Genomic DNA, 258,588 nt, shown 5'->3' on the forward strand with positions numbered 1-258,588 from the left:
AGTCTGTATATTGTGGAGGTCACATTTGAAAACGGAAGGAGTCTGTATATTGTGGAGGTCACATTTGAAAACGGGAGGAGTCCTTGTATATTGTGAGGGTCCACATTTGAAAACGGGTTAGAGTCTGTATAATGTTAGGGTCACATTTGAAAAACGGGTGAAGAGTCTGTATATGTGGAGCTCACATTTGAAAACGGGAGGAGTCTGTATATTGTGAGTGTCACATTTGAAAACGGGTGGAGTCTGTATATTGTGGAGGTCACATTTGAAAAACGGTTGGAGTCGGTATATTGTGGAGGTCACATTTGAAAACGGGTGGAGTCTGTATATTGTGGAGGTCACATTTGAAAACGGGTGGAGTCTGTATATTGTCGAGGTCACATTTGAAAACGGGAGGAGTCTGTATATTGTGAGGGTCACATTTAAAAACGGGTGGAATCTATATATTATTAGGGTCACATTTGAAAACGGGAGGAGTCTGTATTCAAGTGATAATCCTCAAATTTGTATCATAAACGGCTTTCTGATGTGGTGTTTTAATATCATTATCACATTCTATTATACTACATGAGTGTAGGCCTATAGTATTAAAGTTTTATATGCTATCAGTTACATTTTTAGGAAGATTTAAGTCTTACATTTTGTAAACACCATGTATTATTACATATATTGACTAGAATGTCCACATTTCCCATATTGACGTTGAAGTACATAATACACAATTTCGTCTGCTAGAGCATTGCCAATCCATGTATTAAACTATGCCATTATATTTGCTTCGCGCATGCGCAATGCGCCACAGGTCACACTTGAAAACGGTCACAAATGAAAATGCCACACCGGCCAGTGTTCGATCAGCTGTACGGAAATGAAAAGGTTCGCGGTCATGCGGGGCTGTTTTCCGGGCATGGCGGTTTCCTCCCAACTTTCTTTCACATGCGACTTACTTTCGCGAATTTCACGATCCAAGTAATATCGCGGAACTTTTATCTCGAACTAACATCTACATCGATATCATTGATGCTCATAGGAATTCCCAGTCATTGATTTTAGAAACCGTAAATGTTAATCTTCGCACACTTGCTTTAAATTGGAAATCGCGAAATTAAGAAGCCACGAAAGAAAGGTGGTTTACAGTATATATAAGACTATTTGCGTACGACTCTGGGCATCGAAAGTGATTAGTATAATTTTAACTTGATTTGCAATCAATTTGAAATAAATAAATTCTATAGTATAAAAACAAGTATTATATAATTAAAATTGATAATAAGCATTTATATTGTAAGAAACACATTCAAATTATCATTAAAAAAAACCCACTAACAAAGCACTAACAATAACAACAGTTTTGTTTTATATAGCTGTCTGAAAATGTGATGAAAGTTGGCGCTATTTTAGACATTTTTGTAATTTTGATTAATAGATGTGCATGGTTTTCCTGTCAGGAACAAAGATTACCATCGATATTAATTGGAATTTCGTTTTAGCATTATCCATTAACATATTGTACAATGCGGTAACTTTTATGTTAAAATTCAGTTTTCATCTTCTTCAATTGCATTGCATTGTTCTGAGTTTACCTTTGCACAATGTGGACAAAAATAATTTTCAATATATATAGTATTTGGTATGTTTTCCCCTGTAAACTTCTTTCAAATATAACAACTTCATTTTGTTGTGGTTTTGTTTCGATTAAACCCTATATTTGACTGTATTTAAAACGTTGTATAACGACAATTAAAATAACTAAAATACCGAAAACGCATTAATGAAGTAAAACAGCCTCGGTTGAGGTAAACTGCACGTTTCGTTAGGCAAAGGCATGAAGCTATTTACTTACCATTCTTGTCCATCGAATCATTTGTATCTTGTTTTTTAATCTAGCACCGAATCTCTCCTAGATTACCTTAGCTTGTTTTTCTTCAAATGATTAATGACATTGTGAACACAGGCAAGGTACGGTGTGTTAAATACCGGATCCAATGGATATTTGTATCACGTGACTGAAAGAGGGTATGGCAAACCTACTATTTTCTCTCTGCAAAGTTAACCTCAGGTCATCATATGTATGTCAGATAACATGTCTATAGATGGGATGATTAATTGATGAACTTTTATGGCATTTCAATTTCATAATAATTTTCGATATTAACTTTAAGAATCCAAGATACTAATATGCAGATATAGATATACACATGTAATACTATTTTCATTATGAAGCTATTTACATCTTTAACAAAGTACTTGATGGGTTGAATGGGGTAAAATAAAGACATGGACAATGTTTTGCGCTTTGTTTTGTTTAACTATACATGTATTTTTACATTTCATACATGTATACTAAAAGAATATATATGTGTGTATGATCTAAATCCAGACTAATTTCTATATCGATGAAAAGCTTTAATGTTGAATTTCTGCTATTGTAGTTTCGTAGCTTCTGTACTTAGTGTGTATTGTGTAAATGATAATTATTCGTTTAATGAGCTAATCCACTGACATCCATGGTTTCAATGGGGTTTATATTATAGCAAATACACAGAAACATTAAACATCAATATCTGGAGGGTTCAATCTCGATTCACAAGTACATGTACTTTGAAAACCTTATCTGACCTGAATATGATATTCCATGCATTTGTCTTTTATATTTGATCATTTTATCTACATTCAATTTACTTTTGACGGTTTTGTTTACATCATCTATTCGGACTTCGTCAATTCTTAGCATATGGGCGCATACGCATGCATGTGCATGTAGCTAAAATCTGTTCATGCATAAATGTAATATTATTTTACTTCTTCGTTACATATCTCGTCGGTCGCCCCATTAATGCTATGCACAGATCTTCGGTTTTCGTGAAATTTTGAACACGAACATACAAATTAATATCATTGCATGAACTTCCCCTCGGGAAGTTGTTCTTTTGGCGGTTGCTGTGGAACCATGAATATAAAAAATAACTTATCAAATTTGATGAATTAATGGTATCATTGGCGAACCATAAATATCGACCCACGAAAACATTTTAAAATTCCAGACCATTTAACTAAATTACACGCGAAAAATTCTGTTACACGCAGCACGCAGTGTATCACCCTGTCAAATCATAGAATTAGATTGTTACCTGTACGTGTCGCGAGAATTTGGTGTAAGGGGGGTCCGGGGGTCTGCCCCGGTTAAAAAAACCTATTTAGAATGGCTGAGATGAGTTTTACGATGTATTTTAATGATTATAAAGCGTTCTTAACATGGTATTTTTTCGATATAAAGCTACCTGCATTTAGAAATGATAATTGTGTCGTCAAAAAATTATGCAACCCTACTCGATCTGAATATACCGGCTTTTGAACACACCATCGGCACATTGTTGTGTAACATAAAAAAAATAATTAATTGTCTCGCTAAGACATACAAACAAATTGATCTTTTAAGAGACATTTTTTAAATAGTACATATAATCCCTTGATGGACATTTTTAGTCTAGTTCGTGTGTATTGAATTTTTACTATTTAAGGTTTGACATTATGTGCTTAAACGTTTTAGGAAATGCGCCGCGCAGCGGAAAATTTTCTCGAATGAAGTATGAAAAATGTGCAGCATTTTTAGAAAATTTCAGTCGGCGAAAATGGGGGGGGGGGGCAAAAAGACATGTTTGCCCCCCGTCCTGGGGGGGGGGGGGGGGGGAGCCCCCCCCCAGTCCCCCCCCCCCCCGAATGATTGCGAATAATTTTGGCACGGCACCGTGTGTGACAAGACAAATAAGAGCCAGCCGTCCTGTGCTATTAGTCTCTAGTTTCCCGCCCATTTGTTAGGTGGCGCTGTGGCCGAGTGGTTAAGATGAGTCCACATTTTTAAAAGAAGGAAAATTATCATGTGCAATGAAGGAAATGGGATATTATTTTTTTTTTTCAAATTCACATTCAAACGTTTTGTTCCATATATTTTCCATTATTTTATAAGTACGCATAAAAGAGTTTTTTTCATATAGTATTTCATCTCTTCAAATGATATTATCGTACTAGATGACTGTGATATTAAAATTTTAAAAAATGAACAAAAAAATACATTTACGAAATTTTGAGCCCTTTTACAGTATTAGTACAGATGCTTCTTTAATTATTTTTATTTGTTTGTTTTGTAAAGAACGTCGGGGGACCCAACCCCCGGGGCCCTATTGACGGGGAAAATAAAATGATTTGTGTCCTTAAAAAAAGATGTGTCTGCATATTAACATATTTCAAGCTATCCAAATATTTCAGTAAAATTTACTTGATGAAGTGAAATGTTTCATCGAGACTAACAAAACCCTTCGAATTAAACAGGATGGGCGAGTTAACGTGAAGTATTAAATCAATGGCGCACACCCTTTTGCGCTTTACAACATGTTCCCTAAACTAACCCATATAGTACACCATTAATTCAACTTGACAGGTATATCCGCTAGAGGTATGAAATATGCAACTAAGGGAGACAGAGGTATAAAATACCAGACTATGGGGGATTTGACAGATGTCATTAGTCACCTATTGAAATATTCACGACAAATTAGGTAAAAAGGGAAACAGTGAAATGTTATAGGTAATCCTAGGTAATTCATTTATTTGCATTGATGTCAACTTAATTTTATCGGGGTATGAAAAAAAATTTTTGCAAACTGTGTGAATCCGCGTAGCGGATTCTCACAAAAGTTTGCAAACAATTTTTCTTTTCATAACCCGATAAAATTAAAAAAAATAGTGACATCAATACTTATAATCAATTTTATGCTCGCGCCATTCTCGGATTTTTTTTTTCATAGTGGTATGCAAAAAAATATTGGCCAATCAGAAAGCCAGATTTGGTATGAAAACAAAGAAAAATTAATTATATATATATAACATATTAATGTTCATTTTCATCCTCTTTATCATCACCATATTGGCCGCTGTGGCTGAGTGATTTAGATGTCTCTATTACCACAAGCCCTTCACCTTTTGGTCCCACATGGGGCAGTTGCCAGGTACTGACAGCTGCTCGCTGGCTGTTAATAGGACGTTAAACTAATGAACCAAAACCCACTCAATATTATCAATCAAACTAAACTATTAAGCCTCATCAGCATTATAAATTCATCATCCTCATCAACGATAGCCATTCGTTTTCATCCTGATCAGTCGAACCCGTTCATCATCATAATCAGAAATCAAAAACAAGTTATCATTATCGTCATCAATCGATTCCATTTATCATCACTGTCATTAATCACAAATAATTGTTCTTCATCATCAGCAGAACCTATTCATTATCATCCTCAAAATACACAATCTCTGTTTTCGTCAATAAATGATCATCGTCATCACCATTGCCATCATCAGCGTCAGCATCATCATCATCATCATCATCATCATGATCATCGGTCACAGCAGCAGTCCAAACAAAATTCTTCGCACTATCACAATCATAACCATATCATTAATATCAACCTCATCATAATTCTATTTCATCACGATCATCCGTGTCAATCGTTATGCTTTTCATTATAATACATATTATTATAATTGATCATTGCAGTCTGCAAAGCAAATGTAACAATAGGTCTGAAACTATTGAAACATTTAAATGATTTTAAAAATTAATATATTTTGATTTATAAGATATAGCAATGTCATTACAGTCATTATATAACTTAACTTTTCGTCCCATTGGGCCTTCTGAAATTCTGAAATCATCAAAAGGTGACGATTAAAAATATTACAAGTTTTCCAAAATGATTCATTAAGCCCCCAACCCCCAACCCCACCTCTCTCTCTCTCTCTCTCTCTCTCTCTCTCTCTCTCTCTCTCTCTCTCTCTCTCTCTCTCTCTCTCTCTCTCTCTCTCTCGGAAGACTAGTTAAAATGCTTCGCTACGAAAACAAGTATAAGTATGATATAGCCTTATAACTGTGAACCTCTAAACAAACTCATGTGACAGCACGTGATAATTTTGTGATAACAATACCTTTGTCAGGAATCCTGATTTTAGTATCATTTAGCGAAAACTGCTAATTATTGCGAAAATGTCTTTATTAGGCAAAAAAAAGTTTGTTAAGGGTAACATTAGCGAAAAAAATACGGTGGGTAGGTCGATATTATTAATGGTCGGTAATACACGTGTACTGTGTGATTATAGTATGTAATGGACGTGTACTGTGATTATAGTATGTAATGGACGTGTAACTGTGGTTATAGTATGTAATGGACGTGTACTGTGTTATAGTATGTAATGGACGTGTACTGTGACTATAGTATGTAATGGACGTGTAATGTGGTTATAGTATGTAATGGACGTGTACTGTGATTATAGTATGTAATGGACGTGTACTGTGACTATAGTATGTAATGGACGTGTACTGTGATTATAGTATGTAATGGACGTGTAATGTGACTATAGTATGTAATGGACGTGTACTGTGATTATAGTATGTAATGGACGTGTACTGTGACTATAGTATGTAATGGACGTGTACTGTGATTATAGTATGTAATGGACGTGTACTGTGACTATAGTATGTAATGGACGTGTACTGTGACTATAGTATGTAATGGACGTGTACTGTGACTATAGTATGTAATGGACGTGTACTGTGATTATAGTATGTAATGGACGTGTACTGTGATTTATAGTATGTAATGGACGTGTATGTGACTATAGTATGTAATGGACGTGTACTGTGATTATAGTATGTAATGGACGTGTACTGTGACTATAGTATGTAATGGACGTGTACTGTGATTATAGTATGTAATGGACGTGTACTGTGACTATAGTATGTAATGGACGTGTACTGTGACTATAGTATGTAATGGACGTGTACTGTGACTATAGTATGTAATGGACGTGTACTGTGATTATAGTATGTAATGGACGTGTACTGTGATTATAGTATGTAATGGACGTGTACTGTGACTATAGTATGTAATGGACGTGTACTGTGATTATAGTATGTAATGGACGTGTACTGTGATTATAGTATGTAATGGACGTGTACTGTGACTATAGTATGTAATGGACGTGTACTGTGATATGTATGAATGGCGTGTATGTGATTAGTATGTAATGGACGTGTACTGTGATTATAGTATGTAATGGACGTGTACTGTGATTATAGTATGTAATGGACGTGTACTGTGACTATAGTATGTAATGGACGTGTACTGTGATTATAGTATGTAATGGACGTGTACTGTGATTATAGTATGTAATGGACGTGTACTGTGACTATAGTATGTAATGGACGTGTACTGTGACTATAGTATGTAATGGACGTGTACTGTGACTATAGTATGTAATGGACGTGTACTGTGACTATAGTATGTAATGGACGTGTACTGTGACTATAGTATGTAATGGACGTGTACTGTGATATAGTATGTAATGGACGTGTACTGTGATTATAGTATGTAATGGACGTGTACTGTGACTATAGTATGTAATGGACGTGTACTGTGATTATAGTATGTAATGGACGTGTACTGTGATTATATAGTATGTAATGGACGTGTACTGTGATTATAGTATGTAATGGACGTGTACTGTGATAATAGTATGTAATGGACGTGTACTGTGATTATAGTATGTAATGGACGTGTACTGTGACTATAGTATGTAATGGACGTGTACTGTGATTATAGTATGTAATGGACGTGTACTGTGACTATAGTATGTAATGGACGTGTACTGTGACTATAGTATGTAATGGACGTGTACTGTGACTATAGTATGTAATGGACGTGTACTGTGATTATAGTATGTAATGGACGTGTACTGTGATTATAGTATGTAATGGACGTGTACTGTGACTATAGTATGTAATGGACGTGTACTGTGACTATAGTATGTAATGGACGTGTACTGTGACTATAGTATGTAATGGACGTGTACTATGATTATAGTATGTAATGGACGTGTACTGTGATTATAGTATGTAATGGACGTGTACTGTGACTATAGTATGTAATGGACGTGTACTGTGATTATAGTATGTAATGGACGTGTACTGTGACTATAATATGTAATGGACGTGTACTGTGACTATAGTATGTAATGGAGCGTGTACTGTGACTATAGTATGTAATGGACGTGTACTGTGACTATAGTATGTAATGGACGTGTACTGTACTATGTATGTAATGGACGTGTACTGTGACTATAGTATGTAATGGACGTGTAATGTGACTATTAGTATGTAATGGACGTGTACTGTGACTATAGTATGTAATGGACGTGTACTGTGATTATAGTATGTAATGGACGTGTACTGTGACTATAGTATGTAATGGACGTGTACTGTGATTATAGTATGTAATGGACGTGTACTGTGATTATAGTATGTAATGGACGTGTACTGTGACTATAGTATGTAATGGACGTGTACTGTGACTATAGTATGTAATGGACGTGTGTACTGTGACTATAGTATGTAATGGACGTGTACTGTGACTATAGTATGTAATGGACGTGTACTGTGACTATAGTATGTAATGGACGTGTACTGTGATTATAGTATGTAATGGACGTGTACTGTGACTATAGTATGTAATGGACGTGTACTGTGACTATAGTATGTAATGGACGTGTACTGTGACTATAGTATGTAATGGACGTGTACTGTGACTATAGTATGTAATGGACGTGTACTGTGATTATAGTATGTAATGGACGTGTACTGTGATATAGTATGTAATGGACGTGTACTGTGATTATAGTATGTAATGGACGTGTACTGTGACTATAGTATGTAATGGACGTGTATGTGACTATAGTATGTAATGGACGTGTACTGTGACTATAGTATGTAATGGACGTGTACTGTGACTATAGTATGTAATGGACGTGTACTGTGACTATAGTATGTAATGGACGTGTACTGTGACTATAGTATGTAATGGACGTGTACTGTGATATAGTATGTAATGGACGTGTTACTGTGACTATAGTATGTAATGGACGTGTACTGTGATTATAGTATGTAATGGACGTGTACTGTGATATAGTATGTACTGTGACTATAGTATGTAATGGACGTGTACTGTGACTATAGTATGTAATGGACGTGTACTGTGATTATAGTATGTAATGATGGACGTGTACTGTGACTATAGTATGTAATGGACGTGTACTGTGACTTAGTAGTATGATGTAATGGTATAGTATGTAATGGACGTGTACTGTGATATAGTATGTAATGGACGTGTACTGTGATTATAGTATGTAATGGACGTGTACTGTGACTATAGTATGTAATGGACGTGTACTGTGATTATAGTATGTAATGGACGTGTACTGTGACTATAGTATGTAATGGACGTGTACTGTGACTATAGTATGTAATGGACGTGTACTGTGACTATAGTATGTAATGGACGTGTACTGTGATTATAGTATGTAATGGACGTGTACTGTGACTATAGTATGTAATGTAATGGACGTGTACTGTGATTATAGTATGTAATGGACGTGTACTGTGATTATAGTATGTAATGGACGTGTACTGTGATATAGTATGTAATGGACGTGTACTGTGATTATAGTATGTAATGGACGTGTACTGTGACTATAGTATGTAATGGACGTGTACTGTGACTATAGTATGTAATGGACGTGTACTGTGACTATAGTATGTAATGGACGTGTACTGTGACTATAGTATGTAATGGACGTGTACTGTGATTATAGTATGTAATGGACGTGTACTGTGACTATAGTATGTAATGGACGTGTACTGTGACTATAATATGTAATGGACGTGTACTGTATGTGATTATAGTATGTAATGGACGTGTACTGTGATTATAGTATGTAATGGACGTGTACTGTGACTATAGTATGTAATGGACGTGTACTGTGATTATAGTATGTAATGGAGTGTGTACTGTGATTATAGTATGTAATGGACGTGTACTGTGACTATAGTATGTAATGGACGTGTACTGTGATTATAGTATGTAATGGACGTGTACTGTGACTATAGTATGTAATGGACGTGTACTGTGATTATAGTATGTAATGGACGTGTACTGTGACTATAGTATGTAATGGACGTGTACTGTGATTATAGTATGTAATGGACGTGTACTGTGACTATAGTATGTAATGGACGTGTACTGTGACTATAGTATGTAATGGACGTGTACTGTGACTATAGTATGTAATGGACGTGTACTGTGATTATAGTATGTAATGGACGTGTACTGTGACTATAGTATGTAATGGACGTGTACTGTGATTATAGTATGTAATGGACGTGTACTGTGACTATAGTATGTAATGGACGTGTACTGTGATTATAGTATGTAATGGACGTGTACTGTGACTATAGTATGTAATGGACGTGTACTGTGATTATAGTATGTAATGGACGTGTACTGTGACTATAGTATGTAATGGACGTGTACTGTGACTATAGTATGTAATGGACGTGTACTGTGATTATAGTATGTAATGGACGTGTACTGTGATTATAGTATGTAATGGACGTGTACTGTGACTATAGTATGTAATGGACGTGTACTGTGATTATAGTATGTAATGGACGTGTACTATGACTATAGTATGTAATGGACGTGTACTGTGGATTATAGTATGTAATGGACGTGTACTGTGACTATAGTATGTAATGGACGTGTACTGTGACTATAGTATGTAATGGACGTGTACTGTGATTATAGTATGTAATGGACGTGTACTGTGACTATAGTATGTAATGGACGTGTACTGTGATTATAGTATGTAATGGACGTGTACTGTGACTATAGTATGTAATGGACGTGTACTGTGACTATAGTATGTAATGGACGTGTACTGTGATTATAGTATGTAATGGACGTGTACTGTGACTATAGTATGTAATGGACGTGTACTGTGACTATAGTATGTAATGGACGTGTACTGTGACTATATAGTATGTAATGGACGTGTACTGTGATTATAGTATGTAATGGACGTGTACTGTGATTATAGTATGTAATGGACGTGTACTGTGACTATAGTATGTAATGGACGTGTACTGTGACTATAGTATGTAATGGACGTGTACTGTGACTATAGTATGTAATGGACGTGTACTGTGACTATAGTATGTAATGGACGTGTACTGTGACTATAGTATGTAATGGACGTGTACTGTGAGTATAGTATGTAATGGACGTGTACTGTGACTATAGTATGTAATGGACGTGTACTGTGACTATAGTATGTAATGGACGTGTACTGTGATATAGTATGTAATGGACGTGTACTGTGACTATAGTATGTAATGGACGTGTACTGTGATTATAGTATGTAATGGACGTGTACTGTGATTATAGTATGTAATGGACGTGTACTGTGACTATAGTATGTAATGGACGTGTACTGTGACTATAGTATGTAATGGACGTGTACTGTGACTATAGTATGTAATGGACGTGTACTGTGACTATAGTATGTAATGGACGTGTACTGTGACTATAGTATGTAATGGACGTGTACTGTGATTATAGTATGTAATGGACGTGTACTGTGACTATAGTATGTAATGGACGTGTACTGTGATTATAGTATGTAATGGACGTGTACTGTGACTATAGTATGTAATGGACGTGTACTGTGATTATAGTATGTAATGGACGTGTACTGTGATTATAGTATGTAATGGACGTGTACTGTGATTATAGTATGTAATGGACGTGTACTGTGACTATAGTATGTAATGGACGTGTACTGTGACTATAGTATGTAATGGACGTGTACTGTGACTATAGTATGTAATGGACGTGTACTGTGACTATAGTATGTAATGGACGTGTACTGTGACTATAGTATGTAATGGACGTGTACTGTGACTATAGTATGTAATGGACGTGTACTGTGACTATAGTATGTAATGGACGTGTACTGTGATTATAGTATGTAATGGACGTGTACTGTGACTATAGTATGTAATGGACGTGTACTGTGATTATAGTATGTAATGGACGTGTACTGTGACTATAGTATGTAATGGACGTGTACTGTGACTATAGTATGTAATGGACGTGTACTGTGACTATAGTATGTAATGGACGTGTACTGTGATTATAGTATGTAATGGACGTGTATTGTGACTATAGTATGTAATGGACGTGTACTGTGACTATAGTATGTAATGGACGTGTACTGTGACTATAGTATGTAATGGACGTGTACTGTGACTATAGTATGTAATGGACGTGTACTGTGACTATAGTATGTAATGGACGTGTACTGTGACTATAGTATGTAATGGACGTGTACTGTGATTATAGTATGTAATGGACGTGTACTGTGACTATAGTATGTAATGGACGTGTACTGTGACTATAGTATGTAATGGACGTGTACTGTGATTATAGTATGTAATGGACGTGTACTGTGACTATAGTATGTAATGGACGTGTACTGTGACTATAGTATGTAATGGACGTGTACTGTGACTATAGTATGTAATGGACGTGTACTGTGACTATAGTATGTAATGGACGTGTACTGTGATTATAGTATGTAATGGACGTGTACTGTGACTATAGTATGTAATGGACGTGTACTGTGACTATAGTATGTAATGGACGTGTACTGTGACTATAGTATGTAATGGACTTGTGTTATGTGACTATAGTATGTAATGGACGTGTACTGTGACTATAGTATGTAATGGACGTGTACTGTGATTATAGTATGTAATGGACGTGTACTGTGATTATAGTATGTAATGGACGTGTACTGTGATTATAGTATGTAATGGACGTGTACTGTGATTATAGTATGTAATGGACGTGTACTGTGACTATAGTATGTAATGGACGTGTACTGTGATTATAGTATGTAATGGACGTGTACTGTGACTATAGTATGTAATGGACGTGTACTGTGATTATAGTATGTAATGGACGTGTACTGTGACTATAGTATGTAATGGACGTGTACTGTGATTATAGTATGTAATGGACGTGTACTGTGATTATAGTATGTAATGGACGTGTACTGTGATAGTAGTTGTAATGGACGTGTACTGTGACTATAGTATGTAATGGACGTGTACTGTGACTATAGTATGTAATGGACGTGTACTGTGATTATAGTATGTAATGGACGTGTACTGTGACTATAGTATGTAATGGACGTGTACTGTGATTATAGTATGTAATGGACGTGTACTGTGACTATAGTATGTAATGGACGTGTACTGTGATTATAGTATGTAATGGACGTGTACTGTGATATAGTATGTAATGGACGTGTGTACTGTGACTGTACTTGATATAGTATGTAATGGACGTGTACTGTGATTATAGTATGTAATGGACGTGTACTGTGATTATAGTATGTAATGGACGTGTACTGTGTATGTATGTATGGACGTACTGACTATAGTATGTAATGGACGTGTACTGTGATATAGTATGTAATGGACGTGTACTGTGACTATAGTATGTAATGGACGTGTACTGTGACTATAGTATATGTAATGGACGTGTACTGTGATTATAGTATGTAATGGACGTGTACTGTGACTATAGTATGTAATGGACGTGTACTGTGATTATAGTATGTAATGGACGTGTACTGTGATTATAGTATGTAATGGACGTGTACTGTGACTATAGTATGTAATGGACGTGTACTGTGACTATAGTATGTAATGGACGTGTACTGTGACTATAGTATGTAATGGACGTGTACTGTGACTATAGTATGTAATGGACGTGTACTGTGATTATAGTATGTAATGGACGTGTACTGTGATTATAGTATGTAATGGACGTGTACTGTGTATAGTATGATGACGTGTATGTGATATAGTGTAATGACGTGTAATGTGATATAGTATGTAATGGACGTGTACTGTGACTATAGTATGTAATGGACGTGTACTGTGACTATAGTATGTAATGGACGTGTACTGTGATTATAGTATGTAATGGACGTGTACTGTGACTATAGTATGTAATGGACGTGTACTGTGATTATAGTATGTAATGGACGTGTACTGTGACTATAGTATGTAATGGACGTGTACTGTGACTATAGTATGTAATGGACGTGTACTGTGACTATAGTATGTAATGGACGTGTACTGTGACTATAGTATGTAATGGACGTGTACTGTGACTATAGTATGTAATGGACGTGTACTGTGATTATAGTATGTAATGGACGTGTACTGTGACTATAGTATGTAATGGACGTGTACTGTGACTATAGTATGTAATGGACGTGTACTGTGATATAGTATGTAATGGACGTGTACTGTGACTATAGTATGTAATGGACGTGTACTGTGACTATAGTATGTAATGGACGTGTACTGTGACTATAGTATGTAATGGACGTGTACTGTGACTATAGTATGTAATGGACGTGTACTGTGACTATAGTATGTAATGGACGTGTACTGTGACTATAGTATGTAATGGACGTGTACTGTGACTATAGTATGTAATGGACGTGTACTGTGACTATAGTATGTAATGGACGTGTACTGTGACTATAGTATGTAATGGACGTGTACTGTGACTATAGTATGTAATGGACGTGTACTGTGACTATAGTATGTAATGGACGTGTACTGTGACTATAGTATGTAATGGACGTGTACTGTGACTATAGTATGTAATGGACGTGTACTGTGACTATAGTATGTAATGGACGTGTACTGTGACTATAGTATGTAATGGACGTGTACTGTGACTATAGTATGTAATGGACGTGTACTGTGACTATAGTATGTAATGGACGTGTACTGTGACTATAGTATGTAATGGACGTGTACTGTGACTATAGTATGTAATGGACGTGTACTGTGATTATAGTATGTAATGGACGTGTACTGTGACTATAGTATGTAATGGACGTGTACTGTGATTATAGTATGTAATGGACGTGTACTGTGATTATTGTATGTAATGGACGTGTACTGTGACTATAGTATGTAATGGACGTGTACTGTGACTATAGTATGTAATGGACGTGTACTGTGACTATAGTATGTAATGGACGTGTACTGTATGTGATTATAGTATGTAATGGACGTGTACTGTGACTATAGTATGTAATGGACGTGTACTGTGACTATAGTATGTAATGGACGTGTACTGTGATTATAGTATGTAATGGACGTGTACTATGACTATGTAATGGACGTGTACTGTGACTATAGTATGTAATGGACGTGTACTGTGACTATAGTATGTAATGGACGTGTACTGTGACTATAGTATGTAATGGACGTGTACTGTGATTATAGTATGTAATGGACGTGTACTATGACTATAGTATGTAATGGACGTGTACTGTGATTATAGTATGTAATGGACGTGTACTGTGACTATAGTATGTAATGGACGTGTACTGTGACTATAGTATGTAATGGACGTGTACTGTGACTATAGTATGTAATGGACGTGTACTGTGACTATAGTATGTAATGGACGTGTACTGTGACTATAGTATGTAATGGACGTGTACTGTGTAGATGTAATACGTGTATGTGATAGTATGTAATGGACGTGTACTGTGATTATAGTATGTAATGGACGTGTACTGTGACTATAGTATGTAATGGACGTGTACTGTGACTATAGTATGTAATGGACGTGTACTGTGACTATAGTATGTAATGGACGTGTACTGTGACTATAGTATGTAATGGACGTGTACTGTGACTATAGTATGTAATGGACGTGTACTGTGACTATAGTATGTAATGGACGTGTAATGTGATTATAGTATGTAATGGACGTGTACTGTGACTATAGTATGTAATGGACCGTGTACTGTGATTATAGTATGTAATGGACGTGTACTGTGATTATAGTATGTAATGGACGTGTACTGTGACTATAGTATGTAATGGACGTGTACTGTGTATATAGTATGTAATGGACGTGTACTGTGATTATAGTATGTAATGGACGTGTACTGTGACTATAGTATGTAATGGACGTGTACTGTGATTATAGTATGTAATGGACGTGTACTGTGACTGATATAGTATGTAATGGACGTGTACTGTGACTATAGTATGTAATGGACGTGTACTGTGATTATAGTATGTAATGGACGTGTACTGTGACTATAGTATGTAATGGACGTGTACTGTGACTATAGTATGTAATGGACGTGTACTGTGACTATAGTATGTAATGGACGTGTACTGTGATTATAGTATGTAATGGACGTGTACTGTGACTATAGTATGTAATGGACGTGTACTGTGACTATAGTATGTAATGGACGTGTACTGTGATTATAGTATGTAATGGACGTGTACTGTGATTATAGTATGTAATGGACGTGTACTGTGACTATAGTATGTAATGGACGTGTACTGTGATTATAGTATGTAATGGACGTGTACTGTGACTATAGTATGTAATGGACGTGTACTGTGATTATAGTATGTAATGGACGTGTACTGTGATTGATAGTATAGTAAGGACGTGTACTGTGATTATAGTATGTAATGGACGTGTACTGTGATATATGTATGTAATGGGCGTGTACTGTGACTATAGTATGTAATGGACGTGTACTGTGGTTATAGTATGTAATGGACGTGTTAATTAATACGCATCGAATAGTGAATGTACGCATCGAATAGGAATGTATTTATCTTTATTACCGTTCGTCTATAAAAACGAGGACAACATGTTCATGTTTTAATGTTCGAAAATGGGGCGATTTTAATAATGCACATAAAATGTTCTAGAGTCATCTCGAATGAAAGTATAAAACCACGGTCAACTGTTTTTGTCATATACTTCAACCATGCTCGGCGTGTAACGGCACATTTTCTTGTTTGTTTTAGTAAAACGGTCGGCCCACCTACAGACAGGGTCATTTAGGGGCAATTTTTATGATTAAAACGCAACTCAGTGAAAATGGAACGTAGTTGACTTTAAAAGGAGTATGACAGGGAGCATTCGAACAAATCTAATACTTCTTAACACACCAAGTCGTTTAGATATTTTCTTATATAGTCTAACAGGTGTGTAAGAAGGATCAAGATTTTGATTTCTAATGTCTGCTTCGAGAACAGAGTAACATAGCATTGTTTTAGGCCTCATTTATGTCCTGTTCATATATCTAGAGTTAGTTTAGCAATGGATCATATATAACGTAAAATGTGATTTTAAATTGCTAGGGCAAGAAGCGTTTCGTTGTGCGATTTATCTTTCAGTTCTTTCACTAATTTTGAAGTTGGCTGTTCCTAGTAACCAGACCCGAGTTCTGTTTAACCCAAATACTGTCCGACGAGCGGAGTTCCAATTATTATTATTCCCTACTCTAATAGCATGTTTAATAATATATCGTAATTGAAACTTTTAGCAACAAATAAACACAGTAAAAATGAGTTCTTAAACGGAGCTGACATCCAGACCTGAGTTTCGTTTGAACTAGGAACCAGCTGGCCCGAGCGGAGTTCCGATTATCATGATTCCTACCTAAAAAATGTTTAAATACGGGAATAGAAATTCGAGGGTTTTAGGAACATAAAACACATAATTAATCTCTACAGCACAGATTCAATGTTCAAATACATACGTAATACAGGAATCGAACATCGACTTTTTAGGAACAACAAAACGCTGCAATATCTCTGTAGCACATCTTTCCTTAAACCCAGACCCGAGTTCTGTTGCTAAAAGCTTCAATTACGATTCCTGTATTACATATTAATTAAACATGCTGTTAGAGTTAGGAATTATAATAATAGGAACACCGCTCGAACGATGACAACGATTTTATTCTCATAAACGTAAAGTGTAGAGAATTACATACAGCCAGGACATACATACAGACATTTGATAAACAAGTGAAATACTTAAATAGAACTTATTCGAATATCTATCTGATGAATCTTACAAGTGAAACTAATTCGTCGTCTAACGTTACAACAAAATTAAAAAGAATATTGAATTTAAAAGCGCTGAGTCGTTCAGATAATAATTTCTTTCTGCTAATTAATATTTGACGGTCACTACAATTGAATGATCTCCAATGTCGTTCTGATTACAGAGGTTACGTGTTCTATTTTCTTTGGGGATGTTGTTCCATCTACCATATTCCACTGGTAATTTGCTATTACATGTTAGAAATTAACAAAACAGGTTAGCTAGTCGTGGAGGGAGATCCAGTAGATACTTTTCTAATGTTAGGTCGTGTTTATAAATTCTGTAGTTGGTCACTTTTTATGAGTTAAATACATCACTTCTCCAATTATATACTAATAAGTTTTTAAGTGTATGGAAAACAGTACTTTTCAAGCATTGCATGCTTGAAAATTCTTGATTTTTAAAAACATATAATACATTACATTCTTCAAAAATACTTTTATACAATTCGACCATATAGTGTATAATAGTTTCTGGATAAATTATTCAATTTGTCACTCAGTTCATTAATGTCTGATAGTACTAATTTGGCCCAGTAGCTAACCATGCGCATTTTTATATTTATATCTAATGTAAATCTTCTCAGTTCTCCATATACCATAAAATTGGGTTTGGAGGTTTTCAATTTAAAAACATGTTTGCAAAATTGAAGATGTAGACGTTCTAAAAGTTTGATGTTACAAAATCCCCAGACCTCAAAGCCATAATAAATGATCGGTTTAATAGCTCCATCAGAAATATCCAATTTACAGTCGATTTACAGATTATTGTTTCTACATTTCGCTATTACACCATACATTGCTTTTAAGACCTTTTCCATATAACTGTTTGATATTTAGTTGTGTAAAACCATTACGGGTAAAATGAACGTAAAACTTTTCACAATTTCAATCTCATTACCATTGAAGGTGAAACACATATCTTGGGATACTGTCTCTCTACCAAAAACTATTACTTTTGTTTTATCAATATTATGTGTTGAATACATTTTGTACATTAGGTTGCGTTTGTAAATATTCGGCAGAATCTGCTAGTAAGACTGTATCGTTGGCAAATAGCATTACATATAGTTTGAGGTAGACTTGAAAATCAGATTATAGTTTTCCCGCCAAATTCGATAGGCCATTAAAATCATTTGATATCAAAATAATTTCCAGATCATTAAGAAATATTGAAAACAAAAATGGAGATAATTTTCCCCTTGTCTGTCTCTGGAATTACAATTAAAAATGTTAGCGACCGAGTTCCTTTAGTTACACTTTTGCCTTAATTCCATTGAACAAGTTAGTTATTACTCTAAAACATTTCCGTCCTATATTACTTAAAAATAATTTATTCCGCGGTCCTATTCTTCAAACACTATCGAACGCCTTCTCAAAATTAATAAACACACAGAACATACCAGTTTTAGACTGTTTAGAAAGTTCAATTAAAGAATAAAGTAATATATGACCGAGAGTAGAAATAATAATAAACAAAAGCAGGAAGATTTGCAGTTCTACTACAGTTATGTATTAAAATTTCCCACAATGCTAACACAATTAACATCAGTAATGAGGGTAAATCAATCATTTTCGATCTCTTCAAAACAATCAACTGCAGAATATTTCGAATTAGCTGGATGTATATAATTTATACCAAATAATATATTACCATCATTATTGAGAACAGAACTATTCATTTTGATCCATTGCACATAGCTGAACTCTCTTTTGATATGGGATATATATTTTACATAGTCGTTTCTAATGTATACGACAATTCCACCTGATTGTTTTATGGTTCAAATCAAATTTTATTTTTAAAAAATCATAATATTACGGTACATACACTGTAACATTTAGTGTCCTTACACAGGAGGAGATTTATTCAACAACCCATCATACATACTTTTTTACTCCACCTTATCTACTTTATAAACTATTTTAACTTTACTGTACTGTTTTAATACATCATTTTTATTATCTATAGATACATAGTACCTCTCAACTACAGGATCACTCCGGACAAAATATATGACTGATGAGATGTGCATCACCTGACTTAATTCCACTAGATTAGTAACCGACATTGACTTTCTATGTTTACAAAAAGTGGTATATCCCTTTATGTCTATTATATTTGCAGCATCGGTCTATGATTCTGTACCACATATCATATCATAATATAAAATGTATTCTAGAAAATCAGGACATTTCAATTTACTATTGTGAGCATTTACATTAATACTTGAAATTTTGAATGTATCTCTAGTGTTAAGGACAGTTTGATGTTTCTCCCTCCGCGTGTCCCTATACTGATTTGACAAAAGTTTCCTCGTCATCTGATTGGCCAGTAATGTGCACGTGACCGGCTTTGTAACTGGAGTTAATCGGTTAGGACAGCTTGTGGTCTGCTGAAACCTATGGTTCGCGGTCGCGATAGCACTAAATGCTGAACATGGAGTAAACAGACCACGGATCTGGGTGTTAACTCCGTTTAAAAACTCTATGCAATAGAGATTTTTACTGTGTTTATTTGTTGCTAAAAGCTCCAATTACGATTCCTGTATTACAATATGTAATTAAACTGAATAAACGGAACTCCGCTCTTTGGCCAGTATTTGGATTAGACGAAACTTAGGTCTAGTTCCAAGTTCCATTTTAGCTTAAACGAAATTCGGGTCTGGGTTTCAGATCCGTTTCAGGAAATCTGTACTTTATAGATATTTTCAGTGTTTTGTTGTTCCTAATATCCTCGAAGTTTGATTCCTGTACTACGTATGCATTAAACATGCTATTAAAGTTAGAAATAATCATAATCGGAACTCCGCTCGTTAGCCACTATTTGTGTTAAACGGAACTCGGATCTGGTTCCTTTTCAACGATTTTTCAACGATTTTATTTTACACCCAGACACATTATAATGTGTAACATGAGGGATAAAACAAATACAAGTGTATAAGCATGACAGGATGGACAAGTATATGTACATAACATTAAGACATTATTATATAGCAATTACTCTCAACATTTTTACATTTCACATGTACGAAACACAAAGTATAACTATTTCATTCATGGTGCAATAAGAAGAAAAACCTAAATCATAAATGTAGAATATTTTGATTTCATAGTAGCATCATTATTACGATAATAGTAGAGGATTAAGTTTTTTAAGAAAATGGGAGAGTCCATTTAGGACACTCTTATTATAAACTGATATTAAACCTTTCATCTTATTATCATTATAGCTAGTTCCGTTTATTAATGGAACTAGGAATTAGCATGCATTAGATAAACTTCCTATTAACAGCTAAGGGATTGTATTTATTCCATGGTTAGCATTGTATTTGTCATCAATACATCGATACCGATGGTATAAGTAACCCATACATACACCGCATGCGACGCTATTATCTAACAAATGTGAATGCATTTAGTTAATACGCCTATTATCTAGTTATATTAAAACTGTATTAAATTTTGAATTGTTACTCGAATATCAATTAGATAATGATAGTGAACCACATCGAAGATAGATTTTGATTTCTGACTTAAAACAGTGCATAATGCTAGGTTTACACTATGTTCCCGGCGGCCACGGCAGCCCCGTTTCAGACCACCGTGGACAAAACTTGGTGACCGCAAGACAACGTGAGACAACGCAGGAGGACGTGATAGACAAACGTGAGCGGTCGTGATTACCGTGGAAGCCGTGCAAAATTTTTAAACTGTCAAAAAATTTGCCACGGCAGTCACGGTACAGATGGTGAACGCCACAGGACTTAATAAAACGGGGTTGACGTAACAAAACGTCACAGTGCGTACGAGGCCGTACTTTTGCACCCCGTTCCGTGGTGGAACGGGCAGCAATCACGTTCCCCGGAATCTCACAGTGATTTCAAGTTTTGTGACGTTCTGCTGCGTTTTTTCCACGTTTTATCACGGTTGATGCAGATTGGCTGCACGTTTTGTGCCGTTGTATTCAGGTTTATCAAGGTTTTGACGGCAAGCCAAGGTGGATGATAACCGTTTTGATGCCTTCTGTTAAGACACATCACGGCTTATAGCGGTTGAAAGTCCGACGTGATACGGCTTGTTACGTCTTATTACGGTCTTACGTTGCAAGCAATATATGATGGAGTATCATTGCCTGGCCTGGTACATATTCGCTACTTCATGGAATTATTTGTATAAATAAATAGAAATAGTCATTATCAATCAAATTTAAACTCTCAAATTATATATCAAAACTATTATTGCAGAATGCAGAGTAAGTGAGAACCATTACAAAAAAAAATATTTACATAGAAACACTTGGCTACAATAATTATATATTTATACCAAATACATTTAATATTTTCATTCTTTTAACACATATTCGGCAATAGATATTGTTTCATTTGCTCAAAAAAGCCCGGCATCAGACTTTTATCCCTAGTAAGCCTTGGCGGACCGTGAAAAACGTATCGGAGCTTGATCAAAACGTGTATCACGTAGCAGACCTCATCAGATCGTAACAGGCCTAGAGAGAACGTAGTGGTATCCTTGATAGACCGTGCTGAAGCCGTAGTGTACCTTTAACGTCCAGGAACAACACTTTCCCCTATATCCACGGTCCATCACGTTATCCGTAAAAGACCGTGGCAAAACTTCACAAGACCTAGCTCAACTTGAATACAGAGACAAAATTCCACGGCGCACCACGTTTTGGGCAAACAGGGCTACCGTGGTCGCCGGGAACATAGTGTAAACCTAGCATAACGATTTCTATGCCCATATTAAAAACAAACGCGTGCAATTAATATAAGGACAGAGCACGCAGGCACGAGACCAAGCACTTGACCCAAATAGGACATATCCTCGGATACATTGTATTAACAACTACTTATAAGATGTATTAAAAAGCTTCTAAATCCCGATTTCCATGAACTGATAAAAGAACACGATATCCCTTTGTGTGTCGAAACAAAAACTGACGATCGTGACCAATTAGATGTTCCAATTGGATATGATTTTCATTTAAATAAAGAACAAAATTCAAACATAGGCTACAATATACAAATTTGTCTTAAAGAAATCCATCAAAATCATTCACTCTAATTCCGAAATTGTACTAAAAATAGTCAACCTCAATGCATTGATTGGGTGTTTATGTCCCCCCAGATGGGTCTGTATATTCTTCCGAAGATTCGTCTGCTGATATAGAAAACGAACTAGCTAGTTTTTCAATAGATGTACCTAACATTTTTAGTGGGCAATGCAACTTTAATACCAGTACTAGTACGTTATCCTGTTATAACATTCCGGATGAGAACGTCCTTAACAACTTCCGAGGTAGATGGTATTTATGCTTATCAAAAACTTCTATCTTGTAATGTTCCATTCCACAGAGTTAACAGCGATGTTGGTCGTACTAACAGGTTTAAAATTGATTGAAATGTGTAAGAGATGCTCTTTATTTATCGGAAACGGTCGACTCTACCAAGATCGTGGCATTGGAAAGAAGAACTGTTAAGTCTATTATGCAAAGTTGAAACTATTAATTTCATAAATGATTTTGAAATATGTGATTTCAACCCTATGATTTCCGATGTATATTGTCAAATACGAATTTGCATCGATTGTAAGTCATTGCATGCTAACAGGGTCCATGATGATCCTGTAATATTCAATTATTTGAAATAGGATGATAACAAGAAAGGTGAATTCACAGAAGCGATCGATGCCAAATAATCGAGGTTTTAGGTGAACGAGTAAACAGTCTGAAGAATGGAAACATTATTGAGAAGAATAATTTGACAATATTGTGTCAGACCTGTGTAAAGTTATGCTATATACTTCAAGGACGACTATTGATTCTAAAACATTATATGTAATGAGTATGTAGTGGTGTGATCGGGTGGTGTAGTTGTTAAGCCACTCGCCTTTCACCTAGCCGGCCGGGGTTCGATCCGTACCACGGACGTGAAAAGTAAGGGGTCTCCTGAACGATCTCCTGGGTTTTTCCGGACACTCCGGTTTCCTCCCACACTTAGACCCCCTTACATCCGGGCTATCGAGAGTGCATCCTCGATACTCCATGGGTTCCGACCACTAACGATCTAACTACATGTAACTTAATAACGGTAAACTGTTGTTGACTGTGTGGCTTTTAAGTAGGTCGTCGCTCTCTCTGTAGTTTTCAAAGGACATTTTTGCAGGCCTATGATTGGTTCAGATTTGTTCCCCTGAGCTGCCCCCAGTTTTACTACGAGATAGTCGAGGGTTGTAGAGATAGTAATTGATCGGAACCCTTGGAGTATCGAGGATGCCGAGAGTGACTTGCATAAGTTGTATAACTTGTTGCGTAATCGATGTAAAATAAATAAAGTTTATTATTATTAACATACGTAAACAGAAAAACGATTTAGTGAAAGCAAAAATCTAAAAAAAACTTGGTTTGATAAGGCATGCAGAACTGCCCGAGCAAGTTTTAATAAGAGCAAGTCGAACTTGAAAAGAAGTTCAAAATGTGTATTCAACATGACGGCTGTGGCGGCCATCTTGAACTTCAGATCGACCCAAAAAATAACAACGCTTGATCGGGATCATTTCAGGCAAGTTTCAGCCAACGCTTGATCGGGATCATTTCAGGCAAGTTTCAGCCATATCGCACCGGTAGAACTTGAGAAGTTCAAAATGTGTTTTCAAGATGGCGGCTGTGGCGGCCATCTTGGATTTCGGATCGACCCGAAAGATAAAAATTCTTTGTCGTTACCATGTCAGGATCATTTCAGGCAAGTTTCAGCCAAATCGCACCGGTAGAACCTGAGAAGAAGTTCATAATGTGTTTTCAAGATGGCGGGTGTGGCGGCCATATTGGATTTCCGATCGACCCGAAAGATAACAACACTTTGTCGTGACCATGTCAGAATCATTTCAGGCAAGTTTCAGCCAAATCGCACCGGTTGAACTTGAGAAGAAGTTCAAAATGTGTTTTCAAGATGGCGGATAAGGATGTACACCTCTGAGAAGTCAAACTTTTCTTGTATTAAACATTTTTTCTCAAATAGATTTTTGGAAAAAGGAGTTCATACAATAAAAGAAAATGGAAGAACACAGATATGTCCGTGTGCTCGTTTTTGAGCTTTTGTCACTCAAAGACGCCTAGTGGACAAAACATTGGATTTTATGGGAATTTTGCTGTTTTTACCAGATTAAAGCCATAATTTCCTAATGAGGTGTTTGATATGTATGAATGTATGTAGAATTCATTGTCTAGTAGTCTTCATAAGACTAATATTTTTTCTCAGAATAACAACATATGCTACCCCTACCCCTTAATTTTGTACTACAAAATGCACCATTTTCAGCCATTTTTGCCAAATTTAACCCTTTATAGAAAAAGTTTTGGTATTGAAATTTTTGTTATTATTTTGCATATCGATAGGGAAACGGTTGTTCTTTCTAAATCAGGAAGAAAAAATGGGGGTCTGTGTGCTTACTTTTTTGCCCCATTTGAATTTTAGTTATTTTTGAGTATTTTAGAGTAAAAAATAAAAATGCCCAAATTACCATTAAATGTAAGAATAAAGTCACAAAAGTGTATCGTTTCACATAATAATGCTCAAAATTTTAATTACTACGAACTTAGTAACGATTTGCATCAAAAATTAGCTCGATACAGCTAAAAATGCCGGCGCAGTAATTAAAATGGTAAAACTGTGGCTCTACTTGAAGCGAAAAAGACACAATTTCAAAATGGCCGCCAAATGGGCCATTTCTTAAAATCCCTGTATAAAAAATCTACTGAAAATAGAAATGTAATTTTTTGACAAAATTTGCATCTGGCAACTTGCTACAGATACTGATAAATTATATTTGAAAATCTCATAACTTCTTTGATCTGTGTTGAAACGAGACTTCAACGGGACTGAAACCTCAGAAGAATACATCCTTAAAGCTATATTTACATTTTTACTGCAGTCCCACTATGTAACCTTACCAACCAGTTTGCAAACATTGAACGTCTCTCGGTTGGCATTCATAGCCAATATAAATGCCAACTAGACAAAGGCAAACCCAACATGAAGCTAGCGCTTCATTGAATTTGTCTCTGTCCAGTTGGCATTCATAATATACAACAGTTGTTGACTTAAGAAAAGCGTTCGATACAATATGGAGAGTTGGTTTATGGAAAAAGCTTCCTAAAACTAAAATCGGAGGTAAATATTTTCAATTATAAAGAATATGTATGAAACAATCAAATCTTATGTGGAATAAAAAAAATCAATCTTTATAATAGGAGTCAGACAAGGTGAGAATTTATCTCCATTCCTGTTTTCTATTTTCCTTAATGATATTGAGCGTTTCTGCAAAGATAATGATGTGACTTTTGACCTTTAGCCAATATACAAGCGAAATTTGAGTCAGAACTTCGTGTTTAAGTTGAACTATTTGTACATCTGTATGCTGATGACACAATTCTTATGCCAGATACTTCCGAAGTTTTACAAAAAGCCCTTCAAGTTTTTAAAAAATACTGCAAAATGTGGAAGCTCGAGGTAAATGTGAAGAAGAAAATAGTGTTTTCTAAACGGTAATCTAACAATAATCATGGACTTAAGTTCAACGACCAAGTCATTGAAGAGGTTGATAGTTTTAGCTATCTAGGTGTAACTTTCAATTATGATGGGTTTTTAAAAAAAAAATACAAACAGAAGCTTTTTCAATCTATCGCAAGATAAAAAATCAACATCTACCAGTTGATTTACAATTAAAACTGTTTGATACATTAGTAACTCCAATATTGTTATATAGATATGAAATGTGGGGCTACGAGAACATATAAACCATTGAACAAATTCATCTGAAATTTTAGGTTTAAAATCTACCACTCCTAATTTTATGATTGATAGAGAACTGGGTCGATACCCTTTTGAAATAATTGTTAAGTTAAGGATGCTGAACTTTTATAACTCATTTTTATTGATCGAATCAAATTAAGTAGTCATATTTACCATTTAATGTTTAAGCCCATTTTAATGATATGTGTGACTTCAAATGGATTGATACTTTTGATGACATAGGACAAAGTGCGGTTTTCCAGAACCACGTCACAGTTAACAAATTCTATATAAAAAAAACTTAAAGAAAATACTATAATGCGATTTTATGGCGGAATATATATTCTATCACATATAAGTACTATTTCATATGAAATATGAAAATATATGATATAGAAATGATCTCTAAAGGATATTAATGGTCATGGTTCATCTTTGTTACAATGATTTCACTACTGTATTTAATAGATTTTGTTTTTTCTGTAGTTTCGTAACCACGACAACAACGAAAGTTTCTTCACAACGACAAATACATAATACAGTAGGGGAAATATAGACTCTCCGTATACAGTTGAGTGAGATTTACTTTAATGTCACTGACTCCCGAGGTTAACTGTTACGTCGGCCTGGCATATAAAGGGGACATAGATCGGAGTATGACAGAGAGCAAATGGAATCTGTTTATCACTAGTAGTCTAAGGCGCACATTTTGATATGGTCTTAAAAAAACTGGTGTATATTGTATATAGATGTTGTGCAGGTACATATAATAGAAGCTCAGAAGAGCATATATTTCGACATACAATCGCGGAAACATAAAATTAAGGAGCTAACTATATCACATTAAAATCGATTCCAACTCTTTTATTACCTGGAGCCTTTCGTAAGTACAGCCAATAGACATAAGTATTCGTCACTGTTATTTTTACGTATTTGCTTTAGTCTTTTAATTTAATTTTCCTGATTTCATCTACTGATGGATTTCAACCAATGTTAAGCATATTGAAAATTTCTGCACTTTCAGCAAACAATATCTACATGCTTTGCCGTTATGCATAATTTTTGGGAAAGTCGTGTCTTATTAGCAAGCTTTTGATAACATCAAAGAATGAAAATGACGCAATAAAACGATGCACACAAATAATGATATTTTGAAAATGAACATCAAGGAATCATTAATATATTATGAGCTGTAAATGTTTGTTTGTTTGATTGATTAACGTCCTATTAACAGCTATATGGTCATGTAAGGACGGCCTTCCATGTATGTGATGTGTTGTGTGTATGTTGTGCGAGGTGCGTGTTTTGGAAGACTGCGGTATATTCATGTTGTGTCTTCTTGTATAGTGGAACTGTTGCCCTTTTTATAGTGCTATATCACTGAAGCATGCCGCCGAAGACACCAAGCAACACACCACACCCGGTCACATTATACTGACAACGGGCGAACCAGTCGTCCCACTCCACGTTTGCTGAGCGCTAAGCAGGAGCAGAAACTACCACTTTTATAGACTTTGGTGTGTCTCGGCCAGGGGACAGAACCCAGAGCCTTCCTTACAGGGGCGAACGCTCAATCCAAGGCCAAAAGTGAGGCGGTGCCAAGGGAGGCATTAGGAAAGATAAAGTCAGTTAGGAAGAAAAGAAAAGATAAGATCCTAAATTTAGTCGCCTTTTACGACCATGCAATAGGGGCAGCAGGTACAATTCTAACGCCTGCAGGGCCAAGCTGTAAATGTAGTTAATTTTCTACGAATATTCCAAATTTGGTTAAAATCCATCAATAGATGACTTCAGGAAAATTCGAAGAAATAAAAAGTAAAAAAAAAAAAAATCATAGAATAATCAGAGAAAAATACCAGTGACGAAAACTTATGTCCCTTGACTGTAATCACAGTTAGACCATATACTATTAAAACAGCAAAGTATGTGATTTAATATTGTCTGTCTTAATTCAATGTATATTATATGATACAATATGTCAAATTGTCCTTTTTTCCAAAACAATATGGTATTGTGTGACAAGCATGGCCTCCTTCACAACATTTACAACAAAATGTGTCTATACTGATCTACTGGCCGGTACTTCAGGGTGCAATAGGATAACTTGCATACAATATTTTTCTACATAAAATTTGTGATTAAAACATTATTATTTGACAGTTGTGATTCTTAATTCATTGACAGACGCAACAGTATGTCCGGGAATGGGGCCACGGTGGTCGAGTGGTTAAGGTGTCCCGACTACAGTTTGGGGGAAGTAGGTTTCCGGAGGAACAGGTCGAGTTTGTATTTAGTATAATCCATGCCCCAAATTATCAGGTTGAAGTAGTGGAAGTGCATTTTAAGGTTGCCCATTATTAAGATATGGAATTTCGAATACGGATGTATGTCCTGTTTGTGAACTGACAACGGAAACGTAATGGCACTTGTTTTTAGATTGTTCCAAATTTAATGAACTTTATGTGTTTTTAAAGATTTTCTTATATTTTTTTTCTGATACTAGTGCTGAAAATAGAAATGGTATAGACTGGCATTGTTTGATCTTGCTAGGATTTTATGAGAAATGGAAGAATGTAAATCATCATGTAGTTAATTAGAATGTTGCCCGATTTTGTATTTTTAAAAGAATGAATATTATGTGCAACGAAGGAAATATAGATATTATTATCTTTTTTCAAAATCACATTCAAACGTTTTGTTCGATATATTTTCAATTATTTCATACGTACACATGAATGAGTTTTTTTCATATTTTAAAAGTATTTCATCTCTTCAAATGATATTATCGTACTTATCTGAAAAAAAGTCCGAATTTGTGAGTCCTGAGATTATGTATTGCATGTCTTTACATTATTAGTGCAGATGCTTTTTAGGAGGAACCTAGGGGTACCCAACTCCTGGGGCCCTATTGACGGATAAAAAGGTGTCCCGACATATTACCACAAGCCCTCCACATCTGGTCGGTGATTTTTTTCATTGTACTCCGGCTTTCCTCAAACCAATAAATCTGGCACGTCCTTAATGACCTTGTTTATTAATAGGGCGTAAAACTAACAAAACAAACAACAACAGTCCGGGATACTATCTTTATTTTGTAAACTGTTTCTTTACTCTCTCTTAATGCAGTTTCCCATTAATTAAGCATAAGCTTGTTTCGTCTGCTTGCTTCACCTTGCCTAATGTACAATTCGTCCATACTGATACTATATTTCCGATATAATAATATATTTCCCATGAATTGTATGCATACATATAGAATATTTAATCGGCTTTTATCGGGGATCTAAAAGACATGTACATATAATAATGACCCAATAAATTATTACAATTTAATATCAAAACATAAAGAGAAAATATTGAATTCGATTATCCAAAATAGTCCAGTTATTGCATTGTACATCTACAGTATGTGATCAGAACAGGTATAAAGGCTAACCACGTGCACGCTACATAAACAACCCATATTTTGTTGCTATGCGAGACACGCTAACGTATCAAATGTCAACTGTGAATCAATCCACGCTAACGTAAAGCGGTCATTGTTTAATAGTGTCAACTCGTCCATGTAAATAACACGCTGGCGAGAAGTCTTTGTTTCAACATTCGTAACTTCTTCTTCGTTTACATTTGTCAGTTGAATGAGGTAGAAGCATTCCGAATAGAGGAAGCTAATATCAACCAATCAAAAATAAGCATCTCTGAAGTATGTAATGTGATATATAAGGCAAACTGAAAATAGGGTATTAAAAATCAAATTTGCTCTCGTACAAAATATCTAGAAAGGTTGTTTTTTTGGCAACATGCATATTACTAAAGCAGTCAACAATAAACAGCCCTACGGTATCAGTATACTTATATATGTCCTAATTACAGAGAATATTAATAAAAATGACGCGTATCCCGAAGTCCTGTATTTTTAAACTCCATATATACACGACTCGGTTTTCAAAATCATAAAAAAATATAATTGTCACTTCATTTTGTAAAAACATGCTATGAACGATAAGATGGTACCCCATTGAAGGCTGCATAACGTTTTTAGTCCAAAAACATCATTTATTCTATCTTTAAAATGTGATCAAAAATTAGGGGGACAGTCTTTTTGTCCCCCTAATGACGGTGTCTCCCTAAGTCTAGAACTTTGTCGTGTATACAGTCTTGACTTCTTCTTCCACATTTCTTAAACTATAGGAATTGTAGAGGAGCAAAGCAACCGATTGTGATCCATCACGTCCAGCACGTCCAGTTTGCTGCACAATATCTACAACATCTTGGTGCACCATATAATATTACGCCATTTACATTGGCAATGTCAATACCCATACCTAATGCACTGGTTGAGATTACTATTCTAAGCATGCCACAAGGATTGCACAGATCGTCCACAATTTTCTTCTTGATGGCATCAGGAGTCTCTGAATGAAACATCTCACAATACGATGAACTAATTATAAGGGGAACTTCTGATGTGAGATATGTGTAGATTTTAGATACATCCTTAATAGTGTTACAGTAAATGAGTTATCAGAAACAGAGAAATACAGCTTTTATAGGATATCAAACAGTCAGAATTAGTGTTTGAAATAAAATAAAGAAACTGTAATTCTGCTTCTGTCAATCTATGTCCACAATCATTATAATGATATATAGATTTATACTGACATGTTATGAGTACTAGTGTGCATAGTTAAAATATGTAAATGTTAAAAAACAGTATAAAGTATAAAATATATCATTTTAAGCCAGAGGTCTGGACATCCTAGCTTTAAAGGTATGGTTATAATGATAGTTTTGATCAGGTATAATTAAGTAGTCTTCAAAGTTCCATCCTTACAAACATATTCTGTAAGTTTCAGGCATCGGTAATCTCCAAATCATAAACACGAGACTCGAGAAGTGAACATGACTGGTTTATTCTGGGTGGTCTAGAAATATAAACATCCTACCGTTATATACAGCACGTATCCCTGGGATGTTACGAAGTCTTTCCACTTGGTCTTTCATCAAGGCAATCAATGGGCAACAAACTATTATTTTCTTAGCAAACACTGACCCGCTAGCGATCGCCACTTCCCTCAGTACAGATACAGCCATCTGATACGGCAATGACTTCCCAAACCCCGTTGGTAATATAGCCAAACAGTCCAATCCTTCAATAATACAGCTAAAGGAGCTCTTTCTGTTCCTTCTTTAACGTATCTACTTCGAACAACCATAACACACTTTCAATCGCCTCGTCAGTCGCCATTTTGAAACTAATCCCGACGTCTCGTTTGTTAGCTGCAATTTGATTGGCTAATACTACTTTTGAATATTCCTTTGCAAAAGGTCACCTGGACGTGACCTCCTATCGGGTTTTCTCAGATCTTCATAGCGTAAGCGTATTGAAGAGCTGGTTTTAATCAGATTGATATAAACTGAGCTTAATGAAACTTTGTATGTAGACTAACATTGGAAGGATCATGGATTAAGGATTTTAATTAGATTGCACGGACAAGTTTGAAAATCCGCTTGATTCGACTTAATTACAGAGTTATTGCCCTTTGCGATGATAATTATTGAACATTGTGAACAAGATAACGTGAGTTAATATGCACCAATCTTAATGAAATTTTGTATGTAGACCTATTGGATCTATTTTTCTATATCGTGAACAAAAGACATCAGTTGGTTAGTAAATGACTAATTTTTATTTAAAGTGAATAGTCGGGCAACGAAAACCAGTCTAAATGCGTTCATTGGCCTTCCAAATGTTCTCACATATTAATACGACGGTCAAGTTCTGCTTAGTTTCCCAGTTCTGACCATTAAAGTAAAGAAAAGTTGAAAGCATTGAAAGCGAGGCAGCGTGGAATTGTAACCACGGACATAGTGAGCCGGGAGGACGTTTTAGAATTTCCATACTTTAAATTAATTTCTTCGTACACAGACAAATTTTGACGAGAGATTTTATTTTTCCATTTCATAAGAAATTATACTGGATAGATTCACACCATTTTTACCGACTTTAGCCATCCTTGCCCGACTGTTCACTTTAAATATCAGGTGACAGTTAAAATATACTTCCGAAGATTAGGATAAGTCGTTAAAGAAACGGACTAATTCCGAAGATTAGGCTAAATCGTAAAAGAATTACTACTAGTTTTGAAGTTTTATTCTAACTGCAATGAGTTATTGTCAACAGAACTGATGTTGGGCCTGTAACATGCTGAAATGGAAGGCTACCAAATTTGTTCAAATAAATGCCCTAATTACCTTCATTTAAGGTCAAGTGTCAAATTGGCTAAAATCTTTAAATGACTCCTCTATCAATATCTGACAGGCCTGTAGCCATCGTATTACCATTGTAGTCTGAGATGACGGACTGCCATTTTTTATCAAATGAATGACCTTGACCTTCATTCAAGGTCACAGTCACAAGGGCCAAATAGACTTAAATCGTAAAATGTCTTAAAACTGTGGGATATTATTTCCTGAGCTAGTGAAATCGCTCTCTAAGCTAGAGTTAAATCCCGTTCGCAATTCTCTTCATTTCATCTGCGACATTCCTTCAGGTGTCGCCCACTAGTAAAGCTTTTAAGCAGTCTAAAAACTTTGAATGGACTTTTTAAGGACAGAATGGCATCGGGTATGTCCAGACCAACGGCACACAAAGAAATCATATCCCCATACCACCTAAGACAAATATCGTCTTACCTTGAACATGGCACACTTTCCTCTCCTGTGGTCCTTGGTCAAGCCGTGTGGTATTCCTTGGCAATACACTTCGTTTCCAGGGGTGTCGAGTTCCATCACCAACTCCTTGTTGACAGTTTTTGTTTCAAATCTGACGAAAACGGAGAATACGCCACACTAACTCATGAAATAAAACAAACAAAAAATTCCAGGCAGGTGTGTGTAATGTGGAAGCACAGTCAGACAAACGCATGTATGCGACAGGTACAGCGAATTGTCCCGTGAAACTTCTCATGACACTAATAAGTAAAACAGATCCCAAAGCCGAAAAACTTTTCAACAAACACACAGCTGATTCGCGTCTAGATGTTCTGTGGTACAGCGATAAACCGCTCGCTCAACGTACATTTTCCAACTTTATGGCCGATATTTGTGAAGGCGCCGGCCTTGACAAAAAATACACGGCACATTGTTTACGTGCCACCTCAATACACGCGATGTCGGAAAGTGATTTCTCCACCCGCAGTATAATGTTCATGTCCGGTCATCGTAATGAGGCTTCTGTCAGATCATATAGTAGATGGTTTTCTAGTGACCAAAAGAAAGCTTTGTCGACAACATTATCTACACTGGCACAGGGTAATGATCTCGGACCACATGCAACGGTTACTCGTCCATCATCAACTGTTTCTCGTCCATCATCAACGGTTGCACGTTCTCCAGAAATCTCACCTAATCCTGAACAAATTATCACACGTTTCGATGAGCGATATCATTAGCCATCAAACATTTGCCAACAGCAATTCATCCTCATTCACAGCAGGGTTCCTGTCGCACTCAGTTTTTCACGGATGTAACTTTACATTTCAAAATTGACACACTGACATGCCCCTTTGATCAATCGCTTCGGTTTGAGCCGGATCACTGACTTGGTCAAGCCCTCATGTAAATGCGCATCCGATTATGACAGATTTATCTGTATTGACAAATGTTCGATTTTTAATACAATGGGAATCTACATTTATGTATAAAAATATAATATTTATGAAATATTGTACAAATAGATCATGTAAACTTATTCCATCATTTCATACACAATACCACGAGGCAAGGTTAAAGTTCAATCGTTTTAATACTGATAAAACATCCTTATACAAATGATTAAATAACATTCATATCCAAGACCAATACAACCTAAACTATATAACCTAACATGTGACATATTGAAAGTTACTAGAAGCGTACTTATATAGGTAAATTTCTTCTCACAAAAGTTTGCAAAAAAAAAAAAAATTATGACCCGATGTAGTTAACTGATAGTTACATCAATGCTTATAATTAATTTTCCAGTCTACTAAATGCTTTAAGTAGTACGACTCCATTGATATTCGAATGGATTTTTTTTTTTCTAAATCAATACGCAACGTCGACGTTTCTATTGTGACGGCATCTTATAATGTTTTTTTCGTGTTTTTGCAATGCCGACCGTCAGGTGCCCCCGACTTATAAAAGTCTAGTCGTCAGACCGAGCATGTTTCCTTACGGTGCATTGTATAAAGGTTTAAGAACCCTTTCTCTGGTTCGTCTGGTGATGGCTTGTGGCAACAATTCAAGAATGACTCAATATAAATTAGATACAGATAATGTGGATATTTATTAAGGACATCAAATACAACGACATAGACAAATAAGACTTTCTCACAGGTTAACAAGGCATAAGGTGACACAAAAAGTTATCTCCCTTTAACAATAGATGGAGAAAAATAAAAGATGTGGCGGAGTTTTTGTTGTTATTTTTACATTATTACATGTAGTTTATATTTACCCTTATCATTGTTTCTTACAAAAATATGTTTGTGGACATTTTCTCCTAATTTACCTCTCGGTGTTCACCTATTAACATATTGACCGACTCCTAAAATATCCTAAATCCTAAATCCTAGCTGAAATAAACTACTTAGTATCTGGGACACACATGCTCTCTTTCCTTCGACATTCTGGTGGTCAAAACGACACTTGAGACCTTGAACCTCCCGGCTCTCAACTTATGTCCAGTTTGAACCAATTAAAATGCTAGGAGATACTAACAGGAGGGATTCGGCGCTCCTATAGTCATATGTATAACACGAGACGTCCGAGTAAAAGTAAGGCGAATAACTCTTAGAGAAGTTCCGAAAAGACAAACAATGATGGCTGCTTGTCAAGATGTACCGTGACTACGGTGACAAACTAATGTCTCTAATGACTTATAAATCACCTTACTGTGAGATTAAATGAAATATACATATCAGGTATACTATCATCTTGCGATGTTAAACAATTTTCATCGTTGTTAATGAGTTTATAATGTAATATTACCGACAACATATAGCTGTAAACCTATCGTCTGCTCACAACATTCAATACAAAAATACGATGTCATAATGCAGTATATAGGAAAATTATAGGAAAATAGGCTTTGGGTTGAATTTAGGGTCAAAAGGTCAACTTCAAAGGTCACTGTAACTATAAATAGGTTGTTTAAACATTTTTCATTTCCAGACGATATCTTGAGATTTAAAATCAACGGATTTTAATCAAGCTTCACACAATGGTAGCGTATGAGAAAATACACCTTAGGATAGAATTTGAGTTCAAAAGGTCAACTACAACAGGCACTGTTACTAAAAATAGATTTTTTCACAAAATATTAGTTTCCAAACGGCAACCGGAGGAAAGATCAATGGATTTTGAACAAACTTCACACAATGGTAGCATAGGAGAAAATATACCGCAGTCTCCCAAAACACGCACCTCGCACAACATACACGCAACACACCGCATACATGGGAGGCCGTCCTTACATGACCATAGCTGTTAATAGGACGTTAATTAATCAAACAAACAAACAATATGAGAAAATACAGCTAGGGATCGAATTTGGGGGTAAAAAGGTCAACTATAAAGCTCACTTACTAAAAACAAATTGTTTAAAAAAATCAACGTTTCCAGACGATATCTTGAAAAATACATCAACGGATGGTACACAGTGGTAGCATATGAGAAAATACAGCTTCGGATTTAATTGGGGTCAAAAGGTCAACTACAAAGGTCGTTATTACTTAAAATAGATTGTTTCACAAATTTATGTTTCCGAATGATAAATTGAGAACTCATCAACAGAATTTGTTCAAACTTCATACAATGGTTACATAGGAGAAAATATAGCTTGCGATTGAATTTGGGGTCAAAAGGTTACGGTAACTAAACATTGTTTGCTTCACAAATTTCCGTTTCCCGACGTTAACTTGAGACAGAATTTGTTCAAACTTCGTACAATTATAGCACAACTAAGCAATACAAACTAGCCATATATTAGAAAAATGTAATTGACGGCAGGGGAAGTTTTTTGTGTGGAACACTAACTGTGACTTTGTTTTCAATATACACATGACATTAATTTCCCAATTAAAGGTTCTTATTGACAATGGGACATTCATATACTGTGGAATAATTCAAGTATTGTTAGTTGATATCAATAACTTTTTAACCTAGACTAAACGTGGCTAACACTCAATATACGCAAATACTACAAACACACTTAGCAGTATAAACAGACACTAGTTATAGTATTGTCATTTCACTTAGCGTGGAAAGTATCACGCGGACATAAAGTGGTTTACAGTATGAAAATAAGAATAAGAAATGGTCGACAATCAATTGTTATAGATAGCACGAAACATCATTCGTGACTTTTTCAGTGGATGGTTACTCCCATGGAACGTCCTCCATGTCATGGCGTTGTCGACCTCTGTGCCGCTATCCACGGTGTAAGGTCCATTGAGGTTGGACAGTCCGCAGTCGTTGTACCACCAGCCTGACTGTCCCAGATCTGCACAGTTAGTACCCGCCGACATGTCGAAATCCGCATTAGCTGTACTGAATTTCATTCCATTGAGATCTCCCATAGCGTCACCTTGAAAAATGAGTGCAAAATCATGTAATGTGCTTTATCAATGTATGTTGAAAATGAAGATTTCTAATAATATTTATTCGCATCAAATTTAAAGAAAGGAAACATGTAAAGGTGCCCTGTAGGTAGGGCGTTAGAATTGTACCTGCTGCCCCTATTGCATGATCGTAAAATGCGACTAAATTTAGGATCTTATCTTTTCTCTTCTTCCTAACTGACTTTATCTTCCCTAATGCCTCCCTTGGCACCGCCTCACATTTGGCCTTGAGTTGAGCGTTCGCCCCTGTGAGGAAGGCTCTGGGTTCTGTCCCCTGGCCGAGACACACCAAAGTCTATAAAACTGGTAGTTTCTGCTCCTGCTTGGCGCTCAGCAAACGGGGAGTGGGACGACTGGTTCGCCCGTTGTCAGTATAATGTGACCGGGTGGGGTGTGTTGCTTGGTGTCTTCGGCGGCATGCTTCAGTGATATAGCACTATAAAAAGGGCAATAGTTCCACTATACAAGAAGACATAACATGAATTTACCGCAGTTTCCCAAAACACGCACATCGCACAACATACACACAACACACCGCATACATGGGATGCCGTCCTTACATGACCATAGCTGTTAATTAATCAAACAAACAAACAATGCTTAGCGCTCAGCATACAGGGAGTGGGACGACTGGTTCGCCCGTTGTCAGTATAATGTGACCGGGTGGGGAGTGTTGCATGGTGTCTTCGACGGAATGCTTCAGTGATATAGCACTATACAAAGGGCGACAGTTCCACTATACAAGAAGACACAACATGAATATACCGCAGTCTCCCAAAACATGCACCTCGCACAACATACACGCAACACACCACATACATGGGAGGCCGTCCATACATGACCATAGCTGTTAATAGGACGTTAATTAATCAAACAAGCTTTGAGAACATATAATTAAAGTCATCAAAAACCATAATTCAATATAAAAAAAACACACATTGGGACTACAAAATCAAGCCAAACAGATTTCTGGAAATCGACTTTCGGATAGAAGGAGGTGAATATTTCTGAGCCTGCTGGTTGGGTATTCAAGGTGCATCTGACTTACAAATGTTAAATATGTGGTTTGGACAATACATGTGGATGTAAAATGTATAAGGACATTTTGAAATACTTTGAAATCTGTTTCTGACAGGAGAGATAATCAAGATTGTAGGTTTATGCAAATTTTGGTCATTTTTTAGTGCGGATCATGAAACCACCATCTAAATCAAGATGGTAATTCTTCAACAATACGTATTGACAGGTGAGCGAGATGACTTTCAAAAATTTGAAAACCTGGATAATGGCTAACGTTAACTTGTTGTCTATGGAAAATCATTTGGTTCTGTGGTATGTAAATAAATAATTCAAAAGACAAATGTGGTGAGTTATCGTTTCTCAAAATAAAATATTAAACTAAAATTTTAAGTTTAACATTCTGTTGTAAAGAAAGGCAATACTATCAAATTATAGCCTATGTGTAGTCATGACATCATTTTTTGGAAATATTCGATAATATTCACACGAAGTCGAAAAATAAAGAGTTATTATAAACACTTGTTCGAATCGGACAGCATAATTCAAACAACAGGCCCAAAGGGCCTTAACAGTCATCTGACTACCTTGACAATAGTATATATGGTGTCATCATGTCAGGATCATTTTCAATTTCTTTCAACAAATTTTATTTCAAACAAGAGGCCTTGGGCCTTAACATATAGGAAATTAATTAGATATAGTGTCATAGTAGTCATCTTCGATTTGGGATCAACCAGAGATGAAACAATACTTTGTTGGGACCATGTCAGGATCATTTCATGCAAGTTTCAGCCAAACCGCACCGGTAGAACTTGAGAAGAAGTTCAAAATGTGTTTTCAAGATGGCGGCTGTAGCGGCCATCTTGGATTTCGGATTGACTCCAAAAATAGCATCACTTTGTTGGGACCATGTCAGGATCATTTCATAAAAAATTCAGCCAAATCGCACCGGTAGAACTTGAGAAGAATGTTCAAAATGTGTTTTCAAGATGGCGGCTGTGACGGCCATCTTGGATTTCGGATCGACCCGAAAAATAACAACACGTTGTCTGGACCATGTCAGGATCATATCATGCAAGATTCAGCCAAATGCCACCGGTAGAACTTGAGAATAAGGTCAAAATGTGTTTTCAAGATGGCGGCCATCTTGGATTTCGCATCGACCCCAAAAATAACAACACTTTGTTGGGACCATGTCAGGATCATTTCATGCAAGTTTCAGCCAAATTGCATCGGTAGAACTTGAGAAGAAGTTCAAAATGTGTTTTTAAGATGGCGGCTGTAGCGGCCATCTTGGATTTCGGATCAACCCAAAAAATAACAACACTTTGTCGGGACCATGTAAGGATCATTTCATGCAAGTTTCAGCCAAATCGCACCGGTAGAATTTTAGAAGAACTTCAAAATGTGTTTTGAAAAGTTAACGCACGGCGGATGACGACGGACGAAACATGACCTTCGGGTCAGATGACCTAATCATATCAGAGCACCGTTCTCCTTCTAATCGCACGGATGAATCAAGGAGTTTATATTTTATTTCTATTATGTTTACGAAACTGTTATACATAAATGAGATTTGCAATATCTTTTACCCGAAAATTTTGATAAAATCTTGTACATGTATAAATTTCTTCGTTTGCATTGCCCCTTGTATTTGCGTTTCACATATTGTATTTACCTACCTGCAGTACCAGAGTAGCCCGATATTGTAAGTTGTGTATCTTGGATTTCGCATAGACCCAAAAAAACAACACTTTTGTTGGAACCTGTCAGGATCATTTCATGCAAGTTTCAAGCCAAATTGCACCGGTAAATACTAGAGAATCAAAGTTCAAAATGTCTTTCATTTTCAAAATGGTCGGCTTTGTAGTGGCCATCTTGGATTCGGATCAAACTCAAAAAATAGCAACTTTGTTTTGGGACCATGTCAGGATAATTTTCATAAAAAATTCAGCAAATCGCAACCGGTAGAACTTGAGAAGATGTTCAAAATGTGTTTTCAAGATGGCGGCTGTGACGGCCATCTTGGATTTCGGATCGACCCTGAAAAATAACAAAACGTTGTCTGGACCATGTAAGGATCATTTCATGCAAGATTCAGCCAAAATGCCACGGTAAGTAACTTGAGAATAAGGTCAAAATGTGTTTTCAAGATGGCGGCCATCTTGGATTTCGCATCGACCCCAAAAATAACAACACTTTGTTGGGACCATGTCAGGATCATTTCATGCAAGTTTCAGCCAAATTGCACCGGTAGAACTTGAGAAGAAGTTCAAAATGAGTTTTCAAGATGGCGGCTGTAGCGACCATCTTGGATTTCGGATCAACCCAAAAAATAACAACACTTTGTCGGGACCATGTAAGGATCATTTCATGCAAGTTTCAGCCAAATCGCTCCGGTAGAATTTTAGAAGAACTTAAAAATGTGAAAAGTTAACGCACGGCGGATGACGACGGACGAAACATGACCTTCGGGTCAGATGACCTAATCATATCAGAGCACCGTTCCTCCTTCTATGGCGACGGTTACATATGCATCAAGGAGTTTTATATTTCTATTATGTTTACGTAACTGTTATACATAAATGAGTTGCAATATCTTTTATGATATTATTTTGATAAAATCTTGTACATGTATAAATTCTTCGTTTGCATTGCTTGTATTTGCGTTTCACATATTGTATTTACCTACCTGCAGTACCAGAGTAGCCCGATATTGTAAGTGTGTATTTTGTTCCATAGCTGCCGACCTTGAAATCGCTGTACGCTGCGAACTTACGGATGCCTTGCCAGTCTTCCAACTCAATACGTGCTTCACATGGGTGATCAAAGCACATTGTCTTCATTCTGTCTAAGCCTGCGGAAAATATACAATAGAAGTCATCATTGGGTACCATTACTATCAGTTTTAAATTATATTGAAATCTGGCGTTAAATTCAACCCTGTCACAAAAAACGCCCATGTCAATTTCCCTTGGTAAATCTGGTTTTGAATTCCGTGTTGTATGAGTTGTGCGAGGTGAGTGTACTGGGAGACTGCGGTATGTTCGTGTTGTGTCTTCTTGTCTTCTTCGTATCAGTGGAACTGTTGCCCTTTTTATAGTGCTATAGCATGCCGCCGAAGACACCAAGCAACACACCCCACCCGGTCACATTATACTGACAACGGACGAACCAGTCGTCCCACTCCCTGTATGCTGAACGCTAAGCAGGAGCAGAAAACTACCACTTTTAAAGACTTTGGTGTGTCTCGGCCAGGGGACAGAACCCAGAGCCTTCCTCACAGGGGCGAACGCTCAACTCAAGGCCAAAAGTGAGGCGGTGCCAAGGGAGGCATTGGGAAAGATAAAGTCAGTTAGGAAGAAGAGAAAAGATAAGATCCTAAATTTAGTCGCCTTTTACGATCATGCAATTGGAGCAGCAGGTACAATTCTAACGCCCTACCTGCAGGGCCAGACTGTAGTTGTGGCAATCGAGATTACCCAAAGTGCATTGATATTTAATAAACAGTCATCGACTTTTTGTAGGTTAACACGAGGAAAAGTTCACCTGAGAAAGGTGATATTTCTCGAGACCGAGGGGGATGTCACCTTTCTTAGGTTAATATTTACTTTGTGTATGTGCGGATAGGAGTAGATAGATTATATTTGCCGATGCCAGAGGCCGATGGGAATATCACTTTTTTCTCATGTTAACATTTCCTCGTAAACCTACAAAAATTAAAGAAATGCTTTGTTATATGAAAAGATGTCTAAAATGCCACAACACAATATATAAGATAACTTCTTTTAAATCAACAACTGAACATATTCAAAGGAGACAGTTTACAGTTTCAGGTTAAAATTTATTTTGACATTGCTACAATTATTAATTGCAGGCTATTAAAATGACAAATTTGTGATGTCCATCCAAGAACTCCTTGATGATTCAGTCAAAGGTCTGATAGTTGTAGCACCATTATTTGTAGCTGTAGTTTTGTTTGATATGGCTACCTGGTTTTGTGAGGGACTGTATTACCGAGTGTTAAAAAATATATAGTAAAACTGAAATACACAGTAATTTGTATGTTTAACAATTGTAACATATTTCAAACCCTGTTACCTTGAATGAAGGTCAATGTCAATTGTAACATATTTTAAACCCTGTTACCTTGAATGAAGGTCAATGCCATTCATTTGAACAAGCTTCGTAGCCCTTTATCAAAGCATGCTACAAGCCGACTATCAGTACCCAGGATCGTATATATAAGAAGTTATTTAATGATTTTAGCCATTTTGAACACTGTGACCTTGAATGGAAGATCAAGGTCATTTTTAGCTCACCTGGCCCGTTAACTTTTCACAAAAATCCCTATTAATCATAAACGGCTGAATGAATGTTCACCAAATTTTGTCTGAACCTTATTTTTGGTGAAAGGGAACCAATCTTGTATACGCGGTGACCCTGGGCCCCCAAGGGGCCTGAGGGGCGGGGCCTAATAGTGGAAATATAGCTAATTCTTTAAACTCATTCTTCTTCTGTAGGAATGAAGGGATTTAGTTCTAATTTGGTGTGAAGCTTTCTTGGGTGAAGGGGAACTATTTTTGTATAAACGGTGGGTCTGGTCCCCTAGGAGCCTGAAAGGTATGACTCAATAGGGGAAATAAAGCAAATCCTTTAAAATCCATCTTCTGTAGGAATGAAGGAATTTAGTCTGACGCTTGTTCATGCTTAGCGCTCAACAAACAGGGAGTGGGACGACTGGTTCGCCCGTTCTCTGTATAATGTGACCGGGTGGGGTGTGTTGCTTGGTGTCTTCGGTGGCATGCTTCAGTGATGTAGCACTATAAAAGGGCAACAGTTCCACTGTATAAGATGACACAACACGAACATACCGCATTCTCCCAAAACATGCACCTCGCACTTCATGCACGCTGCATACATGGAAGGCCGTCCTTACATGACCCTTGCTGTTAATAGGAAGTTAAGATAATCAATCAAACAAACAAACAACCAAACCTTGGCTGAAGTTGAACTTGTTTTGTATAAACGTTTACTGTTTCCCCAGGGGCCAGATGGGCGGGGCGCTATAGGAGAAATATAACAAATTCTTTAAAATCCGTTTGTAAAAATAAGTAGATTAAGTTCAATTCTAAAGCCTTCAAGTTGGTAGCTTGTGAAGGTCATTCACTTGAACAAACTTGGTAGCCCGTCATCAAAGCATGCTGTAAGCCCAATATGAATATCCTGGGCTTTTCGGTTATTGAGAGAAAGTCATTTAAATGAAAAGTTTACGCAAGGCGCACGGCAAACGGCGTACGACTAAGTGCTTGATGACAATTAATTGTACGTTTATATTTCGATCTGTCTTCTTTTCGTAACTCCACGGGTTATAGGGATTGTCCTTTTTCTTGTATATAGTCGCGGAAACTTTCAACTGGAATGTCAGTTCCACGGTTGGTATTCCGGCTATTTGTGTTAACAACTATAGTCTCCATATCGTTCTTCCTCGGAAACAGCCGCAACGTTTGTTATCAATTTTCAATTCAGTGTCGTCTGTCATATTGTTAAGTATGGTTACTGCCCGATGATCGGCAAGGCTCTATTTTGATAGGTCGAAAATACGGAAGACATTGGGGAATTCCCTGTTTTTAGGTCACCTGAGACGAAGTCTCAAGTGACCTATTCTTATCGCCTTTTGTCCGTCCGTGCGTCGTGCGTCGTATGTCCGTAAACAATTTACATTTTCGACTTCTTCTCCAAAACTGCTGAAGCAATTTCAATGAAATTTTGCACAAACCTTCTAAGGCATAAGGCCAATCAAAATTGTGAATTATATGGTCCCCACCCCCCAGGGGGCTGTAGGAGGGGTCAAAAGGGGTAAAATTGAGAAAAATTTCAAACATCTTCTTCTCTACTCACAGATGTGGTAGAATCAAATACTCTTCATAGATAGAAAGGTCTTAAGGTCCTTTACAAAAATTGTGAATTATACATGTATGACCCTGGGGTCTCTAGTTTCCCCCTGGGGAGGGGGTTAAGTTTACTATAGTTTATATTGGGAAAACACATTTTTGCGCATTATTTGGTCATTTGTAATAGGAAATGAGTCAAATGTTGTCAGAATTATCAGTATGAGATGGCTGATCCTATTAACAAATTGTCTATGACTGACCCCCAGGGGCCTTAGGGGCGGGGTCAAAAGGGCTAAAACTTCAAAAATCTTCTTCTGAAGTTCTGGAAATGGTAGAATCAAATACTTTTCATAAATAGAAAGGTCTTAAGGTCCTTCACAAAAATTGTGAATTATATGACCCTGGGGTCTCACGTTTCCCCCTGGGGAGGGGGTCAAGTTTACTATAGTTTATATAGGGAAAACACATTTATGAGCATGTTTTGCTCAATTTTCATTGGAAATGAGTCAAACTTGGTTAGAAGTATTAGCCTGAGATAGCATTTTAATATCATATCCATATTGGTCCAGGCCAACCCCCTGGGGACAGCGAGGCGGGGCCAAAAAAAGTCAAATAGGCTAAAACTTCAAAAAAATATTCTTTTAAAATTCTGGAAATGGTATAAACAAATACACTTTATAGATGAAAAGGTCTTAAAGTTTGTTTATAAAAATTGTAAATTATATGACCCTGGGGTCTCCTGTTTCCCCTTGGGGAGGGGGTCAAGTTTACTATAGTTTATATAGGAAAAACACATTTATGAGCATGTTTTGCTCAATTTTCATTGGAAACGAGTCAAACTTGGTTAGAATTATTAGCCTGAGATAGCATTTAAATATCATATCCACATTGGTCCTGGCCGACCCTCTGGGGGCAGAGGGGCGGGGCTAAAAAAGGGTCAAATAGGCTAAAACTTCAAAAATCTTCTAAAATTCTGGATATAGTAGAATCAAATAATTATAGATGGAAAGGTCTTAAGATGTTTTATAAAAATTGTGAATTATATGACCTTCGGGTCTCACTTTACCTGCTGGAGAGGGGTCAAGTTTACTTTAGTTTATATAGGAAAAACATATTTGTGAAAATTATTTGCCCAATTTTCGTAGGAAATGAGTCATACTTGATCAGAATTATTAGCCTAAGATATAGCATTTTAACATCCATATCCGTCCTTGATGACCCCCTGGGGGACCAGAGGGGCAGGACCAAACAGGGTCAAAATGATTAAAATTTAAAAAAAAAATACCTCTAAATTCACAGGTTTGATGGAAGCAAATACTCTTCATATTCTAAAAAGTCAAATTTATAAATCACTGACCAACTTCAAGGCCCAGCATATAGTGTTTATGTCTTTAATTTGTTTCATTATTTGTTTAATTATTTATTCTAACTCGGGTGACCATTAAGGCCCATGGGCCTCTTGTTATTTATAGGCTGGTTACTGGATTTCAATGTCAACTTCTGAACAGGTGTTCATATCGTTAACATTTCATTTTGTAAAGACCTGTCCGAGCGGTCTACACAAATCAGTTAACGGCAAACTCACAGTCATATAACGATGCTCTATCGACTAACCATGATTATTGCTATCAAATAAATGATATCAAAGCCTTAAAATGAATAGTTGGTGAAAGGAAGGCTATAGTCGGTAAAAATCGTTCTGCATACGAGGAAATTAATTCATATTATTTGAATCATAAAACGTCCTCCCGGCTGGCTATATCCGTGCTGACATTTCCACGCAGCCTCGCTTTCAAAGAAGTAGGAAAACTTATTTTCAAAACTGTGCTAAAGTTACACATGACTTTTCCAAAATTTCAATGGTCAAAACTGGATAACATAGGCAGAACTAGATCGTCGTTTTGATATGTAAGGAGTTTCGGAAGGTCAATAAACAATTTCTACTGGTGTGCCCGACTATTAGCTTTATACCACGGAAGAAAGTAAGTAAGCATGGATATTTAATGTGATACAGTATATTGATTTTATTCATTTCAAATCGTCTAATATCATCGAAGGTTATATTTGTTGGGAGGCTGTCGCTTTTCTGTGGATCACTTATTATTTACTACAAATTATTTATATAGTCATCACACACCGTTATTCATCTAGAACATTTACGTAGTGCGATTGATATTTACATATCAAATATTAATCGGAAACTAACATTGGGTGACGCACGATATATGGCCATGAATCAGCGATTGGACAGCTACGTCTATGTGCATGTTTTTATGGTGTATTGCTCGGTGTTTTCGATGGCATGCGTCAGTGATATACGACTATAAAAAAAGAACAAAATTTCCATTGTATGAGACACAACACGAATATACTGCAGTCTCACCCGTACTTCATATACCCAACATGCCGCGTACACGCGCACATGCCGTCCTTACATACAAGACGTTAATTAAATAAACAAACAATAGAATAATATAACTTACCTAGCCAGAACTCCCCACTGAGGTTGCCAAATGTCTGCTGATATTTATTGTGATCAAAAGATACAGAACCATCGAAACGGTTCTGGAAAACCTAAAAGCATAAAGAGTTTACATAAAATTTGCCTAAATCACTCTGAACAAACCCCTGTGTATATGACGTAATAGGGAACAACCGAATAAATGAAATGTAGATCTTTGAAATGGTCCCTGTAATATTGAGCGCAGAATAGAAATGTGAACCGGCCACTGATTGGTTGATTAATTATGAATTTCAAAAGTAAACATGTTTTCCGACAGGAAATCATTCCTAGATAACATTGATATGATTGGGTTAAAATGATAATTTTAGTGCAAAATCCAACTTATTTCAAAGTGGCTACCCTATTTGGAGTTTGAGCTAAAGGATTCAATCTTGTTTCTATCTAGTATTATATTAGATCATAGATTTAAATAATAGAACACAAAAGCTAACTAATAATCAGGTGGTGTTGTAATACATTACTCATAAATAATTTAGTTTGTTGGTCTTTTAACACCCAGAAATGGCATTATAATAACTAACTACCCAAAATGACAGGCAAGTCTGTATTACAAATATAGGATTTTCATAGAGAATAAATTTAAATATTCCAAATTAAAACTGGTTGAAATTAGTTATAAATCAACTTCAGCTGTACTTATATCTTATGATTATAAGACATCATAATGAAATTAAATGTGGTCATCTAGAAATCCTTGTCACGCCCAATCAGCTCATTCATTGTGCCAAATTCACACTGGCATACGTATTGGAGCTATTTGAAGGATGTAACAGTCACTCATAATGTATCACGGTAAATGATTTAGTAAATACTCATGTTACAAATATCAATATATGAATTAAATTTATCCTACCATATAATCTAATTTCCACTAACCGAGTATGCCTGTATATGCTCAACCATGCATTAATGTTACATCATCAACCACCAACATTGAAAATCTCACCGTCCATCCACCGGCTTCAATGTCCATATCACAGAGGACGCTATGGGGTTCATTTTGTTTTGATTTCCTTCGGATGTCGTAGACGCCTGTTGTTCGTGGACTACATGACTGTCGCCAACCTAAGCATGTGTCAGACCCTGCCACAAGATGGATTATAAATCAGTTAACATACTTTAAAATTAGATTCAGTAACTATCTCGTTCAATCTTCCTAATATTAGATTAGGTAACTATCTCGTTTGAATTTCCTAAAATTAGGTTTGTTTCTTTCTGCTGTTGAAATATCGCCCTATTAAAAGCCGGGATTGTTTCAAGACGACCTCGCCTATATCCGATGTTATGCGTGTTTTGGAGACTGCGGTATATTCGTTTTGTGTATTTTTGAAATAGAGGAAATATTTCCCTTTTAAGATGCTGTCCAACTAGTCCCTCTGAAGCATGCCTGCGATGACACCAAGCAACATATCCCAACCGGTCACATTTAACTAACAACTTGCGAGCCACTTGTTCCACTCCCAATATGCTGAGCCCAAAGCGGGAACAGAAACTGACACTTTTATAAACTAAGGCGTGTTTCGGCCAGGGGACAGAACCTATAGCCTACCTCTTAGTAACTATATCGCTTAAGTTACTAATTAGTTTAGGTAATTATCTCGTCCAAGGTTCCTTATTATCTATGTTTATACATGTATATAGATAAGATAATGTGGTAGATAAAGTAGTAAATTGTGGCTTAGTAAGAATTATTTATCATTAACATTGATTACCAATCATCTGTGTCTGCATGAAATTTCAAAGATATTTAAGGATACATTAAGTTAAAAAAATCGGGGTTTCATGATCAGCTGTTGTTGATTAACAATTTGTTAATACCACACGTAGTATAAACTCTACGCATTTTGATTGGCTGACACGATTAACTTTGACCGAACTAAATATTACTCAGTGCTACATCATCATTTGTCAGCTTTATCAATAACCGAGTGACACCATGCTATGTTTTGAACGCCGCTTGACGTCATAACTTTTATTTGCTATTAAAATAACAATACACCTCATTAGCATATGTCGGCAAATTAACGTTACGCTAGTCTCGTCGTAATTCTATCGGCTCAAAGCGGATATAACTGGTAGAAACAGACCACGCGACTCATGGTTATTTAATATGGAATTTATTTACACACAAAAGACCCCCCCTACAGTTCGTGTATTTTTAATTATCAAAAATAACTTATGTGGAATAAGGTCCATATCCAACAACCATTCTTTGTGTAACCTCTAAATCAAGTCGCATACAGAGATTTGAACTAGCGGCGTGTGTTTATTTCAGCTTGAGCAGGTCGCAATCGGTTGTAGACGACAGTGTATATCATGTATTTCCTCAAAAAATTTGAATGTCAATGCTACACAGATTTTATACACATTTACCAATATTTTAGATTGGGTCGATTAATGTTACTAAATCATTAGATTTACATATATTTCTTAGGGTTTTTGACTTCCTACAAACGTTCTTATACCTGAAAGTAGAAAGTTTTCAAAATTAAAACATTTAATTTGAACTATTGGCAATGCTTATCAACGTTAAAATATCGCCAAACACAACAAGAAATTGTATCTGTCGGCATTGAATGTTTACAACGGAAAGAACCGAGTTCGGAGTCGAGGTCGCTGAAAATCTCATCCGGCTAATGGATATAGATGTAATAACACCACTAAGAGGCAACTTATATTTTTAGCCCACCATCATCAGATGGTGGGCTATTCAAATCGCCGTGCAATCTAATTGAAATACAGATCCTTATAACCACTCCGTTCAATATAGGATCTGACAATACCCGATATGGGGTCACGTTCGGATGACCTTTTACCACGTGTATTCCAGATCAAATACATTTTCTACACATTTTTACGTGAATTGTTAACGCCATTTCGTCCCAGTTAGCATATACATTTAGAATTGTTGTGCACTTTTGGCGAGATGACTATGTACACGAAAATTATTTAGACAGTTTTTTCAAACTAGTTCGCCCCAGTAAAGATTCTGGCAGTGCCAATTTGATTGGCCATTTCCAAAGGTCATCCTGACGTGACCCCTAATGGGATGTTCTCAGATCCTCATATCAAACGTAGTGATAATAAGGATCTGTATTTTAATCAGATTGATCGCCGTGCGTCCGTGGTCCGTCGTCCGTCCGTAAACAATGCTTGTTATCACTATTTCTTAAAAACTGCTGCAGAGATTTTGTTCAAACTTCACATGGAGGGTCCCCTTGGTCCCTAGTTGTGCCACACAGATTTTAAGGCTGATCGGAAAAACAAGATGGCCGCAAGGCAGCCATCTTTGATTTTGGCAGTTGAAGTTTGTTATCGATATTTCTTGAGAACCACTGAAGGGATTTTGTTCAAACTTCACATGGAGGTTACTCTTGGTCCCTATTTGTGCCATACAGATGTTGCGGCTGATAGGAAAAATAAGATGGCCGCCAGGCAGCCATCTTTGATTTTCGCAGTTGAAGTTTGTTATCGATATTTCTGGAGAACTGCTGAAGGGATTTTGTTCAAACTTCACATTGAGGGTACCCTTAGTCCCTAGTTGTGCCATACAGATTTTGAGGCTGATCTGAAAAACAAGATGGCCGCCAGGTAGCCATCTTTGATTTTGGCAGTTTAAGTTTGTTATCGATATTTCTTGAGAACTACTGAAGGAATTTTGTTCAAACTTCACATGGAGGTTACTCTTGGTCCCTATTTGTGCCATACAGATGTTGCGGCTGATAGAAAAAATAAGATGGCCGCCATCTTGGATTTCGATAGTTAAAGTTTGTTATCGCTATTTCTCAGATAGTACTGAAGGGATCTTTCTCAAATTTAATATGTAGGTTCCCCTAGGGCCCTTGTTGTGCATATTGCATTTTTGGACCAATCGGTGAACAAAATGGCCGCCAGGCCGCCATCTTGGATGTCGATAGTTAAAGTTTGTCATCGCTATTTCTCAGATAGTACTGAAGGGATCTGTCTCAAATTTCATATGTAGGTTCCCCTAGGGACCTAGTTGTGCATATTACATTTTTGGACCGATCGGTTAACAAGATGGCCTCCAGGCCGCCGTCTTGGATTTTGTTATTCAAAGTTTGTTATCGCTATTTCTCAGAAAGTACTGAAGGGGGGGGGGCAAAGGTCCTCAATATTTGGACCCCCCCTCTTTGCCCCGTACCCACAGGAGGAGATTGATTCTTTAATTCAACACACAGCCATATATACTTTATAAACTTTTTTCATATATCGTTGAGTAGAATCCTTGTACACATTTATAGACAGTGGCGTCGATAAACGGAAACTAATGAATACGCAAATTGCCATGCTAGCGCCAAAGGTGCGATATTTTGGTGTTTGGGGGGGCGACAATCTCCTACGAGAAAAAATATTACGATTTAGAATGGCTAAGATGATTTTAACGATGCATTTTGATGAATTTGTGACCGCCAAAGACGCGAGAATTTGGTGTTTGAGGGGTCCGGGGGTCTCCCCCGGGAAATACATTACGATTTAGAATTTTACGATGTATTTTGATGAATATGGGAGCGCCTGAAGGCGCGAGATTTGGGTGTTTGAGGAGGTCCGAGGGTCTCCCCCGGGTAAAAATATTAGATTTAGAATGGCTGTGATGAGTTTTACGTTATATCTAAATGATTTTAAAGCGTTCTTAACATAATACTTTTTTTATTTAAAGTTACCTGCATTAAGAATTGGTAATTGTGAATGCCGTCATATCTATGCAACTCGATCTGAACATACTGGCTTCACACCATCGGTACATTGTTGTTTAACACAAAATAATAATGAATTAATTGTTTTGCTAAGTCATATAAACAGATGAATCTTTTAAGAGACATTTTTTAAAATAGTACGTAGAATCCCCTGATTCACATTTTAAGTCTAGTTCACGAAAATGTGCATGAGGACCCTTTTTTCTTTCAAATGTGCAATTTAAGAACATTTCAGTCGGCGAAAATGGAGGGGGGAGGCAACAAGAAATGTTTGCCCTCGTCCCTCCAACCCCGACCCCCACCTCCCACACCCGCTTCCTACGCCCCTGTATCTACATTGCCAAGTAAAACAGCATAGTTCTATGAAGCTTTAGAGTATTTGATGGAAATCTGACAAGAAGTGAGAGGTATTTTCACCCGTTAATTATGTATATATTATACATGAATACAGGTGTACATGTACATTATTAAGCAAACATATATGTACATAGGTCTACAATGTATATGTAAGGTATATTTTTGCTTTGAATACATAAAAGTACACATAAAATTTAGATAAATAGTTAGGCTGATTTTTTTAAAGTAAATCAGATGTAAAAAAGTTATATAACTAGTGACATATAGGGGAATGTCCATTAGACGGATAGAGACTATAACTAGGTATATATAGGGAATGTCCATTAGACGGATAGACATTATAACTAAGGATATACAATGTATACGGAATGTCAAATATTGATATTATGATAAAAGAAAAACACGTACTTACTTTAATACACGTAGTCCGCTAAACATGCCTATATTATTAGTTTTTCGCCATTTTTTCCTTATTATAAAGTCTATATATTAGGCCATTTTTTTAAAAAAAACCTAATAATATTGGCAGGTTTAGCGGAATAGTACATAATATCATGACAAATGAAAATAAAATAATGGTAGAAGCAAGTATAAAACCATATAATATAATGAAAACCCTTCTTTATGGCTACAAAAACCCGTACAGTATAGGATTATTTACACTTAGAAACTCTTCACAAAACTTTTGCATACGTTTCAACGTTTATTAGATTAACACAGTAATCAGGAACCTGTAGTCGATAAATTTGTGTTTTCAGTCAATAGTAGATATGTCCAGTAGACAGATGAGATTTCCTTCGATCGTTTGTTTGTTTGTTTGTTTGATTTATTAACGTCCTATTAACAGCTATGGTCATGTAAGGACGGCCTCCCATGTATGCGGTGTGTTATGTATGTTGTGCGAGGTGTACTGGGAGACTGCGGTATGTTCGTGTTGTGTCTTCTTGTATAGTGGAACTGTTGCCCTTTTTATAGTGCTATAATCACTGAAGCATGCCGCCGAAGACACCAAGCAACACACCCGACCCGGTCACATTATACTGACAACGGGCGAACAGGAGCAGAAACTACCACTTTTATAGACTTTGGTGTGTCTCGGCCAGGGGACAGAACCCAGAGCCTTCCTCACAGGGGCGAACGCTCAACTCAAGGCCAAAAGTGAGGCGGTGCCAAGGTAGGCATTAGGAAAGATAAAGTCAATTAGGAAGAAGAGAAAAGATAAGATCCTAAATTTAGTCGCCTTTTACGATCATGCAATAGGGGCAGCAGGCACAATTCTAACGCCCTACCTGCAGGGCCATCAATCGGATGTTTGGAATGTTCATGCGTCGCGCATGCACATAGGGGTTGTTTACACTCGCCGAAAGATAATAATATGAAATGGTGACTAGGTCGGTCCTATCTATTTTCAGTTTTTCTCCATTTTGAACAAAATTGTTATATCGGATGTTTGGAATGTTCATGCGTCGCGCATGCACATAGGGGTTGTTTACACTCGCCGAAAGATAATAATATGAAATGGTGACTAGGTCGGTCCTATCTATTTTCAGTTTTTTCTCCATTTTGAACAAAATTGTTATACAAACTTTTAAATATTGTTATTAACACAAAGTACACAATTTTTACAATAAATTTTAGTCCTATAATTCTTTTTTATCTTTTATTACATGATTTTTTAGCGTTTTAGTCCCTTTAAAGCTGATGTTATGCTGACCCAGACAGTGGCGGCCGTTGTTACGGCAGGGGTAGTGTTGCAGCAACTGGATCTGAGGTGTAGATAAGGAGGCAAAGTGCTTATATTTTGTCCTGTGTAGTATCATGATTGACCTGTATTGGCTCTGCAGGTAGGGTGTTAGAATTGTAACTGCTGCCCCTATTGCATGATCATAAAAGGCGACAAATTTAGGATATTATCTTTTCTCTTCTTCCTAACTAATTGTGTTTCTTTATGCCTCCTTTGGCACCGCATCACTTTTGGCCTTGAGTTGAGCGTTCGCCCCTGTGAGGAAGGCTCTGGGTTCTGTTCCCTGGCTGAGACCCAACAAGAGGCCCATGGGCCTAAACGGTCATCTGAAAATCATCTACACAAACTATAACTAGAGGGAGGGGGGTCAGAACCATCATTTATTCAAAACCTGTTCACATTCCCGAAAAAATGTTTCTGACCAAATTTGGTCAAAATCCAGTAAGAACTTTATTTCTAGTAGCGTTTTGAAGGTATTTTCCTCTATTTCCTCTCTTGGGCCCCGCCCCTCCTAACCAGTTATACAAAATATGTTCCATAAAGATAGTTTATACCAAATCTGGTGGAAATTAATTCAAAACTTTATTACCACTAGCGTTTAAAAGAATTACCAACATGTCCCTTATTGGGCTCCGCCCCTCCTGCCCCAGAGGGGTCAAAGTCACCATTTATACAAAATCTGTTCCCCGTCCTCCAAGGATGTTTCTGGCCAAATTTGGTCAAAATCCAATGAGAACTTAATGACAAGTAGCGTTTTGAAGGAGTTTTCTTCTATTTCCCTTATTGGGCCCCGCCCCTCAGGCCCGTGTGGGGTCAGAGTCACCGTTTATACAAAATCTGTTCCCCTTCACCTAGGATGGTTCTGGCCAAATTTGGTTAAAATCCATAAGAGCCATTCTCTGTAAGCATCAAAATATCATGGAAAGTCATAGTCATGGATTTGCATAATAAAGACCTTATGTATGGAATCAAAAATATGTATTAAACAAATGCACATCTTTTCCCACTGTAATGTAGTAGAGTCCATAGCAAATTCAAATGGCATTTGCAAAAAATACACACTCATAGAAATAGCTAATATTATACAAATATGTTGGTTAAAATTAGATGTTTTTTTATTATATAAAAGAGAAACCCGCATTTGAAGATTTCCCCTTTGGGAGCCCCAATTTAAGCACAAATTATGTCCCTTATATGAACTCTTCACTGATAATTTTAAAGTGTTGTTTTACAATGAAAATGTGCGCTAGATAGATCATGCAAGTGACTGTATTGTTTTCCATTTGACTTTAACTGAAATATCATCTTCAGTAAGTGTATGTGATGTATGAATATATATAACTTGTATAAATCATTTAACGAACCTTCTGTGGCAGGGGAAGCGGCGCCCAATTGGGGTTAACAGTAGTGAATATTTTTAATGGCTACTAGTCGTAGAGGTTCTGCATTGATTGTAGCCAAATTTGGCCAGAAACAGCCTTTAAGGAAGGGAAACAAGAAGTTGTATAAATCTTGGCTCTGTTATATTGACCCGCTCCTTTTACACGTTTACAGACATGATTTTTTCCTTTCCTTCCATTTGGTTCCGTAAATACAGTGTTGGTTGAATGACGTGTTGATTATCCATCATTCAAATATAAAAAAAATCCACCGTATGAGATGATCATTTACTTAGAAATGTAGAATACCTTTTACTTCATTTCTGTTTTATTACATGATTTAAAGTTGCCATGCCGCTAACTCACGGGGAAATTTTGGTCAAAACTTCAGGCTACTGTAAACATTGAGAATGAATTTAGTTTATTTTGATTAAAAGATTCAAACTGAAGTGTATGACCAATTTCATTTTAAAATCCATAAGATTACTTAATTCAAAAGACAGGATTACCATGCATTAAAAAGCTCGAAGGGTGTTAGTCATGAAAGCAGTTTCAACAATATGAACTAAATTGTTTTGTTCGTCTTTCACACTACCTGTTCAAATGAATGTTATTATTGGGAGATGGCATCATCGTTTAATAAGTACAATTGTGTGAACAGTTCATGTTTATGTGGGTATTGCCTATAAATGCATGTACATTAACGGATATCAAACCAGTGATCATAATCTTAATTGGTGTTAAGCTACCATCCAATTATCGGTACGTTATTATATATATGTGAAATTATATGCACCTGACTACATGATCTATCACTGTAATCTTCAATGGAAGTCTCTGTAGTCAGTAGAGGCATGTGTGATACATCCTGCTTTACTATGACAAGTCCAGTTGTTATCAAGGAATAATAGCATCATGAAAACAGTGATAGTAACCCCTGGAATATCGAGGATATAGTACAACAATTTTATAACTAACCTCTAAGAAGATATGATATCACTTCATTATAAGCATATTCTTTTATACATTTTTTAATCTGTCCAGTAACATTAGCGGGAATGAAAATTACTACGTTAGCGTGTTCGATATGTAGCGATATTGGACTGTGTCTATCATCGTTGACTAGGTAGATCAGTCGGTAGAGCATTCAGCTAGTGTTCGGAGGTCCCGAGTTTAAATCCGGTCTGGTCATTACATTTTCTCCTCTCATGTTACAGTTATAAACGTTCAAAAATATATTTCATTACCATGTGTATGAAACAATGATAACATTATCTCGACAGAAAATAATTTGTATTTGTTCAGCAATACATGTAAAATACCTATCGAGATAAAGATAAGTGACATATACCAATAAACATACGTTATGGAAAAAGCAAGTCAAAATATCTATGCAGAAATAATAACATATTTCAGTAAACGTATTTCCATTCATACTTACATTGATAGTAATAAGCCACTCCGTCCTGTGAAATAGCTCCAGTTGCGTCGTTGAAGATTTTTGAATACAATCTACACAGTCCAGTTTCGGTGTTGGTAGAAAAGGACAAACAGTGGTGTTTCTTACAATACCTCAAACATTCCTGGAACTTCATGACGTCACTGTGTTCATGAAGAATACCACTTGTAAACAGTTTTCGTTTCAAATTCGGGTTTTGTTTGTAAAATTCTCTGCACGTCTTTATGTATGGTGAGTGTAAGAGAAAGATAAGCACGGTAATTAAAACGTTCATCCTGACACGACAAACCATGAACTACCCAATCTCGTGTGAAACGATCGCTCCTATAATGTTACGGTGTGAATATTTTATAGAAATATCACGGTTTGGATGCGTTGACAATAAAACCTATCAATAAGTTTACCAATACTAATTATATAGAGTATCGTATACGTTTCTCATCAAAGGTTCAATAAGCGTATCAATAGAATTAATGGTAGATTTGACGACTATGCTTAAAAACTTTTAAATTGTTAGCATTTTTTTCAATAGACAAACAACAGTCTTAATTTCATTGAAGGACTCTCGCACCAATTTCAATATTTAAATTGATCAATTTCCATATTTGAAATTTATACCTGCTGCCCCTATTTCATGATCGTAAAAGGCGACTAAATTTGGATTTTTTTTTTTCATCCTGAATTACTTTATTCTTCCTAACGTCTCCCTTGACATCGCCTCACTTTTAGCCTTGAGTTGAGCGTTCGATCCCCGTGAGGAAGACTCCGGGTTCTGGTTCCTGTGGCAGCTTCTGTTTAGCACACAGGGAGTGAGACGACTGGTTCGCCCGTTGTCGGTATAATGTGACCGGTTTGGGTGTTTGTTTGTTTGTTTGTTTAATTAACGTCCTATTAACAGCTATGGTCATGTAAGGACGGCCTCCCATGTATGCGGTGTGTTGCGTGAATGTTGCGCGAGGTGCGTGTTTGTTGCTTGGTGTCTTCGGCGGCATGCTTCAGTGATATAGCACTATAAAAAGGGCAACAGTTCCACTTTACAAGAAGACCAATCTAATTGAAATACAGATCCTTATAACCACTTAGTTCAATATAGGATCTGACAATACCCGATATGGGGTCATGTTCGGATGACCTTTCACCACGTGTATTCCAGATCAAATTTTCTACACATTTTCTACGTGAATTGTTAACGCCATTTCGTTCCAGTAAGCATATACATTTAGAATTGTTGTGCACTTTTGGCGAAATGACTATGTACACGAAAATTGTTCAAACAGTTTTTCAAACTAGTTCGTCCCCATTCAAGATTCTTGCAGTGCCAATTTGATTGGCCATTTCCAAAGTTCATCCTGACGTGACCCCTAATGGGATGTTCTCCGATCCTCATATCAAACGTAGTGATAATAAGGATCTGTATTATAATTAGATTGCCTGAAAAGTTTGATATGTTTTCCATATAAATGTTCTTACACATAAACTCTTCTTTATAACAATTTTCTTCGTGAAAACTCGTAAATAACAACATCGATGACAAGCCCGACGCCACAACTACTTTTGGTAGGTAAAGGTAAATGAAAAGATTCATTCGATATATGATACTTATATCGTACGTCCGTTTTTTGTCAACTTACATTTATCTGGGCGAAATGTGCCCTTGTCAACTTGACATTCGCCGACGACACAACACTCAAATGTTTTTTTAAAACTATTTATTTTTTTTTTATTTTCTTTGGTGTCAGTGACCTTTTTATTTCTATAAATGCTCAACAAAGAATACCAGAAACCTACAGAAGCTATGCAGGGCCAAACGGTTATTGGATACGAGTTTTTGTTTTATTGAGTCAGAAAACACGTAAGTAGGCCTTAACCATGGTGACAATTAAACGCCACTGGAAACCATCCAAACGCTTTGGTAAAGGCGGTGGAGTGTGTGCTTTAAGAAGGAAATCTGTGAGACCAACAGTTAGGAAAACACCAAATCCAATACATGTATGTTCTTACAAGTCTGCACTATTGGCTGGGAACAAAATTATCCTTAGAATAAATAGGAAACAACATGTTCGGCCGCAGAAATAACTGTTTGTACAAGTTCACCAACTGTATGACTCTGATGTTAGTTGGTCACCAGAGTTCAACATGAAAAAAAAATCTGGAAATGAATCGTCCTTGAGGTTTAAATTTTGTAAAATTAAACCTGTCACTCTAAATAATTATAGAGTGATAAATTTAGATTGCCTTCAGTCCCATGTGATATCTATTACAATGCATGTTGTCATGTGTGAAAGTGCAAAGGGTGTTGTTTCGAAAGGGAAATCACCTGTAAAGCTTGTTTCCGAACTATGCAACATGGGTATTGCCTCTGTCCTTCTTGCAGAATGTCAGGGATGCCAGAAACCATTTCACTTTGAAACAGTTCCTAAGTTAAAGTCACAATCTAGCTATCGTTATGATGTTGATGAACGGGCTGTTTGGGGATGTGCAGTAACAGGCAATGGAGCGTCGCATTTGAATGAAGTGCTTGGGACATTGGATTCTCCTGGCATATCCCGCCCCGCTTTTTGAAGTATTGAGCAGGAGATTAGTGACTGGTGGGAAGATATCCTTGCCAGAGAATTGCTGATAGCTGGAGCAGAGGAGCGGAGGATTGCCATAGAGCAGCAAACAATTGATGAGGGTGTCCCGAGTATAACAGTCATAGTTAATGGTGGATGGTGTAAGAGAAGCCATAAAAATTCATATAATGCTCTTGGTGGTGTAGGGATTATTATAGGAAATGAGACAGGAAATTACTTCATATTCTGTACTAGAGCAAAGAATGACGGTGTAGTTCCCATAGAACATCACTGTTTCTAATATTGGCAGGATAGCTCGCAGGCAATGGAGGCAGACTTCATTGTTGACTGCTTCAAGAAAGCTGAAGGTAGGCATGGTTTGAGGTATATGAAACTTGTGGCTGATGGTGATTCTTCTGTTTTTGCAAGAATTCAACAGGATGTGCCAGTATGGGGTTGCCGAGTGCAGAAACTAGAGTATGCCAACCATATTTGTAAATGTCTGCGATCTAGTCGGGAGAAACTTGTAGATACTAACCCTCAGTGGCCCTGCAGGTAGGGCGTTAGAATTGTACCTGCTGCCCCTATTGCATGATCGTAAAAGGTGACTAAATTTAGGATCTTATCTTTTCTCTTCTTCCTAACTGACGTTATCTTTCCTAATGCCTCCCTTGGCACCGCCTCACTTTTGGCCTTGAGTTGAGCGTTCGCCCCTGTGAGGAAGGCTCTGGGTTCTGTCCCCTGGCCGAGACACACCAAAGTCTATAAAAGTGGTAGTTTCTGCTCCTGCTTAGCGTTCAGCATACAGGGAGTGGGACGACTGGTTCGCCCGTTGTCAGTATAATGTGACCGGGTTGGGTGTGTTGCTTGGTGTCTTCGGCGGCATGCTTCAGTGATATAGCACTATAAAAAGGGCAACAGTTCCACTATACAAGAAAACACAACACGAACATACCGCAGTCTCCCAGTACACTCACCTCGCACAACATACACGCAACACACCGCATACATGGGAGGCCGTCCTTACATGACCATAGCTGTTAATAGGACGTTAATAAATCAAACAAACAAACAAAAGCTAACCCTCAGTATAAGGAATAAGACAAACTAACCAAAGGTACGCGTATTCGTCTGGTCAGTGCTGTGCGGTGCGCCATTAGGATGGGATCAAAGGAATCGGACAAAAAGAAGGCAACACAGATCTCGGCCCATGACATCCGTAAGGTGATGATGAGATCATTACACGTAGATTAAGTTAGCACCTCGCACAACATACACGCAACACATCGCATACATGGGAGGCCGTCCTTACATGACCATAGCTGTTAATAGGACGTTCGTTAATTAATCAAACAAACAAACCTGACAAGATTGATCTTAGTACTAGTACTAACTGTGAAGAAGACAGGGAAATGTCAAAGAGTGTGTGGTCCTGCTGTACAACACAATCAGACATGTGGAAAGATGGGTCATCCCTGGAATCACATGAACAATCAAGATATCAATCTAACCTTTCATATGAGAACCTGGATAATCAGCTTTTATCTGGTCTTACCTTGTTGCTGAACCGAGTGGCAGATAAGGGAGGCCGATTCCTTGGAAACACAACTACCAACTTAGCAGAATCGTGGATGCATATGCGCTCCAAGGTTGATGGTGAAAAACTTTACAATTTGTGTTCTAGGGGTTCATGGAGTACCAGGTGCTTTGGTGGAGCACTCAGATTAAACCTAGGCCCATAATGGTCACCAGCAGTATGGAAGAAATGTACAGGGAGTGTTCCAGGCTACCATTTTTTCAGAACATATTCCAACAGAGACAAGGAGTTTGCATGGTCCATAGAATCAAAGTACAAACCCAGGGCAGGTGTAAACAGATGGAAGAGAAAAGTGGCATCTTCTGCACAGAATTCCACCAAGAAAGCAAGAGAGTCATATGGATTTGAAGCCATAAATGTAGTTCCAGACTTGCCCTCAGAGGACTTGCTGTCTGCCCAAGCTAATTTCTTACGCAACCACATCGTTATTGCGAATGACAGGATTAATGCCATTGAGAGGATGACAAGGGAACAATCTTCATCTTCTGTTTGGACTGAGGAAGGACGTAAGAGACTCACTGCTTCAAGATTTCGGGCCATAGTAAAGAGAAGTGTTAAAATTCCTGTGGAGCCACTAGTAAGAAACCTTCTGTACAGTAAGTTCAAAGGTAAGCAATCTACAGCACGAGGGCTTAAAGAAGAAAGAACAACTATACCGGAATATATACTCAAGAAGTCATAAGTAAAGAGCACAAATGTCTCTGTGGTAGTCCAGATGGACAAGTAGTTGAAGTAGGCGACCAAACTGGAATGATTGAAGTGAAGAATCTTATGCATAACAAACCAGAAATCTGACCCAAGCTGCTAGGCATAGAAATTTCTGTCTTACTCTCTCGGAAAATCACAGTCTTACTCTGAAGACACAACACATGTATTACTATCAGTGCCAGGGATTGTTGGGTGTTACACAGTTACCATGGATTGACTTTGTTGTTCTTACTGCCAATCCATACCAGCTCTTCATCGAACGGATTCAGTGGGAAAACACTATGGTGCCCAAACTTACTGCCTTCTACAACAAGTGGTATTATTGAAATTGTGTGCACCTCGTAAAGGAAAGTCCCCGGGTATTCGAGAACCTGGTGTTTGGGTAGGTGAATTTGCACATAACATAACTTGTATTTCGGAAACAAGCACAAAATTTATCACTGACCAACTATTCAATCTATGTTTATTATTCTTCACAAATTCTTATACTAGTAGTACTAAAGGCTAACTGATTAATTTTTAGTCATTTTAGACATTGATCAAAGATAAGCAAAACTATACATATACAAATTTGTAAATGTTTTATCCAAAGGGATAGAAATTATATCTTGCATTCTATAATACAAGATTATATATATATTTGTTTTTCATATTTTTTCAGTTTCAACCCTCCACTGCTGAAACTGTCAAGCAATGCCAGGCAAGAGTCCTGAAAGCATCTCAAAGAAGACGAATACTGGGGACAGAACCCAGAGCCTTCCTCACAGGAGCGAACGCTCAACTCAAGGCCAAAAGTGAGGCGGTGCCAAGGGAGGCATTAGGAAGGATAAAGTCAGTTAGGAAGAATAGAACAGATAAGATCCTAAATTTAGTCGCCTTTTACGATCATGCAATAGGGGCAGCAGGTACAATTCTAACGCCCTAACTGCAGGGCCAATAGAGGGAATGCAGTAGTAACATACTCCAAAATATGAATACAATCTTGTTTGTAGGATTGGAAGTTCTACTTTTTTTCAAAATTACTATGATCTATCTCTGGAATCCATTTAAATTATTTCTGGCAACATCAAAGTTAAATTTTGTTAACTTGATAATAGAAAAAAATAATTTATTTTAAACCATCTCAGTGTTTACTACTATTTTTAAATGCAACTAAAAACTGTCACTATGTTGACGTCATTTTGAATCCTCTATACAGTCAAACCTGCCTTAGCGATCACCTCTGTATAAAACCACCTGCGTAATAAGACCACCTTTTCAAGGGTCAAAATGACCTATTCAACTCACTTTGATCTGTGTATACAGACCACTTGGCTATAAAGACTTTTTTTCTTGGTTCCTTGTGTGGTCTTTTTAAGTTTTTAAGACAGGTTTAACTGTACCGTTATATTAGGCCAAACAAAATAATATACAGTGAACACGGTTAATACGAACTCGAAGGGACCGAGATAAAACTTCGAGTTATCCGAGTGTTCGAATTAAGCGAGTTCTCATGTCTACTGACGATCTCTTTACTTAGTATATATAGACCAGTTCCATGGCGTAAAATGATGTGAACAAGAGAGATGTCAAAATCGCCGATTGTAGTTGCAAAATTATAACAATAAAACGATATATATACAAATGTATATTGAAATGCTGTTCTACAGCAGATTTATGGAGAAAAAAATCGGCATTTTCGGCGAACATGTTGTCCAAAAAATCTCATTTCGAGTTACAAGAACATTTTATGTATGATTTTTGTCATTCGGACCCCAAATTTACTTCATATTATTCGAGTTTTCCGAATTCGAATTATCCGAGTTCTTTAAACAGAGATAAAGAGGGAATTCGGCCGGGACCGGCAAGGTACTTCGTATTAAGCCGGGTTGTCGAATTATCCGAGTTCGTATCAACCAAGTTCCACTGTATCTGTTTAGGGTTACCCTCAGGTTTTTTTACCCGACCCTAATTTTTAGCTCACCTGGCCACCTCAGACTCCGGTTTCGGCCATTATTTTAGAGTGAAAGACACACTTAAAAAACATCCCGACCTATACCGACCCTATTTTTTGTGCCAATGTTTGTTTGTTTGATTCAATTAACGTCCTATTAACAGCTATGGTCATGTAAGGACGGCCTCCCATGTATGTGGTGTGTAACGTGTTTGTTGTGCGAGGTGCGTGTTTCGGGAGACTGCGGTATATTCATTTTGTGTCTTCTTGTATAGTGGAACTTTTGCCCTTTTTATAGTGCTATATCACTGAAGCATGCCGCCGAAGACACCAAGCAACACACACCCCACCCGGTCACATTATACTGGCAACGGACGAACCAGTCGTCCCACTCCCTGTAGGCTGAACGCTAAGCAGGAGCAGAAACTACCACTTTTATAGACTTCGGTGTGTCTCGGCCAGGGGACAGAACCCATATACCGACCCTATTTTTTGTGTCAATGTAACCATAAACAGACATATTTGTTTGGCTTTATATATTGTGTTAGTACTCTTTTATCTTTATATTGATTCTATCGTGAAAACAAATAGTTTGATACTTCCTAATGCAAACATTATCTAGAGCACTGGGTATTTAGAATCTATTGTTCCATTGCATGCAGTCAATTGTTCATTGTAACCAGATGTTTCTATTATTCCCTCAAAAAATGCAATTACATTTGTATTATGCATTTTTTTATAGAAAAAACATTACTTGTTTGTTTTTATGCAATTCTGACACACTCTGTAAAATAATTGTACAAGGAGCTGGACATAAACTAGTATGCAACTATGTTAATAACAGATGGCTGATCTTCATGGTCCTCCATACTGCAGGAAAGTAGTTCCAATATGGCTGCTTCCTTCCTTCAATTTCTTTATTTATATGACTTTTGAAGAAAAGAATGCACAGCAATATCTATTTTAAAGCTTTAAAAGAAAACCCTACCACATATATTGACTTTTGAAATTGTCATTTATTGTAAAAATTGTTAAAATTTTTGGCAAAATTATTTTCCTATGTCTTGGGGGAAAAACAGTGTTATTAAATACTTTTGTACTGTATTTTTATGTAGCAAAACTGCAACAAATGAATAGTTCTTCCACCACTGAACATTTTGAGCTATAAGTCATAACCATTGCATCAGAAATGAATAACTTGTGATGTTTTATTATTGGTCTCAAAATGACTTTACCGGATCCTTAATGTAACACCCGGGCAAGGTTGTATGTCTATGTATAGATAAGATAAATGGACAAACGTAGTAAATGTTGGCTTGATAACAATTACTTGTCTGCAACATTCACAACCAGTGATCCGTGTTTGCATTGAACTTCACAATATATTTACTGATACATTTACATTAAAACATTTTTTCTGCCATATATTCCACTATCACGCTATTGTATAAATGTGCTAAGTATTGGATTTTTATTTTACTTGTGGAATATGTCATCATTCCAGTCACTTTGAGTCATACATTATCGAACTACGTCATACTACTGTAAAAATCGGATGCATGCCGGTGTCGGAATCCTTCACTATATATAGCATTAACATCGAGGCAATATTAATAGTTGTTCTTTGACCTTGTCGTTGGAGGACCTTTCTGATTTTGTTTGTTTGTTTGTTTGATTAATTAACGTCCTATTAACAGCTATGTCATGTACGGACTGCAATCACATGTATGCGGTGTGTAGCGTATATGTTGTGCGAGGTGCGTGGTTTGGGAGACAGCGATATATTCATGTTGTGTCTTCTTGTATAGTGGAACTGTTGCCCTTTTTATAGTGCTATATCACTGAAGCATGCCGCCGAAGACACCAAGCAACACACCCCACCCGGTCACATTTCGGATTAAACTAGTGTAATGTTTTGTAATGTTTAACAAGGACATAATCATTCAGATCCCCCGCCAATGGAGATATCATAGCTGAAGTAAGTTTATAGCAAAAGGCATTACTAGACCACAAGACTAATGTGCCTATGGAGTTCCGTGCATATATCTCAACCGGTTTTCCAGTTATGCTGCGGAAACGAACCTGGTACAAAAATATGATATTTTCAGCAATGTTTCCATGGTCACGGAAAAAATGCAAAAAATGAAAACCTAAAAATAGCAAAAGGCACTACTAGACCATAAGACCAATGTGTGTATGAAGTTTCTTGGAAATATCTCTGCTGGTTTTAGAGTTGTGCTCCGTAAATCATTCGTACGGACGGACGGACAGATGGCCGGAACCCATTTGTATATCCCCCGCCAACTTCGATTGGCGGGGGATAAAAAGAAACTCACTCGTGTGAAATAAACGCCGTATCCAACAACCACTCGTTGTGTAGCCTCTATTTCTCTCAATACCCACACACGTAAAAATGGCTTGTCGAGGACAATACATCCATGTCGCCTGAAACTGTATTGCACGGTTATCCATGACTTCACAGCGTCAACAAAGTTACTATTTTCTCAGAAACTAGACTTGATTTACTTTCAAAGATACAAACGGACTTTGCGTTGGAAATATCACGCAATTTTCATGTATGAGGAATTTACTTGCAGTTGCTGGTTTTTCGAATTTATACAAAATGGCGAAAAAACATAGTCGTAAAATTGCAATAAAACGTCGATGTATCAGAGAAAAATTATCTTTAATACTTGAATAAGAGCAGGGATATTTTTGGAAAGCCTGGTGTTTTACAACATATTGTGAACCCGTTGTCAGTATAATGTGACCGGGTGGGGTGTGTTGCCTGGTGTCTTCGGCGGCATACTTAAGTGATATAGCACTATAAAAAGGGCAAAAGTTCCACTATACAAGAAGACACAACATGAATATACCGCAGTCTCCCGAAATACGCACCTCGCACAACATACACGCAACACACCGCATACATGGGAGGCCGTCCTTACATGACCATAGCTGTTAATTAATCAAACAAACAAATTGTGACCCTCTGGTAGAATATCCTTATCCTTCATATCCACATATGAAAGAGTCTTATAATATCATTATAAATAACAACGTGCGGAAAACAAATATGAGGTTAGAATATTTTACATAATATCTGATATACCACCGTGACGACTCGTTATGCATATCTTAAAGATGCTCCACCGTGGACAGAGCATAAACAATGTTCATCATTCGAACAATAACTTGATATGATTTATTTGCTTTTGGTGTATGCGCAATCAGTAGTTCATTCCATATAAGACAGTGTCACGAAATTTGTTCGGGATGCAATTTTTTATTTTTAATATTTTGATCTTAAAATAAAATTTGAAGCTCAAACTTTTCAAAGGTGGTAATGATGTAAAGTAAGTAACTTTTGTAACTGAAGATAAATACTAAATTGTTTGCTCCTGTTTTTGAGAGAGCAAAATACCATTTGTGAGCGGTGGAGCATCTTTAAATAACAAAATCATCATAATTTGCTATAACGAGTGGTTTATAATTAAATACATTTTTCACATTGCCGTAAGTGGCCGGTATATTCATCATATTTATACTGTACTAGTGGGGGAACACCTTAATGGGTGTTGCGGATGAAATGAGAGAGGTAAAGGACCATGATAATTCATGTAGTACTCAAAAAAAAGTGTGAGTATACGCATAAATAATCTAATTGACAATTTCCACAGTGATCATGTCAGCATATTAAACCGACTATCACTTCGTCATTGAAACGTCCTTTTTGGGGACGTGAATGTGGCACGATGGTAGAGGGCGCTGGTATGTTTGGCTAGGCGATTGGGTGCCGTAGATCTTGAGTTCGAGGACCGAATAGGGCATCAGATATTTTCAATAAATTGTCATCCTTTTTTAAATTGTGTTTCTTTGATATGCGCATATACATACAAATGTACATGTATATACAGTGAATACGTGTATGGCATTAAAAATTGATTGAATCTAACGCACAAAGGACGATGTTAAAGAGACAATTCACTCAGGCTAATTATTTTATATAACCAAGAAGCCAAATATAGCATAAATGTATTGTTCTACATTTCATATGAAACATATAACGTAAAACATTGAGAAATTCCTCAACATTGTTAAAGATGCTCCACCGCCGACAAATGGTCTTTTTTCACTATCAAAAACAAGAGCAGGCGATTTTGTATTTTTCTTCAGTTACAAAAGTTACTTACTTTACACCATTACCACCATGAGCAAGTTTGAGCTTCTAATTTTTTCTTCAAGTTAAAAATTTGAAAAATAATTAATTGCATCCCAAAAAAATTCCTTGGCACTATATCCTATATGTAATGAAGTACTGATTGCACATGTACCTAAGGCAAAATGAATTATTTTGTGTTAATTAGACATATATATACACGATTAAACACCAATTATTGTTCATATAATGAATATCATTTATGCGCTGTCAGCGTTGGAGCATCTTTAAGTATTTTAATTAATATCGTTTAAATATCAAATCGTTGATCAATACGATTAAGCAGGTACAATATGGACGCTGTACCCATACCCGAGCCAAGTCACGCACGTTAAACAAATGAACTACATAACCACTAAGATGGTGATAAAATGATTTTTTGGCAAGACAATTCACCTAATAAGGTAAACACACAACTGTCAGAGCTATTTGAGCGGTTCTAGACAAAAGTTGCATTACTAGAACGAGCACGGGACAGGGTTCGGCATACAAGAAGTTTGATTACAGTGTGTAATGGCGGACAGCGAGAGAGTTTAGACATTCCACACACATGTGACGTCACCACCATGGGCTTTTCAGGCATATCACAGTAAAACCGACTGATCTAATTTCCATTAGAACTGGTTTTTTCCGATATATGTACAAATTTTAATGTTCTCTTAGACTGAATTGCCCCTTTAACGTTACATATATTTGATCTATTTTGTCGATTACAATAGTGAGCGACACCTGTATTAAGGAGTGCCGCGAACGGGATATACTTCCTTCCTGTTACCTTAAAATAGAGCAGTTTCTTAAGCTTAGGATATAATATCCCCAGATTTAAAGTATTTTTTATGATTTTAGTCTATTTGACCCTTGTGATTGTGACCTTGAATGAACGTCAAGGTCATTCATTTGATCAAATTTACAATTAGCAGCCGTTTATCCCAGCATGCTACAATCGTAATACATGTACCATGCATATGGCTACAGGCCAGTCAGTTATTGATAGAGGAGCCATTTAAAGATTTTAACCCATTTGACACTGACCTTAAATTAAGGTGAAGTCCATTTATTTGGACAAACTCTGTAGTCTTTCTTTCAGCATGTTACAGACCCAACACCAGGAATATCAAAATCAAGTCTGCATGACTATGGACAAAACTTTATTGCAGGTGGAATAAAACAAGCGCTCCAGATTCAAAACTGGTAGGCTGGTTTTTTCGACTTATCCCAAACGTCGGAAGGTAGACGATTCTTTTACAACTTATCTTAATCTTCGGAAGGTAGCTTATTATTTTACCAATTGGGGATGAAATAAAACTAGCGCTCCCAATTCAAAATATTAGTTTGAATCTTTTGCGACTTATCTTCGACAGGAACAATAATGTAGTCCTATTTTTTTACGTCTCTGAATATGCCATATGCTTTAAAAGTTGCGTTTAATTAATTTGGAATAAACCGGTTCTTATGCAAGTTGAAGTAGTAATTGGTATCACTGTGATCTGCCTACAGATATGTATAGTGTATTGATCCGTATTTTTAATACGAAAAATAGCTTGCTCTCCAGAATCATACTTGGTAGACCGAACCTGAACCCAACCACATCTGTGGAGGAATTCTCCTGATGTCCAGAATTACTCAAATCATCATAACAATACTGTTTATTATACTTATTAATAATATTACGTAAATCTATTATAAGTACCAGTGGGGGGATGGAGGCGTATGGAACGCCATAGCTCTCTCATATGGTTCAAATATACTATATAAATTTGTGTTCTCATTATATTGTATGGTTTTATCATTATAGTATTTGATCTTATCAATATATGGTATCATTTTATCAATATTTGATTTGATTTGACCAATATATCATTTGCTTCTATCACTATTTTATTTTCATTTGTCATGGTATACCAATACAAACTATATGGCTGCACTATACGTTTCTGATCAGATAACTTTAACTTTATTTATATAGTAGTTTCATTCTGCAGGGAACCTTTATTGCCGTGACTACATGACGAAATTGGTTCTATGCCGATGACTCAACAAGTTCCTTTGGTAACGCTTAGTGATCACATTGACTTGAGAATTGGAGTATCCAGGTTTACAGTTATTGTTTGAATTTGTGATCGCATCACATTCAGCGATCCTTGATAACAATAACGTCATTCATTAAAAGAACTCCTCAGAGACCCATCTTACGTACACTGATTATTATTATTACCATGGGATATTACAATTAACATTGTAACAAGTGGAATATTGAATAATTTGAAATGAGTATACAATGTTATACAGAAGGTTATTACAAATGATTTGATTATTTATACAATAAACAACTACACATGTACCAATGTCCCTCTATCACTCTTTATTGTAAAAGGTGATAAATAGGTAAATAACGACTTCATGTACAGATGATTTATATGAATATAACAGTCTAATAAATACTTACTGCCCCTATTGCACAATAGTAAAAGGCAACTTTTAGGATCCTATCTTTTCTTTCTCCTATCTTAGTTCCTTCTTCCTAACGTCCCCCATGACACTTCATCACTCTTGGCATTTGGTTGACCGCTTGCCCCTGTGAGGAGAGATCTTGGTTTTGTCCCCTGGCCGAGACACACCATAGTCTATAATAGTAGTAGTTTCTGCTCCTGTTTAGCACTAAGCATTGAGAGAGTGAAACGACTGGTTAGCCCGTTATCAGTATAATGTGACCGGGTGGGTTGTGTTGCTTGGTGTCTTTGACGGCATGCTGCAGTGATATAGTACTATAAACAAGAGACCAATGGGCCTTAACAGTCATCTGAATATTTCATCTGAATATTGGCACAAAACAAGAATATAGTAGTGACAAACAATTAATACACGTCGAGAACTTTTAGTAGAAGAGGTTCAGGTTCTGATATATTTGATGAATTTGACCATAATTGAAGGTCCCTTGATCCCCATCGTGCTACATTCCAATATTCAGTCTCTAGGCCTCTTAGTTATTTACAAGAAATCGTTTAAAATATCCCTATTAGACCCATGTGACCTTAAATGAAGTTCAAGGTCATTAATTTGAATAAACGTACTAGTCTGGCATCCCAGCATTTCACAGACCCAATATCATGTCTGTATGCCTCTAATTTTTTCACAAGAAGTCGTATAAAGATTTTGACCTATTTGATCCATGTGACCTTAAATGAAGTTCAAGGTCATTCATTTGAACAAACTTTCAAATCTTTTATTCCAGCATGATGCAGGCCCAATATGAGTACCCTTGGCCTTTAGGTTCTTCAGAAGGCGTTTAAAGATTTTAGCCTTTTAGCCCATGTGACCTTGAATGAAGGTCAAGGTCATGCATTTTGACAAACTTGGTAGTCCTTCATACCAGCATGCTACAGGCCAAATATCAGTAACCTCGGTCTTCAAGTTACTGAGAAGAAGTTTGTTGAATTAAAAGTTTATGCACGGCGCACGACGACGGAAATGCATAATGACAATAAAAACAGTACATAGAGTCACCTGTAGTACACGTCAGAGGACACCGTCACAATATTTCTCTCTTACACCTTGAACGCATTGCTTAAATTCGTGTTAATGTATACTAATTACAGGATCTTATTTGTTCTCTTCTTCCAAACTTTGTTCTTACTAACGTCTCTCTTGAAACCACCTCACGTTTGGCCTTCTGTTCAACGCTCGCCCTGTCACCAAAGTCGTAACAAGTGCTATTTTCTGCTCCCGCTTAGCGCTCAGCATACAGGGAGTAGGAAGACTGGTTTTCCGGTTGTCAGTATTACATGGCATGACCGGTAGGGATGTGTTGTTGGTTTTCTTCAGTGGCATGCTTCAGTGATATAGCACTATTAAAAATCCTTTTTAACAGCCACGGCCATTTAAGGACGGCCTCCGTATGTATTCTGTGTCTTGTGCGTGTGAACTGCAAGGTTTGGTATGTTTATAAATTAACGTACCCAATTAACAGCCATTTAAGGGCGACCTACCATGTTTGCAGGGTGATGCGTGTGTTAAGTGATAGGTGCGTATTTTGGGAGACTGCAGTGTGGCCATGTTAGGTCTTGTATAGTGGAAATCGTTGCCTATTTATAGTGCTATATCATTGGCGCAGTTAAAATAAAATAGTTAATACTATGTAAGCCACATTCCACGAACTTGTGAACAAATATAAATAGTTATTCAGTTATTATAACCCATGATAATTGAGCCAACGGTAATGAATGATTCAAAGCATGTTCAATGTTTCTCCCGTAATAATGTAAAAACTTGTATTGCTCGGAATTGAATGAAAACAAAAAGTGATATATTAGTGATCAATTGTTATAGATAGCACGAAACATCATTCGTGACTTTTTCAAGGGACGATAACTCCCGTGGAATGTCCACCATGTCATGGCGTTGTCTACTTCTGTGCCGGTGTCCACGGTGTAAGGTCCGTTGAGGTTTGACAGACCGCAGTCATTGTACCACCAGCCTGATTGTCCTAATTTTGCACAGTTAGTACCCGCCGACATGTCTAGATCCGCATTAGCTGTACTGAATTTCATTCCGTTCAGATCTCCCATAGAGTCACCTTGAAAATAGAGCGCTAAATCATTAACTATGTCAAATGTATGTTGAATATGGAATTATCTAATTATGGTATTTTTAGGTCACCACAAGTGACCTATTCTAATCGCCCTTTGTCCGTCGTCGTATGTCCGTAAACAATTTACATTTTCGACTTCTTCTCCAACACTTGTGAAGCAATTTCAATGAAATTTTGCACAAACCTTTTAGGACATCAGGTCAATCAAAATTTTGAATTATATGGTATCCCCAGGGGGCTGTGGGATGGGCCAAAAGGGGTAAAATTGACTAAAATTTCAAAAATCTTCTCCCTCACAGATGTGGTGGAATCAATTACTCTTCATAGATAGAAAAGTCTACTATAGTTTATATTGGGGAAAACACATTTATGAACATTTTTGCTCAATGTTCATAGGAAATACGTCAAACTTGTTTAGAATTATTAGCCTGAGATAGCATTTTAAAATAATATTGGTCCTTGCCGAACCACATGCTAAACATTGCATACATTGGAGGACGTCCTTACATGACCTTGGCTGTTAATAACACATTCAATTAATCAAACAAACAAACCCTGGGGGCAAACAAACAAACCCTGGGGGCAGAGGGGCCAAAAGGGTTAAATAGGCTTAAACTTCAAAAATCTTCTTCTTAAGTTCTGAAAATGGTAGAATCAAATACTTAAGGTCTTTTATGAAAATTTAATTATATGACACTGGGGTCTCACGTTTTCCCTTAGAAGGGGGTCAAGTTTACTTTAGTTTATATATGAAAAACACATTAATAAACATTATTTGCTCAATTGTCATAGGAAATGAGTCAAACTTTTTATAATTATTAGCCTAAGATATACTATTTTAACATGCATATCAGTCCTCGCTGACCCCCTGGGATACCAGAGGGGCGGGGCCAAACAAGGTCAAAATGACTTAAAATTAAAAAAAAATCTTCTGAGTTCACAGGTTTGATGTAAGCATGTAAGATTATAAAGTTAAATTCATAAAATCACTGACCGATTCAAGGGCCAGTATATTAGTGTATATGTGTCTTTGTTTCATTCTAAACGAACTCAGGTGACCTTTAAGGCCCATGGGCCTCTTGTTTATTGTTTAATATCTCTTCCGTCTATATGGTTATTACTTATAAAAATAAAAAATACCCATCAAGGACTTTTAATTTTGATTATGTAATTGATTAAGGATTTGCGATACTTTTACTGTATTATTTGACAAAAACATGCACATCTGTTGCATTGCTGGTATAACGTGTTGACCTACCTGCAGTACCAGTGTAGCCCGATATTGTAAGCTGATATCGTTGGCCCCACCAACCAACATGGAAATTGCTGTAGCCCGCGAACTTACGGACGCTTTGCCAGTCTTCCAACTCAATACGAGCTTCACATGGTTGATCGTAGCACATTGTCTTCATCATGTCTAATCCTAGGGAAATATACATTAGCAGCCATCATTAGGTATCTAAATTTGCTATTAATGATAAAATTATATTGAAATTGTAAAGATGCTCCAACCCCGACTGAACATAAACGATACTCATCATAAGAGCAATAATTTGTGTGTATTTATGTCAGTTAAATTTCTTGTTTTAATTAACGTCCTATTAACAGCTAGTTTCATTTAAAGACAACCTCCCATATGTATGCACCGAATCGCGTGTATGAACTGCAAGGTGCGTGACTTTGGAGACTGTGATGTGTTGTGTCTTCTTGTATAGTGGAACCCCTGCCTTTTATAGTGCTATATCACTGAAGCATGCCGCTGAGTACATCACGAAACATGCCCTGCAGGTAGGGCGTTAGAATTGTACCTGCTGCCCCTATTGCATGATCGTAAAAGGCGACTAAATTTAGGATCTTATCTTTTCTCTTCTTCCTAACTGACTTTATCTTTCCTAATGCCTCCCTTGGCATCGCCTCATTTTTGGCCTTGAGTTGAGCGTTCGCCCCTGTGAGGAAGGCTCTGGGTTCTGTCCCCTGGCCGAGACACACCAAAGTCTATAAAAGTGGTAGTTTCTGCTCCTGCTTAGCGCTCAGCATACAGGGAGTGGGACGACTGGTTCGCCCGTTGTCAGTATAATGTGACCGGGTGGGGTGTGTTGCTTGGTGTCTTCGGCGGCATGCTTCAGTGATATAGCACTATAAAAAGGGCAATAGTTCCACTATACAAGAAGACACAACACGAATATACCGCAGTCTCCCAAAACACGTACCTCGCACAACATACACGCAACACTACGCATACATGGGAGGCCGTCCTTACATGACCATAGCTGTTAATAGGACGTTAATAAATCAAACAAACAAACATCACGAAACACACCCAATCCGGTCACATTACACTGATAACGGGTGTAAATGTATGTCAAAATTTTGTAAAATAATTGATTTTGCTTTAGATGTGAGGAAAAAAAGGGCATAGTGCCATAGAGTTTTATTGGTGCACAATTATTTCTACCTTGAAATAAAATAAGTAAATGTTGTAACTTTGGACAAAGTCACACTCCAGCCAGTCGCATTATACTGACAACGGGCGAACCAGTCGCCCTACTCCCTGTATGCTGAACGTATTTCATGTGATAAAGTATACAGTATACATTTTTAAGACATAACAAATATCATCGAAGGCTGAATTTATTTGGTGGCTCTCGGTTCGATCAGGAATTATAGAAAAAAATGATATAGCCAAACAAATCTTGATCAATTTATAAGTCTGATATACAAAAATATGGTTTGATTTGTACGCTCTACTAGCAGCTAGTTAAAAAAACATCCGTGTATGTGGTGCATGTTCTGGGAGACTGCGGTATAATTGTGTTGTCTACCTGTATTGCAGAACTCTTGCCCTTTTATATGGCTAAATCACTTAGGCATGGCGCCGACGACACCAAGTAAAAACACACCACCCATTCAAAAAATTGACAACGGGCGTACCAGTCATCCCACGCAAGGGGAACGTTAGGAAGAAGAAAGTAAGTTAGGGAGAAGAGGCACATTGGCCTTAACGGTTACCTGATATCAGATACAAACTAGTCAGTCATTTACTAGGCTAGCCAACTGATGTCTTTTGTTGCCTTTTGACCAAAACAAATCCCTTAAATATATGTAGGAAATATATTTTGTGAATATCAAACTACATGCAGTATAACTTTATTAAGTTCCAATAAGTGTAAATGATAAATTCAGTAATTTACTAATCAAATCAAGCCCATTTTAGATCTGATCCTTTGTTTGTTTGTTTGTTTGATTAATTAACGTCCTATTAACAGCTATGGTCATGTAAGGACGGCCTCCCATGTATGCAGTGTGTTACGTGTATGTTGCGCGAGGTGCGTGTTTTGGGAGACTGCGGTATATTCGTGTTGTGTCTTCTTGTATAGTGGAACTGTTGCCCTTTTTATAGTGCTATATCACTGAAGCATGCCGCCGAAGACACCAGGCAACACACCCCACCCGGTCACATTATACTGACAACGGGCAAACCAGTCGTTCCACTCCCGTTATGCTGAGCGCTAAGCAGGAGCAGAAACTACCACTTTTATAGACTTTGGTGTGTCTCGGCCAGGGGACAGAACCCAGAGCCTTCCTCACAGGGGCGAGCGCTCAAAGTGAGACTCTAGGAAGAACAAAGTAATTTAGGGAGAAAGAAAAGATAAGATCCTAAATTTAGTCGCCTTTTACGATCATGCAATAGGGGCAGCAGGTACAATTCTTACGCCCTACCTGCAGGGCCAAGATCTGATCCTAGATATTTCGTATTTCAGTCTGAATACAAAATTGTATAAACTTGAGCGAAAGTATTTACATATTTATATGTTCAGAAGGTCTAATATTAATTTATATCTCAAGGGAAATAGCTTTATGGTTGAATAAGAACAATTTCCGTACTTATCTTTCCAATATTAGACTAAATTCAAAGTTTCATTAATCTCGGTGCATATTTAATCGTGTTAACAAGGTCCAATAACGATGTAACAGTCGAATCAAGCTGTTGTTCGAACTCGTCCGAGATCTTACCAATGTTTAGAAAGTTTCATTAAGCTGGAAACATATTTACATAAGTTAACTTGTCAGCAAGGAAATGTTAACGTTTTACGCGTATAATATAGTCAAGTGATAAAATTATAGCGCATGCACAAGAACAATTACGAAGTGAAATCGGTATCAAATATTTATCGGTCACTGAGTAAAGATCAATATGTGATCGTATATCATATCGATTGTCTACTCGAACGAGATTAGGGGACATATAAAATGTGACACATTCTTCTATCACAGCTTTTGTTCATAGATTGGGATACTGACATGCTAATAAGACAAATTTATTGCAAATCTGTACAGTTATGTTTAGTTTTGGTCTTTATTTATGCCTGGGTAATTGACATTGAGGCCTCAAAAAGAGGGAGGGACGCTTTTACGGACATTTTCTCTTATTGTGTCGAAAACGGTATAGTTTGTATTTAAAATTAAATGCAGTTTAGGGAATTAGAAGTCAACAATGTAAACAATATTGATTTTTAGGCAACAGTAAGAACGTAGGCGTGATTGAGTTCCGGTCGTTTGCTTCAATGAATTTGTTATCATTAATTGCAATTGAAGCTCATCTAATTTACCCAAATATATTCAAGCATGTTACGTTTGGCCGTTTGTATGTACGGTATGTACGCCTCAAGTTTACATTTGTGAATTCTTCATGTTAAAATAAGAGGCCATTCATACAATACATGCAGAAAACTGGGGAAATTGATAAATGACAATAGAATGAACACTAGCATAATAATATTCACAACATCTAGGGTTTTCAGAAACGAGTTATAAATGAGAAAGAGAAAAAAATACAGTACTTTTCGGTAGTGTGGCACCCATATTATACCGTGTGCAAATGCATCAAAACGCATGTAATGGATCTGTTTCTGACTTTACAATTTACACAAATACCTTTAAGATACAAGACTTTGTTATCATAGCAAGCAAAAATGCAAATCACTTTTAGGATTTGACCTAAACATGTGACGTTATGAATTTTATATATCAGTCATTAGGCTACATAGTCACGCAAATATGTTCTTGTTTACCCTTGTTGAGATCTTGGCTTCGCCAGAAACCGTAGATTCCTGTTTTTAGAATCAAATATATTATCGCCAACTTCGCCTTGTCGATAAATATTTATGTAAATACAAATCTATTAAAATACAGATCTTTAACCACTCCGTTCAATACAGGATCTGACAACATCAATAAGGGGGTCATGTTCGGATGACGTTTAAATGTATTTTTACACCTTGCTACTCCAATTGAAAACGCCATTTCGTCCCAGTATACATATACTTCTGGCTTTGTTGTGCTCTTTGGGCGAGATGACTGCGTACACGAAAATAGTTCTGAGAGCTTTTTTCAAACTGTTTGTCCATTGATGTTCACTTTCAAGATTCTTCAAGCAGTGAATTTATTGGCCATTTCGAAAGGTCACATGAACATGACCCCTAATGGGATGTTTTGAGATCCTCTTATCAGACGTAGTGATAATAAGGATCTGTATTTTAATCAGATTGATGTAAACATTGTGTTAGTCTTGTTTCTTTTATTGAAAGGTCAAGCAAGACTTTTATACCCCGAATTAATCCTACATATATGTATTACTTGAAAAGTAAAGAGCTAGATGTATATTTGTACTAAATAAAATAATAAAAGCAGTTAAGGATAATGTTGGGGGAGAAATGTAAATAAAGATATATAGAGGTTACGCAGAGAGTGGTTGATGGACATAGAATTTATTTCATAGGAGTTATTTTGTTTAATTCACATAATATACAAGCTTTATTGATTGTCTTTGCAATTTTTAGAAAATAATGAGTATCAATAACCCCAAATTGTGTAACTTCTGTATATTTGATCATATTTCTCCCTCAATATTACCGCAAACTGCTTTATGATTTCATATGTATTTGTGTTAAATTCAGTCATCAGCAAACCATTCTAAACACATTCAAGCCCGACCTAGATGTACTAATTCTAATATAACACTGTCCAAAACAATTATAAATTTTGATAACTGATAAAGTAGTTGGATTCAAGGTTATCATCATGACTAATTGAAGTTCCGTAATATCACATTCCACTACTCTGAAAATATGAATATGCTACCGAAGAACCAACATATTTATATAATGGCCTGTTAGTGAAAAAAAAAATTGGCCCTGCAGGTAGGGCGTTAGAATTGTACCTGCTGCCCCTATTGCATGATCGTAAAAGGCGACTAAATTTAGGATCTTTTCTCTTCTTCCTAACTGACTTTATCTTTCCTAATGCCTCCCTTGGCACCGCCTCACTTTTGGCCTTGAGTTGAGCGTTCGCCCCTGTGAGGAAGGCTCTGGGTCACAACACACCGCATACATGGGAGGTCGTCCTTACATGACCATAGCTGTTAATAGGACGTTAATAAATCAAACAAACAAACAAATAGTTAGTGAAATAACAGCATGTATTGTGATAGAAAATGCCTCAATTGTAATAAAATGTTATTTAAGAATATTGATTTCGGTTAACTTACCTAGCCAGAACTCTCCACTGAAGTTGCCAAATGTATTCGAATAACTATTGTGATCAAAAGATACAGAACCATCGAAACGGTTCTGAAAAACCTGAAAAAAATATAACCATATAGAGTAGGTATGGAATGTGCCACCATCATTCTGTGACATGTCATTTTCTCATAGATATAACGTTAAACCCCAGCAATTGCATTACAATAACTGACTACCCACCATGAGAGACAAGTCTGTAATACAAATACAGCACTTTCAAAGAGAGGAGTTTTAAATATTCAAAATTAAAACTGAAATTAATTGATCAAATAGGCACAGCTGTTTTTATTTCAACGTTATAAGTGGCCACAGTGCCAATTTTAGGTTCTTGGACCCCTCTAATAATATCAGGTGACACTAAAGCCCTGCATGTATATACATGCATTAAATAACTACATGTATTTGATTGTGTAGCACTTCAATAGTTTTCCTTCACTTCAATTCCTCAGATACCTGTAACAACAAACAAACATGTACCGAAATGTCTGTATAACATCAATCATACTTACTCTCCATTCTCAATGTTGATAGTCATACAATACAATTGTGTTCAAATAGGTTTATGCAAATTACTAACCGTCCATCCCCTTTTAATTTAATCAGCCCTGTGTCCGCATTGGAACTCTTCTAATTCAACAGGATATAGTCCATTTTCAAGTTTCAGGATTGAATGAGTTACTAAATATCAATATTACGAAAATCAATATCTCCACACATTCTATATACTCAATAATGAATCAATGTTACATTATCACCCACCAACATTGAAAATGTTAATGCAATGACTCACCGCCCATCCACCGCCTGCAATGTCCATATCGCAAAGTACGTGTTGGGGTTCATCTTGTTTTGATACCCTTCTGATATCGTATTCACCTGTTGGTCGTGGACTACATGACTGTCGCCAACCTAAGCATGTGTCGGACCCTGATAAAAGATTGATTATACTGATACACATGTATTGAGTTTAAACAAAATCGATTCTACCAATTCTAATAATACTTACTTACTGCTATTCCACTGACTTTTGATTGGTCGAAATTCTTAATTTTGACATAAACTCCTTTTTCCTCAGTGTCACGTCAGTAATTGTAATCGTCATAAACAATCAAATAACACTCTCCGATCACTTATATAATAGCAAACCGCTATTAGTAGGTATGACGATGTCAGAATCCTTCAGGCATCTATAGCATAAAAATCGACATGATGCTTTATTTCTTAAAACATGGATGCCCGGCTACCGATTTTTATTAGCCACCGGCCGGTGAAACCGGAGGGGACAATAATGTTTTTTATAGTCTGTCTGTCCGGATTTTGTTTTAAGACGATAACCTAAGAAAAATATCAACGGATTTTGATCAAACTTCACACAATGGTAGCATATGAGAAAATACAGCTTGAGTTTTTAGCACTTATGTATGTCATAACATTGATATGATGTTCAATACTACGTATGGTTGCTTCGTCAAGTAATTTATTAAGCCTGTGTTCTATATATATTTCCTAAAATATCCTTCAAAGAATGATTTTATGTGTCTTTTTCTATTTTTATTACTATTTAATTATACAAAAAATCCATAGTGAAAAACAACAATATGCAGTATATTATCTATATGTGACAGTATACTATTTATAATACTGTAAAAAAAGTATTTATTATGTGTGAATGTTAAATATATCTGTATTAAAGAGACAGAGAGTGGTGCAAGTTAAAAATAGGTGAATATGGTGTTCCTTATGCGTAAATGTGTTGTTGTTGGTGGTGTTTTTGTCGTCGAATATTAGAATGAAACGGATTAGTCTCCCTTCTGACTAAAATTACTTCAAATTAACTTCACTGTACATATACAGTATATATATTTTGAGTGGGTACGACGAATGATTGGATGTATGCAAGCGCTTGTTTGTTGTTTGTTTGATTAAAGACGACAGAGCATAAATGATTGTGTTTAAATGTATGCAAAGCGCTTGATATAGTGACACGGAATTTTTTCGGGATGCAATTAATTACTTTTCATATTTTTAACTTGAAGTAAAATTAGAAGCTCAAACTTTTCAATGGTGGTAATGGTGTAAAGTAAGTAACTTTTGTAACTGAAGAAAAATACTAAATCGTCTGCTCCTGTTTTTGATAGTGAAAAAATACCATTTGTCAGCGGTGGAGTTTGTTTGATTAATTACCGTCCTATTAACAGCTATGGTCATGTAAGGACGGCCTCCCATGCATGCAGTGTGTTGTGCAAGGTGCGTATTTAAGGAGACTGTGGTATATTCATGTCGTGTCTTCTTGTCTTGTGGTACTGTTGTCCTTTTTATAGTGCTATATCACTGAAGCATGCCGCCGAAGACACCAAACAACATACCTCACCCGGTCACATTATACTGACAACGGGCAAACCAGTCGTCCCACTCCCGTTATGCTGAGCGCTAAGCTGGAGCAGAAACTTCCCTTTTTATAGACTTTGGTGTGTCTCGGCCAGGGGACAGAACCCAGAGCCTTCCTCACGGGGGCGAGCGCTCAACCAAAGGTCAAAAGTGAGGTTGTGTCAAGGGAGACTCTAGGAAGAACAAGTAATTTAGGGAGAAAGAAAAGATAAGATCCTAAATTTAGTTGCCTTTTACGATCATGCGATAGGGGCAGCAGGTACAATTATTATGCCCTACTGTATACAAGCGCAAATTCTGAATACATCTGTAATTAGGTAAGAGATATGAGTGAGGTAATATTGATCTAAAATATAATAAAATATGTAAATTGAATGAGAGCCCTAGATATGCGAATAGGAAACGTATTGTTATTTACAAGTATAACTGAATATTTTTTTAAGGTCTGTGTTCTTTGGCTGAAATGAAGGATGGTTTTCGTATTAAATGAAGGATGGTTTTCGCGTTCTATGTAATACAATCAGTTGCTAGGGGATTAACTTTTGATAATTTTCTACATAAATCATCTGTATTGGGGCTAAAGTCCGTACGTAATATATTTTGTAAATCATGCACCATTTAATATGTTGGCTTAATATATGTAAGAAATAGGCAAGAAACACGCTAAACTCCTTGAAAACAGGTTTAAAAAAGCCAGCATTTTTTTATGAATAATTGGGAAAAATATGAATGAAGATTTTTATTTCGCGAGTTTTTAGCACAGGAATATGTCATAGCATTGATATGATGATTAATTAATACGAAGAATGGTTACGTTACATTTTGAAAAAAAAACAACCTTTTACCGATATCCTCATTATCATAACTTTGCCATTCATAGTCACCATATTGCGCATATCAACCAACAGAATTAAAAAAAAATATGTTTAAATGCTCTTCAAACAAATATTTCGTTATTACAATATAACGCAAGAAATTTGGAAACTTCTCTTTGTTATTTTCCCGCTACATATGTCGTAGTAATTTTGCAATGATTCTTGAATATGTGTTTTGAAAAATATTGTTCCTGTCAGGGAAACCCAAAGTAACAAAACTACTTTTAACTTAAGTGTGTTTCATGAAGTTCTATTATTGTTTAACAAGTTTTTTGACCAGATTTAATTTTTTTGACTCCCTGCCTAAATCTCATTACGCTGTACGCCACTAACAAGGGCTCATAATAATTGTCCTCCGAAAATTGGAAAGATTCCTTCAGTACTTTCAGAAAAATAGTGGTAACAAGAACTAACTATGAAAATCAAAAATGACCATCCTTGTTAACAGATTGATCTCAAAAATGCAATATGCATATCTAGGGCTCTAGGGGACTCCTATATATGAACTTTGAGCAAGAATTGTTAACGGGCGGATGGATATACCAAGGACAAAATATCATTTTAACATCCCATCATCTGATGATGGTGGGCCAGTTCCTTTCCCTTTGAAATAAGTCCGAAATATTCAAATGTCGGTATACCATGACCATTTACGCGTATATCATATCTTCAAAAGCAAAAAAATACCATAACCTGATAAATGAGATATTAATGATAATTAGAGTTTTACATTGCCACAAGGGTATTATTATATTATTATTATATTCACCATTATACTATTTTACATAACATTTTAAAGTTATATGTGCCATAACTGGGCGAAAACTTTAGCATGCCATTTTTTCTGCAGTAATCTATTAAAAACCTGAAAGTTGTGTAAATCATTCATTGCTGGACAGGCAAACATGCCTTATCAACATTAGTTACTACACCGAATGTATTCCGTGTAAAATAATTATTTTTATGTCTTATGTATGTTTAGATGAAAATATACCTTCAAAAATAACCGCAATTACTAATAATACTGTAGCAATATGAAAGGAAATTTTACATCTAAGCTTCATTGTCACGTCTGACCGCAAGTACTTCATGTAGAAGTTCATATAAATTTTTGCAACACTTTCTTACTTGCATCCATATGTTTCGGTATCATTTTATGAAATAACTATAACATTATCCCAATCTGATTAAAATACAGATCCTTATTATCACTACGTTTGATATACGGAGTGGCTATAAGGATCTGTATTTCAATTAGATTGAACATTATCCCGATAGATAAATCATCTGCATTTAGTTTTCTGTGTTTTTCAGCACTAACGTACCTATCTACATCAAGATAAAAGACAAATATTATTTTCAATATATACATGTACAAGTTTTGCAAGTTTTAGAAATAGCAATAATACTAATCAGATATCAGTAAACGTATTTCCATTCATACTTACATTGATAGTAATAAGCCACTCCGTCCTGTGAAATAGCTCCAGTTGCGTCGTTGAAGATTTTTGAATACAATCTACACAGTCCAGTTTCGGTGTTGGTAGAAAAAGACAAACAGTGGTGTTTCTTACAATACCTCAAACATTCCTGGAACTTCATGACGTCACTGTATTCATGAAGAATACCACTTGTAAACAACTTTCGTTTCAAACTCAGGTTTTGTTTGTAATATTCTCTGCATGTCTTTATGTATGTTGGGTGTAACAGAAGGATAACGAAGACAATTAATTTGTTCATCCTGACACGACTCGCACAAAGTTACTAGATATATCCCTCTAAAATGAGTATCACTATTTATGCTCATAATATCTACGGTGTGAATATTTTATAAAGACATCGCAGTTTTATTACTTTATCCTTTGGTACGATAGGTCTGATCAATACTATTTTACAAAATTTACAAATTAATTAACAGCACGCGTGTTTCTATTATACTGTACACATAACCCCGCTTTTAAAGATACTCCACCGCTGACGAATGGTATTTTTCTCTATCAAAAAACAGGACCAGAAAAATTAGTATTTGTCTTCACTTACAAAAGTTACTTTATACTAGTTGAAAATATAAAAAATATCAAAAATAATTAATTGCATCCCGAAAAAAATCACAGTACTTTGCCCTTTATGGAATGAAGTAATGATTGCTCATGTACCTAAAGCAAAAAAAAGAAATAATTATATGCGAAGAATTGTCTACACGGTCTAGGGTTTGTGTTAGTGTTAATAGAGATAATAATGTTCCTTGCAATTCCTTGTCACTGTACACGTATCCATGAGGAAGACCAATAGTAAACAAATTTCGTTTCAAATTCAAGTTGTGTTTGTAATAATGTCTTTATGTGTGCTAAATGAAAGACCAAGATGATAATCAATATTTATGTTCCTCCTACATGTAACATGACACACAATAAGAGGCTCATGAGGCCTTGACGATCACCTGAGTGCTGACACAAAAATAATGTCACAGTCTTGTCAAATATCATTGGCGGATTTATTTTTAACTACTCTCTCTCTCTCTCTCTCTCTCTCTCTCTCTCTCACTCTCTTTGTTTTGTATGCATTTCAACTGTATAAAACATTTTTGTGTCGCCTGCAACGCTGGTGCGACACATAGGTATCAGTATGTTGTCTTCGGCGGCGTTCAGAAAAAGGTTTCCTTGCAACAACTTTGTCGTCCGATTTTAACCAAATTTGGCAAATTGTTTTATATCAATGAAATCCCGGATTCGGGATGCAATTAATTATTTTTCATTTGTTTAACTTGAAGTAAAATTAGAAGCTCTAACTTTTCAATGGTGGTAATGGTGAAAAGTAAGTAAGTTTTGTAACTGAAGAAAAACACTAACACGTCTGCTCCTGTTTTTGATAGTGAAAAAATAACATTTGTCAGCGATGGAGCGTCTTTAAAAAATCAACCGAACTATATATCTAAATTGTATGGGTATTTTTATGTATTCAAAGCAAAAATATACCTTACATATACATTGTTGATCTATGTAAAATGTATATGTTTGCTTAATAAAGTACATATACACCTGTATAATATATACATAATTAACGGGTAAAAATACCTCTCACTTCTTGTCATATTTTTATCACATACTCTAAAGCTTCATAGAACGTATGCTGATTTACCTGTCAATGTATGTATCGGCTGTTTCACTGAATCAGGCCAATATAACCATTAGCCGGATGAGAATTTCAGCGATCCCGATTTTGAACTTCAAAATTTTCTTCGGATTTATTTTCACTTCTTCCGCAATATTTTGTTCAACCCTTTTTTTACATTCCTAACCAATTTTTTCACATTAATTTCTGCTTTGGTGTATTCTCTGTACTTGCTTTCATTCGTTGTTTCCGTGAATCTTTTCCAACTTCCATGCTTTCTGTGTATTGCTTTCACAATACTTCCATCTAGTGATTTATTTTACTGCTTTTTAGTTGTTTTTCTCACTGGTATATGATTGTTTGTTGCCTTCAATATTTTCTCTACAAATCTATCGTTATTTTCATCTACTTCTCCGTTTAATAATTATCTCCAGTTTATTTCGAGATCTTCTCTGGTTTTTTCATAATTCCCTCGATTGTACAGCATTTTCATATCCGTGTGATTTGGTATATCATTAGTACATACAAAATTGAATTTAACACAACAGTAATCACTTTTGCCTAGAGCAGTGGTAACACTTAATTTTTCCACCATATTTTCTTCATTTGTAAATACTAGGTCCAGCACACTTGACTCTTGATTCACTCTTATCCTTGTTGGCTCATGGACATGTTAAAATAAATAATTATCACAGACTCCACAAATTCGTATTCATTCTTGTTTTTTTTGTAATCAGTTGCGTTCTAGTTCCAATTAATGTTTTTGAAGTTGAAATCTCCCATAATTAATAGACGTGAGTAGTTTGTTTCACCTGCTTTAGTTATTATTTCATATAATTCCCTATTGTTCTCTTCACTACTGCTTGGCATTCAACACAACCGATGAATAGTTTATATCATCTGTTGAGGTTCATAGATTCCCATATTTATTCTTTGAAAACTGTTTAGTACTTAGTAACTTCTATTGCCTTTAATTCTGGTCTAATATAAAATGCTGTTCCTCTCATCCCTTCATCGTTTCCAGCATTATCATTAGATCATCATTTAAATTCCTAGCTTTAAATTTATCCAGCTTGTTATAGCTAATGTATCCGCATTTGTGAATAAACATGGGATATTATTCTTTTGCTTTTGTTTATTTTTAAACATACCAGTAGAATTATCAGAACAATTCAAATTTAATTTTTTAACAAAAATACTATTTTCACTTTCTACATTTACACCTTGTCCAATTCCCTCTATTGGGTATCTGTTGGTACTTTCACCAGTTTTTTGGCCCATGGTGGTCCCCGAATCTTGAACTTGAATTGCCCTGCCTTCATTCCTTTTTTTTGGTCTCCTCACACATCTCTTTTTTCTTTATTCTCTCTGCATTTGTCATGTCATTGCTCAGCATTATGACATCTAGCCTTTGATTTTTCCTCAACATTGAAATGTTCTTAAATAGATCTTTTTTTAGTTTCCAGATTGTCGAGAACAGCTAAGAGAGGCATCCTGGCTACTTCTCGTTTATCTTCAGATTTTTTTACATCCTTTCCATTCTAGTCTTATGACCTTCATGTTTTTCACATCCTTGACTTTGATCTTGCATGTTTTCAATATTTCCCTACAATGCTGTTCTCTTTCCTCCTCGCATTCAGCAGCGCTCTCGTCTGATCCGTATATCATGTTACTTTCACGATTTTTTTTTCATTCAGCTCTGTTATGATTGTATCAAAATGATTCTGTTTATTGGGTACCCCTCTAAAAGCTGCCTGTACATTTCCTCCGTCCTGTTGACTTATTGTTTTCTTTTCCAATTCATCATTAACGATGTTTCTCACTTCTTTCTCATCACATTTATGTGTAATCTTTGCCTCAAGTGTAGTCAACCGGTCCTCATAATCTGCCCTATTTACATCTTTCCTCGATCTTAAGATCTGTTCTTTTCAACAGATTCCATGCACCTACCACAAAACCACATTGCATCTGATTTCTGAAGGAAATTAAAGTCATCTTGGCTTTTGTCCAGGCATACGATATGAAAATGTAGCTTACATCTTTGACATTCCATCATCATGGCTTGTGGGTCATGAAAAACCTTGCTATGTCATTAAATTCATCCTCATCACATAACCAAGGTGCCTTAAAGGGCGATTCCAATGGAGATTGTGTTCTTGAACTGGGTCGTGAGGGACCACTGGAGCTTGTACTAGTTTTGCTTTCTTCTTTTTTGACTCGGCGATCGCCGATCCTCCACCTTGTTTACTGCTGCTGGCCATTGTAACCGTTTCTTCAACATCAAAATTATGATGTTCACTCCAGAATGCCGAAGTATGGAGCTCTTAACTTTCAAACTGAACTTCGAATTACCACCTTATAACATTATTTATAAGTGATACACGGTTTAGAACAATCATGACTGTGATTCATTACTCAAAGTAGCGGAGCTGTAAAAAGTCCATATTTACCGGTTAACTGGAAGTGACGTTACTCCATTTACTTAACTAATGTATTACTATTTTAGAAATATCCTAAATCTTTTTGGGTTACAATGGAAGACATCATGCGCCACTTCACGAACATGCAAACAGACCACTTCAAACGCCAGAATGTGGTTAAGACGACACCGAGCGGTTCTGGTGCAGCCAATTCCCTGACGACCCTATAGGATAAGAAGGTGCACGAATACTCGTTCCAGGCCCCGTACTTCCAAGACAGACATATGCAGAAAGGTGAGCATCTGCATAATTTATTTAGTTTACCTTATACATAAATAAATGCTGGTAGGGCATTAGAATTGTACCTTCTGCCCCTATTTTATGATCGTAAAAGGACATTAAATTAAGGATCTTATCTTTTCTCTTCTTCCTATCTGACTTTATTTTTCCTAATGCATCTCTTGGTACCGCCTTACTTTTGGCCTTGAGTTGAGCGTTCACCCCTGTGAGAAAGACTCTTGGTTCTGTCCCCTGGCCGAGACACACCAAAGTCTATGATAGTGGTAGTTTCTGTTCCTGCTAAGCGCTCAGCATACAGGGAGTGGGACGACTGGTTCACCCGTTGTCAGTATAATGTGACCAGGTGGGATGTGTTGCTTGGTGTCTTCGGCGGCATGCTTCAGTGATATAGCACTATAAAAAGGGCAACAGTTTCACTATACAAGAAGACACAACGCGAACATACAGCAATATCCCAAAACATGCACCACACATTTCACAAACACAACAAACTGCATACATGGGAGGCCCTCCTTACATGACCCTGGCTGTTAATAGGACGTTAAAACAATCAAACAAACAAAACTATCCAGCGCCCTTGCAGGTAGGGCGCAACAATTTTATCTGCCGCCCTCTTTATGATCGTAAAAGGCGGCTTTTTGTTTGTTTGAATGATTAACTAACGTCCTGTTAATGGCCAGTGTCAAGCAAGGACGGTCCTCCGTGTATGTTTTATTCGTGTTGTGTCTTCTTGTATAGTGAAACTTTAATCCTTTTTATAGTGCTATATCACTGAAGCACGTCTCCGAAGACACCAAGCAACGCACCCCTCCCGGTCACATTATACTGACAACGGGCGAACCAGTTGTCCCACTCCCTGTGCGCTAAGCAGGAACATAAACTACCACTTTTATAGACTTTGGTGTGTCTCGATCTTGGGACAGAACCCAGAGTATTCCTCACAGGGGAGAACTGTTCCAATCTTTCTTCCAGTAAAGGTTTTATAGCACCGTTATTGGGTTAGGGTTTGCACAGCGTTTATCTCGTCCCCTCGGTCAAATCTCTGAAATGGCGGTGTGACTTATTTATTTATCTATTTCGGCATGTTTATAAGCTGAAATATATTTAAAAATTGTTTATATCTATGATTATAAGTATACTTCTTTCTCACGCGTCATGGCAACCGAACTGGAAACAAGGCTGTGTGCGCACCAACAGCGCCACGTACTAGTGCAAACATGGCCGCCAAGCACTGTTGTGTACCACTGTACAGTAATGATTCGGTGAAAGGTCAGTCTGTATCTTTTGGTCTTTTTCCAAAAACCGAAATGAGAAGTTGTTTATATCTGTGATTATAAGTATACTTCTTTCTCGCGCGTCATGGCAACCGAACTGGAAACAAGGCTGTGTGCCCACCAACAGCGCCACCTACTAGTGCAAACATGGCCGCCAAGCACTGTTGTGTACCACTGTACAGTAATGATTCGGTGAAAGGTCAGACTGTATCTTTTGATCTTTTTCAAAAAACCGAAATGAGAAGAGGGAGATGGGTTGTTAATATCAGAGATGAGGGTGAATTTTTCAAGGCATGGTATATTATAATTTGAAGGCAGATCTAAAGTTACGTACCTGCACTGTAGTGTAACGTTATAACCACAGAGCACACAAATTAATTATGTATAGTATTCGCTAGACACGTTATATTAAAATAGTAGGCTTATTAGGTTAGTCTTTTTAAATTGTTTCATCGAGATCAATAATATTACATACATGTGTGTGTCCCAATGTACTCATAATATTGTTGCTGTCTGTACTGTAGATTGAACTCAACCATGTCTTTTTTTTAAGATGAGAATTTTTTTAAAGGGCTTCATATATATATATATCGGTGACGTCTATTAGGAGCAGTTATCTTCGTCTACACGTAATCAGCGTTTACCTAAAATTGTAATACATACTGTAGGCCTTGTACTACATGTTGCTGTTACAATGTAACAAAGCCCAACTACACTTATCTCCCCCATACATGCCAGGTTATGATATCATATGTACTTACATGTATATAGTATGTCATTGTATGCATCTGTATAAGTTTCTACCTAGCTACTGTTGCTGCGCAAAAGATATCGCCTTGACACCTTCTAACTAAAAATCTGTCATAAGGTGGGTTTTTTTCGGCTACAACAAATATATGCGGTGTGTTGCGTGTAACGTTGTGCGAGGTGCGTGTTTTGGGAGACTGCGGTGTATTAATGTTGTGTCTTCTTGTATGGTGAAACTGTTGTCCTTTTTATAGTGCTATATCACTGAAGCATGCAACCGAAGACACTAAGCAAGACACCTCACCCGGTCACATTATACTGACAACAGGCGAACCAGTCGTCCCACTCCCCGTATGCTGAGCGTTAAGCAGGAGCAGAAACTACCACTTTTATAGACTTTGGTGTGTCTCGACCAGGGGACAGAACCCAAAGCCTTCCTCACAGGGGCGAACGCTTAACTCAAGGCCAAAAGTGAGGAGGTGCCAAGGGAGGCATTAGGAAAGATTAAAGTCAGTTAGGAAGAAGAGAAAAGATAAGATCCTAAAAAAGGGCAACAGTTCCACTATACAAGAAGACACAACATGAATATACCACAGTCTCCCAAAACACGGACCTCGCACAACATACACGCAACACATCGCATACATGGGAAGCCGTCTTCTCTTGACCATAGTTGTTAATGGGACGTTAATTAATCAAGCAAACAATAAATCAGACAGGAACAAACACTGTATTCCCCTTCGATTTCATCGGCAGGGGACTAAGACAGATCCCTGGGGGACTCCAGCATTAACAGTTTTAAAAGTAGAGAAAATGCTTTCAGTTTATTTCAATCATATGTGACGGTAAATGATTGATATATAATTACACCTTCTGTCACCAAAGTAATTAAAGTTGTATTGCTGCTACTTTCACTGTAACGATATGTAAGTTAAACATTTGATATTTAAACATTGACATGTAACTTGATGATTTAGCTCCCCAAAAGCATATGTCGGCCTATAAGAGAGCCGAAATCTAGGAATCATATATTTTTGGTTTTGAATAAAGCGCCTTCAATCACCGCCATGTTCAGTGACTTCGGGTTATGTCGGATTCCGAATCGTATAACGTGACTGACGTTCGACACGACCTGCACGTGGTGAGCCAGGTAACTAGCGTAAGAGCACATGTGTTTGTTTACGTTTTCCTTCTGGCTTATATCAGCAAATCATGCTGGTATATGTCCACAGATTGAGTATTTGAAACATCCAATTTACACATTACCGTAAAATATTGTCTGTATCTAATATTGTAATGTGCTAGCATTATTTTCTTTGTAGATAGAGTCTGATGAGGTCGACCACATGTTTTGTTTATGAAAAATTGTTGATATTTTCTCTTGGCTTCACAACTCTCGTTTTACTTCGAGATTGTCGCGACGATGGTCGGAAGAGTTCGGAATGATTCGGCATCTTTCGAGCCTATTTTTCACGTGTACACGTTAAAAAGATTTTTTACTTTTATAATTAAAGATACTTCCAGTGCTGCAACTTTATAAAAAATGGTACAATTAGAAAGTTTAAAACCCAGGCAGACGGAGAAAAATATGTATAACACTTAAACAGTTTTCACTATGACGAAAAAAGAGCGAAAGTTATAGACCATACAACTTTAAACATCAGGCAACTCTGCTTCCTGATGCTAACATGAATAATACTAGTAAAGAAAAACGTTCTTGTTTACTTACTTTAGCTAACTACATAGTATGTTACACTACAATGTGAGAATTTACAATATTCATCTCTCGTTTTAAACTTGTTTGTGTGTTGCACCTAATATACAAGGTTGTAATAACAAAACGAAAAAGAAAATAAACAGTCTTTCTTTCGTTTTTGTCGTCAAACTTGATCATCATCTTTTGGTATGTCTTTTAGTTTCAATGTCCCTCTCATCTGTATTTAAGCTTATGTGTATACCTAGATCTAACATGTGTCGTTGATGAAACACTAAACACTGGGAACATTACGTTCACGTTCATTTTATATTGCTTAGCGCTATGATGAAAGTTGGTGTGGTAGTGATATTTGTTAATGTTCAACCCTATTACATTATCTCTTCCGTTATCATCCTGCTCTAAACTTCAAATTTCATAATAAGACGTGGTAAATCGAGAAGGAGGATTCCGCCGAATATCAGGGAGAGAAGCGTAACCCCTAAATATCCAACGTAGGCCGATGAGGGTCGCGGATCACTTGCGCTCGTCCTCTTCCGTAACGTGGAGGATAATCCCTCTTGGTCAACCATCGTTTCCTGCTTCAGATTGTCCAGTTTGGCCTGAAGTTCCTTAGTGATGTTTGTTATCGGGTTGATAATAATGGTATAGTTATTGGTGCACTGACATTTGCAATCTTGGAGAGAGGATGTGGTGCTTTCTTCATGGTTGGCTGTTCTTGTAATTGTGCTCGTAGTTGGGCTTGTTATTGTGCTCGTAGTTGGGCTTGTTATTGTGCTCGTAGTTGGGCTTGTTATCATGCTTGTTGTAGTTGTGGCAACGGTGGTGGTTGTGGATGAACTGGCACTGCTGGTTCCAGCTGAAACGTGAAGTGTTTTATTCTGCTGATTATATCCATAATTTCGATTTAATACATATCTGATTAACTCATATTAAAAATCATATTAGATAATAATGTGTAAGAAAAAAATAAAAATTTACATGTCCATTACTACATAGGATAGCTAACAGGATTTTATGGCCCCGGACTATTCAGAACCAAATAAGGACCAATAACGAATTCCAGGGATTAAACAATGTACATGTAGTTATGCCTTAAATTCCTATACGACACAGGTTGGCAAAGTCTTGAGACCAAAGTTATTTCGTACAAGATTTCTCCTAGTCTAAACGGATGAAGGTAAGGATTACATGTGATAAAATTAATCTTTCATCTCCTCTTTAATTTCTATTTTTTTCACATATGAATGTGAATTTTCAACATTTCTTAAGATATCTTTGCATTGACGTAACGTAGATATGTTTTATCTTATTGGCATTTCATTCTGACAATACTTAAACCATGATAATTATGATAGAAAATAAAAATATTTGATAGATCAATATACTATTCTTTTACAAATTGACCAAAAGAGATTAAAGACTCACGTATGTGGACGTAGGCAGGGGAACATACTGCCACAGAGGATTGGTAACAATCATGGTATCGCCACTTCCTAGAGTACATATCGATTACGACACAGTCTCCATAATCTATGGGAGTTGAAGTTTCCCATTCAGCCCATGTCTGTAGTTGTCCACTGCTTTGAATCTCCAACAAGTTAAGGGCACTATCATACTTGGTGTAACCTACAAAGGCCGTACTGAAACAGATAATATTAATAGCAATATGGACGCAAAATTATTTTATCAATTTTTAAATTTACATTGACATAATCTTTTAACCATTTTGTTTTGAATAATTATGAATTTCATTGTTATATACATTCAACTTATTTGAATTGTATTGCTTTTAAAACATCGACTTGCACCGTCATAATTTATGGCGTGACGCTTCGTTATTTTTTGTTTCACTCAGAGCAGCAGAGAATCACTTAACCACCAGCTGACAGTAAATTTTCATTTTTTTTAACTGATTTTTTTCTATTCTACTGAAACACATACACCTACGCAATATGCACTTTTAACAAATACGTTTACATGCAATAAACACTGTATATTCATACATGCATACGTACATACTCCCTCACATACATATATACATACATACATAAATGCCGCGCGCACACACACACATACATACATAATTCATACATACATACGTACATACACCCTCACATACATACACACACCATCACACATACATCACACATACAAGGTGAGTGTTTTGGGAGACGGTATATACATACATACATACAAACACATTTTACATATTAATATAATATGCATTGATGATAGTTTGTTTTATTCTCATTTTCTCATCACGGTGATTACTTTTCTTTTGATTTGTAATACTATATATCAATGACAATGTACATATTTTTTTCTAAAATAACCTTGCCTGAACGGCCCTGTAGTTAGGGCGTTATAATTGTACCTGCTGCCCCTATTGCATGATCGTAAAAGGCGACTAAATTTAGGATCTTATCTTTTCTCTTCTTCCTAACTGACTTTATCTTTCCTTATGCCTCCCTTGGCACCGCCTCACTTTTGGCCTTGAGTTGAGCGTTCGCCCCTGTGAGGAAGGCTCTGGGTTCTGTCCCCTGGCCGAGACACACCAAAGTCTATAAAAGTGGTAGTTTCTGCTCATGCTTGGCGCTCAGCATACAGGGAGTGGGGTGACTGGTTCGCCCGTTGTCAGTAAAATGTGACCGGGTGGGGTGTGTTGCTTGGTGTCTTCGGCGGCATGCTTCAGTGATATAGCATTAAAAAAGGGCAACAGCTCCACTATACAAGAAGGCACAACATGAATATACCGCAGTCTCCCAAAACACGCATCTCGCAAAACAAACACGCAACACATCGCATACATGGGAGGCCGTCCTCACATGACCATAGCTGTTAATAGGACGTTAATTAATCAAACAAACAAACAAACCTTGCCTGAAGCATGCCTGTTTATACAAAATCCTTATCGAATGTAAATATATAGTTTCAGGCCAAACATCTGACAAAATGATTCAAAAGTTCACTTAATATATTTAATTTAAGGTGTTTACGAGTACGTTAAACTGAACAAACTGAAAAGTATTAATTTATTTCACAATTTCCTTTAACATGTATGCCTGCTAAAAACAAATGCCCACTGCACATAGTGCATGTAGCAGGCTACACATATGACATACTTATACAAAAATTATTACAAAATTTTCCTTTAAATGCGCTTCGTTATTTTTAAGTATGTTTTTCTCGCCCGTATTGAGATAATATGATATTGTCGTATATTAAGCAATTGTTTTCCAAGAAATCAAAAATTGTCAAATAAAAATACATTATCATTTGTCATCCGTCATCTGATATATTTTATCACACATTTTCTACATTATGCGTTCTTACTACCTGTAATAGTAGGTAATACTACTACTTTGTAAATATTGTAAATAATAATTGTAAATATTGTATATATTATACATTTTTACTGGTCATATGTGAGATGAGTCTTTGACACAATATGTTATGAAGTCTAAATAAAGTCTAGTATTATTATCCAAGGCTTGATTATCTTTAAATAATGTCGTATCGTAATTGCTGCAAGGAATCCAAATTTCTTGTTTGATGTATATTGTGTATATTTTCCCCAATAAACATGTTTTAGTTCGATATTAGCCATTTTTGTATTTGTATCCGACGGAAATGTCAATATTTCAATTTTTCGGTGAGTTCAGGTTTTGATAATTATTCATTATTAACCTCACAAACGTGTCGATTGTTCAATCACCCTTGATCTTTCAGGTGAAAGTCTGTGAACCAGGAACGCCCTTCTCTCCTTACCTACTAATAAAGTATATCTAAGACGTATTTATTATTCCAAGGCGTTTTCCTGAAAATCTCATGTTAAACAGTATACAAAAATCAGATGGAAACTATTTCATTTACATCTTACATGCTTGTACCTTTGTGTAAAGAGTGCAAGGATGTTTTGAGAATTATACACATAATTTTATTGAATGTAAATAATTATTATTTAAATAATTTTGTTATGGTATCAATATGAGAACACTCAAGCACATTATATATGGTTATAAAATCCACCAAAGAGATCGTTATGATATAAATATTGTTTTAATTCTAACACGTTAAATTATTTATAAAGTAGATCTGAGTGAACAATAAAGTAACATAGTGAATGTGATGTCAGTATTCAGATCCGAACAGAAAAAAAAAAAAAAACATGAAATCATAAATCAATTGTACCGACTGTTCGCGCGGAAGTGGATAGAGTTGATATGACCAACACTGACACCTAGCTCTCGGTATAATTGATAGGTCAATCGGTAACTAGTATGGTTTTTAAAAAGCATTAGCATGTTAGTAAGTGTATTATTGAACAAAATAATAACAACAATGTATTAAAGATGAAAGCTAAAAAGAAAATAAATTATTGTGAATTACAACGATTAGAAAAAGAGAAAGTTATGAAAATTGGCTGAAGCAAAATAAAGTTGGTAAGTAAATATCGCAATACAAAACGTGAGGACGATGCGTGTTTAAACCGTTTTGTATATGTGCGTGTATATATGTATATGTAAAGTAGGTAGATGTGTTCGCGTGCCGCGTCTATGTTTATCTTAGACAAAGTATGCAATTATAAAGATAAATCCATGCAAGTTAAAAAAATAAGTGATAAAATTTCGCAAACAGACCAGGAAAAACAAATGAGTTGGGAACTGATTTTTGCTTGCCCTAATCAAGTCTCCAGCTCTGAGTGTAAAAATGAAAAACAAAGTAGCAGTGATTTTTATATTTGATCTGTTGACCCCAAATTCAATCCCAAACTTTATTTTCGCATATGATACCTTTACGTGACCTTTGATACAAATCCATCCATTCCTTCTCAAGTTATAACCTGAAAATGAAATCCAGACAGACGGCATGGACTAATAACATGGATTTTCAACAACAAAAAATGTATGGAGCTACCTTAAAATCAACGCTGACAATTATCATCAATAAGTATCCCTGATTTCGATCTTAATTATTAACTGTTCACAAGCACAATGGTACGATTTTTGTGTCGCCTGCAACGAAAGGGCGACACTTAGGTATCACTATGTCGGCGTTCCTGTCGTTGGCGTCGTCGTCCGGGAAACCGTTTTCGTGCTATAACGTAGTATTTATTGTCCGAGTTCAACCAAATTTGATATATTGCTTTATATCAATGAGATCTCGGATAACTTAAATATTTATCGTCCATTTCAACTAAATTTTATAAATTGTTTTTTTATCAATGCGATCTTGGATGAGTTCCTTAATGGTCAAATTCCGACAATATTTGCAAGAGTTACGGGACTTTAATGTCGTCAAAACATGGTTTCCGCTCGATAACTTTGGTATTTATTGTCTGATTCAAACCAAGTTTGTTCGATTGCTTTAAGAATATATCAATGAGATCTTACATTTGTTCGATACTGGTCAAAATCCATCAATATTTACAAAAATTACGGGACTTGATGCATGCTTCAGTGATATAGCACTATAAAAAGGACAAAAGTTCCACTATACAAGAAGACACAACATGAATATACCGCAGTCTCCCGAAACACGCACCTCGTGCAACATACACGCAACACACCGCATACATGGGAGGCCGTCCTTACATGACCATAGCTGTTAATAGGACGTTAATTAATCAAACAAACAAACAAACCTGTATCTTTAAATAACATTTTTGTGATGCTGTACAGACGACATATCCACATACGTGGAATTCTTGTTAATGTAGGATTGGTATGTTTATTTTATCTTAGTACGTTGTAAGCCTGGATTGAACTTTAGTGGCATTTGGATGTTATGGCTGGCTTTGTTATACAAATGCTTTCATACATCTACACTTTAACTCTCATCTATAAAACAATATCCTTTAATGGTTTGAAATCAATCATTTTAATAATCATTTATACAAAATGTATACTATGATATTTACATACTATTGAATATTAATGATATCAGTAGGGAAAATAACATAAAACGTTGTTACATTCTGAATTATTAATTTCCTTCTGTAAACCACTTACCATTTATAATTTTTGTCTCGTTGAGTTCAGCATATTTGCCATTATATAAATTCACGATCAAGGCCACTTATTGACAATCTGATTAAAATACAGTTCCTTATAACCACTCCGTTATATAAAGGATCTGACAATATCCCATAGGGGGTCACGTTCAGATGACCTTTATACCACGTGGTCTTCATATAAGATACATTTTAAACGCCTTGTCACATCCATTGAAAACGATATTTCGTCCCAATACATATACAACTAGCTTTATTGTGCTCTTTGTGCGAGATGACTACGTAAACCAAAATAATTCTGAAAGTTTTTTCAAACTATTTCGTCCCTGAATTTTGCAAGTAGCAATTTGATTGGCCTTTTCCAAAGGTCACCTGGACATGACCCCCAATGGGATTTTCTCAGAACCTCTTATCAAACGTAGTGATAATAAGGATCTGTATTTTAATCAGATTGACTTATTGACAATCGTGTTAGAATTGTACCTGCTGTGCCAATATTGCATGATCGTAAAAGGCGACTAAATTTAGGATCTTATCTTTTCTCTTCTTCCTAACTGACTTTATCTTTCCTAATGCCTCCCTTGGCACCGCCTCGCTTTTGGCATTGAGTTGAGCGTTCGCCCCTGTGAGGAAGGCTCTGGGTTCTGTCCCCTGGCCGAGACACACCAAAGTCTATAAAAGTGGTAGTTTCTGCTCCCGCTTAGCGCTCAGTATACAGGGAGTGGAACGACTGGTTCGCCCGTTGTCAGTATAATGTGACCGGGTGGGGTGTGTTGCTTGGTGTCTTCGGCGGCATGCTTCAGTGATATAGCACTATAAAAAGGGCAACAGTTCCACTATACAAGAAGACACAACACGAATATACCACAGTCTCCCAAAACACGCACCTCGCACAACACACCGCATACATGGGAGGCCGTCCTTACATGACCATAACTGTTAATAGGACGTTAATTAATCAAACAAACAAACAAATTTGAGTAAAGTTTTAAACAATTATTCACGACAAATTTTAATTCACATTCCAGCACTCTTGAAATAATGCCAACATTTGTATATCTCACAAAAAAGTGATTTAAGCAGTATGCAAGAGTTAATATATACCACGCAGCTTCATCAAAGTGTGCCCATTGTAGTGTCAAGGCTATTACAGCTGGCATGTCAAGTTCTTTTCTATCGAGATACATATTGATATTGTCTTATACTTCATTAGTTATCTTAGAATACAATCGGTTTTGCGTAAGAATTCCGGCTTCATTCTATCAATATACGAAATTGCAACCTTCACTTCGGATTTGCTGTAGTGTCGGTATTTGCTTTCAAGGAGGTTTGAATGACGACCAACGTTATTTTGTATTCTTAAAGCAGCATTGATCCGTTAATCACGATTATATGGCTCAGCATACGGGGAGTGAGACGACTGGTTTGCCCGTTGTCAGTATTTTGACCGGGTCGGGTGTGTTGCTTGGTGTTTTCGGCGGCATGTTTCAGTGATATAGCACTATAAAAAGGGCAACCGTTCGACTATTCAAGAAGACACAACATGAATATACCGCAGTCTCCCTAACCTTGCACCCAGCACAACATACACGCAATACACCGCATACATGAGAGGCCGTCCTTACATGACCATAGCTGTTAATAGGACGTTAATTAATCAAACAAACAAACAAATACGGCATATACTTCACTGCATGCCAGCTATTTATTTTATACTTCTAACTTTCTAAAAATAATAACTTAATAAATTAATCAAGACCCCAATCTAATTGAAATACAGATCCTTATAACCACTCCGTTCAATATAAGATCTGACAATACCCGATATGGGGTCACGTTCGGATGACCTTTTACCACGTGTATTCCAGATCAAATACATTTTTTACACATTTCTACGTGAATTGTTAACGCCATTTCGTCCCAGTTAGCATATACATTTAGAATTGTTGTGCACTTTTGGCGAGATGACTATGTACAAGAAAATTATTTAGACAGTTTTTTCATACTAGTTCGTCCCCAGTCAAGATTCTGGCAGTGCCAATTTGATTGGCCATTTCCAAAGGTCATCCTGACGTGACCCCTAATGGGATGTCCTCATATCAAACGTAGTGATAATAAGGATCTGTATTTTAATCAGCTTGTCAAGAGCCTGTACTGTGAAACCTTAAAAAACATGATAATTTTTTATGGCTCACCTAACCTCTTTTGTATTCTTTGTCCTTTGATATATTTAAAGCTAATACTAATTTAACCAAATTGGAAATACATAAAATACTTACCCAGATGGGTTTCTTTCATCTAGCACGCCGAGCACATATGTGAAAGCGGCAGGATTTGGAATATATGCCAGCTTGCCGCCCTTTGATTCGCATTTGTAATTGCCTGACTCTGCACTTCCCAATGACGACTCAAACCAATAGCAAATATCGCCCCGGACGGGATCGGAGTAAACCCATGACGTTGATCCACAGTTGTGATAAGCTATAAATGTACAAGCATGTGTTCTAGTTGATGGGGGAAATCCTTCACTTGTTTATTTATCAAATTCATCCGAAAAATTGGGCCCTGCAGGTAGGGCGTTAGAATTGTACCTGCTGCCCCTATTGCATGATCGTAAAAGGCGACTAAATTTAGGATCTTATCTTTTCACTTCTTCCTAACTGACTTTATCTTTCCTAATGCCTCCCTTGGCACCGCCTCAACTTTGGCCTTGATTTGAGCGTTCGCCCCTGTGAGGAAGGCTCTGGGTTCTGTCCCCTGGCCGAGACACAACAAAGTCTATAAAAGTGGTAGTTTCTGCTCCTGCTTAGCGTTCAGCATACATGGAGTGGGACGACTGGTTCGCCCGTTGTCAGTATAATGTGACCGGGTGGGGTGTGTTGCTCGGTGTCTTCGGCGGCATGCTTCAGTGATATAGCACTATAAAAAGGGCAACAGTTCCACTGTACAAGAAAACACAACACGAACATACCGCAGTCTCCCAGTACACTCACCTCGCACAACATACACGCAACACACCGCATACATGGGAGGCCGTCCTTACATGACCATAGCTGTTAATAGGACGTTAATAAATCAAACAAACAAATTTTGACAGGTATTTGAAATGCCGTCGCAATAATTGTAATGTTTTATACGTACGAAACATGCAATAAGCGCAATAATTTTTGAACGCACAATTAGGTTCTTTCGTTTCTTTTAGATATAAATACACTTCAAAAGTAAAAATTCATATGGTGTAATATGTATCCCGTCCTAAATATGTAACTTTATTTGTTCTTTTGTGTCTTGACAACGGGGCAGATCGAACATTCATCACTACTTTGTCTACACTGTTAGAATTACTTCTTTGCCCTATATTTACTACTTTTTACTATATTTTTATCCTACCAACATATGTTCATAAAGATCCAGTATTATCTGGAAAACAATCTTTCATATCACTCCCTTCATCCATACTCAACTGATCTTTATTTAAGTTTTCTTTCTACAGGAACTTGCTATATAAATAATTTGTTTAATTATTTGTTGTCATTATATTGTAGCACCATATAGGAAATACATCACTAAGTTGGGATAACCTGTGTTCGATGGTATTGTACATAAGAATGACTTCCGTTTGAATCGAATCAAAAAAACACTTATCAAAACTAAAGAAAAGTATTTTTGAATAATAGATTTATCATACTTAAAATTACAAACTAGATACTTTTCATATAGATTCGTGAAATGAAAAGGATACCCGAGAAACAAATTATAAGACTTCGTTTCATATCCCCAAAGTTAAAACGAAATATCGGATATGTTAAATTATTTTCTAAAAATATTATACATAGTTGAAAAGTGTTAACATACCTTTGACTTGCAAATTGATATACAGCAACACACTTAGAAAATATTAAAGTTTCATGATGTTGTCCATGGCATCACGTACTGTTTTTTATCGCTTTTAAAGGGAACCACACTTTCGCTGTTGGATTTAATACTTATATACAGATATATTACTGATTTAATGCAATCAGTGTCTGACGATACACATACCATCTTCAAACAAAGACTATCGAATTATATGTTGACCTTCCGCTGATGTCCATGAAACCATCTTCAAACAAAGACTATCGAATTATATGTTGACCTTCCGCTGTTGTCCATGAAATATTTGCTCTACTTTCAAAACTATTTTGTTTCATATGTCCAAAACGGAAGCTCTAAAATCCATATTTCCTTTCGAAATTGTCGACAGGAAATTTTACACAAAATATTCATAAAATAGCATAAAGATTACAATTTGAAACACTGCCAAAGTAACCTCTGAAATGAAATTTTTGTTTAATTATGGGAACTAAGCCACTTACTTTAATATTCGTCCTTCTTTTCCGGAACTAATGATTATAAAATTATGGATTATGAAAACATTCCATGTTATAAAATGACATTATACCGTACCTAATACTGATGCTTTAACTCAACTATGGCTCACGTGGCTCAAAAACGTGTTTGATAGGAAGTTGTAATTATTTAGAACACAAGCACTTATAACAAACATAGAGTTTTCCAAATATAAGTTCTCACTTTCAATATTTATTTTCTGCAATTGTTTAATTTGCAAGTGGTGTATATCGCTTTTATAAACAAAGATAAGGGGGAAAAAAGTAAAATAAATAAATGAAAAACAAAATAATAATAAAAAAACTATTTAAAAGTGTATGTAACTTGATGTCAGCAGTTGATTCTAGCTGAGTGAATATCCCATTTATATCTAATATACGTAAATACGATTTAGTAATAACTGTCTCAGCATTTTTACTTGTTCGTGACCGTTGATAACACCCACTCTGTGTTTTCGGGGTCACCTTCAAACAGCACAATGATACACTTTCTATTCGTACTAACCCGCGCATTATGACGAGATGTTATATATCATAGGAATAGAATTTTGTGTTTCAAAAACATTACCATTATCATGATGTTTATTCCACACATAAATGTCAGATCAATCAATAAGTACTTTTCTAAAATGTATCCTTTCTTATATTAGTTTTAAATAATTATGGTAACGAAGTATCGACCTATCACCCCCTTATTCCATAACATTATCAATACAACTATTTAACGAATTTCATGGATATCTAAAAACGGTATTATACTAAATATAAATGTTTGCTTATCTCACAAACAATCCAATTGCATGTTGGTAAGATTCAGGACTTTTCCATTTTCAAACCTTGACCGTTTTGAGAAATTATTGGATTGCAGGTAGGGCGTTAGAATTGTACCTGCTGCCCCTGTTGCATGATCGTAAAAGGCGACTAAATTTAGGATCTTATCTTTTCTTTTTCTTCCTAACTGACTTTATCTTTCCTAATGCCTTCCTTGGCACCGCCTCACTTTTGGCCTTGCGTTGAGCGTTCGCCCCTGTGAGGAAGGCTCTGGGTTCTGTCCCCTGGCCGAGACACACCAAAGTCTATAAAAGTGGTAGTTTCTGCTTCTGCTTAGCGCTCAGCAAACGGGGAGTGGGACGACTGGTTCGCCCGTTGTCAGTATAATGTGACCGGGTGGGGTGTGTTGCTTGGTGTCTTCAGCGGCATGCTTCAGTGATATAGCACTATAAAAGGGGCAATAGTTCCACTATACAAGAAGACATAACATGAATTTACCGCAGTCTCCCAAAACACGCACCTCGCACAACATACACGCAACACACCGCATACATGGGAGGCCGTCCTTATATGACCATAGCTGTTAATAGGACGTTAATTAATCAAACAAATCTATCAATATTACTGTTCACTTGGTCATATTATCCAATACATTTTCTCAACACATCTTGATAGTTAAGTTGTCGAAAAAGTGACAATAATCCTACTTGGTTCCATATTTTAGGTATGAAAAAAATATTTAAAAGTATTTTCATTGTTTTTTATTTAAAATAAAATTGATGGTTTTCGTTGTGTAAGTCAGAATTAAAAGTGATATGGTTCGTATTACGAAAGTAGCAATGTTTGATCCAGGTGTCTAAAGGCACACTGCTTTCAAATACAGAATCAATATGAATTGCTTTTTATGAGAAAAGAAATTAATACCGGATATTACACAAATATTTATGTAAGAGGTGAAGGTCAAAAATTATAAGCACACGTAGCTTATTGATTTTGTTTCCTTTTATTTCGTTCTACATTTTAAACTGCAGAGTAAGCAGTGTCATAACACAACGCTTTATGTACTGAAGTGAAGGCAACGGACCATCCGTCAAATGTTGACTTTTTTACTGATACTATAACCCATGTAATGCAGTAAGGTTTAGGTTCTGACACACCATAGTCATAAAAAGTGGTAGTGTCTACTCTCCTTCCTTCTTCCTAACGTTTCCTTTAACACCGCCTCAATTTTGGCCTTCTGTTGAGCGCACGCCCCTATGAGGTAGGCTCTGGGTTCTGTCCCCTAACTGAAACACACCCAAGTCTTTAAAAGTAATAGTTTCTGCTCCTGCTTAGCTCTCAGCATCAAATGAGTGGGACGACTGGTTCGCCCGTTGTCAGTATAATGAAAAGCGGCCCTGTTACCTAGGTAGGGCGTTAGAATTGTACCTGCTGCCCCTATTGCATGATCGTAAAAGGCGACTAAATTTAGGATCTTATCTTTTCTCTTCTTCCTAACTGACTTTATCTTTCCTAATGCCTCCCTTAGCACCGCCTCACTTTTGGCCTTGAGTTGAGCGTTCGCCCCTGTGAGGAAGGCTCTGGGTTCTGTCCCTTGGCCGAGACACTCCAAAGTCTATATACGCTCAGCATACAGGGAGTGGGGCGACTGGTTCGCCTGTTGTCAGTATAATGTGACCGTGTGGGTTATGTTGCTTGGTGTCTTCGGCGGCATGCTTCAGTGATATAGCACTATGAAAAGGACAACAGTTACACTATACAAGAAGGCACAACATGAATATACTGCAGTCTCCCAAAAAACATACACGCAACACATCGCATACATGGGAGGCCGTCCTCACATGACCATAGCTGTTAATAGGACGTTAATTAATCAAACAAACAAACAAAAAGAGACAACAGTCCCACTATACAAGGAGACACAACACGAATATACCAATGCAATGTTTGTTGGTTTGTTTAATGAATCAATCGCATCCTTAATGTTTCCTTGTCCTTGGGAATAGATTTTAAAGCACATGTTCATATTATCTATTACATTAAAATTTCAAGAGGTTATGCAATACTGCTCACTTGAAATTATATCAGATTGCAATCGAACGATTGATATAGCGTTCATACTTCCATGTTTGAATGTTTATTCATGCCTACGAAACGTATTTTATTTTTCCTAAATTGTACCTGCTGCCCTATTGAATGATCGGAAAAGGCGACTAAATTTAGGATCTTATCTTTTCTCTTCTTCCTAACTGACTTTATCCTTCCTAATGCCTCCCTTGGCACCGCCTCACTTTTGGCCTCGAGTTGAGCGTTCGCCCCTGTGAGGAAGGCTCTGGGTTCTGTCCCCTGGCCGAGACACACCAAAGTCTTTAAAAGTGGTAGTTTCTGCTCCTGCTTAGCGCTCAGCATACAGGGAGTGGGACGACTGGTTCGCCCGTTGTCAGTATAATGTGACCGGGTGGGGTGTGTTGCTTGGTGTCTTCGGCGGCATGCTTCAGTGATATAGCACTATAAAAAAGGGCAAAAGTTCCACTATACAAGAAGACACTACATGAATATACCGCAGTCTCCCAAAACACACACCTCGTACAACATACACGCAACACACCGCATACATGGGAGGCCGTCCTTATATGACTTCCGGTATGTTCAGCTAAGGAAGACACGTGAAAGTTCGCTCAGCGATAATTTGTGATTTTTAGAAGCTACATTGAAGAAAAAACACTGTGGAACAATTAATAATGTGAGTAACCTGTCCATTAATCAAACTGTATACGTTTCTGACGAAAATTGTCCCGTAAAAAGGAAATATAAACGTTTTTCTTTCGACTCACTATCTGGCTTTGTGTGCTATTTATAGCCCGTGTGAGCGCGTATACATACACACCTGTGTCGCTGTGACGGTGACTGTCGCACCTGTGTTATCCAGTTTAAACCAGTTTATCAGGGTCACTTTACCTACAATATGTCCGGGCCAGCAAATGCTACTGGAATTCCTGATTATGCTTGCTCCAATTTTTCGGATATCTCCGCTTGTTTCAAAAACTTACACATGAGTATCTCGGCAGAATTTGCAAAAACAAATGAAAAAATCAAAGAAGTGGAGCAACGTGTTGTAACGTTAGAAGCATCCGCGACCTGGGCTAATGATGCGATCAACGAGATCCACAATCTTCACTTTCCAAAGATAAGAGAGGAAATGGCCACAATAGACAATAAACGTATCCAATTAGAATCGTGGGGGCGTAAATGGAATCTCATCGTGAGGGGGATCCCCGGTAAGATTAATGAACTACCAAAGGACACTAATGTAGTGTTTCGTAAATTTCTCGTCAACGAACTAAAGTTAGACCGAGATTATGCCGGCGCGATTCATAGACTCCCCACCCCCACAGATGACGAGAATAACAAAAATGGCCCTGCAGGTAGGGCGTTAGAATTGTACCTGCTGCCCCTTTTGCATGATCGTAAAAGGCGACTAAATTTAGGATCTTATCTTTTCTCTTCTTCCTAACTGACTTTATCTTTCCTAATGCCTCCCTTGGCACCGCCTCACTTTTGGCCTTGAGTTGAGCGTTCGCCCATGTGAGGAAGGCTCTGGGTTCTGTCCCCTGGCCGAGACACACCAAAGTCTATAAAAGTGGTAGTTTCTGCTCCTGCTTAGCGTTCAGCATACAGGGAGTGGGACGACTGGTTCGCCCGTTGTCAGTATAATGTGACCGGGTGGGATGTGTTGCTTGGTGTCTTCGGCGGCATGCTTCAGTGATATAGCACTATAAAAAGGGCAACAGTTCCACTATACAAGAAGACACAACATGAATATAGCGCAGTCTCCCAAAACACGCACCTCGCACAACATACACGCAACACACCGCATACATGGGAGGCCGTCCTTACATGACCATAGCTGTTAATAGGACGTTAATTAATCAAACAAACAAACAAACAAAAAGAATAACAAAAACATCATAGTTCGTTTTATGTCTGGTGGATCGTGACACCGTACTCCAACAAGCTTTCAGAGAACTCAGACGTGGATGTGGTAAGGCCGTGGTCACGGATCTCGCTCCTGAGGTAGCTAAACTTCGAAGTACTCTATTGAAAAAACGAAGGGACATGCCCGAGGAAGAGAAAAAAACCACCCGCCTGGTATATCTGAAGGAAGCTCCTTTCATCAAACTCGTGACAAAAACGAAATGACATTGGTTTGTACAAAAACAGGTATTTGCGTACATAGGTCTTTGAAAATGGACAAAATTTACAAAAACAATTCCAATGTGTGTAAAAATATGTATATATATGTTTTTGGGTCATCAAATATGTTGAAAACTTTAGTTAAAATTTCAAACCCATAGAAGGAACCTGTGGTTAGATTTCTTTTCCTTGACTTTGTTTATATCTCACAAGTACTGTGACATTTAATACTGAGCCAATAAATGTAATGATTGTCATACATGTAGATATACGAGATGGGTTTTTTTTACCATGATTTCTTATGTTAAAGCTGACAATGCAAGTTAAAATTATTAACATGATTTTTTTTTAAAATAAGTATACTCGTTTTTCCAAGAATCGTTTATGAGACATTCCCCGGTTGAGGACAGCCATTTTTGTTTTACATTCCGACAACTCACCGACCCCTATATAAAGCGCGTGAATCGACACACGTGCGCTCATTCATGTACCTATACACCTAGCAGTCCACAGGTTATGTCACCTACAAATAGGTAAACAAAACCCTCACCTGTAAAACTATATGGGACTTTTTTAGCAAGAAAACATGTCAACTCCTCGAAGTTGTCATTTAGATGTTTCTCAAAATAAAATTCCAACGCAAGTGAATAGAAATCCAAAAATAATCCGTCCACATATCTCCACGTATATCATCGTACCCGACGCACTCAACTGACCATCTACACGTGACTACGTACCTGATCCGAACGAGCAACAACTATCAAGGACACACACGTGTCGTTGTACATGTACGTGTAAAACTTAGTGTATATTGAAGTGTTTTATTAGTTCGTATTGGACATATGTTGGGATATAGCTGACAACACATTCATCTATTACTTCAATGAAATATTGTCAGGTGAGTGCAGTGTTTATTTTCAATTTGACATTGTTATTTGCAATATCGGGGCATGTGTATCTGAGACAAGATATGTTTAGAATGATACACGTGTGTCAAGTGTCCCGTGCTTTATATAGGGGGTTGGCCAGTGAAGGTTACTAAGCAGAGCAAAAGAAAAATGGCTGTCACTTCCTTAGATACCACACTGTAATAACTAGGGGATGTCTCAGAAACAATTTTTGAGAAAAAAAATATTTCGTTAATATTTTTTTTTTAATTTCAACTGCATGTTTTTAACTTGCATTGTCAGCTTTAAGAAAGGATACTTTAAATATTATATTAAATAATAACCTAATTCTCTGAATCCAGTATTGAAAAAACATCCCGTGTTTTCTATTTAAAAAGGTTATATCAAATCTATATATTTGTGAAAATGAGATCTATTTTAATAGTTTCTCAAATCTACATATGTGTGAAAATGAGATCTGTTCCATCGGATAATTATTTGAAGCGTTCACTTCTAAATTTAGAACGAATATTTTGCTATATTTTTAGAAATTAAGAACATACAGTACCAGGTAGATACAGAGATTGTGATGATCGACCGCATCTTCCAACTTACCTAGTTTTTTTTGGTCTAATTATGACGTAATTGCACTTTTTTACTCTGGCCATATGACATAATAATTTAAAATTATTATAAAAAATATCTGAGTTTTGTTTCCAACAAATAGCCCTATAATTAACTAACACGGTGGGAAGATCGGTTTTTCTCCTCAATCTGTATAGCTGTGATCAAGAAATTCTAATTTATGATTAAATATCGCTGCTGTGAGGTATTAAATGAAAACGATGACCTTTTATTTTGAGTTTATAAAAATCCTGTGTCCCTATCGCTCACACGGAAACCCATACAAATATTAGCACATCGTTTGGAGAAGAAGTGTTCTTACACCATTCAATGTAAAAATGCAAATTGATCATACTCTTAAAAAAATGAGGTTTATTAAATTCCATAACACAAACGTGGGTGCTAAATAAAATGTTTTAGAGCTTTTGCATGGATTTCCTGAGTGAGTGCAGGGTAGATGTGCGATATGCAACTGTACTAGGTCAGTCAGTACGTAGGTCAATCGTGCACTCATGTGTGTATGTACCTGGTCTCTAACATGTTTTATAGAGTAACACGTGTAGTGAGTGGTCGCTATTATTTAGATCTCGGAGCGTATATATACCTTACATATGTTATTACAATTAAGGAGGTTATTAGAACAGCATCATTACTCATAAATGTCACTGTACATCTTGATGAACGCAAGTTTGAAATGTATGATATTATTTCGTCTTATGATAAAAAAATCACGAATATACCATGAATAAGTCGACTATTTATATATGTTAGTGTACACGTGTGTCGCCGTTCGGAACTCGTCGGGCATTCTCGTCTTTTTTTTTCTCCTTTACAGAAAGGCCCGAAGATTCCCGATTGGTGTGTCGCGTTAAATATTATGAATGCATCAGATATTGGAAATATCACTTTTTTGTATCGAAGACACATTATTTGTTTATGTTTTATTAGTCAGCGACATACGTGCAAAGATTCATAATACATTTTTGCTGTTACATGTTGCTATATAAATATTATATGTGTGTAAATTTTATGAACTCATCAGATATTGGAAATATCGTTACCTGTATCGAGAATAGGTTTTTTGTTTCTGGGTCTTTTTAGTCAAGCGACATACGTGTACATAAAAGTACATAACTATACATATTATAAGTGTTTATTTCATCAGAGTAGCAAAAAGTAAAGAACTTTTCACAATTATTTGAAATTATGCACAATGAAAGGAAGTGTATTAAAATGGGGGAGGGTGGGAGGGGGTTTAGGGGACCTTTCAAAAAATCTATGTTCACACTAAATGCAGTGCCGTGGTGTTTCTTACATTTATACACAATAAAATCGTAACGCTGGTATATGATGGAGGGTAATTTGAAAATAGGTTGCTGCAATTGTCGAGGATTATCTTCAGATAAAATAAAACGACGTGATTTCTTTGTAACGTGTAGAAGCAAGTATGATATCACAGTATTAATCGATACCCACTCTAGTAAAGACGCTGAAAATTACTGGGCAGCGGAATGGGGATATACAGCAAAATTTAGTTCTTTCTCTAGCAATAGTCGGGGGATAGCAGTTTTATTCAACAACTCTTTTCAATTTAAAATAGTTAATGAGATTAATGACATAAACGGAAATTTTTTGATTTTAGAAATTCAATTATCAAATAGAACTATTGTTTTATGTGCAATCTATGGACCAAATGAGGATTCTCCGGCTTTTTTTGGTGATATAGAAAGAAAATTAGAAGCTTTAGGTCATGATTCCATTATTTGCTGTGGGGACTGGAATGTACCACAAAATTACAATAGGGACACAACTAATTATAAAAATAAAAATAATCCAAAAAGTCAAGAAAATATTCATGAAATTATGGCAAACTTGGATGTTGTAGATATATGGAGAGACAATAACCCAGATAGGAAAAGATATACATGGCGTGGACCTCAAAATAAACAGGCACGTTTAGATTATTTTTTAATATCATCTGATCTTGTACCATTTGTTAATGACACTGATATAGGAATTGCTTATAAATCTGACCATTCTCCGGTAACTTTATCATTACAATTTATTAATCAAAAACGCGGTGCGGGAACGTGGAAATTTAATAATTCCCTTCTTTATGACCCAACTTACGTCCATCAAATAAAAGAATGTATAGCTGATACTTTAAATTTATATAAACTTCCAGACGATTCCGACACTCCGAAATTTTCTATAGACGATCAATTATTATGGGAAGTTCTAAAACTTATGATAAGAATTATAAGAAAACACTAAATATTAATAAAGAAAAAGACGTCGAGGACAAACTTACAAAATTATATCGTGAAGAAGATCCAAATACACAAGAAGTTGAAAGATTAGAAAATGAACTGAAAAAACTGAGGGATGAAAAAATAAAAGGTTTGATTATACGATCAAAAGCCAAATGGAAAGTTGAAGGCGAAAGAAGCACGAAATATTTTTGTAACTTAGAAAAAAGGCACTTTACAGAAAAAACTTATACCGAAACTTTTAACAGATGAAAATGAAGAAATTACCGAAATTGAGAATATATTAAAAGAACAAGTTAAATACTATGAGAATCTGTATTCTTCCAGAAATTCCAAAATCGAAAATATTCATGTTGATAATTTCTTTGATGACGAAAACCCGTTTAATTATAAATTAAACAATGACCAGAGATCTAAAATGGAGGGTAAACTAACTAAAGCTGAATGTCTTAAAGCCTTAAAAAATATGAAAAACTCAAAATCTCCTGGTTTAGACGGTTTCACCTCAGAGTTCTATAAATTTTTCTGGAGCGATATTAATATATATTTACTGAATTCTTTAAATTTCGCATTTGACTCGGGACAATTATCTATTTCACAGAGACAAGGGGTTATAAACTGTATTCCAAAAGAAGGTAAATCAAAATTATTTTTAAAAAATTGGCGACCCATCTCATTATTAAACGTCGACTATAAACTTGCCTCAGCAAGTATAGCAAACCGGATAAAACCCTGTTTAAATGACCTTATAAGCGATACCCAAAAAGGGTTTATGAAAGGACGATACATAGGGGAGTGTACTAGACTTATACTTGACCTCATAGAAAAAATGGATGAATGTGAAATTCCAGGTTTGTTAGTTCTTCTTGATTTTGAAAATGCCTTTGATTCTCTAGAATGGCAGTTTATTCAAAAGTGTCTATTGTTTCAAGGTTTTGGTACTGATCTGCTAAAATGGATACAAACTTTCTATACCAATATATCTAGTTGTATATACAATAATGGTCACGGATCATCTTTCTTTGACATTAAAAGAGGAGTTAGACAAGGTGACCCTCTTTCGCCGTACATCTTTATTTTGTGTGTCGAATTGTTGAGTTCCTCTCTAAAATTTAATCCAAATATTAAAGGAATAACCATTGATAACTCACAATATCTAATTAGCCAATATGCCGATGATTCCTCTTTGTGTCTTGCTGATGATGAGCAGTCTTTAAATAAAACCTTTCAAATTCTTGATCTTTTCTGTGAATGCTCAGGTCTGAAGGCCAACTTAGAAAAAACTCATGTTATATGGATTGGGGTAAAACGGGGTTGTGGGGAGGAATATCTTCAGGAACGTAACTTGTTCTGGAATCACAGGGGGAAATTTAAACTATTAGGCATTTCATATGATTTGTCCGAAACTGATATAACTCGCAACAATTACGAAGAAAAATATAATTCAGCCAAAATGCTACTACTGGATTGGTCCTTTAGAAATCTTAGTTATATAGGTAAAATAACGGTCATAAAATCTTTAGTGTTACCAATTTTCACTCATCTGTTTTCTGTTTTACCTGACCCACCAGATGAATTCTTTCAAAAGTTACAAAAACTATTTTTCAATTTTGTATGGGATGGAAAGAATGATAAGATAAAAAGAAGCATCATGTATAACTCATACGAAGACGGAGGTCTCGAGATGCCACACGTTAAAACGTACTGCCAAGCTTTAAAATTCACTTGGATACAAAAACTACTAAATCCCAGTAATCATTCGCCTTGGAAATTGTTATGTAGTGATAAAATACAAAAATACGGTGGAGATAAATTATGGCACTTGAATAAAAAACGGATTAAAGAAGGTGGCTAAAAAATTCAATACATTTTGGTGCAATGTTATCTGTATTTGGGCAGACATGGTAGACGTTTCCCCCACAACCCCAGATCAATTCCTTTCTGAACCAATATGGTTAAATGACAACATTAAAATAGCAGGTAAAGATGTTATATACTATAATTGGATCAATAATAATATTTTTTTTATAAATGACTTATTTAATGAAAGAGGTGAATTATTAGACCTTCAGGATATTCAAGGTAAATACAATATTGAAATACCATTTTTAGACTACTTTCATAAGATTTTTTTTGTGTTGTTGTATATTGTTGATGATGATTGTTGGTTGCTTTCGGACCGTTGGTATTGGTTGAATTAGCAGGTCACAAAACAAAAAGTTCGATTGGCTTGTACTAGTTTCTTGTATTGTTAATTTGAATTGGTTTTCATATCATAATTTAATAAAATAGTGGCACATTGCTTAGAAGGTAAAATTAAAGTTCACTGATATTGGTAATCCAATGTAGACACTGTATATTATGTCCGTAGATGGCAATCCAACAATAAGTCCATAGTTTCACACTTGTTCTCTATTTGGAAATCCAACATTGAAAATATGTAATAAATGTCCGATGGTGGACCGTCCTGTCCGGTTGATCGTTGGCAATCCAACTGGCGTCCAAATATCAAAAGGCGTTTTTATGAAGTGACTACTGTCCAGTTTGGCAGGTAACTCCGGATGTAAGGTTAATTACATAACAATTGAAAGTCTTGACAATAGAGTGTGCGCTTTGATATAAAAAGACTTTCCAAGCCTTAATGACACCAACGTCTCAGGTAGAGATATCGACACTTTGATTGACACGTGAAGAATTGAGCGTCATATTAATTGGCGGTAATTCCACAAAGATAAGGACATAAGGTAGATATAAAGATCTGAATAATTAACTATCAAAACATTCACAGGTAAATTATACAATTATGTAAGAACAATAAACGTACGAAATTTCGCTATGATACTACTATGGATTAAAAACTGCTATCCCCAAACATTGAAAAACTAGTATTATACAAAAAGGATGTAAATTGACTGAGGTAGAAAATAGATATATAAAAATCTTGAAAACAAAAGAGAAGGTAACAAAAGATTTCTATCAAATGTTAATTAAAAAACAGCAAACATTACCACTTAATAATATTTGTTAAGTGGCAAGAACATATTGGTCAAAATATATCTGAAGAAAATTGGAAAATCATTTTTAATCTAGCCTTCTCCATCACCGATGATATTAGTCTGCAGATTCTACAGTTTAAAATCTTACATAGAATTCTATACACTAACTCGAGATTACTAAAAATGAGAATCGTTGAAACAGAATCATGTAATTTTTGCGGTGTACACAAAGAAACCATTTTGCATCTCGTTTGGGATTGTCCACATGTACGCTCCCTGTGGAATTTTATTAGTAATAAGTTTACTTCAAATTGCAATCTAAACTTTCCAGTAACAGCTGTAGCTATACTTTTTGGTGTAGATGAGACAACCCTGAGTGATTGTATAAATATTTGTATCTTAATTACCAAAAAATACATCTACTCGTGTAGAGCAAAGTATTCTGTACCTACTATTGAAGGCGTTAAAAATATGTGCTTATACTATAAGAAAATAGAAACCCAGTGTATTAAATCATACTCCTTGTCAAAAGCAGCAAAAGTTACTTCAATTTGGTCAGAAATCACCACTGCACTGCAATTAGAATAATATGTATATTGAATAATATATCTTCATACTATTGAATGATCCAACAATGTGTATATATATACGTAACATGTTTTATGTACAATGTGAACGGGAAAAATAAAAGAATTACAAAAAAAAAAAAAAAGATCCTAAATTTAGTCGCCTTTTACGATCATGCAATAGGGGCAGCAGGTACAATTCTAACGCCCTACCTGCAGGGCTCAACCATGTATGAATCGAAGTTCTCGATGAATCGAACTTTTTTCATGGACCATTTGTTATAGAATCATAGGTAACTGACACTCGATGATTCGAATAAAAATTTACCTGTACAGATCAGGTGTTCGCCGATACCCCGCGGCATGCTGTCACACCTAGCTGTCTCGCAACGGTCCTTCGCCGGACAATAGGGATTATGACAGCTTGTGTTGCTAGCCTGATATCACCCAGCAGGCACATGACGTCGGTTAGACGTCGTAGCGACGTTGGATTTTGGTCATGACGTCGGTAACCTTTATACAACGTCCCGACGACGTCAAAGTCCGACGTCTATATGACGTCGGATTTTAGTCACTTTTCTATTAAATTTGATCGAATTTATTTCAAAAACCATACTAATATAGTTCATATTGATCGCATAAGGTCTTTATGTCAGAAAATGCATATTTGAATAGCAACATATCAAATTAAACCAATGATAATCTCACTCCGCTTTTGTCTCTGAAGCCGACTGTGGTACGTGTGTGTAGTACGTTTGCGCTTTTGCACAGCTCGGCAACAGCATTAACAGGCAAATAACTTCCTCTCATTTTCCTTCTTGTGACACGATGATAAAGGACAGACTACCAAGGTAAGTTCTCGGATATTTTGTTTACATGTACATGCACACATTCGCCAATATAACGATAGTCAAGCGTACATGTACGTACAGAGATCATATTATGTAATCGGATACTCGGCGAAGATGAGGTAAACACTTGTGTTTAGTTGGGTATATGCATGTGTTCGTGTTTCGTACTGTAAATAATGTATACATATATAACTATTTACATCAATAAAAAGATTGTAATAATGGTTTTTCACTCACTTAAAGAGTATTTTCTTGCATGATTTCAGATATTGTAAAAACCGAATGTACACGCTAGCAACAGCAGCCAACTTACCTAGTCCGCGTCGCGGGGTCGTGGGTCCGTTGGTATTGCTGTAGTACGTGGTATATGTCGTTAGACAAGGGCTCCAAATCCCGGCTGATAGGGTGTTGTGTTTATCACGTCCTCTCAGGTCGGGGTCTAGCTTTGGAACTGGAGCTCTAGCGGGAGCCCCGACGTCATTTCCGGTGGTGTTCGGCCAGGGGTCTCCGGGACGCTTGACATCCCTGGGCAATTTCACTACATTCCTCCCTCCACTTTTTTTTGGGGGGGGTCTGATGTTCGTTCCCATGAACTGGTTCCGGCTCAGGGCAGAAGCAGAGTATTCGGTAAACGAGGCTCTGGTGACGCAGGATCTGCAGGACAAAGGGTACCAGCTCAGGGCAGAGGCGGGGGATTCGGGAAAGGAGGCTCTGTTGATGCAGAATCTACAGGACAGAGGGTTTAGACAGAGGTGTGTGGCGGGCTGGCTTCTCAACCGAGGTAAATGGCATAGCCCAGGGATCAGAGGAGTCTTGGGGATCTGATGTCCGTTACCATGAACCGGCTCCGGCTCACGGATCCTAGTCGTTTTGATGGTCCACCGTCTCTGGGGGGCCACCTGCATCCGGGGCACTCTAGTGGAACAGACGGAAGGCGTTCTCGTCTGTTACTTCCAGCACGGCCGTCATGTCCAGGTCTCCAAGGATCTCCGCTACGCGCTGAGCGGTATACCCCAATTATTGGGGAGCCCCATGTGGAAATCCCGGTGCCGGGAAATAAGGGGCATCCGTCTCCAGGATGAGGCGATCCCTGGGGATGGCTCGGAGAGCCCGCTGCTGTGCTGGCTGAAAATGATGGACCATCCCAGACACACTGAAGTAGGTGTTCGGGAAGGTCTCCAGCCAAGAAAGGACGATGTCTTGACTCCCCCCGAAGCAGTGGAGCTGGATCCGTTTGTCCTCATGGCCTAGCAACTTTGCAGCTACCAGGCGTAACGCATAGTTGTATCCAAAGAGGGCCGTAGGGTCATCCCGCAGGCTCCGTATATGTAAAATCAGGACCTGGTGAGGCAGGATTTGATGGTCTCCCAGTACACTCACCTCGCACAACATACACGCAACACACCGCATACATGGGAGGCCGTCCTTACGTGACCATAGCTGTTAATAGGACGTTAATAAATCAAACAAACAAACAAACAATGATGGAGCAGTCTCCGAAGCTGGCGTTCCTGCTGCACCCAATGGTCAGGGGAAGCGACGGACAGATCGAGACCGACCTCGCCAAACCCCTTGATGTCGGGTCTCCGGACTCGGTCCAGGAACGCGATCTCCTCCTCGGATGTAAGTAGGGCCTTGGGGTGGGCTCCAACGGCCACATGGTACCCGTCTCCGGTCACCTGGCGGATTTCCACGTCCGATGGGTAGGTAGAAGGGTCGCAATAAACGGCGACACCGCCGGTCATCCTCGCCCTCCTCTGCTCCTCAACAAGGGGTGACGCTACCTCCACGTCGTGCACCGACGTGGTATCTCCTAAACCCAGCCGTTTGTGGGTCCTGTCCAAATGGAAGTGTGTGTCAAAGGCTGGGGGAAAGCAGACAGCTTATGGTTCATTGAGACTTTGAACCTCCTCTCCCTCCACCACGAGCACCTCGTAGGGGGCGGACACGTCTCCAGATCTGGGGGCTGGAACCACGGGTTGAGGGATGGTCAGAGCAAACGTCTCCCGTAGCTCTGCCATAGTGGAGTCTGGAATGGCGGACGCGAGGATTGTCAGGCTCCTCCAATGCAACAATCCCGCCGGGCTGTTCATGGGATCTAGGGAGAAGGTAATGGGTATTGGCCAGCCCATGACCCTACACATCTCCTCCATAAGGTCGCTCTGTCCCGGGGTGATCTGCCAGCCCTGGGCCATCAGCCGATACCGGTTGATGTGCTGGACTAAATCTTGAAGGGTCGCCTTCGGCCCCAGGATACTTTTGGCCATCAACTCTAGGCAGTTTCGCCGCGTGTTGGCAAGGTCTCGATCATGGGAGTCCCCCTCCCGGAAGATGGCGGGTACATGCACCTCCACCAGGTGTAACTTCGGAAAGGAGGTCACCATTCCGCAGTCCCTTATGGCGCACTTTTTAATCCTCCGGCCCCCAGAATACCCTAGCTTGGGGGTTTCGGGTTCCTCGGGGCTGAGAGACCTTTTCCGAGATCCCTTCGCGTCCGAAGGGAGCGGGTCGTCCCGAGGCTTTTTTTCCCTCATTGCCGAGGGGGTCTCCTTAGACCAATGCCGGTCAGAATGTGGGGTCTGGTGCCGACGATCCGGTGAACCCTTTGGTCGCCTCCTGGGGGCGGGGCTGCGGTGTCGCTCGCCTCGGGATTGGGTCCGTCGGACCAGTCTCCTTTCTCGGAGTCTAGGTCCCGTCGGCTCTTCTTCACCAGGGATCTGTGGCGACTCGTTGGGCGGCGGGATGCGTTCCACGACCTCTTGGGTGACACCCGGGGGCTCCCCGACTTCGGGGCCCGGATAGGACTAGCCTTAAAGGAGCTCTTCTTCGGGGCAGCCTGTCTTCGGGTCGGGGTACCGACGGAAGGGGGCTCAGACTCAGGTCTCCTGGGAGTAGGGCTCCTAGGTGGGGAAACCATCTCCACATCAGCTGGTAGATAGGATCCCAAATCCACCTCGGCATCGAGGCGAATTAGAGGTTCACCGGCCACCTCAAAGCATGATTGAGCCTCGAGGTCCAAACAATCTGGGTCCTCAGGGTAAAAGTTCTCCTGAAGGATCGGCCTGGGGGGGTCCTGGAACCGTCACCGGCTCAGGGCCCATGTTGACAGTATCCGCAGGGGAGGGTGCTCCGAGTGCTGCGGAGGGCTGGTTATCCGTCCCTCGGACGTCTTCCGTCACGAGGTAGGCAGGGTGGGGTCCAGTGCCAACCGGTAGTCACGAACGGGGGCCAGGGGGTCCCGGGAACTCGCAGTCGACTGCCGAGACGGTCTCCGGGTAGCTGGGACTTGGTTGGGGCTGATGTTGGCCCGAATCCACTGATCCGAAAACAAGGTCCCGGCTGCCTGGGACGCGCGGCGTAGCCAGCCCCGGTTGCCGGTGCGACGAGCTATGGCGACCTGTCCCTTCACAATCTCCCCCATCTCCTGGAGACTCAGGTGGTTGGTCAGGAATAGCTCCCGGAACAACTCTTCGGCATCGAAGAGCCGTCCCTCCCTTGTTGCCTGGCGAATTAGGTCCCAAGCCGCCCCCCGCTCTCGGGCAGCAATCCCGTCCGGCTGCAAAATGACGATTGGTCTGAAACATAGGACACATACAAACTTAAAGTACTCTGCGGCGACATCGCCCACATTTGTACTTGTCAAGGCCCAGAGCGTCTGAAGGAGCCATATTGACACAGGACCCATGGTACCATTTGTCACAGTAATCACATTGGATCATAAACCTACCCCCCCAGGGACGTCGGCAAGTACAATATTCCTCCACTCCCCCCTCATCCATAATGTTTGGGGCCGATCTATGATTACCAATCCATTCAGGAACTTGTCGATCCCGACAAGGTTTCAGTTTGTCATGGTTTAAGACCATAACTTTGTTCCGGAGTTTGACCCGAAACAGGTACGGTGTTATCTTTTCTGTGATGACTCCAGGTCCTTTCCATGGCGATGAGAGCTTCTTGCATCGGCCCTTCGGAGAGCTATTATCAAGGACGTAAACTATATCTCCTTCCTCATAGGATCTCTCTAATAGCCGCAAGTCATAGTTCTTTTTCATGGCTCTTTGGCACTCGCCTAATGATTGCCTGGCAATGTGATGAGTTTGTTGAATGGCTTTGGTGAGATCCGATACATAGTCTGGAGGGCTAAGGCCTTCCCCTGCTGCCGTAGCCGGCAGTGGGAATATGAGGTCCGACGGAGTGTAGACCTCACGCCCCAACATCATCTTATTCGGGGTATAACCCGTGCTACGGTTTACCGTAGCTCGAATAGCACCTGCTATCTGGGGAAGGAAGATGTCCCAGTCACGTTGCTGCTTTCAAACAAAGCAACGTATCGCGTCCAGAAGCGTACGGTTGTATCGTTCAACCTGTCCGTTCGCCGTGGGTCGATAGGGAGTTGGTCGCGATTTGTGAATGCGAAGGACGTCGCAAAGAGCTGTAAATAGTTTACTCTCAAAGTTCCGACCTTGGTCTGAAAATAGTTGTATTGGGACCCCGAACCTTGAAAAGAAGCTATTCACGGCAGCCTTGGCCGTGATCTCAGCGGTCTGGGAGGGCAAGGGTATCGCCTCCATCCATTCAGTGAATTGATCCACCATGACCAGGATGTGCTCGTTTCTGCTCTCTGTCTTGGGTAAGGGTCCCAAGAAATCGATATGTACTCGCTCCATGGGGACTCCGGCGTGGTAACCTACTAGGGCGCGACGACTGATTCGATTGGGTTTCTTATTAACGTTACAGACGTTACATCCTTGGACATAGTTCCGGACTTCGGTACTCAGGCCGTACCAATGGAACTTCTCTTTCACCCGACTTCGGGTGCGACAAATTCCTTGATGTCCCGCACAAGGGAGGTCATGATGTAGTCTCAAAGCTTCCTCTCGGAAGGCTGGGGGCAGTATCATCACCAAGTCTGGCCTCTCTCGTTTCTTTTGGAGATACCGTCTATCTCCCGGAGGCGCTCCTTGTTTATCCAGTAATATTTGGTCGCTTCACTGGACAGAAACAGGGCTTCTTTCGTCGGTTCCAAACTAGAGGCCAACCATCTTCGTATTAGCATCAGGTCAGGGTCCTTTTTCTGCTCCTCCTTTAGGGTTTGTAAGGAGAAACCCCAACAGCTTGGGGACGAATCCGTACCCATCTGTTTCAAATTAATTTCCTCTCCGTCCGCGGAGAGGACAGAGACCCGCGCTGTGCTCGTAGCGATCTGAACTGTCAAGGGATACTCCTCGGTTTCTTTATCTGGACAAGGTACCGGTGATAAGGGCACTACATCATCCACTTCGTCCAAGAACGCGGCCCATTGGTCGTGCGCCCTTTGACAGTAATTACAGCCTCCACAGGGTAAATCGGATATACGCGATCCATGGATGTAATGGCTTGGGTTACGGGTAGACCGGGACAGTGGATCGGCGTTGCCATGGAGCTTACCCTTCCGGTGACAAACTACCATATTATATTGACTCAGCTCCTCCATCCACCGAGCTAACTGGCCCTGTGGTTCACGAAACCGTAATAACCAGGTCAGACTGCTGTGATCTGTTCGGATCAGGAATGGTCTACCCAGGAGATAGTACCGAAACTGTCGAGTTAGTCGGACCACTGCCAGGAGCTCTTTGCGGGTAGTACAATAACGTTTCTGCTCCGGCGTCAGAGCATAACTAGCGTACGCAATTACCCTCTCCTGTCCCTCCTGTACCTGGAGTAACTCTCCTCCAATGGCCTCATTGGATGCATGCGTGTCCAAAACAAACTCATCCTCGGTGTTTGGGAGGGCTAGTACAGGTGGAGTAGTTAACTTAAGTCGTAAGGCGTCAAAAGCCTTCTGTTGAGCCTCCCCCCATACAAACGGCTGTTTGCCCGTGACTTTTATATAAAGGGGTAGCCAATGCGGCAAAGTTGCTTATAAAGCTGCGGTGGTAATTTGCCAGTCCCAGGAATCTCTCAACATCCTTTGACGTCTGTGGATTCGTCCACTGGCTTACTGCTTTAATGTCGTCCCCCGACATTTCCAAGGACTCAGGGCCTACAATCCGGCCCAGGAACTCCACTTTCTGCTTACAGAATGTACATTTCCTAGGCTTCAGTTTGAGCCCATACTGGCGGAAACGGAGCAAGGCTTCCCTAAGATTGTTCACGTGCTCCGTGAAATCCTTCCCCAACACCAAGATATCGTTGAGAAAGGCCAATACTGTTCGCCATGTCATACCTCTCAGCACCAAGTTGATCGTGTGAGAGAAGGTCGCGGGGGCATTGCAGAGCCCAAATGGCATCTTCACATACTCGAACAGCCCGTATTTGGTGATGAACGCTGTTTTCTCTTTATCCTCATCTCGGATCGGTATCTGCCAGTATGCGGAGTTAGCATCCAATTTGGAGAACCACTGGTTCCCAGCCAAGGTATCGACGCAATCCTCTACTACGGGCAGGGGGTAGACATCCTTCACCGTCACGTTGTTAAGAGCCCGGTAATCTATACAAAAACGAACGGAACCGTCCCTTTTTCGTATCAATACCAGGGCCGAGGCCCAAGCGGAAATGGAGGGTTGGATGACTCCTGCCTCCAACATTTTGCTCACCTCCTTCTCCTCCTCACCTGCAAATTTAATGGGTGTTCGTCTCATGCCCTGCTTTATTGGTGTCGCCTCCTTGGTATTGATTTCATGTTGGAGTGCTGTAAATGTCCCCAAATCAAATGTACTCTTAGCGAAAACATCCTGAAATTCCACTATGAGTTCTGACAATGTTCTAAATTGTGATTGACTTAATTCCGATCGGGAGGACTCCAGCATTGATACCAGATGTTCAGGTATTGTGGATTCTGAGGTATCCTGAGATTCGGAGGTGTTGTTGTTCTGAGCTTGCTCCATAATTACAGCCTCCCTAGCTTGTCCCACCACTTTGCCTTTCTTCAAGACCTGGAAGTTGTCTGTGGGGTTCAGCACACAAATACCTGGGTCAGTACCCTTGTCGTGTAATGACCTGGGTATCCAGAAACGACGGTCCACATCGGCATCGATGTAGTAAGTCGGCATACATCTGTCTACATGACAGTTCACCCTCACTATTGAATTGGGGGGGATTACCCGTCGTCGGGCAATTGTTACTTTACATACCTTGGGTTCTCGGTTGCCTATTTGAAGTGACACTTAATTTTGCCCCAGCGACAATGTCTGACTTTCCATATCCAATACAGCACCATATTTGTATATTAAATCAAACCCTAACAGCATGTCATCCTCAATAGGAGCGACATGCATTACCTCAGTATAGGTTTTGGACCCTATAGTTATGTTTACAGGCCCAACTTTATGCCCTTGCATCGCCATGCCCCTCCCTGCAGTGTGATAAGTCATGTCACAAATTATCCTAGGTTTTGGTTCTAGGGATTGAAACAAACGGTCTGACATGATAGAGGAATCAGCCGCAGTATCCACAATAGCCAGCACCGGCTTTGAACCAAGTTTGAGGGGAATATGGTAAAGTGATGTGGATTTAACACCATTGATCTTAATCTCCTGGCTCTTTCCTTCCAACTCAGAATTATGGGGAATAAGCCCCGAGCCATTACCTGGGTGATTACTCGACTCCGAGTAATCCTCCTGGTCCTGCCCCAGAAGGTCAGTAAGCGGACCCGCCTCACTGACCTCTACGCGTTTAAATCCTCAGAGGACAGTATTTTCAGCTTCTGTCCAGGGGATCTGGAGGGGTTGGGACTGGATTTATTAGATTGAGGGCAATCCTTCTTGAAGTGCCCCGGTTGGCCACATCCGTAGCAGCAAGGTCGTGGTGAAGGTGACCGATTCCGGTCGTTTTTCGGGTCCCATGCTGGCCTTTCTACTATGGCCAGTATCTTGGACAGGCTGTTCTGTACATCGGCCAGTCCTGTCTCTAAAGCTGACAAGCGCCTCTCTTGGTCCGACATCGGCTTCAGAGAGGCTTTGTTGTCACGACGTCTCAGTTTCATCTCCTTCACGGAAACATAGGATTCCTCATCCTCGGAGGACGAGGACAATGAAGAAGACGATGGGCGGTTACCGAACTTGACCCGTCGGCTAGGAGAATGGTGCCTACCTGACGAGGTCCTGTAGACCTTACTTGAGGATTCCGGCCTCGACCTCCCCCTCCTCTCCTTCTTGTGCACACATTTGTACAACTCAATGGCCTCTATGGCAGACTCAATGGTATCATGCTTTTCCATGCATGCATGATTGGCAGCATCCCGGTCTCTGCATCCTTGGCAGAAATGTCGGGCAAATCACGATAGGCGCGAGTTGCGAGGGAGAGTATACGGTCTCCCCAATCATGGGAGGACTCCGGCAAGTCGTCCGAACGGAAACGCTTATCGAACTGCCTGACCATGCGAAGGTAGGACATGTCGTCGTCCATTTCCATTAGGGTATTGTAATAATCCCCTGCCTTACTGCTGACAGCCCAGCATAGCGCGTCACGACACTCTCTCTCCCCCCAACCAGATGCCTCCGCAAATCTGTTGAATTTTAATTTGAACAAAGACCAGCTGGATTTGCCATTGAACTCCAGGGTCTTCGGTAAGGTTGAGGGACGAAAATTGCTACTAAGGGTCGATCGCCGACTCCTACGATGATCATTGTCGCTGTCGTCATGCGGGTATATGCTGCACCTCGCATAATGTCCGGGCCGGTCCAAATCATGACGTTCACGCTTTATATTTAATGGCCTGGGTGGTCTCCGTGGCGATTTTGAACGACGATACGAACGGCCACGTCTCCGTGGTGATTCATCACTTGAGCTTTCCGAATCGGATGCATCGTACCTCGACGCTCCCCTTCTCTGACTCGTTGACCGATATTTGACCTCCTGTCGATAACTTTACACATTCGCCGAGTAAAGGAATCTTTATCAGAATGCTCAGCCGATTGCCTTCTCTCAGATAAATTAAGGTTCGGCATTACGCTAAAATCAGGCGTTCCTATTGGTTGCAAATCAGCTTCGTCAAGTCCAGAAGTTGTATTAACTCCTGTGTAATGCGCAATTTACTAATTTGTTCCAGTGATGATGGCCCTGCAGGTAGGGCGTAAGAATTGTACCTGCTGCCCCTATTGCATGATCGTAAAAGGCGACTAAATTTAGGATCTTATCTTTTCTTTCTCCCTAAATTACTTTGTTCTTCTTAGAGTCTCCCTTGACACCACCTCACTTTTGGCCTTTGGTTGAGCGCTCGCCCCTGTGAGGAAGGCTCTGGGTTCTGTCCCCTGGCCGAGACACACCAAAGTCTATAAAAGTGGTAGTTTCTGCTCCTGCTTAGCGCTCAGCATAACGGGAGTGGGACGACTGGTTTGCCCGTTGTCAGTATAATGTGACCGGGTGGGGTGTGTTGCCTGGTGTCTTCGGCGGCATGTTTCAGTGATATAGCACTATAAAAAGGGCAACAGTTCCACTATACAAGAAGACGCAACACGAATATACCGCAGTCTCCCAAAACACGCACCTCGCACAACATACACGCAACAAACCGCATTCATGGGAGGCCGTCCTTACATGACCATAGCTGTTAATAGGACGTTAATTAATCAAACAATCCAGTGATGAAATTGTAATATTGCCATTGACTTCCCTAAATTTGACAATTAATTTTGCCACTTTCTTTCCTACCCTAGGAAGTCCTTCAAGTTCATTCTCATGGCAAAAGTTAATTTTCACTTTATTGGATGATGACGCCATGATGGATTAATGAACGAATGGTACCAAGGGAGAATGTTAAAAAACAACAGGGGAACCAATGTTGTGTTACCAATATCAACACCAAGAAGACAGTGAAATCTCAATTGGTAACTTATAATTGTTTGTTTAAAGTTATACAACAATCAGGTTTAATGTATAATCGTGACCGATTATCTTATTTTAAACCCAAGGTATAATGTGAAAATTGTTGCAAACAATAATCTAAAATAGCAAGTATAATAATAAACAAACCCAATAAGTAATACACAATAACACTAGATGTTTGGAAATAATCAGAAATCAACTAGCACATGTACCTAATCAAGCACCGACAACACTGTCAATGTAGAAAATTGAAGTCCGAAAATTACTAAGTCGTTACCGACAGAAGTGCAAACAGTAGTGTATAATTATAAGTGTGATGGGTTATGCTGGAAGCTATTTTTTTTTTTTTTTACAAACAACTTTTATATCTCATCGACATCGATAAGGTATATAAAGTTGAAGCAAGTAGGTAGAACTGTTGCTACCCAATAGCTATGAAAAATTTTCAAACTTCCAGCAAAAATATAAGTTTGTAAACACACTGACACCACAATATCGTTTTGTCAGAGGTCACACCCTTAAATATTCACAGAGTATGCACGTGTGTGTTATAGAATAACACCCACTTGTTAACCAAAACTCTGTGGATCATGTAAACAATAATAAACAATGAGCAATATAGTATTGTGAGTTTTGCGTGTTACTGGCCGGTTATCAATTAAATTTAAATAAACGTAAATTCAATGTTTTGTCGACGTCGACAAAGACACCAAGTATAAATTGTATCAACCGAGCCGGTTGTATAATATAATTAAATTATTTAATTTGTAGGCCAACCAGTAAAATATAAGTACACAAGCTCAATAACATTACGACTTCGTAATATTAAAGCAAGCACACCGAGTTATGTTCACATAGAAAAATCAATTTACTGCAACCGGAAACAGGAACAGCGGGCGGAAGTGCGCAAAGCGACGTCGCAATGGACTCCCGCCAAATTTCCTGTTGCACGATTTTCCCCCCAATGGTCAAAAACACGAAACCGTGTATTTAGTATAAAAAAGTATAAAAAAAAGTGGTTGCAATAATTAAATTAACTATGCAATAAGTTTACAATACAAAATATTAACTCCAAAAGATCTCTTTTCCGTTGAAAATCAAAAAACACGTGTTGGTGTCCGCACGAGATTTTCCCCGGACCAGATTTCCTCGTCGCCAATATTGTAAAAACCGAATGTACACGCTAGCAACAGCAGCCAACTTACCTAGTTCGCGTCGCGGGGTCGTGGGTCCGTTGGTATTGCTGTAGTACGTGGTATATGTCGTTAGACAAGGGCTCCAAATCCCGGCTGATAGGGTGTTGTGTTTATCAGGTCGGGGTCTAGCTTTGGAACTGGAGCTCTAGCGGGAGCCCCGACGTCATTTACGGTGGTGTTCGGCCAGGGGTCTCCGGGACGCTTGACATCCCTGGGCAATTTCACTACACAGATATGTAAACAATGGAATGCACGGAGGCTGAAGTCAATATAACTCCCATTTCACTTAGTTCAAAGTAATACTAATTTCTGACAGACGAGGGAACGTGTGAACACCGAACTTGATGAACAGTGTTGTGTCTTTTCATTCAAGGATATTACCGATGCGTTTTGTTTCTTGCTGCATCTCCATAGGCCTTGAACGACAATTGTCAAAATGACATTTCATAATTATATATTGTTTCATTAATATTAAGTGGAAAGAAGATGACATTGCCTGTTTAAAATGAAGTTCAATACTTTCACGAAACTGGAACAAGGGAAAAAGACATTCAATTGAGAACAAAACTTAAAGGTAGGTTTCGCCCAACCAAATAAACATTTTTTGTGAAATGCGATAAGCGGAAGAAAAGATGAAAAAACATAATAAAATATCTCAATTTAATTTCTTTATGTGTTTGAGATTGAACAAATGTGTCTTGAATACAAAATTGAAGGAAATCCTTGATTTATTACGGTGTCCGTCTGACAAAATAATATGCAAATGAAGCTGCGATGGATTGCGTTGTCGAAGTTTGGCGCATGCGCATTGTCACGCACTAAAAGTAAACAAAATAGCTGAACGAAAGTGAGTGTGTGAGATGAAAAAAATATATCTGAATCGGCAACAAAGTGGAGGAAATTATAATGGATTCGGTAGCACCCTAGGATATCTATAGGGATTTAAATTCAGAGATGGCATGTAGCAATAGAAGAAACAGAAGCCACATCTCAAGCGAAACTTGCCGGGATCTGTTGGGACTCGTGTAACGGCATTGCACGTGGTGAGTTAAATTTCAACACATATGCCAGCGCACAAACAGCCGCAGACTAACTACATGTATATTTGGTGTACAAAGTTAGCGAGCGTATGTAAGTAACATGAAGTGTTTTAGATTATATGATATGTATAAACAGTCCCTCGCACTTCGATTTGTTGTTGTTGTTTTTTAACTAAACATGTCGTGGCAAGACTGTCACTTCTATCTGACATTTTGTTGCACGCTTCCGTTTGTTGCTGCGGCCTCGTTTTGGAAAAAATACGTCATGTTCTATGTAAAGCTTGACTTCGCTCTATTTTTAGAGAAGTATTTTCCTGGTCAAGCTAGGCAACTGACCACCCATATTGTTCGCTGTATGCATTGAAAATGATCTGAAGATTATATCTATGTATAGGATAAATTTCAATTTCGTAGTCTTTATATTTCATTGGGCGAAACCTACCTTTAACTATTTAATTCAAAGGTTCATGTTGAACTAATAATTCAAGATTTTTTTGTCTTAGTTAAAAATCGTTCTGAATCAAGGATGTGTTGGAAAGATACTTGTTCAGTAAGTATTACAATTAAAGGTGAATCATACTATTATATCCAAAGTTTTTAAAGTAAAAGATATATACCATGCATTTTTGTTTAAGAAATTAAATTTATAAAATATACAGATAAGTGTAATTTGTGTTATTTTTTTATATCACTTTGTACCTCAAGATGAAATGATTTATTCAAGTCAGTGGTAAAAATGAATGCAAATGTGCCAAGTGTCTTAATTTAATGTTAACAATATCAGTGTTGTTGAGTTTAATTTAATTAAAAAAATATATATCCTGAAATGCTGCACTTTTGCATTCATTTTTATCACTGACAATTGAAAAGGACAAACTAGCTATGGATCATCTAATTAACACGTCAACATCTAACGTCCATATCACGTCAAAACCTGACGTCAGATTACAACGTCTATACAAGGTCAGATTCTGACGTCTAAAAAACTTTCACATCCAACTTGTATCCGACCAAAATCCAACGTTGGATTCTGACGTCCATGTGCCTGCTGGGCATCAAGATAATTAATATCACTAATCAGGCCGATACCCGGTGCTTTATTTTACAAGCTGAGTTATTAAATCGTTAGTACGGCAAAGATACAGTTAGTCGTTTTTTTATGTTCGCCGCCGCCATTGGTAGCGGTTTGTAGAATTTACGGAACGGTAAATAGCGAGCCACATTATTAGTAACTCATACTCAAAACTGTTACATTGCACAACTTTGGCATAAATACTGGAGCAAATCGATCATTCTAAATCGAAGTATTTTGTAGGAGTTGTAGCGCTTTCGGTTCCTCCTTTTTAGTTTCGTTTTTACAACGTGTTTCCGTTTTAAATTCACTCCGTAATATTAACCATCGCATAAATAGTCACCAAACGAACATTTGTACATGGGTTAGGCCTAGTACACGTAAGTCTTGTTTATAATATACGCATGTATTGCTAACGATAGCTGTACATGTGATTAATTGCATACTTCGTTTTTATTTTGTTTTGCATGTGGAAAAAACAATGATTATAAAGTTTACGGAACGGAGACGACATGTACACAACTACCACAGTTGGTCATGGTAAAAAAAACATCGGTCTAATTTCAACCACGAATAATTCGAAGTCTCAATGTTTCGAAGTTTTTCTGACGGTCCCTTGAACTTCGATACATCGAGGTTTGACTGTAACAGAATGATGACTATTTGGGTATTACTTTTTATGGCGGAAAGATATTTTGATGCGATATGTGGCGGTCAGCTACCTGAAATGTCACGAAACTGATCACTACGTTATAATTGTAGCTATATGTTTATCATGTTTATATAAACTCTCGTAAGTTAATTTTCAAATATTGCCAAAAGTCTTGTTTTTTTTCAAAATTTGAAAATTAACATTATCGAGATCAATAAACATGATAAACGACAATCACTTGTTGGGTTACTCTACATTTAGGATTTCTCCAATCACTCTTTGATATTTTTGAATTGCAACTAACTGAAGACATGCAGTGAAATATATTAATTTTCATTGAAACACTGGTGTTATTAAGTTCATAGTTCAAAGAATACCCGGATAATTTCAGCGCCAAAATATAAATCAAAACAAGAGAAAATTAAGACAATTATTTCCAAAATCAAATTTAAAAACATAGTGTCTAGTAAGGTAAATCGTTTTTGTTTTGCATTGTCGGGGCTTTATAGGTTCACCTAATTATTAACAATATTTTCAACTGTTAATAAATATATTTTTATAATGCTGTGCAGGCGATACATCCACTTCTGTGGAATTCTTGTATTGTGGTAGAAACAGGTTATACAACTGGGGGTTATTGGATATAACATTAATGTTTCTCATAGTAAAACACATGAAGAGTAGCCGACAGCACTTACACGAAAAACCATAATGTTTGTCAAATCATTTTTCTATATTGAACCAGACAATGTGAATTGGATATTTGTCGTATGTATTTTTGTATACGTATGAACATAATAAATCTGTTTAATGGCATGGTAACGCTAATCAAACATTCAGATACTAGATAATCTTAAAGTGAACAGTCGGGCAAGGATGGCTGAAGTCTGTAAAAATGGTGTGAATGTATCCAGTATAATTTCTTATGAAATGGAAAAATAAAATCTCTCGTCAAAATCTGTCCGCGTACAAAGAAATTAATTTAAAGTATGGAAATTCTAAAACGTCCTCCCGGCTCACTATGTCCGTGGTTACATTTCCACGCAGCCTCGTTTTCAATGCTTTCAACTTTTCTTTACTTTAATGGTCAGAACTGGGAAACTAAGCAGAACTTGGCCGTCATATTAATATGTGAGAACTTTTGGAAGGCCAATGAACGCATTTAGACTGGTTTTCTTTGCCCGACTATTCACTTTAATAAGTTATATGCGTTCCTCGGGAATAACGGATAATACACGTGTATGTCAAATTTATATATTTTACGGATACGGTAAGCACTAGGTTAGAAAATTTACTTTTGCTTGCATCCTTACAGGGTGTGGATTCAATTTGTACAAATGGTGGGGTTTACCCCTCGGGGGCCTGAGGGGCGGGGCCGAAAAGGGCCAATTTGCCTATTTTCATATGAGCAACTTCTCTGAATTTAAGAACAGGATAACACTCATAACGCAATGGTAGCATCCTTGTAGGGTGGGGATTCAAAACTCTACACATGGTCGGGTTGACCCCTCAGGGACCTGTATGGTGGGGCCGAAAGGGTCAATTTTGCTATTTCCATATGAACGACTTCTCTGAAACTAAGCATGGGATAACATTCATAATACAATGGTAGCATCCTTTTTACGGTGGTAATTAAAAATTGTACAAATGGTGGGGCTAACCCCAAGGGACCTGAAGAGTGGGGCCAAAAGGCTCATATTAGCTATGATCATATGAACGACTACATTGACTCTGGAACTAAGCATAGGATAACACTCATAATGCAATGGTAGCAATCTTATAGGGTGGGGATTCAAAATTGTACAAATGGTGGCTCTGACCCCCGGGTACCTGAGGGGCCCTAAAGGGTCAATTAGGCTATTTTCATATAAACGACTCCTTCCCCGAAACAATTTTGCTATTTCCCTATAAACGATTTATTTGAATTTGAAACCAAGCATAGGATAACACTCATAATGCAATGGTAGCATCCTTATAGGATGGGGATTTAAATTATACAAGGGGTGACGGTGACCTCCAGGGGCCTGAGGGGCGAAGCTTAAAGGGGTCAATTTGGCTATTTTTATAAATGACTTCTCTGAAACTAAGCATAGGATTCAAAATTGTACAAATCAGAAGGCTGACACCCCGGGGCTTGAGGGGCGGGACCAAAAAGGTTCAATATGACGACTTTCGTTTAAACAACTTTTCCTATTAAACTTTGAATAATGCTCATAGTCATACATAATAAATAGCATCATTATGTGGTTGGGATTCAAAATTAACCAAATCGTCGAGTCATTTTACTATTTCTCGAGTTTTTTGTTATAATTAGTAACACAAACCAGGTGAGCGATACAGGCCCTCTGGGACTCTTGTTTCCATTGATTTCAAAAATTGTTTACAATGTATAGTATAGCAATCAATATTTATTGCTTTCAAAATATTTCATTGAAATGATTTCAACCACATGACGACTCTTGGCAGGTCAAACAGAAATAAACCGCCGAATATCACTGTTAGAAGACCTACATGTATACCAAGATAACCTACATAGGCCGAAGATGGACGCGGGTCGCTTGCGCTCGTCTTCTTCCTGATCGTCGACGATACGGTCTCCTCATCAACCTTGGTTTCCTTTTTCAACGTATCGAGTTGTTCCTGGAGCTCCTCAGTGATGTTGACATCAGTTATAATGAAGGTTGTATGGCAGTTACAGCATGAAGGTGTTGCGGTGGTGGCGTTGGTTGTCGTGATAGCAGCTGTAGAAGCAGTAGATACATCTGTGGTAGTTTTTGATGCAAAATATATAATAATTATACCCATATTATATCATATTTCAATGCGAATATGTAGATATCTAACAATTTTGTACTTTTTATATACACGTGGTTGATATTTACACTTTTTATTTAATTAACTTAGTTCCCTGTTGTGTGAAAATATTTGGAAATTGTACGTAATGTGACATAATTGAAGAATCTGGCGTGACAAAAGTGTTGGAGAATATAAATGCTTTACCATTGCAATTATATATGAAAACGAATCACTATTTCACTATTGCAAGTTTCAGAAAGTGAAGAAAACAGCTGTATGATTCAATAGTGTCATTCTGAAAATAAGATACTACTGACGGAGTTTGACTATTGTACGTTGACGCCAATTCTTCAAATCAACAAAAAGCCAATACAACACCCAAGTAATTGGATAAATATCACGTTCTCAACCCTTTTTTACAGTATTGTATACGCACCTATAACATAAGGTGTTGAACAGAGCGCATATATTTCTGCGGTGCAACGTGCGTTATGAAATTTCCATGTGTTTGTGAATATCGCGATACACGATCCGTATTCATCATTCGGCTGATTATGTGCAACATCCCATTCCATCCAGGATTGTACAATGTTTGTCCCCTGTATCACAATATCTCCTGTATCTTCTGGTACCCTAAATATACGAAGTCCCAATTGGAAGAGAAAAGAAAGTAAAACTATATTTGCTTTCCTAAACGTGAATACTATCACAGTTTAAAACATATTTACCATTACATTCGTTGTTTCCAACGGAATATCTCTGACATCTTTGCTATAATTTCAAACTTAATTTGAATACCCGGATCACCTGGAATATAACCATGGATATGTCGACCTAGAGTTAATGGACAGAGATAAATTAAACATAAAACTATATTTAAGTTAAAATACTGCGCTGTTGTCTTTTTGATCCAACCCTCAATCTTTTAGTTGGTCGGTCACACCTTTGAAAGCCAGTTGGGTTAGCTGGCAAGAGCTGATCGTATTCCTTAATATATAATATGTTTCGTTTTAATCAATATATACTAATTTAGAAAAAAAGTTAATTGAATTATAAAGAAATGTGTGTAAGATATGTAACTTGATCGTATTCTACAGATGTATGTCCAGATTTGCCATGATTAAATGACTAAATAATGTTCAATTAGAACTCCGCTAATGGTTGAGCTTAGATAGGAAGATCCATGAATAGGGCAAGAGTGTCCACTACTAAAGTTATATATTTTTCATGTTCAGGAATCAAGAAGAATTTTAATATTTTAATATACCAAAGTGATAAACATTTTGAGAATTACAGTATTTGCAATGTAGGTTTTAATTTGACAATTACAAATAAGAGCGCTTGTCAGTACTGCCAATTTATGTGTTGTAATTAATGTTTATAAGGCACCATAGTGTTATCTACACTTTAAAATGTTTTATAAACAACTTCCTTCATATTATGGTTCGTTTTAATAAATATCCTTATAAAAACCCATTTCAACATTTTTGACATATATCTTTTATTATTAACTGATGGTAAATGTGGAGCATACAACAGCCAACAAAAACATAGCTTTTGTTTCTTTGATTAAATAAACGTCTTATTACAAAAATGAAACAGCCAGCGTCATGTATGCGGTGTGTTGCGTGTATAAAGTGCGTGGTGCGTCTTTTGGGAGACTGTGGTATATCCGTGCTGTGTCTTCTTGTATTGTAGAACTCATGGCTTAATTTCAGCAGCTGATACCACGAGCAACATATTGTTTTAAAAGGACATCAGCTTTAAATGATTTTCTCTAATTAATAGCGGCTTGTCAAACAACAAACCTAATCTAACCATTAACATTTAAGTAAAATTATGGTTGCGCTACATAGTAGATAGGGATAGTTGGAATCTCGTCATTCCATTCATGCGCGCGTCACTAAAGAGATGACGAGACATTTGGTTATTCGGCAAACTCTTTGGGTCTATTCTCAGACACGTTTTGGTGTATTCTCGTTGCTATAACTGCTGTGTCCTCAAGCGGTTTTGGGGCTTTCCCCTCTTCCCCACTTGCACCACTGGTGGGTCATGATCGCATGTCTTTGAGACAGATATTTGTTAATGTGCTTCACATTTTAAAGTTACTGATGTGATTAAATATTGTAAATTAGCTGTAACACAATGATATCCATCTAACAATGCACATACCGTTCGGGAAGGCGTTGTAATCCATTTAGTTCTGTTAAGGCCGCTGCATTTGGAACGTACGCCAAAGTGCCGCCATCTTGGTTTGCATCAGCATACTGTCTTGTGTGTATGAGCCAATAACAAATGTCTCTACGTTATCTGCAATAGACAGCTCGCATCTACTGGTTTGAGGTATAGCTGCAAAGACAAAGAACCGAGAAGATTTCAAGATTGAATAAGTTAATGCTATGATAAGATAATTGAGCGTATCTAAATTATGATGTCTAGGTAAAGGAAGGTTACAGAGAGAACTTAGGTTATGTCTGTTAGATCCTTTTCTATTACTTTGAAATAAAATTAATTGAATTTGAAAAGCCAGGTTACATATTTTTTTTCTATATAACAATTGACAACTTCGGTTCAATAGAAAAATCTGATCGGACTTCGTCATCTGTTATCGAGGCCGTGATGTTCAGAATGCAGTGTGCCGCTATTCTTTATCACCGATATTCATCACATACATGTAGCAATATTGCATTACTTTCTTCTATCAAACGCCAAGGTGTTGACATAACAACAGCATAGCTACGCTTTTAGGTCACCTGAGACGAAGTCTCAAGTGACTTATTCTAATCGCCTGTTGTCCGTCGTCGCCCTCGTGCGTCGTGTGTCCGTAACAAATTTACATTTTCGACTTCTTCTCCAAAACTGCTGAAGCAATTTCAATGTTTTGCAAAAACCTTCTAAGACATAAGGCAACTCAAAATTGTGTATTACATGGTCCCCACCCCCATGGGACTGGTGGAGGGGCCAAAATGTGTAAAATTGAGTAAAATTTCAAAACCGTTGTTAGTTCACCTGGTCCAAAGGGCCGGTGAGCTTATGTCATGGCGCGGTGTCTGTCCGTCCGTCCGTCCGTCCGTCAACATTTAATTTAAATCGCTACTAGTCATAGAGTTCCGCATGGATTGTGACCAAATTTGGCCATAAACATCCTTGGATAAAGGGGAACAGAACTTGTATAAATTTTTGCTCTGACCCCCCAGGGGCTGGAGGGGCGGGGCCCAATAGGGGTAATAGAGGTAAATCCTACAAATCGCTACTTGTCCTAGAGTTCTGCATAGATTGTGACCAAATTTGGCCATAAACATCCTTGGGGGAAGGGGAACAGAACTTGTATAAATTTTGGCTTTGACCCCCCGGGGGCAGGAGGGGCGGGGCCCAATACGGGTAATAAAGGTAAATCCTATAAATCGCTACTTGTCCTAGAGTTCTACATGGATTGTAACCAAATTTGGCCACAAACATCCTTGGGTGAAGGGGAACAGAGTTGTATAAATTTTGGCTCTGACCCCCCCGGGGGCAGGAGGGGCGCGGTCCAATAGGGGTAATAGAGGTAAATCCTACAAATCGCTACTTGTCCTAGAGTTCTGCATGGAATGTAATCAAATTTGGCCACAAACATCATTGGGGGAAGGGGAACAGAACTTGTATAAATTTTGGCTCTGACCCCCCAGGGGCAGTAGGGGCAGGGCCCAATAGGGGTAATCGAGGTAAATCCTATAAATCGCTACTTGTCCTAGCTTTCTGCATGGATTGTAACTAAATTTAGCCAAAAACATCATTGGGGGAAGAGGAACAGAACCTTTTATAAATTTTGGCTCTGACCCTCCCGGGGCAGGAGAGGCGGGGCCCAATAGGGGAAATAGAGGTAAATCCTTTAAATCGCTACTTGTCCTAGCTTTCTGCATGGATTGTAACCAAATTTGGCCACAAACATCCTTGGGGAAGGGGAACAGAACTTGTATAAATTTTGGCTCTGACCCCCCAGGGGCAGGAGGGGCAGGGCCCAATAGGGGTAATCGAGGTAAATCCTATAAATCGCTACTTGTCCTAGCTTTCTGCATGGATTGTAACCAAATTTGGCCACAAACATCCTTGGGGGAAGGGGAACAGAACTTGTATAAATTTTGGCTCTGACCCCATGGGGGCAGGAGGGGTGGGGCTCAATAGGAAATTTAGACGTAAATATTCAAATTCCTTCAGGAAAGAAACAATGAACCTGTATTCAGAACATTACTTGGCATTACAAACCAGGTGAGCGATACAGGCCCTCTGGGCCTCTTGTTCTTAAATTCTGTGAAACGATGGAATCAAATACTTTTCATAGATAGAAAGGTCTTAAGGTTATTTACAAAAATGGTGAATTATATGACTCTGGGGTCTCACGTTTACCCCTGGTGACGGGGTCAAGTTTACTATAGTTTATATAGGGAAAACACATTTATGAACATTTATTGTTCAATTTTTATAGGAAATGCGTCAAACTAATTTAGAATTATTAGCCTGATATAGCATTTAATATCAAATCAATATTGGCCCTGACCGACCCCCTGGGGGCAGAGGGGCGGGCTAAAAGGGGCAAATAGGTTAAAACATCAAAAATCTTCTTCTTAAATTCTGGAAATGGTAGAATCAAATACTCTTTTTAGATGGAAATGTCTTACCATGTTTTATGAAAATTTTGAATTATATGACCCTGGGGTCTCACGTTTCCCCCCGGGAAGGGGGTCAAGTTTACTTCAGTTTATATATGAAAAATACATTTATGAACATTATTTGCTCAATTTTCATAAGAAATGAGTCAAACTTGATTTGAATTATTAGCGCGAGATATAGTATTTTAACATTCATATCAGTCCTCGCTGACCCCCTGCGGAACCAGAGGGGCGGGGCCAAACAGAGTCAAAATTTCAAAACATCTTCTGAGTTCACAGTTTGATGAAAGCAATTACTCTTCATAGAAAGTCAAATTTATAAAATCACTGATCGACTTCAAGGGCCAGTATATTAGTGTCTCTATGTTTCATTCTAAACGAACTCGGGTGACGGTTAAGGCCCATGTGCCTTTTGTTCTGCATCCATAATACACTGACAATATTATTTTTCAAAGTTGTGGTTATTAAGGCATTGTTGGTGCAAAGTGAAAATATTGAATAACAACAATTCAGAAAAATTAGACACCAGAATATGTCAGTATGAATTGTCAGTAACAATATTTGCTTAAAGATTACAATTACACAATTATCTAACACCCACAAATATTTATACTCTAAAAATTCCACGTTTACAGCATATAAATTGCCAATTATATTAAAATTGCATGGAAAAGGTATAATTTTAATTTGATTGACAATACGTTTTGTAAGTGTATCACGCTGTTAAATAAATATGATCATCAAATAAAGATATATTTATTGTAACAATAGATAATGAAAAAAATATATATTTATTTTCAAAAAACGCATTCTGTAACTATTTTTTATTTCATTTTTTTCTTTCGAATGTGGAACGATGGTCCAATAAACAAAATATATACAAACTTTTATTTTCATATATATTTACAATTTTAATAACGATACGTCAATGTTTGCCTTTGTGTTTTAGGATACCATTTCAAGTGTGAAATCATATATTCGTAAAATACAAATCACCTTGAATCGTATATTAATTAGGGATTTCCATTCAGGATGGAAATCCCTATTGTTTTTGTTCTGTTTTTTTCTTTTTATTATTAGGGATTCCATTATGGAAATCCCTATTGTTATTTTTTCCATTAAATTCTTTATTTTCTTTTTTTTCTTATTTAACAATTTTTCGCACGATATCTCAGGAACGAATAAGGTACGACGCTCAAATTTGGACACGTTATGAATGTACATGAGAGCTTGAAACGTAAGTTCGATTTTGTACGATAAGGTTCAAGGTCAAGGTCATAGACGTAAAAAACCAATTTTTTAGAACGAAGTTTAAACGCTCATAACTTCATTACCGTACGGTGTACATCGTTTCACGTTTAGTTATTCAGACAGATCTTGACATTGCGCGTGCTTTTCCCATGCCATGTTATCAGAGATTATGTCAAGGTCAAGAGTTCGCTACGGGGTCAAACAAAGGTCAAAAACGAAATTCAACCACAGAAAAGTTTTGAAAGTTGGATATGAAAGGGCATGCCCTCAGAAATATATAATGACAAGTTTTAAGGTCATGTGATCCAAAATGGCGGAGATATAGGCCTTTGAAAAAAGGCTATTTTGGCATTTTCCCGCCAAAATTTTTTAAGGTTTCAGCGCCTTTAATACTTAACACACATGCTTGATTTTTTGTATAGACATAGCATGGACGAATGTCTACAGAACTTATGCTGTTTTATTGACCTTGACATTCATTCAAGGTCACAGGGTTCAAAAAGCTTTAAATCTTTAAACGACATCTTCGTAATAAATAAGAGGTGTAGAGCGCTGAAATTTGGAGACGTTATGTACGTACATGAGTTCTTAAAATGTACTCTCGATTTTGGAGGATAACGTTCAATGTCAAGGTCACAGACGTAAAAAACTGCTTTTTTCGAACGAACTTTAAACGCTCATAATTTCATAACCGTACGCTACACAACATGAACGTTTCATTCTCCATGTAGATCACGATAATTCACGTTTTTTTCTCATTACATGTTATCAGAAATTATGTCAAGGTCACGAGTTCACTAGGGGGTCAAATGAGGTCAAACAAAGGTCAAAAATGAACTTTACCATAGAAATGTTTCGAAGGGCGCATATGAAAGAGCATGTTCTCAGGCACATAAAATGACCAAATTCAAGGTCATATGATCCAAAATGGCGGAGATATAGGACATCAAAAATCGAAATTTTAGTTTATATTTGCCCCTGCCCGAGACGTTTCAGCGCCTTAATACCTGTATGTACGGTGTTGATTTTTCATACGGCTGTTGTATGAACTTTTGTCTTCAAAAGTTATGGGTTTTAAAGGGATTATATAGAAAAATGGCGGAAATATAGCTCTCCAAATATGGCAATTTGTTTCATTTTCTTATTTTTTTTCAACGTTATTTGTGAGCTCGTAGGGCCTTTATCATTTCATGTAGGGTGTTGATTTTTTGTAAATGTTAGCTTTAGCCTATTGTCTGTAAGGTTTTTAATTTCAAAGACAAAATGTGAAAATGGCGGAAATATAGACCTCCGAATATGGCGTTTCGTTCATTTTTTAACGTAAATTTTAGCGTAATTCATGAATTTTCAAAGGTGAAATGTTTTGAATTGGATGTGAAAGATCATGCTTTCAGACACATAAAATGACCAAGTTCAAGGTCATAAGATTCAAAATGGCGGAGAATATAGGACATCGAAAATCGAAATTTTAGTTTATATTTGTCCTTGCCCGAGACGTTTCAGCGCCTTTAAACCTGTATGTACAGTGTTGATTTTTCATACCTATGTTGTATGAACTTTTGTCTTCAAAAGTTATTTATTTTGAAGGGGTTATATAGAAAAATGGCGAAAACATAGCTCTCCAAATATGGCAATTTGTTTCATTTTCTTATTTTTGTCCGTTATTTGTGAGCTCGTAGGGCCTTTATCATCTCATGTAGAGTGTTGAATTTTTGTAAATGTTAGCTTTAGCCTATTGTCTGTACAGGTTTTTAATTTCAAAGTCATGAATTTGAATATGGCGGAAATATAGACCTCCGAATATGGCGTTTCGTCCATTTTTTAACGTAAATTTTAGCGTAATTCATGAAAATTCAAAGGTGAAATGTTTTGAATTGGATGTGAAAGATCATGCTTTCAGACACATAAAATGACCAATTTCAATGTCATATGATTCAAAATGGCGGAGGTATAGAACTTTCAGCGATTTTGAGGTGTGATTACATGATGTGGCATGTGGCCAAAGGGAGATAATCGGTATCTAATACTAAAACTCTAATCGTACTTGTTATTCCGCATTGGTCCAAGATCTTCATAAGATAAGGAGAATTTTTGCACTTTTAAAAAACCTGAAATTCTAATGTGTTTACCTATTCATTATCAAAATTGATATTTTGAACCTAAATCTCAATCGGAATTTCCAAATTCATATCACGGTTATCAAGGAATAATTACCTGTCAGAAAACATTTTTAATTTTGAAATTCATAATAAGCCAGCCAATCAGCGGCCGGGTTAAAATTCTGTCCTGGGCTCAATCTTCGTTACACACGGGCCGTTTCGAAGGTATTTTTTACATCTAGTTTTCAATACTTTTCGGGATGTTTTAAGTGCTACTGTAATAGGGAGGGTTTTCCACAAGAGACCCGGAGGGGCGATCCGACTGTAGCTCCCGTTATATGTATAAGTCCCAAATCGTGATCGTATAGTATTTTTTAGTATACAACAGAGTCCACAGTCGTCACAAATCCTCTCCGGATCCCGTTTCCTCCACAGGTTACAGGCCTGTATCTCAACAGGTTCGATCTCTAGGATGTAGCGGAAGCACTGACACTAATCCAATAACTCAACTAGGTAAATACAGGTACAAATAACTATTTATTATATAAAAGACAAGTAGATTAATTATTACATAGAAGATTCACAATAGTGCCCGTTAAGACAGATAACAATAAGAGATATATAAGTGCCGAAGCAGTTACAATGTATCCAAGATTAACTTTAGCCAAACTTTAGGCCTAATTAGCTAAGTCCTGTGTGATTACCACGTTCCCTAAACAAAGCCTAACACCCTACGGAGCCAACTAACCACCTACAAGTGTTCTTAACTCTAGAGGTATATAAAACCAACGGTGTAAACTAGGATACCTTAGGATGCCTAAGCCCTAAGCCCCTGACAACCCCTAATTATACACAAACCCTACGTTAGCTATAGATACACTCTAAGTAAAGACCCATCAGCCCCTTTTATAACAACTCATCAACCCAGTACCCCAAAGTGACCACTGATTGGTCAATGTCCGGATAGAGCACCATATTTAGGTGAAACCGTTGCTACAACAACCCACCTACACACTAAATATATCTTCCGCTTAAAACAGACAAGGCTCAACTGACTGATAAAAACCTCCCACGTGTGTACTCCGGCCAGCGGTCATCATCGGGGTGATCATGAGGACAACTAGGTTGATGAATGTGACTGCTAAACAGCAAACACACCCTAGATAAGACCTGTTCTCACGGTGTTCCCCTGAATTTGGGTCCAAGATACATAAACAGATCACTGAAGTGAAGACTTAGAAGAGTGCAATAACAAATATACATACTGTAGAAATCAATGCAACAATGATAGAAACCCGTTCTATCACACTACATATACACGTATATATGAACAATGTACACGTGTTTGCGTAAATACACGTACATGTGTAACTACACCGCATACATGGGAGGCCGTCCTTACGTGACCCTAGCTGTTAATAGGACGTACATTTGAACAAACAAACAATAAAAGTAATGCACAAACACAATAACTGACAGGTTTAAAAGCCTTTTATGTGTGTGGCAGAGCCGTCACCTGTGACACCGGATGTTCAAACACAACCGGTGCTATTTTGAGAAACTATCCGGCCGTTTTGAGATCACAGAACCAAATAAATTCCCATAGAGGACCGTGTTAACGTTTGCTACTATTCAGGTTAATTGAAGTTATCAAAATTCTTTACAAAATTTACATCTACATGTATTGTTCCGACCCACACATATATCCAATCAGCAGGCTCCTATATATTCACCTCTCTATGAAATCTTGTGCCCAAAGGGGGATTCCCCTAAATCTGTTTTTCGGTTGGACCAGACTACTTTCGTAAGAAACGCTTTCTGATTAATATTGAGTGAGATCGTCCGTTCGTTCAAGCAATCGTCTGTTCGCTAACATTACTTATATCATTACATAGGTGGAAATCCCGTGTTTTGATCGCGATCAAATCTAGTTATTATTCTTATTATTTCCACGAAACCATCTTAACACTTTTTCTCACGAACGGAACAAGGTACGGCGCTCAAATTTGGACACGTTATGTATGTACATGAGAGCTTGAAACGTAAGTTCGATTTTGTACGATAAGGTTCAAGGTCAAGGTCACAGACGTAAAAAACAAATTTTTTGGAACGAAGTTTAAACGCTCATTACTTCATTACCGTACGCTGTACATGGTTCACGTTTAGTTATTCAGACAGATCTTGACATTGCGCGTGCTTTTCCCATGCCATGTTATCAGAGATTATGTCAAGGTCAAGAGTTCGCTACGGGGTCAAACAAAGGTCAAAAACGAAATTCACCACAGAAAAGTTTTGAAAGTTGGATATGAAAGGGCATGCCCTCAGAAATATATAATGACAAGTTTTAAGGTCATGTGATCCAAAATGGCGGAGATATAGGCCTTTGAAAAAAGGCTATTTTGGCGTTTTCCCGCCAAAAATATTTAAGGTTTCAGCGCCTTTAATACTTAACACACATGCTTGATTTTTTGTATAGACATAGCATGGACGAATGTCTACAGAACTTATGCTGTTTTATTGACCTTGACATTCATTCAAGGTCACAGGGTTCAAAAAGCTTTAAATCTTTAAACGACATCTTCGTAATAAATAAGAGGTGTAGAGCGCTGAAATTTGGAGACGTTATGTACGTACATGAGTTCTTAAAATGTACTCTCGATTTTGGAGGATAACGTTCAAGGTCAAGGTCACAGACGTAAAAAACTGCTTTTTTCGAACGAACTTTAAACGGCTCATAATTTCATAACCGTACGCTACACAACATGAACGTTTCATTCTCCATGTAGATCACGATAATTCACGTTTTTTTCTCATTACATGTTATCAGAAATTATGTCAAGGTCACGAGTTCACTAGGGGGTCAAATGAGGTCAAACAAAGGTCAAAAATGAACTTTACCATAGAAATGTTTCGAAGGGCGCATATGAAAGAGCATGTTCTCAGGCACATAAAATGACCAAATTCAAGGTCATATGATCCAAAATGGCGGAGATATAGGACATCAAAAATCGAAATTTTAGTTTATATTTGCCCCTGCCCGAGACGTTTCAGCGCCTTTAAACCTGTATGTACGGTGTTGATTTTTCATACCGCTGTTGTATGAACTTTTGTCTTCAAAAGTTATGGGTTTTAAAGGGATTATATAGAAAAATGGCGGAAATATAGCTCTCCAAATATGGCAATTTGTTCCATTTCCTTATTTTTCAACGTAATTTGTGTGCTCGTAGCGCCTTCATAATTTAATGTAGGGTGTTGATTTTTTGTAAATGTAGACTTTAACATATTATCTGTATCGGGTTTCAATTTCAAAGACAAAGCACTGAAAATGGCGGAAATATAGCCCTCCGAATATGGCGTTTCGTTCATTTTTTAACGTAAATTTTACCGTAATTTATGAATTTTCAAAGAAAAATGTTTTGAATTGGATGTGAAAGATCATGCTCTCAGACACATAAAATGACCAATTTCAAGGTCATATGATTCAAAATGGCGGAGATATAGGACATCAAAAATCGAAATTTTAGTTTATATTCGTCCCTGCGCGAGACGTTTCAGCGCCTTTAAACCTGTATGTACAGTCTTGATTTTTCGTACCTGTGTTGTATGAACTTTTGTTTTGAAAACAAATGAGTTGCAAGGGGTTATATAGAAAAATGGCGGAAATATAGCTCTCCAAATATGGCAATTTGTGTCATTTCCTTATTTTTGTCCCGTAATTTCTGAGCTCGTAGCACCTTTATCATTTATTGTAAGGTGTTGATTGTTTGTAAATTTAGACATTGGCACATTCTCTGTACAGACTTTTAATTTCAAAGTCATGAATTTGAAAATGGCGGAAATATAGCCCTCTGAATATGGCATTTCGTTCACTTTTTAACGTAAATTTTACCGTAATTTTTGAAATTTCAAAGAGAAATGTTTTGAATAGGATGTGAAAGAGCATGCTCTAAGACACATAAAATGACCAATTTCAATGTCATATGATTCAAAATGGCGGAGGTATAGAACATCAATTGTCCTTTCAGCGATTTTGTACAGTAGTTGAGATTACATGATGTCACCAAAGGGAGATAATCCTCTAATACTAAAACTCGTACGAGTTATTCCGCATTGGTCCAAGATCTTTATAAGAAATGGAGAATTTTTGCACTTTAAAAAAACCTGAAATTCTAATGTGTTTACCTATTCATTATCAAAATTGATATTTTGAACCTAAATCTCAATCGGAATTTCCAAATTCATATCACGGTTATCAAGGAATAATTACCTGTCAGAAAACATTTTTAATTTTGAAATTCATAATAAGCCAGCCAATCAGCAGTCGGGTTAAAATTTTGTCCTGGGCTTAACCTTCTATACACACGGGCCGTTTCGAAGGTCTTTTTTCATCTAGTTTTGAATACTTTTCGGGATGCTTTAAGTTCTACATGTACACGTATATATGAACAATGTACACATGTTTGCGTAAATACACGTACATGTGTAGCTACACCGCATACATGGGAGGCCGTCCTTACGTGACCCTAGCTGTTAATAGGACGTACATTTGAACAAACAAACAAAAAAGTAATGCACAAACACAATAACTGACAGGTTTAAAAACCTTTTATGTGTGTGGCAGAGCCGTCACCTGTGACACCGGATGTTCAAACACAACCGGTGCTATTTTGAGAAACTACCCGGCCGTTTTGAGATCACAGAACCAAATAAATTCCCATAGAGGACCGTGTTAACGTTTGCTACTATTCAGGTTAAATGAAGTTATCAAAATTCTTTACAAATTTTACATCTACATGTATTGTCCGATCCACACATAAACCATTAACTGGTGTACCCTGAATATTCACCTCTCTATGAAATCTTCTGCCCAAAGGGGGATTCCCCTAAATCTGTTTTTCGGTTGAACCAGACTACTTTCGTAAGAAACGCTTTCTGATTAATATTGAGTGAGATCGTCCGTTCGTTCAAGCAATCGTGTGTTCGCTAACATTACTTTATCATCACATAGGTGGAAATCCCGTGTTTTGATCGCGATCAAATCTAGTTGTAATTCATATTGTTATCAAGATAATTCTCCGTCGAAAAAGTATGAACGATATCCATCATTTTAACAATAATTGGTGTTTACTCATGTAAATGTATGTCTAATAACACAAAATATAATATCAAATAACTAATTTTGCTTTTGGTGAATGCGCCGCCTGTACTTCATTTTAGATAGGACATAGTGTCATGGATTTTTTTCGAGATTTTTCTTTTAGATTGTGATAATTGTGTAAAGTAAGTAACTTGTGCAACCGAAGTAATGTACTAATTCTTCTGATCTTGTTTTAAAAGAGAAAAATACCATTAGTCTGCGGTGTAGCATCTTTGAATTAGCAGCGGAATTTGCAACATAAATTAATACAAAATCCTTACCTAAAACAAATTAATTCAAATATATCATAGTGCATTACTTACGATTATTATCACACATGTAAACCCCGATAGACTGCATAATAAGCCATGCCCGAAGAAGTGCCTCCATCTCGAACATTTGTAATGATGATCTTTGCCTCAGTAGGGTAACTTTTCATGTCTAACCAGTGCTAGATACATCTGTTTTTGTTCATACTAATGTTTAAATGACGCTGTATCGGCTCTATTGCTACTTAATAGGTACAATCCTGGGTATGTTTATTGTATAATACTACTGAACGTGTATTTTCCAATGCATTATAAAGTAATGTTTGCATTTATTCTTGATATTTGCTACTGCATTTCTATAATTCAAATCTTATTGCAATTTTGTCTGTAGTAATTACATTGTCCGCACGTGGGATCGATATAGCTCCTATGTTATATTCATTGTGATTAAACGGAAGTATACTAATGTACGTCGACTTTAAATAGGATTCTGTTAATTGTAAATATTTCCACTTGGAAGTTGTACAGCCGATCAAGTATGTAATACCGCGATATATAGTTCTTTTTTTTTGTAAAATTTTAAGGATATGGATAAAAATTGCAGCCTTTGAAGAACACTCAGTTACACCACTCGTGTTATCAAACCTAGAACGAACTAATTTTCTAAATGAGATATCCTTGACCTGTTCCATAATAGATTGATATTGTTTCGCTTTGTCGAGTTCCTATTTTACCATTGTACCAAAAGCTGCATACTGATGTGGTTGTACACGTAATAATGTCCCAAAATAATTCTTCTTTGCTCTGGCCCCCTAATATGTGTAATACTGAGCTCGATCTAAAGACATTCTTATTGTAGAAAAAATAGTAAGTATTACTAAAGTGTCTTTTATAACATACAATGTATATGATTAAACATACAATTCACGTATTTCAGTACATAGCTAGGACAATGTGATGCCCAACGGATAATACGCTGGAATGAAGTCGACGTACATTAGTTTCACAAACGTGCCAGTATATATACAGTCATGTACAGCATCCCAACCGTAGTCCAATTAAATCGGTATTATAAAGACAATAGTCTTAAAGGTGAAAATACAATAGAAGCGAAATATCAAGTATACTACAAACATGCTACAATTGATATACTTCCTTTAAGGCAGTGTCACTAGGCCAATATATAAAGTCTTTGAACCAATAGTAGTAATCACCATACCGCAAACGAGAATCCTGCAGCTGATTTATCGATAGGTACATGTATATTGCGTTTCACACTGTCTTTTATAAGAATGTTGCGAGTTTGTGGCGATTTGAAGATGTTTATAATTATGTTTGTTTTTAAGAAATTCTTTCATTGTGCGGTAATATGGGTGCACCGCATGTATTGACAAAATAAAAAGATACCCCACCGCCAGAATCACAACAAAATGCCCTTCTCAAATTAAATCCCATATGGATTTAACGGTACAATGAGAGGAGCCTGAGGCAAAATATTGTTTAATTGTATAGTTCTATATTTCTTATGAAAATGGAAAAAAACAGGGTAAAGATGGAGAAGACTGCAATTTACTTTCTAAACAAGATATTGTTTCACTAGAAATATAATCTACATTTCCCCTGAAAATGTATTTCCTCTACAGACATCTTATGACAGACCATACCCCTAAATGTCTGATTAGGACGAATGCTTTGTTACAATGTGTGCATTGAATCAGAGCGTGCGAAACCCACAAACAAAAATATAGATAAAATTTAATTTTTTATTTTTAATTTGTCTGTTTTTCAAAGATATACCGTTCACTGACATTGACCACAGAACACACTTTTATTATATTTGATTGCCAATTTGTAAAGAATAAAATTATTTAGGTGAAATCAGTTATTTTTTCATCATCTGACATTGCCTCCAGATGCCAGGACATATCAAAGTAAAAGATAATCCGTTCTATACATGTTGTTTGTTATGTTTTTTCAGTTCAATAAAGGTTTTCTACAACATTTAAAACATCCCAAAAATAGCTGCGATACAGTGAATAGACTGGAAGTAGAAAGCGATGCCTTTTAGTGTTGTATTGGCTGGAGATGATATAGTGAAGGTACAAATTCGTTATTAGATTGTGTTTCCTTGACAACAAACCTATACACCTTAGTAGAAAGTTTTTAAAGTTTGCTGGAATTTAAAAGGAAAGAAAAAAACCTCGCAAAGATTCAATTTAGCATTTTGTTTACAACGACATTAGAAGTCTTGTCAGGTCTAACAGACACAGTCCGCGAAACACCACTGTTAAAAGACCTATACCAAGATAGGCAATTTCTTCTCTGAAAATACTCATAGTAATGCATATTAAATAGCATCATTATGTGAATAGGTGAGCGATACAGAATTGGAATGTTTATTATACCAATCAATATTTATTGCTATCACATTATTTCATTGAAATGATTTCAACCACATGGCGACTCTTGGCAGGTCTAACAGGAATAGTCCGCCAAATATCACTGTTAGAAGTGCAATACCAAGATAGCCCACATAGGCCGAAGATGGCCGAAGATGTTTCCTTCTTCAACGTATCGAGTTTTTCCTGGAGCTCCTCAGTGATATTGACTTCAGTTATAATGAAGGATGTATGGCAGTTACAGCATGAAAGTGTTGCGGTTGTGGCGCTGGTGCTGGTGCTGGTCGTCGTCGTCGAGGGGGTAGTTGTGGTGGCGTTGGTTGTCGTGATAGCAGCTGTAGAAGCAGTAGACACTTCTGTGGTAGTTTCTAATGTATAGGATATAAAAAGCATACCCATAGTATATCACATTTCAATGCGGACATGAAGATTTCTAACAATATTTACACTTTTTATTTAATTAACAAATCTCTTCGTTATATATCATGTGAATACTTAGACACTGTACGAATGTTACATACTGGGGGAAAATATGACTGAATGTATATACTTGTGTTTGATAAGGTAGATTATTTACATAATCATTGTAATTAATTTTAATGATGCAGATATTAAAAGCACACAAAAAGTAATATTAGCTTTGTGCGTAAATAATGTCACTCTAAAACTAAAATAAAACAGAAGAAGTTTAGCTATTGTACGTTGACTTCACTCTACAACTCAACAAAAAGCAAATACAATCAGAACACGCAAATAATTTGATTGATGGATACGTTCTCAAATCATTTTGTTTAATTGTCACTCACCTATTCCAAATGGTGTTGAACAGAGCGCATACATTTCTGTCGAGCAATCTGCATTATAAAATTTCCATGTATTTGTGAATATCGCGATACATGATCCGTAATCACTTCTTGGCTGGTCGTTATCAAATTCTATCCAGGAGTGCACAATGTTTGTCCCTTCTATCATAATCTCTTCTGTAGCGGACATCTGATACCCTAAATATAGGAAATCCCAGCTGGAAGGAAAACATTTATCTGTAAAAGTTGTACTAAATGCAAATCACAGTTTAAAACGTATTGTTTTGCATATTTTTACAAACAACAAAACGATCTACGAGTCCACAGTTATACATAAGGTTATTTTTGATGGATACACACTTTTTATCAGTATAGGTATACCTAAGAAGTAATATATAGACATTCGAAATACCACAATATGACGTTTAGAGTAATGCAACAACCAATCATTTCTAAACAGTCGTCCGTATTGGTGACGCATCCTTAATAAAATGTCTTTGGTACATATATTTTTAGTGTGCTTCATATATTTTAAGTTACTAAAGTGTTTAAATAAGTGTCTAAATATCCTTAACTAGCTACAACACAAAAATATTGATTGAAAAGCATTAAACATACCCTCCGGTAAAGTGAAATGCTATGTATCCCGTTATTACTGTTAATGCTGCGGCACTTGGAATGTAGGCCAAAGTGCCATTATTTTGTTCACATACAGCTTGGCTGGCATTAGCATGTTGTCGTGTGTCTATGAGCCAATAACAAATGTCCGTATCGTTATCTGCAATAGACAGCTCGCATCTACTGGTTAGAGGTATAGCTGCAAAGACAAAGCTTAAAGTGAATAGTCGGGCAAAGAAAACCAGTCTGAAAGCATTGAAAGCGAGGCTGCGTGGAAATGTAACCACGGACATTGTGAGCCGGGAGGACGTTTTAGAATTTCCATACTTTAAATTAATTTCTTCGTACGCAGACAGATTTTGAGGAGACATTTTATTTTTCCATTTCATAAGAAATTATACTGGATACATTCACACCATTTTTACCGACTTTAGCCATCCTTGCCCACCTGTTCACTTTAAGGTTGTGCTGAGATAATGATAAATGAGCGCATACAGGTTACGAAGATAACTTGCCCGCTGGATCCTTTTTATATTTCTTTGAAAAAATGATTGAAATAGAAAAGCCAGGTTACATAACATTTCTCTATATAGTCATTGGTACCCTAGCTTCGACAGCTGACCTAATCGGACCTCATCGTCTGTTATCGAGGCCGTGAGGTCATTGCAACCCATACTGGTGGTACTTCATTTTTTATCACACGCCATGATCCTGCAGGTAGGGCGTTAGAATTGTACCTGCTGCCCCTATTGCATGATCGTAAAAGGCGACTAAATTTAGGATCTTATCTTTTCTTTCTTCCTAAATTACTTTAATTCTTCCTAATGTCTCCCTTGACATCACCTCACTTTTGGCCTTTGGTTGAGCGTTCGCCCCTGTGAGGAAGGCTCTGGGTTCTGTCCCCTGGCCGAGACACACTAAAGTCTATAAAATTGGTAGTTTCTGCTCCTGCTTAGCGCTCAGCACACAGGGAGTGGGACAACTGGTTCGCCCGTTGTCAGTATAATGTGACCGGGTGGAGTGTGTTGCTTGGTGTCTTCGGCGGCATGCTTCAGTGATATAGCACTATAAAAAGGGCAACAGTTCCACTATACAAGAAGACACAACATAAATATACCGCAGTCTCCCAAAACACGCACCTCGCACAACATACACGCAACACACCGCATGCATGGGAGGCCGTCCTTACATGACCATAGCTGTTAATAGGACGTTAATTGAACAAACAAACAAACAAACAAAAAATGTTTAAAGATGCTCCACCACCAACCAAAAATAAACGAATTTGAACAATTATTGAGGTTCACCATGTAAATGTATATCTGATTAAGACACATAAAAAATAAAAAAAATAACATTTTTTTTTATTTTGCTTTTGGGGAATGTGTATTCAGTACTTCATATCAGTACTTAATATCGGGCATAGCGCCATGGATCTTTTTTTCGTGACGCAATTAATTATTAGTTTAAATAACATTTATGTTGCAATGAAATAGGAAGCTGAAACTTTTCGATGGTGATAGTGGTGTGAAATAAATAGCTTTTGTAAATGTCGACAAATACTAATTCGTCTGCTCCTGTTTTTGACAGAAAAAAAAATACCATTCGTCAACGGTGTAGCATCTTTATTAAAAACAGCATAATTTGCAATCTAAATCGATACAAAATCAACAAGTAAAAACAAGTAGATTCAAGTAGATAATACTATGCATTACTTACGATTACTACACATGTAAACATCAATAAACTGCATTAAAAGCCATGTCCGAAGAAGTACCTCCATCCTTTTGGAGAACGTTGATTTTGTGATGATGAACTTTGCTCCAGTACGGTACCTCTTTAGACCTACAAGAACATTGCTATGAGTTCCACGTAAATATGTCTGTTTTGTTCATACATTTGTACGAACGTTTAATTAACGTTTCCGGCTCTATTACTGCCTAGGTCAAATCATGGACCAGTTTATTGTTTTAACATCCTTTTAGTATAATAAGACCAAACGTGTAGATTCTATATCGTGTATGAACGAATGTTTGCTTTTATTCTTGGAGATATATGGCAGTCTATTTCTAGAATCCAAACCACATTGCTCTGTCGTCTGAAGTAATTGTCATTGTCCGCATATGGTATCGATCTAGCTTTTATGTCGTATTCTGACAAAACGGAAGTATATTAATGCATATCGATTTCAGTTAGATTGTGTTAGATTCAGTGAATTGTAAATATATCCGCCAGAAAAGTCTACACCCGGTTAAGTGTGTATCACCACCATAGTTTAGTTTTTGTAAAGTTTCAAGGATATGTAGTGGGGCATTGATACCTTTGATGAACATGAAGTGTCACCACACGAAATACAAATTATAAAACGAACTTTTACCTAATCTAGCTTATCAAATGTACATTCGACCTGAAACGAGAAACCCCAGCTGATTTATCGGTATATATTGCGTTTCAAACTATTTTTCACGTGCGATTTGTGGATTTGAGGCAAAGTTGGTAGACGTTTGAGGCTGTTTATAGATATTTTTTGCTATGTTTTTTCATTGTGTCAAAATCGGTGCGGTTATATGGTTGCGTCGCATGCATTGATGATATGAAAAAATATAACTCATCGTCAACTCCATTGTATAGGCATGGCAATTCAACGTAATGATCTTTTTTAATTAAATCATAATTGGATTGAAAGGGACAATTCCTTGAGGCTGGTTCTGTCACACAATCAATATTGTTGAATATTATAAAAACATTAAAAAACAAATATTTAAAATTCCACGATTATTTTAATTGATACAGTTGAAATTCTAACCGTACAGCTAGGCGAGAACGCAGGTACAATATATACGCTATACCCAAACCAGTAACCATCGGCGAGGATTTGATTAATTGTTTTTTTCATGCATGGTCGTACACATAATGGGTAACACATTTGAGTGGTTCTAGACAAAAGTTGCTTTTCTTTCCTCACAAGGGCCAGGTTATGGTATACATGTACATAACGTCGCATTATTATTGTGTAATGTCCGACAGCGAACGAGTTCGAATATTTCACGTACTGTGACTACAGTGGTTCATTCTGGCAAATTACGATAATAACGATATAAACTTTATATTTGCAAATTTCAATGCACTCTTACACTTAACTGTCTCTTTTAATGAAAGGTGCTGGCAAATGTATTTATTTTGTATTTCTTTATTCGCCAATGACGATTGCATTTGTAGGCTCTGGAAGAATTTTGAAGCAATAGGTTTCCTTAAAATTGAGTTTTTATATTCTGCATATTAAATAGCAAAGATAAATCACATTCCAGGCCACAAATCTAAACTCGGAAAAGTTTTGGAAGTTGACTGAAGCAAAAGACAAAAACGCAATCTAGCAATTTTTTTTCAATAATATCGAAGTCCTTGGCAGGTCTAATAGGAATAGTCCGCCAAATATCACTGCTAGAAGTGTTATTCCAAGGTAGCCGACATAGGCCGAAGATGGACGTGGGTCGCTTGCGCTCGTCTTCTTCCTGATCGTCGACGATAGGTTCTCCTCATCAACCTTGGTTTCCTTCTTCAACGTATCGAGTTGTTCCTGGAGCTCCTCAGTGATGTTGACTTCAGTTATAATGAAGGCTATATGGCAGTTACAGCATGAAAGTGTTGCGGTGCCGGTGGTGGTGGTGATGATGGACACATCTGTTGTGGTTTCTAATATAAGTACATAATAATTATCAAGTAACTTAATTTTCATGTTGTGTGTGATTTGAATGCTCGAAAACAGGGCAGAATATGGCAAAATTGAAAAATTTAACAAGATGTTTATCATTGAATTCAACATGGTTAATAATTTGAGTTATATTCGGAGATCAAAGCAATATAAGAATGAACAAAATGATTAAACAAGTTATACACGAAAATGATTAAATTAGTAATCATATGAAACAAAACACCTATTTACTGTAATTCAAACACTCCCAACCCACGCATCTCGCAATTCACGCATACATGGGAGGTCGTCCTTAGATGACCCTGGCGGTTAATAGGACATTAATTAATCAAATAAACAAATACACACCTAATACATATGGTGTTGAGCATAGTGCATACATTTCTATCGAGCAATCTGCATCGTGAAATTTCCAGGTTCTTGTAAATATCGCGATACATGCTTCGTATCGACCACTATCTGGCTGACTGTATGAATTATCCCATTCCATCCAGGTGTGTACGATAGTTGTCCCCTGTATCACAATCTCGTCTGTAGCGGATTTTTGGTACCCGAAATACACCATTCTGGAAAAAAGAATGGCATATCTATATTGAACTATATTTCCTTTCATAAATACGTATTCAATGAACGCTAAGCAGGAGCAGAAACTACCACTTTTATAATGACTTTGGTGTGTCTCGGCCAGGGGAGAGAACCAAGAGCCTTCCTCACAGGGCGATCGCTCAACTCAAGGCCAAAAGTGAGGCGGTGCCAAGGGAGGCATTAGGAAAGATAAGTCAGTTAGGAAGAAGAGAAAAGATAAGATCCTAAATTTAGTCGCCTTTTACGATCATGCAATAGGGGCAGCAGGTACAATTCTAACGCCCTACCTGCAGGGCCAACGACTGGTTCGCCCGTTGTCAGTATAATGTGACCGGGTGGGGTGTGTTGCTTGGTGTCTTCGGCGGCATGCTTCAGTGATATAGCACTATAAAAAGGGCAACAGTTCCACTATACAAGAAGACACAACACGTTCATACCGCAGTCTCCCAGTACACTCACCTCGCACAACATACACGCAACACACCGCATACATGGGAGGCAAGTATTCACCGCATACATGGGAGGCAAGTATTCAATGACAAATCTCCAAAATCAGTACAAAACACTTTATCCTTGCTATTTACCGTCCATAGTGGATACCTGTAATATGATTTTTGCTGTACTTATATGTTCAATTTCATTTAACTCGAATACTTAAACCACTGGCATTTTGTTTCACATATTTTAATTTGGATTTCGGTAGACTCCCCCCCCCCCCCCCCAAAAAAAAAAAAAAAAAAAAACCTTCGAACCAATATGTTTCTTAACCCTTATGACCCACTGATCACAAATCAAAATGTTAACATTGCATAAGTTGCGATGAACTTCCGGTTATGAGGTCATCAAGATTTCCGTCATCTCGAATTTCACTAAAAAATGATAAATAGTCACAACATCGACATTTTTCAACCGAAGTAGACAAATGAGGTATCAAAATGACCACAATAACACAACAAATACATATCAGGACCAAATAATCTAATATACCATAGCTGTTAATGGGACGTTAATTAATCAAACAAACAAATAATCCAATATATGTAGTGATTTTTACGCAGGAGTGAAAGAAATCGGATTTTAAGCTCAAAAATGGTAAATTTTCAGCAAATTTAACATGATTGTTAAAGGTAACAATAATACCCTGCGGATTGATCTGGACTGCAGTGATTGGGTCTGTTTCAAGTTTGAAACCAATTACGGGCAGCTGGCAGGTTTATTGATATTGTCCTAAGATGTTTTGTTTTACTTTATGCCACCCAAAAGCTTATGCAATTAACAAAATGGAAACAAACACAAACGAGCAAACACTTTTATGAAACCACCACATCGCATGCCAAAATGTCATTTACTCACGAAGCAACTGATCAAAAATGCATCAGAATAATAGCTTACATAATATCATATAGGATTTTAAATAATGGTTTATGTCATGATATTTTATAAAAGGAGTCTTAAGACTTTAGAACGAGCCTTGGCGAGCAATACTTAACACTTCAAGATGAATTCATATAATCCCGGATGAAAGCAATACAAATAAGATATCTTTAATATCATAACTGTAACATCCTACATTTCGAAGATGTCCATGTATTCAAAACATTCAGTGGATGCCGCTATGTTCACACGACGTCTTCGAAGACTGATGTCAAGCCATTAACCACTGACGTGAACATGAATTTATAACCAATGACTAATGCCCTAATGACATATGCAAAAATATTCTATGGGGGAGTCATTTAGGGCGGATTATGTTTGACATATTTTATATGTTATTAGAAATGTTCTATAGTTTATTAGATACATTGTATCTTATATTCTTGTGAGACATCTTATATCTTATGAAAGATATCGAATATACTTTTGATTCCAGTTATTTTATCGTTTCATCAACATTGTGCATGAGTTTTCTCATGTGTTTTAGCCAAAACTATTTTATCCCATGCAAACCTTTTTTATCAAATAAACGTTTACAATCTGTGTTTTAGTCCTTACTTGCCTTTTCTTACCCTGATCTTTTATCCTGATATTAATGCCTGACTTGTAGTTTGGCCCTAAATGACCTTAGTTGTCGTTGGGCCGTAAAACTCAAACAAACAGAACCATGCATTGTTATACGTTTTAATTTCATGAAATTTACAATAAAATGAATGCAATTCAATTGTAAAGCAATATTTGTAAAACAGATAATTTGGATTATTTATATCATTGCAGCGGATATCATAATCAAGATTACAGAAGACGTCGTCATTCAATCATTCTTGCTACTGAATATAACGTTTATCGAAATCTAATAACCAACCTTATCTAAACATTAAAACTTATAGTCGTGGGCACCACAGATGTGTCATGACTGTAAGTCTCTGGACAGATATTTCTTAAAGCTGACAAAGCAGGTTAAAAAGCATGCATTTGCGATTAACAATACATAATGAAGTAATTTGTTTCAAATGTTGATAGAAGGAAAAGAGGAAAAATAGCTCTGTCCTGAGAATATCTAATAAACGATTCATGAAATAATAAATCGCATTTGAATATATTACATGTAATTCGAATTATCATTTTCCATTTGCTTCATATTTTTAAAGATAATTATAAGAAATGATACCATTGTTTAGCAACAACAAAATAACGTTCCATTAATATTGATACACACATTACATTTAAATAACATACACCACTCACAAGAAGCATTACACATACCCTTCGTTCAGGTGGTCTGTTATCAATCCAATTATTTCCGTTAAAGCCCCTTCATTTGGAATGAACGCCAAGGTGCCATCATCATCTTCACATTTAGCTTGACTGACATTAGCATTGTGTGTTGTATCTATTAGCCAGAAACACACGGGTATACCATTGTTGTCAATGGACAGCTGACATGGCTTATCAACTTGAGCTGGAAATCACATGAGAAAATAACATGAACATACATGCTCAAAGTTTATTAAACATTTAACAAACAAAATAACAAAAATTCATGACCTATCGTTAGTGCAGTCTGCATCATCGGTGAAATAAATTCATCTCCAAAAAAACAATGGGAGTTTTCTGTGGACATTGTAATAATGCAGTTCTTCATTTGATAAAGATTTTGTAAGACTTGTTGCTGTCTGTCGCTATTTAAATATTCACAGTGTTTCGAAAAGGAGAGATATGGATTGATTAATAGAGGTGGACATGATCAATGATACATATTAAGTCTATTTAATGTTATTTTTGTCGTTTACGTCTTGTAACCACTGGACTACCGTTGATTAGTGTATCTTTATCTGACCTAATTAATCATTACGGGCGTTTTTATTCTTCTCTTTTTAGTCTGCTTCTATATTCTATGGCCGTCTTTTGTTTTACCTTTCGGTTCTAGCTGCCCTCGAGTGTTGGATTTTCAATGTTATATCTCTATGCGATTTTCCTTTTTGTGTCGTATTGTTTCAATATATGTTGAAAAAATAATAAACAGTAACTTATTGTTGAATACCATCAGTACCGTAGGCTTATCCTATTTGAAGGTGGACATTATGTCCAATTAGTTACAAAAACAATACGAAATCTAACAGTTTGCTGAAAAGTATTATGTGAATAGTGTTATTTTACTATTTATAAGTTTAGTTTAAACATTTGTTATCGATGAAAAGGATAGGACGGAGTTATTCCACTGAGAAGCTATCTCTAAATCTCTAAATGCCAAATTACCACCATCTATCAACAATATTTACGAACAAATTATTTGTGAATGACTATAGAAGAGAGATCTGATGAAAGAGACCATTTTTATGCGAAATGTCTCGTTGGACTCACTGTTTTGTAATAGTGTTGGTGATAGAGTTTCCTTTCTTTCACAATTACACAACGTGAAATTTTGATATCAAATGATTCGTTGTCATAATGTGTAGCGCATAATTCCTAGTGCAAAGTAACAGTAATGATAAAACAGCTGTGTCATCGGTTGGAAATAGGAAATAATTGGTATCTCATTAATATATCTAATTAAATCCACAGGAACAATATTTCACTGAAGCTTGTTTTAATAAAATAGTATTCTTTCTGTTACTTTATGCAACTCAAAATAAGACAAATTTTTCGATGTGTTTGAGAATGTTGCTTATAAATTCACAAATTATGAAACAATCAATGACACATTCATGCACTAGTATTACAGATTCTTGTTTCATCTAACGACAGCGTTTAAACAGTTCGAAATCCCAAACATAGAACATACATTCACGTAAACATCTTATTTATTACTTACGATACATGAAAACGCCAATATATTGTATTATGAGCCATGTCATAAGAATGACTGCACTTCGTCTGATATATCCAGTGTAATGATGTTTCTTTTCTCAGATTCTCAGATATTATACTGATTTCAGACCTAATATATATTTGACAAAAAACTTTTCTGATTCATTATCGTTATTCTCTTTCATGTCCAAGGTATACTTATGCAGATACACCATGTCCGTTTCATTTGTTCGTCTAGTAGCCCGTGTTTACTTTGTGTTTATTTGTTCAGCCCCCATTTCGTGTGGCTCGTGATATTCCTGAATATATCTTTTTACTGCGTTTACATTTACTTTTTATATATATTGGGTACTATATCCCGTTATCCATATTATATTGTATTTTCACTGTTCAAATACACTAAACATATACTGTATTGATCAAGTTTGTCTTTGAAATTCGTATAAAACGGATGCATTTAAATGTAAACAGTATTCGGTGATTCGATTTTAGGCTTGAAGTATCAATACATTCCCAGTTAAGTAAAACACTCGAGCATATATATAGGGTCCTTGTCTAGTTGTTATGCAAATGTTTGTTAATAAAAAAAATGCATTGCACAATATACATGCCTGATTTCCAACATCATAATAGTATGATTATTTTTAAATTACTCGCATTATTCATATCGGCTAAATTCGTATTCGACTTGTAGTTGTTGGCTATGAACTGTTTTTCTGAAAAAACGTTACTGAAGACGCTCATCACTAAAGCTCGGGACATTTGCAACTTTTACATACTTCACTCGTATGAAATAAATTCCATATCCAATAGCCACTTGTTGTTACCAGTTATGAATAAAATAGGACTGGGAATCGCATAGTATCAATACATTCCCAGTTAAGTAAAACACTCGAGCATATATATAGGGTCCTAGTCTAGTTGTTATGCAAATGTTTGTTAATAAAAAAAATGCATTGCACAATATACATGCCTGATTTCCAACATCATAATAGTATGATTATTTTTAAATTACTGAAGTTTCAAAAGCAATCGATAAATCTCCCGCAATTGGTTGGTGTTATTCAACTTTCAAATAATCATGCCACCTTAACACTTTTCAGTAATTACACGTTTTTTTTCTTATTCTCGCATTATTCATATCGGCTAAATTCGTATTCGACTTGTAGTTGTTGGCTATGAACTGTTTTTCTGAAAAAACGTTACTGAAGACGCTCATCACTAAAGCTCGGGACATTTGCAACTTTTACATACTTCACTCGTATGAAATAAATTCCATATCCAATAGCCACTTGTTGTTACCAGTTATGAATAAAATAGGACTGGGAATCGCATAGTATTTCGCAGTGTCCAGTTTCAAGTCTTTCAAGTCAACTTAATATACTGTTTGAATCGATAAAGATTTCACTTCCAACTTTTTTTATTCTTTCTCTTCTTGACTTATCTTAACCTTAGATAGTGATACTGATATGAACCAATGTAATCACTTTCTGTTATAGAGTGCGCTATGTCAGCTGTCAATAAATTTTTTTTCTGTTGATAAGTTGCGGATATCTCCTTTTGTTTCTCAACAATGTCCTACCATACTTATATAGGAAGGCTGATCCTCGTGTTCCTAAACATATCGGTTAACTGTGTCATATCATTGAAATAAAGTTTAACTCATTACCGTATAGCAAGTTTTCTTCGCGAGTATGATATTTCAACAATTGTGTGGACCATCGTCCGCTGGTCGGTGGTTTTTCTCCAGGTAATCCAGCATTCTTTCATCAACAAACCTGACACGTCATTATTCTACCCATGTATTCAGTCAATATAACTAATTTGAAGACAACTTACATAGCATTTAACACAAAGAGGTTGATTGATAATACTGAATACTGTATAATAAATTAAGCATAAAAATATTAATACCATCTGTACCATTTTTATAGAAACTTATATTCAGATTTTAATATCAAAATATACATTTCATTTACGTAAACAAGGAAACAAATTCTAATGACTTTTGTATGAGTATTTTCTACTTTTATACAATGTAACTAAGCAAACGTTTTAATACTTTTAACGAACACATTTTAGTAATTGCGTTAATTTATCATTGTGCTAATGTGTTCCAAATTCATTCTTCGCTAAAACTTTTAATAGCAAAATAAATTGAATTATATTCTTCATGGGCAATCATTGTTTCTCCGTTTTTGTTAGTACGAAGAGTTTTTGCTTTCGGGAAAAGTTATTGAAATGATTTCAACCACATGACGACACTTGGCAGGTCTAACAGGAATAGTCCGCCGAATATCACCGTGAGAAGACCTATACCAAGATAGCCTACATAGGCCGAAGATGGACGCGGGTCGCTTGCGCTCGTCTTCTTCCTGATCGTCGACGATAGGTTCTCCTCATCAACCTTGGTTTCCTTCTTCAACGTATCGAGTTGTTCCTGGAGCTCCTCGGTGATATTGACTTCAGTTATAATGAAAGCTGTATGGCAGTTACAGCATGAAAGTGTTGTTGTTGTGGTGGTGGTGATGATGGTGCTGCTGATGCTGGTGCTGCTCATGGTGGTGCTGCTGGTATTGGTTGCTGAGGTGGTGGTTGTGGTGGTTGTCAAGTTAGTCGTGAAAGCAGCTGTAGAGGCAGTGGACACATTGGTGGTTGTATCTAGGATAGAATTAAAGTATGACCATTTATTACTTATATTGATTCTCATATATTTAAATAAACGGTTGATACCTTTTCATTTATTGATTTAATTTTATAATATAAGTTTTATAAGTAACTGAATATAATTTACATCGAATATGTGTCATTCAATCTTAAAACTTTCCTCAATAAAATTGTTATATGAATTAAAATCTTAAGCTTTAGCAGTACCTGTGTGGGTGTAAATCTATATGTTTTTATAAAGTCAATGCCAATGATACTGTTTATACAATATACATATACATTCTGATAAATAAGTGATGAAGATAAACTACGGTGCTTTTGTTCTGAATTGTATTCATATATGAAAATTAAAAGAAACAGAAAGAAATGACTTTACGTAATTTTCTCAGCACAGAATTCCCTGTGGTTGATATAAAGGTTGTGTTATTCACATAATAGTAATTTGAGATTAATCTTACTGTAATTAAGAGTTGTTGTGATATCCCTGACTACAAATCCCTATATGTATCACACTTGAATGTTGCGATCATAGACAATAGTGAACATATTCTGGTTTTAAAATACATGTATATGTTTTTGACAAGGCAAACGCATTGTACTTATATGATTATATCTGACTAGTATGAATCAATATTGCAAGATTTATAAACCCCATGGAATGAAAATAACATCATTTCGTATTTACATAATACAAGTTTTTTGTCCTTGAGGATAACCATTGATTGTTACGTAATGTATTTATGAGCATAACGTCGAAGGACGAAAATGACATGATTTTTCCTACCAACAGAAGGGCCCCATAATCGATGGATTACTCGCAAGAGAGATAACTTTAATCAATAAATGAACTGTAATATGCAAACACGAAATAGGAATAAAAATGTCACTCTTTAAAATCAGATGTCACTGAGGAGCCTATTTCATATTTCATGAAGTTCATTTTCCAATGAATTAGACATTTTGGTGGTGTCTCATTTTCGTTTTATTCGCGAATTACTGAAAACCATAAAATGATTTTTTTGTTTTAAATGTAGAGAACGACTTAATGCGTTACCCAACCATGTATACATTAATATATACACACCTATTACATATGGTGTTGAGCAGAGCGCATACATTTCCACTGAGCAATCTGTATCGTGAACTTTCCATGTGTCTGTGAATATCGAGATACACCATCCGGGGTTATTATTTGGCTGATCGTGTGCAATGTCCCATTCCATCCAGGAGTGTACAATAGTTGTTCCCTGTATCACAATTTCTCTTTTAGCGGACGTCTGGTACCCTAAATATATAAAGTCCCAGCTGGAAGGAAAAGAACAATACACATCAGTTTTACAATTTAAGCCTACAATATTTCATGTATTACACAAGTTAAACTATCCCTATCTTTACCTGAATACCGCATTTATTATCTGGCCATAATAAGGGAATGATAAAGTCCCAGTGAAAGGAAGAGAACAACACATATTCAAATGACGCCAAATCATCACCCATGGAATGGACATATTGATCATCTGGGACCACCCATCATCCAATGACTATTACGTCATAATGCCGATAAAAAAACGATCGTTGTGACACGACGTTAACATGGATAATATCGGTATGTCTACAGATAATCACGGAAACTACCCGGTCGTCCCCCGACAAACCACCGGAGTGTGTCGGCTGGATCATGGATTACTCGGAGCATAACGGTTTGTGGTGGACTCTACACTATTTTTTAAGACAAACCCGGTATTGAGACGAATGCCCATCATGTTACGCGAATGTTATAGGCCCTTGTAGCATCCATGAACATTCCATATGCAATCCGTATATACCAATGTTCATCTGGAGCAAAAATTCGTAACCGGATGGCAACCCACCGTAAAGTGCTGAATTACACGGAACAATATGGTTTGTGTCTCTACACGATTTTTTTTCACGTGATAATCCGGTGTTGATACGGATGCCCACCGGTCATCACGATACTCATATTTTTGCCGCTTCCGGGAACACTCTTTGTGAAATTCATAGAAACCAGAGTTTATCCGCAGCAAAACATCTTACATGGATGACCCCGGAGATAACAAGGAGTCTTTGGTACCACGGAAATACACGGATCATACACAAATAAGTACGGACAACTTTTGTCCGTGTAAGCCCGGCTATTGTTAGAGCGCGAATTGTGATTTTACCGGAATTACACTGTTTTGACCATACAGACGGTGAACTAATTAAAAACAATATTTCCCAAATTGGTTAACTGATAAGTATGGATATTCGCGTAATTGATAAAACCAATGATAATAATAATATCACATAGTCACCCCATTTTTTTCGCTCAGAATAGCTATATTAAGTACCTCAACCAATTAAATTTTGGAAGATGAAAATAACTCGTTTTTTTGTAATTTTTGATTAAACGCTTTACATAATAGTTCTGATGACAAAACTATGCTACAATTTTGTAATTCAAATGGGGTAAAAAATTGCTGTTTCTAAAACTGGAATAAAAAGAGGTCAGTGTGCTTGATTGATGTCCCGCTGTAGAATGTGTTATTTGTAGCATTTCTTGCTAAAAATAAGGTGCAATTTTACTTCTCTACAAAATGTGATATATCCATTGTTTTTTTCAAAATGGCCGCCAAATTGATAAAATTCAAAATGTTGACATATTTTTCCATATGGCAACTTGCTAAAAAAGAGACAATTAAGTTGTGAAAAATCATAAAAACTCTTTGATTAATATTGAAACGACATTTCAACGAGATTGAAACCTTACCAGAGCAGATCCTTAAGCAACCTTCTGTATTCAATTCAAGTATTAAACATACCCTCCGGATAGGCGGGAATCTAAAAAATCAGATATTTTCGTCAATGCCGCTTCGTTTGGAATGTACGCCAAGGTGCCATCATCTTCTTCACATTTAGCTTTACTGGCGTTGGCATGTTGCATTGTATCTATAAACCAGAAACACACGTCTATACCACTGTTGTCAATGGACAGCTCGCATCTGGTATTAGGTCTAGCTGCAAACCAAAGCGAAAAGTTGTACAATAAATCGCTTTTTTGGCAGAAACAGTTCTCAACTGAATTTGCACCATAAGCCAAACGCATGACAACTTCAAAGTAAGCGTTTTGTATTTCGTGCCGTCATGATCAAGCCGGAAAGGCATATGTAAGACTTCTTCATTTGAACATCATTTTTTATTCAATAGAAATAAACAAGCTTAATTGACTGAGTGAATGATAAATCAATGGATTGTTATATGATCTCCATCATGATCAACTTATAATGACCGTCTGATAAATATGACCATAACTGTTAATAGGACGTTAATTAATCAAACAAACAAACTGATAAATATAACACATACGAGCATTGACATTGGTGCCAGAGAGCGTGTGATCGGTGCTACATATTATTGTTTAGTTTTTAAATGTATCTCGCAGACGCTCGCGTATTGTTAGACGTTTCACAACTTACCCTGAATTGGTTGCTATTTGAAGAAAAGTAATCCAAAATATAGCTACTACGTATCACCTCCAAGCCTAGTTTCAGAGGAAATGATGTGATGTTCTGACTTTTTTATCTCATGATAATAGTTTATGAGCGCCTTTTTTTAAAATAAATTTTCTTTTTGAGTATAATATTGCGAGTTTTGATATTGCGCCGTAATGCCTATATCAAACAGCTACATATTCTAAGTAAAATACATTGTATGTAATTATTTATTTGATAATCCTGATAGGTCCTAAAATCTCTAACGGTAGTAAATTGATCATCATAACGGGAAGCTGAAGTTGGTTCCGGTTCCGAGTTCCGTTTAAAGATTTTGTTTTTTTAATAAAATTTTAAAAATTCAGGTTATGTGATTTGAACATATTATAAATGTTATCTGTTGTGTTTTGTCATGGATAATTTTGATAGAGCCAGTTTACACACGTTTTCAAATAACTCCTATTTCTGTTTAAATAAAACGGAACTTAAGGAAATTTTCTATCATTTTAGATAAAAGCTTTGGACATAATAGAAATGTTGTCTGTTGGCTTAGTTTTCGATCAACTCCAATTTCCAAGTTCCGTTTAAGGACTTTTTTATCATTTTAGATAAAAGGAGTCAATGTGCTTTGGACATAATAGAAATGTTGCCTGATGTCTTTTTTCATGGATTACTAGTGGTAAATCCACTTTAATTCAGTTTTTGATTGACTACCATTTCCGAGTTCCGTTTAAGTAAAACGGAACTCGGATTCAGTTACGAGTTCCGTTTAAGGAAATTTTCTATCATTTTAGATGAAATCATTCAATATGCCTAAGACATCGAAGAAATGTTGCCTGTTGTCTTTTTTCATGGGTTACTAGTGATGAATCCATTTTAATTTAGTTTTCTATCAACCCATATTTCCGGGTTCCGTTTAAGGAAATTTTCTATCATTTTAGATAAAAGGAGTCAATGTAGTTTGGAAATATTTTTTCATGGGTTACAAGTAATAGTTCCACTTTAATTTAGATAAAAGCATAGATTACTAGTGGTAAATCCACTTCAATTTAGTTTTCGATCGATTTCCATTTCCGAGTTCCGTTTAAGTAAAACGGAACTCAGTCAGTCAGTTTAAATACATTTTCAAATAACTCCTATTTTCGTTTAAATAAAACAGATCTCGGAACCAATTCCGAGTTCCGTTTAAGGAAGTTTTCTATCATTTTACATTCAATATGCCTCAGAAATCGGAGAAATGTTGCCTGTTGTCTTTTTCATGGGTTACTATTGATGAATTCATTTTAATTTAGTTTTCTAACAACCTGTATTTTGGAACTGATTCGGAAATATAGTTGATCGAAAACTAAATTTAAGTGGATTTACCAATATTAATCCATTAAAAAAGCCAACTGGCAACGTTTCTATTATGTCCAAAGCACATTGACTGCTTTTATCTAAAATGATAGAAAATTTCCTGAGTTCCGTTTTACTTAAACGGAAATAGGAGTTATTGGAAAACGTATGTAAACTGACTCTATCATAAATTATCCATGACAAAACACAACAGATAACATTTATAATATGTTCAAATCACATAAACGGAATTTTTTAAATTTTATTTTAAAAAACAAAATACTTAAACGGAACTCGGAACTGGTTCCGAGTTCCATTTAGCTTAATCGGAACTCGGAACCAACCTCAGCCTCCCCATCATAACCAATATTTAATTGTCAAGTAAAAATCATATTTGTTTTTTCATATTCATGATGGTGTATTTTCCTTTTTTTGGAATTTGTAAGTCTATTTGATTTATAAAATGTTCCTAAATCGACATCGAAAATAATTACAAAAAACGTCTTAACGAAACATCGCAAATACAATCAAAACAATTGATTATATTTGTCATTGGAAGTTTTACATTTTTGTACTGAAACAATTGTGTCAGATTATGTAATTTCGCGTTCAAATTTCAAAATCCTCCATTACCTTCATTAGAGCATGAAAAAAAATCTGCATTCTTTGGGTGCGTTCTAATAAAATAAATAGAATTTTGTGTAACATTTGGACAATTCGCATATTTTAACGGAATTTATTTTTGGAGTATATATCGTGCTCTAGTTGAGGCCGCCATGATTAAATAAACTAAATGGAGCAGGAGAATTAGAAAATACCATAGAGTGTCGAATACAAAGCAAAAATCATCTTAAAACATCAATATGCTAACTGTTAGGAACATTACGTACATTGAAGTTTACAAAAGTACTTTTTGATTTTTAGAATAAACAATCGATAGCTTTGCGTGCACTGTAATATCAAATATACTCTGACTTTCCGCTATTCCCATTGGCTAATTTATGGTCATGTGAGATTCGATATCTAGCAAACTAACTCAATATTTCCAAACATCGAGTCAATATTGTTTCTATGAATCATTATCCCAAAATTTGAGTTCTTCAAGGTGGCTACCTATAACCATCGTTCTTCTTGTAATTAACATACGTCGGATAGTTCTTGTCACATTTGTCAAAGGTACATTTACTATATACCTTATATAAAATTTAAGGACCTTTGACTCGGTCCATATGGTGTTAAACCTCCTAAATAGTACTTATTGCGCAAGATAACAACATACATTGTATATTGCATAATTGAATAATATATATGAAATACACAACATAAATAAACATTAACACAAATATTTAATTTTATGAATTACTTACGTGTACCAAATATGGAGACACCAATAACCTGTATTAAACACCATGCTCTTAGAAGTAGCGCCATCTTTCGAATGTACCCAAATTCAATGATAAGTTCTGGTCAGATATTGACCTACTCAAGTCATGGTTTAGAATGTATAATCCATATGCATGTTTGGTCAAGACCTCAGTTCGTTGTATAAACAATATTTTTCGGTTCTTCTGTTGAGCATGAATCATGTTTGATTTGTTTATTGTCTTAGCAAACATTTTATATGGTTCGCCACGATGATGAATACATGTGTTCTACTGCGTAATAAAAGAACGTTTGTTTCCATTGGTCATGATTCAGCTAGTTCATTGGTCAAATTCAAATCACATTGCTCTGTTGTCTTGTCAACATCCGGTAACGATCGAGTTCTTTTAAAGCATCCGTAAAGCGGATGTATGTAAGTGTGCATTGTATTCAGCGATCGTCCGATGATGTCGTATCAGTAAAATATCAAGTAAATAAGATAATGAAGCAAGTATGTACTGCCCTGGCCGCTATTAAACTGCTTATTAAAATAGATGATATATATAAAAAAATGTACATTATGTAGCTACACTGTAACACAAAAAGTAGGAATTATAAAAGTTAATAGGCAATACATTACTTATTAACCTACAACCACTGAAGAAGTATAATCGGATTAATTGATTGACAAGTTGACCTTTGACCGGGAGTATATTTTACCACGTGGTTCAATTCATCCTTTGATTAACCAATTGTTATGGTATGGTATCTCTCTAAAACAAACTCAGTTGAGAAAATAGATTCAATAGTTTACTGCGTTGTAAACATTATTTTAACAAGATTTTTACAATAATTATATAACTTTTGTGAAGGTTAGAGTCATATTTTTTTAAACGGATTGATATGTTATTCATCTTCAAACATTTCTATTTTAGTTATCAGTTTGCATTACTGTAGTCTGCTAGCTAGTAGACTGAATGAATTAGCGTGTCTGCATTGGGGTCAGCAAGTCCTGTAATGAGAATTCGGGGAGAGAGAAACTAAAATGGCTTCCATCTGTACGTTAGCTGTAATTTAATATTTACAAAGAAAATTGCGCACCATTTGGACAATCCGCGGTTATAGTAAGTGTAAACAACTACCGAGACCGCAGAACCAAATGCTTTTCCATAGACGACAATGTTAACGTTTGCCACTGTCAAGGTTAAATAAAGTTTTCAAGTTCAGTCAATTGTTTAAGGTAGACCGTCCCTTCTGGTTTCCTCTCATGGATTTCGTTCATTTTTTGATATTTTGATTTTAGGTATACCCTGATCACAAAAACCGAAAAAAAATCATATGTCACCGGGTTAATTTTTCTTCCAGGGTTGCTTAAAGTACAAATGACTTCATAATCCGGATTTTAAGGATTTTTAAATAAATAATATTTCCTCCCTGTAGCATCCCTTAACATATAAATAATATACCTGTAACATCAGTAGGTGATATAGAATTCATTACTTTATCCAATAAGCTGGGTTTTCCACAATAAAACGAAATATCGTTATTTTAGAATTAAGTCCGGACCCAATTTTAGTGAAAAATTGCATAAAAATAGTAATATTTTCTTTTTCTCTGAAAAAATGATCTCAGGAAAAATCGATTTTTTAGAATTTCCATGAAGACTGGCTTATTTGCAATACGAAAAGCCAATAAAAAGTATACCTCACCGCGTTATTTTTCAAATTATGACCGATTTGCTTCCTACAACCCCTTAAATTTTGGTCTGAAAATGTTAAAAAATAGGCGAATCTGTAGCACTTTTCAACGTTTTATGTTATTCATCTACCCTTGATAGTTTTTACCGATTGGCACACCTTTATATTTATACACTTCAAGTAAACACTCGAAAAGGTTCTAGACGAAATACTTGCTCGAATGCCGATTTCAGAAGCGAGTTGTAATAGGTGGGTACGGAGAAATAAAATACGTTTGCCGGGATTCGGATAGCGACGTAACAAACGTATGACGTCACAGAAGGGACGGTCTACGTTAATGGCTTTTTTAATGCATTAAGGTTTGATTCTGCTTTGCCTACCCCAGCAACTGTACAAAACGGACCGTAATCATCTTGTTACTCAGTCTATTGATTAGCCTAGTTTATAATCCAGGATTTTGAAGCGTTTTACAACAAATCATAAGGTTAATCTTATAGAACTATCATATCTCATCAAAACGTGGTAAGATAAAGCTCGTGTGTATTTATGTATTGAGTTACAAGAAAATAATTCTTTGGACTCGTCAAAACTACGCTATATTCCCTTATAATTGATAGCTATCACACTTTAGCCAAACGGAACAAAATGTGGCTTGCTGTTCACCTGATTTGTTTCAAATATCAAAATATAGATATATAAATAACCAAACATACTATTCATTATGCCGAAACTAAAATATGACCTATCCCCATTTAGTGCAGATTTTCATATACATGTATAAGTTTTAACGTTTCAACTTACCATAATTTCCCTGTCATACAACAAGCTAATGACTTCTTCCACAGAAATGCGCCTGTACCACATATAAGGGCAACACTTAAAATATCTTTTTTTACATTCTCTGCTATATGTGCAACTGGTAAACATAAAATGTGGTTTCAATAAAGCGCCTTTGGCGGCCATTTTGAAATATGAGCTGTAACAAAAACAACAGCACACGGTAAGCACTATCTCATTAGTTGACACTGGGTTGAAGAAACGTGACTATCATGACGGATGAAGTGCAATGGCTATAAAAAATCCATTCCCAATGCTGCTTGATGATCAGGGAACTATAACTCATAGGGGCAACACTAACATCCTACTAAAACATTACAAGCTTAAAATTACTACAAGGACTGTATGTCATGGTGGGATTTATTTTCAAAATACAACCAAAAAAACCTAAACTAAAAACAAAAACAAAGAAACAAAAGAAAAAAAAACAGAACTACATACTTTATTCATCAACATATACCTGCATGCATTGGATTTAGACAAAACACTGTAAGGGGAAATGGCTGCGGCTGAGAAAACTTTAATGAGCTAGACGGTCACGTGGTACCAACGCGTCATCCGTTTCACCATGCTATGCTGTCTGCTGTAAATACTGTATATTTATAGAGAAAAACTACAAAGTCTTCTAGTATTTTTTTAAATATCTACAGTGGAAAACAATGACAGTGATATCCCTGCTTTGGGTTTTGTTCCGGACATTATCCCATACAAGTTTGACCCTTTGATGAACACTGATAATTCTCTTTCTACGAAGAAGGGGGATAATATCGCCAGATGTTTCAGATGCTGATCAAGAAAACCAAGAAGGTAATGAAGAGGATCGGTTGACAAACACAGCATGGGTGTTTTTATACACCTATTATCATTTTAGTTAATTGGCATTAAATATAGATGTGGATGCCTCCATGGGTATTCATAAGATAATTTATTTTTAATAAGTGAATATAATCTGTAATATATCTTACATAATTAATTTTTTTACATTAAAATCATCCATTGAGAACAATTAATTTCTCCTTTTATGACATTATAAATGCATTAACCTAAATGCATTTGTATGATTGATATCAGTGACTTACGACTTATATGATTACTAAACTAATTTTACATACCTACATATTACAAATATACATGTATTTCAATATAATGTCTTTTTAAATCAACATCAATGACAATAATTTGTTATACATTTTATTACTATATCAATAAACAATTTATTTTCATCGAATGTTAATGTGGTTTCTGTGATCCAATGGTTACGGAATCGGAAGCTACGGTCTTCTGTCGTGAGATAAACTATATCAATTTTATAGTTTTAAATAAAAAAAACAAATAATTTCTCCTTTTATGACATTATAAATGCATTAACCTAAATGCATTTGTATGATTGATATCAGTGACTTACGACTTATATGATTACTACACTAATTTTACATACCTACATATTACAAATATACATGTATTTCAATATAATTTCTTTTTAAATCAACATCAATGACAATAATGTGTTATACACTTTATTACTATATCAATAAACAATTTATTTTCATCAAATGTTAATGTGGTTTCTGTGATCCAATGGTTACGGAATCGGAAGCTACGGTCTTCTGTCGTGAGATAAACTATATCAATTGTATAGTTTTAAATAAAAAAAAAACATCTCTGTAGATTGTTTATATTATTATTAATTTTACCTATTGATATATTTATTTTTAATGAAATGTTACTTTTGTTGCAATAATTTATATACATGTACATTACATCAATCCTCTTCTTGATATAATGTATTTATATGACTATACAGCCAGATAGTATTACTGATATTATGCAATTATCTATTTAATAATTTTACCGTAGCATTGGTATGAGTAATTAAGTAGCAGGCAATGGTGATGATGAAATGTCCTTAAGTTGTTACACATTCCATGTATTTGCTTATTAACAAACATTTTTGTTGTTTGTTTGATTAATTAACGTCCTATTAACAGCTATGGTCATGTAAGGACGGCCTCCCATGTGTGCGAGGTGCGTGTTTTAGGAGACTGCGGTATATTCATGTAGTGTCTTCTTGTATAGTAGGGCTGAGTAATTATAATATAAATGTAAATAAATAATATTATCAGGTCATACATAATAGGTCACCTTTTCAAACATGAATTAAATTTACCCTGAAGTAATTTAATGCCTCCATATAAGACCCCATTCACACAAATGATGATTTTCTGTAAGCTCAAACTTGACACTTATGTAATGCAACCATGTATTTTGAATACTTTTTTTCTTTGGAAAGCGAAAGAACTTGTTTTAAAGAACTTACTTTATTTTAACTTGTTTTATTTCTGTGACTGTAATTATTTACAGCAGTGAAGACTTTCAGTCGGTCTAGCAGGAAGAGTCCGCCAAACACCACTGTCATAAGACCTATACCAAGATAGCCTACATAGGCCGAGGATGGACGCGGGTCGCTAGCGCTCGTCTTCTTCCTGATCGTCGACGATAGCTTCTCCTCGTCAATCTTGGTTTCCTTCTTCAAGGTATCGAGTTGTTCCTGGAGCTCCTCAGTGATATTAATGTTCAAATTGATGAAGATGGTTTGTTTTTCATTGTAGGGACAACATGGAAGGACATTGGTAGCGTTGGTTAGGCCTCATAAGAACTCATTTCACCAATATACTGAAAGGTGCTGTCTATGGCATGTGTCGTGATGGTAGTTGTCATGTCAGTAGTTAGGCTTACGGAAACATTCCCGGCAATATCTTGTTAAAAGAAACAAAACCTATGATAGTAATACTTTTTCTGAAAGAGTAATAATAATCAACAGTGCTAGAAAATGGTGATTTCTGTTATCATATTTACATTAACTTCATTATCAAACATAACTTCATCAACTCAGCTGTAAAAATACATTAAAATTAATTTATTAAACTGAAAATCATTGGTATGCAGTTCCTAGATATGTATACATTTACCATAGAATCCCATGTGCGGCATGCCGAATTCCACAACTATGAAATGTATCGGAGGACAACTCCGAAACTGGTATCGTTCATCATAGACTTTGAAAAAAAAATCCTCTCGTAATATTAAGTGGAATAAGTTACTCTCAGAATATTAAATGTGCTAGCATCCTACTTGGATATTTTCCGAAAATTGCATTTTAATAAACGGGTCGTCTTTAAAAACATTTTCATCAGACGCGATAAAATTGTATCTTTGACACAAGTATGTCGATCTCAAAGAAAGCAGGCACTTTTCGTAGTACCCCATATGGAATCAACACCCATTTGATATCGCCCATACTTACCAATTTTATGTGACGCTGAACATATCGCGTATTGTAGTCCGGAGTATAAGGAGTTGCGAATTTTCCATCTAAACGTAAAGAGAGTAGTGCAGTCTCCTCTGTTGTGCTTAGGATAACCCATGTCCCACGACATCCATGTCTGGACTTCATTGGTTCCTTGTACTACAATTTCAGACGACGATGACTTTTTGTATGCCAGCTGAAAAATTATATAGGACAGTATTGCATTTTGTTCTGTGGATGACAGCCATAGGTACTTTATTTCGTCCTATTACAATTCATTTTAATCTATACTAAATCAGAGTTTCTAATTGATAATTCTATTATTTTTCGGAGGGATATCCCTTGAAAAAATCAATCGCACATTGAAACGGATAGACTGAAAAACTAGCATTCGTGTCACTATTTTTAAACTTTATCGAGTTACAAAAAAGACGTTTGCAAACTTGTATTGTGCATTCACATACTTTGCACACATTTCTTTATACACCTATGGCATACAAAATAGTGAGACCAACTTTAAGACATACTTTCTTACAAAAAACGCTTAAAACTTTAAAAATTTATCATCAAAATTGAAGTCTTTGTATTATTTTATACTTTATATCTTACTTTTCCTATTCATTCGTTTAATATTTTCCACGTCAAATTTTAATTCTAACGCAAACAATTATATAAATAACTATTATGTAATTATACTGAACTTACAAGCCAGAAAGTTGATCTCTTACAAGGTCTGAAATATCGAAAAAGTCATCTTCATTAAGAAAATACGCCAGCGTACCACCGTTTCCCTGACACTGGTTTTCGCTGGTAGAGGAGCCCTGTCGTACGTCTATTACCCAATAACAAAAACCTTGCTAGCGTTCTAGAAACACTCCCTGTAAGGGCTCCCTGTGAACAAAATACAAATAAATGTAGATTTTAATGTACTGAATACATAAAAAATTGGCAAATAAAGAATAGCCCTGCAGGTAGGGCGTCAGAATTTACCTGCTGCCCCTATTGCATGATCTTAAAAGGTGACTAAATTTAGGAACTTTTCTTTTCACCCTAACTGACTTTATCCTTCCGAATCCCGCCCTTGGCACCGCCTCACTTTTGGCCTTTGATTGAACGCTAGCCACTGTGAGATAGGCTCTTGGTTCTGTCCCCTGGCTGAGACACACCGAAGTCTATAAAAGTGGTAGTTTCTACTCCTGCTCAGCGCAAAGGGAATAGAAAGACTGATTCGTCAGTATAATATCACCTGGCGGGGTGTATTGCTTGGTGTCTTCGGTGCCATGCTTCAGTGATACAGCACTTCGAAAATGGCAAAGAGTTCCACTATATAAGAAGACACAAACAAACAAACACATAGGAACATTTTTAGAGAATCGATCTAGCTGCCTTTATGTTTTAAAAACCCATAATTTATACATAGATTTCAATTCGTTTCATCATATTTACAATAATTGAAGATGTATTCGGACAAGTTTTAATTGTAACAAAAAGAAAAAGAAAAGAAAAAATACTAAACAAATACAAACATGTGTATTTCTATAATATAAATTATGTCCTTACCTGACACTGGCTGGCTAAGTGATAAACCATAAAGGCAAAGTCCACACCAAGTCCAGAATAGCATTATCCGGTCCATTGCAAAAGCGTTGACATTAATATACGACACACAATTATTTTAGTTTACCTGGTACCGTATGAAAATGTCCATGGAAACAGTATTAACATTAACAAGATATGATGTGCAACTGAAACTGCAGAAAGTATCTCTGAAAAATATATAGTGTATAGACTTTATTTTTTTTTCTCGCGAATGGTCGTTTTTTGAGAATACACTAACGCAATGAAGTTCTCTTGCGAAAGGTTTTGTCTTGAAGATATTGATTTATTTTTTTGTTTTACTGCCAGTGTGATACACATTTAATAGTTTGTTTAGATTCTAATGAAACACTGAGAAGTCCTCCCCGCTGAAATAATTATTATTTATGTAATTATAATGTTCACAACCTGCGATTGTTTTTAATGACTAGTACGACGTGTACACTGTCATCTTCGTCAGACAAATGATCAGGCAGCATTCAGAAATATAAGTTCACAAAGGTAAACAATTATCAGTTATTCTCGAATAACAATATTCTGTATACTCAGCAGTGCAGATACCGACATCTGACATCGATATTCGACTTTCATTTTTACACCTTTGTGCACCTATGCGGTCTGGTCATTTGAATGATGAAGGTGACATGGTACATCATACTAGTATTCGAAATAAAAAAAATATTGATTGTGCCATATAAACAATACTTTCTTACCCCGAACAAAATGTTTAGAAATTATATGCCTATTGTCTGATTTGTAACTAGACTTTTTGCAGGATCTAGTGAAATATGAGATATCCTGCTGAACGAGTTATCTCCATATGAAGGTTCACTTATCATACAAAAGTAGTTTTTACTAAATATTGTGTTTACCTTCCACCGCGATGAGTTTTTATATGGACCGACTGCAGACCACTACGTCATAGCTATCAGGACCGCTTTACAGTAATTGATTGATGGTTACTTTTTCCATATAGGTTTATCGTGCTATTGTATAATAGAAAAAAGTTTTTGCACGGATCAATATGCATCAATTAAAACGAGAATAGAAGTGTTTAGATATCAAATGCCCTCTTTTTATGACGAGAATAATACGACAAATATAAGGCTTTTAACGCTTTCTTATTTATTTTTTTAGATATTGTAATATATTTTAAATGCGTGCTATGAATATTTGCCACACCTTCTAGATTTGTCATAACACGTGTTTAAAGACTCTATTACTCCCCTTCATGTTAGATAATTGATCCTGTTGCTTTTGCGACATGGAGTTATATTTTTAACATTACGAAGAATACCTTTCAATATCAATCTTGGGTTTTGTTTTATATTCATATTTATTTATAATTATCATTTTAGATTTTGGCTGGCCAACACTCGGCAAACACTGTGTTATATTAGCCAATCAAAATCTCGCGTTGTTATATTCCAGTCCGTGTCATGGAAAATTACACTGTATACGTACTTATTTAAAGATGTTCCAATGCCACCAGAGTATGAACGATACCCATCACTTCAAGAACAACCGATGTTTAATCGTGTATATATGTGTCTAATTAACACAAAACAGCCATATTACATTATTAATTTTGCTTTTGTGCATGCACAATTAGTAATTAATTCCATATAGGACATAGAGTCATGGAGCTTTTTCGGGACGCAATTAATTATTTTTAATATTTTATTTTGAAATAAAATAAGACCTAAAAACCTTTAAGTGATGGCAATGGTGTAAAGCAAGTAACTTTTATAACTGAAGAAAAATACAACTTCGTCTTCTCCAGTTTTTTTAACCAATTGTCAGCGGCGTAGCAACATTAAGTACAGTGAGATTTTAATATGAAACATTATTTATTAGCGCGCATATAAATTGGTGCAATCTGGTGGCTTAATACAAGAAATACCCCTTTTCAAACTTGAAGTGCTGCACAAACATTGACGCTTGAATGATCGTGAAAAAAGTGCTAAAATAAAACTAATTAAGTAAATAAAGTACGTTTACAATATTTGTTTTCGCCACTCCGTAGCCTCTCTGTTAAAGGCCAGACATATTTGTATTGATAGGTTCCAGTAAAAGCTAATGTATTTCATGTAAGTGTATCTATTAGTTTCTGGTTTATTTATTACCTCAAATACGTTTTTTTATCATGAGTTGTTTTTCTCCATACATAACTTTCTATCAAATTTACCTTATCAACACTGCTCTGATAGCAATTACAATTGCCAATCAAATACTGATTTTGTTCCTTTATCTTTCGCGCGACGAAATGTGTATAAAATTCCCTTACATCCACACTTAGTGAGATAATGACAACTTCAGCAGGCCTACTTGAATTGCGATTTTATCTATATGAAATATATGTTGTTATTTAAAAATAGAGTTGTCGAAGCGATTGTCATACATTTAGATTCAAGTAAGATAATACAGGATTTGTATAATTCATCTATACAGTAGATATACTATTAACAAAATGGATGATAGTGTTGTGGCCTTATCGATAGAGAGTATTTTCAAAATTATACTGATATGTTTTGCTTGTAGGTATATATAGCTACTCAAAATTGTTGAAATATGAAAGGAGAAATTTCATAGCCAGCCAGGTCCTCCAAACACTAGCTTGATGGCCTACCGATTGAGCTTCCGGGAAAATCATGATCAACCAATTCTTGTCCTCAGCACTTCTAAGATAACGTAAACAATATAATCGCAGGTCACTAAAAAATAATATGAATTAGATGCCAAATTAAAAAAATGAATGGACGTCAACGCACCAAAAATATGTTTCTATCATCTTAAGGGTGAATGACCATAATAATATATGATTTATTATTTTACATTTTTTGCACTTATGAAATTATAAAAAAAATTCTACAAAGCCTTAGTGTTCTGCAGTAAATAGGTAAATGTAGATGGAACATTCATACGAAAATGAAAAATGTACAAGAAAACCGATATAAGATACCCATTTTACTGAAATATTTGGTAGCTTTCTGTATACGAAAACATTTTTACTTCGGTCTACCTATTTCCGGGTATTGGTATTTTTTAATTTCAAAACAAAAACAAATTTAGCAGAATTGCAAACAAATCAAACATTATATACCAATATAAAGTTATTGAGCTTTATTTAACTATATCTGTCTTCATTAGTTTTCTATCCCATATAAACCAACACGCAAATGTTTTTACTAACTCACTATTTTTATTAGGAATACGGGACAACAGAAAATAATTGCCAAACAATGAAACGGATATCAATTCCTATAGGATATGAGATATGAAATAATATTGTAATTCATGTAAGAATTAAATTCATTATAAGTGTTCTATTTAAAATTCACATAAATAAGTTTTTCAGCATTATAATCACTCTGGGCAGATCAATCAAAAGAACTCCGCCGAAGGTCACTGCCAGAAGCGCTATTCCAACGTAGCCCACGTAAGCCGATGAGGGACGAGGGTCGTTAGCACTTGTCCTCGCTCTTACTGTCGACGACAGATTTTCCTCGTCAACCATAGTTTCCTTTTTCAGAGTATCAAGTTTGAATTGAAGCTCCTCCGTAATGTTAACTTCAGTATAGTAGTAAGAACTAACGTGACAATCACATGAACACGTGTTAGTATGAGTAAAAGATGTATATGAATGTGTTGTTGCTGCTGGTGCTGGAGTTGTTGTTGTTGTTGTTGTTGTTGTTGTTGTTGTTGTTGTTGATATTGTTTGTTCTGTGGTTGTGGTATCGTCGCTATCTTTTTCCTGGGAACCTACAATCGTATATTAAAAAATCATCAGATAACAGGTCAGATATCACATTTCGATCATGTGGGTTTTCTTCAAGCACTCCAGTTCCCTCCCACTTTCCATAGCTGTTAATAGGACGTTACATAATCAAACAAACAAACTTTCAGATTCCTCGCGCCTTAATACGGGGCTTTGTGATCTGTGTAAGTTATACAACTTTTTTCGCAATCAGATTGAATAAATTTTATCGAATAAACTTCTCAATATTGTCATAGTAATGCATCATTATTGTGTTTTTCTCTCACAAAAACAACACATATGAACGACTATAGTTCCGAAACCATATTACTAGAGAGAAAAAAAAGATTTTGCCGGAACTGAGCATAAAATGTTATATCAAGAAGATAAGTGTTTGAGCTTTGACTAATCGTATTTCATGTAGATTCTGAGATTAAAGATGATGCTGTATTTGTTTACACTATACCAGATCTTATCAACCAGGCAAAATATTAAAGTTTCGTAAAGGTGGACGTGTAAGGAATAATTCCGTAGCGGAATGTAGAGTCGTAAAATTTGTTCACACGATATGTACTTATTTAAATCACAAAAGGAACAGCATTATCTCTTACATAACCATTGGGATTCCACGAAAATTAGTATTTCGGGAATATTCTTTGTGATATGAAAAATGTATTAGTAAAATATAACTAGTGTTTTACTTGTACGTAATGAACTAAAATCATCTTAAAAGTCTAAATTGTGAAGACGTTTAATAGAACCTTTTTAAAACTAAAGCTGACAAATGTAAAATATTTCGTGTTCAGATAAATAAGTCTTAAACTTACCTAAATGGTGACCGCTTGTAATACACACAATCAGCATTCCACAAAATAACGTCTCCCTTGGCATGATCGATGTCAAAAAAGATGTATGAAACACTGATTGAATATTATATCAATTGTTCATTTATAAACTCATGGCATACAGTTTTGATGTTGTATTAAACTATAGATTGCCTTTGCGCCAATTACGCTAGGTCAAGCAATTTAAATAATCAATGTATAAACATCATCGGATTATTTCTAGTTTTCTAGTTTGAGTGAAAGCTCTAAGTGATTTTCCTATAAATGGTGTCATGAGGTAAACGAAAACCTCTCTCAATTAGGCAACTTTTCGTACAATCTGCCATTTTTATATGAATTGCACATGATGCCCGACTTCAATATCTTAATGAGGTTACCAGGTATGAAGTAGCATTTCAATAATTAGTGACCGCTTATGAATTATAACTTTTCTTGCCCTGCTTTCATGTATTCTTTAAATGACAATCGTATACATTTTGTACATGTGTATGTGTTTCCTTTTTGGATTGCAAGTATATTCCGCCGGTCTATAATGTTACGAATATTTGAATGCACATTTTTGAAATTTCTTTTTGTTCTTTTATCAAATTAACAATATGATACACAATTTGGTGGACTTAGGAGAATTTGAACTAAATATGGATGACACAGATAGTGCCAACAACAGGAACTCAGCCTAATGGTTAACAGTGGATTGTTATAATATTGAACAACTCCACGTCCCCATTTTATCACTTCTTTGTTCATTACGTTTAGCTAATATCTATTAACGGAGACCACTCCAGATTTACATTAATGTATTCCATATGGAGTATTTACCATGTGCCGTAACGTATTGAAATTTAAGCTAATAATAAAACAACCATGGTGTCTCTGTATCCGTTAAACTTTTGATGGATCTCCCGTACTTGAATGTTGCTCAAGGCCGATGGTGGTAATTGAAATCTGGTCCTATTGTGTATACATCCCGCGTTCGAACTGAACTTTGTTGTCGTATGTTTACTTAATAAAGTAGAAAAGTACTACACCTGAAGAGCACGATTTACGCATGGTTTTATAACTTCTCAGTTTCTGTTGATGATGAAGTGTGATCATGTCGTGGAGTCTTCTAATAGGTTTGGTATTGCTAGCAAATTACCAAGGTAAGATTTAAAAAAAAATGCGACAGTTACTTTTCTTTTCCTACAATTATTTATTTTCGTCGATGATTAAAATGAAACTTATTTAGAATATATAATTTTATATGCATCTAAACCAATGATTACCTTTTCATATCGACTTACATAAATTTATCTCCTAGTATTTGATAAACACTAAAATTTTACTGATTTATCTACATAACTTTATGTTCATTTCTGTCCTTGAAATAGCAATGCTTTCTATTTAATCATTTGAATTTTACAAATTTAGTATTTTTATGTATGATTTTTTATACATACACGTATTTTTATGCGTTGTAGGTATACTTCATTAATGAATGAATTTTGTTGAATATGCGCTATACTAATATAAGGAGGCAATTAGATTCAAATCATAATCTGAACTCTAGTCTGAAACGATAACACAGGATTTTCAATCGAGTAATGATATTAGTTTCTAACAGACGATCACTTTTATATGTTTTTTATTTGCTTATATTCGAATGAAAGAAGGAACGATCGTGCGGACGAACATTCGATGGAAGGGTCACCACGCCGGTCTGTAAAATACTCTCTGTGACGTTATAAAGAGTAATTAACGTAGCGTTGTGAAGATTAAGATATAATTTTGATTAGATTGACTAAGGAGGGACAATACGATTTAGATATATTCATGCAGATATTTTTACTTTTAATAAGAATCTTATCTTCTCTTTAGGCGGACGTTCGCAGTGTCAAACCGGCGCATTACTGTACTATCTTTATCCAAACGGGGACATTTGTTATTGGATATTGAGTCTGCACAACCCTAAAAATGGAGGAGATAGTAGCACTGCGTGTAAGGCCGAGGGTGGAGATTTAGCGTACATCCCAAATATTTTTGCTCTCTCCACTGTAATGAATTTATTGGTAAACAATAATGCAAATGTGAGGTTAGTAGCTTTCTCTGTTAGAAGGGTTTGCGCATAATTAATTACTATATTAATTTAAAGAAGAAGAATAGTAAAATCAATCATTGTTAACAAAAACATCAAAACTTGAATGACAATGGTAAGTGATTTTGAACAAATTTGATTGTGAAAAGTTAATGATTATTAACAATCATACTCATTGTTGATAAATTATCATCTAGACATTGATATCATCGTGAGGGTGGAGTGGGAAGAACACTATACGTTTTTTATCCAAAGGTTTTATTTCATAAACATTTTTGAAACTAAAAAGTCGACGACAAAGTCAGTTTTAAATTCGTAATATTGAAGCCAACAAAGTAATTTTGGAGTGATTATTTGGTTTTATACGTTCGTAGTTTTAAGCAAGTGATATTGTCATCGAACATAAAAAGGTCCATAACGATATTAGTTTTATATCTGAACAAAGTTTATTTCTGGAAAACTATATTGTAGATAAAATTATAAAATCTCTAACTAAGAGAATGCCGTAAACCTCTTCTGACATTATTATTTGGTTTTCAGAGTTTGATAGTTTTAAGTAAGGGACCTGTTTTACAAGCATGTAAACTGGTCGATTTTTTTATTATATTTTTTCTATATCGTATACTTATTGCTTTCATTTTACTTGGAATGACATCATTTGAATAAGACTAGATATGTTGTTTGAATGTTTATAACATTTACAGGTATCACGTTATTTTTTCATATATTTTTTTTCAATTTAAGTGGTTTTTATGCGTATCTGGGATACAGTCGTGTTGACTCTTCCTCATCACTACTTGAAATACAAGGGAGTCGATACGTACAGGACTGGATACCCTGGGATACGAAAATGGACCAACCATTAGATACTGACTTAGGATGCATAGCACTCCATGGCATTAACGGATTTTGGCACGACATGCATTGTGCCAATAACATCAAGGCTCTATGTTCAACGCCGTATTATCTCATAGGTAACACAAAACACTGTTAAATCAATAATATTATTTTTAATTTTGATTCATTAAAATGTATCTTTTCTTGTTTGTCGAGAGAATATTGACCCGTCAAAGTAACATATACTGGGACCCTACCAAAAGTCGTGAAGAAACAGTAGTTGATTTACTAGAAATATAATTGTATGCATCACACGAAACACGCTATTTCCACGTCAAATCAACACCATCATGAAGTATTCGTCAACAGCTCCAGACATTCAGAAATCTGGATGCACAGTAGAATATGCATACAATCACGACTACTGGTTGAGTCCGGTATGCTATTTAAATTCATAATACTGACGTTTTAATTAGAAAGCTTCTGATTGAATGTTCTGGTAGTAAATTACATAGACATCTGAAAAATTATCATTCATTTTTTATGTGTTATATAAGTATTGAAAACTGTTATTGTTATCATAGGTAGCCAATCTACAGTTTCTTCTGCAACGACTCAGAAACCGCCATCATCCATCACAACCACCCAGGAATCAATAACAACACCCATCATAACAACCCAGAACCCTACAACCACTACTTCAACAACCCGGGACCTGACAACAACAACTACATCAACCCAGGAACCGACAACAACCACTAGAACAACCCAGAACCCAAGAACCACCACTACAACAACCATTGGCCCGACAACAACCACAAGAACAACCCAGAGCCCAACAACAACTGCAACTACCCGAGAACTGACAACAACAACTACAACAACCCAGGAACTGACAACAACCATTACAACAACCCGGGGCCACTCAACAACCCATGGCCCGTCAACAACCAATGGCCCGACAACAACGATTAAAACAACTCAAGACCAAACAACATCAGCTTTAACTCAGGTCTCAACAACAACAAAATCAGCAACCACATTTCAGAATCCGACAAGTAATAATGTTATATCTACAACTTTAACAACGCATGACCCAACTACAGCATCGACGTCCGCACAGTTGACAAGTACATCCATGGAAGACATCTCCCCACCAAACACTACAGAATGCACGTGTTATTGTGATCAAATTCAGTTTTTCGCTGCGGTCAATATGACTGAAGAGCTGCAGGCGAAACTTGAAAATTTGAAGGAGGAGACAAGGGTAGACGAGGAGTCTTTATCGTCCAGTGTTAGGAAGCGGACCAGTGCCCACGATCCCCGTCCTTCCGCAGCCTATGTCGGATACCTCGGGATAGCACTCCTATCCCTTGTGTTTGGTGGAATTTTCCTCGTAGATTGCCTTAGGGTGATACTATCGGTCTCATAAACATTAGCATTTTGGACGTCAGACGCAATTATTGGTATCAATTTTTAGTAAGAAATCAACAAGTATGGCTTTAAATGAATTGAGCACAATAGGATTCAAAGCATCATGGCAAAGGACATTGAGGTGAATTGACAATAACCTCAGATTTTTTTTTCATTTGACGCGTAATTACGTTAAGTTTATGTTTTATTAAACATAAAATAGTCTAAAAAAATCACTTTACAATTTTGTACATGACCGGTTATATGGTAATCTAATTATAATTACAAAATAATGCTGCAACAATGCACCATAAAACATATCAAAGATATTTTCAATGGAAGATAACACAAGAATATCGAGCAGAAACCAAGTACCGTAACTCTTGCAAATATTGACGGATTTTGACCATCATCGAAATCCTCTAAGATCTCATTGATATAAAGCAATATATCAAATTTTGGTTATCGAACGGAAACAATGAATAGATTTATCTGTTTTGACGATTTTAAAGTCATGTAACTCTTGTAAATATTGACTGATTTTGACAATGATCGACATCTTCTAAGATGTCATTAATATAAAGCAATATACCACATTTAATTGAAATCGGTCGATAAATAATAAAGTTATCGAACAGAAACCAAAGATTTATCTGTTTTGACGATTTTAAACTCTTGCAAATATTGACGGATTTTGACCATTATTGAACTCATCCGAAATCTATTAGATATATAACAATATGTAAAATTTGGTTGAAATCGGAAAATAAATATTTAATTTATCGAGCCGAAACCATGAATTGATTTGTTTTGGCAATTTTAAAATCCCGTAACTCTTGCAAATATCGACGGATTTAGACCATTATCGCACTTATTTGAGATCAGATTAATATAGAGCAATATACCTAATTTGTTTGAAATCGGACAATATTTACTTAAGTTATCGCATGGAAACCATTTCCAGGACGCCGACGCCGACAAAGTGATACCTAAGTGTTGCCCTTTCGTTGCAGGCGACGCAAAAACATTGTATTGCAATAGTAGTATCATTTTGTTATTTTGAATTATTGATAAGTGTGTGTCTTACCATACACAATAATGATTTTCAACTTGTAATGAAAAGAGTTGAACGTGACATTAACTCAATATACATGCTGTCGTTTGTTGCGGATGAAAATGCACGTTAAAGCATGCAATTTCTTTACAATAATATGATGAAGTATAATTTTTCAAATGGAATCCTTTTTATGACAGTGCCGTATTCCAGAATGGTTACAACTGCCTCGATGACATATAAGCAAACTGAAAATGAACTTAAAAAGCCTTACCTGACAGTCCTTCATTGAAATGAACTCTGCCATTTAGATCCTAAAGTATGTCAAGTTAGATATAATAAACAGGAATACATCGCTTCAATATGAACTAGGTACACATACTATACATAATTCAATAGAGTACATATATTTTCACGTGCCCATGTTGGCTAGATCGAGATGTTTCGAATGGTTAATTCATGGAACATAATTAAGTACAGTATTGTACAAGGAGAGATAACTCGTATAAGCTTTTTTCGAGTGTGTTTGATGTTACACTTGGAGTAATGGATGGATTATAAGTGTAAATGCTACGTTATATTAATTTGTGTTCATCTTGAAAAACCTTAGAAAAACAACTTAGCGTGAGTCACTTGTGTATTTATGTGTATGAAAGTGTATTTGTGTCGTTTTGCTAAACAAAAATATTAAATAAAAATGATATTATATCAAAGGAGTATCTATTCTGTATTTTTTTATAGATCGATGATGGAAGTTTGATTCCTATTTATGATTTCTCGTGCTTAATGTGAATTGTTATGTATTTGACCGGCGGAAATAGACATCCATACGATATGTATCTGATGTGTCTATTTCACTACCAGCGATATAGCCACAGGACGCAAACAACAATAGGAAACTTATTGATCGTGGTAAGTGCGCTTGATTGCTCTGTTGAAAGATAAAACAATTCCTTGTCATAATTTGCACCATTATTTTGCTTATTCTCCATCTATCACACTGCCGACACTGCTCGTTTACACAGAAATTATCAAAAGTAAAATCATCCTCCATCATTTACCAAAATGCATCTGGTTTTTATATTCAATACATTGATGGATAATGGAGTCTCCATCTCACTTTATCCTTTTGCTTGTACCGTCATATATATCCTAATGGTGCCCTTGCCTTCTTATGCTATTGGAAGTATGAACATGACATCCGTACATCCCTTGCAACCTAACAAGGCTTTATTACACTTTGTTTGTTTAGTAGAGTAGGTCGTCACATACAAAATTTAACACTGCGATCACAACCTGCATCCATATTAAGTTTCTCAGAGTACAGTGGTGTAAATTACCCTCTATCCTGATTTACATTTCCTTACTTTTATATTGTATTATCTAAATAAATTATATATGATCTCAAAAGATTTATATTTCATGTATATATGTGTAAAAAAGTACATATTTACTTACTTGTTATATTACGGCATAATGAGTGTTCATAACAAACAGATTGTATTATGATGTGTCATCCGACCTTTGAAAAACAGATTAGACATATATATACATGAATAAACATCAACCATTGTGAAAATGATGAGTATCGTTTATGCTATGTCGGCGGTGGAGCATCTTTAATGGTTGCTTTTGATGTATAAGTGATTTCTTTAAACTGTAAAGAAAATAAAATTATGTAATTAATAAAAGGACATATGATTTAACAGAAATGTTTTATTGCTTGTACTTTAAACGAATCTTATACATGTACATATTCTTGTTCAGATACAATATGTATTTACTATTTAGTTAAGGATTATGTTCTTAAGCCAATATATAGGTGTTGGTCGTTTACGCCGCAGTGAATCCCATGTTGGACAGTTGCCAGGTGCACTGGCCGCTGGTCAGTGGTTTTTCTCCGAGTATTCCGGTTTTCATCCACCATCAAACCTTGTAGGTCCTTATATGACCCTGGCTGTTAATCGAACGTAAAACTAAAAACAAACCAAACAAACATTTTGGACATAACTGCTATAGAAGGTGCGATAAGGTTATTTTAGGGAGTCTTTTTGAAAAGCCATATGGAAGCTGGATGATGTGGTTTTGTGTGACCGATTACTTTTTTTCCTTAAAGAATTCATATACATGTTTGTTTGTTTAATTATTTCAACGTCCTATTAACGGCCAGGGTCAATTCATATACAAAACTCTGAAGAGCGGCTAATTAAAATATCATTGAATATTTGAAGACAGAGATTCATATATACAAAACTCTGTCTTCAAACATTCAACGATATTTTAGTTAGCCGATCTTGGAAGTCTTACGAATTTCATAATAAAGGGTGTATATTACAGGTAAGATTAAAGAAAATGAAAAATGTACTAATTATGTTCTCTATCCTATTTTAGGAGGATATTCGCAGTGTTTGCGTCGACCGGTGCTGTTTTGTACTCTTCACCTAACGGAGATATCTACTATTGGATATTGAGTCTGTATACACCCAGAAATGCGGATGACAGTAGGACAGCTTGTAGAAATGAGCAGGGAGATTTAGCCTACATCCCAGACGTATTCGCTCTAATTGATGTTTATACATTATTAATTAATAATAATGTAAATGCAAGGTTAGATGGGTTTTAAAAAAAAAAAAATTTAATCTTTGTTATTTTTCATTTATTTTCTCTTTATTGTTGTTTTTCTACATGCAGTTTTTTTCAATGACATAGTTATAAAATGGATTTTTTCAATGCAAAACAAACGTAAATTGAGTTACATACTACATTACGTATAAAATTAATGTAGTATGTAACTTAATTACGTATAAAACTGTGGTCGCGGTGGCCGAGTGGTTAAGATGTATAGACATATTACCACATGCCCTCCACCTCTGGGTCGCGAGTTCGAATCCCATTCAGTTAGATTTTCATAGTAAAAAGTAAAATTATCAGATCAAATAAAAACACAAAAACTACAAACTCATTGAAACACCAAACACACCTTTTCAAATCAAGCATAAATAATGATAAATACCACCACGAAAATAGAATGAAAAGTGCAGAACACCAATAAAAGATATGTTTCTATACCAATGATCTATACCAATTTCATATAAAGACAAACATGTTCCTTCAGTAGCATCATGCATGTAGTTAACATACTTGTGTCTCGTCCTATCTCCTTACATGACCATAGCTGTTAATAGGACGTTAATAAATCAAACAAACAAAAATATCTCGGCTAGCTGGACTTCCGTTTTGTATTCCAGTGGTTAGTATGCATACTTGGGATATAATCGGGTTAGCGCAGATCCAACAGTGCTAGAGATATAGCAGAGTGGATTCCGCCAGATTTGGACAGCCTGGGACACGTTGATGGGACAACCTGGAGACAGCGATCTGGGGTGTATAGCACTACACGGCAAAAGCTCGCTCAGGCATAACATGCATTGTGGGGATAATATAAAAGCTATATGTTCGACGCCTTATTATCTCATAGGTACTAATATACTACAATGTATTTACCATAAAATTCTATCCTGTATTTATAAACTACAGAGCTATCTGATCTTACGGGTAGGTATTGATGTTTACGTCATACTTTTCAGAGATTTCCGAGAAACCGACTTGAAGAAACTATTTAACTTCAATCTAAATGTGAAAATACATTCTTATAATATTTAGAGAACGGAAGTTGTAGAATGATATAGTGTCATCATTTCGAATGTATATTGTTACTGCTCTTTTACTTTATCATTATTGGAAATCATTTTTGTTGCATGGTACCACACAGGCGCAAACAACATTACCTGACATAGCACAAGCTTCATCAACCGTTACAACAACTCATGGCCCGACAAGTACCATTATAACAACCACCATAACAACACAGGACCCGACACCAACCACCACAACAACACAGGACCCGACAACAACCACCACAACAACACAGAACCCGACAACAACCACCACAACAACACAGAACCCGACAACAACCACCACAACAACACAGGACCCGACAACAACAACTACAACAACACAGGACCCGACAACAACCACCCACAACAACACAGGACCCGACAACAACAACTACAACAACACAGAACCCGACAACAACCACTACAACTACACAGGACCCGACAACAACCACTACAACAACACAGGACCCGACAACAACACCACAACAACACAGGACCCGACAACAACACACAACAACACAGACCCGACAACACCACTACAACAACACAGGACCCGACAACAACCACCACAACACAGGACCCGACAACAACCACCACAACAACACAGGACCCGACAACAACCACCACAACAACACAGGACCCGACAACAACCAACCACACAACAACACAGGACCCGACAACAACAACAACAACACAGACCCGACAACAACACACAAAACACAGGACCCGACAACAACACACAAAACACAGGACCCGACAACAACCACCACAACAACACAGGACCCGAAACAACCACAACAACACAGGACCGACACAAAACACAACACAGACCCGCACAACAACACAACACAGGACCCGACAACAACCACAACAACACAGGACCCGACAACAACACCACACAACAACACAGGACCCGACAAACACACAACATCACACAACAACACAGGACCCGCAACAACACCACAACAACACAGGACCCGACAACAACAATCAACAACACAGAACCCGACAACAAACAGACCACACAACACAACACACAGACCCGACAACAACCACCACAACACAACACAGGACCCGACAACAACAACTACAACAACACAGCCGACAACAACCACACAACAACACAGGACACAGCCAACAACACAACACACAGGACCGACAACAACACACAACAACACAGACCCGACAACAAACCAACAACACACCCACAACACAACAAACACACAACACACAGGACCCACAACAACACACAACAACACAGGACCCGACAACAACCACACAACAACACAGGACCGACACCAACAACAACACACACAACAACAACACCAACCACACAACAACAACACGGACCGACAAACGGAAAAACCACTACACAACAAACAGGACCCGACAACAACCACCACAACAACACAGGACCCGACAACAACAAACACAACACAACACACACGAAACACACAACCCGACACACGAACAACACACACAACAACACAGGACCGAACACACAAAAGACCGACAACAACACAACACACAACAACAAACACAGGACCCGACAACAACACACCACAACAACACAGGACCCGAACAACAACACACACAACAACACAGGACCCGACAACAACCACCACAACAACACAGGACCCACAACAACACACAAAACACAGGACACGACCCGACAAACAACCACAACAACACAGGACCCGACAACAACACAACACACAACCACGGACCCGACAACAACCCAAACACACAGGACCCAAACACACACAACAACACAGGACCCGACAACAACAACAACACAGGACCCGACAACACACAACAACACAGGACCCGACAACAACACTACAACAACACAGGACCCGACAACAATCACCACAACAACACAGGACCCGACAACAACCACCACAACAACAAAGGACCCGACAACAACAACACAACACAACTACAACAACAACACAGGACCCGAACCACAACAAACAACCACAACAACAACACAGGACCCGACAACAACACACCACAACAACACAGGACCAGACGACAACAACACACAACAACACAGGACCCCACACAACAACACAGGACCCGACACAACAACACAACAACAACAAACAAACACCAACACACACGCCGACAAACAACACAACAACACAGGACCGACAACAACCACACAACAACACAGGACCCGACAACAAACTACAACAACACACAACAACCACACAACAACACAGGACCCGACCACAACAACCACCACAACAACACAGGACCCGACAACAACAACTACAACAACACAGGACCCGACAACAACCACCACAACAACACAGGACCCGACAACAACCACCACAACAACACAGGACCCGACAACAACCACCACAACAACACAGGACCCGACAACAACCACCACAACAACACAGGACCCGACAACAACAACTACAACAACACAGGACCCGACAACAACAACCACAACAACACAGGACCCGACAACAACCACCACAACAACACAGGACCCGACAACAACCACCACAACAACACAGGACCCGACAACAACCACCACAACAACACAGGACCCGACAACAACCACCACAACAACACAGGACCCGACAACAACCACCACAACAACACAGGACCCGACAACAACAACCACAACAACACAGGACCCGCCAACAATCACCCACAACAACACAGGACCCGACAACAACTACAACAACACAGAACCACACAACACACAACAACACAGGACCCGACAACAACACTACAACAACACAGGACCCGAAACACACAAACAACACAGAACCGACAACAATCACCACAACAACACGGACCCCAACACACCAACAACACAGGACCCGACAACAACAACAACACAACCGAACAACAACAACAACACAGGACCCGACAACAACACACAACAACAGACCCGACAACAACCACACAACAACAAAGGACCCGACAACAACAACTACAACAACACAGGAACCTACGACAACTACTACAACAACTCAGGAACCTACGACAACCATCACAACAATCCGTTATCCGACAACAACCCAGAAACCCACACCGACAACTGCAACAACCAAGGAACGCACAACGACAACTAAAACAACCCAGGACACCACAATGACAACTACAACAATCCAGGAGCCAACAACAATCACCGCAACAACCCAAGGCACGGCAACGGCCACTGCAACCCAACAACCGAAAACGGCAACTACGACAAAATTAACCCAAGACCCAGCCACGTCTACGGCGAATATAGAGGTGACCATAACAACCTTTGAAAACTGCACGTGCTCTTGTGATGAAATTATCTTTTTCTCTGCTGTCAACATGACGGAAGAGCTACAGACGGAGCTGGACAACTTGAAAAAGGAAACATCAGTAGATGAGGAATCTTTATCGTCCACTATTAGGAAGCGGACCAGTGCCCATGATCCCCGTCCTTCTTCAGCCTATGTCGGATACCTCGGGATAGCACTCCAATCCATTACTTTTGGTGGAGTTATCCTCGCTGATCTGCCGAGGGTCATCGTAATGCTGAAATGAGCGCCTTGAAATAGTTATTGGTCTTGTGATATGGAGATAGCTAAGATACAAATATATTGTTTCTTATATAACATCAGGAAATTTGACAGCAAACTAGTTTGCTACAAATCGTGTAGCTCTGAACGAGGGACATTTGATTTATGACTGATGACTAATAAGAGCTACGGAATCTGTCAATAAACGCTTTATATTAAGAAAAACTAAATATACTATAGTCTTTAGCTGCGAAATAGCAATAGACGACTTAAAGCATTTCAGAACATCTTTTGATATTATCTGCGTAGCTTACTGTAAACCACCTTATTTTCGTGTGTTTAAATTTCCCGTATCTCTCATGAAATACGCGAAATCTAAACGCACAGTTTGACACCCGTAATAGTGATTTTTCAAAGATATATCGCGCAAAAATGTTTCAAATACAGGTTAGGTAAAAACATAAAGGAAGCTGCGATCGCGAAATTAAATCGTAGCAAAAATGTTTTATCATGAAAACCTCGTATATCTACTTTTTATATGTACGTGGAATATCATTCAACATCCACGTATTATTAGTAAGGTATTCGAGATGATAGGTTTAACAACTTATACTTAAGTTTCTTGTAGTAAGGTGCTCAAAAGTGCCGTAAAGTGTTAATTGCATTTGAGGGTCAAACTCGCAAATTTTAAATCTTATGTTTGTTTCAGCAATGATCATATTATCTCTAATTAAGTAAGGTTATTTTAGGTTAGTGTTATTTCGGACTGAATAAGGCCCTATAGTTGCTGAATATATATTCCATAGAAATGATTTTGATTTTACTTTGAAATTATTTTGGCCTTTTATTTCGGATTATTAATATACTAGCTTTATACCGTTTTTACCTCATTATATTTACATAATGAAATGGATTATATAAATAGACTTGTCTATTTCTGCATTTGTCAATGATTCCATGTAATGCTCTATTTCTTAGATCTCAATGTTTAAACAGCATATCACTTGTTATGTATATAATATACCGTAAACTAACTTTGAATTTAATATATACCAATCAATCGTTGTCCGTTATTTATGCTAATATGATGTTGTCTGGCTCTGGTAGAATTACACAATAGCAAAGGGCGTAGCCAAATATCATTCTTTTAGATTTAACCGAAGCGATATATTATCATATTAATCGATTCAAAGTTTCTTCATTTTTATGTAATATAATACCGTACAATACAATACAATATTTTATTGATTAGTGCCACACATTTTTACAGCAGGGTAAAAATAGCCATGATAATTGAATTATCAATTAAAGTAAAAATGTCCAGCCACATCTGACTTACGAGACACTTAAATATCATATATATTTCACAAAGTATCAAATTATCGAGTTAAAAAAATAATTTAAGAACAATGGCCTAAGGACATCATCCGAAAGAACTCCTGTTTGTTAACCAAGCGGTGACGTCACAACAGTAATATTGACTTGGTGATTCATACCGAGTTGATATGTTGAAGATATATCTCCACGTGACCAGACCATTTAGTACCCAATACGAATTAATGGAAATTATATGTCTATGAAATATATAGATTTTATAATCAACTTGCATGGTGTATATTTAATCTCTCTTGGAAGAAGTTGAAATATACACAGTGGAGACGAGTTTTGTTAAATTATGATAAAAAAAGAAATGATAAATGCTCAGACAAATACAATCAATTATTTAAGTACTATACCATGAGTGATATCACTTTGCAGGCGATAAGAGCTGTATTCAATAATTTTTTCTTGCCTTACAGTTATCTGCTGATTTAATTTTTTTTAACTTTTTTTCGATACTTTTCATGACTTACATATGGATGAATTCATGCATTCTTAATCAAACTTACAAAATGTACGTATATTGAATATTTTCGACCTTTTATGACATTATAAAAACCGAACTATTGTCCAGTTTTGTTGTTTTCCTTGGATCAAACTTGGACGTGAATTAATCAAACTAACAAACCATTAAACCATATGCTCAATACTTCAATATTTATATCAGATGCAAACCAGACAGACCAGCGGGCAACGTGATAAGGAGACTAAACCGATGACAACAACAATGAATGATCCTGAATAATATTACCTTCATTTTCTTTATAGTGGAAGATAAAAAAGATTATTTTAAATAGGCGCTCAGGTTATTAGCACAATGGAATATCATAAAAATTGACTGAGATATAATGCATTTACACCTTCATTCAAACAAAAGTAAATAAAGAAAGAAAGATATTGACAATAGAACACTTTAAATATTTACGATGTTCAAAGTCAGGCAAACATTAGAGATTGATGTCTATCTGTATTGTTCTCATCAATTCGTGATAGACTCGGCATATATGTACATGAATTAACAGACACAACAGAGGTTTTTAATCAATGTCAAACCACTCTCTGAACTTCCGTAGAAGATACCCGTATACAATGGTGTCCATTTTATATAGTTATCGTTCGATATTAGGCTATTATGGTATAAGCGGCGCTAATTTATCATAATGATGAACATTATCATTGAAAAATTGCGATGGACCTTCGAATTCACAGCGCATCCGTCCATGCTGAATAGAAATCCACAAGGACAAACAGTATTCATGAGCTCTGTTATATAATTTATTGGTCTGTTTTTCTACGTTCATGCATAATTCCTGCTTAGTTTTACATTAACGCTGAATCAAATGAATTTTGAAGAAAGCGCATTTCTGCTGTCTAAAAAACAAACTCAGCAGACGTACTAGGTAATGAAAATCAAAATTTCTAACAGCTTCTAACCCGCTACCTTTCCGAAACAAACATCACAAAAAACATAGCTTAAAACAAACTATACGATGGCCTAAGAGATAACACAACAGCACTAAACAATTCCCTATGTTAACAATGAAGATTCATTTCGCTGTTTTGATGTCTTATAATTGCCTAACACGGAACTTAGGACGACGAACAATTCATTTTAGTCAAAATGTTCAGAAGGTAATGATAGATGTATTTTTAACAGTAATCTAATAACGTTTACAACTCTAAAAAAGTATTAATATCGTTTTACATTCCTATTCTGAAAAAAAATAAAAGTCGTTTCGGAAAGGTAGTGGGCCATTAATTTGTTTGAACAAAAAATAAAAAAAATAGACTTTGGTGTGTCTCGGCCAGGGGACAGACGCCATAGTCTTCCTCACAGGGGCGAGCGCTTAACAGAGGCGGTGGCAAGGGAGACGCTAGTAGGAAGAATAAAGTCAATTAAGAAGAATAAAAAAGACAAGATCCTAAATTTAGTCGCCTTTACGATTATGTCATAGGGGCAGCAGGTACAATTCTAACGGCCGACCTACAGGGCCTATAACACAAACGAGATTCGATGGTGCGTGCTGACGGCAATACTTGTACCAATATTCGATATATACAATGGAATAATGTTTTGTTTTTTATCAAGTCTTGCTATTTTTCCACCTGTACCTATTTTATTGCCTACTTATACTCAAATGATGACAAAATATGGAATGAAAACAATGGGATGTAGGATACTATAATCGTACCTATTTCAGCGGTAGTTTTATTTTAGCGCTTTTCGCTCTATCTTTGCAGCGATAATTCATGTACAGCGCTAACATAAATAATAGAATATTTTCGGTATTGATAACTGAATTGCGTTAATTTATATTCATGCCAATAACTAATAATTCACATTTTTTGCATTTGCGCTAAAATTTGATTGCACTAAAATAAGTACATTTACAGTAACTACACGGGGTAATTGTTGCTTTGAATGAACTATTACTTACAGGTAATAACTTTCTTTAGTGACGAACGTTTTAAGCGCAGCGTATCACTCCAATAGCTCGATATTGATTAAATTTGAGCGTTTCGCGTATCAATACAAAAAGGTTAAATTTGAGCGTTTCGCGTATCAATACAAAAAGGTTAACGTTCTGATGTAGGCATCTACAGAGCTTACAGCCTTTTTCCAGTTAGCTGTTTATAAGTTTAAAAAGATGGACAAAATTCTGTTTGTGTTTATCGTAACCATTGCTGTAGATCATCATGATGTCACCGCTTGGAGTCACATAGGTAATTGTATTTTTTCAGAGAAAAAAAAGATAAGCGCTTTTGAAAATGTTTTGTTTAATCAACATAGATGTACAAAACGCGAAAATATCAACACAACCAATAGCCTTTTTTACAGTTAGCTGTTTAGCAGTTTAAAGATATGGACAACATTTTATTTGTGTATATCGTAATCATTGCATTTGATCAGCATGACGTCACCGCTGGAAGTAAAACACAAAGACTAGCTCTCTTGCAAATGACTTATTTAATCAACATTTATTTATAAAACTTACGTCATCAATATTGCGTTAACTGCTAGCTGTAAATTCATTGTTTTTACCATGTCATTTCTTTCAAATCGTAGGACAAGAATTTTGCACATTCTCATTATTTTTAATACCCTATTCCTTTTGATAAATAGTGTTAGATTTCCTCTATTATCATCCATTCTACTATTAACATTATTTTTAATAGCAGCAAAAAATGATACAAAAGGTCAATATGATTACCATTAACGTGGTTACATGCTTCTTAATTTCACAATATACCATCCAACCTGTGGCAACATAGTCCATACATTCTGTACACAAAATATTACGCCCGAGGTAAGTGTTCAGCGGTAAAAAGGTCTCCGCATCTCTTGTGAAACTCTAAAAATTCGTAGCGGTAGCGTAGAGATTTTAGACATCATATGACAAAATGGTGCTTTTTGGTATAACTGATAAAAATGCCATTGTCTGAGGTGTATACAGTGTAGGAAGCTTTCGTCATCCATTTCCCGATTATATATACTAATTATGACATTGGTATCCCGTAGGGAATATATCTTGATTAAAAACATAATATTAATAAGACTACACTACAAAATATTCTATACATTTTACATTTTGTTTCTTCTTCTTAGAGTTGTTAGAGATGTGAAAGATAGAATGAATCTATCAGGATCGCCGACTTAATCAAATCAAGAAATACATAAAACCAAATGTACAAAAATTATAAATGATAATTTAAAAAAAAACCAAGAAGGTTGAGATGAACTAAACATAACACCACTAGTGTTTACCATTGTAACTTAAAACTTAAAAATACAGCAAAGAACACTACACTATCACTACACAGGCATAATGTCTTCAGGTGAATTCAGTTGAATTCAAGTCAATTTCAGGAGAAAAGAGCAAAAAGGCATTTCAGGTCAAAATCTTCGCCTGAATTTCACATGAAGATGTTAACTTGAATTCACATGGGTTTTTTTAGGTTAAATTAAATTTTCTTCATGTGAAATTGACCTCACTTTCAGATGAATTTCAGGTCAAGATAAATTGACCTGAAAATATATTGCCTGTTTAACACTAAAATATATATAAACCTTAACGTCGCCATGCCACCGTTGGCTGCTTCCTTTCTGTGACACATGTGCTGTACATATTTTCAATTAAACCAAATGGTTGTTTATTTTTACTTTAATGTTATTATTTATGCAAATCATTACAAAGTTAAAAAAAAAAAAAAAAAAAAAAACATGTTCGAAATTGGAACTCAAATTATTCCGTAAAGCCGGGTTTTTTGGGGGTTTTATTTTTTGTTTTTGTTTTTTGTTCAATGTTGTTTTTTTTTATTATTTATTCTTTTTATTTTGACAAATTTCCCGAAGCATACACTAAAACAATAGAAATCTAGAACAAAAAATACATGATGCATCTCGTTTGATATTATATTTAATATGGCTTTATACACTGAATAAAGTTCGTTTTATGAATATCCCATCAAAAACGATATTTTACGTTTCTTCTTTTTCTCCTCCAGAATGTCCGTCACCTGGGATAGAATTTACAGTAAACTCCATCGAAACGTGTTACTGGATTGTGCAGACGACACAAGATATCATCGCGAGTGAGGAGCTGTGTCTTAAGGAAGGAGGCAACTTGGGAATTCTAGTCAACGAATCCATAGCAGATAGGATTTACACCTTTATGTCATACACAGGAGTTTGGTAAGGACCACAACCTTTGACTGCTTTCATGCATTATTTTTAGTTTTAGAATAGTAATCGTTCTCTCATAGTATGATGTATTAAAACATGTTTATAACGAATTTATGTCTAAACTATAGTAATTTTCAATTCCTGTCATTTTTATTAGCTCAACATATGACAAATAGATGCCTGGTATAGGCCTACCATCAGGCATCCACCTGTCATATTATCCAAGTCTGGTGTCAAGGCCAGAGTATCTTGGGCTAGATTTTCATAAAATGTCTGCAATATGATTATAACGAAGTACATTTGTTGATCCCCAGAGATCGTTATAATCTATTTTACTGTTTGTTTGTTTGATTATTTTAATGTCCTATTAACAGTCAGGGTCATGTAGGGACAGCCTCCCGTGTAAACAGTGTATAGAGTGCGAGGTGTCTTTTGGAAGACTGCGGTATGTTCGTGTTATGTCTTCTTGTAAAATGGAACTGTCGCCCTTTTTATAGTGCTATATCACTGAAGCATGCCGCTGAAGACACCAAGCAACACCGGTCACATTATACAGACAAAGGGCGAACCAGTCGTCCCACTTCATGTTTGCTGAGCTCTAAGTAGGAGCAGAAACCACTGTTATAGACTTTGGTGTGTCTCGACCATGGGACAGAACCAAGAGTCTTCCTCACAGGGGCGACCGCTCAACTCAAGGCCAAAAGTGAGGCGGTGCCAAGGGAGGCATTAGGAAACATTAAGTCAGTTAAGAAGAAAAGAAAAGATAAGATCCTTAATTAAGTCGCCTTTTATGATCATGCAATAGGGGCAGCAGGTACAATTCTAACGCCCTACCTGTAGGGCCACTATTTTACTATATACTATATCTGATTACAGTAGTAATACGTTTAATATCATGTCGTTATTGTGGAATCACTAACGAACATTTGTTCCGTTTATTTGTTTATATTTTCGATACATTTGTAGAATTATATACATGTAGTTGATTTATCATAATATGTTGTGGAGAAGGCTTGACTAAGTTGTCCTTTAACCCACATATATGACAATGTAATATGTTTGAATCGAATATATAGTATAACCTATCCACTACGAAAGGAAAGCTAAAAGTGGTCTTTTCAAATTGTGTTGAATTGGGCCGTTTGAGCCCGAAAACAGTCATCTAAAGTCATCTTAATGAAAAGATGACTTTATGTACCTTTATTTATTATAAAGATAGAAATATTAACACCCAAGTTGTTTCTATCCCATCAGGTCAAACTGGGTGTACCTGGGATATGAGGAATACGATGAAATCGTTACAGTCAGAAACACAGGCAATCAACAAATGTGGATAAACTGGGACAATAACGAACCTAACGAAAAGTACCCTCCCGAAAATTGTGTAGCGATGAAGGTGGCGAATGGAAGATGGCATGATGTTCCATGTACCTTTTCCGCATGTGCTTTATGCTCAAAGTCAACTCCCACAGGTTGGTCAACAAATAAAGTTAAATATAAGTAATAATACATTTAATTATCCGCTGTGATGGAGTATGTTTTTACTGTGGAATTTTGGAAGCATTCAAGTCGTAATCGCAATTTAAACTTTATCTCCCCAGATATGCCGAACCCTACAACTTCTACCATAGCACAGTTTGAATCAGTTACCAATGACAACGCTACTCAGAAATCCGAAATAACAGAGGAAACAACAGCTACAGTAACCCAAGAGCCGACAACAACTTTTACAACAACCCAGGAGCAGACAACTAATACAACAATCCAGGAACCAACAACTGTTACAACAACCCATGGATCGACATTTAATACAACAACACAGGACCTGACAAATGATACAACACAGGAACCGACAACTAATACAACAACCAAGGAACAGACAACTAATACAACAACCCAGGAACCAACAACTAATACAACAACCCAGGATCAGACAACTTATACAACAACCAAGGTACCAACAACTGTTACAACAATCCATGGACCGACATTAAATACAACACTACAGGACCTGACAACTAATACAACACAAAACCCGACAACTAATACAACAACCCAGGAACAGACAACTCATGAACCAACAAATAATACAACAACCCAGGAACCAACAACAATTGCAACAACCCAGGAACCAACAACAATTGCAACAACCCAGGAACCGACAACTATTACAACAACTAAGCAAACGACATCTACGACAACAACCCAGCAGACCACTTCAACAGCTACACCATTCCTGGCACTCATATCATCAACTTTGATTACGCAAGAGCCAACAAGCGCTCTATATGCAAGTGTAAACGTTACGTCACTTTTCTACGTACATTGTGTCTGTCACTGTGTAGAAAGCAATTACACTATCGGAGAACTTGAAGATAAACTTGAAAATTTGAAAGAGCAAACGAAAGTCGATACAGAAACATTATCATCTACTATCCGAACAAAGACATGTGCTGACGATCCAAGGCCGTCTGCAGCTCATGTTGGGTATTTAGGATTGGGAATTCTAATTTTAATATCAATAGCGATCCTTCTACCTGATATATTAAATATCGTCATTACACTTTTAAGGCTTTCTCTTCAAGATAGAAACTGCAGCTAAAAGCATTTTTCTAAATAAACAGATAATCGTATATTCATATTTCTACCACAATAGCGGGTGTTACTCAACTCTCAGGACATTGAATAAACACTGCGGCTGTTGATTAACAATTTGTTTATACCACACGTGGTATAAACTCTGTACGCATTCTAATTGGCTGACACGGTGAACTTTGACCGAACTACTTCTTTCCCAGCGTCACGTCATCATTGTCAACGTCATCAATAATCAAATGACGTCATTCTATGTTGTGATGGCCGCTTGACGTCCAAACAAACTGCTGTTGGAAAGCGTATGCGCCGTGGTCATTGTGTCAAAATACGTGACGTTTTCATACATGTTAAATTGACCTTTAGTACTAATTATACATCTTGCCGGACAAGAATTTTACTGATGAGTTTCGTAGTTTTAACGTGTATGAAACAAACTTGATCTTGACGGTAATGGCTTGATGATTATCTGGCGGGAAATAAACGATGCCGTGTCGTGCGAATGCTTTTACATGTATATATGTAGTCCGACATTGAGTTTATTGAGCTAAAGCTCGTGTCTTTTGTAACTTTTAAAAAATAACTCACTCGTGTGGAATTAATTCAATATTCAACAACCACTCATTGTGTAACCTCTATATACTATATTAGGCTTTCGATAGAAGTTTTAGTCTTCATCTTAAGTATTAATGAGCTGAATACATTACTTCATAACTAAGACGTATGGCGACAGACTACTTTTTATGTCATTGAGCGTAAAAACAACCCATAATAAGTTGAAAACGATATGCGCCTCTATTGGCATGTACCTTACGATTTTATAGATATAACATTTCACTTTATGTTTTGATTCATATAGAGTAGGTCCGTGTATATCCGTACACCTTTGGATGTCAACCCATCATTCCTTTCTATCACAGCTACCATACATGGTGTCTGTATATTATCAAACGGAGAGACTATTCGGAAGCATGATTAAGCTATGATTTTACGGGAAACATAACCGTTTATAAGGATACAGCCCGACAAGTTACGAATATTGAAGACGGCTAAATCCGTACAGTAAGATTGTAAGTCCGTACACCTATTCCTGTAAATCCGTACACATGCTTTATGTATTTAGCAAACGGACTTGGTATGGGAATCTGAACGCACAGGGACCTGGCACGATTTTTTAAAACAAAAAGTATACATATATATTTTCGTGCCAGGTCCCTGTGTCTGAACGTACAATGCAATAGAAACATTTCCAAACGTGATAATCATGATAATTTGAACTAATTTATGATTCGATTGATCGACATCAGTTAGCGCATATACAAACGGCGATTGTACGAAGCTTTTTTTATAAGCTGATATTTTTGATGGATGTAGGGGCGTTGCCAGGGTTAAAACAATGTGGATGCAGTGACATAGATTTTTCTCTGCCTTATACGGACACCCCCTCTCAAAGGTACCCACAATGATACCATTACCAAAAGCACCTTCCAAAACAAGTGATGAATCCTCTCTGTAGAGGTTCCCTTGTATGCTTAAATTGAAATTACTTCCTTTTGGTTTGATAATATATTTAAATTAATAAAATGAGATCATTCCAAATGAAGACACCAACATTTTTTGAAAAATTCAATTGAACTCTGGATATCTATTATACGTACCATGGTTAGCACACATTTTTGTAGCAATGAGAAAATAAACATTTTCGTAATCCTTAAAATGTTTTTTCCAATGTGAGCCTAATACGCTTCCGTAAATATAGCTGATTACTAACAATACATTTGGATTTCCAACAATAGAATGTCACTATAGTAACAGTAACGTATCAATAATAAAATTGATTGTACATTAGTTAATCTGATTGGGAGTATATGTACTCATGGGAGTTATTTTAACGATAGTATGTCTTGTGATACAAGTAAAGAGAAAATTTGCTTCTTATAAATGTTGTGTATAAACATTATCAGTATTAATTCTAAAATGAACATGAAAATGATGTGGATGCACGAGAATACCGGAGTCTATGTTAGCTACGCGCCTGGGATGTTGTTTTCAATGATTATAAAGACTTAAGGATGTACTCCTCTGAGAAGTCAAAATTTTCTTGTATTAAACTTTTTTTCTCATATAAATTTTTGGAAAGAGGAGTTCATACCATGAAAGAAAATGGAAGAAAAAACATATGTCCGTGTGCTCGTTTTTGAGTTATTGTCACTCAAAGATACCAAACTGACAAAATAGTGGATTTTATTGGAATTTCGCCGTTTTGACCACATACACTAGAATTTAAAGCCATAATTTCCTAATGAGGTGTTTGATATGTATGGATGTTTGTAGAATTTATTTTCCAGTAGTCTTCATTAAAAATATATCAGTTATGATTAATAAGAGTCATATTTTTTCTCAAAATAACAACATATGCTACCCCTACCCCTTAATTTTGAGCTCCAAAATGCACCATTTTCAGCCATTTTTGTCAAATTTAATACTTTATAGAAAAAGTTCTGGTATTAAACTTTTGTCAATAGTTTGCATATCAATAGGGAAAGGGTTGTTCTTTCTTAATCAGGCAGAAAAATGGGGGGTCCGTGTGCTTACTTTTTTGCCCCATTTAAATATATGTTATTTTTCAATATTTTTGACTGAAAAATAAAAGTGCTCAAATTACCATTAAATGTAAAAATAAAGTGACAAAAGTGTATCATTTCACACATTAATGTTCAATATTTTAATTAACATGAACCCAGTGAAGATTTACAGCAAAAATTAACTCGATACAGCTGAAAATGCTGACGCTGTGATGATTTAAGTAAAAACAATTTAAGTGAAAAATGGGAAAACGATGGCTCTTCTCAAAGCCAAAAAAGACACAATTTCAAAATGGCCGCCAAATGGGCCATTTCTAAAAATCGCTGTGTAAAAAAATCTACTAAAAATAGAAATGTAATTTTTTGACAAAATTTGCTACAGACCACATGTTACAGATATTGATAAATCGTATTTGAAAATCTCATAACGTTTTTGATCTATGTCGAAACGAGACTTTAACGGGACTGAAACCACAGAAGAATACATCCTTAATGAAATATTTTGTACATTGTAATTATTATACGCATTATATATATGTACATATATTGCCGACCTCAAGGCACGATCGCAGCACTGATTGATATATACCGGTGTATCCTGTATAAATAAGACACCTGTATAAACCAGACAAATAAAATGATCCGTTAACATCTGGTTTTGACAAGTTATATATATTGTGTGTATATATATAAGCAAGCGGTGTAGCTCAAATATATATATATATATATAAAACATGTCCATTAGAATTTATATGTTCAACCGGTTTATTTATTTTTTCGAAACTGTATGAAACGAGTCATCGTGAACATAGCTTTATATAAAACAAGTTACTAGCTTTGAAGCTACAGAATGTATGAAATTCATATGATATGTAACTCTTTATGAACAATATATCATTATTAACAAAAAATAAAAATAATATATATTATATAATTTATAGCTTATATAAATAAGTTATAATTTATGTACAAATAATAAAATGTACATGTATGCACACTATGGTCGTGTACAATATCTCGATTCGACGTTTGAAATATACAAATATACTTTATTGTACGTCATTATATTTATACATGCAGTCATGTACATCTAATTAGCCAGCCTAGAATGCTTACTGGCACATATGGCACACAAACAGTTCTGCGTTATTTAGAACTGCTGTAACATGGTCTAGCATTGAAACTGGACAACATTCTTGGTGGTAACTTTTTACGCAATCGACACATTCAAGGACAATTGATGTTGGGCATTTTTCATGTGTAGTACTGCGTCTACAAATTGGACAGTTTTTGGTTGAGTTCTTACATTTATATTTCTTCTGACCCTGAACTTTAACACATTTGCCCTTTCCTTGCATTGCTTTCTTCAATTCTCTTTGCTCTTTCCTCTTCTGTTTTTCTTCTATTAGGTTTTGTTTACTCTCCATTTCCTTTGTCTTTTGTTCGTATATTGCGTCGCTTGTAAGGAGCCTGTGTACGGTTACTTTCTTTGTGCTTTCTTTTACTTTTGGTGCTGAATACTTAAAGTTAAACATTTCATCGACCTGATCTGTCCATGAGGGCAAAGATTCGCAAGAATTTGCAGCTTCGACTATTACAGGAACAGAAATATTAAAATTACCAGAGTTGTCTACAGTACCATGGATTTCCCCGCTAAGAACAGACTCTATAATATCTGACTCTGACAATACTGTGCCTATACAATCATCGTTCTCTTGGCTTGTGGTGCTTACTTCAATCTCTGTAGATACAGCATTAGTTTGGCTAACAGGCGAGGGAACACTAAAAGAAGAACTAACAGAGACGGGCCTAGAGTCAATCATATTTGCACTCACATCAACAGGGAGTAAACTGCGTAAATTGGCACTAGGATTGGCATTTATTGGAACATTGGAGCTGGTAAGAGCAGTATCACCAGATGAAGAGGGGGAACCGTTTACATTTACACATGGATCGTCAACTTGGGGAAGTGTGTCGTTCATACTCAAGTTATCCGTGTGAGAGGAAGCGTCACCGGACGGTCCTATGACAGCAGATGGTTCAGTATTGAATGGGACGGATGGTGCAAATGCTTGTGCTGTGACTGCGGACTGATCGACAGGATATATACCACACTTCCGGAACCCACTTTTGATGTTTTCAGGTGTGAAAGCCTCGTCATGTGCCACCCGAAAAAGCTTTGGCCACTCCCACTTGGTTATGGTATTATTTGGGTTATTGGCCATGAACTCGGAACACACGCGACTGTAAGCTCTTGAAAGAGGACCAAATACGGTTTTGTCGAGCGGACAAAGGTATTGCGTAGTGTGTGGCGGGAAGGCTAGGAGAGTGATATCATTTTCTCTTGCAGCCTCTATCAAACCTAGGGTTTCGTGGGACGAATGCGAATCAAGGATAATCATTTGTGGGCGTTCAGGACCACAGTGCCTCAGAAAATGTTGTTTAAACCAAAGTTCTCCTAAAGCATCTTCCATCCAGGCACGTTGCTGGAACGTGTACATGGTATTAGGGACGCCCTCCTTTGTATTGTAAGCATACAGACTTTTGTATGTTTTCCCTTTGATGATTACCATAGGGGGTATTTCATTGCCCGCGGCGTTGATACATGCCATAACACTTACATTATCTCTAGAGTTACCAACGCGTCCTGGGAGATTTCTGACCCCAGTTTCCGCTATGACCTTGGCTGGTTTATGTGTTAAAGGGACACTGGTTTCGTCGATATTCCATATCTTCATGGGTTGATCCTTAAGTTTTAGGGAATCAAGGGTTTCGTTTAATGCATGGAAATAATTTCCTGTTACCACAGGATTTAGCATTCGTGCCCGAACGGTTGATAACGCGGTTGGACTTCTAATGCTTAGATCTGGGTGTCTTTTCATAAATCTGCTAAGCCACTCTTTTCCCGGAACTCCGTTTCTAAACGGCGTTTTTAGCTGCATCCGTTTGCAGAGTCGGGCAACTCGTACAGCAAGCATTCGTCGAGTAAGCCCGAAACCCTTTGCTGCCGCATCTTTCAACTTCTTGGCCAGTTCCTGTTCTATCTCTAGTGGAATTACTGTTGGTCGACCTTGTAAACAGACATCGTCTGTTTTCCCCTTAACTCTGTCCTGTATTGTCATCACAGGCACTCCGTATTTGGTTGAAGCTTTTCTTAATGAAAGCTTTTTCTGCCGAACAGCTTCAACGGCCAATAGTAACTTTTCTGTCGTGTATTTCTGACGAGACTTTTTTGATACCGAATTCTTTACCATGGCCTGAAAAGAAAGTGTTTCAAATGAGTAATTTTACTCTAGACTATAAGTAAGTAGAAATGTGCTTTTTCTATTTATTAAAAAGAATATATATAATCATAGTAATACTCTTAGAAAATGCATGTATGTGAATTAATACATGCATGTATTAGGCTAGTATACACTTTATATGACAACGCAGTATGTACGGATTTACACGTCTCGGAATGTAAGCTATATAGGAATTGGATGGTAAATCCGTACACTTTTTTAATCCGTAATTTTCTAAATTTCTGACTCAAAACAAATTTAAAAAATATACAATTAGAAAGATTAGATATCTGAATTCAATATTATCTGATTAACATTTGCTGTTATGTTCTGAATTTCTCAAAATACCTGTTACTCACGTAAAATTTGATGAGCTCTACCGGATGTCAGACTCGTCCAGGATAGTGATTCATATATAGCATCTGAAATAAGTGCTTATTTCCTATGAGATTCTATGAAACAAGTCTCCTATCATTTTATGTTCTTTTTTGCGAGCCCTCGCGAGAAAAAAAAATAAAAATTCGGGTTTCATTAAATATCCTATGAAATAAGCATATGTTTAAGGTACATTTTATCACATAACTACAACAGCATACATTTCGGAGAATTTCAACATCAAAATATGCCATTTTGCCACGAATACCAACGTCACGTCACTGCTTAGCGACGTCATAATGTATTTTCAGCCAATGAAAAGCGCTCCAGGTTATGTGTCACTAGTCACATATCACATGGGCGTAGTCTCTGGATACTACATAAAGCATGTACAGACGACATTCGTGTTTCACTTTGTTAATCGTGCGGCGTCGAAATGAATGCTTTCTCATTCGTGGCATAAAATATTGACTCCAAAATGATAATTGTGTTTGATCAGTGTTACATCTAGCCGTTTGAGACCCTTCTGGTGAATTTGGTAGATATAATTGACTAACATATGCTTGGCTTGAACTTGATTACAATGGTTTCACTGTTCCCCGCCCAACGAAGTTGGCGGGGGATATACAAATGGGTTCCGTCCGTCTGTCCGTCCGTACGAATGGTTTCCGGAGCATAACTCTAAAACCAGTAGAGATATTTCCATGAAACTTCATACACACATTGGTCTTATGGTCTAGTAGTGCCTTTTGCTATTTTTAGGTTATCATTTTTTGCATTTTTTCCGTAACCATGGAAACATTGCTGAAAATATCATATTTTTGTACCAGGTTCGTTTCCGGAGCATAACTTTAAAACCAGCACAGATATTTCCACGAAACTTCATAGACATATTCTTTTTATGGTCTAGTAGTACCTTTTGCTATTTTTAGGTTTTCATTTTTTGCACTTTTCCCGTACGAAAACGAGTAGTTTATTGTTCAAATTCCTTTATAAACCTTTATTCAGAAAAACGTTTATTAAGTAGGAATGCATTGAATTGATGTTTATATAGTGATTTGTTATAAACACATTCTTAATACAATAAAGATTTTGGAATATTAATGACTGCCTTTTTGCTTATGAAGATATCACTACCTTTTTGCATATGTCGTCAAATTATGTTACCTATTCTGGCCTTCTTAAAGATGATTTAATGTTGGTAGAAACATATGGCGCAACATTGTGTTATTGGATAAATCAATGGTATTAAATAAATTTCATATCCAACAATCACTCCTTGTGTCACCTCATTTTACCACATAATCCACCTGGTATCCGCTGATTTCGCCGTTTTGTATGTATGCATGTGTCACTAGTGTGTTATAACTCTTTTATTGGCTGTGCCGGGCAAGAATTCCATTGTGACGTCATGAATAACTCTTTTATTGGCTTGCCGGGCAAGAATTCCATTGTGACGTCATGACAGAAACGATAATGTGACGTCGGGAAAGTGACGTCAGGTTTCAAGGACGGCGGGGCATGATGGCTATGTCTGCTGAATTTTTGCAGTTGATTTTGACGTTGACTATCTTTGAAATGGAGATTATTGTTTTGATAAAAAGTATTTCAAATTTGTGCTTATTTCATATATTGTTTTATTAAAGTCGTCTCAATGTTTTAATTCTTGCTGTATACAATACTTTATTACTATTTTTTGTTTTGTTTTATGTATTATGCTCTTAAGGTGTAAATACACATAAAAGAATTGTTGGAAGACAATAGAATCTCCAGTTTTTAGATTTATATTTTTGTATGTGTAGGTTTACAACTCCCATTATTTATACAGTGAAAATAACTTAAAACTCCACAGTGGATGTTGGACGTACAGACGCTACTAGCTGAAATGTCTAATAATTAATTGCCTCTTGTCATATTTTTATTTACGTTTTTACATTAAAATTATGATAACTTTATCAATGAAACCAACTTTCATGTAAACCTGGCCTATTATAACAGATCAATATTTTTTTAATCGATTAATCACCTTTTGTAAATCTGTATTTCTCACCATAGACTAAATGGATCTATATGGTAAATATTTTAGGAAAATTTTAAAAGATCAATATGTTATTTCCATTCACTATTGTGATAGAAGCCATGGATTGCATTGATCACCTCTTTGTATGTATCAAAAAGTTAATGTATGTTTACAAAACCGTTCTGATAATTGAGTAAATGTTATGTATGTAAAGCACATTGTTATAGTAAAAATTATGTAATTGTACCATGTACAATGTATGTATTGATTAAGGATGAAGACGTGTCCGCTTGAAATAGATACCTCTATATTATTCTATCTTAGACAGGGGTTCTAAACAACAGGATTATGGATATATTCGTAATTTTAACATACAAAATGCCCACTACCCTCCCCTTTCCCGCCCCTCACAAGCTTGTTATGCCTATGATCGCCAGGAAAGAGATCAGTAGAATCATTCGCCCTCTGTGGTGTGAGATAGAAGCCCGAGGGGTTAGATCATTAAGTTGTAAAAGACAAGGCTTTGTCGATTGTTTAACAGCTTCAGAATCTCATCCCGATGTTTGAGATCTCCTGTCTCACCCCTATGAGGGTAAATGATTTTGTTTTATCTTACGCTGTGTACCACTTTGTATATCTTATGCGTGCTTTTTGTTTGTTTGTTTGTTTGATTTATTAACGTCCTATTAACAGCTATGGTCATGTAAGGACGGCCTCCCATGTATGCGGTGTGTTGCGTGTATGTTGTGCGAGGTGAGTGTACTGGGAGATTGCGGTATGTTCGTGTTGTGTCTTCTTGTATAGTGGAACTGTTGCCCTTTTTATAGTGCTATATCACTGAAGCATGCCGCCGAAGACACCAAGCAACACACCCCACCCGGTCACATTATACTGACAACGGGCGAACCAGTCGTCCCACTCCCTGTATGCTGAACGCTAAGCAGGAGCAGAAACTACCACTTTTAATAGACTTTGGTGTGTCTCGGCCAGGGGACAGAACCCGGAGCCTTCCTCACAGGGGCGAACGCTCAACTCAAGGCCAAAAGTGAGGCGGTGCCAAGGGAGGCATTAGGAAGGATAAAGTCAGTTAGGAAGAAGAGAAAAGATAAGCTCCTGGTTGAGATGACCTCAATGAGTTGTCGTCTTTGCCGTCGTTGTGACGTCATTTCATTATTGTCGTGACGTTATAATACTATTACCGCACATCATAATTATGTTGTCGTAAAGTAATAAAATTATTGAGAACGTGCAAACTCTATCTTATTCTATCTTAAACAGGGATTTTAAGACAAGATTATGGCCATGTTCTTAGTTTTAATAGTCAAATTGTCCACTTCCTTACCCCTCCCTCTTATTACTGTGGGTTTTTTTTCTTTATGGTCGCTAAAAATAGACTAATAGAATCTTTCAGTGAAATTACATATAAACTCTGACATGATTCAGATAAACCTGATACAATCTATGATATGTTAATAATAGAACAATTATCCTTCTAGAGCATTTGGTCGTTTTCCTTGTATTATAGACCCCTTGTACTTTAGACATGTGACCCTGCAGTTAGGGCGTTAGAATTCTACCTGCTGCCCCTTTTGCATGATCGTAAAAGGCGACTAAATTAAGGATCTTATCTTTTTTTTCTTCCTAACTTTCTTTCTCCTTCTTGTGTCTCCCTTAACACCGCCTCACGTTTGGTCTTCAGTTGAACGTTCGCTCCTGTGAGGAAGGCTCCGGATTATGTCACCAGGCCGATACACACCATAGTCTATAAAAGAGGTAGTTTCTGCCCTTTCTTAGCGCTCAGCAAACGGGGAGTTGGACGACTGGTTCGCCCGTTGTCAGTATAATGTGACCGGGTGGGGTGTGTTGTTTGGTGTCTTCGGCAGCATGCTTCAGTGATATAACAATATAAAAAGGCAACAGTTCCACTATACAAGATTACACGACACGAACATCCTGCAGTCTCCCAAAAGACACACCTCGCACTACATACACGCTAAACATCGCATGTATAGGAGGCCGTCATTACGTGACCTTGGCTGTTCATAGGATAGTAGTTAATCAAACAAGCAAACTTTTCACATGTCGTATACATAATGTGCATTTCTATCTTTTTAAGATTTCTGAGCATGGTTTTCTTGTCAATATTAAAAACTACGCCACCAAAGACATTGTTTTTCTATTTCGAAAAGACTTACAATTGGGGGTTTGGCTAATTAAAACCAACAGAATATAGGACGATATGCATTATTTTTCTATGTGATACTACTGCTAAAGGTATTTTTCAACTAAAACACTTATAACATATAATAATATAACTAATTGAAAGTTTGTCATTGTAATTTTGAGGTGTCTTCTGTCAAGGAGAATTATATCATAAAACTCTCTGCGAAACTTCTCTTAAAGACCGTTTTATAGAGAACAGATGAATTTTGGAGGATTGAATTCAGTGACTGCTGATTTAACAGTGAAGGTGATCGGATAGTGTAGTGGTTAAGTCATTCGCCTTTCATCTATATAGTGGTTCGATACGCGGCACGGATAAGACAAGCTCAGGGGTCATCAGCGCGATCGCATAGGTTTTCTCCATTTCCCCTCGCGCTCTTGCATATGGGTCAAATAAAGTCATATTTATATATAAGCTGTTTTGTATTTGATGTAAAATAAACAAGAGGCCCAAAGGGCCTTAACGGTCATCTGACTACCTTGGCAATAGTAAAACTAATTATATATGGTGTCACTTTGTCAGGACCATGTCAGGATCATTTTCAATTTCTTTCAACAAATTTTATTTCAAACAAGAGGCCCAAGGGCCTTAACATATAGGAAATTAATTAGATATAGTGTCATGGTAGCCATCTTCGATTTGTGATCAACCAGAGATGTAACAATACTTTGTCGGGACCATGTCAGGATCATTTCATGCAAGTTTCAGCCAAATCGCACCGGTAGAACTTGAGAAGAAGTTCAAAATGTGTTTTCAAGATGGCGGCTGTGGAGGCCATCTTGGATTTCGCATCAACCCGAAAAATAACAATACTTTGTTAGGACCATATCAGGATCATTTCATGCAAGCTTCAGCCAAATAACACCGGTAGAACTTGAGAAGAAGTTCAAAATGTGTTTTCAAGATGGCGGCTGTGGCGGCCATCTTGGGTTTCGGATCAACCTTAAAAAATAACAACACTTTGTCAGGACCATCTCAGGATCATTTCATGCAAGTTTCAGTCAAATCGCACCGGTAGAACTTGAGAAGAAGTTCAAAATGTGTTTTCAAGATGGCGGCTGTGGCGGCCATCTTGGATTATGGATCGACCCGAAAAATAACAACACTTTGCTTGGACCATGTCAGGATCATTTCATGCAAGTTTCAGTCAAATCGCACCGGTAGAACTTGAGAAGAAGTTCAAAATGTGTTTTCAAGATGGCGGCTGTGGCGGCCATCTTGCATTTCGGATCGACCCGAAAAATAACAACACTTTGTCGGGACCATGTCAGGATCATTTCATGCAAGTTTCAGTCAAATCGCACCGGTAGAACTTGAGAAGAAGTTCAAAATGTGTTTTCAAGATGGCGGCTGTGGCGGCCATCTTGGGTTTCGGATCAACCCGAAAAATAACAACACTTTGTCAGGACCATGTCAGGATCATTTCATGCAAGTTTCAGTCAAATCGCACCGGTAGAACTTGAGAAGAAGTTCAAAATGTGTTTTCAAGATGGCGGCTGTGGCGGCCATCTTGGATTATGGATCGACCCGAAAAATAACAACACTTTGTCGGGACCATGTCAGGATCATTTCATGCAAGTTTCAGCCAAATCGCACCGGTAGAACTTGAGAAGAAGTTCAAAATGTGTTTTCAAGATGGCGGCTGTGGCGGCCATCTTGGGTTTCGGATCAACCTAAAAAATAACAACACTTTGTCAGGACCATGTCAGGATCATTTCATGCAAGTTTCAGTCAAATCGCACCGGTAGAACTTGAGAAGAAGTTCAAAATGTGTTTTCAAGATGGCGGCTGTAGCGGCCATCTTGGATTATGGATCGACCCGAAAAATAACAACACTTTGTCGGGACCATGTCAGGATCATTTCATGCAAGTTTCAGCCAAATCGCACCGGTAGAACTTGAGAAGAAGTTCAAAATGTGTTTTCAAGATGGCGGCTGTGGCGGCCATCTTGCATTTCGGATCGACCCGAAAAATAACAACACTTTGTCGGGACCATGTCAGGATCATTTCATGCAAGTTTCAGTCAAATCGCACCAGTAGAACTTGAGAAGAAGTTCAAAATGTGTTTTCAAGATGGCGGCTGTGGCGGCCATCTTGGATTTCGGATCGACCCGAAAAATAACAACACTTTGTCGGGACCACGTCAGGATTGTTTTGCGCAAGTTTCAGCCAAATCGCACCGGTAGAACTTGAGAAGAAGTTCAAAATGTGTTTTCAAGATGGCGGCTGTGGCGGCCATCTTGGATTTCGGATCGACTTGAAAAATAACAACACTTTGTCGGGACCATGTCAGGATCATTTCATGCAAGTTTCAGCCAAATCGCACCGATAGAACTTGAGAAGAAGTTCAAAATGTGTTTTCAAGATGGCGGCTGTGACGGCCATCTTGGATTTCGGATCGACCCGAAAAATAACAACACTTTGTCGGGACCATGTCAGGATCATTTCATGCAAGTTTCAGCCAAATCGCACCGGTAGAACTTGAGAAGAAGTTCAAAATGTGTTTTCAAGATGGCGGCTGTGGCGGCCATCTTGGATTTCGGATCGACCTGAAAAATAACAACACTTTGTCGGGACCATGTCAGGATTGTTTCATGCAAGTTTCAGTCAAATCGCACCGATAGAACTTGAGAAGAAGTTCAAAATGTGAAAAGTTAACGCACGGCGGACGGCGCACGGCGGACGGCGCACGACGACGGACGAAACATGATGACTATAGGTCATCCTGACCCTTCGGGTCAGATGACCTGAAAATCGGATGCATGCATTATAAGAGACAACCGTAAAAACACCCAACAACAACCGTCGACTCTAAATGCTGGACATTGATTTTAAATTGATCAAAGTTGGTTCAATTATTTACCAGCCAGTAACACATCGACCCTCAATGTTTACATAGTTAATAGTCTATAATTACATGTTTTCTGTGATTCGTAACCCTACGTCAAAATAGAGGATTGGGAATGAACATGGTCACCGACATATTATGTTTTGTAATAATTGCTGTTTATCTAAATGGAATCACTGATGGAACTCATACAGGTAATTACATTTTTTAAATAGTGTATATATATATCAATTTTAAAAAAGAAAAAAAACTTATTTTTTTATTGTATCGAAAAAAATCCTGCATTTAATTGCCCAATTTCTTATATGCTGCTTTACCTAATTCATACATTATATATATTAAGTTATTAACGTACACTAGCAAAATAGGACATTTATAAAAATAATATCTATATCACTGGATATTTGAGTATTTTCTTTTCGTCTTCTAAATCGTGTACTATTGTTTTATGAGATTCTACATTTGATGTTTTCTACGACGTTTTGACTACTCGCTAAGTATTACCTCACTTATTTTCGAATATCGTGAGTTTACATATTATACATTGTCGCTCTCAAATGCTACACATAGTATTTGTGTAAATAATTTCTAAACAGTCAGTCATTAAATTTACACTAGCAAAACTTATAATCAATACAATATGTTTGAAGACCAAAAAAAAATCATATATTTTAATCAAATCAAATTAAAACACGGCATAGGAAAACGCGAAATTTAAACGCACCAAAATTAAACCTCCTGATTTTTATACCAAAATTTCGCTACAATTCTCCCACGCCAAAATATCCCAATTTACGGTATCTCGAAATAAGAGGAGGAAAAAAATTCCTGTCGCAAGAGACAAAGACAATGATGGTGTCCCGAATATTCATGTTCAATATTTTTCATTCGAAATTATCAAAAGTACAAAGGGTTTTGTACAAAACCCATGATAAATACATTAGTAATTAAATATCTAATTATAATGTGACCGGGTGGAGTGTGTTGCTTGGTGTCTTCGGCGGCATGCTTCAGTGATATAGCACTATAAAAAGGGCAATAGTTCCACTATACAAGAAGACACAACACGAACATACCGCAGTCTCCCAGTGCACTCACCTCGCACAACATACACGCAACACACCGCATACATGGGAGGCCGTCCTTACATGACCATAGCTGTTAATAGGACGTAAATAAATCAAACAAACAAACAAATCTAATTAATGTTTTACTTATTATAACAACTCAGGAAAACTACACAGAAAATATATTCCGAGGAACATTTAGCCAGACACACTGGAACCCATATATTCGCTTTTAGTTTTACAACGAAATTTCCTATTGCAATATTACATATGATTAACCACAGATACTAAAATATCGATTGACAGTCACCTGTTATCTCCATGAGTACTGCAAAACTCAGAAAATGTAAGCTGTCAATCATGAAGATTGACGAGAAATCTTAACCCGAGAGTGGCCTTGTCTCAACCCGGAGGGAGTGAATGACTTGAATGATTTTCTTAACCCGCTCGCTCTTTAATGACATAACTAAAAGAATGATTGTGATTTTTGGTGGAGACTAAGTCTCTACATTTGTGTCTGTTATATCTTCAGAATGTACAGGTGTGACGGTGCTTACCAATAGAACACTGGAAACATGCTACTGGCTTTTACAGTCGAGACTTCGTATTCAAAGCAGTGATGATAAATGTAAGGAAGATGGGGGACACTTGGCTGTTATTCCAAACCAGGCGGTATCAGATGTAGTTTACGCATATATATCAGACACGGGAACTGGGTAGGTATCCCAATTTGTATTCCATCTCTGCATATTAGAATTGTGATGTCATTGTATTTTGAGCGAAATTCACGTCATTTTCGCTGCAAAGTATGACGTTACGCTCGTAATCACATGACGTGACGCTGATCACTTGCCCGCGAGGGCAGATAAATCTGTAATGTACAATTACAGAATAGCTGATTTCCATGATTTATTCCTCGAAAACACCGACATTATACTGAATAAGCACTGATAACGATTGTGAAAGTATGATGTGACATTGTAACAGTTATCATTATTTTCTATATACATGTAATAATATTAACATTTTCACTCCGCTCAGCCTCAATAAACTTGTAAACTCCTATCACTTCATTTCACAATGAAGATGCTTGGTCACGCTCTGACCGGTGTGAGAATACATTTTGACTTTGTTTACATTTCGACCTAGTTTTACGCCGCTTCAGATTTGAATGAACTTTCTGCGATGAGGCATATCTTGTACATTTAGGAAAAAAAACAGAAATGCTCGATAAAGTGATATTACATTTTTGTTTGTTTGTTTGATTAATTAACGTCCTATTAACAGCTATGGTCATGTAAGGACGGCATCCAATGTATGCGGTGTGTTGCGTGTATGTTGTGCGAGGTGCGTGTTTTGGGAGACTGCGGTATATTAATGTTGTGTCTTCTTGTATAGTGGAACTCTTGCCCTTTTTATAGTGCTACATCTTTGAAGCATGCCGCCGAAGACACCAAGCAACACATCCCACCCGATCACATTATGCTGACAACGGGCGAACCAGTCGTCCCACTCCCCATGTGCTAAGCGCTAAGGAGGAGCTTAAACTACCACTTTCATAGACTTTGGTGTGTCTCGGCCAGGGGACAGAACCCAGAGCCGTCCTCACAGGGGCGAACGCTCAACTCAAGGTCAAAAGTGAGGCGGTGCCAAGGGAGGCATTAGGAAAGATAAAGTCAGTTAAGAAGAGAAAAGATAAGATCCTAAATTAAGTCGCCTTTTACGATACCTTTCATGCAATAGGGGTAGCAGGTACAATTCTAACGCCCTACCTGCAGGGCCAAGTGATATTACAAATTGTCAGTAATATAACATTATACAGATATTTTACACGTATTTTGTTGAATCGCTGACTTAGGCTATGTCCCTAGAAAAATGCAGAACGTAGGCTACCGAACACAGTGAGGTTCAACACTCATCGCAAGTAGGCATAATCGAACAAAGATAGGGTCGTTGGAAACCGCCAACATTTCAAGTCGATGTTTCTCTACTTACTTTATACAGAATTTTAATCCCAAAACTCCAATTGACAGCGTAGTTAACAGTTCCACTATACAAGAACCTCGCACAACATACACGCAACACACCGCATACATGGGAGGCCGTCCTTACATGACCATAGCTGTTAATAGGACGTTAATAAATCAAACAAACAAACAAACAGCGTAGTTATCAAATTTCAAGAATAACATCGAAGTCTACCAATGATCTAAGACTAAATCCCAAATTTCAATACGTTTTATTTAGCCTCGGATGCATGGTTATTGGACTGCATCGCATGTCATAGACACGGGTGTTTGAATTCACAACAGGTTTAGTTAATAATTACCAGACGGAAATACAATATTCAGTTATATTCCATTATAATTGTAATTGAGTTTTTAAAAGGATCAATTATATGTAGATACCAACTATTCAGCATTTTCACCACAATAATCATTGTCTTCAAAACCGGACCACTGCTGAATCGAGCAACCGGATTTCACATGGACTGCACTTCTAGTAAAGCGCAGCAGTTTTTGTATTTAAAGCTACATAATAATGTTTTATGATAAGATTTACTAGTAAGCCAATAATTCTTGTATATGAAAACTATTTCAAAATCGCCGTTTTTAATCGTAACAACGCACAAATAATGAAGTTGTTTTCGGACTACATTTTATGTTACCTTGGTGACGAGAAGAACTGACTGGTGGCTGTTTCGTAGCTGTATACACATTTAAGATAACTGGTACAATGTTGCATATTTGTATAATAATCTGATATTTCGCAGTTCACTTCATTTTCACGAGATCAACTTTCTTCATCAGTCAATGCAAGCAACAAAATTGATAATCAATCCTTTAATGATTTTTCTATTACAGAAATGATCAAAAACAGTCATGTAAATTGATGTGGTAGTTTGAGTGATATCCGCATTGTCATAAACCCACGAGTAACCGCTCTACAAATGTATATGTGGAACGGTGACTCGTAGGTTTCCGACAATGTGATGTCCGTGATTATTTGATATGAGGTCTGTATGTACAGTAACTTCACCCATGTAATAGTTTTGCGTGATGCAATAGTGACAAACAGCGCTTTTTATTGGCTCAACCAGACAGAAAATTCATTGTGGCATGCAGTAATATCGGCATTCGAGGACGTCATAACAAAATACTACCTCTGTTAGTTTTTTCGAAATATGGTTTTTAGGACCGGTATGATGTCTAATTCCATTTTATGCTAGTTGCCATTGACAACTAATGTACCATGGGGGTCATATGGCGGCCATCTTGGATTTCAGTTAACAAAAATGGCCAAAATTACAAATTCCCATATATGCGCACAGATAGAGAACCAGACAACAATCAGAGGCAAATAAACACATTTTTAATATGATTGAAACATGCTGAATACGTTTAAATCATAATAATGACATTACGTCTTCTCATTTTTGTGAAATGACGAGAAAACAATGAAATTTTCAGTTTTTCCCTCATGGGACAGTAGTTGTCAATGGCAACAAGCATAAAATGAAACTAGACATCATACCAGTCCTAAAAAACATGTTTCGAAAAACTGTCAGAGGGGTAAATGGGAACCTATTTCTCCTACCCCACTATTTGTATAAATATGCATTTTGTTACACGTTTTTGCTATTTTAAAGATGCTACACCGCTAATGAGTGTTATTTTTTCTTTATGAAAACCAAGAGCAGACGAAATATTATTTTCCTTCGGTTACAAAAGTTACGTATTTGTTACATTGCCACTATTAAATAGTTTGAACTTCTTATCTAACTTCAACATAAAAATAGTTACTGGCATTATGCCATATATGCGATGAAGTTCTGATTCCGCATCCACCAAAAACTAAAGAAGTTATTTACATTATTGTTATGACCCAGAATAACAAAAATGAGAAACCAGCAGCTAAATTCAAAGCACAATTTAATTATATATACAATATTAAACAGAGATGGTTTACAATATCTAAAGTAATTGGTGGTGGTACAAGAGTAATACGATGATTTAAAGTGTTACTTATCTGTATGCGAATGTCCTGGTATAATCCTTGCTCCTTCCAGGTTTCAAATCAACAATAATCACAAATCCACAAGGAAAATGAATGTCCACAGATGTTTTGTATGTTCCATGCAATATGTATAAATCCACACAAAGTTCTATAACCTAAATCAATAATATGACCTTTATAGGATGTAATGATAATAAAGTTATAGGAGATATCTCCCTTATCTAATAACTACATGTATTCAGTGTCATACATAGCAATTATGTTTTGTGTTAATTAAACATTTATTTACACGGGTAAACGCCAATTATTATGGGAATGATGAGAACCATCTTTGCTCTTTCGGCGGTGGAGCATCTTTAAGGAAAGAGTATGTATAAGTTTAGCCTGTCATCCGATCCTTTTAACTGTGCCATCATATGGCAATAAAATTTGTTGAAATGAAAAAATCACCTCTCTTTATGTTGTACATTCTGTAACTATAGGATAACATTTTATTAGAGTTATTATGAAACTTGTTTTGAAAAAAAATTGATCGTCTAGGTCAGCAATAATATAAAATTTTCATCAACTTTTCCTCGTTGGTCAGGTCAAGTTACCTGTATTTGGGATATGACGAATACAATTCGAACGTTACAATCAGACTCACTGGGCAGCAACAGGTGTGGGCAAACTGGGACCGCTGGCAACCAGGCGATAAAAGTGTTATAGAGCCATGTATAGGATTAAAGGTGTCCAATGGCAAATGGCATGACATTCCATGTACTTGGAATACGCGTGCGTTATGCTCGAAATCAACTCCAATAGGTAAATAGACTATTGCAATAATGAATAATCAAACATTAAACATTGTAACAATTTATGTTTTCATTTTTCTCTATTATACAATTGCTTCCATGAGGTTTTTTATGTTTTTGTTGTTGTTTTTGTATATTTTTTGCTACCAGATTACTTGTATGAAAGTTATCGTGTTTCATGCATTGGCATTTTTGGCAGCGGCTTTTTTGCTATACACTTTATATATCAAAGCCTAAGTGACATCTAGAGATATGGAAACGTTTCCTTTTTTAATTTGTATTCACAGACACTACAGCTTGGAACCTGACAATCTCTAACACAACAACCTGGGAACCAGTAACCAGCAATGACACTTCCTTCACTTTAAATACAACAAGTGTACACCACACCATTTACGAACCGAGTAACAGTACATCGCCTGCATCAACAACAAACCAGGAACTCACTACTACCATAACAACAACAACCAAAGAACCAACAGATACCACGACAACAACTCCAGAACCAACAAAAACTCAAGAACCAACAACTACCACAACAAAAACTCAAGAACCAACAGCTACCACGACAACAACTCAAGAACCAACAACTACCACAACAACAACCCAAGAACCAACATATACCACGACAACAACTCCAGAACCAACAAAAACTCAAGAACCAACAACTACCACAACAAAAACTCAAGAACCAACAGCTACCACGACAACAACTCAAGAACCAACAACTACTACAACAAAAACTCAGGAATCAGCAACTACCACGACAACAACTCAAGAACCAACAACTACCACAACGAAAACTCAAGACCCAACAACTACTACAACAACCCAAGAACAAACAACTATCACAACATCTCAAGAACCAACAAATGCTACAACAACCAAAGAACCAACAACAACAACCCAACAACCAACAACTTCCTCTAAAGCAACCAAAAAACCAACAACTACCACAACAACTCAAGAACCAACAGCTACCACGACAACAACCAAAGAACCAACAACTACCACGACAACTCAAGAACCAGCAACTATCATAACAACTCAAGAACAAACAACTACCACAACAACAACTCAAAAACCAACAACTACCACAACAACAACCCAAAAACCAACAGCTACCACAACTACAACTCAAGAGCCAACAACCATCACTACAACAACCCCAGAACTAACAACTACTACAACAACCCAAGAACCAACAACTATCACTACAACAGCTAAAAACCCAACAACTACCACAGCAACCCTAAAACTAACAACAACCACAACAACAACTCAAGAACAAACAACTCCTACAACAACCACAAAACCGACAACTACCACAACAACAACCCAAAACCACAACTTCCCTAAAACACCAAAAGAACCAACACAACCACAACAACACCCAGAACAAACAAACAACTAAACTAACAACTCCAAACAAAAAACTAACAACTACAACAGCTAAAGAACCAACAACTACCATAACAATAACCCAAGAACCAACAACTACCACAACAACAACCCAAGAATCAACATCTACAACAACAACCCAAGAACCATCAACTACCACAACAACCCAAGAACCCACATCTACAATTACAACCCAAGAACTAACAACAACCCAAGAACCAGCAGCTACCACAACAACCCAAGAACCAAAACCTACCAGAACAACCCAAGAACCAACAACTATCACTACAACCCAAGAACCCACAAGTACCACAACAACAACTCAAGAACCAACAACTATCACAATGACAACCAATGAACCAACAACAACCCAAGAACCAGCAGCTATCATAACAACAATCCAAGAATCAACAAATATCACAACAACAACCCATGAACCGAAAACTATCACGACAACAACCCAAAAACCCATAAAAACAACCCATGAACCCAAAACTACCATAACAGCCCAAGGACCAACAACAATAACCCAAGAAACCTCAGTTACTGTAACGACCAAAAAACTAACAATTTATACAAGATCAGTAGAACCTACTATAGACAATACAACACGTGCAAACTGTACATGTCAGTGCTTTCATATCAACTATACTACTAGTGAGCTTGAAGAAAAATTGGATATCTTGAAAGAGCAAACAACAGTAGATACAGAAACGCTATCGTCCACTATCAGAAAAAGAACGTGTGCCGATGATTCTAGGCCGTCTGCCGCCCATGTTGGATATGTTGGGATAGGAATTCTACTTTCTATATCTATAGGACTGTTACTGCCAGATGTTTTTGAATTGATTGATACAATTGTTAGACCTCTTTGTAAAAGTAAGCTATATTTATTCTTTTCAATTATTCTTCGTTAATTGAAGAATAAAATGAAATATAACGATGTTGTTATTTCCGTAGACACGCGCAATGGTTTATATTGATGCAGTTATATAGAGAATACATCATGATCAGTGTCATGAAAGTGTCCCATAAGCTATATTTTGGCAAAGAATAAGACCAAAACATGGTAAACCATCGGCGCGCCAATTTTTTGTTTATGTTTCAAGCCCAAATCACAGCTGACACTGACCATTTACACGTATACTTTTTATCTTACAACACTTATTGAAGACAACATATTTAAGCTTGAAGACTGCAACCAACAATGTTGCAAATATGTCCGTCTTTCATATAATGTTTTCGCCTCGTGCGTAGCTTATGAATGCATGAGACAGAGGAGAAGAGAATAACAAATATGTGGAGCGTTTGATTTTTGGCTTGTTTGGAAACCTATTGATAGTCAAGGCCGTACAAAGGTTGTTCGATATTGAGGTGAGCGAAAGCTTTATTATCCCCCGTCCAACGAAGTTGGCGGGGGATATACAAATGGGTTCCGTCCGTCGGTCCGTACGAATGGTTTCCGGAGCATAACTCTAAAACCAGTAGAGATTTTTTCTACGAAACTTCATACACACATTGGTCTTATGGTCTAGTAGTGCCTTTTGCTATTTTTAGGTTTTCATTTTTTGCATTTTTTCCGTAACCATGGAAACATTGCTGAAAATATCATATTTTTGGACCAGGTTCGTTTCCGGAGCATAACTCTAAAACCAGAAGAGATATTTCTACGAAACTTCATACACACATTGGTCTTATGGTCTAGTAGTGCCTTTTGCTATTTTTAGGTGTTCATTTTTTGCATTTTTTACGTAACCATGGAAACATTGCTGAAAATATCATATTTTTTGTACCAGGTTCGTTTCCGGAGCATAACTCTAAAACCAGAAGAGATATTTCCACGAAACTTCATAGACACATTGGTCTTATGGTCTAGTAGTGCCTTTTGCTATTTTAAGGTTGTCACTTTTTTTTTTTTTTTCTGTAACCATGGAAACATTGCTGAAAATGGCAAATTTTTGTGTAAGAATCGTTTCCGGAGCACAACTCTAAAACCAGCAGAGATATTTCCATGAAACTTCCAAGACACATTGTTCTTATGGTCTAGTAGTGCCTTTTGCTATTTTTAGGTTTTCATTTTTTGCACTTTTTCCGTAACCATGGAAACATTGCTGAAAATATCATATTTTTGTACCAGGTTCGTTTTCGCAGCATAACTGGAAAACCGGTTGAGATATATGCACGGAACTCCATAGGCACATTAGTCTTATGGTCTAGTAGTGCCTTTTGCTATTTTTAGGTTTTCACTTTTTGTGCTTTTTCTGTAACCATAAAAACATTGCTGAAAATATCATATTTTTGTAGCAGGTTCATTTCCGGAGCATAACTCTAAAACCAGAAGAGATATTTCCACTAAACTTCATAGACACATTCTTTTTATGGTCTAGCAGTACCTTTTGCTATTTTTAGGTTTTCATTTTTTGCATTTTTTCCGTTACCATGGAAACATTGCTGAAAATATCATGGTAAATAGTAAATGTTACTTTGCAAAACTCCACCTATCTTTGTGTATATAGTCTAATATAAATGTCAAGGCTGTATACCTGATTCAACAATTGCAGCCCGCTCTACTTGAATTATACTCCATCTTTCTTTAGCTCAACTTCCTTTTACCTGTTTTTTTTTCATACACATAAGTCTCCACAATCTAACTTACTTCAGCTTTGATATCTCCATTGTAGGGGATCTGAATGACTATGTCCTTGTTTACATCTACGGTTGGTATTGATCTGCCAATTACCCCATGTGTACTCTGAGACTAGTGGTTATAGAGATGACATGGTCAGTGTCTTAAAGTATAACATGTATGTGGACTTTATAGCCTGTATCTGTTGTGGCGAATGGGACCAATATCACAAAATATACATGCTATCAAGTATAGTTTGAATTATGTGATAATATTTGGTTATTATAAAAAATGAAAATTAACTGTTAATTTATAGAGTTACAATAAATATGATCAAAAATTATGTCATTCCTCATCTAGGGTTTACTTCCCCTTATTTTCATAAACCTCATCATGTTCATATGTTTTATATAGTTATTTGTTTGTACCACCAATATCTGGAGAAGACAAAGATAGGCTACGTCTAATGTCTATTCCAAATGACACTAACATGGTTTTTTTCATAAAATATTTGGAAATTGGAAAGTATAACCTGTATTTGGCTAGGGTTATGAAAGAAAAATAGTGACTCGCCGAACGCCGGCCACTTTTGTCTTTCATAACCCTCGCCCTGGACACGGGTCATCTGCATTGTACATGACTATTCTTTTTATACAGCAACATTTATTAAAGACAGCATATTTAAGCTTAAAGATTGCAACAATTATGCAATTATGTCTTTCTTTTAAATAATGTTTCCCTCGTAAGTTGGTTAGTCGAAATTCATTTGTTTACTAAATCGTAAATTGGGATATTTTGGCATCGCAAATTTGTGCGTTTTGTATCAAAACAGGGTGGTTAAATTGTTGTGGGTTTTAATTTGGCGTTTTCCTGTGTTCTATGATTGGCAAATTATTATTTTTTTCTGAACAAAAGAAAAAAACCCTGAAGATTTACTTCGAGTTAGATCGGTCCCTTTGTCTTATACACCCCTCAACAATGAAAAACTGAAGTGATTTAAAGCTATATAGATACTGAGACAATCCTTTGAAATTTTGGTCTTCAATATAAGTGGTTAATATAATCACATACCTTTATACGCATTTTCACAAAAGAAAGAAACACTTGTACACGTATTGTTTTTCCGGTCGACAGAACATATTTAAATGTGTGTTTACATAACGTGATTGAGTAACTTGTATGTTACATGTTCACATAAGTAATCAATAGTGTGTGGGTGTAAACATATAAATAGTTGTAAATTATTTACGCTTTCATGCTAAACGCCAAATTAACTAAGAATTAATTTGACCTCATCCAAAATACCCCAATTTACGGTACAGCTGGGATATACTATTCCACCAACACGAATACTGGTTGCAGGATAACTCACAATTGACGGATCGCCAGCTGTCAATCAAACCGCACGTGACTTTGTATTTTGTATTGTGTGTGCTACGATGTTTGCTCCGACATTGAATAGAAACACGTGTGTTTGTGAGCACGAGGCATGGCTATATTGCACCTGGCGATCGGTCAAGAAGTAGGAACTTGGTTAAACATGAAGGGATATTTTGTCTTGTTATTGAATGTGGCTATCTTAATTTTATTCACTTGAATGTGAAGCTTTCATACCACATCAAAGTGTGAAGGTGCGTTTAACTTGTGCATTAATACATTTTCATGTTTGTAAGTGTCCCACGTCGTTTTAATTGATGATAAAATACTACTGGTGATCCTAGGTTTTTTTCCCCAAATCTTCTTGATTTTAAAAGCGGCACAGTCCTTGGCCAAACTTAATTATTGGATAAGATATCACTGCGCCACAACTCAATTCGTTGTAAGTAAACTCACGGAAATATATGCCTAATTAGTACCTGAGTGAGTTATGACGAATGTCCTTTCATTTTTAGTTGTTAATAGGACGTTAATTAATCAAACCAACAAACAAAAAATGTCTCCCCAAAAGATATTCAGAATAATACTTAAATAATCTAATTAGATATACACAGCGCTAAAACTAACAAATAACGAACAAATTGGAAAATAAATGTCTGAGCGAGTGTCAATAATGAGTACGGTATTACATCTATTTGAGAAGGTCGGGACGCGATGGGTTATATTCCCAATAGAATAGAGGAAATAGTATCCCATAACAAGACTTTGTATACATTAGAAAGTATCTCGATTTCTACCACAATAGGCAGCTGTTGATTAACCATTTTGGCTCTGCAGGTAGGGCGTTAGAATTGTACCTGCTGTCCATATTGCATGATCGTAAAAGGCGACTAAATTTAGGATCTTATCTTTTCTCTTCTTCCTAACTGACTTTATCTTTCCTAATGCCTCCCTTGGCACCGCCTCACTTTTGGCCTTGAGTTGAGCGTTCGCCCCTGTGAGGAAGGCTCTGGGTCCTGTCCCCTGGCCGAGACACACCAAAGTCTATAAAAGTGGTAGTTTCTGCTCCTGCTTAGCGCTCAGCATACAGGGAGTGGGACGACTGGTTCGCCCGTTGTCAGTATAATGTGACCGGGTGGGGTGTGTGGCCCTGCAGGTAGGGCGTTAGAATGGTACCTGCTGCCCCTATTGCATGATCGTAAAAGGCGACTAAATTTAGGATCTTATCTTTTCTTTACTTCCTAACTGACTTTATCTTTCCTAATGCCTCCCTTGGCACCGCCTCACTTTTGGCCTTGAGTTGAGCGTTCGCCCCTGTGAGGAAGGCTCTGGATTCTGTCCCCTGGCCGAGACACACCAAAGTCTATAAAAGTGGTAGTTCCTGCTCCTGCTTAGCGCTCAGCACACAGGGAATGGGACGACTGGTTCGCCCGTTGTCAGTATAATGTGACCGGGTGGAGTGTGTTGCTTGGTGTCTTCGGCGGCATGCTTCAGTGATATAGCACTATAAAAAGGGCAACAGTTCCACTATACAAGAAGACACAACATAAATATACCGCAGTCTCCCAAAACACGCACCTCGCACAACATACACGCAACACACCGCATGCATGGGAGGCCGTCCTTACATGACCATAGCTGTTAACAGGACGTTAATTAATCAAACAAACAAACAAACAAATTGTGTTGCTTGGTGTCTTCGGCGGCATGCTCCAGTGATATAGCACTATAAAAAGGGCAACAGGTCCACTATACAAGAAGACACAACACGAACATACTGCAGTCTCCCAGTACACTCACCTCGCACAACATACACGCAACACACCGCATACATGGGAGGCCGTCCTTACATGACCATAGCTGTTAATAGGACGTTAATAAATCAAACAAGATTAACTATTTGTTTATATCACCCGTGGTATAAACTCTGTACGCATTCTGATTGGCTGACACGGTGAACTTTGACCGAACTACATGTACTTATTTCTCAATTATTGTCAACGTCATCAATAATATAGTGACATCATGCTATGTTGTGATCGCCGCTTGGCGTCAAATCTGCTGTTGGAAAGCCTATAGGATGTGCCATGGTCGTTGTGTAAAAAACGTGATATTTCTATGTGTGTTATAATAATCTGTGCAACTGAAGGAAAGGGATCTTACTGGTAATTTGGTAGATTATACGAGTCTGAAACGACTTGACCTTGAATACAGTAGCTTGATGATTATTATTTGACGGGAAGTAAACGGCACGACTCTACCATGCGCATGCTTTTATATATAGTCCGACAATGAGTGCTAAATTGTTGAAGTAACTTTGAAAGATTAAATTTCAATAATACGTTAAATGAGAAATCTTTCATCCTAAAAGTTGTTCCCAATTGGAGGACTTTTATGTGAATGGATTCTTTACAAAATTATGATTTTTGAATATTAATTAGTGTAGTTTTGTTGATGAAAATATCAGTACATCATATTTGCATAACTCGGCAAATAAAGGTTAACTTATCCTCGTCGTATTTCTATCGCGGATATCGGATATAATTGTGGTAGTAACAGGTCACACGACTCGTGGTAATTCGATATGAAATATATTCCACACTCTCTTAAGCTCGTTCCTTTTGTAACTTTTAAAAAATAGTCACTTGTTGTAATACATTCCACATTCAATAACCACTCGCTGTGTAACCTCTATATATCTATATGTATTGATGTACATTTATTTATATTTATTACACTGACCGACGAATTTGTACCATCACAATATGGTTGGAAACACTTTGTAAAAAGATTTGTAACATATTTTTTGTTCTCCCTTGAGAGACAAATTGTATGAAGATGAATTAACTCGATGTGCTACAATACATAGTAATGAAGGAATCAACCCTATACTAGAACTGAGCACAAGACAAAAATCTCACAAATGTATGTGGAATCTAGTAGATATTATGAAGTATTCATTTGTGTTTCATTTCATTTCAACATATTTTATTAATAACAAATATTAAAGGGATCTGACAACAGGCAAGCCTATATAAGTCATCTCCCGTCCCGGAGGTTACATTGCATACATATTTACATACATAAATAGACAATATTACAGGATTAATGTAAGTGAATATATACATATAAACAATCACATACATACCCCTCTTTCACACACATACACACATAGTGTAGCTTTACTCAGATTCATCGATTAAAGATATAAGATTAAAATTACATCAAGAAGATTAGCATATGATATTCATAAATAAGTATATTTATAGTAAGTATATGACTAAATAACAAATTTACAGGATAGCTAGGATTAATTGAATCTGTTAGTGGCAGAGATATAATTATTCACATTAGAAAGGATGAATTGATTCTCTTCAATAGATAATTGGATATCACCAGATGTTAATAGTTTAGAAGAGATATGATTGAAATGATTAGCAATGTTAGTAATAAGGTGTCTGGAGTCAGTAAAAAGAGGACAGAAGAAAACATAATGATTAGCATATTCACAAGCAGCGCCACAGGAACAAGCAGGGTCATCAATAAGGTGGTCTTTATATTTGTCAAAGTTTAGATTGCTCGCATTATTACGTAATTGACATAGTATTATATTAAGTTTTCTTGGATTACAGGAGGTGAAGTTAACAGCATTACTATTAGAGTGTGTTTGAGTTTTATTTAAATTCTTTTAAAAGTACTAAGAGTAGGGGATGAGGTAATAGAATGGTCAAGATTATTCCATAGGCGCATTGTATCGGGAAAGAAACTACGGTCATAGGTGCATGTTCTGGATGGAGGAATATTAAAGAATCTATTAGTGCGAAGTCGGTGATTAACATTATTATTAATATAGGGTTCAATAGTGTGATATAGATTGTCAGCTGTTAAGTGATTAATTATTTTGTACATTAAAATTTGTTTATGTCTATTATGTCTATATTTTAATTTTTCAAACCCAGATTCATAATATAATATTTGATGAGACGTTCCACTTCTGAGGCCAGTAATAATTTTTATTGCATCAATTTGGACAGATTCAAGAAGTTTTTCGTCTCCAATATTACAGTTATTCCACACAGAAGAGGCATATTCTAAGATGGGGCGGATGAAAGAGAGATATAAAGATTCCAACGATTTCCTGTCAATTTTGTGTTTAAGCATGCGCAAGATATTTAGTCTTTTACAAGAAGTATCATATATATATTTAATATGATCACCCCAGCTTCCATTTGAATTAAAAATAACACCAAGATGTTTGTGGAAAACATGTTCATTAATTATTTGATTATTAAAGATAAGTGGTGGATGGTATCTCTTTTTCCGTGAAACAAATAAAGCAACAGTTTTCTGTGGATTAAAATGAAATTTCCAAAGTTTAGCCCAATTATAAATGGATTCTAAGTCATTGTTGAAATCATTAGTTGGGGTAATAACATCTTCATCAACTATAACATAAAGTGATGTATCATCAGCAAAAAGTTTTACATTAGTATTAATTTCATGAGTGATGTCATTAATAAAAAGAAGAAAAAGGAAAGGACCAAGAACAGAGCCTTGGGGAACACCAGCAGAAATGGATTTAAAATTGAACATATAACCCCTGCTCGATTCGTCAAGAGCGGGCGCCCGCCGGCGACCCGGCGAGGCGGCTAAGTCACTCGATTCAAAGAAAATATGCGCCGGTTGCGCGACCGGCGTACGCCGGATCAGCCGGTTTTGAATCACCGGCTAATACCGGCGCAAGATGGCGGAATAAATGTTAGATATTTGTTGACGAAACTCTCGTTAAGCAAAACTCATTCCGTTCAAACATAAATTCTCCCAAACATCATGATTTTCTTGTTGTATTCATTAACGGTCAGGAATTGAAACCTCTTTTGATACACACAGGTATGTAGATATACATTTATGAAGCGAATACATCGAAATGTGCAGTGATGTATAGACTTAGATATATATATATATAGCCCAGGTTTTGCTCTATACAAATTTTTTCTCTACATAGTGTAATACGTACGGTATCATGGATTTTATAAAACCAAATGCTTGTGCATGTACATTCTAGCCTGATTATAATAAAATTTGTAAATTCAATGTATATAAAAATGGAATGTTTTATTCAAAGTACATAAAAATTTCAAGGACTTCTCTTGGACTGTGTATCAATAACAATAAAAAAAAGATTTTTAAGGTTTATTCTGAGATTTTACAATTTCGAAAACAACACATTTTAAAGTTCTAATGAATCGTTTTCGTCAAACACATGTAATTCAGAGTGTAACATAAGAACATAGATTTATATGTGTGTAAATACACAATTCAGAAAGAATGTTCAAATTGAGAATATGATTGTACGGGCATTGTTAATTCCTATGTCAAGTCACGGGGAAAAAAAATTCTACTGGTGACATGTAGTAAGAAATAAATTAATAAAATAGTTAAGTTACAACAATGCCACACCAAGGTATCAATTTAAACCCAGTTTATTAAGATAACTCATGCTTTACTAATCGGTGCTTCAGCGATCTGTTGAATTTAAGTAAGAACAAATAATGATTGGCGTGTGGCCCATTGCAACAATGCATGGAGCGACAAAAATGCCAGGTGTCGATATCACGCGACTGTGCGATAAAACAATCATGTCGCTCTGTCGCATTAGCGAGAAAATAAGATTTGTCGCACCGACAGTGTATTTTTGTAACGTTGCAGTGTCACTCCGCGCATTATCTCACTATTGCTTCGCGTATTGTCTTGTGATGTGTAATTAAATTCCAAGCTGTTATGCAAGAAAATTATCTCATATGTATGTAATTCTACAATACAAATTACAATGCACCATACATTATATCAAATGTGCATTATAACAGGAACGCGCGGAGCGATTTTGTGAGGAACGACAATGCGACATGGCCGAAATAGGCCACCATATATGTTTTCTATTTCATAAGAAACTTCAACACAAGAGATTAATGCAGTATGATGCAATTTCTTATATTTGTTCTTTTGGAATAAATCAGCATACACGTGTATATTATACAGAGTAGCATGCACGATGAAGAAAAAATGAGAATGGAGGGGTTGTTCATTTTCCAAAAGGCGAAACAACATATGACATTATCCAGTCACGGTATCTTATTAATATTAAACTCTAATGATTTATGAATTTCTAAAAGTTCTTGGCCCGGAATCGAAAAATACGAATATTTGAAAGCTAATTTTTTATTGGCAACATCGCTTTTTTCCAAATACACATTATGTTATTAACTCTACCATTACTATCTGAAGAACAATCACTCATTTATTATGAAACAGAGACAACCACGCACATGCGTCGACTATTTAATCGCTTTTAATTTGTCTAATATAAAAGTTGTAAACGTATACGTAGAAGTATTTTTCTTACTCGTGCTAAGGGTAAGTTTAGCGTAAATAATGTTTACCATAACATGATATTAACCAAATTAGAATATCATGTTATCTATTAGATCAACTTAAATTCAGTCTTTGATTATGTTTGATGCAAAAAGCAAAATGTTCCTAAAGCTCTGAAGAAATGTCCGCCATGATGGAATACGCCGGTTATACTTGTTTTGCCAGATCGACCAGTCGTCGCCCGGTCACATGATCGGCGTACGCCAGTAGCCGTTTTTCAGAACGAATCGAGCAGGGGTATAGCCTTCAAAGATAACTCGTTGTTTCCTGTCAGATAAATAGCTCTCAAACCATTTGTAAAGATTGCCAGAAATACCATATTTTTTTAAGTTTATAAAGAAGTCCTTTGTGCCATACCATATCAAAAGCCTTACTAATATCGCAAAAGACTAATCTAATATCTTTACCATTATCTAAGTTTTTGGAAATTAATTCATAAATAGAAATAAGTTGATTGACAGTTGAATCCCTACGTTGAAATCCAGACTGATTCTCACTTATGATATGATGTTTCGTTACAAAGTTAAATACATATCTAAAAACATTTTTTTCTAATCATTTACTTAGACAGGAAGTAATAGCAATAGGTCTGTAGTTACTGGGATCATCAACAGAACCTTTACCTTTATAAATAGCAGTAACATTTGAGGATTTCCAAGAGTGTGGTACCTTACCAGTTAAAATAGTTTTCTGAAAAAGTAATTTCAGAGGTGTAAGTATAGAAGGTGCATGATTTTTTATTATTGTAGGAGAAACATTATCGGGTCCAACAGGCTTGTTAAGTTTTATTAGGTTAATTTGATCTAAGACATCTTGATCAGTAATGTTGATATTGAAAAAATTAGGATCAGAATCATCAACTTCAGCTGTGGAATTTGAAATAGAACAGAAGACGTTATTTAATGCCTCGGCTTTGTCCATAGGATGAATATTTACCATTTACCACCAATTTTAAAAGGTTGTGAAGAAGAAGACTTATTAGAGAAGTTACTAATAGACTTGGCAATACGCCACCATTTACCAGGCGGAATTGATTTGTCAGATAGGGTATTTTGTAATTTATTATCCCCCGCCCAACGAAGTTGGCGGGGGATATACAGATGGGTTCCGTCCGTCCGTCCGTCTGTCCGTCCGTCCGTACGAATGGTTTCCGGAGCATAACTCTAAAACAAGCAGAGATATTTCCATGAAACTTCCTAGACACATTGTTCTTATGGTCTAGTAGTGCTTTTGCTATTTTTAGGTTTTCATTTTTTGCACTTTTTCTGTAACTATGGAAACATTGCTGAAAATATCATATTTTTGTACCAGGTTCGTTCCCGGAGCATAACTCTAAAACCAGAAGAGATATTTCCACGAAACTTCATAGACACATTGTTCTTATGGTCTAGTAGTGCCTTTTGCTATTTTAAGGTTTTCACTTTTTGTACTTTTTTCTGTAACCATGGAAACATTGCTGAAAATGGCAGATTTTTGTGTAAGAATCGTTTCCGGAGCACAACTCTAAAACCAGCAGAGATATTTCCATGAAACTTCATAGACACCTTGTTCTTATGGTCTAGTAGTGCCTTTTGCTATTTTTAGGTTTTCATTTTTTGCACTTTTTCTGTAACTTTGGAAACATTGCTGAAAATATCATATTTTTGTACCAGGTTCGTTTCCGCAGCATAACTGAAAAACCGGTTAAGATATATGCACGGAACTCCATAGGCACACTAGTCTTATGGTCTAGTAGTGCCTTTTGCTATTTTTAGGTTTTCATTTTTTGCACTTTTTCTGTAACTATGGAAACATTGCTGAAAATATCATATTTTTGTACCAGGTTCGTTTCCGCAGCATAACTGGAAAACCGGTTAAAGCCCCATTATGTTTTGGGGTGAAAAAATATCGTCATAAAGTACCAAACATTGCTGAATAGTAGAACATATATCCTTATGAAAATATCCGGTAATAAAAAATACCCAACATTTCTGTGTTTTCCAAAAACAATAGAAAACCCCTCTTCGGAGAGGGGGAAATCCGTAGTTCCGCCCCAGAGCCAAAACAATCTAGTACGCATGCGTAGGCACATAAAGAGTGGAATTTCCCTAACAAACTTCAACATCATGCATATACGTGCATGGCCAACGCACTGAAGACTCGCCAAATACGTGTCAGCGAACCGAACACACATTCAAACAACGACAATTTAGCGGTCAAGTTGCTCGATCGCTAGCACGTTACGAACCCACGCAATCCACGCGTGGACCTACAAATACATGTTGTACATGTACATGTATACAATGTATATATATGTACTATATAAAACTAGGCTAAAACTGTTCAAAAAGTTTTTGTTCTTGAATGGAAAGCATTCAATTAACTAAATTATAATTACAATGGTATTTGCTGATCTTATGTATTCTGTAATAAAGATTTATAGATGCCTATTGGGCCTAATCTAGCTTTATTGAAATGTGTACATCGAAACGAGATGAGGCCTCCAACGGGGTGGCTCGACAAAACTCGTAAACAAATGAAAGTAAACACAAACACGCCATGTCGTTACCAGCTATATAAATATTACACTTTGTTTCTTTTTATAATAATACAGCGATGTATACATACATATACATACGAAGTCTGGTAAGCCTACATGTTCTACTCCATCGAAGACCGAACATAAACTTAGACCAGTGTTTGTTTGAGACAACAGGGTCAACGACGATATCGGCATTATCGGATATATCCATGACAAATGATCATGATCATGAATTACTAACTGAGTACAATCCACATTGTAGCATAAGATTATTATTATGAACGTTGTAATTACTACACGCTGGAACATATATACATAATATATGTTTATGCTACATGTAAAGATACATGTACATTTTTGTATATGAACCGCTGGTGTTTGGCTCTATAGACATTTTTCTCTCTTATATATATATGCTTGCTCCACAAATCGAACTTGTTCTATGAAAACAAATGGACTGAATGCTAATAAACATAATTCACGTTCAGCGTAAAATGGAAGTGCACACTCGTGAAACTAGAGAAATTTCAGTTTCAATTCCCTTTTCCTTTTTACTACGTACATGTATACGGTACTAAGAATTGCGTACTGACGGCAAATGATAGTCCACCAGGTAGCATCAAGGTCAAAATAATATATGTTGTGACTTTTTAATGATGAAACTCCAATAGTCTGACAATATTTATATCCCCTTGTGATTTACTCTAATACTGACGTTTGTACTAATATAAATGCGAGTCTTTGATTAGTTTAATTCGCTCAGTGTACATATTTATTATTAAAATTGCAGGCCTATATTTAAAAATGCCCATACGATAATTAAGACTCATGCACTTGGTAATCAATACTTGATGTATATACACGCATACTCTGATGAAATGTATGACCATCCTTTTCTTACCACACGAAACGTAATCGAAACATTTAATCAGTTAATTATACAGAAATGAAATCTCGAAATGTATCGGTATATAGCCCCCTGGTTGGAATATATACCAGAAAATGTTTACATGCATAATTGATAAAAAAAATTAAGTAGGTAATAGCAACGGTATATATGTCAATTAAGTAGGCTGGATCCTAACAAACACATATAAGTTGTGTACATGAATACTGAGAATAGATATATATAGATGTAATATACGATATATACATGCAGTAACCGCGTTGATCATGAGCAAAGTAATGTAATACAGACATGTCTCAGCATACAGATTGATATGTATCTCGACTACATTCATCTACATGTATATGTATGTACTATCACATATTTCATAGACCTAAGAATATCGTTATAACATACCCAATGAAGAAATAGAAAGCAGTTATAATACATGTATAGAGTAAGCTATATTAGTCCACCTCTATGCGTATGTTTAATTCTAAGTATTTAGATATACTGTGCTCTCCTAACTCTCGAATTACGAATAGATTAGTAGTATCATGATATTTATTTATTTATATATCGTTTGGAATAAATACCGTATTTATCTCAAATTATTACACGAGAGGAAAGAAAATCAACCGATCATCACCAAAATTGACACGGCCACGTGTTTATATTTATACGATAAAATACCCCATATGGTGCCCCATGTATGCATTTCACTATTTACATCCACTATTTTTCGATTAATACGTATTTTGTATTAAGCTTTATATAAACTATAAGTAACCTTTGACAGGACACATTTATAATATGTGAAATCTGATGTGTATCATATACTAAAACAATTATAGAACATTGTATTGCTCACCGTTTGCTCAAAACTGTCCTCTCTCTCGGCCATGCTCGTTTTGTTTACTATATCCGGGTATCGAACATATACGTATACACGAGGTATTTTTAACTATGCAAATCAACCCGTTCTATTTTAAGAATTCTTTACTAATTGATTATTGCGTAATTATCTTCATTGGAAAGAAACCAAATGAAGAACCTTTCATAAGGGATGTTAATGTATATTTTAGCAAAGTTTGGTGAAAGCATAATGGGACTTTAAGATATATGCAAGGAACTCCATAAGCACATTAGTCTTATGGTCTAGTAGTGCCTTTTGCTATTTTTAGGTTTTCACTTTTTGTGCTTTTTTCTGTTACCATAGAAACATTGCTGAAAATATCATATTTTTGTAGCAGGTTCATTTCCGGAGCATAACTCTAAAACCAGCACAGATATTTCCACGAAACTTCATAGACACATTCTTTTTATGGTCTAGTAGTACCTTTTGCTATTTTTAAGGTTTTCATTTTTTGCACTTTTTCCGTTACCATGGAAACATTGCTGAAAATATCATGGTAAATGTTACTTTGCAAAACTCCACCCATCTTTGTGTATAGTCTAATATAAATGTCAAAGCTGTATACCTGATTCAGCAATTGCAGCCCCGCTCTACTTGAATTATACTCCATCTCTCTTTAGCTCAACTTCCTTTTTCCTGTTTTGTTTTCATACATGTACACATAAGTCTTCACAATCAAACTTACTTCAGCTTTGATATCTCCATTGGCGGGGGATCTGAATGACTATGTCCTTGTTTAAATAGTTTTGTTTTGTCTGTCTTATCAGATCAATAACATCATTACGTGCAATCCTAAATCTGAGCCAGTCATTCTCCCTATTAGTAGATCTTGCTTTCTTATGTAATCTATTTTTAACCCTCAAATTTCTTCTTATGTCCTGGGTCATCCATGGTTTATCATTAGGACGAATTCTAATTACTTTGACAGGAATATGCAAGGCAGCTAAACTAAGGATTTTATCAATTATAAGATTATTAATATCATCAACATTATCATTAGGTCAATAAGAGCCTGCCAGTCAACTGACGAAAGAGAGCGATTCATTTCAGTCCAATTAACTTCATTGAACTTATGAATAATACGTTTATTCGACTTCTCTTTAAAAGTTTTAAAACAAACATTAATACTGATTGGACAATGGTCACTACACAATGGTGATAATATTTCAGAACTCTGTATAATGTCAGGACTGTTTACATAAAATATATATTAATGCAGGAAGCAGAAGTAGGAGTTACTCTGGTTGCAGAATTTATTAAACTGTGAAGCTGGTACTTAGAAAGGATACGGGTAAGATGAGAGGTAGGAGAAAGGGACAGCATGTCTTGGTTAATGTCACCAGTAATTATCAAGTTACAGTTCTCATTAGACAGGGTATCTATTAAGGTATCAAACTGGTTCCAGTATTCAGCGGGTGAGTTAGGTGGTATATAGATACAGCACAGAAGTATTTTTTATTAGCTGTTTTTAGTCCAAGCACCAGAGTTTCTAAGTTGACAGACTCAAGATCAGATCTACGAACAGCATGTACATTGTTTTAGTGTATATAATAATTCCACCACCAGGTCTACCAGTTCTATCACTTCTGAAAAGGGTGGAATGAGACTTAAGGTGCAGATCTTTATCATTGATTTAATTATTAAGGTGAGATTATGTAAAACAGAGAATATCAGTATCTAAATACTCACTTTCAATTAAGTCAAGTTTATTACGAATAGAACGAACATTTAGATGAAGAATAGACAGATTTCCAGTTAAATACCTATCATTGTTAATGTGGTTAGGACCAGGGTTAACATGGATATCACCTGCTGATAATAATACCAGTAACAAAATATATAAGCAGTAGCTGGTATTATCAATTATAATTGAATATAAATAAGTATGAACACTGAGCAAAGGTACACTTTCAAACCATACATTCTTATACTTGAGAGCTATGAAGAATATTGCTAAATTGAGAGAACATTCACAACAACTTACGACAAGGAAAAATAAGCGAAAAAGAAGGAAAAAAACTAAATAAAGAGAAAAAACACAACAACAAAAAATAAGGCAAAAAAAACACAATTAAGTATATAACTAGAAATTGTCACCGGGACAATTTGACGGGCTTTTCACCTAAAAGCTACTCCGTTCAAGGTCATTCGTAACACACTTGGTAGTGCTTATAAGTTTCAACATACCAAAAGTCTAATACCAGGTCTTAGGCCTTTCAGAACTCTACAATAAGTCATTTGAAGATTTTAGGATTGTTAGCCCGAGTGCACTTTGATATAGGTCAAGGTCAATCACATTAACAAACTTGGTAGGCATTTATGTCAGCATGCTTCATGCTTAATATTAGGTCTCAAGGCCTTCTAGAAATTGAGAAGAAAATATTTTAAATGATTTTGTCGAAAAATTGCATATTTGAACTTTGTCCCTTATTTCCAACCGGAAGTTGACGTTTTACAGAAAAGTTGTAATTAAATGAATTGTTTCATTTTCAATTCTACATAACATATCCAAAAATGAAAGTGTTTGGCTTTGTGGTTAACGAGCTACGGCTGTCTCAATGAGCTGAATTTTCACAGGATCATTTTCATAACTCTACAATTACACGCACTCTGTGACCTTGGATGATGGTCAAGCTCGTTTATTTTTTCAAACCCGATAGTCAACTACCTAAGCTTACTTCATGCAAATCATGAAGCCTCTATACTATGTAGAACTTGACAAGAAGATTTTTTTCGTGATTTTCACCGAAAATGGCGAATTTCCATTATGAGTCAATGATCAACCGGAAGTTGACATTTTAGGGAAAAATGTACAATTACAAAGTTTCTCAGTATGCTATTCTACATAACATATAAAAACATGAAAGGAATTGGCTCAGTGGTTAACGAGTTATGGATGTCTAGGTTAAACCGGAAATGACGTCATTGCGGCCATATTTGAATTTGAATCCACACCATATTAACAAGAATTGGTCACGGTGACAAGTGGAAGATTTGTAGTGCGTTTGGGCTTGATCGCACTGGTGGAATCAGAGGAGATGTTTAAAATATAATTGTCGAAATTTGAAAAAAAATCTTAGTTAAATATTAATTACGTCATAAAAAATTATTTAGTGGACTAATTTTTAATTTGAAGACATCAAAGCCTTCAGAATGAGATACTGCATCGATGCAATGGAAAAAAAATTGGAAAAAATTGAATAATAAAAAAATTTCTAAAAATAGTCATTTTTTTGTAAACTTTGACCTCTAGCGAGCTTTTTAACAAGACATATTTTGTGGAAACATGTCATGGGTAAAAGTTAGATATGTTCATTCCCTACAATAAAATACCTTCAGATTTGCAATAGCTTTCATATTTTTTGAGTTAAAGCAGTTTTTGTGGTTTTAAGGTTTTACGTCATGGCGGCCATTTTGGAATTTTTGACCTACTTAATTTTGTTCATGGAACACCTTCAGATGTTTGGTTAAAACATACTGAAATCATTTTTAACCTGTGTGTTACCGTTTGACCGAGAGAGCGTTCACAAAAACAGGAAGAAGAATAATAAGAATAATAATAATAAGAAGAATAAGAAACTTAACGAAAACAATAGGTCTTTTCACCAAAAAGTGAAAAGCCCTAACTAGAAATTGTCACCGGGACAATTTGACGGGCTTTTCACCTAAAAGCTACTCCGTTCAAGGTAATTCATAACACACTTGGTAGCGCTTAGTTTCAGCTTACCAAAAGTCCAATACCAGGCCTTTCAGAACTTTACAATAAGTCATTTGAAGATTTAAGGATTGTTAGCCCGAGTGCCCTTTGATATAGGTCAAGGTCAATCACATTAACAAACGTTGTAGGCATTTATGTCAGCCTGCTTCATGCCTAATATTAGGTCTCTAGGCCTTCTAGAAATTGAGAAGAAGATTTTTTAATGATTTTGTCGAAAAATTGCATTTTTGAATTTTGTCCCTTATTTCAAACCGGAAGTTGTCGTTTTACAGAAAAGTGATAATTAAATTAATTGTTTCATTTTTTATTCTACATAACATATCCAAAAATGAAAGAAATTGGCTGTGTGGTTAACGAGCTACGGCTGTCTCAATGAGCTGAATTTTCACAGGATTATTTTCATAACTCTACAATCACACGCACTCTGTGACCTTGGATGAAGGTCAAACTCGTTTATTTTTTCAAACCCGATAGTCAACTACCTAAGCTTACTTCATGCAAAACATCAAGGCTCTATACCATGTAGAACTTGACAAGAAGATTTTTTCGTAATTTTCACCGAAAACGGCGATTTTGCAGTATGAGTCAATAAACAACCGGAAGTTGACATTTTAGAGAAAAATGTACAATTACAAAGGTTCTCAGTATGCTATTCTACATAACATATAAAAAAATGAAAGAAATTGGCTCAGTGGTTAACGAGTTATGGCTGTCTAGGTTAAACCGGAAGTGACGTCATTGCGGCCATATTTGAATTTGAATCAACACCATATTAACAAGAATTAGTCACGGTAATAAGTGGAAGATCTTGTGTGAGTTTGGGCTTGATCGGACTGGTGAAATCAGAGGAGATGTTTAAAATATAATTGTCAAAATTTGCAAAAAAATCTTAGTTAAATATTAATTACGTCATAAAAAATTAATAAGTGGACCAATTTTATTTTTGAAGACATCCAAACCTTCAAAATGACATCCTGAATCGATGTATTGAAAAAAGTTGGGGGAAAAATGAATAATAAAAAAAAATCTAAAAATAGTCATTTTTGGTAAACTTTGACCTAATAGCGAGCTTTTTAACGAGACATATTTTGTCGAAAAATGTCATGGGTAAAAGTTAGATATGTTCATTCCCTACAATAAAATACCTTCGGATTTGAAATAGCTTTCATACTTTTCGAATTATAGCAGAGTTTGTGTTTTTAGGGTTTCGTCATGGCGGCCATTTTGGAATTTTTGACCTACTTAATTTTGTTCATGGAACACCTTCAGATACATGGTTTAAACATACTGAAATCATTTTTATCCTATGTCTTACCGTTTGACCGATAGAGCGTTCACAAAAACAGGAAGAAGAATAATAATAATAATAAGAACTAGAAATTGTCACCGGGACAATTTGACGGGCTTTTCACCTAAAAGCTACTTCGTTCATGGTCATTTATAAAACACTCGGTAACGCTTAGTTTCAACGTACCAAAAGTCCAATACCAGGTCTTAGGCCTTTCAGAACTTTACAATAAGTCATTTGAAGACTTTAGGATTGTTAGCCTGAGTGCCCTTTGATATAGGTCAAGGTCAATCACATTAACAAACTTGGTAGGCATTTATGTCAGCATGCTTCATGCTTAATATTAGGTCTCTAGGCCTTCTAGAAAAATTGAGAAGATTTTTTTAATGATTTTGTCGAAAAATTGCATTTTTGAACTTTGTCCCTTATTTCCAACCGGAAGTTGACGTTTAACAGAAAAATGATACAAAACTAATTGTTTCATTTTTGATTCTACATAACATATCCAAAAATGAAAGTAATTGGCTGTGTGGTTAACGAGCTACGGCTGTCTCAATGAGCTGAATTTTCACAGGATTATTTTCATAACTCTACAATCACACGCACTCTGTGACCTTGGATGACGGTCAAGCTCGTTTATTTTTTCAAACCCGATAGTCAACTACCTAAGCTTACTTCATGCTAATCATGAAGCCTCTATACTATGTAGAACTTGACAAGAAGATTTTTTTCGTGATTTTCACCGAAAATGGCGAATTTCCATTATGAGTCAATGATCATTCGGAAGTTGACATTTTAGAGAAAAATGTACAATTACAAAGTTTCTCAGTATGCTATTCTACATAACATACAAAAACATGAAAGGAATTGGCTCAGTGGTTAACGAGTTATGGATGTCTAGGTTAAACCGGAAGTGACGTCATTGCGGCCATATTTGAATTTGAATCAACACCATATTAACAAGAATTGGTCACGGTGACAAGTGGAAGATTTGTAGTGCGTTTGGGCTTGATCGCACTGGTGGAATCAGAGGAGATGTTTAAAATATAATTGTCGAAATTTGAAAAAAAAATCTTAGTTAAATATTAATTACGTCATAAAAAATTATTTAGTGGACTAATTTTTAATTTGAAGACATCAAAGCCTTCAGAATGAGATACTGCATCGATGCAATGGAAAAAATTTGGAAAAAATTGAATAATAAAAAAAATTCTAAAAATAGTCACTTTTTTGTAAACTTTGACCTCTAGCGAGCTTTTTAACAAGACATATTTTGTGGAAACATGTCATGGGTAAAAGTTAGATATGTTCATTCCCTACAATAAAATACCTTCAGATTTGCAATAGCTTTCATATTTTTTGAGTTAAAGCAGTTTTTGTGGTTTTAAGGTTTTACGTCATGGCGGCCATTTTGGAATTTTTGACCTACTTAATTTTGTTCATGGAACACCTTCAGATGTTTGGTTAAAACATACTGAAATCATTTTTAACCTGTGTGTTACCGTTTGACCGAGAGAGCGTTCACAAAAACAGGAAGAAGAATAATAAGAATAATAATAATAATAAGAAGAATAAGAAACTTAACGAAAACAATAGGTCTTTTCACCAAAAAGTGAAAAGCCCTAATAATAAATTACAAAGTCCTTAAACAGGATTAAACACTATGGAGTTAATTAATTAATGGCATTAGATTTAAACTTAACAATAGCTAATGATAGATGAATTGATGATGCACATGTAGGAAACATTTGGAACATATGCATTAAATGTTGTAAACAGTTTCAGAAATATACCAAGAGTACAGTTATTACGAATTGTCATTCTTGTAGTTATAATTTACTGAAGTCATATAATTAATATAGCTATAGAGGTAGGTAGAGGTCTTGTCATTTCATTGGACATGGTCAAATAATGGAAAATGAACTCGCTGATATGACTGGTTTATACAATTTATATAATTTTTATGATGCATACAGTGTACGAGCAGAATAATTCATATGGTGATGAGAAAGATTGGTCTGATTATTATTTTAGGTATAAAATCATGTTTCAGAAAGTAGCATGTAAGTATATATCAATTAATATATATCAGTATATATATAGTGAGGAACTATGATAATAGACTAGTAACAGTTGAAATGTATACGTACTTTAAAGTAACATTAGTCACACATCACTACGTTGGCGCGCTAGTTAGATTACGGTAATAGAGACTGTGCACCCGGAGTCAGAATATGTAAACAGCAAAGCTGTGCATTGGCCTTATAACATATGTAAACAAGTCCAGATGATTGAGATAGTAAAACTTTAGCTCCTGATATAAAAACACGAAGCCTATAAAAGGCAGAGAACATGCACATAGGCCTACAAACTGAATAACAGTTCCTGGATGACAGATCTATATCCTTCTATTGTGGCACAAAAACTAGGTCACTGATGTCAACAATCGAGCATCTGATTAACACAGATGACTAGATAATCTAGAAGGAAAAAAACATTCATACAGTACTTAATGCGTCTAACATTCCCTCGAAACGAGCGCGAAACGCAAAACGCAAACGAAATGTTAAACGAAAACGAACGAAAACGCAAACGAAAAACGAATAGCGTAAAACGAAAAACGCGTTTCGTCAAGCGCTAAACGCAAAACGAAAAACGCAAACGAAAAACGAAAAACGTAAACGAAGTCAAAGCGTGACCGGAAGACCAGAATGCAATCATAAATGTCGATCGGGACTCCGGTAGCTTAGTGATCCGGATTCTGAAAGCGATGTCTATTTTACGTTCGCAATTTTGATTAAGTACGATTTATCATTATGAAAAATATATCTTGTCTTAGAAAATATGCATTTGTTATAAATATATTACCAATAAGTATGTGATTACGTATATATATCCAAGCATTAATACATTTTTTTAACTTATAAAGCGAGATTTTAAAAATAATTATAAAACATGCATGTGTACAAATAGTCTTCAATCAATGCTAGTATCTATAAGTCTGCTCTGAATTTGTCACACATACTAGAACTGTTTTATAGAAATTATCAGTTTCAGAAAAGAAAACACTTCAGAAGAACTTCTTATTTTAGTGTAGGTATTGTGAACATGTACGTTTGACTACTGCAAGTATAAACCCTAGGTCTAGCGGTTAGGTAGTTATATATTACATGTATATATATGACTCCAGAGGAGGTCCCCGTACTCGTTATATAGATATTAATGTGGACACTCACCTGTAGCATTTACCCGACCTATTTGAAGGTCTTATATAAATTTGCTTTATAATTCACGGACAACACATGTACATCACTCTACCCCTCTCCATTCCCACCCCACCCCACCCCACCCCACCCACTCTCGTTTACCTGCTTTCATTTATACCATTTGTTATTTGACAACGGCATATTTTGATTTTGTGTCAACTTGTGTCACACCTGGTCAAGTGCAGTCACCCATGAACAATGGCTCACTGATAGCCTCAGACGGGCACGGCCCCTCACACGTTTATTTAGACTACGATGTATAATACGCGTACGTGACCCCGTGCATGTACATGTACCAAAGCATACCACAAAAACAACAATGTTGTGTTATTTTAGTCATTACAGAAAACCAGCCCTATAGTGTTTTATTCCTCGTGTGTTTTGTTACATCAACATACCAATAAAATACATGATCAATTATATCAATGGCGAATACGTGTAAATACAGAGATACAGTTGAATGTACATGTATCAACTGTTTGTTCGTGTTGGACGATTATGTATATATATATAAGTCAATATGATTTGATATCTATTGACTTCGGTACGTTCTTAAGGTAGCTCCATACTTTTGGGAAAACCCATGTCATTTTTTTCTAACAGGTCTTATTTTCTTGCATTTTTCATGTAGATTTCAAATCTATAAAGATAAATGGGTGTTCTCGAACTACTTTTTGAGATATTTGAGCTTGAAATATACCATCCCTGCAAATATGCTGACCGAAAATAGAAAAATTCATAAAATTATGTTTTTTGTAATATTAGGGTGAATGTAGTCTCGATCCTGTTGATTTTTTGTCCTAATTTTCTTACGATAGAACAATATACAAAAACTATTTTATTTTTACAAATGCTAACTAATTTTTGTTATTTCCCAGGACCGTTTCTATACGTAATTATCATGTTTTGCCATATTTTCGCCAGTAAAAAATCAATGAATAGGCCAAAAAGGAAATAAAAATCCATGTCAATTTCACAATATTTGTATATGATATGCCCAAGGTAATATGTTTTTCAAATATCATATAAAAACACGAGGTCCTCGATCAAAATTTCACAATTTTGTAAGCTTGAAGTTTGTAACTCGCAACCCTACCCCCATTTCATCCAGTGCTAAGATGGGTTATAATTGATTATTTTTTGAAAATCATGCCGCCAAAAAACATTCCACATCAGTTCATACGTTTTTGTGATATTATATCTGGTTTATGTCTGTTTGTGATTTTTATGATTTTCTCCAAATTGTGTGTTTAAAGGAAATCTTTAGAATTCCGGAATTTCGGTCGGGCCGGGTCCCCTCTTATGATTTATAGCGACGAACGGCACTTCCGGTGTTTAAAAATCCATTCCCATTTACGACAGGGACCGCAAAAACCTCAGAGATAGCATATAATTTTCACTTCACTGCTTTTATTTGATTTATTTAATGATTTTAAACATGCAATATTATATGTAGACAATTTTCACCTATTGAAAAAATATCCAAGTGTGATGTCGTGGCGTATCGGAAATCATTCTGGAATTCAAAACAACCTCCACAACTTCCGGTATAGCGTCATATGAATTGGTGCGATTTTCAAAAGTATGGACCTACCTTAATTTCACATAAAATATGTAAAAAAAAGTATTCGTTTTATGGTTGAGATATTATTAATTGTGTTATTTTATTATTAGAATAGTGTGTATCACTAGAAAATAATGTGATCAAATGCTAACAGTGATGAGTCGGATTTTTTATAATGTATGCACCAGTGAGTTATATATATATTATGACCAGCAGTACGGCGTCCTGTGGCGTGAGTTCACACCTGTCTGTAATCCTTCAGTCCATTTTATCGAGCCCCGCGGGTGTTACAAGTGTATATTGTACATGTCCCCCTGTAGCACATACACGTGTATCATGTAGCTAGTACTATATAAGACCTTGCAGAAAGGTATACAAATGATCCTTACTATCAAACAATGTGTGAAGGTTACATGTATCAAATGTAATTAATGTCTAGATACAAAAGGATTTTTTAAAGATTTATTTGTGTATGTTTACTACATTGTCCATAACACGTAAATTTATCGGCCTACACCGTCGTTTGACTCCACTTTTAGTTTAGCCAACACATGCGCAGTCAACCATTCCTAATCAAATATCAATGAATAACATCCGGTAAACGAATTGGAACGCAAACGCACGCAAACGAACGAAAGCCAAAACGAATCAAAACGCAAACGAACGCAAACGAAATCGAATCAAAACGCAAACGAACGAAAACGCGAAACGCAAACGAAAAACGCTCGACGAAACAAAACGCAAACGAAACTAAACGAAAGAAACGCAAACGAATCTAAAACGCGTTTGAGGGAATGTTAGACGCATTAAGTACTGTATAAGGCACGGATTCAGTATGCATTAGTAAGAAAATAGATTAACATATTAACAAATGATCTTATAAAATCTAAGAAACAACATCTATCATAAATTGATAATCAATGACTCAGAAGAGAAACAATCAATGGTATGTTTATCAAACCGTCTGGTTAGAGATTATAGAACACGAGCACGTGCTTGTCGGAACGTAGTAAGACACAAGCGATCACGGATGAATCCAGGTGAAAATCTTGTACCTAGGAGTAAGTCACCAAAAGTCACAGGTTACTACAGGTGTACCATCAGTGCCACGAGTAACAGATAGAGTTGGTGGATTAACGGAGCGCGGAGTACTGTACGAAATTGCAGATTGGAGTCCAGGAGATGAGTTGGATGAAGATCCTGGGGCAGCGGCTGGGGTAAAGGATCGAGGAGCTTCGTCAGAGTTCAGAGGAAATAAGGCGTCCAACTGTTCAATAGTTGTTAATTTGTGGTTCTTATCGCTTAGATCTCGGACAATGATGGAGCCATCCTTAATAAAGGCTTTGTGGGCCACACGATCTCGTACCAGACCTCGAGCTTTAGCAAAAACTCTGGCTCGCTGAGCAGTGAGTGCCTCATTTATGAAGATGCGAGGAGTGTCAGTATTATGATGCGAAGGTTTGAGCTGGAAACGCGCATCATAGACTTGAGCTCTAGTCCTGTAGGAGTTAAATCTAATAATAATGTCTCTAGGACGATTGGAGGAGCGTCGGAAGCTATCAACTCGATGGGATCGTGAGATGTCCTGATATGAGAGCGGGATGTTCAATTTATCCTTGAACAAATTTATAAGTAAGTCATCTGTATTCTCACCACTTAGTTCAGGAATGCCTGCAACTTTAAGACAAGTGCGCCTACTGTACTGTTCCAGGTCATCGACACGACGGGTTAAGTGTGATAGCTGTTCAAGGAGCGGTTTAGTTGCGTCCTTCACAGTATTAGGAATATCCAGTTTAGCATGGATGCTTTTACAGAAAAGGGAGTTGTTGAGCAGTTTATATATGAGTTGTCCATGCTTTCACTATTATCAATGGATGTTATGGAGTCGTAAATCTCACTGACCTGCTCATCGTCCTGGCGTTGTAGTTTAGCTTGTTGATTGTCGTGGTTACCTCGACGAGAATTAGATCTAGTGTTGGAGTTCTTTTCCATGATGACCGGAATTAACGGAGTCAGACAGAGTTAATAAATTTAGTTTGAAAATGACTCCATAATGTTGTTGTTTGTAAATATATTTACATTATAGAGGAGCAGCTGGAAAAGTACAACCAACCAGGACCGGAACCGGAAGAACATGAGTTTGATTTTAATTGTGTAAACTACATGTATGTGGAAAACTCAGTATTGATATTGTATTCACTTTTTGCTCAAATATCCAAAAATGTTTCAAAGTCGTGACATGATGATGGATGGGGTAGTGAACGCTATAGAGGTGTCCTCTTATATCTGGTTTACTAATTTAGATATAATTATCCTAAAATTATGACCTTACAAGGATGTATTCATTTTGAATTTTGTTCACAATATAATGACTTCACAATCTAAATTTTCAAGCAAGGAAGATAATTCTGTAATATACTACGACTAAATTATTAAATCTACAATTGTATAATGCTACTTATTTGCACTCATTGTGTTTAGATTTCATAAGGGATGTTAATGTATATTTTAGCAAAGTTTGGTGAAAGCATAATGGGAAAACCGGTTAAGATATATGCACGGAACTCCATAGGCACATTAGTCTTATGGTCTAGTAGTGCCTTTTGCTATTTTTAGGTTTTCACTTTTTGTGCTTTTTTCTGTTACCATAGAAACATTGCTGAAAATATCATATTTTTGTAGCAGGTTCATTTCCGGAGCATAACTCTAAAACCAGCACAGATATTTCCACGAAACTTCATAGACACATTCTTTTTATGGTCTAGTAGTACCTTTTGCTATTTTTAAGGTTTTCATTTTTTGCACTTTTTCCGTTACCATGGAAACATTGCTGAAAATATCATGGTAAATGTTACTTTGCAAAACTCCACCCATCTTTGTGTATATAGTCTAATATAAATGTCAAAGCTGTATACCTGATTCAGCAATTGCAGCCCCGCTCTACTTGAATTATACTCCATCTCTCTTTAGCTCAACTTCCTTTTTCCTGTTTTGTTTTCATACATGTACACATAAGTCTTCACGATCAAACTTACTTCAGCTTTGATATCTCCATTGGCGGGGGATCTGAATGACTATGTCCTTGTTTAAATAGTTTTGTTTTGTCTGTCTTATCAGATCAATAACATCATTACGTGCAATCATAAATCTGAGCCAGTCGTTCTCCCTATTAGTAGATCTTGCTTTCTTATGTAATCTATTTTTAACCCTCAAATTTCTTCTTATGTCCTGGGTCATCCATGGTTTATCATTAGGACGAATTCTAATTACTTTGACAGGAATATGCAAGGCAGCTAAACTAAGGATTTTATCAATTATAAGATTATTAATATCATCAACATTATCATTAGGTCAATAAGAGCCTGCCAGTCAACTGACGAAAGAGAGCGATTCATTTCAGTCCAATTAACTTCATTGAACTTATGAATAATACGTTTATTCGACTTCTCTTTAAAAGTTTTAAAACAAACATTAATACTGATTGGACAATGGTCACTACACAATGGTGATAATATTTCAGAACTCTGTATAATGTCAGGATTGTTTACATAAAATATATATTAATGCAGGAAGCAGAAGTAGGAGTTACTCTGGTTGCAGAATTTATTAAACTGTGAAGCTGGTACTTAGAAAGGATACGAGTAAGATGAGAGGTAGGAGAAAGGGACAGCATGTCTTGGTTAATGTCACCAGTAATTATCAAGTTACAGTTCTCATTAGACAGGGTATCTATTAAGGTATCAAACTGGTTCCAGTATTCAGCGGGTGAGTTAGGTGGTCTATAGATACAGCACAGAAGTATTTTTTATTAGCTGTTTTTAGTCCAAGCACCAGAGTTTCTAAGTTGACAGACTCAAGATCAGATCTACGAACAGCATGTACATTGTTTTAGTGTATATAATAATTCCACCACCAGGTCTACCAGTTCTATCACTTCTGAAAAGGGTGGGATGAGACTTAAGGTGCAGATCTTTATCATTGATTGAATTATTAAGGTGAGATTCTGTAAAACAGAGAATATCAGTATCTAAATACTCACTTTCAATTAGGTCAAGTTTATTACGAATAGAACGAACATTTAGATGAAAAATAGACAGATTTCCAGTTATATACCTATCATTGTTAATGTGGTTAGGACCAGGGTTAACATGGATATCACCTGCTGATAATAATACCAGTAACAAAATATATAAGCAGTAGCTGGTATTATCAATTATAATTGAATATAAATAAGTATGAACACTGAGCAAAGGTACACTTTCAAACCATACATTCTTATACTTGAGAGCTATGAAGAATATTGCTAAATTGAGAGAACATTCACAACAACTTACGACAAGGAAAAATAAGCGAAAAAGAAGGAAAAAAACTAAATAAAGAGAAAAAAACACAACAACAAAAAATAAGGCAAAAAAACACAAAAACAATAAAAGAAAAAGTCCTTAAACAGGATTAAACACTATGGAGTTAATTAATTAATGGCATTAGATTTAAACTTAACAATAGCTAATGATAGATGAATTGATGATGCACATGTAGGAAACATTTGGAACATATGCATTAAATGTTGTAAACAGTTTCAGAAATATACCAAGAGTACAGTTATTACGAATTGTCATTCTTGTAGTTATAATTTACTGAAGTCATATAATTAATATAGCTATAGAGGTAGGTAGAGGTCTTGTCATTTCATTGGACATGGTCAAATAATGGAAAATGAACTCGCTGATATGACTGGTTTATACAATTTATATAATTTTTATGATGCATACAGTGTACGAGCAGAATAATTCATATGGTGATGAGAAAGATTGGTCTGATTATTATTTTAGGTATAAAATCATGTTTCAGAAAGTAGCATGTAAGTATATATCAATTAATATATATCAGTATATATATAGTGAGGAACTATGATAATAGACTAGTAACAGTTGAAATGTATACGTACTTTAAAGTAACATTAGTCACACATCACTACGTTGGCGCGCTAGTTAGATTACGGTAATAGAGACTGTGCACCCGGAGTCAGAATATGTAAACAGCAAAGCTGTGCATTGGCCTTATAACATATGTAAACAAGTCCAGATGATTGAGATAGTAATACTTTAGCTCGTGATATAAAACATGAAGCCTATAAAAAGCAAAGAACATGCACATAGGCCTACAAACTGAATAACAGTTCCTGGATGACAGGTCTATCCTTCTACTTTAGCTCCTGATATAAAACTAGGTCACTGATGTCAACAATCGAGCATCTGATTGACACAGATGGCTAGATAATCTAGAAGGAAAAAAAACATTCATATAAGGCACGGATTCAGTATGCATTAGTAAGAAAATAGATTAACATATTAACAAATGATCTTATAAAATCTAAGAAACAACATCTATCATAAATTGATAATCAATGACTCAGAAGAGAAACAATCAATGGTATGTTTATCAAACCGTCTGGTTAGAGATTATAGAACACGAGCACGTGCTTGTCGGAACGTAGTAAGACACAAGCGATCACGGATGAATCCAGGTGAAAATCTTGTACCTAGGAGTAAGTCACCAAAAGTCACAGGTTACTACAGGTGTACCATCAGTGCCACGAGTAACAGATAGAGTTGGTGGATTAACGGAGCGCGGAGTACTGTACGAAATTGCAGATTGGAGTCCAGGAGATGAGTTGGATGAAGATCCTGGGGCAGCGGCTGGGGTAAAGGATCGAGGAGCTTCGTCAGAGTTCAGAGGAAATAAGGCGTCCAACTGTTCAATAGTTGTTAATTTGTGGTTCTTAGATCTCGGACAATGATGGAGCCATCCTTAATAAAGGCTTTGTGGGCCACACGATCTCGTACCAGACCTCGAGCTTTAGCAAAAACTCTGGCTCGCTGAGCAGTGAGTGCCTCATTTATGAAGATGCGAGGAGTGTCAGTATTATGATGCGAAGGTTTGAGCTGGAAACGCGCATCATAGACTTGAGCTCTAGTCCTGTAGGAGTTAAATCTAATAATAATGTCTCTAGGACGATTGGAGGAGCGTCGGAAGCTATCAACTCGATGGGATCGTGAGATGTCCTGATATGAGAGCGGGATGTTCAATTTATCCTTGAACAAATTTATAAGTAAGTCATCTGTATTCTCACCACTTTGTTCAGGAATGCCTGCAACTTTAAGACAAGTGCGCCTACTGTACTGTTCCAAGTCATCGACACGACGGGTTAAGTGTGATAGCTGTTCAAGGAGCGGTTTAGTTGCGTCCTTCACAGTATTAGGAATATCCAGTTTAGCATGGATGCTTTTACAGAAAAGGGAGTTGTTGAGCAGTTTATATATGAGTTGTCCATGCTTTCACTATTATCAATGGATGTTATGGAGTCGTAAATCTCACTGACCTGCTCATCGTCCTGGCGTTGTAGTTTAGCTTGTTGATTGTCGTGGTTACCTCGACGAGAATTAGATCTAGTGTTGGAGTTCTTTTCCATGATGACCGGAATTAACGGAGTCAGACAGAGTTAATAAATTTAGTTTGAAAATGACTCCATAATGTTGTTGTTTGTAAATATATTTACATTATAGAGGAGCAGCTGGAAAAGTACAACCAACCAGGACCGGAACCGGAAGAACATGAGTTTGATTTTAATTGTGTAAACTACATGTATGTGGAAAACTCAGTATTGATATTGTATTCACTTTTTGCTCAAATATCCAAAAATGTTTCAAAGTCGTGACATGATGATGGATGGGGTAGTGAACGCTATAGAGGTGTCCTCTTATATCTGGTTTACTAATTTAGATATAATTATCCTAAAATTATGACATTACAAGGATGTATTCATTGTGAATTTTGTTCACAATATAATGACTTCACAATCTAAATTTTCAAGCAAGGAAGATAATTCTGTAATATACTACGACTAAATTATTAAATCTACAATTGTATAATGCTACTTATTTGCACTCATTGTGTTTAGATTAGAAAGAGATAAAATGTTGTGCATATTATTTAAATGGTGTGGTTCATATCTAAAGAAGATCATAACATTAATAAGAATAATAATGATCGTGCACAAGCATTTCATCTATTTTTGCAGAAGGACAGTTATAGTCTATGTATAAAGTCATGATCATGAAATGTGACAAAATCTTAGGCAAGTCTCAAATGATATATCGTATTGTATTGATCGTACTTGTATACAAAGGACTCAACAATAAATTTGCATTTTGATAATATAAGAGCATTGTAGCTTTATATTTTACTCAACACTTTAGCCTAGAAAATGAAAGAAGAGTTTGCAATACTCAACACTAAGATAGTTATTACTGCTACGGTATTTTATGGTTACTCTATGGCTACCGATAGTAATCGTGACACATTTTAGAAACAGAGTTGAATTGAATCAATTTAAAAAATTTATTCTTGAATTTTAGATATCAATATTCTGGCATTGTTTTACTTTCTGATTCGCGGATGATCGTAAAAATAATTCGATAGGAAACAATTGAATTTTACATTACTAACATAGGTTGCATTAGAATATTTACTTTACATACTTTAAAGTGTAAAATGGCTAACAGCTCAATTAGGGGAATTTAACACTCGGAAATCTCAATATTGATTTCGAAATACTCTTATAGGTCTCTTATATTTACACAATTGTAGCGGTTCTAATGTATTGTTTGTATAGTTGATAGTCTTGCTGTAGAAAATAAATCTCTACCTTAGTGACACTGCAGACTTGGGAGTGATGGAATCTGCAATAGTGTTATATTCTGTAATTATTGCTGTTTATCTACTCGGATTCACTTTAGGAAGTCATGCAGGTAAATGCATATTTTTCTGTCACTCATTCCTTCTATTAGAAGTTTATTTACTGAAATATCTTTTCTCCTTAAAGGACAACTACCTTTCCAGAACGGCTTTTGATTTTTAAAATAGGAATGTAAAATTATGAAATTGATAATTTGTAGAGTCGCAAAAGGTATTAGATTAACAATACAATATTTATCATCACCTGATAAAGGTTATGTTTTTCGATGTCCTAATTAGCGCGCGTATGTATTTGACTATAACTGCGGCAGACGGTAGGAGAGCGAAACGAGTCTTCACTGTTAACATGGATAAAGCAGGGATACTTGCACTCGTCTTATATTATCGATATTAATTTAGTTATGTCATTATTGGTTTTTTTTCGCTCTGGAAAGGTTATTGGCCTACAACGAGGAAAATATGTTCATAAATATTCTAGAACTGTAGTAACCATTGCATACATGCTTAGTTAAGTACTCACTAGACATTTACCCTGAAAGATATTGGTATTTCAGGAAGATAATAATATATATTCAAACTAAAACGCGATTCGTCATACAAATTGTGCTTTACACTTTTTCTCCTACAACTGGCAGTTTTGTTTTGTCTTTCTATACTATGGATTTGTCGTTTCTCCTATTAAAATAAAAAAAAAATCTGCAAATATCTATACATATCAATTATCGTTTATAAAACGGCAAAATTCCCATAAAATCCAATATTTTGTCAATTAGCTATCTTTGAGTGACATCAGCTCAGCACACGGACATGTTTTTCTTTCATTTATTCTATGGTATGAACACCTTTTTCCAAAAAGCTATATGAGAAAATATATTTAATGAAGAAAAAAATGACTAAATTCTTGAATTCATATACATTTGCGAAATTTATCAAAATAATGGTTTGACATATCAGAGGCTGTCATGTGAATGAGGATTTCAAAGGCTATAAATAGGATTTGCGAAAATAATCCTCGTGAAAAAGTGTCAAACAATAAATCGCGAAATTTAGCAACTACTACTTTATAATTGTACGGTGTTTATTACTACATGTATTATGGTTTTTGTTAGCTATCTGATGACGTTTATAATATTTATTCCTTCAGAATGTACAGACGGAGTGGTGGTAGCCACTAGTAGTTCACTCGAAACATGCTACTGGATTGTTCAGTCGAAACAGAACATCCAAAGGAGCGAAAAGCAGTGTGCTCAAAATGGGGGTAACTTGGGGGTTCTCCCAAATCAGTCCATATCGGAAATAGTTCACGAGTTCGTTTCAGACACCACATATGGGTAGGTATCACGGTTTGTCTAGCTGCATCCTCGATACTCCAGGGATAGAAATCACTTATGATCTCTACACCCCTGGAATATCTCATAGTAAAATCGGAGGCAGCTCGACGGAAAACATCTTAACCAATCATAAGCCTGCAAAGATTTCCTTTGAAGAATACAGAGAGAGCGACGCCCAAAATCAAAGCCACACAGTCAACCACAGTGTACCGTTATACAGCTCTTTTGATGTACAACAAACGACTGAATTATCTGTTTCGTTTTTTTTTTGCCTTCAATTTTACTATGAGATAGTCCAGGGGTGTAGAGATCGTAAGTGATCGGAACCCCCGGGGTATCAAGGTTGGTCTAACTGTATTCCATAGGTTATTTTCATGATACACTTCCTCGATACTTCATGGGTTACTTTCATCGTAAATGTATCTACCCCAAGAATATGTTATCGCAAAATTGAAGGCTCTGTGTGCGACAAAGCATAAACTAGTAGTTTAGTTCATTGATATACATCAAATAACGTTACATCGAATGTCTAAGTTGACCTTTCAATAAGTTTCTGCGGGCCTGCAATTTGTCAATTTTCTTTCTCATGAAATGCATTCAGCTTTGTCAAATATGGATTATAAGGCAGTGACAGTAATTCCTGGAGTATACGGGATACACTATAACGTTAGTAACCTTTACGGAGTAAGGTACATATCAAATGATAGTACTTAATAGCATTTTCTTAATGTGACCTGTGGGTTATGCTTGTTTAGTATCTTCGCCGGCATACTTCAGTGGGATAGCACTGTAAAATAAGCAGCGTTTTCTATCACAAGACACAACACAAATATACCGCAGTATAACACACACTATGCTTTTCAAACACGCAACATACATGGAAGACCGTCCATTATTATAGCATGTAATCAAATAAACAAACAAACAAACAAAAGCGTATACCTAATCAGTTCTTTATTGCGGAATCAGTATATGAACATTTGCTCCATTCATTCGTTATATATCTGACTGTTTTGTATTTACAATAAATCATGTTTGCTAATAAAAACATATACTCAATATACAAAGAATATTCATGCACATTGGTCGATTGAGTAGAAACAGGCTATTTCGGAATCACAAAAGAAGCATTAATTATTTGAGTAAGTGGCTTGTATATGTTTATATGTGGGAGTATCATCTTATACTATATAGATATATAACTAAAACAATGTTTCTGTCTCATCAGGACGGTTTGGGTCTTCTTGGGGTATGATGAAGATAATGCGGACGTTACAGTCAGACACACAGGACAGCAACAGGTGTGGACAAACTGGGACAATATGGAACCTAACAATTTTCTTCCTTTCGAATCTTGTATAGCGATGCGCGTGTCAAATGGAAAATGGCATGATATTCCATGTCATTGGACTCTAAGTGCATTGTGCTCGAAATCAACTCCAATCGGTGGGTAGAACATTACGAGAACATATATTTACTTCATTTTCGTGTCTGTATTTTTTTCCTACCTCACATATTGGATTGATATTGGCTGTGATCATTTTCGACATGTATAGAATCACCTGATAAAGTTGTTGTATTAGAAATGTCTAGTAAAAACAGGTTAGCTTATTCTGTAACTCAATAGTTACCATGGTAAGCATCCGAAATATGCATACATTAAGTGAGTTTTTAAATTTTGTTATTCTTTTGCCAATTTTCATAGTTTTTTATCTACTCAATAATAGTGCACAATCTTGAATTAAAATTATGTACTAAGATCTTTAATTTAAGTCTCGCTGAATGTTACAAATACAGATAGTATTTAAGTTTCATGGTGAAAACATTAATAAACGGTTTGAAACGTTGACGGATATTTTGTCTTTTATTTGGGGGTGGGGGAGGGGGGCACGAATCATATATGAAGTCATGCAATAGATGTTTCCTTGCATTTCAGATATAATTTTAGTAGATACACATTTTGAATGATATTTTCATTTGTTTTCACAGATACAACCACTAGTGGACTGACAACCTCTATCATATCGACTTGGGAATCAGGAACCAGTAATGAGACCATGCAGGTGACTGCAGGTATAAATATAACCCGTGTACACACAACAATTCAGGGACCGACTACTACAACAACGACCATTGAACCCACAACAACTATTACGACCGAATACCTAACGACTTCCACAACAACTATCCAAGAACAGACAGCCATGAAACTGACAACTACCACAACAGACAGGGAACCCATTGCCACCTCGTCATCATCCCAAGATCCAGCGAATTCTTCAACAACCCAGGAACCAATGACTTCTACAACAAACCAAGAAACAACACAAAAATTGTCAACTGCTCCATCAACAATGGAAACAATATCCAGCGAGGACCTCACATCATCTGTAACAAGTCCAGTATCCATATTCCCCTTTTTAAAAAGTAAAACAGAAGAACCAATGCGTACTTTAAATTCAATTGTAAACATTACAGTACCTATATGTTGTGCCTGTCAGTATTCTCACATCAACTACACTACCAGTGAGCTTGAAGCTAAATTGGAAAATTTAAAAGAAGAAATAAAAGTTGATACAAAAACACTGTCATCTACCATTCGAAAAAAGACGTGTGCCGACGACCCAAGGCCGTCGGCGGCCCATGTTGGATATATTGGGATAGGAATTCTAGTTTCGATATCTATAGGGATGTTTCTGCCAGATATATTGACACTAATAAATACAGTTTTAAAAATGTAAGACCGTTTTGTGACAATTGGAAAAGGATTTTTGTACATTTCGTTATATTTAATAACTGATTTCGACATGAAAAAATGGTACAACGTTGCTATTGGAATACACATATGTTTGATAAATGTTGATGTGGAATATCGAAATACTTTATAAAGATCACTCAAAGCCAACTAGATTTTTGTCACTTATCGTGGGTATCTTCGCCTAATGGCAACGATTGTGATACATGTATATGCACATCTCGTTACAATACTTTACAAAACAACAAATTGTCATATTGTTAGTTCACCTGGCCGAACGACCGAGGTGAGCTTATGGGATACCGCGGCGTCCGGCGTCCGTCGTCCGACGTCCGACGCCCGTCAACAATCGACTTCTTCTCCATAACCGCTGGTCGGATTTCAACAAAATTTGACTGGTAGCATCCTTATGGGCAACTAACTGAAAATTGTACAAAAGATGCGGCTGACCCCCCGGGGCCTGAGGGACGGGGTCAAAGGGTTCAATTTGGCTATTTCCATATACACGACTTCTTCTCTGAAACTAAGCATGTGATAGCACCCATAATGCAATGGTAGCATACTTATAGGATGGGGATTCAAAATTGTATAAATGATGCGGCTGACCCCCCGGGGCCTGAGGGACGGGGTCAAAGGGTTCAATTTGGCTATTACCATATACACGACTTCTTCTCTGAAACTAAGCATGTGATAGCACCCATAATGCCATGGTAGCATACTTATAGGATGGGGATTCAAAATAGTATAAATGATGCGGCTGACCCCCCGGGGGCCTGAGGGGCGGGGTCAAAAGGGGTCAATTTGGCTATTTCCATATAAACGACTTCTTCTCTGAAACTAAGCATGGGATAGCACCCATTGTACAATGGTAGCATCCTTATAAGGTGGGGATTCAAAATTGTACAAATGATGGGGCTGACCCCCCGGGGGCCTGAGGGGCGGGGTCAAAAGGGGTCAATTTGGCTATTTCCATATAAACGACTTCTTCTCTGAAACTAAGCATGGGATAGCACCCATTGTACAATGGTAGCATCCTTATAAGGTGGGGATTCAAAATTGTACAAATGATGGGGCTGACCCCCCGGGGGCCTGAGGGGCGGGGTCAATTTGGCTATTTCCAAAAAAACCGACTTCTCTGAAACTAAGCATGGGATAGCACCCATAGTACAATGGTAGCATCCTTATAAGGTGGGGATTCAAAATTGTACAAATAATGGGGCTGACCCCCCGGTGACCTGAAGGGAAGGGTCAAAGGGGTCAATTTGGCTATTTCCAAAAAAAAAACCGACTTCTTCTCTGCAACTAAGCATGGGATAGCACTCATAACGTAATGGAAGCATCCATATAGGATGGGTATTCAAAAATGTGCAAATGATGAAACTGACCCCCCGGGGCCTGAGGGGCGGGGTCAAAAGGGATCAATTTGGCTTTTACCATATAAACGACTTCTTCTCTGCAACGAAGCATGGGATAGCACCCATAACGCAATGGTAGCATCCTTTTAGGACGGGGATTCAAAATTGTACAAATGATGAGGCGAACTCCCCCGGGGCCTGAGGGGCGGGGTCAAAAAGGTCAATTTAACTATTTCCATATAAACGACTTCTTCTCTGAAACTAAGCATGGGATATATATAGCACCCATAACGCAATGGTAGCATCCTTATAGGGTAGGGATTCGAAATTTTACAAATAATAGGGCTAACCCCCAGGGGCTTTAGGCGTGGGGTCAAAAGGGTCAATTAGGCTACTATTTTCTTATAAATTACTTCCTCTCTGCTCTGAAACTATGAATTGGATAGCATATTTGTATGGTATCCATAGCATCATTATATGGTTGGGATTCAAATTGAACAAATTAAGGTGTCGATTTTTCTAATTGTACTTGTTCTTTTTGATAGTTACTAAAAAAAAACAGTTGAGCGATACAGGCCCTCTAGGCCTCTTGTATTGTAATAGGAACCGTCCTGCGCTTAGAAACACCAGTGTAAACGGTATAGAGACTTACTACAGTGACCGTTTAAGGGGTTTCA

General features: G+C 36.6%; 9 protein-coding genes and 1 pseudogene across 10 annotated transcripts; 4 read left to right on the forward strand and 6 right to left on the reverse strand.

Annotated features, from left to right (window-relative positions):
• Positions 1-34,716: 34,716 nt before the first annotated feature.
• Positions 34,717-56,757, reverse strand: LOC138336482 (microfibril-associated glycoprotein 4-like). The gene is made up of 5 exons (XM_069285980.1): positions 56,466-56,757; positions 47,776-47,912; positions 46,789-46,879; positions 41,104-41,268; positions 34,717-37,357 (listed from the first exon to the last, which is right to left on the reverse strand). Exons 1-5 carry the CDS (start codon positions 56,755-56,757, stop codon positions 37,098-37,100), a joined length of 945 nt encoding a protein of 314 aa, XP_069142081.1. The 3' UTR covers positions 34,717-37,097.
• Positions 56,758-69,605: 12,848 nt separating this feature from the next.
• On the reverse strand, positions 69,606-84,067 carry LOC138336684 (ficolin-1-like). Its single transcript, XM_069286226.1, has 5 exons — positions 83,373-84,067; positions 79,452-79,588; positions 78,628-78,718; positions 73,339-73,503; positions 69,606-72,065 (listed from the first exon to the last, which is right to left on the reverse strand). The coding sequence occupies exons 1-5, from the start codon at positions 83,662-83,664 to the stop codon at positions 71,806-71,808; spliced, it is 945 nt and encodes a 314-aa protein (XP_069142327.1). The 5' UTR covers positions 83,665-84,067; the 3' UTR covers positions 69,606-71,805.
• A 6,367-nt stretch (positions 84,068-90,434) lies between these two features.
• LOC138336483 (uncharacterized) lies at positions 90,435-115,958 on the reverse strand. Its single transcript, XM_069285981.1, has 4 exons — positions 115,367-115,958; positions 99,786-99,987; positions 92,919-93,133; positions 90,435-92,349 (listed from the first exon to the last, which is right to left on the reverse strand). Exons 1-4 carry the CDS (start codon positions 115,956-115,958, stop codon positions 91,892-91,894), a joined length of 1,467 nt encoding a protein of 488 aa, XP_069142082.1. The 3' UTR covers positions 90,435-91,891.
• A 35,564-nt stretch (positions 115,959-151,522) lies between these two features.
• LOC138336485 (uncharacterized) lies at positions 151,523-158,142 on the reverse strand. The gene is made up of 4 exons (XM_069285984.1): positions 158,034-158,142; positions 155,836-156,031; positions 152,899-153,116; positions 151,523-152,531 (listed from the first exon to the last, which is right to left on the reverse strand). The coding sequence occupies exons 1-4, from the start codon at positions 158,140-158,142 to the stop codon at positions 152,209-152,211; spliced, it is 846 nt and encodes a 281-aa protein (XP_069142085.1). The 3' UTR covers positions 151,523-152,208.
• A 218-nt stretch (positions 158,143-158,360) lies between these two features.
• Positions 158,361-171,179, reverse strand: LOC138336297 (uncharacterized). Of its 2 annotated transcripts, none has more exons than XM_069285730.1 (4): positions 171,087-171,179; positions 162,870-163,065; positions 161,132-161,352; positions 158,361-160,041 (listed from the first exon to the last, which is right to left on the reverse strand). In XM_069285730.1, the coding sequence occupies exons 2-4, from the start codon at positions 162,989-162,991 to the stop codon at positions 159,614-159,616; spliced, it is 771 nt and encodes a 256-aa protein (XP_069141831.1). In that variant the 5' UTR covers positions 162,992-163,065; positions 171,087-171,179; the 3' UTR covers positions 158,361-159,613. The 2 variants fall into 2 exon arrangements, with proteins under 2 accessions (XP_069141831.1, XP_069141830.1); XM_069285729.1 differs by lacking the exon at positions 171,087-171,179 and adding an exon at positions 166,241-166,566.
• An 8,061-nt stretch (positions 171,180-179,240) lies between these two features.
• LOC138336601 (uncharacterized) lies at positions 179,241-184,312 on the forward strand. Its single transcript, XM_069286122.1, has 4 exons — positions 179,241-179,416; positions 180,132-180,345; positions 181,093-181,337; positions 181,743-184,312. The coding sequence occupies exons 1-4, from the start codon at positions 179,368-179,370 to the stop codon at positions 182,615-182,617; spliced, it is 1,383 nt and encodes a 460-aa protein (XP_069142223.1). The 5' UTR covers positions 179,241-179,367; the 3' UTR covers positions 182,618-184,312.
• Positions 184,313-185,452: 1,140 nt separating this feature from the next.
• On the forward strand, positions 185,453-190,872 carry LOC138336486 (uncharacterized; annotated as a pseudogene).
• A 7,642-nt stretch (positions 190,873-198,514) lies between these two features.
• On the forward strand, positions 198,515-199,689 carry LOC138336487 (salivary glue protein Sgs-3-like). Its single transcript, XM_069285985.1, has one exon. It carries the CDS (start codon positions 198,515-198,517, stop codon positions 199,511-199,513), a length of 999 nt encoding a protein of 332 aa, XP_069142086.1. The 3' UTR covers positions 199,514-199,689.
• A 3,511-nt stretch (positions 199,690-203,200) lies between these two features.
• On the reverse strand, positions 203,201-205,758 carry LOC138336488 (uncharacterized). The gene has a single exon (XM_069285986.1). The coding sequence runs from the start codon at positions 205,340-205,342 to the stop codon at positions 203,201-203,203; it is 2,142 nt and encodes a 713-aa protein (XP_069142087.1). The 5' UTR covers positions 205,343-205,758.
• A 7,202-nt stretch (positions 205,759-212,960) lies between these two features.
• On the forward strand, positions 212,961-220,131 carry LOC138336490 (integumentary mucin C.1-like). The gene is made up of 4 exons (XM_069285988.1): positions 212,961-213,033; positions 214,439-214,622; positions 218,510-218,637; positions 219,005-220,131. The coding sequence occupies exons 1-4, from the start codon at positions 212,961-212,963 to the stop codon at positions 220,129-220,131; spliced, it is 1,512 nt and encodes a 503-aa protein (XP_069142089.1).
• The last annotated feature ends 38,457 nt before the right edge of the window (positions 220,132-258,588 follow it).

Source organism: Argopecten irradians, chromosome 12 (genome assembly GCF_041381155.1).
Source record: "Argopecten irradians isolate NY chromosome 12, Ai_NY, whole genome shotgun sequence".
Classification (NCBI taxonomy): domain Eukaryota; kingdom Metazoa; phylum Mollusca; class Bivalvia; order Pectinida; family Pectinidae; genus Argopecten; species Argopecten irradians.

Excerpts from the sequence above, each read along its gene's own strand:
- LOC138336483 (XM_069285981.1), bottom strand. The coding sequence starts at position 115,958 with ATGCAGGTGGCCCCCCAGAGACGGTGGACCATCAAAACGACTAGGATC. Across the intron at positions 99,988-115,366 it reads GACCCCGCGACGCGGACTAG|CTTATCACAACTGTGGATCA; the intron begins GTAAGTTGGCTG and ends GTACATTTATAG. Across the intron at positions 93,134-99,785 it reads GATGAAAGAAACCCATCTGG|TACGGCCTTTGTAGGTTACA; the intron begins GTAAGTATTTTA and ends TATCTGTTTCAG.
- LOC138336601 (XM_069286122.1), top strand. The coding sequence starts at position 179,368 with ATGTCGTGGAGTCTTCTAATAGGTTTGGTATTGCTAGCAAATTACCAA. Across the intron at positions 179,417-180,131 it reads ATTGCTAGCAAATTACCAAG|GCGGACGTTCGCAGTGTCAA; the intron begins GTAAGATTTAAA and ends TCTTCTCTTTAG. Across the intron at positions 180,346-181,092 it reads AACAATAATGCAAATGTGAG|TGGTTTTTATGCGTATCTGG; the intron begins GTTAGTAGCTTT and ends TTTCAATTTAAG.
- LOC138336490 (XM_069285988.1), top strand. The coding sequence starts at position 212,961 with ATGGTCACCGACATATTATGTTTTGTAATAATTGCTGTTTATCTAAAT. Across the intron at positions 213,034-214,438 it reads CACTGATGGAACTCATACAG|AATGTACAGGTGTGACGGTG; the intron begins GTAATTACATTT and ends TTATATCTTCAG. Across the intron at positions 218,638-219,004 it reads TAAAAGTGTTATAGAGCCAT|ACACTACAGCTTGGAACCTG; the intron begins GTATAGGATTAA and ends TTGTATTCACAG.
- LOC138336297 (XM_069285729.1), bottom strand. The coding sequence starts at position 166,304 with ATGGCGCTACTTCTAAGAGCATGGTGTTTAATACAGGTTATTGGTGTC. Across the intron at positions 161,353-162,869 it reads GATTCCCGCCTATCCGGAGG|CTGGGACTTTATATATTTAG; the intron begins GTATGTTTAATA and ends TTTTCCTTCCAG. Across the intron at positions 160,042-161,131 it reads CTCAACACCATATGTAATAG|ATACAACCACCAATGTGTCC; the intron begins GTGTGTATATAT and ends ATTCTATCCTAG.
- LOC138336488 (XM_069285986.1), bottom strand. The coding sequence starts at position 205,342 with ATGGTAAAGAATTCGGTATCAAAAAAGTCTCGTCAGAAATACACGACA.
- LOC138336482 (XM_069285980.1), bottom strand. The coding sequence starts at position 56,757 with ATGAACGTTTTAATTACCGTGCTTATCTTTCTCTTACACTCACCATAC. Across the intron at positions 47,913-56,465 it reads AGTGGCTTATTACTATCAAT|GGTCTGACACATGCTTAGGT; the intron begins GTAAGTATGAAT and ends ATCTTGTGGCAG. Across the intron at positions 41,269-46,788 it reads CAGTGGGGAGTTCTGGCTAG|GCTTAGACAGAATGAAGACA; the intron begins GTAAGTTATATT and ends TATTTTCCGCAG.
- LOC138336485 (XM_069285984.1), bottom strand. The coding sequence starts at position 158,142 with ATGTCCCGAGCTTTAGTGATGAGCGTCTTCAGTAACGTTTTTTCAGAA. Across the intron at positions 153,117-155,835 it reads ACAGACCACCTGAACGAAGG|AATGGTGTATTTCGGGTACC; the intron begins GTATGTGTAATG and ends TCTTTTTTCCAG. Across the intron at positions 152,532-152,898 it reads CTCAACACCATATGTATTAG|AAACCACAACAGATGTGTCC; the intron begins GTGTGTATTTGT and ends TACTTATATTAG.
- LOC138336487 (XM_069285985.1), top strand. The coding sequence starts at position 198,515 with ATGCCGAACCCTACAACTTCTACCATAGCACAGTTTGAATCAGTTACC.
- LOC138336684 (XM_069286226.1), bottom strand. The coding sequence starts at position 83,664 with ATGAACAAATTAATTGTCTTCGTTATCCTTCTGTTACACCCAACATAC. Across the intron at positions 73,504-78,627 it reads CAGTGGAGAGTTCTGGCTAG|GATTAGACATGATGAAGACA; the intron begins GTAAGTTAACCG and ends ATATTTCCCTAG. Across the intron at positions 72,066-73,338 it reads GGGCTACACTGGTACTGCAG|GTGACTCTATGGGAGATCTG; the intron begins GTAGGTCAACAC and ends TCTATTTTCAAG.